General features: G+C 44.9%; 1 protein-coding gene and 1 pseudogene across 6 annotated transcripts; one reads left to right on the top strand and one right to left on the bottom strand.

Annotated features, from left to right (window-relative positions):
* The first annotated feature begins 30,864 nt into the window (after positions 1-30,864).
* LOC145359417 (synaptic vesicle glycoprotein 2B-like) lies at positions 30,865-173,710 on the top strand. 6 transcript variants are annotated; one of them, XM_080213957.1, is made up of 14 exons: positions 38,214-38,506; positions 79,236-79,308; positions 110,849-111,739; positions 129,392-129,572; positions 132,645-132,796; positions 142,669-142,802; positions 145,054-145,143; positions 146,253-146,363; positions 148,181-148,269; positions 151,400-151,564; positions 153,740-153,873; positions 158,886-159,092; positions 166,254-166,413; positions 167,136-173,710. In XM_080213957.1, the coding sequence occupies exons 3-14, from the start codon at positions 111,211-111,213 to the stop codon at positions 167,317-167,319; spliced, it is 2,136 nt and encodes a 711-aa protein (XP_080070083.1). In that variant the 5' UTR covers positions 38,214-38,506; positions 79,236-79,308; positions 110,849-111,210; the 3' UTR covers positions 167,320-173,710. The 6 variants fall into 6 exon arrangements, with proteins under 6 accessions (XP_080070087.1, XP_080070083.1, XP_080070084.1 ...); XM_080213958.1 differs by having other exon boundaries at positions 79,236-79,324; XM_080213961.1 differs by lacking the exons at positions 38,214-38,506; positions 79,236-79,308 and adding an exon at positions 30,865-30,882.
* Positions 173,711-220,050: 46,340 nt separating this feature from the next.
* LOC145359587 (large ribosomal subunit protein eL37-like) lies at positions 220,051-220,343 on the bottom strand (annotated as a pseudogene).
* Positions 220,344-259,784: the final 39,441 nt, after the last annotated feature.

Raw genomic sequence — 259,784 nt, 5'->3', positions numbered from 1 at the left:
TCATGTCAGAACTGATAACCTTTGACTCCCTTGCGTCAAGGATCTATCTACCTCTGCCTTGAACGTACACAATGACTCTGCCTTCACCACTCTTTGGGGAATGAGTGTTCCAAAGACTCATCATCCTCTAGGAGAAAAAATATTTCTCCGCATCTGTCTTAAATGGGAGGCCCCTGACTTTTAAACGTTACCGTTAGTTCTAGTTTCTCCACAAGGGGAAACATCCTCTCAGCACCCATTTTGTCAAGTCACCTAAGCATCTTAAATGTCTCAACAAAATGACCTCTTAGTCTTTTAATCTTCAATGGGTGCAGCCCCACCCTATCTAACCATTCCTAATTAGATAAAACCCCCATTCCAGGTATCAGCTGAGGCCCAGCACTGATCCCTAAGGCACCCCATTAGTTGCAGCTTGCCAACTGAAAAAAGACCAGTCTGCATGGGTTTCCTCTGGATGCTCTGGTTTCCTCCCACAGTCCAAAGATGGGTTAGGTTGTTTAGCCATTCTAAATTGCCCTTTAGTGTCAAGGGGATCAACAGAGTAAATGTGTGGGGTTACGAGGAGAGACTGTGATGGGTCTGTGGTCAGTACAGAGTAAATGGGCCAAATGGCCTCCTTACATACTGTAGGGATTCTATGACCAACACTCACTTTAGTTATAAAAATCAGAAAATGCAGGTAAAACGCAGCAGGACTAGCAGCATCTGTGATGAGAGAAATAGAGTTAATGGCCAATATTTTCCAGATTTGCTCAGGCAAGGCTTGTAAAATCACACCCAAGGCCCACAGGGAATGCCATTCTGTGAGCTATGCCCACCCTGACTTTGGGGCGGGCATGGTGGTAAAATTCCAGCAAACAGCTCAAGTCCATGTGTCTTCTTCAGAGTTAAAGAACAGTAAGAATTCTCACATCACCAGGTTAAAGATTTATTTGGTGATTCCAGATAAATCCATTGGACTTTAATCTGACACTTCTTACGTGTGCCCACCCCAGTCCAACACCGGCGTCTCCACATCACAGCTAAAGAGAGGGAGAAATGCGATGGATTTTACACTACTTCAGAGGGGCTGGGACAGGTGGAGCAAAGTCATTCTTAATTAACAGAATTATCCTAGAATCTTTTCCTAGCTTCCCATCTTTCCAAAGTGTCAAACACCCATCAATATTCAAATCCCAGGCTTTGTCAGTTTGCAACCGCAGGTGGGATTTTCCAACCACAATTGCACAAAGGCTGGAAAACCGTGCCTGAGGTCAACAGAATTTTGCATGGTCCATGTCCCACCTACTACAATTCCCATGTGGGCAGGATGGTAAAATTCTGCCCCATGTCTTCTAAATAACTATCAGGTCAAACATATGTATTTCTAACCGTGCTATCAATTCATCTATCTTGTTGTGGGTGCTGCGTGCATCCAGATAAAAAGCCTTTACCCCTGTTTACCCAGTACCATTTTTGCCATCTCTGGTCTTATCTTCCCTGATCCTGCCTGCCACACTCCAGTTATTCTTGCCCAAATTGCTACTCTGATCTATTACCTGGCTGTTCCACATAAATTTATCACATCGCGGGGGCGATGCTCCCAAAAGAATTCGAAGTGTTGAATTCTTGCGAAAACCGCAGTAAATCATGCTGGTTTTTTTCAGTGGGAGTACAAGAAAGAGCCTCCCACACTCCTGTGAACTGCAGAGTGTACAAGCTTGATGCACTCCAGGTATCAATGGGAAGGGCCTATTTCCGCCTGAGAGGCTGGCAGCTGAGTGGACCACTGTGCACATGTGCTGATTTGTCAGTGCCGAGATTGGTGCATGTGCAGTAGCCCCTGTCTGCTGATCTCCCGCTCTCTGACCAACCCCGCAACCTCTGAAACGCTGGTTCTCTGTCCCCCTGCAGCCTGATCGCTGGCCCCTCTAAGCATGCCCAGGCCCAGCCCTTGACACGCCCCCCCCCATACAGCCATGATCTCCCACTCCCTCCTAATACCCCCCCCTCCACAGTCCCAACTTCCCCGGCAGGCTGCATCCCTCCACCCAAATGCGCAGCCCTGATCACTGGCCTCCTTATCTCTGCTTGATTCTAAAATGCAGAGTGGCAGTGGGACCCCCTTAACCCACCCCTCTGATTGCTCCCCAGAGGCCCCACTCCCCATCAGGCCCTGCCCCTATTAGGCCCCACCCCCTTAGCATTGCCTCATGCCTGGTGGGCAGTGTCAAGGTGCCTCATGTCCATTGGCTCTTTGCCCCTTGGGCTTTGCCTGCAGGCATAGGTTGGCACTACCAACATGCCAATGCCCAAATAAACCTGTTGGATTTTAACCTGGTGTTGTGAGACTTCTTACTGTGCCCACCCAAATCCAATGCCAGCATCTCCACATCTTGGTTCTGAGGTATGGAGTGAGCCTCTCACACACAATGTGACACTCTGACTGATCTGCTAATTCAGCAACTCAAAGGTGCCATAAAGTAGGCAAGCAGAAAGCAAGATTGTACATAAAATGCCGCAGAAAGTTCAAGGCTACAAATACATGCATTACCCATTCATTGGGCTGAATAATGGCCCTTTAGGTTCTGTCATACATTCACTTCTTTCCTCACATATTGGATTGCACCTTCTTTTGTAATTCAGTCTCTGTGCTTGGGGCACCTGCCAAAGCTGTGCATGGAAAGGTCCTAATTCAGGCCATCCTTTTGTGGAGGAACTAAAGGAGTAAAAATTTAATGAGCCCCAAGGAAGATTTGAACTTTCATACAGTCCAGGCCACCTCCACCTTCCCTGCATGAATGTGTGTCGTAGTTTCAAGCTGCGTTGAAGCTGTATTTACTCAGATCTTAAAGAAAAGCAGCTGGGTGAATGTCTCATTAGGAACAGGATTGAGGGTATTAGTGAGTGCAGATGGCAACGATTTAATGTCAGGCTGCAGGAGGTGGTGGATCTGAGCTCGACCCCGGAAATGTCATGTCAAGGAAATCAGTCAGTGTTGGTCAAGGATGATTCATCAGGATGTGATGGGTAGGTATTGTGAAATTGGGCTTCAGCGGGCAAGGAACGAGATCACAAAATCTTTCCTCTGGCATAATCATGGACTTTTTTTTCAAATTGAGAAACTCACACAAAAGGCCAAGGCCCATGATATAGGACATCAATATGTGTTAGAGGAGTGGCATAGATTTTGAGACAAGTGTTAAGCACTGTTGCCTTAAAATTCCAGGGACCTGGGTTTGATTCCTAGCTTGGGTCACTGTCCATGTGGAGCTTACACATCCTCCCTGTGTCTGCATGGGTTTCCTCCTAGTGCTCTGGTTTCCTCCCACAGTCCAAAGAAGTGCGGGTCAGGTGCTTTGGACATGCTATATTGCCCCTTGGTGCCCTGGGATGCGTACGTTAGAGGGATTGGCAGGGTAAATGTGTGGGGTTACGAGGATAGGGCCGAGGTGGGATTGTTGTCAGTGCGGTGGGCTGAATGGCCTCCTTCTGCACTGTAGGGATTCTATTCTATTATAAATCAACAAACAGGGGTTTCATCTCCATTACCTTGAGATCGTCTAAAATGTTGCTGCTCACAATGTAACTCACACCATTTACTTTTCATCCATTGCCCCTGTGATCAACTTTGCCTCAGTTGAAGAACACCCCAATTTTCAAACTCTCATCCTAATTTTCAAATCCCTCAGTGACCTCACCTCTCCCTAAATCTGCAATCTCATTCAAGACTGGAAGGCGCTGGCATTGTAGTATTGTTACTGGACTAGTAATCTAAGGATCTTTGGTGAATTGCTGTGGTGCATCTTGTAGAAAGTATGCACTGCTGCTACTCAGCGTTGGTGGAGTGGATGTTTGTAGATGTGGTGTCAATCAAGCGGGCTGCTTTGTCCTGGATGGTGTCAAGTTTCTTGAGTGTTGTTGGAGCTGCACCCATCCAGGCAAATGGGGAGTATTCCATCATCACTTTTGACTAGTGCCTTTCAGATATTGGATAGGCTTTGGGAAGTCATGGGGTGAGTATTCTGAGCCTCTGGCCTGTTTTTGTAGCCACTGTGTTTATGTAGTGAGTCCAGTTGAGTTTCTGGTCAGCAGTAACCCCAAGGATATTAACAATGGGGGATATAGTGATGGTAACACCTTTGGAGGGTGTCAAGGGGCAGTGGTTCAGGTGTCTCTTATTTGTGACAGTCATCGACTAGCATTTGTGTGGCATAAATGTTACTTGCCACTTGTCAGCCCAAGCCTCAATATTATCCAGATCTTGTTACATTTGAACATGAACTGCTTCAGCATCTGAGTCAGCGCAAATGGTGCTGAACATTGTGCAATCATCATGAATGTCCGCACTTCTGACCTTATGATGGAGGGAAGCTCATTGATGAGGCAGCTGAAGACTGTTGGGCCCAGGACACTCTCCTGAGGGACTCCTGTAGAGATGTCCTGGAACTGGGATGACTGATCCTCCATAACCATCTTTCTCTGTACCAGGTATAAATTCAACCAGCGAAGAGATTGTCCCCTGATACCCATTGATTCCAGTTTTGCTGGGGCTCCTTGATGCCACACATGGTCAAATGCAGCCTTGATGTCAAGGGCTGTCACTCTCACCTGATGTCAGTAACATTTGTGCCACACAAGTGCCAGGCAATGACTGGCTCCAAAAAGGCAGAATCTAAATATTGTTCCTTGACGTCCAAAGGCATTATTATCACTGAATTCCCTATCAACATCCTGGGAGTTACCATTGACCATAAGCTGAACTGGATGAGCCATACAAATATTGTGGCTACCAGAGCAGGTCAGAAGCCTCCTGACTCCCTAAAGTCTGCCCTCCATCTACAAGGCACAAATCAGGAAGGCACCAGTCAACTAGAACTAGAATACTGCCCATTTGTCTGGATGAGCGCAGTTCCAACAACACTCAAGAAGCTCAACATCATCCGGGACAATGTAACCGGTTTGATTGGTACCCCATTCACAAACACCCATTCCCTCCATCACCAATGCACAGCAGCAGCACTGTGTACTACCTCCAAGATGCACTGAAGAAACTCACCTAGCCTCCTTAGACAGCACTTTCCAAACCCACAACCATTATCATCTAGAAGGACAAGGGCAGCATGGGAAACAATCACCTGGAAATTTCCTTCCAAGTCACTTGCCATCTTGACTTGGAAATATATCGCTGTTACTTTACCATCACTGGTTCAAAATCCTGGAAGTCCTTCCCTGCACCATATGGACTGCAATGATTCAAGAAGCTCACCACCATCTTCTTGAGGGCATTCAGTGATGGACAAGAAAGACTGGCCTCGCCAACAGTGCCCACATCCCAAGAATACATTTCTAAAAATCTCCCTTTTAAAGACAAGAGATGGAGGAATTTCTTCTCTCAGAGGGCGATTAGCCTTTGGAAATGAACAGCAGAGACTGGGTCATTGACTCTATTCAAGGCTAAGTTAGATAAATTTTTGATAGACCAGAGAGTGAAGGATTATGGAGTCAGACAGGAAAGTGGAGTTAAGACTACAACTAGATCAACCATGATCTTATTGAATGGTGGAGCAGGCTCACAGGACAGATAGCCTATTCCTGATGTTATTTCCTATGATCCCATTTATCGATAGCATTGGTGCTGGTGCGAATGGGCATCAATCAACTAGAACAGCATTCGGAATAGGAAATTTTTAAAAATGCCGCATTTATATTTACAAGTTTCGGTGAGCTAAATGGTCTATTCCTATTACTTATGATTATATGAACTGATAATCTTATGGTTGACCCTCATGTCTCCTTATAAAGTTTATTTATCAGTGTCACAAATAGGCTTACATTAACTGGGGCTAAATGAAGTTACTGTGAAAATCCCCTAGACACCACACTCCAGCACCTGTTCAGGTACACTGAGGGAGAATTTAGTATGTCCAGTGCATCTTTTGGAGGAAACCAGAGCACCTGGTGGAAACTCCTGCAGACACAGGCAGAACATACAGACACCAACCCAAGACAGGAATTGAACCTGGGACCCTGGCACTGTGAGGCAGCAATGCTAACCACTATGCCATATTGTTGTGATTCAGTTTCATACTTCGTTTGAAAAAGCACATTGAAACATTTTATTATATCAAAGGTGCTATAGAAATGCAAGTTGCTGCTTGATGAAGGCAAGTTTGTACTTTAAAGGTCTACAGGCTTTCGGAGCAGGAACAGAGTAACGAGTACGGAGCAGCGGCTGTGTAAAAAAGTTTGATGTATTTCTCAGAGGTGTAAAGAGAAATGATAAAGGTTTTTGGTTCTTTCTTTGGAATGTAATCTTGTGGACCCACAGCTCATTGTCAATTTTCTTCTGTCTCAAAGAACAAAGATCAATACCGCATAGGAACAGGTCCTTCGGCCCACCAAGCTTGTGCCAACACTTGAGACTTTTCTAAACTTTTGCCTCTACCCGGTCCCTATCCTATTATTCCCTGCCTATCCATGTATTTCTCAATGCCCCGCGTTCCTTCATCAAATTGACTGAAGGGGGAAGCCAAAAACAGACATAAAAATAAACTCGGAATTGCGATAATGGCCAACTGATGGATCTTAGCTTTCACAGGAACTAAACAACAGCTTTGTAAGACCTTGCTAGGTATCCAGATGGCAATACACAACTCTGAAACTCACTTCAACTACAGTGTGCTTTTACCGGATGTCTCTTCCCCTCTCCGATATCATCTGACTAATTATAGGTTTGTTCAGTCTGTGCCTCGCTCTCTATTGTAAACGCTAATCTGTTAATTGTTCGTTTGTCTGTTGGAGTGGGACCACTGTAAATAGTCACAGCAATGGGAGAAGTCTGGGGAGGCAGTGTCCTATAAATAGGGGAAAGGAGAAACACAGCTTTATTACAGCATACATTGCATCCCTAACAAACTGCAAGGAATCTGAGGGGCAGACAGTAGCATTGGTTTTACACAGCTTTGTAGGTGGCAAAATAAAATGTATTGATTTGATTTATTGTCACATGTATTAACATAGTGAAAAGTATTGTCTCTTGTGCGCTATACCGATAAAGCATACCGCTCATAGAGAAGGAAATGAGAGTGTGCAGAATGTAGTGTTACAGTCACAGCTAGGGTGTAGTGAATGATCAACCTAGTGCCATTCAAAAGTCTGACAGCAGCAGGAAAGAAGCTGTTCTTGAGTCGGTTGGTACGTGACCACAGATTTTTTTATGTTTTTCCCGACAGAGGAAGGTGGAAGAGAGAATGTTCGGGATGCATGGGATCCTTCATTAGGCTGGCTGCTTTGACGAGGCAGCGGGAAGTGTAGACAGTGTCAATGGACCGGAGGCTGATAACTGGAGTGCTATTAATGTGTGGTTAACAGGACACCTCTACTTAAATGGGAAGGTCAGTACAGCTGACAGGATTGGAGAGGTGTTTACCATCTGATATATTGATTTTGGAAGCCTAAATCATGTGGCTGCAAAAAACTTTTCACCGTTAGATTCTGGCGAAGTCCTATTCCCCCATCTGATCTCTTCCTTTCAAATAGTACCATATTTCCATCATCCCTTTTAAATGTCCTTAGACGTAGACAAGACTATATTTTTAGAATCTCATTGGAAAAGGGGCACTTCCATTAACACAGCATTAGGGGAGGTGACGGCCTAGTGATATTATTGCGAGACTATTAACCTAGAAACTCAGCTAATGTTCTAGGGACCAGGGTTTGAATCTCACCACAGCAGTAGGTAGAATTTGAATTCAATAAAAGAATTAAGAGTCTACTGATGACCATGAAGCAATTATAGGAAAACCTCATCTGGTTCCCTTAGGGAAGGAAATCTGCTGTCCTTACCTGGTCTGTCCTACATGACTCCAGAACCACAGCAATGTGGTTGACTCTCAACTGCCCTCCAAGGGCAACTAGGGATGGTTAATAAATGCTGGCCAGCCAGCAACGCCCATGTCCCACAAATGAATAAAAATAAAATCCTGTAGTACTGCAACGGCGTGCCTTGGCACCCTAGATTTGGTGCTCTAGCCATTGGATGGAAATTTAGCCGATGGCGGTGTGAACCCAAGGGTGACTGTCTGTATGGAATTTGCACTTTCTCCGTGGATTTGTTTCCACAGTCCAAAGATTTATTAAAGTTTATTTATTAATCACAAGTAGGCTTACATTAGCGCTGCAATGAAGTTATTGATGTGTACGTTAGGTGGATTGGCCGTGGTAAATTGCCCCTTAGTGTCAGGGGGACTGGCAGGGTAAATACATGTATCTTTGTGAGAATAGGTTCGGGTCCAGCTATGGAACCTCAAGCAGTAAGACAACCTGATAGCTCCCACTGTTTTGGTGCCACAGAGATATTTGGCAATGCACGTGGACCCTTCCCTAGCCAGGGTCAGCACCTTTCAAAGGGAGATACAAAAACTAGAACAAAGATTCTGTAACGTGTGGCTAAAAGATTGCAGAATCCAGAAAAAAAGCTGTTAGGTTTTTTTTCCTCCGAGTGCCATCTGTTCCCCATTCTTCACGAAGTACAAAAACATATTTCAAGTGTGCAACGTCTCTGCCTGAAAGCTGTTCAATTTTACAATGTGCCAAAATGTTAAAAGCACAATGAGGAACGATTTTAATCGGGTACATTTTTAATTTCTTCCATTAGATCTATGAAACATAAAAATGGGACCTTATACTTAGAATTCCAATTACTCCTTGCCTCAGCTACATGTATAATTCCAGTTATTATTTATGTGACCAGTGAGATTGCAAGATTCATGGGTAACTTCTCTTTTGTATAATGTCGGCTAGACTGGAGCCAGCAATTATTTTATGCACCAAAGAAAGAGAAATAGAAGAGATGAAGTGAAGAATGCAAATACCATTCAAAATATTCAGATAGTTAAATGGAATAGTTAAATAAAGAGTGTTTGAGGACACTGTGTCTGTACTCGTTGGAGTTTAGAAAGATGAGAGGAGAAAACTTACAGAATACTGGAAGGCCTGGATGGACTGGACATGGGGATGATGTTTCCATTAGTAGGTGAGATAGAACCCGAGGGCACAGCCACAGAGTAAAGAGATGATCCGTTATAACTGAGATGAGGAGGTATTTCTTCAGCCAGAGGGTGGTGAATCTATGGAATTCATTGCTACAGAAGCCTGTGAAGGTCACATCATTGAGTATATTTAAGACTGAGATAGATAGGTTCTTGATTGGCAAGGGGATCAAAAGTCAAAGGGAAAAAGGTAGGAGAATGGGGTTGAGAGAATTATCAGCCGTCGACTTTGCCCTGACATTGAATGGCAGAACTCAATGGGCTGAATGGCCTAATTGTGCTTCTAAATCTTATGGTCTTACGGCCTTATTAAATTATACTTTTGACTTACAATACATCACAACCTTCAATCTACAATTAGTGGTCTCATTTAGTTATTATCCATTATGAAAGCACATCTTAGCATATAAATGCTGGGTGGAATCTTCCTCTGAAGTTAATGGGTGCTTTGCTGGGTTGCAGCATCTTCTGGCCCCATTACTGTTGTTTGAAGCAATATGTGTTCTATACAACCCTCCAATGTGATAATATAAGAAATAGGAAGAGGAATAGGGTATATGACCTCTTGAGCCTGTTCCACTATTCAATAAGATCATAGCTGATCATCCAACTCAACTCCATTTGCCCATCCTATCCAAGAGTTCCTTTAGTGTTTAAACATCCATCAGTCTCAGACCTGAGTCTAGTCAATGATTGGACATCCACAGCCCTTTGGAGTGGTAAATTTCAAAGCTTCGTAACATTCTGAGAGAAGAAGTTTTGGTCCTCATCTCTGTCTTAAATGATCAATTGCCTTATCCTGAGAAGGTGAACTCTAGATTAAGACTCTCCAGCTGGGAAACAGCCTCTCAGCATCAGCACAGCAGCGACTCACAAGATTGCTTGCTCCCTTAGGTAGGATGTTTGTCCAATGATGAGGCACTAAGTTAATAAGCAAATGTTCTCTGGAGTTTAGAAAAATGAGATGTGATCTTATTGAAATATATCCTGTTGGGTAAATGCAGAGAGGCTGTTTCTGCTGGTTGGGGAATCTAAAACACAGCGGCACAGTCTCAGGATAAGGAACCAATCATTTAAGATTGAGAAGTTGCAAACTTTGGAATTCTCTACCCCAGATGGTTGTGAATGCTTCATTGTTGAACATATGTAAGGAAGGGATAGGCAGAAGTTTGGTCTCTTAGGGCTTCAAGGAGCGTGGGAATGGGTAGGATAAATTGAATTCAAGCCCAGGGTCTGTTATGATTGTAGTCACTGGCAGGGCAGGTTCGACAGACCATCTGACCTTCGCCTGATCATACTTCAGCTTTTCTTGTTCTTGTTATTCCTTTGTGTGAACAATGGGCTGATTCACCATTTGTGAAGGACTGGGGTAGACGTTGCAGATGCCAGCTAAAGTAGAGATCCAAGATGCCACCCTGGCCCCCACCTGCTTCTGATTGAACCTGGAAGCTCTGGAGCTTGGACATAGAATCATGCAATCCCTACAGAGCAGAAGGAGGCCATTCAGCCCAATGACTCCACACTGACTCTGTCAGAGCAACTTACCAAGGCCCTATCTCTATAGCCCCAAATACTTACCTCACTAATTCCCCTAACCTACACATCTTGGGATACTAAGATAATTTGCCACGGCCAATTAACCTAACCTGCACATTTTTAGACTCTGGGAAGGTACTGGAGAAGCCTGAGGAAACCCATGTGGAGAATGTGTAAACTCTAACTAGACAGTTACTGAAGGTTGGAATTGAACCTGGGTCCCTTGCACTGCGAGGCAGCAATGCTAATCACTCTACCACACTGCTGTCCATATGCAAACTTTGCTGCTATGAAAATAAAGCCAGGAGGCATGCTTGTTGTTGGAGAGGCCCTTCAGTTGACATGTCTGCTTTAGCTGATGGTTCAGGTGGAGAGCAAAGATCCTGTGGCACTTGCAACTTCAACCTTCTGACTCCAAGACAATGACTGAGCCAATACCGAGAACATGAAGGGGCAATGATGACCACCATAGAATTCTACAGTGCAGAAGGAGACCATTTGGCCCATCAAGTCTGCACCTATCACAATCCCACCCAAGCCCTATCCCCATAACCCCATGCATTATGCTAGTTAGTCCCCCTGATACTAAGGCAATTTAGCATGGCGAATCCACCTAACTTGCACATCTTTGGACTCTGGGAGAAAACACCCAGAGGAAATCCTTGCAGAAACGGGGAGAATGTACATATTCCAAGGACTGTGGACCTAGCCAGGAATCGAATCCAAGTCCCTGTTGCTTTGAGGCAGCAGCGCTAACCACTATGCCATCCATAAATGATTGATGTTCAAGTGAGGAGGCAAACATTATGGGGAAAACAAATTAACAACATCATTACTTCCCAAATGTAATTGAATGTGGGAAGTATTAGGATGTGGTTTCAGCAGGTATGTTTATATTCTATCACAGTAACGCCGGCATACCCACATCATATATTCTATCACTGCAGTGCATGAAATGAAAGCAATGCTAAGGGTTAAGTGGTCTCTCTATTGCCAATTGAAAAAAATTGACAAAGTCCTTTATCATCATTCCCACTTGAAACAAATAATTACCTTTCTGCTGAGATTATGCAATGTAATTGTTTTGCGAAGATTGCTGGTGTTCTAACATAAATAAGATCTTTCTGGCTGTGTTGATCTTTTGAATGGCAACTGCAAATGAGAACTAATTTACCATGTCAACTGGGCTCTGAAAAAACCTTTAAACCTTGGCGAGAAAATGTGCCAGTTGCTCTGAATATGTATGTCACTGCCTTTTCAGAAAAAAAAGGCATGGAAAATGTCACATCATGAGGTTGTCAAAAGTGTGAAAATGGTTAAATATTTATTACCATATAAACAGACAAATCCAGGGGAAATACTCTGATTTACAAATGGAGAAAGAAAAAAGGAAGACATGTGTACAGAATTTAATGAAGTAAAATTTAATATGAGGCTTCTGTGGAGCATAAATACTGGCATAGATTTGCAAGGTTGAAAGGCTTGTTTCTATTTTGCAAATTCCATTTGGTTCCCTGTTCATCCATCAAGAGTGAGATTCCAGTACTCCAGTCTCCTAGATATATATTAGTACTACAGTTTGAGTGTTCAGATTTACTTTGTGGTCTAGGAAGACCCCCCATTGTAAAATTTAATGACAGTGCCATCATTCAGGAAGTGAATTTCAGTGAATCAAAACTGATATGTAAATTATCAAATCTAAAATAAGCCTCTGCTTTCAGTTGGGATGTGTTTCCACTGCGATGACAGCACATTGTAGGAGAGGGTGCAGAGAAGACTTAGCAGATTGTTACAAGGATTTCAGTTACCTGGAGAGTGAAGAAGCTGAGTCCTTAGAGAGGTTTAAGGAGAGATTTAATAGATTTGTGCAAAATCCTAATGGGTTTTGGTAAAATTTTCACTGAGAGTTGAATGGGAGCCAGAGCCTAGAGATTGAGAAAAGAATGCAAGGGGTGAGAAACCCAGAAACATAGAAAATAGGGACAGGAACAGGCCATTTGGCCCTTCAAGCCTCCTACACCATTCATTATGACCAAGGCTGATCATCCAAATCAGTTATCTGTTCCTGCTTTCCCTCCATATCTGTTTAGGCCTCTAGGTTTCAGCTCCATTAAAGGAGATACAAGTTATGTTTCTTCATAAACTATCTTTATTCCTTTAATCTAACTTCACATACAATTCTTCATTAACACCAAGTGCCACCTGAAACCCCTTTGTATATCAATGATTTCCATTGACTAATTGACATCAAATTAGGACTTTATTGGAAGGTCTGTTAACCCATTCCTAACACATATCCTTTTGATCTCTATTGTCCCATGAGCTATGTCTAACTCCTTCTTGAAAACACACAGCTCGGAGTTTTTGGATGTTCACATCAGCAGGAATCTCTGGTCTCTCTGGCAGCGCACCTCTGCCTGTGGGTTTCCTGACTGCATGGGGTGACATCAATGGGGAATCCCTATGACAATGGCGAGACCAAAGAATCCCATCACTCTGCCTTCCATTGCTGAGAAACATGCCTGTGGGAAGCCAGAGAATCCCACCCACAATGTTCTGACCTCAACTGCTTTCTGTGGTAGAGAATTCCACAGGCTCACCAGTCTCTGGACAAAGAAACGTCTCCTCATCTCAGACAAGGAGAACACAGTGAGTTGTTATGAGCTGAAATGCACTGCCTGGAAGAGTGATGGAAGGAGATTAAATAGCACCTTTGAAAAGGGAGTGGAGTTTTGTAGGGCACGTTACGAAAACAGCGCACACTGGCCATTATCATCAGGAAATAGGGTAAGGTTATAAGACCCATTCATTCAGATGATCTACATATCAGGGAACTGGACTTAAATGAGCAAAGGTATATCGCCAGGGCTCTCTATCCTTCTTTCCAATCAATTTCACCCAATTTGCAGCTCAATATTAAGTAAACTAGATGCTTTCTAGTTAATATTTAAAGGATGATCTAGACTGGCTGGAACCCATTCAGGTCGATAAATACCCTTTCTAATTAAACTGTAGCATTGCATATTTGGTATCAGATGCTGAAGTCACCAAACACATATTTTTGGGAGTGATTGTTTATAGCTTAAGGCTAACTAATTCCAGAAATATGAATCTGCAAGTTTGATATATCTTGTTAGGTGGTGAGAGCAGCAATATGGCTTGAAATATGTGCAAAGGCACAGGACACTGGAAAATAAATTGTTTAAATAAGAGCCCATCCTCCCGACATCTGCAGCTTCATGTAGCCTGCAGAGCTAAATAGATGTTTGTTTAGGATGCATCGCTGCTCTGAATGAATGCATCACTTATGAAACACAAATCAATTTGCTCTTTAAGCTTGGTATAAACAAACAATACCTTACATGGTCAGCGCAGTATCTACGTCTAAAGAGAAATTATCCCTACTGAAGGACGTGGAGGTTTTGGAGGGAGTACCGAAAAGGTTTACCAGGATGTTACCTGGTGTGGAGGGTATTAGCTATGAGGCGAGATTGAATAAATTGGGATTGTTCTCCCTGGAAAGATGGAGGTTGAAGTTTTTAAAATTTATGAGGGGCATAGATAAGGTGAACAGTTGGAAGCTTTTTCCCAGGGCTGAAATGACGATCACAGAGGGGCGGAAGTTCAAGGGCAGGGGAAAAGGTTCAAGAGAGATGTACGGGGGGAATTTTTCACACAGAGGTTGGCGGGGGCCTGGAATGCACTGCCAAGTGAGGTGATTGAGGCAGATATGTTAGCGACATTTAAGACTTACCTGGACAGGTGGGGTAAACAGAGATATAGGCAGCTGGTCTAGGTAGACAATATGATCAGCGCAGGCTTGGTGGGCCATAAGGCCTGTTCCTGTTCCAAATTAAAAGGTGGATATTCTGCAGTTTTCCTGACACAGGGGACTGAAATATGTAATCTGGGCCATCACACTTGTGGTGGTTCTTGCTGTTCAAAAATTCAATTCTTTTCTTTAAATCTACAGATTTGTTTTGATTCGTTCATGCGAGGTGATGCCACTGACTAGGCCTATCATAGAAGCATAGAATCTAAAGTGCAGAAGGAGGCTATTTGGCCTATCGAGCCCACACCGACCACAATCCCACCCAGGCTCTATCCCCATGCATTTATTCTAGTTAATCTCCCTGACACTAAGGGGCAATGTAGCATGGCCTAACCCGCACACCTTTGGACTGTGGGAGGAAACCGGAGCAACTGGAGAAAACCCCTGCAGACATGGGGAGAATGTGCAAACTCCACACAGGCAATCACCCAAGCCGGGAATTGAACCTGCGTCCCTGATGCGGGGAGGCAGCAGCGCTGACCACTGTGCCACCATGCTGCCTATATATGTTGTCCATTCCTAATTGACCTTGAGAAGGTGTTGGTGAGTCACCTTCTGGAACAACTGTGTCCATGTGATGTATGTACACCCACAGTGCTGTTAGGGAGGGAGTTCCTGGATTTTGACCCAGCAACAGTGGAGAAATGGCAAGTCAGAATGGGGACTGGCTTGGAGGGAATTTGCAGACGGTGGTGTTCCCTTATGTTGTTGCCCTTATCGTTCTAATAATGGAGGTTCAGAAAGTGCTTTCAAAGGAAGAATTGCTGAGTTGCTGAGATGCATCTTGTACATAGTGTGCCATTGTTGGACACAAGGATAATTATTATTCTAATACCACAACTCCTGGTAGCCTTCAGGGAACTGCTGCTTGCCACAGGTTTTCAATAGCCCTGCTGGGTGTCCATTGGATGCAGCTCCCACCACCGCTCAGTCTGAGCCTGGCTGGCAGACATGTTACGCACTGGGTGAGCTCTAATTATCACCCAGTGTAAAATTGCCGGGGTGGGTTAAATCCGTTCCCGCTTGCACCAACTTTTGGCGTGTCCCCAAAGGTAAAATTCAGGTCCTGCTCTTGTAGTTATTTATATGTAGCTGGCCCAACTCAGTTTCTGATCAATGGTAACTTCCAGGATGTTGACAATGGGCCACTCAGCAACGGTAAATCATTGAAAGTCAAGGAGACATGGTTGGATACTCTCTTGTTGGAAATCGGTTATTAATTACACCAATATTGTACAGGAACACTCTCTCCTTTCTGACCCTTCCACCGTTTTTAAAGAAATAAGTCATGATCAATTGAACTTCTTAACAAGCCAATCGACCAAAAATTTCACGGCCCCAGCTCTGACGAAGGGTTATCTAGACTCAAAACGTTGGCTCTATTCTCTCTCCACAGATGCTGTCAGACCTGCTGATATTTTCCAACATTTTTCCATTTTTGACCGGAATAGTAGACTGCCCACACCATTATGCGGTTGGTGTAGGTTGGAGGATGGGAGCGGGCAGTCCCCACGCTGTAAAAAGGCAGCAAGGAAGTTGAGGAGGGCTTATCATTTGGAGAGATGTGGGTCCCTATGCCCAAAGACAGGCATAGCTAAATTTCATGGCCTACTTTGTCTTAAAGGATAATTAGCAGTCTTTGCCCAAATATTATTGTGGCCAGATGCTTCTTTTGAAGGTTTTTGATGGCTGGGTTGCATATCTAGAATGTTACCAAAGTGTCACAATTGTTGGAGGGTCACTGATTTATTTTATCCTTTTGTGAGAGATGGGAATCGCTGCCAAGGCCAGAATCTGTTGCCCAATGGAATGGCTTGTCCATTTCAGAGGCCAGGCATTGGGGAGGCAGTGGCGGAGTGGTATTGTTACTAGTCTAGTGATTCAGGGACCCGGAGTAATACCCTGGGGACCCAGGTTCGAATAGCAGCATGACAGATGGTGAAATTTGAATTCAATTAAAACTGGAATTGAAAGTCTAATGATGACCATGACACCATTGTCAATTGTCTGGTGAACCCAAAAGACTCATTAATGTCCTTTAGGGAAGGAAATCTGCCATCCGGATGGATAGGATAGAGGTGGAGAGACTCTTCCCGCTCAAAAAAGACAGTAGGACTAGGGGGCACAGACTCAAGATAAAAGGGGGGCGGTTTAGAACGGAGTTGAGGAGGAACTTCTTCACTCAAAGGGTGGTGAATCTCTGGAATTCTCTGCCCGTTGAAGTGGTGGAGGCTGCCTCGCTAAATATTTTTAAGACGCGGGTTGATGGGTTTTTGATAAGAGAGGGGATTAAGGGTTATGGGGAGAAAGCGGGAAAGTGGAACTGAGCAGTGACAGATCAGCCATGATCTTATTGAATGGCGGGGCAGGCTCGAAGGGCTAGATGGCCTACTTCTGCTCCTATTTCTTATGTTCTTATGTTCTTATCTGACTCCCAATCCACAGCAATGTGGTTGACTCTCAAATGCCTCTGAAATGGAAGACAGTTGCAGATAGGCAATAAATGCTGGCCCAGCCAGTGCTGCCCACATCCCGTAAAATGAATTTAAAAAAAGTTAAGGGTCAGTCATATTGCTGTGGAGATCTGGAGTCACAGGCCGCAGAGTCATACATCTTTATAGCAGAGAGAGATGCCCTTTGGCCCATCATGTTTGTGCCAGCCATCAAGCACCTATCTATTTTAATCCCATTTTCCAGCAATCGGTCTGTAGCTTTGTACGACCAGACTAGGTCAGGGTGGCAGATCTGTTACTCCTAAAGGACATTCTTAAGCCAGATCGGTTTTTAGACGACAACTGTTGCCACGGAGACTAGCTTTATAATTCCAGATTTTTAAAATTGAATTTTAAATTCCACCAGCTGTCGGGGTAGGATTTGAACCTGCCTCCCAGGAGAGTCTCTGCATTACTTGTCTATTGACACTACCGCAACATTACCTTCTCCACATGCGCGATCACTGATCACTGTTTGTCAGGCATTTTATCTGAAAGGTTTGTTGTGGTCAGACTGACTCTGAAGGATTTTGGTTAAGTAGCCATTTTATCTTGAGCACACTTGATGGCAGAATGTTTTACATAGAAAACATAGAGTGCAGAAGGAGGCCATTTGACCCATCAAGACTGCCCCCACCACAATCCTACCCAGCTAATACCCTGTGACACTAGGGTCAATTTAACATGGCCAATCAACTTAACCGGCACATCTTTGGAGTGTGGGAGCAAACCGGAACACCCGGAGGAAACCCACACAGACACAGGAGAACGTGCAAATTCCAGACAGAGAGTCACCCGAGGCCGGACTCGAACCTGGGTCCCTGGCACCAGATGCTGAAGTAGTACAGCCCACCTGCATCGTGAACCTGTTATAGTGCTAGTAGCGTTGGCCCATAAACTGGTTCGAGGCGCAGATCTGTCAGAGTCTCTGTAGAATTGATTGAGGAGCCATATTAATACAAGTAACTCCTACACCAGCCCAAATGCAGATCTGCTGAAGAGGTCGGAACCGAACCCCAGTACCTGGCCCAGTGAGACACCAGTGCTAACCATTCTGTCACCGTGCCATTTACTGCAATAATTTGATCAATTGGTTTGCCACTGTTTTTATTCCAATGGCTCATATTTTGCTTGCACAGTTGAAGACTCCAGCTGTTATGTTGAAGTGTGTGGGTGTAAGTGAGCAATGGAGGCAACGCAACACAGGAAAGAACTTAACAGGTTTACGTTGTGCTGTTACATATCCTTCATATGTTGCATTCAGATGATAATAGAAAATGTTGGAAAATCTGGGGATTTTAACTGTAATGTATCCTTCCTGCTAAATCCTGTACTAAATTCACAAGAATATTCACAAAACTGACGCTAAAAATGTAGACTGTGTATTTCATCTTAAAACATGGCACTCTGATCTTTGCCGGCTGTTCCTAACAGGGTGATTGGTGAGAATGTTATTTCTCAAGTAAGGCTGTAAGACTATCAATAACCAGTTAAACACTTAATTCGCGTAATTCCAAAAGAAAGGCTCAAGCAGCCATAAACTGTGAGCACGTATGCTGGTCAAGATCCTTAGAGTTAGCAAGATACTGAGAGTTACAAATAGCAGTAAACCTCCCAGCCGCACAATCGTGTTTTCAGATTAGAATTCAATTTTCCGGATTCCGCTGACAAGTGGTTTAGGTGCATCTGTAGAAAATAATGCTATGTAGGGCTCACCAAAAAATGTTTCTGATGAGAAAACAGGCATAAAAGCAAATTATTATGGATGCTGGAATCTCAAACTGAAGATAAAATGCTGGAAAATCTCAGCAGGTCTGGCAGCATCTATAACGAGAGAAAAGAGCTGCTGTTTCGAGTCCAGGTGACCCTTCGTCAAAGCCCATATCGAAACAGGCATGTTTTGACCTATGGCTCAGTGGTTAGTACTACTGCCTCACAGCTCCAGGGACCTGGGTTCGATTCTTGGCTTGGGTCACTGTCTGTGTGGTGTCTGCACGTTCTCCCTGTGTCTGTGTGGGTTTCCTCCAGTGCTCCAGTTTCCCCGCCACAGTCCAAAGATGTACGAGTTAGGTTGATTGGCCATGCTAAATTGCCCCTTAGTGTCCTGGGATGTATGGGTTAGAGAGTTTAGCAGGTTAAAAATGTGTGGTTACAGGGATAGGGTCTGGGTGGGATTGCTGTTGGTGCAAACTGAAAGGGCCAAATGGTCTGCTTCTGCACTGTACGATTTCTATGATTCTTTCTATGATCCTCTCCAGAGAAACAGGTCAGTTTTCTCTCCAGATCTTTTGATACACTGCCAAAAAATATCATGCCACCCTACAGGGGAGCAGGCAACACACTGGCAAAACCCAGCTGCACAGAGATTGAGCCGTCCTCTTCATAGGGTGCCCCAATCGTAATCTGCACAAACCTCCCAGCTCACCATGGATATGTCAATTGTCCCCCACCCCACCCCTCCCCTGATCACCAGTCCCTTCTCCACAGTCTGCGATGGTACCTAACTAGCGCCCCCCCGACTACCAATAGCCATCATTGGCACCCCTCACTGCTCTGTTCATTCCTGGCCACCACCACATCTAAATAAATCATGAATTTTCTCCCCCCCGCTCCCCAACAGGGGTCTGCCCATTGGTGTAGGTTGTCATTGCCAGGTTTGCATGGTGCCAACCTGGCAGAACCAATCTGTGCTAAGGAGCAATGCCAGGGGACATTGGCAGGCTACCACCTGGCAATGCCCCTTGTGACTCCCCCGGGAGGCTATATTTACCTTTATCCCCCCCCCCAAGGAAAGGCCCCCATGACAGTCTCACATCTAGGCAAACCTGTTGAAAACCGTACCGATGTGACGTCACATCAGTGCAGCGTCAATAAATGGCAGGGGTTAATGTATAATGATGGGATGTGTTGATCGTATTTAAATATATTCAAATGCATGTAAGTCAGGTTCATCCCTGTTATGGGCATGAGTCTTATGATGTCAACATTGACGGATGGGGGAGATCTGAAATCTCATCCTTGCTGGCGAGAACTGCACTTCTCTAATCTTGAGTCTCCACTAGCAACGCCACAGATGGCGAACGTGGGCTCAAGATCCAGGGCCCATATTGTTCGATTTTGGTAACTTACAACACTATCAGTGCCTTACTGTGGTGATATGTCCATGATTTTCAGAAACTGTGGTATGTCACGAAATGAGAATAATATGCAACACAATGTTGGCATCCTTGAGCGCACAAGTGCACCCAGGCATGCTTCTGAATATTCAGGCAGATAAACCCCACTTTTTACGTTTTTGATCCCTAGATTTTGGGAAAGTCACTCGGTTAATCTCCTAACCACTGGTTGTAGCTAGTTGTCTTCATAACTCATCCCATTTATAATTTTATTCATCACAGCACCATGAAAGTGCCAGATCTGAACTCTTTAAAGTTTATTTATTTGTGTCACAAGTAGGATTGCATTAACACTGCAATGAAGTTGTTGTGAAAATCCCCTAGTCGCCACACTCCGCTGCGTGTTTTGGTACACTGAGGGAGAATTTAGCACGGACGGTACAACAACAAGTACACCTTTCGGACTGTGGGAGGAAATCGGAGCACCTGGAGGTGCGCGGACGCTGGGAGTAAATGCAAATTCCATACAGAGTTCTGTAGATGGTTGGCTTTAGTGGGTTAAAAAAAAATGGTTAACGTCATGCTTGCTGCTGAACCAAAAGGCAGATTGTACGTTGGCCTTCATAGCGAGAGGATTTGAGTATAGGAATAGAGGTGTTTTACTGCGAGTGTATAGGGTATTGGCGAGGCTACGCCTAGAGTATTGTGTGTAGTTGAGGTGTCCTTATCTGAGGAAGGATGCCCTTGCTATAGAAGGAGTAGAGCAAAGGTTTACCGGGCTTTACCAGATTTACTGTTGTGTCTGCATAAGAACATAAGAACTAAGAGCAGGAGTAGGCCATCTGGCCCCTCAAGCCTGCTCCGCCATTCAGTAAGATCATGGCTGATCTTTTTGTGGACTCAGCTCCACTTATCCGTCTGCTCACCATAACCCTTAATTCTTGGGATGGCAGGTTTGTCATATGAGGAGAGCCTAAATTGGTTAGGATTGTATTTGAGTGGAATCTCATGGAAATTTATAAAATTCTAACAGGATTAGACAGGGTAGATTCAGAAAGAATGTAGCCGATGGTGGGTGGGAGTCCAGAACTGGGGTTCAGAGTTTGAGGATAAGGGGTGTTAGGACTGTTAGGCTTTGTTGAGGATACCGGGTCATTAAAATGTCTTCTTCTTAAATCCAGCCCAAATCGACGGAAAAGAAGATTAACTCTTACTTCAGCCTGTGTGGGATTGACATGACATGAAATTGTACTTACTGATTGAGCACTTTCCTAATGAGCGAGCTCCCAGCACGTCGCCACTTTGGAGTCAACACAAATTGCCAGTAAAATGTCAACGTCTCTGAGAAACGCCACAAAACTCATCGGAGTGTTTCCATAATGCAGCAAAGGGTGCTTTCTGAGGTTGGGGATGTGAGGCACATTATCACACTAGGCAGACGGAGCTTTACTCTGCTTCTAAAGCAACATTAAGCCTGACCTGACAGCCCAGGGCTAAATTACTTCAACACAATGAGCAAATTAATTCACGGCAGTGCATAAATTCTAAACAAAATATATTAAATTTCACACAGGTTCTTGCCAGATTCGAAATCAGTGTTAATTCTTTGCCAGTGTGTCTAAGCTAACGTAAGCAGCTGCACTAATTTCCTCTCTAAGCCCCTTTCCATGAAACCTACAACTAAATAGATGATGCCTTGTTCATGATATGTTATTCAAGAGATTGGGCTACATACTCAACCATGTATTTGATGGCGCAAGATTTGCATTGTTCAGTGAATCCCAAGGTGTTGTCATTTTAATTGGTGTCCTACTGGGAGTGCCAAACTGATGCATTCTAATAATCAGTGTTTTTTACAGCTCGTCATCACCACCATGGCTTAACACGAATTGCATTCACTCAAACTGCATTCACATCTCAGTACAAAACACAGCTTTTCACCTTGATCAGCCGTGATGTTGTTAATTTTTGGTGCAGATTATTAATTATTAATTATTATATTAATCTGTGTTTCTTTACACTCCAAGCCGGAGGATCTAAGTTATTCAAAACCTTGGATATCAGGTTGAACAATAATTCACCCCAATTCCTCCCCCCCTCCCCTCTACCTCAACACCCACTACCCGCCCCCACTACTCCCCTCCCACCCTCCCACACCCAGGAACTACAAAAGGTCGTGAATGCAGCCCAATCCATCACATACCTTAGCCTCCCAAGCATTGACTCTGTCCACATTTCCCGCTGCCTCAGCAAAGCAGCCAGCATAATTAAGGACCCCACGCAACCCACGCAATTCTCTCTTCCATCTTTTTCCATTGGGAAAAGATACAAAAGTCTGAGGTCACGTACCAACCGACTCAAGAACATCTTCCTCCTTGCTATTATCAGACTTTTTATTTGACTTACTTTGCACTAAGTTGATCTTTCGTTACACCCTAGCCATGACTGTAACACTACATTCTACGCTCTCTCGTTTCCTTCTCTATGAACAATGTGATTTGCCTGTATAATGCGCAAGAAACAATACTTTTCACTGTATGTTAATACATAACAACATAAGAACATAAGAAATAGGAGCAGGAGTAGGCCATCCAGCCCTTCGAGCCTGCCCCGCCATTCAATAAGATCATGGCTGATCCGTCGTCTCTCAGTTCCACATTCCCACCCTCTCCCCATAACCCTTAATCCCCTCGCTTATCAAAAACCCATCAACCCGCGTCTTAAAAATATTTAGCGAGGCAGCCTCCACCACCTCAACGGGCAGAGAATTCCAGAGATTCACCACCCTTTGAGTGAAGAAGTTCCTCCTCAACTCCGTTCTAAACTGTTCCCCCTTTATCTTGAGGCTGTGCCCCCTAGTCCTACTGTCCTTTCTGAGCGGGAAGAGCCTCTCCACCTCTACCCTATCCATCCCATTCATCATCTTATACGTCTCAGTGAGATCTCCCCTCATTCTTCTAAACTCTAACGAGTACAAGCCTAGTTTATTCAGCCTCTCCTCATAGCTCAGCCCCCTCAACTCTGATGTCAGCCTAGTAAACCTCCTCTGCACTCCCTCCAAGGCCAAAATATCCTTGCGTAAGTGCGGTGACCAAAACTGCACACAGTACTCCAGTTGCGGCCACACCAATGCCCTATACAGCTGCAGCAAGACCTCCCTACTTTTATATTCAATCCCCCTCGTTATGAATATGACAATAATAAATCAAATTAAATCAAATCAAATGAAAGAAATACAGGATAGTTACAGTTCAGAAGAAGGCTGTTTGCCCCATCATGTCTGCATAAGATCATAAGAACTAAGAGCAGGACTAGGCCATCTGGCTCCTTGAGCCTGTTCTGCCACAGAATAATATCATGGCTGATCTTTTTCTGGACTCAGCTCCACTTACCTGCCAGCTCACCATAACTCTTAATTCTTTTACTGTTCAAAAACTTATCTATCCTTGCCTTAAAAACATTCAACGAGGTAGCCTCAACTGCTTCACTGGACAGGGAATTCCATGGATCCCAATCCTTTAGGTGAAGAAGTTCCTCCTGAACTCAGTCCTAAGTCTGCTCCCCCTTATTTTGAGGCCATGTCCTCGAGTTCTGGTACGATTGGCTCTCCAAAGGAGCATTTTGATTTAGTGCCTTTCCCCTGCCTTTTCCCTGCATCTCTGCACATTGTTTCACTCCAAATAAACTTCTCATGCCCTCTTGAATGCCATAATTGAACTTACCTCCAACGAATGAGGCGGGTAGAATTAGGGACCTTGCGGTGAAGGATCCTCTTGGAGAGAGTGATCATTGTATGGTGGAGTTTCTGGTGCAGATGGAGGAGGAGAAAGTGGGTTCCCGGACACGCGTCCTTTGTTTGAATAGAGGGGAGTATGGTAGGATGAGAGAAGAATTGGCGAATGTGGACTGGGGGAGTGCGTTGGAAGGTAGGTCTGCTGAGGAGCAGTGGAGGATCTTTAAGGAGATCTTTCTTGGTGCTCAGCAGAAATTTATTCCGATGGTTAAAAAGGACAGTAGGAAGAGAGGTAATAAGCCGTGGATAACGAAGGAGGTGAAGGAAAGTGTTAAATTAAAAGCGGAGGAATTTAGAGTAGCTAAGAGCAGTGGGCGAGAAGAGGATTGGGAAAGGTTTAAATGTCAACAAAGATTGACAAAGAAGTTGATAAAGGAGGGTAGGAGAAGCTATGAGGCTGGGCTAGCACTTAATATAAAAAAGGATAGCAAGAGTTTTTATAAATATATAAAAAGGAAGAGGCTGGCTAGGGTGAACGTTGGTCCTTTAGAGGATGAGAAAGGGGAGCTAGTGGTAGGGGATGGGGATATGGCTAAGGTCTTGAATAACTTTTTTGTTTCTGTCTTCACGGAGGAGGACGTGAATAATTTGCCGGGTGTTAGCGATGGAAAGGTGGTAGGAATGGAGGGTCTTAAGGACATTACTGTTACTAGAGAGGTGGTGCTCAACAGACTGGAGGGGCTGATTGTGGACAAGTCCCCAGGACCGGATGGAATGCATCCGAGGGTTCTGAAAGAAATGGCGGAGGTGATAGTGGATGCCTTGGTGGTTATTTTCCAGACGTCGCTGGATTCCGGGGAAGTGCCGGAAGATTGGAAAACGGCTAATGTTACGCCGTTGTTTAAGAAGGGTGCCAGGCAAAAGGCGGGGAATTATAGGCCGGTTAGTTTAACGTCTGTGGTAGGTAAAATGTTAGAATCCGTCATTAAGGAGGAAATTGCGAGGCATCTTGAAGGGAATTGCTTGATAGGGCGGACGCAACACGGTTTCATTAAAGGGAAGTCGTGTCTGACAAATTTACTGGAGTTCTATGAGGATGTGTCTAGGGCAGTGGATAGAGGAGAGCCGGTGGATGTGGTCTTTCTGGATTTTCAGAAGGCGTTTGACAAGGTACCTCACAAGAGGTTATTGCAGAAGGTCAGGGGACATGGAGTTGGGGGTAGGGTGTTAGCGTGGATAGAGGATTGGTTGTCAAATAGGAGGCAGAGAGTGGGGGTCAATGGGTGCTATTCGGATTGGCGGTTGGTGACTAGTGGGGTGCCCCAGGGGTCGGTGCTGGGGCCTCAGCTATTTACCATTTATATAGATGATCTGGAGGAGGGAACCGAGTGCAGGGTGTCGAAATTTGCTGATGACACCAAGATTGGGGGAAAGGCAAATTGTGCGGAGGGTGTGGAGAGTCTGCAGAAGGATCTAGATAGGCTGGGCGAATGGGCCAGGAAATGGCAAATGGAATTTAATGTTGGCAAGTGTGAGGTGGTCCACTTTGGTAGGAAGAATGGTAGGAAGGACTATTACTTACGTGGCGAAAAACTGCAGCAGGCGACGGTGCAGAGGGACCTCGGGGTCCTTGTGCATGAGTCGCAAAAACCCAGCTTGCAGGTGCAGCAGGTGGTCAGGAAGGCGAATGGGATGCTGGCCTTCATAGCGAGGGGGATTGAATATAAAAGTAGGGAGGTCTTGCTGCAGCTGTATAGGGCATTGGTGAGGCCGCAGCTGGAGTACTGTGTGCAGTTTTGGGCGCTGCACCTGCGCAAGGGTATTTTGGCCCTGGAGGGAGTGCAGAGGAGGTTTACTAGGCTGATACCGGAGTTGAGGGGATTGAGCTATGAGGAGAGGCTGAATAAACTAGGCTTGTACTCGTTAGAGTTTAGAAGAATGAGGGGAGATCTCATTGAGACGTATAAGATGATGAATGGGATGAATAGGATAGAGGTGGAGAGACTCTTCCCGCTCAAAAAAGACAGTAGGACTAGGGGGCACAGCCTCAAGATAAAGGGGAGGCGGTTTAGAACGGAGTTGAGGAGGAACTTCTTCACTCAAAGGGTGGTGAATCTCTGGAATTCTCTGCCCGTTGAAGTGGTGGAGGCTGCCTCGCTAAATATTTTTAAGAAGCGGGTTGATGGGTTCTTGATAAGAGAGGGGATTAAGGGTTATGGGGAGAGGGCGGGAAAGTGGAACTGAGCCACAACAGATCAGCCATGATCTTATTGAATGGCGGGGCAGGCTCGAAGGGCTAGATGGCCTACTCCTGCTCCTATTTCTTATGTTCTTATGTTCTTATGTTCATATGCACTCACCATGCGAAAATATTTTTTCCCCACATCACTGTTTTTCTTTCGCAAATCACTTTAACTCTGTGCCCACTAGTTCTTGATTCTTTCATGAGCAGGAACAGTTTCTCCTTATCCAATTGGTCCAGACCCCTCATGATTTTCAACATCTCTCTCAGATCTTAGCCTTCTTCTCTCCAAGGAGAACAGTCTCTCCAATCTATCCTCGTAACTGAAGTTTCTCACCCTGGAACCATTCTTATAAACCCGCTTCTACACTCTCTCCAACGCATTCACATCCTCACTATAGTGTGGTGCCCAGAACTCTACACAATATTCCAGCTGAGGTGTAACCAGTGTCTTGCACAAGATTGGCATAACTGCCTTCTTCTTGTATTCTATGCTCCTATTAATAACCATGCAGACCATGCAGACACTACGACAGTGAATGAATGGACACTGCACGACAATCACCAGGCAGGAGCATTCCCTTCCAGTCAGGGAATACTTCACATATCAAGGGTACTCAGCATCCAATCTTCAGGTAAGCGTTCTCCAAGACAGCCTTCAAAACACACAACAATGCAGAATCGCCGAGTAGAAACTGATAACCAAGTTCCAAGTTCCGCACACATGAGGATGGCCTCAACCAGGATCCTGTGTTCATGTCACATTATCTGTAACCCCCACGATTTGCCTGGGCTTGTAAAATCTTACTACCCTGGCTTGAGACAATTCACATCCCTTTAATCCTCTCTCCATTCGCATTGTCTGTACCTGTAAAGACTTGATTACCTATAAAGTCTTGCATTCCAACCATTATCTTGTAATTGAGTCTGTGTCTATCTATGCCATGTTTGTGAACCCAACTCTCCATTCACCTGACAAAGGAGAAGTGCTCCAAAAACTTGTGATTCCAAATAAACCTGTTGGATTTTAAGCTAGTGTTGTGAGACTTCTTATTGTGCCTACCCCAGTCCAACACGAGCATCTCCACATCATGCTTATTAATAAAGCCCAGGATACTGTATGCTATATTGACTGCTCTCTCCACCTGTCCTGCCACCTCCAAAGATCTGTACCCTACCCCATGCATGCTTGTTCTCTTCTCTCACTCAATAGCTCACTCTTTTCCTTTGTGTCTGATTTTTGATGGCAGGTGTTTGCATACTGAGTTGCTGACATGAAAGACCAAAGTTGTTGGTGGAAGATATCAACATGGCTGGGATTTGAAAGCTTGTAGGTTGTATGGAGTGATGGAGGACTGTGAGTGAGTTAATTGTGACCAGTTCTCGGTACCGTATTTTCAGAAGAATGTGAAGGCTTTAGAGAGTGCGTGGAAAAGATTTCTGAGAATGGTTCCAGGGATAAGGAACTTCAGTTACGTGCATAGATTGGAGAAGTTGGGGCTGTTCTCCTTAGAAAAAAGATTGAGAGAACATTAGACAAAAATCATGAAGGGCCTGGACAATGTAGCTGGTGAGAAACTGTTTCCATTGGTGCAAAGGCTGAGAACTAGAGGGCACAGATTAATGGTGAATGATAAAAATCCAAAGGTGACATGAGAAACAACAAAGGGTCATGAACGAAGCCTAGTCCATCACTCAAACCAATCTCCCACCCATTGACACTGTCTACACTTCCTGATGCCTCGGAAAAGCAGCCAGCATAATTAAGGAGCCCACAAACGCTGGACTTTCTTTCTTCCACCTTCTTCCATCAGGAAAAAGATACAAAAGTCTGTGATTATGTACCAACTGACTCAAGAACAGCTTCTTCCCTGTTGCTGTCAGACTTTTGAAAGGACCTACTGTCCATTAAGTTGACGTTTCTCTACATCCTAATATGACTATAACATTCTGCACTCTCCCCTTCTCTATGAACGGTATGCTTTGTCTGCATAGCCCGCAAGAAACAGTACTTTTCATTATATACCAATACATGTGACAATAATAAATCAATCAAACCAAATCATAAAGTATCTCTTCAGCAACAAGTTGTTAGGATCTGGAATGCACTTCCTGAATGTTTGACAGAGACAGGTTCAATCATGGTTTTCAAAGGGAAATTAGATAATTATCTGAATGCAAAGTATTTATAGGGCTACAGGGAATGAGTAAGGAAATGGGACTATCTAATTTTCTCTAGTGGAGTTCTGGTACAGACACAACAGGCCAAATGGGCTCCTCTGTGCTGCAGCCATTCTTGCATTCTACAATTCTATGAGACTTAAGAACAATGAGTGTGGATTAAATTAAAAACACTTAAAATGTGAGTTACCTGGAAATCCTATGCTCCTCATAATTCAATACCAGTTTCTAACCAGAAATGCCTTTCTAGGGATCTAATGCCAATGCATTGAGATTTAGGACTCTCAAACTGAGATGCTCAATAATCTCCTGGGCATCCAGAAAAACCAAATCATTCTGGTAAATTCTGTGCAATCCTTAACCATGAATTCTTTAACGTTTGCGGAAATGTCTGGAAGAACCAATCTCCAGCCCTACTTTTGGAGAATAAATGACAATAAATGACAATGATTTGGCCAGCAATTGGACCCTCCTCTGAATCACTGCAGGGACTGGAAGGAAAAGGGTCCAGGTCCTTCCAGATGGGTTGGCATCTTTGTTCTGTCTCACAGAGGCCTCCTCCCAAGATCATTCCTAGAATGCTTGGCCGTCCCCTTTGCCTCGCAGTCAGTGCTGAGGCACAGATGGAATGCTAGAACACAACTGTGAAATGTTCTTTCACTCCAAATCAATTGGCTATTCAGGCCACACAAACATCTTCCTTCCATTGTATGCGGCACAACAATATTTTTTTCTACATTCTGACATGCAGGAACTCTCAATTCTGTTCCTGGACCTCGTGGTCCACTAAGGCAAACTTTTGTCTAGTTAGTTAGTTATTCATGGAATCATAGAATCACTACAGTGCAGAACTAAGCCATTCGGCCCATCAAGTATGCACTGACAACAATCCCACCCCTGTAACCCCATGTATTTACCCTGCTAATCCCCCTGGCGCTGAGTGCAATTTAGCATGGCCACTCCACCTAACCCGCTCAGCTTTGGACTCTGGGAAGAAACCGGAGCACCCAGAGGAAACCCACACAGACATGAGGAAGACGTGCAAACCCCAACAGATAGCGACCCAAGGCCAGAATCGAACTCGGATCTCTGGTGCTGTGAGGCAGCAGTGTTATCCACTGTGCCTCCATGCTGCCCTCCTAGATTCCTGGAAGGTTACAGTTTTAAGGACACCACTCCACATCAAATGCAACTGACCAGGAGTGTCTCCCACTCTTAATGCCCACCATTCAACCCACATAATGAATGCAACTTTCTTGGCCATCACATCGTGGGATGGGACTGGAATCTGAAAGCTTCTGGCTCGAAGGCAGGGATGCTAACTCACTGTGCCAAAAGACCTGGCATACAGGAAGAGGCACAACAAATTAAATAGTCACACTGCTTGTAACATGGCCAAGGTTTAATGTGACAAGGTACATAACGTACTTTCTCTCATAGAGTCAACACGGCGAGAATACAGACACACATTACTTTCAATGAGGGCAGGTGCATCCTTGTTGATTATATTCTGATGGTCACCTCAGTCATTGGGGATCAGCTCCAGGCAGGAAACATGGCTTTGATTGATGAAAAGAGCTTGCGAGCCAATCTGTCGGCAGACTTAGCGCAAACTCGGACCTGTTCCCACCCTCACCTTATTAAGAAATAATAAGGTGAGTGAAACATTTTGACACAGGGGTCTTCTGAAAGAATAACCCCGTTACCTGAACGGAAAATGGAAAGAGAACAAAGAGAAATAAAAATGAAATGAATAAGAGCAGCTTGCTCTGGCTACATAATCCTCTTTCAATGACTTATCCACCCATTGGATTAAGCAGCTTTAGATGTATATATGGGTTCTACTCTTCATAATGATATTTTGGACTGTACCAAGCTAGTAAAACTCATGAGGGGGAGCAACAACACTGAGAAAGGCAGTGATGTGTTCCTCTAACATGGTCGTTTCAGGAAGAATTTGCTTCTCAATTTCCCGCAGTAAATTCCTTGCACAAAAAGTTGAGGAGGAACTCCATAAACTACAGATCTGTTCCCGGCCTTCTTGCTATTAAGTGCTGACGATGTCAGATTTAAGTGACGCAATGCAGAAATGCAACTGCTAAAGGCTGCAATGAAACTTTGTTGGGAGATCCAACAGCAATCAGTTAATGAAAGAGTAATTGATGACAGCAGTAAAACCCTCAAGTCTTCCTGATTCAGGGAATAGCTGGGTGGAAGTGCATCCATCACACTGGTGATGCAGCACAATCTTGATAAAAAAAACCTCTTCTTCTATGTAGGAGCAATTAAAATGGATTGTGTATGATGTGGATCGATGTCTTTGTCACTGAAAGAAACTTCAATCTTTTTTCAGCTTCTGGATAAACTCAAGATGCTTGTTAGCAATCATTACACAGTAGGAGTCCCTTATTCTCCTGTTTTCTTCCTCACATTCTCACTTTGCTGGGGTCATCTGAATCTTTTCTCTGGACTGTCGAACCAATGGTTTTGAATTAGCCGCCCATTATTCAGCTGACGCAGGAAAAATCGGATCAGATTATCCACTCATTCAAAGAGCAGGTTCAATTCCGGCCTCAGGTCACTGTCTGTGCAGAGTTTGCACATTTGCCCTGTGTCTGTGTGGGTTTCCTCTGAGTGCTGTGGTGGGACCAGGAGCGGCATTAAAGAGGCAACTAGACAAATACTTGAATAGGATGGGAATGGAAGGATACAAACTCCGTAAGTGCGTATGGTTTTAGTTCAGCTGGGCATCATGATCGGTGCAGGCTTGGAGGGCCAAAGGGCCTGTTCCTGTACTGTACTTTTCTTTGTTCTTTGTCTCTCCCACACTCCAAAGCTGTGCGGGTTGAGTTGATTGGCCATGTTAGATTATTGTCGGGGGATTAATAGGGTAAATATGTGGGGTTACAGGGATAGGGCTTGATGGGCCGAATTGCCTCCTATACTGTCGGGATTCTATGATTTTACTTGCTCAACCTGAGTTGGGTTTTTGGGTGGAAAACTAATCCAATCGGGACATTGTGAACTTCTGCTCCTGTTGATCAGTTTTGCATCCAAGGAGCATATGTCAAGAGCTAGCTCCATAATTCCCTGATCCCTGAAGAAAATTGTGGGGCACAGGGCGCATTCCATATTCCTATCAAAAGAGAAGCATGGATTTGCAAAATGACTCCTGTCTCCCTGTATTACACCAGAGTGAAAGATCACTCCAGTGGCCTTTTTGCATGAGCATTGCAGGCAATGTATTTGTGGGAGGCATTAAATGCGAGGGTTAGATAAGTTGAGGAAGCTCTTCTCTCTGGAAAGGACAAGGCTAACTTGAAAGAGGTGTTTAAAATTATGAGAGAGTTGGATTGAGCAAATGTAGACTAGATGTCTTCATTTATTGGGGAGACTAGAATTAACTACCACAGGAAGTAGTTGATGTCAAAATATTAAATGTATTCAAGAGGCGACTGGATATAGCATTTGGGGTGAATGGGGATAAAGCAGGATTAGGCTATTGAGTTGGACAACCAGCCATGATTGTAATGAATAGTGGAGCAGGCTCGAAGGGCCAAATGGCCTCCTCCTAGTCCTATTCTTGATGCTTTTGTTATGACCATAACAAAACGGCGTGTATTTATATAGCACATTTAATGTAACAACATTTCCAAAAGCAAGGCCATTAAGTCACCAATAAATGCAATAAAGATTTCAGGAGGTATATCCTTACTCAGAGGATGGATGGATTGGGGACTTTAGCAAGGACTAGTTAAGGCAGCAGACGTAGATGGCCTTAAGGGGATGTTGGATGAACCCATGAGGGAGAAAGGAATGAGTGGTAGCGTTGATGGTTCTAGACAAAGAAAAAAATGGCAGGAGGTTCATGGTGATCATAAGATGTGCAGGTTAGATGGATTGCTTATGCTGAATTATCTCTTAGTGTCAAAAGGTGTGTAGGTTAGGTGGATTACCCTTGTAAATGCAAGGGAGAAGCAGAGTCTGGATGGGACGCTCTTTTGGAGGGTGGGTGGAGACTTGATGGGCCAAATGTCCTCTTTCTGCACTGTAGGGATTCTATGATTCCATGATAAACACTGACATGGGCCTGTTGGCCTGTTTCTGTGCTGTAAATACGACTTAATCTACCCTATTTAATCAGTCAAGCACTAACATCATGTGACATGCACAAACATGCATGTTTGAGAACAGGTCTAAATATCATTGAGGATGAGGAGCGATGGTTAATTCCAAACTCAGCCAGTGCCCACCACTAGCTTGGGAGCACTGGGAGCAGTGACATCATCTGAAATCAAACAAATGTGGCTCAGTAAATGCATTAGCTAACCAAGCCAATGACATCTGTTCAATGTTCTCACTATCTGCCAAGTATCAATCCAAATTGTGTTACATGTGTGTGCGGGTCCACCTGTTTGAGGCTTTAACTGGGGGATTGCAGTGTCATTTTCATCCTCATCCATGACTTTGCCAGCTCCAGCTTTGATTTTTTCCAATCCTGAAATTCAAAGTAACCTATCCTGTACATAACTCCAACCCCTTTCACCGGCTGCATTATATTCTGCAGTCACTTTCATTTGTCTGCTACTTCACTAACCTCCACCTGCCTCCTATCACTCAGAATAAACCCCTGTTTACAAATCCCCCGAAGACCTTACCCTTATCCACTTCTGACATCTCCCTCAGCACTGAATCCCAGCTCAAACCATCACCGGCATCCTGTGAATTCTCACCCCCATCTGCTCCAACACCATTGATCCAACCTTTAACCATCTCCCTGCACTGTGCAACTCACTCCCTGGACCTCTTTGCTTTGCTACTTCTTTCCCCATTATCACAGCCTGATTAATTTTCAATGTCTTAAGTCAGTGATTCTCTTGTTTGTTAGCTAATCCCATTTCCATTCCCCTCTCTTTACTCTCTTATGTGAAATGACTAGGGACATTTACCAGGTTGTTGTTGTTCCAGAACATTTTCCATCAGAGTCTGATGACTCACGAAAATAAAATTCTGGTGCAGTGATCTGTACCACACTGGAGGCAATTAGACTCAGCGATTATACCTTACAAATTCAGCTCCCATCACCCAGAATATTACAAAGCAGACAGAACACACACTTCCTTAGTAGAAGTTTATTTATTAGTGTCACAAGTAAGCTTACAATAACATTGCAATAAAGTTACTGTGAAAATCCCTTAGTCACCACACTCCGGTGCCTGTTCAGGTATACTGAGAGAGAATTTAGTATGGCTAATCCACCTAACCAGCACATCTTTCGGACTGTGGGAGGAAACCAGAGCAAACCCATGCAGGTTGCATAGATAATCATCCAAGCTAAGAATTGAACCCAGGTCCCTGGCTCTGTGAGGCAGCAGTGCTAACCTCTGTGCCACTGTGCCTCTACAGGGAAACTAGGAGCAAAAGCATCCAGTGTCACTGGTATAAACTAACCACTGTGCCACCATGCCGCCCCAAATATATTAAGTAGAAATAGAAAAAGCATATTTGTTTTGCCTTGGCAGATGGCTGCTTTGCATTCTCTATCCCTTCACCTCCTCCTATCGCTGTGGCTCATTGCCAAACATTTGTTACTATGTTCCAGAGAAAAATGAAAATATCTGAAACAGAAGTGTCAGCAGATAACTAGATTGACAGGTATATCTGTTCATCTTTCTCAGTTATGTCTTCCTGTGTGGAAATGGTTCTATTCTCAAGGGTCGGGGGAAGGGGGGAGCAGGGGGTGGGGGGGGTCTGTCTAAAATCAACAGGTAAATACCTAATGTGGTACAAAACCATTCAAGCCAGATGCTCTGGTTTAAACCCTGATCTCTAGTGAATTTGGGGAGGCACGGTGGCAGAGTGATTAGCACTGCTGCCTCATAGCGTCAGGGACCGGAATTCAGTTCTAGTCTTGGGTAAGTATCTGTGTGGAGTCTGTAAATTCTCCCTGTGTCTGCGTGGGTTTCCTTCGGGTGCTCCGGTTTCCTCCCACAATCCGAAAAATGTGCTGGTTAGGTGCATTGGCCATGCTAAATTCTCCCTTAATGTTTCAAGATGTGAAGGTTAGGGGATTAGCGAGGTAAATGCGTGGGGTTACAGGGATGGGACCTCGTTGAGATGCTGTATTGGAGAGTCGGTGCAGATTTGATGGACCAAATGGCCGTCTTCTGTACTGTAAGGATTCTATGATCTCATTGAAACATATATGATTATGAGGGGCTTAAGATGCTGGAAGGACATTTTCTCCATTGGTGGGGGGAGGGACAAGACTAGAAACCAGGATTATCACTTAAAAATAAGGGATCTACCAACAAGATTGAAAGAAAAGGCAAGATACAACTTCATTGCTAGTTATAGAAGTCATTTTTATATGAAGAAACATTATGATCTAGTTTTATGGTTATAAACTGACACATTCAACCAATAACCAAATTGATTTGCCCACTTTTCAATCTGGGACAATCTGACTGTGATCATAAATCTGCATTATTTTTACTGAACCTTAAGGATGGGGTGAATTGCAGCGAGCAAGAATATAAATCAGAGGAAATAGCTTTTGCCAGCCATTACAGGACATGCTCACTGTACAGTTCCATTAAGATTTGATTTGATTCATTATTGTCACATGTATTGGTATACAGTGAAAAGTATTGTTTCTTGCGCACTATACAGACAAAGCATACCGTTCATAGAGAAGGAAAGGAGAGAGTGCAGGATGTCATGTTACAGTCATAGCTAGAGTGTAGGGAAAGATCAACTAAATGCGACGTAGGTCCATTCAAAAGCCTGATGGCAGCAAGGAAGAAGCTGTTCTTGAGTTGGTTGGTACGTGATCTCAGACTTTTGTATCTTTTTCCCAATGGAAGAAGATGGAAGAGAGAATGTCTTGGGTGCGTGAGGTCCTTGATTATGCTGGTTGCTTTTCTGAGGCAGTAGGAAATATAGACAATGTCAATGAGTGTGAGGCTGTTTCGGGCCTCATTCATGACCCTTTGTAGTTTCTTGTGGTCTTGGACAGAACAGGAGACATACCAAGCTGTGACACAACCGAGAAAAATGCTTTCTATAGTGCATCTGTAAAAGTTGGTGAGAGTTGTTGTGGACATGCCAAATTTCTTTAGTCTCCTGAGAAAGTCAAGATGTTGGTGGGCTTTCTTAACTATAGCGTAGGCATGGAGGGACCAAGTTGTTGGTGATCTGGACACCCAAAGACTTGAAGTGCTTGACCATTTCTATTTTGTCCCCATTGATGTAGACAGGAGCATACCCTCCAATATGCTTCCTGAAGTTGATCCTTTGTTTTGTTGACATTTGGGGAGAGATTATTGCCTTCAGACCAGCTCACCAGAGTCTCTATCTCTTTCCCGTTCTGTGTCTTATCATTGTTTAAGATCAATGGACCTGATATTAGATATATACAGAGCACAAAACGCATAAGCTTTAGATGTATAAAGAATGGATAACAAGTCAGCAATGTGATTCAGCCTGTGTGTATATCCTCTGTCCAGGTAACAGACTCTACATCAGTTTAATTCTGCATATATAATGATTTCTGAGAATTATTAATTCTAAATGAGCAACATGTTTTATTTCTGTCATGCCTTCCACATAATAAAAAGTCCCAGGAGTGTTATAAACCAAAATAAGACTCTGGGATACATACAGCAGATGTTCAAATGCTCCATCAAGAAACTGGGTTATGAGGAACACCTTGAAGGAAGGAAAAGAAGATGAAATCAGCAAGATTTAAGGAGGGAATTCCACAGCTTGGGGCAAGGCAGCTAAACCATTAATGGGGGAGCAATGAAAATCCTGGATGCTGAAAAGGCTGGAATTAGATGAGCTCCGGTATTTCAGAAGGTTGTGGGGCTTGAGGAGACAACAAAGAGAGGGAGTGGGTTAGGCCAGGGATGGGTTTGAAAACAAGGATGAGAGTTTTAAAATCAAGGGTATTGCTCGACCAGGAGCCCATGTAGACCAGTGAGCACAGGAGCAAGGGATAAACAGGACAAGTGACACCAGTAGAGTTTTGAATAATCTCGAATTTGTGGATGGTAGAATTTGGCAGGCCAACCAAGTGTGGATTGGATTAGTCAAGTCTGGAAGTAACAAAAAAAACAATGAGGGTTTCAGCAGCAGACGAGTGAAGTTGGGAAATGTTACAGAGGTAGAACTAAGCGGTCTTAGTGCTTGTATGGATACGAGGTGGGAAGCTCATCTCAAGAACAGCACCAAGGTCGTAAAGAACTTGGTTTAGTCTTGGACAGTTGCCAGGGACTGGGATGGTGTTGGTAGCTTTAGTGAACTGAGCACCAACTGAAATACTCTGGGGCACAAGTTGATATTCATCTAAAGAGGAACAGGAGCAAATTTAGTTGCAGATTTGAAACGAGGTTTCTGAAAGTGTTGGCCCCTGCTGGGGCCTGATTCATCGCCTTTGAAAGAACAAGCCTGATCTGTCATCCCCCGTGGTCCACACATATGGAATTTCCAGCATGAGTCACTGGACAGAAATCGATGGAAGATTTTCTCTGTGCTCTTTATGTAATGAAATCACAAAGAACCGCTCTATGATTTTTGTGGAAAATCTCCAACGCACAAAGTTCAAACCCGGAATGGTTTTTCCCTTCTCTGATGCGGTCATGATCAATTGTGACAAATGTCAGTGGCCTACTTCTGTCCCCATTGAGATCAATGGACTCGACACAGAACAAGCATCAAACTCACCTTTATACAGAGCCTTTCCATCTTCTCAGACATCTCCCAAATGACTACTAAAATTCAGTTTGTGCTGTTGGACTGGCCAATGAAGCAGACAAAGGTAAGACCCCGAACATCCTATTTAATATTTATGGTGTCCAGATGATGGATAAAGGTGAGGGCAGGGCCCCTCCCTACTCCTTGTGCTTTGTAAAGGCAACTTTTGCGTTGCCGGCATGGTCAGGTCGGACATCTTATTTGAAAGATGGCACCTTCGCCAATGCAGTGCTCTATGCTGTGGTACGGAACTATTAGCGTAGATTATATTTTGGGGTGGGATTTTGGAACTTATATGTTTGAAGCTATAGCAGAATACACTCCCACCCACAGCACAATGGCACAGCGGTTAGCACTGCTGCTTCACAGTGCCATAGATCTGGGTTCAATTCTGGCCTTGGGTGACTGTCTGAGTGGAATATGCACATCCCAAACCAAAAGAGAAAATGCTGGAAAAAGCTGGATTCAAAACATGAGCTCTTTTCTCTCCTTACAGATGCTGCCAGGTCTGCTGAGATTTTCCAACATTTTCTCTTTTGGTTTCAGATTCCAGCATCTGCAATAATTTGCTTTTATTATTGTATGGAGTGTGCACATTCTCCCTGTATCTGCGTGGGTTTCCTCCGTGAACTCCGGTTTCCTCCCGCAGTCCAAAGATGTGCAGGCTAGATTGATTGGCCATGGTAAATTGTCCCTTAGTGTCAGGGGGATTAGCAGGGTAAACACATGAGGTATGCAGGGATAGGGCCTGGGTGAGATTGTTGTTGGTGCAGGCTCAATGGGCTGAATGGCCTTCTTCTGCACTGTAGGGATTCTATGATGATTCTGTAACACAAGCCTATGCACTGGCGCTTTAGGGGGTGAACTTCGGTCACTGTCTGTTTGGAGTCTGCACCTTCTCCCCATGTCTGCGTGGGTTTCCTCCAGTTTCCTCCCACGGTCTGAAAGACGTGCTAGTTAGGTGCATTGGCCGTGCTAAATTCTCCCTCAGCGTACCTGAACAGGCGCAGGAGTGTGGTGATCAGGGGATTTTCACATTGCAGTGTTAATGTGAACCTACTGGTGACACTAATACATAAACTGGAGTGCTGACATCTCTTCACTGCTGTCAAAACAAAACGATAGAAACATAATACAGGAGAAGTACACAGTAAAGGGGAGGAGGGTGAAGTGACATTGCGACATTTCTTGCATTGCAAGCGCCCTGCCAGCCTGGAAAGGGTTAAGAGCTGAGCAAGCCTCTCGTTATCATTGGAATTCTGTCAAACTCATTTCAGTCTGGGCGTCACAGATTGCCCGTTCATCTTCCTGGACCGTTCGGCAGCATCCATCCATCCACCTGCCCTCTCTCTCTCTCTCTCTGCTTGCTGCATTCGCTGCTGGTGTCTGCTCTGCCCTCTCCCCCGGCGGAGCAGCGCACATTGCACAGCCCGAGGGGAGGGGGAGGCCGGCTTACTGGGGGCTCTTTGATGTCCTCGGCTGACAAACATTGCATTTGAGAGATTAATCTTCCGGCAACAAGCTCACGACCATTTTGCAGAGCGCCGAGGCCAGGCTCTGGGAGTGGGAGATGTTGTTTATTGCGGTGAGTTCGGAGCCTCTTTATTTTTCTTAAAATTTTACTTGTTTGTTTCCTCTCTCTATCTTTCACCTCAATGGATATTAACGATCAGACCTGGAAATCGATCCCTGTTGGAGATGTGGGTGGGCAGGCTGCCGTAAGTTCAATCCTTTGTAAAAACTTGCAGGAGTTAAGACAAGTAAAAGATGTAACTTGCGACTGAAATTACACTCTGAATGTACGAGGCGAGGTTCCTGTGTGATTCAGACAAAAAAAAAACAAATGGCATAGGTGGCTGGCATTGTGTTTTGGAGATAGTGTCAGAAGTGCTGGAGTTAAATCGCTATTCTTCATTGCAACTCGAGTTTTGGTTGATGGGTTCGAATCGACCCCTCTTGCTGACCACCCACTGCTGGGTGGCAGCTGAGGGTTAGTGCCCGTTATTAATTCCCCTCCTGATTTAATGTGGATTTGCAAAACAAAAAGGAGGAGGCATCAGCGACCTTATCAACTTCTCTCGCTGAGAAACAGCCTCGTCGTATCTCTCGCTGAGATCTTGCAGTCATTTCAGCTGATTCACTCAGGGGGGTGGTGGGCACTCTCTGGGTTCTGCACAATCCCGCCCCCCCCCCTCCAATCCTGGGGGAGATTTAGATCCCTTTTCCAAAACTTCAAGCCCAACCCCAATTTGCTGCAATTTCCAGCAAAGAACTGGGACTGGTGCTGGGGGGTCAGGGGAGGTATGTTTGCCAGTGGGGATTGCATCTCTCTCTCTCTGGTTTACAAAGCCAGAAAAAAATTATAGGATCATAGAATCCTCACAGTGCAGAGGGAGGCCATTCAGCCCATTGAGTCTGCACTGACAACAACCCCACCCAGTCCCTATCCCCATAACCCCACCCCATGTATTTACCTTGCTAATCCTCCTGACACTAAGGGACAATTTAGCATGGCTAATCACCCGAACCTGCACCTCTTTGGAGTGTGGGATTTATGTTTAAACAAAAGACAAATGCGTAGACTACCGGATTGTTCTGATGAGTTAATCCTTCATTTATGCCGTACAGAGTGATTGCATAGAACGGTCCAAATCAGAGAAGGCACTCTGTGTTACATTGCCACAGGCTGACTATTGATTTTTCTCATGCACTTCCATGCCAACTCCTATACCTCACCCTCTGCATCCATTACACACAGCCATGCACCATGGGGTATGTCATCTGTCTGTTGCGGCTATTAAGAGAAAAGAACAAGATAAAACTCCAAAGGTGTGAGGGTTAGGTGGAATGGCCATGCTAAATTGCTCCTTAGTGTAATGGGGCACTGGGAAAGGCCTGGGTGGGATTGTGGTCAGTGCAGACTTGATGGGCTGAATGGCCACCTTCTGCTCTGTAAGATTTTATGACTCGATGATAAATCTCTGATTTGGCATGGATACAGGTCTGGTGTAAGTTCTGAAAACTGGTGCCAAAACAAGGTCTGGCCCAGTTGCTGTGCAGCACTCAGCTGGGTACAATCCTGATGCAGTGCCCTTAGAACTGATGTAACCTAGACCGAGATACCATAGAATCCCTGTGGTGCAGAAGGAGGCCATTCAGCCCATCGCATCTGCTCTGACTACCTGAGCAAGCGTCCACAACTAGACCTCCCCCTCCGTCCTTTCCCCGATAACTGTGCTTAAACCCCTAACCTATACACCTTTTAGACATTAAGGGGCAATTTACAAAGAACAAAGAACAAAGAACAACCCAGCACGGGAAACAGGCCCTTCGGCGCAACGAGCCCGCGCCGCCGCATCACCCTACACCTATTTTACCCTGCGTGTCTACGAATGGAACCCCTAACTTAGCCAGATTCAGGGGAGAATAGTGTCAATTTGGTAAACCAATCAGCCTAAGAGCACATCTTTGGGGTGTGGGAGGAAACCGGAGCGCCCGGAGGAAACCCATGCAACCACAGGGAGAATGCGCAAACTCCCACAGACACAGGCCCAAATCTATGTATTTGCACAGCTAGCAGTGCTAGTCACCGAGCTGTTGCGGCGCCCGTCTACCGGTCCAGGATCAAGCACACACACCGACACGAAGTACTAGGCCACTCCCGGAACCTCCAAGAGCAGCCCACGCACGACCTGCCGTGTGCATGCCCCTCATTGGACAACGAGGTGGACCTCCACCTGCGGAATAAAAAGACAAAAAACGTTAACTTGGCATGGCCAATCCCCTTAACCAGCACATCTTTTGGAATGTGGGAGGAAATTGGAGGACTCGGAGGAAACCCGTGCAGACACGGGGAGAATATGCAAACTCCACATAGACAGTCACCCAAAGCCAGTATTGAACTCAGGTCTCTGACGATGTGAGGCAGCAGTGCCAACCACTGTGCCACCATGATGCCAGACACTGGAGTGGTGCATCACCTGTATTGTGGGACTGTTACAGTGCTAGTACAGTCGGCCCACACACAGGATCCAGGCACAGGTCTGTCAAGACCTCTGCAGCATTGATTAAGGAACCATGTTAATACAAGTAACTGCTACACCAACCCAAATGCAGACCTGCCGAAGTGTCTGTATCACTGGAACAGGTCTGTTTCAATACTGGCTCAAGACTGATTCCTACTCCACCAATGCAGGAAAAACAAAAATGCAGGAAACAATTGCAACTGGTTCATTAAAAGTTAAAGCTTATTTATTAGTCACAAGTAAGGCTCACATTAGCACTGCAATGAAGTTACTGTGAAATTCCCCTAGTCGCCATACTGTGGCTCCTGTTTAGGTCAATGCGCCTAACCAATATGTCTTTCAGGCTGATTTGATTTGATTTATTATTGTCACATGTATTAACATACAGTGAAAAGTATTGTTTCTTGCCTGCAATATAGACAAAGCATTCCGTTCATAGAAAAGGAAAGAAGAGAGTGCAGAATGTAGTGTTGCAGCCATAGCTAGGATGTAGAGACAGATGAAACCCGCACAGACATGGGGAAAATATGCAAACTCCACACAGACGGTGATCTAAGCCAGGAATCGAACCCGGATCCCTGGTGCTGTGAGGCAGCTGTGCTCACCATTGTGCCACTGTGCCGCCCCATTATTTGGTTTGGTTATTTGATTATTAATCCCCTTTAGGGAAGGAGATCTGCTGTCCGTGCCTGGTCTGGCCTGTATGTGTGTCCAACCCCACACAATTGATCTTTAAGTGTTCTCTTTAGTGGCCGAGTGTCTCAGCAAGGGTGCTAAGGAAAGGCGACAAATAGCCTTTTCCTTCTGTGAACATACACGTGTTCTACTAACAGAGAGTTGTAAAGGGTGGATGAGAGAAGATGTAGGGTCCAAACTCCTGTTCAAGATGCTGGGGTGGGGAAGCTATTTCAGAAAAGGCTCTGCAAGTGAAGAAAATGAGGCAGAAAAGCAGAGAGGGAGACAAAACAAAAAGATATTTCCCTGGAGAAATCTACCGCAAGTGCGCAAGCAACCATTTATGACGTTACAGTCAAAAGCTGGGTGTTAACGTAGACTAGGCAAAAGAAATTTTGCTTAGTTAAGCAGTAATAAAATATTGTTATCATCTGTCAGGATGGAGAACATTTCAATTCACATTCAAGACATCAAGCTGTACCTTTCTAGAATGTAAGTGGCTAAGTGCATGACAGGCACACACTAGCATGAGGATCAAGAAATGAGAATCGTTCCAACAAAATGCATTTAGACAGTTACATCAAAAGCAAGATTTTACAGATGCTGGACATCTGAAATAACTGGCAGAACCATCAAGAGCATAGACACACTGAAAGCGATCTGGGCATGCAGGTCCACAGATCCTTAAAAGTAGTAGCACAGGTGGTGAAGGAAGCATATGGCATGCCTGCATTCATCAGAAGGAGCACTGCGTATAAAACTTGGCAAATTATATTACAGTTATATAATACATTGGTTCAGCCACATTTGGAATACCGTGTCCAATTCTGGTCACCACACTGCTAGAAGGATGTGCAGGCTTTGGGGAGAGTACGGAAAAGGTTTACCAGGATGTTACCTGGAATGGAGGGTATTAGCTTTGAGGAGAAACTGGGATTGTTCTTCCTGGAAAGGCAGAGGCTGAGGGGGACGACCTGATAGAAGTTTGCAATATTATGAGGGGTATCGATAGGTTTCTCAGGGCAGAAATGACAATTACAAGAGGGCACAAGTACAAGGTAAGGGAGGGAAAGGTTCAGTAGAGATGGGCAAGGGAGGTTTTTTTACACAGAGGATGATGGGGGCTTGGAATGCACTGCCAAGTGAGGTGGTTGAGGCAGGTATGTTAGTCACATTTAAGACTTATCTGTGTAGACATATGAATGGATGGGGAACAGAGGGATACAGGTGGTTGATCTAGATAGGACAACATGATTGGTGCAGGCTTGAAGGGCCAAAGGGCCTGTTCCTGTACTATACTGTTCTTTGTTCTTTGTTCTAAAAATGGCAGATGCTGGAAGTATTGAATTGGTTAGGAGACAATCAGGACTGGGTTAGTGTTTTAGGTCAAAGCCTTTCTTTCAGAATTGCAATAAATTAAGAGATGAAACAGGTTTTAAGTAAGTGGTGAGGCAATGGCCAAGCGGTAATGTCGCTAGACGATTAATCCAGAAACTCAGCTAATGTTCTGGGGATGCGGGTTCGAATCCCACCATGGCAACTGGTGGAATTTGAATTCAATAAACAAAATCTGGAATTAAGAATCTACTGATGACCATGAAACCATTGTCGATTGTCAGAAAACCCCATCTGGTTCACTAATGTCCATCAGGGAAGGAAATCTGTTGTCCTTACCTGCTCTGGCCTACATGTGACTCCAGAGCCACAGCAATGTGGTTGACTCTCAACTGCCCTCGGGTAACTAGGGATGAGGAATGAATGTTGGCCCAGCCAGCGACGTGCCCCATGAATGAATTTAAAAAAATTAAAAAGTGAAGAAGCAGAGAAACGAAGGCAGAGCGATGTGATGGGGTGGAAGGCAGGAGGGATTAAAAAGGATGATACTGCAAAGCAGAAAGTGATGGTAGTGGGGTAGATAAAGAAAATGGAGGGGGAGGGTTGGAATTAAAATGACTCAGGGTCACACTTGTAGAGTAAGCAGAGATGTTCCACAAAGTGACCTTCTAAGTTGCCTTTGGTCTCCCCAGGAGATGACACTCCGAACAGTGAATATTAAATTGTTAGAAACACAAGTGAATCACTGTTTCATTTGGGAGGAATGATTGGGACTGTGGACGGTGGGAAGGGAGGAGGTACAATGGCAAGTGATGCCCCCCTGGGCTTGTGTTACAAGAAGTGGGAAGGGATGACCTGGCAGGTGGGACTGAGGAATGGACCAGGATGTACCAGAAGGAATGGTCACTTCAGAATGCAAGGAATGGGGAAGATCGGTGGAGGGGTATCCTCATTTTGGGAAAACTGGAGACATATCAAGAGCACTAGTGTGGGAAGTGATATTGTCAGAGCAGATATAACAGAGACATCAAAACTGGGAGAATGGAATAAAGTCTGTCCAGGAAGCAGGGTGGGAGGAAATGCCATCACGGTCGGAGGCTGCTGGAGTAAAGGGCTTATTGCCAGCCTGTGTCCATAAACGGAGAGAGAGAAGCTGAGGAGAGGAAGGAACGAGTTCGGATTGGACCACGAGAAGCTGAGGGAAGGCTAGAAAGTGGAAGCAGAATGGATGAAATTTACAATTTTAAGGAAAGAGCTGGAAATTAAACCACTACATTCATCAATCTTTTGGAAAAAGACATGAGGGAAGGAACCTGAGCAGGATTGGAACAATAAATATTCCACATTCCCCATAAAATACAGGCATAGCTAGGCTCCATGCAGATTCCTATAGCAACACAGGTTAGTTGGAGGAAGTGAACAGGACTAAAGGAGCAGTTGTTCGAAATGGGAGCAGGTTCAGCCAGGCAGGGGAGTGGTGTGGTGGTGGATGGGGCCTGGTTTGATCTCCAATTAATGAAGATATAGAAAGCCTTAAAGGATGGAGATGAAAGGCAATTGGATATCCCTTCTCCTCTGTTTCTTGTGTTCCAAAGGGGCCATTCCTGCTGCAACACCCAGCAAGGCTGGCAGAGTGCACACTGCTGCCTCACAACTCCAGGGGCCCAGGTTCAATTCCAGTTGTGGGTCACAGTCTGTGTGGAGTTTGCGGATTCTCCCTGTGCCTGCATGGGCTTCTTCTGCTTTCCTGCCACAGTTGGAAAATGTGCAGGTTAGGTGGATTGGGGAAGCTATATTTCCCCTTAGTGAGGCAAGATGTGCAGATTAGGGGGATTAGCATGGTAAAAAATAATGAGGTTACAGGAAAGGGCCCAGGTGGGATCATCTGTTGCAGAGTTAGTGGAGACTTGATGGGCTGAATGGCCTCCTTCTGCTTTGTAGGGATTCTGTGGTCAATGTGTACATCTGTAAGATGGAGGAATCTGTCACCGAAAACCTCCGACTTCATCCGTGGCTGGGATTCTCCGGTGTTGCTGCAATGAATGGAGTTTTGGCTGAGTGCCAAACTTCCCATTCTCGGTGGCAGCGGGGCGCCACCAAGAATGCCCTGGGAATCCCTCCCTCTGTAAATACGGGAACAGTGAGGATGGTGGACATTTCCAATGTGACTATACTTTGGGTGCATCACTATTAGCCAGCCAGAGCCTAGCATTTATAATCCATAGATATGAAATTTCCCATTTATTATTTGAAATGTTAAACATCTATTCTCAATGTTCTTTGTAATTTGTTTGACAAATATGATGCATTAGTTCTCCATGTTGTACAGGAAATCAATTTGACAAATGACCTTAGCTTAAACCTGGTAGGATTGGCTGAAATTCTACTGGCCCGCCCGCCAGGGAATCATAACAGTTGAGGGGCGGAACTTGGGAAGGTCCATTGACATTGGGTGGGATTTTACGGTTTCGGGACAAGGGAGGCTGCAAAATCCCGCCCAATAAGTCCACTCAAGAAAATTCAGACTTGAATCGTAGAATCCTACAGTGCAGAAAGAGGCCCTTCGGCCCATTGAGTCTGCGCCGAACACAATCCCACCTAGGCCCTACCCCTGTATCCCTACACATTATACCCCTAATCCCTCTAATTTACGCATCCCTAGACACTAAGGGGCAATTTCTTGGCTTGGCCAATCAACCTAACCCGCACGTCTTTGGACTGTGGGAGGAAACTGGAGTACCCAGAGGAAACCCACGCAGACATGAGGAGAATGTGCAAACTCCACACGGACAGTGGCCCGAGCCGGGAATCGAACCCAGGATCCTGGAGCTGTGAAGTAGCAGTGCTAACCACTGTGCTACCATGCCTTGCATTTATATATCTCCCAGCATTTCCCCTGCAATCAGTCACTTTGAAGTGAGTGACTTATCCAAGCAAAGCTATGCCCCAAAAGAATCTACAAGCAACAGTGAGATTGGTGACACATTGACCTTTCAAAAGGTGTCTTGACAAGGAAAGTATGCAGCTCAAATACAATAACAATCCTCTGGATGCTGGAAAGCTGAAACCAAAAATGTTAGCAACACTCAGCAAATCTGTCAGCTTCTGTGGAGTGAGAAACAGCGTTAACCTTGATGATCTGTTACTGGAGGTCATTGACCTGAGACGTCAACTCTGTTTCTTTCTCCCATCAATGCCTTTCCTGCACTTTCTGTTTTCGAACCATGTAGCTCCCTGCATACCTTTGAGGAAAGATCTTTAGTGTCCTCCAGAGACAATCAAGCAAACAGATCAAAGATCTTTGCTTTAATAGTTTGTCTGAAGGCCCATATGAGCAATCCCTCAGTAATAGGTTGGAGTAGGGCTTGATCCCATAATAACAGAATGTTGCAAAATGAGCCAAATGGTGGTGCAGAGGTTAGCACTACTGCCTCACAGTGCCCAAGTCCCAGATTCGATCCCTGTCTTGGGTCACAATCATAGAATCTATGGCACAGAGACAGGTCCTTTGGCTCAAACTAGTCCACACTGACAAAAATGCCCATCTAAGCAAACCCGATTTGCCTGTGTTTGGCCCCTATCCCTCTAAACCTTTCCTATCTATGTATCTGTCCAAATGCCTTTTAAATATCGTCAATGTCCCTGCCTCAACCACATCCTCTGGCAGCTCATTCCACGTATGTACCACCCTCTGTATGAAACATTTGCTCCTCAGGTTCCCATTAATTCTTTCCCCTCTTAACTTAAACCTATACTCTCAAGTTCTTGATTCCCCAATCCTGGGAAGACTACTGAGTGCATTCCCCTATACTTGCCTCTCATGATCTCTCATGAGCTCCACACAACTCATATGTGGTGTATGCACATTCTCCCCATGTTGGTTAGGTGCATTGGCCATGTTAAATTCTCCCTCAGTGTACCCAAACAGGCGCCAGAGTGTGGCGGCTGGGGGATTTTCACAGTAACTTCATTGCAGTGCTAATCATAGAATCCCTATAGCACAGAAAGAGGCCATTCAGCCCATCAAGTCTGCACTGATCACAATCCCACCCAGACCCTATTCCCGCAATTAACGCCTATTAACCCTGCTAATCCCCCCTGACATTAGTGTCAATTCAGCATGACCAGTCAACCTAACCGGCACATCTTTGGACTGTGGAGGAAACCGGAGCACCCGGAGGAAACCCACACAGGGTTTCCTCGAAGCTGGAATTGAACCCGGGTCCCTGGCGCTGTGAGGCAGCAGTGCTAACCGCTGTGCCACCGTGCTGCCCCATTAATAATTAATGTGAGTCTATTTGTGACATTAATAAACAAACTTTAAATTGACAAGTGTTCATGCTTAGTATTGCAGAGGAAGACAAGGAGAGGAGAGGGAAAGGGGGAACATGAGAGGAATATAAGGGAAAATGTGAAGGATTGCAGCAAAATGATTTTTGGAACAAGAGATGGTTGCAGAAAGGCATTATTTCCCTGTGGCTGTGCAGAGGTGATGTTTGAGGATGGGGAAGGAGCTACATCATTATATTGTGACTTTTCTAATGGTGATGGGGAGGAATGAGATGCCTGAGTCAATCCAGGAGGACAAGAGGAAGAGCAAACCAGAAACAAATGTCACAGAGATGTCATAGTCTAAAGATTCAGGCAGCTCCAGACTCTGACAATTCCCTTTTTCAAGTAAATGTGCTGCTTTAATTGGTTGAGGAGATTGCAACTTGTCTCCCAAAAATCTTCACTGGAATCGTCCAGTGTCCCAGTGGATTGGAAAGAAGTAAATTAGGATCTTTTTCTGTATTTTGTTAAAGTATTGAAAAGTTTTAAAGTTTATTTATTAGTCACAAAATAGGCTTACATTAACACTGCAATGAAGTTACTGTGAAATTCCCCTAACCACCACTTTTCGGCACCTGTTTGGGGTGAAATTGAAGGAGAAATTAGCAAGGCCAACACACCCAACCAGCACATCTTTCAACTGTGGGAGGAAACCGGAGCATCCGGAGGAAATCCATGCGGACACGGGGAGAATGTGCAGACTCCACACGGACAGTGACCCAAGCCAGGAATCAAACTCGGGTCCCTGGAGCTGTGAGGCAACAATGCTAATCACTGTGCCATTGTGGCGCCCACATTAGATAAAAGAGCAAGGGATATACCATCACATCGCAGGTCTGTGATCTTGCACCTTGATTGAGGAGCATTCTCAAGCAATTCCACAGCATCTCTCAAGTGTCTCAAAGCACTTTCCAGCCAATGTGGTCACTGTTTGTAATGAAGAAATGTGGCAGCCAATTTATACTCTTCAGAGAAGGGAGATCCCTTCAGGCCAGTGTCTTATACAAGTTCAACATAATCATGCTGCTATTGTAACCTATGCCCCTATCAATGAAGACTTGGATACAATGTGCTTTATTAACCAGTTTCCTCAACCCGTCTCATCATCTTCAATGCGCATATACAGCTCTGTCTGCTCCTGTGCGCCCTTATTTCATATTGTCTCTCCATGCTCTACCTATCAAATCGAATAGCAAAATATGAGGCAGCCCGGTAGCATAGTGGTTAACCCTGCTGTCTCACAGCGCCAGGGACTCAGGTTCAATTCTGACTTGGGTCACTATCTGTGAGTAGTTTGCACATTCTCCCTGTGTCTGCGTGGGTTTCTCCGGGTGTTCCGGTTTCCTCACACAGTCCGAAAGATGTGCTGGTTAAGTGCATTGGCCGTGCTAAATTCTTCCTCAGTGTACCCGAACGGGCACCAGAGTGCGGTGATTAGGGAATTTTCACAGTAACTTCATTTCAGTGTGAATGTAAGCCTATTTGTGACACTAAGCCTACTTGTGACAAATAAATCAACTTTATTAAGATGTGCAGCTTAGGTGGATTGATATGCTAAATTGCCCCTTAGTGGCGGGGGATTAGCAGGGTAAATATGTGGGGTGACGGGGATAGGGCCTGGGTAGGATTTTCATTGGTGCAGGCTTGATGAGCCGAATGGCCTCTTTCTGCACTTTAGGGATTTTATGATTCTATGAAACAGAAATGCGATAACCGGTTTTAGTGATATTGATTCTCGGATTAGTCCTGGTCGGGAGTCCTACTGTAGAGATCTGCCCTGCCCTTCGAGATTGCTCCATGGGATCTTTAATGCCCATTTGGGAGGGCAGAAAGAGCCTCGATTTAATGTTTTCCCCGAAAGATGGAACCCCCCATGAGAAAGAGATTCTTTTGATTTTGGAGTAAGTGAGCACTATGGAAGGTTATTACGTTAACTGTGTAGGACAGGCCTTGTGCACCTGATGGTCCTTCTGAATCATTTCTCCATGCTACTATAGAAACATAGAAAGTGCTGCCTTACAGCGCCAGGGACTCGGGTTCGATTCCCGGCTTGGGTCACTGTCTGTGCAGAATCTGTACGTTCTCTCCGTGTCTGCGTGGGTTTCCTCTGGGTGCTCTGGTTTCCTCCCACGCTCCAAAGATGTGCGGGTTAGGTGGATTGGCCATGCTAAATTACTCCTTAGTGTCAAGGAGACCAGCTTGGGTAACTGCAGTGGGTTATGGGGATAGGACCTGGGTGGGATTGTGTTCAGTGCAGACTCGATGGGCCAAATAAAGTTGGAGTTTATTTATTAAGCACAGGTAAGGCTTACATTAACGCTGCAATGAAGTTACTATGAAATCTCCCTATACCTCCTTCTACGATTCTATGAGAAGCAGGAGTAGGCCATTTGGCCAATTCCACCATTTATTTTGATCTCGGCTGATCTTCAAATTCAATATCCTGATCCAGCCATTATGTTAATTTTAATGCTTCCTTTGGATGATCCAACTTGGATGTGTTTCTCTGTGTGATGCGCCTCAATCTGTGCCTTAATCTGTGTTCAAGACCATATTTCCCTGGGTTGTTCAGTGTAACACAGACTCCTTGTGTATTGTCCTGTGACTATCACTGCTGTCGAACATTTACAATCTTCCTGACTTTTATTTCGATGATGTTGCCCAAGAGTACCAGCAATTACCTTCAGTTTAAACGACACATCCTTTCGAGAATGAATACAAACAGCTGGGTGCCTGGTGTGAAGGCTGTGCAGTGCAGTCTGTTTAAATATTAAACACTGCACTGATTTACAGGGAGCCTATTACCTAGCGATCAGCATCGGAAAGAGAAGGTGTGCGTGATCCAAACAGGAGTGCCAGATATCCATTTTCTCATCAGGTAGCTTGTCCTGACTTTTGTAGAAAGTGGAGTTGGTGGTCAGTTTACATTCATGTGGCCCAGCCCTATCTCAGTCCCCAGTGTGAGGGATCATTTGATTTGATTTGATTTATTATTGCCACATGTATTAACATACAGTGAAAATTATTGTTTCTTGCGCGCTATACAGACAAAACATACCATTCATGAAGAAGGAAATGAGAGAGCGCAGAATGTAGTGTTACAGTCAAAGCTAGGGTGTAGAGAAAGATCAACTTAGTGCAAGGTAATTCTATTCAAAAGTCTGACAGCAGCAGGGAAGAAGCTGTTCTTGAGTCGGTTGGTACGTGACCTCAGACTTTTGTATCTTTTTCCCGAAGGAAGAAGGTGGAAGAGAGAATGTTCAGGGTGTGTGGGGTCCTTAATTATGCTGGCTGCTTTGTCGAGGCAGTGGGAAGTTTAGACAGAGTTGATGGATGGGGGGTTGGTTTGTGTGATGGAGTGGGCTACATTCATGACGTTTTGTAGTTCCTTGCGGTCTTGGGCAGAGCAGGAACCATACCAAGCTGTGATACAATGAGAAAGAATGCTTTCTATGGTGCATCTGTAAAAGTTGGTGAGTAGCTGACATGGTGAAAGAACAAGGAAATGGGACCAATCAGATAGACCTTTCAAAGAGATTGATGAGCTAATTGGAAGGGAGCAGCACAGAGGCACAGTGGTTAGCATTGCTGCCTTGCTTCCTGCCTTGGTTGACTGTCTGTTTGGAGTTTGCATATTCTCCCCATGTCAGTGTGGGTTTCCTCTGGGTGTTCCGGTTTCCTCCCAAAGTTGTGCAGATTAGGTGGATTGGCCATGCTAAATTGCCCCTTAGTGTCCCAAGTTGTGTAGATTAGGAGGGTTAGCAGAGTAGATGGACAGGGCTATGCGGATAGGGCAGAGGGTGGGCCTGGGATGCTCTTCTCTTTCAGAGGGTCGGTGCCAACTCCATGGGCCAAATGGCCTCTTTCTTCACTGTAGGGATTCTGTGGTTTGGTGCCTCTGCTCTATGATGTTGTGATTCAATATTATAACATGATTCAATGATTCTATATAGTTTCTGTAATTCTGACTAATTTTAACTCAAAGTGAATGAGCTTTGAGTGAATTAAAATCAAGTGCATTATGATTCTACATGATTAAATGATTCCATATGATGCTGTGATTCTAATCGGAGTGAAGACCAGCCAGATATGCAAGCAGATTGCCAACTAACCCAAGCACACCAAGTGAGATGTGTCAGAACAGTGTGCCTGAAGGAGTGTGTTTTTAAAAACTTCATTCATGGGATGTGGGCATCACTGGCTGGCCAGCATTTATTGCCCATCCCTAGTTGCCCTTGGAGAGCAGTTGAGAGTCAGCCATATTGCTGTGGCTCTGGGGTCACTTGTAGGCCAGACTGGGTAAGGACGGCAGATATTCTTCCCTGAAGGACATCAGTGAACTGGATGTGTTTTTCCAATAATCAACAATGGTTTCATGGTCGTCAGTAGATTCTTAATTTCAGATATTTTTAATGGAATTCAAATTTTACCAGCTGCTGTAATGGGATTCGAAATTGGGTCCCCAGAACATTAGCTGAGTTCCTGGATTAATAATCTAGGGAGAATATCACTAGGCCATCACCTCCATCGTGGATTCTGAAGTGTATGGGTGCAGAAGATGGCACAGGAGGTGGGATGGGAAGGGGTGCTGTCGGGGGTTGGTGGTTAGGGAGGTGAAGGGGGCTGTGTGGGGGGGTTAGGCTGTTGGATTCAGGTTTATGAAGGGGTTTGTTTTATTTTCTTGTAGTCAAGGCTTCCAATGCTCGGGTCTCCTGACAGGATGGAGTGCGGCTATTATGGTGCTACTTTCCACTTCATTTGTGGAGTTATCACATGGGGCTTGAGGCAGGAGGCCTGAAGGGTGAGGTCAAGCCTCAGCATTTACTGAGACAAAAACTGAAAATGCTGGAAAACCCCAGCATGTTTGACGGCATCTGTGGAGAGAGAATAGAGCCAATGTTTCAGGTCTTTGTCAGAGCTGAAGACAAAGGAAAAAGAACCAGATTCCAGCAGATCTCAGCCTTTAACTGGTTTATTGCAAAATGTGACTGTCCCACTGTCACTGCGAGCTTCTTTATTCCATTTAATGTTGCTTCCTACTGACGACAAGAGGAATGAGATTATTTCTCGATGTGAATAATTTTCCTCAGAAACCAAATCAATTTAAGTCAGTATTGCTGAGGCTTGGCTTGCTGAAGAGGGGTGGAACTATGGAATAAACATAGAATCATATAAATTGTATAATCAGATAGGAGCACAGAATCTGAACAAATGGATAATCATTCCTTGTAATTGAAAAAGTGGATATTTATCAAAAACATACTCATGTCTGCTGTGGCTCTGTTGCTGTCACATGGACCAGATTTCCGGGGTCTTCCCACTGGCAGGAACTTCCTGTTCCTTAGCGGTGGGATGAGCGAGCCATGCAAAATGCTGCAGACATCAGTGGGACTGGAAGATCCCACCAGTGCCCAATCATAGAATCCCTACAGTGCAGAAGGAGGCCATTTGGTCCATTGAGTTTGCGCCGACCACAATCCCATCCAGCCCTATTCCCATAACCCCACATATTTACCCTGCTAATCCCCCTGACACGAGTAACAATTTAGCATGGCCAATCAGCCTAGCCCAAACATCTCTTGACTGTAGGAGGAAGCCAAAGCACCCAGAGGAAACCCACGCAGACACGGGGAGCATGTGCAAACTCTGCACAGACAGCGACCCAGGGCTTCTTGGATGACTCAAGGAACTCAATGTTGAGCTATCTCCTCTGTCAGCAAACGTGACGCAGGAGGAACATAACAACATAAGCACTAGAAGCAAGAGTAGGCCATTTGACCCCTCGAGCCTGCTCCGCCATTCAGTAAGATCATGGCTGACCTTTTCATGGACCCAGCTCCACTTATCCGCCGCTCCTTTAATTCCTTTACTGTTCAAAAATCTATTTATCCTTGCCTTAAAAACATTTAATGAGATAGCCTCAACTGTTTCACAGCCTCACTGCTTCAACAGGGTGGGGAAAACCCAGAGTTCTGGGTTCAATATGCGGTCCAGGGCTTGAGCACAGCATGCAAGCTGAGAATCCAGTGAAGTTCTGAGGGAATACAGCAGTGTCAAGGTGTTGGATGAGATCATAGAAATCATAGAAACCCTGCAGTGCAGAAGGAGGCCATTCGGCCCCATTGAGTCTGCATTGACAACAATCCCACCTCAGGCCCTAACCTCACAAATTTACTGCACTGATCCCTCTAACCTACACATCCTGGGACACTAAGGGGCAATTTAGCATGGCCAGTCAACCTAACCTGCGTATCTTCTGGACTGTGGGAGGAAACTGGAGCATCAGGAGGAAACCCATGCAGACACGGGGAGAAGGTGCAAACTCCACACAGACAGTGACCCATGCTGGGAATTGAACCCAGGTCCCTGGAGCTGTGAGGCAGCAGTGATAACCATTGCGCCGTGTGCCACCCACATGACTTTAATCACAGCTTTGGCTGTAACTTGTGTGGATTTAAAAGATCCACCGGTACTATTTTGAAGGAGAGCCTTGGCCAATATTTATTCCTAAATCTAACAGCACAAGAACAGATTATCTGCTCATTATCACATTGCTGTTAGCCGGAGCTTGCTGTGTGCATATTAGCTGTCACATATATAAAAGCCTTTCTTTCTTATTTTCTTTCACATCTGGTTGCTGTCACTTACCTTCAGACCTAACCCCGCTGCCCCGATCCCTTGCTCTCTCTCCTCAACTCTGTTTGCTTTGGAATTCAGCAAAGCTGAACCCCACATCCATTTTACCTCTGAGAGGTTTATCCTCACCCCAGTCTTTCACTCTGTGGCCACAGGCAGATACTAGTTTTTGTCCAATGCTATGAAATGAACCATCTGTTTGATGTACGCCAAGGTGTTTCATTATCAACATGTAATTAAATTAAATTTTGTTGGGATTTAATTAGCTGCATTTTTCATGACCTGATTCGCAATTCCAATCTGCTCCGTGTTGTTGTTAGCATGTGCTGTGGCATCTAATAGCCAGAAGCCATCGCTAACTATTTTGTGTTTTAAACATTAAGAATTCATGCATTTTCTATTGCCTTCATCAGCCTCCCCCTAGATCTTGCAGCCTCATTTTCTTTTGGCAGGCGTTGGTTTCACTTTGTGCTTGCAGCTTGTGGAGACAGTGGGGGAGTGTGAAGGAAATAGCAAAGGTTGTAAAGAGCACAAGGAAAGGAGATGAAATTGGCCTTCGGCACTAGCGCATCAGTATGGGCGGAGTGTAAAACATGCCATCAATGTCCATGTTGCACTTTGCCCTGAGATGGAACATAAGAACATAAGAAATAGGAGCAGGAGTAGGCTATCTCGCCCTTCGAGCCTGCCCTGCCATTCAATAAGATCATGGCTGATCTGAAGTGGCTCAGTTCCACTTTCCCGCTTTCTCCCAATATCCCTTAATTCCCCTGTCTACCAAAAACCTATCTACCCGTGTCTTAAATATATTTAGCGAGGTATCCTCCACCACTTCAATGGGCAGAGAATTCCAGAGATTCACCACCCTTTGAGTGAAGAAGTTCCTCCTCAACTCCGTTCTAAACTACCCCCACCTTATCTTGAGGCTATGCCCTCTAGTCCTGCTGTCCTTTCTGAGCAGGAAGAATCTCTCTACCTCTACCCTATCCATCCCTTTCATTATCTTATACGAGTCTATAAGATCCCCCCTCATCCTTTTGAACTCCAACAAGTACAGACCCAGTCTATTTAGTCTCTCTTCATAGTCTAACCCCCTCATCTCCGGTATCAGCCGAGTGAACCTCCTCAGCACTCCCTCCAAGGCCAAAATATCCTTGCACAAGTGTGACGACCGAAGCTGCACACAGTACTCCAGCTGCGGCCTCACCAGTGCCCTGTACATTTGCAGCAAGACCTCCCTGCTTTTATATTCTATTCCCCTCGCTATAAAGGCCAGCATCCCATTCACCTTCCTGATGGACTTTACCCCTCATTTGTTTTAATCTGATTTGATTCCTACTTTTGAAGAAGGAAAAAAACCACTGGACCATCTTTTTTTAATTCATTCATGGAACATGGGCATTGCTGGCTAGGCCAGCATTTATTGCCCATCCCTAGCTGGTGGTGAGCTGACTTCTTGAATCACTGCAGTCCAAGTTCCTCCAGGTGGTCCGTCCAGTTTCATTTCTTTGTTGAGGCTTTGTAGCGATTGATGCAACTGAGTGGCTTGCTAGACCATTTCAGAGGGCAGTTGAGAGTCAACCACATTGCTGTGGCTCTGGAGTCACATGTAGGTCAGACCAAGTAAGGACAACAGATTTCCTTCCTTAAAGGACATTAGTGAACCAGATGGGTTTTTCTGACAATCGACTATGGTTTTTCATGGTCATCAGTAGACTCTTAATTCCAGATTTTTTAAATTGAATTCAAATTCCACTATTTGCCATAGGGGGATTCGCACCCGTGTCCCCAGATCATTATCTGGGTTTCCGGATTAATAGTTGAGCGAGAATACCACTAGACCATTGTCTCCCCTGTTCAGAGTCTTAGTTAGACTGTGTATGGTTTTGGTCTCCTTACTTAAGGAAGAATATAATTACATTAGAAGTAATTCAAAGAATGTTCACTCGACTGATTCCTGGAACAAAGAGGTTATCGTATGAGGAAAGGTTGACCAGGTTGGGCCCATACCCACTGGAGTTTAGAAGAACGAGAGGTGATCTGATTGAAATATATAAGATCCTGAGGGGACTTGACCGTGTGGAGGTGTAGAGGATTTTCCGCCTTGTGGGGCAGTTTAAAAATGAAGGGTTTCCCATTTGAGACAGGGGAGGAGAAATCCTTTCTCATCTGGGGTCAGTCCCCTGTGACTTTCTATTGCCCAGAAAGCAGTGGAGACTGGGTCATTGAATATATTCAAGATTGAGTTAGATAGATTGTGGTCTGACAAGGGAGTCAAGGCTGCAGACAGAAAAGTGGAGCTGAGGCCACATTCAGATCAACCATGATGTTATCAAAAGGCGGAGCAGGGCCAAGAAGCCAAATGGCCTACTCCTGCTCCTCATTCTTAAGCTCTTCCATTTTTTTGTGTATAATTATCATAGAATCTCTAAGATGCAGAATGAGGCCAGTCAGCCCATCGAGTCTTCCTCGATTCTCTGACAGAGCATCTTACCCAGGACCACCCTATCCCCTAACCCCATGCGTTGACCTCATTAGTTCCCCTAACCTACGCAGCTTGGACACACTAAAGGGCAATTAGATGGGCATTGCATCTAACCTGTACATCTTTGGACTGTGGGAGGAAATACCAGGAGGAAACCCACACAGACATGTGGGGAACATGCAAACTCCACACAGTCGGTCACCCAAGGCTGGAATCGAACCCACATCCCTGGCACTGTGTGGTGTCAGTGCTGACCACTGTGCCACTGTGCTGCCTGTTAATTGTTCCAATAGACTCTGCCCTGCTCATTTTCGTGGCTGGAGGAAAGGTTGGTTGAGGCCTCTTCCTGAGCTGTGCTAGTTAATAAAGCAGGATCTCGATTTACTTCATGCTACTGGCCTGACTGGCTCCTCTCCTCGCTGTGACATTACTGCAGTGGCATCAGCTTGGGATCCAGCATGTCCCACATGGTATTCAGTCGTTTCTGTCTGCACTGATCCTTAGCATTCACAAGCGTGCGGCTAACCAGGCAATTATTCAGCATAGCATCCAACGCTTCAACTGGGATTTCATTCCGCAGCTTCACAAGTGCGTGGGAGGGGAAAATCCTTCTAATCTCAAGCCTAGCCTCAGGTTTGCTAATCATGTATTCACATCTTCCAGTTCTGTGCTCTCAATGCAAATTGAATAGCGTGCTTGCATCTGCATTCCCCATTCCTCGGAGCATTTTAAAATTTGATAGTTAGTGGTGATTACTGGTATAATTGAAAGGAAAAATAAAAAACTTTCATCTACAAAGCACCTTTCATGACCTCAGGATTTCCCAAAGCGTTTTTCAGCTAATTAAGTACTTTTGAAGCATGGTCAATGTTGTGAGGTAAGAAGCAAATAGTGTCTAGATTTTAGTTTCAGTTTAGTTTATTTATCATTGTCACAGCTAGGCTTATGTTAACACTGCAAGATGTTAATGTGAAAATCCCTGAGTCGTCACACTCCACTGCCTGTTTCGATACATTGAGAGAGAATTTAGCATGGCCAATGCACCTAACCAGCACGCCTTTCAGATTGTGGGAGGAAACGGGAGGAAACCCATGGGGAGAACATGCAGACTCTGCATAGGCAGTGACCTAAGCCGGGAATTGAACCGAGGTCCCTGGCACTGTGTGACAGCAATGCTAATCACTGTGCCGCCTCTAATTACTGGTGTAGTTAGTGAAATTCACTTGTCACCAGAAGCACAGGAGATTTCTTGTCTTGTTAGTTGGTATTGAGGAGTTTTGGAGTTGTATTAATTATGGTGGATATCTAGTTCTGTCTTAAAAATATTCAAAGACTCTGCTTCCACTGCCTTTTGAGGAAGTGAGTTCCAGAGGCTCCTTACCCTCTGTGAGAAATAAATTTGCCTCATCTCTGCTTTAAATGGGCGATGACTTATTTTCCAACAGTGGCCTCCCAGTTCAAAATTCTCCGACAAGAGAATACATCCTCTCCATGTCAGCCCTGTCACATCCCCTCAGGATTTTATGAGCAAGCTTCTACAGTCTCCAAACCATGTGTTTCCCGCCAGTGGGAGGTGGCGCATGGATTGCTAGTGGCAGGATTCTCTGGTCCTACCGCTGTCAATGGCAGTTCCTATTGATGTCACCCCATGCAGGCAGGGGTGCACTGCAGGTGGGACTGGAGAACCCTACCGGCATGAATGGCTGGAGAATCCCAGCCAATATGTTTCAATCAAGTCGCTTCTTATTCTTCTAAACTCCAGCTGATACAAGCCCAACTTACTAAATCAAATGAAATTAAGGCTTCTCATATGTGGTCCTTGGACTTGTGCGTAATTGTTTGCTTGTTGGGAATAACTCCATCACCTCCAGAGGATATTCCTCAATAAATGCCTAGAAAAATATGTGCATACTGCCAAATTTAGTCAAGCCATTTTGAGGCAACAATGAAGTTAACTGTCCATGCAGCGGGTATGTGTGTATATTTGAAAATGTGCATGATGAGGCATCACGTAGAGAGCTTGTTGATCAAATTATAGCTCATGGTGTTATGGTAACACAGAAAGGGAACATAGAATATGGAACATTACAGCGCAGTACAGGCTCTTTGGCGCCGACCTGTAAAACCTATCTAAAGCCCATGTAACATACACTATTCCAAAATCGTCCATATGTTTATCCAATGACCATTTAAATGCCCTTAATGTTGGCGAGTCCACTACTGTTGCAGGCAGGGCATTCCATGCCCTTACTACTCTCTGAGCAGAGAACCTACCTCTGACATCTGTTCTATATCTGTCACCCCTCAATTTAAAGCTATGTCCCCTCGTGCTAGCCATCACCATCCGAGGAAAAAGGCTCTCAATGTCCACCCTATCTAATCCTCTGATCATCTTATATGTTTCTATTAAGTTGCCTCAAGGGCAGTAAATGAAAATAGTGACTAATGGATGATTTGGGGACTGACAGGATGTAAACAGTGACACTGCGCAGGAGACAAAGGATTAAAAACCATTGCTGGGACCCCAATTCCAATATTCCAATCCATGTTTTATGACAGAGGCAGTCGCCTAGGTGACTGTCACAGCAAGTGCTCAAGGAGCGTGTGTGAGCCAGGAGCAGATGGGTGAGAAAGAAAGTGATAATTACTAACTTGGTTTTGCTTAAGAACCAGAACATTGGAACAGCAATGATCCATTTGATTCACAAGCTAGCTTCTCTGTTTTTTTACAAGTGTGTAATACCCTTAATTCCCAGGTGTCTGTCCCCTCTTTGATTATCTCAAGCAAGTTTGCAACATGTCTACAGAGGCCTATAAAATAATGAGGGCCATAGATCGGATGGATAGTCAATACTTTTTCCCAATGGTAGGGGAGTCTAAAACTAGAGGGCATAGGTTTAAGGTGAGAGGGGAGAGATACAAAAGGGTCCGGAGGGGCAATATCTTCATACAGAGGGTGGTGAGTGTCTGGAACATGCTGCTAGAGGTAGTAGTTGAGGCGGGTACAATTTTGTCTTTTAAAAAGCATTTAGACGGCTACATGGGTTGGATGGGTATAGAGGGGTATGGGCTAAACACGGGCAATTGGGACTAGCTTAGGAGTTTTAAAAAAAAGGGTGGCATGGACAAGTTGGGCTGAAGGGCCTGTTTCTATGCTGTAAACCTCTGTAACTCTTATGTCCTTTATTAAAATTTTATTTCTTAGTGTGACAAGTAGGCGTACATTAATACTGCAATGAAGTTACTGTGAAAATCCCCTAGTCGCCACACTCTGCCTCCACCTGTTCAGGTACATTGAGGGAGAAATTAGCACGGCCAATGCACCTAACCAGTACATCTTTGGGACAGTGGGAGGGAAACCGGAGCAGCTGAAGGAAACCCATGCAGACACGGGGAGAATGTGCAGACTCTGCACAGACAGTGACCCAAGCCAGGAATCGAACTCGGGTCCCTGGCCCTGTGAGGCAGCAGTGCTAACCACTGTGCCACTGTACCGCCATGCTAAATGGATTGTCCATGCTAAATTGTCCTTTGGTGTCCATAGATATGTAGGTTAGAGGGGTTTATGGAGTAAGTATGTGGTGTTAGGGGAAAGAGTGGGTGGGGGGGTGGTGGGCATGCTTACGATTCTCTTCTCGGTCAGAGAGTCAGTTCAGATTTGATTGGCCAGATGGTGCTCACCACTGCATCACCGTGCCAGCTTTTCTCCTTAAAGCATTCACTTAATTTGTTTTTGAATGGTAAGAGTTGCGACTTAGTGATAATACCAAGATCTACTTCCAGCAGTGGAATGCTAAACCTCTCGCCTGTCTCCAGAAGTTAATAGTTTGAGAAGAAGCAAAAGATTGTGTGAAATAAAACCCCAAAGGACAGATTCTACTTGTTAGTTAGTGGTGTTTATTGATAATGACAGACCGAGGATTAGAGAGAGCCTGTTTCTCCCTCTGTCACACACCACTGCACCATCTGTCTCACACATATGCAAGGTAGATGTGGGTCTACACGTGGAGGTAGATATAACTTCAATGGATTTTTCAGGTCAGTAAGAAGTCTGACAACACCAGGTTTAAGTCCAACCAGTTTATTTGATAGTAATCCCACACACTTTCAGAAACAGTGTTCCTTCGTCAGGTGTGTGGAAGGTTTTCAGGTCAAACAGCTTCTGGCTGTATGCGAACTTCCTGTTTCATAGATGTGTCAAAAAATGGTTTTGAAAACTAATCGACAGAGGTCTTTGAGAGGATTGTATCACCATTGTAGTAAAGAACAAAGAACAGTACAGCACAGGAAAAGGCCCTTTGGCCCATCAAGCCTGCACCAACATATGGCATCTTTCTAAATGAAAGACCTTTAGCCTCGACAGGTAAATATCTGGGGTTATGAGGGTTAGGCCTGGGTGGGATTATTGTTGGTGCAGACTCAATGGGCCGAAAGGCCTCCTTCTGCACAGTAGGAATGCTATTCTGTGATTCTACGCAGTCCGTATCCCTCTATTTCCTGCCTATTCATGTTTAACGATTAATATAAATGTAGGGATTTGAGAGGTTAAATGGCTGGGTGTATATGACCAGCATTAAAATTGGCAGCAGAAATGGAAGGAAAATAAATACATAGTCAGGCCAGGATTGGCACCTTATGCAGAGCCCAAAATGAAACAGAGGGCAAAAGGGAGGAGGATGAGATGGCACAAAATAAGGTCAATTATTTAGTAGCCAGACAGAAGAAGTGGATAGGTGATGGATTGGAGGAGAGGTCCAAAGAGTGAGCACATTATAAGATATAGAATAAACAAATTGGGGGGAAAAGGAGGCTTCAATGGATTCTTTTGAATCTTAGTTATGTGTTAACATTTCCAGACACACCAATGAATCCCACTCATAGGATCCCTACAGTACAGAAGGCCATTCAGCCCATCGTATCTGCACAGAATTTCCGACAGAGCATCTTTCCCAGGTCCACCCCCCCATGCTATCCCTGTAACCCATCATCACAGAATGCTTACAGTGCAGAAGGAGGCCATTCTCCAGCCATTTGTCCCATTAATTTCCCTAACGTACACACCTTGGGACAGTAAGGGGCAATTTAGCATGGCCAATCCTCCAACCTGCACAATGCCTTTGGATTGTGGGAGAAAACCCACTCGGTTATCTGAAAGTTCAGGAATGGGCAGCCCGGTGGCACAATGGTTAGCACTGGTGCCTCACAGCACAGAGATGTGGGTTCAATTTTGGCCTCGGTCACTGTCTGTGAGGGGTTTGTACATCCTCCCTGTATCTGCGTGGGTTTCCTGCAGGTGCTTCAATTTCATCCCACAGTCCAAAGATGTGCGGCTTAGGTTGATTGGCCATGTTAAATTGACCCTAGTGTCGGGGGATTTGCTAGGGTAAATATGTGGGGTTATGGGGATAGAGTGGGATTGTGGTTGGTGCAAACTCAATGGGCTGTATAGTCTCCTTCTGCACTGCAGGGAATCTGTGATTCTAACTGATTGGGTTAAAATCACCATGGGTTGCAGCAAGGCGATATAGGGAGAACAAGCATGCAAATACCTCTAAATAGGTTCTGGTTATGTAGATTAAAATGTGACTGATTGTCAGAGAAAGTGGCCATTGTTCTCTCAAGGGAGGCATGGTATTACAGTGGATAGCACTGCTGTTTCACAGCTCCAGTGTCCTGGGTTTGATTCCCGGCTCGGGTCACTGTCTGTGTGGAGTTTGCACATTCTCCTCGTGTCTGTGTGGGTTTCCTCCGGGTGCTCTGGTTTCCTCCCACAGTCCAAAAGATGGGTGGGGTAGGTTGATTGGCCATGCTAATAAATTGCCCCTTAGTGTCCAGGGATGTGTAGGTTAGAGGGATTAGTGGGTATAATATATGGGGGTAGGGCCTGGGTGGGATTGTGTTTGGTGCAGACTCGATGGGCCAAAGGGCCTCTTTCTGCACTGTAGGGTTCTATGATTCTATGAAACTCAACAAGGTTGAAGCTGGATGGGTGGGGAAGAGTTCTCAGCTTTCTGTCATGCTGTATCCTATACTCACTGCTGACAGACTTCACAGTATCAGCATCGATCCCTCTTGGGATTTTTTAAAGATTTTTCTTTCCCTTTAAGCCATCTTAGATACTCGCTCTTTGAATTCTCCCTCTTCATCATATGGTAGAAAAGCAGTGCTGGTTCCATATCAGCAGTACACGTTCCAAGGGACATTTTAGTTTTAACCACCCATCCAGTTAATGCTGCAGTAATTAATAACAAAATATTTACTCACTTGTATTTAACATTCAGTAAGGAGAGTCACGCTGCAGTAACTGTTGATCCTGCTGCCACAGACCTGCGAAATTAATTTACTTACACTCAAAATGTATTGTTTTCAAATACGGCTAATAGGACAAGGGTACTATTAGGGTGGCAATCCAATGCTGTGTGCTGTTGGCAGTGGTTTTGCTGGCTGCAGTCTTTCAAAATCCAAAACATGTGCGGGTTAGGTGGATTGGCCATGATAAAATTGCCCCTTACTGTCAGAGGTAATGCATGGGGTTAGTGCACGGATAGTCTTTTTCCCAGAGTGGAAGAGTCAGTTACTAGGGGGCATATGTTTAAGGTGCGAGGGGCAAGTTTAAAGGAGATATATGAGGCAAGTTTTTTATGCAGAGGGCGATGGGTGCCTGGAACTTGCTGCCAGGGGAGGTAGTGGAAGCGGATACCTAGTGACTTTTAAGGGGCTTCTTGACAAATACCTGAATAGGATGGGAATAGAGGGATGTAGTCCCCGGAAGGGTAGGGTGTTTTAGTTAAGTCGGGCAGCGTGGTTGGTGCAGGCTTGAAGGGCCGAAGGGTCTGTTCCTGTGCCGTAATTTTCTTTGTTCTTTGTTGTTTATGGAGATAGGGTCTGGGTGGGATTGTGGTCGGTGCAGACTTGATGGGCTGAATGGCCTCTTTCTACGCTGTAGGGATTCCATGATTCTTTTCAAAGGGAAACATTGAATCTCGGGCTGAGGACTGACCTAAGGTAATGGTCTTGTGCGTCAAAGGGAGAATGTGGGTACATTCTCCACACTGTTCTCAGGGTTGGGAAGATGGACAGATTGAAGCAAAGGACTGGGCTCCACACTGGCCTCTTTTTCTTTTATTCATTCGTGAGGCATAGGAGCTGGTATTTATTGTCCATCCCTAGTTGCCCTTGTTCGAAGGTGGCACTGTGGTTAGCACTGCTGCCTCACAGCGCCAGGGACCCGGGTTCAATTCCAACCTTGGGTCAGTGTCTGTGTGGAGTTTGCACATTCTCCCTGTGTCTGCGTGGGTTTCCTCCGGGTGCTCCAGTTTCCCTCCACAATCCAAAACTGTGTGGATTAGATTGATTGATCATGCTACATTTACCATAGTGTCAGGGAGGTTAGCAGAGTAACTGTGTGGGGTTACGGGAATAGGGTGGGATTGTGGTTAGTACAGACTTCTGACTGTAGGGATTCTATGATGCTGCCACATTGATGTGGCTCTGGAGTCACATGTAGGCCAGACCAGGAAAGGACAGCAGATTTCCTTCCTTAAAGGACATTACTGAAACAGATGGGTTTTTCCAACAATCTATAATGGTTTCATAGTCATTAGTAGATTCTTAATTCCAGATAATTTTTATGGAATTCAAATTCCACCATCCCCCGTTGTGGGATTTGAAATTGGGTCTCCAGAACATAAACTGAGTTTCTAGATTAATAGTCCAGCGATAATGTCTCTTGGCCATCACCTCCTTTTGCACCCAAAAGCGGGGTTTACTGTGAGGGTCCGATGTGAATACATTAGCGCAGGCTCAAACCAGCACTTTGAATCATCGAACATTACAACACAACCTGGGCATTCAGCCTATGAGCCTTACTCGAGCCCAAACTGCTCCAACCTGCACACTGTTCAGTGCTCAATTGATACCCTTACGCAGGAAGATCACATTTTAACATGTAAATGAGATTTGAAACCATTAAAATCTGTTTTCCCCCAGTGCTCCCAATAAGGGCAACACGGTGGCACAGCGGTTAGCACTGCTGCCTCACAGTGCTAGGGATCCGAGTTCAATTCTGGCCTTGGGTTACTGTCTGTGTAGAGTTTGCACGTTCCCCCCTGTGTTTGCATGGGTTTGCTCCCACGGTCCAAAGATTTATGAGTTAGAATCATGGAATCCCTACAGTACAGAAGGTGGCCATTCGGCCCATCACAAATCCCCTAGTTGCCACACTGACACCTGTTCGGGTACACTGAGGGAGAATTTAGCAGGGCCAATGCACCAAACCAGCACGTCTTTTGGACAGTGGAAGGAAACTGGAGCACCCAGGGGAAATCCATGCAGACATGGAGAACATGCAGACACCACAGACAGTGACCCAAGCCAGGGATTGAACCCGGTCCCTGATGCTGTGAGGTAGCACTGCTAATCACTGTGCCACCGTGCTGCTGTGTTCTGGTTTGAAAATGAAACACAAAAGAATAAGTGTTTCAAAAAATGAAAAAGTAATAAACAAACAAACTAATGCAATGCCGAGGGCTAATAATACAGTAGCATTCAATCTCTTTACAACAATAGAGTTCATTATAATTAACAATAGAGTCGTTGTAAGTGATAATAGAGTCCATTTTGTTATCTTGCAACATTCTGGGATCGCAAATAGTTCATCCAAAAAGTAAGACATATCACTCAGTAATAAATAGGGTCTCTGTGATAAGGTCCCACCCATGATGCCATCGCATGATTCTGCTTGTAGGGGGGCTGGGTTCAGACAAACAACTAAATTTCCTGTGCTGAAATTTGGGCGCAGTTTTCGAGGTTTGTGCTGGCTCGGGTCACATTAGCTAGAGTCAGGGATTTCCTCTGCTAAAGATTGGTTTGATTGATTTATTATTGTCACATGTATTAGTGTACAGTGAAATGTATTGTTTCCTGCGTGCTATACACGCAAAGCATACCGTTCATAGAGAAGGAAAGGAGAAAGTGCAGAATGTAGTGTTACAGTCATAGCTAGGGTGTTGAGAAAGATCAACTTAGTGCAAGGTAGGTTCATTCAAAAGTCTGATGGCAGCAGAGAAGAAGCTGTTCTTGAGTCAGTTGGTACGTGGCCTCAGACTTTTGCATCATTTTCCTGATGAAAGAATGTGGAAGAGAGAATGTCTGGGGTGCGTGGTGTCCTTAGTTATGCTGGCTGCTTTGCTAAGACAGTGGGAAGTGTCGACAGAGTCAATGGATGGGAAGCTGGTTTGCGTGATGGATTGGGCAACATCCACGATCTTTTGTAATTTCTTGCGGTCTTGGGCAGAGCTGTAATATAACCAGAAAGAATGTTTTCTATGGTGCATCTGTAAAAGTTGGTGACAGTCATAGCTAACATGCCAAATTTCCTTAATCTTCTGAGAAAGTAGAGGTGTTGGTGGGCTTTCTTAACTATAATGCCCGCATGGACAGTTTGTTAGTGATCTGGACACATAAAAACCTGAAGCTCTTGACCCTTTCTATGTCATCCCCATTGATGTAGACAGGGGCATGTTCTCCACTACGCTTCCTGAAATCGACGACAATCTCTTTCGTTATGTTGACATTGAGGGAGAGATTATTGTCATCACACCAGTTCACCAGATTTTCTATCTCGTTCCTGTATTCTGTCTCGTCATTGTCTGAGATCTGACCCACTACGGTGGTGTCATCAGCACACTTGAAAATTGAGTTGGAGGGGAATTTGGCCACATGGTTATAGGTGTATAGGGAATATATTAGGGGACTGAGAACACAGCCTTGTGGGGCACCAGTGTTGAGGATGATCGTTCGGGTGCAGTTGGTGAGGTTTGTGTTGGCATGGGTCATTTCAGGTAGAGTCAGGGACTTCCAGCGCTAATGATCAGTGAGGTTCGAAAAAAGTGAGTTCATTTTTGATTTACACATAAAGGATATTGGACCCAATGACTAACTGTTCAGTCATTGTGACCTTTTGACCTTTCTTAAATTAAAGTTTCATTTTTCAGCGATTGTTTCTTGCAAATAAATCTTTAAAAGCATTCCATCATACAGCCAAGGGTGTATCTAAGGAGCTGGCCAGCGACTTGTTAGCAAGGATTAGCTATGGCTGGAAACCATATAATGGTGAATACATTCGTACAAGAACAAATGGCTAAATATTAGCTTTTCACTGCTGCCAAATGGGTTCAGAACTAACCTAGGTCAAAGAGATCAAAATCTCCTTTCTTTTGTGATTATAATGGCCCAGTATGCCATTACTTCCATTTTAGTCCAATTTCTGATGGACCCAAATCAGGATAGTGACTGTGGCATGGCATTAAGTTGGGATTTTTACTCAGAGAGCTCTGAGTGGAAAATTTGCACAGTGTGATGCCAGTTAGGTGCTTTTCAAAAGCAGTATTATTGGAAGCAAAGAGGAAGGAGCATTGGTCGAAACGCGGACAAAAGATCCGAAGGTGAGGTGAAGGTGCCTGCCCTTGACATCGAGGCAGCATTTGCGCAATTGTGGCGTTAGGAAGCTCGAATGAAATTGAAGTTAGTGAGAATCAGCCCCGTTTGGATTCTGGTTCGGGTCACTGTGCCGAGTCTGCATTTTCTCCTCCTGTTTCCTCCAAGTGCTCCGGTTTTCTCCCACAGTCCCAAAGATGTGTTGGCTAGGCGCATTGGCCATGCTAAATTCTCCCTCACTGTACCCAAACAGGCACCGGAGTGTGGCGACTAGGAGATTTTCACAGTAACATCATTGCAGTGTTAATATAAGCCTTACTCGTGACAATAATAAATAAACTTTAAACAGGGGCCCAGAACTGGACTCCAACTCTATTTTTGTGACAATTTTCTTGTAATAACTTGACTATGTTTCGAATACCTTGGCACAAATCCATTCGAAATGGAAAAACTATACTCAGGACAATAACAACAACAAATTTATACATTGCTTCCAATGTTGTCAAATGTCCCAAGCTGCTACACATGAGCATCGTCGAACAAAGTTGACATTGAGCCTCATTTTTTTTATTCATGGAAACCCAGTGCAGAAGGAGGCCATTTGGCCCATTGAGTCTGCACTGACCACAATCTATAACTTCACATATTTACCCTGCTAATCCTCTGACACTCAGATCAATTTAGCACAGCCAATCAACCTAACCCACATATCTTTGGACTGTGGGAGGAAACCAGAGCACCCAGAGGAAACCCACACACACGCAGGGAAAATGTGCAAACTCCACACAGGCAGTGACCCAAGGCCGGAATTGAACCCAGGTCCCTGGCATTGTGAGGCAGCAGTGCTAACCACTGTGCCACCATGCCGCTCATTCAGGGGGTGTGGGCTTCACTGGCTGGGCCAGCATTTATTGCTCGTCCCTTGTTGCTTTTGAGAAGGTAGTAAGGAGATGTTAGCACAGGTGACCAAAAGTTTGGTGAAAGAGGTAGGTTTTAAGGAGTTTCTTAAAGGTTAGGTCAGGAATTCCAGAGTATAGACCAAGGCAGCTGAGGGCCAATGGGGGAGCAAAATAACAAGAAACAAATATATGAAGGTACCTTAAAATAACGTGCAGGTGCTGTATAAATAAACTGTACAGTGGGGACCTATGGTTAATGGAAACTAATGCAGTCACTGCAGCACATGTGACTTCTGAGTGTCTGCTCTTGGGTTATGTGACCAGTGCCACGTGGTTAATTTTCCATAGATCACTGAAGTGCATTCTGAGTTGACCTCACTTTGACGCTGATGAGTTGTATTGTTTTTCACTGCTAGCTCAGTGCATGGTCTGGCAGGATGCCTTCTTCCTCAAATTATGTACAATCATACCGTTTGTTTTCCATTCCCTCTGCAAGTTTCCTGTCTCTTCTACGAATGGCATTCCTTTGTCCTACCTTATGGCTTCATTTAATCCAGGTGTCTCTGTGTGTTTCATCTGCCCGTCCATTTAAAAAAAAATTACAGGATGTGGGTGTCACTGACTGGGCCAGTATTTATTGCCCATCCCTAATTGCCCTCCATTTGAGAGTCAACCACATTGCTGTGGCTGTGGAGTCACATGTAGGCCAGATTGAGTAAGGACTCATCATTGGACTCCCTAAAGGGCATTAGTGAGCCAAATGGCTTATCACAACAATTAATTGACTTTTAACTCCAGATACTTACTAAATTCAAATTTCACCATTTGCCGTGATGGGTTTCGAACCCAGCTCCCCAGACCATTACCCTGGGTCTCTGGACTCCAGCCTAGTGACTATATGACTATGCCACCACCTCTCTTCACAGGTGAGCGTAAGAAGGCTTTCCAACTTCACAAGGCTTCATTGTCAAACTCAGTCTAGCTCTCACCCCATAGACAGGAGGATTCCCCCTCCCAGCACACATCACAGGATGGAATTACGAGCAGAAACAAGGGCTGAATTTTCACCGTCCTTGACCCAGAGATGCTGAGACCAACTCGGGCGACCTAATGGCTGAGTTTAGTTAACTCAGCATAGACAGGGGATTGAACTTTGGAAGGTTCAGATCAATATGGATCAATAGTGCGGCGCACAGAGCATTTGTCAGCTAAACCATTGAGGGAGGTTAAAGCTTAAAGAGGAGATGTTGAAGAAAACACTCGCTCTTTGCTTCTTCATTCCGAGATTTGCTGTAAGGACGTGCAACAATGTGTTGGACTTGCCGAGTCTACAGTGTCATGCAAGAGTGCCCCCCCACCCCTGTTCCCCCCTTTCTAAATCCCTCAGCACTTGGTCTCATGCCAACTAAGCAACAGTAAATACAGATCAAAGCACTGCATGCTGGCTGACCTTCCCCTTATCCAGCTGATCCATTCATTGTAACACAGACTTCAAGTACAGTGTGATTAATTATAATGGGCCTTCAAGAACTAGAGGACTTATTTATTTACCTGAAGTAAGGCTTGAGTAAGCTGTTTATCATGATGATGTTGGCTATTCAGCACACGCGCATGTGTGTGTGTGTGTGAGTGTGTGTGAGTGAGTGTGTGTGTGTGAGCGTGTGTGTGTGTGTGTGTATACGTGTGTGCATGTGTGTATGTGCATATATGTGTGTGACACCTCATGGTTATAGTATAAGATTGTTATAGGTTAGCTGTTTACAACAATCAAGAATTTTTAGAGATTGTAACAGGATATTCAGTGCAAATGGGCCCACTGCTTTTTGACAGTCCAGCCCTATCTAGAACAACAACAGCTCGCATTGATATAGCACCTTGAATGTAGCATAGGAGGGTTAATCAAGCAAAGTTCAACACAGAGACATATAACGAGACAGAGCCCAAAAACTTGGTCAAAGAGATAAGCTTTAAGGAACATCTTAAAACAAAGAAAAAGTAATCTGGAGGTGGAGAGATTTAGGGAGGAAATTCCAGGATTCAGGATCTAAGCAATTGAAGGCATGCTCACCAATTATACAACCCATCATTTTTATTATTCATTCATGGGACATGGGCAAGGCTGGCTGGCCAGCATTTATTACCTGTCCCTTGTTGCCCTTGGAAGGCAGTTGAGAGTCAATCATTACTGTTATCTGGAGTCACATGTAGGCCAAACTGGGTAAGGATGGCAGATTTCCTTCCCTAAAAGACATTAGTGAATCAGACGGGTTTTTCCGACAACGGTTTCATGGAAATCAGTAGAATCTTACTTCCAGGCTTTTTATTGAAATCAAATTCCACCATCTGCCATGCTGGGATTCGAACCAGGAACATTAGCTGAGTTTCTGGATTAATAATCCAGCAATAATGCCATTAGGCCATCGGGAAAGTGGAACTGAGCAGCGACAGATCAGCCATGATCTTATTGAATGGCGGGGCAGGCTCGAAGGGCTGGATGGCCTACTCCTGCTCCTATTTCTTATGTTCTTATGTTCTTATGTCTTCTTGTCCCAACATGTTCCTTAATTTCTTTGCTATTCCTTGAACCCATTTATGTTATCTGCTCCAATTACAAAATCATAGAATGTACGGCATGGAGAAAAGGCCCTTTGGCCCACAATGGTCCATGTTAACCAAAAAGCCCACCTAAGTTAACCCCATTTGCCTGCATTTGGCCCATATCCCTCTAAACCTTTCCTATCCATGTGTCTGTCCACATGCTTTTTAAATATTGTCAATGTCCCTGCCTTAACCACTTCCTCCGGCAGCTCATTCCACATCTGTCCCACCCTCTTGTAAAAAAAGTTGCTCCTCAGGTTCCCATTAATTCTTTCCCCTCTTAACTCAAACCTGTGCCCTTCAGTTCTCGATTCCCCAACTCTGGGGAAAAAAGCTGAGTACATTCACCCTATTCATACCACTTATGATCTTATACAACTCCATAACATCACCCCTTAATCTCCCGCTTGGTGAGTTATTTATTCCAACACTCCATTATCCTTGGGCTGGAAAAGTTCCATTTTGATTCCTTTACTTAAACTAAACCTCATAATTTGCATCCCTATCTGAGATGAACTGTTATCTCTTTGGTAAACATGCCAGCTTCTTTAACATGTTTCTCTGTTATCGCCTTTGTTTTTTCTCCTGTATGAATAATGCCAGGTTCTTCAAACTCTCCTCATAGGTCACAAGCCTCGAGCTCAGTATTATCTATTGCTTGATTGCCCTTTTGTGCTCCTGACGTCTCACTACATGTGCTGTAGTCAATCACAATTTTTATTCATGGGATGTGGGCATCGCTGGCTGGGCCAGCATTTACTGACCATCCCTGAGGAGCAACTAAGAATCAACTACATTGCTCTGAATCTGGAGTTACATATAGGCCAAACCGGATGGGTTTTTATAACAATTGACGATGGTTTCATGGTCATCATTGAACTTTTAATTCCAGATTTTTATTGAATTTAGATGTCGTCATCTGCAATGGTGGGATTCGAACCCAAGTCCCCATTACCCTGGGTCCCTGAATCAGTAGTCCAGCAATGATACCACTACAGCACCACCTCAAAGTGATCTGTGTCATCACTGACGTAGTACGTTTGCAAGCACCTCTTGCCTCCTGCCTGCCTGGATCGGAACCCAAATGCTTGCATTGCAGGGGATTGAAAGCTTGGCTGAAATCAGAATGCATCGCGTGCTCAGAATTTCCATTGCCATCTCATCTGCATCCGGGCCAGATAGGGCCATTACCTTTACAGTCAACTTCTCACTTGCCCAAAAAATTGCATATTCTTCCAACTTATCTGTTTCCTTGTCTATTTGTCTAACCTGCTTCATTGCTGAGGTGGGCCAATGGTAGCATTGGCCATGCAAGCACTGCCAGCTCTTACATTTTAATGCTTTGCTTGTATATCTATTGAGCATCTGTTTTCCCCATGCCCTAGACAAATGTATTTATCATCATTTCCTCATGTGCTCATATCGTTACACTCCACTATCTGCTGTATCTGTGTCTCAATTGAATTGTCTTTTAGCATTCCCTGTCTTCTCCCACAACCTTTAGCTTCTGCATCTTTTCCACCTCCATCATTCTTTATCCTCCCTTTTTCTTGCTTGAAGCTGTTTATCCGGCACACTTGCCTTATTAGTTTAAATCCTCCGGCAGCACCCTTGCATTGACAAGGGTCTATTCTAAAGCTGGTCCCATCCAAAGGTGTGCTGGTGCCATGAAAAGGACTCCTGTGAAGCTTCATCATGGTGGGTGGAGAAAGCTGGTACTTATTTACCAATTTATCACAGCTTTCAGAAACATCCCACAGCAAGTTACGTACTATGAGGGTTGGCTTATGAGGAAAGACTGAGTAGAACTTGGGGTATACTCATTGGAAGTCAGAAGAATGAGGGGGGATCTTATAGAAAATATAAGATTTATATAAGAAAATATAAGATTATGAAGGGAATAGATAAGAAAGAAGCGGGGGGGTTGTTTCCACTGGCGGGTGAAACTAGAACTGGGGGGCTTAGCCTCAATATAAGGGGAAGCAGGTTTAGGACTGAGTTGAGGAGGAAATTCTTCACACAAAGGGTTGTGAATTTGTGGCATTCCCCTGCCCAGTGAAGCAGTTGAGGCTACCTCACTGAATGTTTTTAAGGCAAAGACATTTTTGAACAGTAAAGGAATTAAGAGTTATTGTGAGTTCCTGCCTGCCACTTTGTAAAGCACCCATTAATTCCTCCTCTTTGTTTCCTCTCTGCCAACCAGTTTTCTATCCATCTCAATATGCTCTCCAATCGCAGGTGCTTTAATCGTGCACTATAATCTCTTGTGCGGGATTTTGTCAAATGCTTTTTGAAAGTCCAAATACACTACATTGACTGGTTCCTCCTTGTCAACTCTATTAGATACATCTTCAAAGAATTCCAACAGATTTATTAAGCATGATTTCCCCTTCATAAATCCATGCTGACTCTGATCCTGCCACTGCTTTCTAAATACTCTGCTATAAAGCCCTTGATAATGGATTTCAGAATTTTCGCCACTACCAATGTTTCACAGAGTTTTTTGCAACGTGGGTTGCATAGGGCGACGGAAACAGATTCAATAGTAATTTTCAAAAGAAAATCTGATAAAGGCTTGCAGAGAGAGAAAATAAATGGCATGGTTGCGGGGAGAGAGCAGGGGAGGGGAGTATGTTGGATAGCACTAAGAAGATCCAGCACTGGCACAATGGGCTAAATGGCCTCGTGTGCTCCTTTTCATTCTAGGAATGATGGAATTAAGGTCACAGTCGGATCAGTCATGATCTTATTGGATGACGAAGCAGGCTTGAGTGGCAAATTACCTAATCCTGCTCTTATTTCTTATGATCTTATGATCTATTCTTTATGCAAGTGATTTGTCCATTTTTTCTCCCCCCGTGAAGACAGTGCCCCTTAACATAGATCTGAAAATAAATGGATACTGCGGCAGTCATCACTGAAGAATGCATCATTCTCCAAGCTAATAATAGAACAGCCATTAACGTTTTATAAAAAAACAACATTGTCTACACTGTGAAATTGGAGATCTTTTCCCAAAGGGGTTGGAAGGTCTTGCCTCAGCTCAGAAAGACAGAGTCGGAACTGCAATGAAAGAGCTTTGGTTTCCATTTTAGGTTCAATTTCCTTCTTTTATTTTACTGTTGACACTAACTCATGCCATGGCTGATCTTGCCCAAGTCTCCTTCGAGCAAAGAAGGTGAAGAGGAGATTGAATAGAGACGTTCAAGGGTTTTGGTACAGTAAATAAGGAGGAGATATTTTTGGTGATAGAAGTTTGCTAAAGGGCAGCATGGAGGCACAGTGGCTAGCACCGTTGACTCACAGCGCCAGGGACAGGGGTTCAATTCCGACTCGGGTCACTGTCTGTATGGAGTTTGCATGTTTTCCCAGTGTCTGCGTGGGTTTCCTCTGGATGCTCTGGTTTCCTCCCACAATCCAAAAAAGTGTGGGTTAATTTGATTGGCCAAGCTAAATTGCTCCTTAATTTTCAGGGGATTAATAGGGTAAATATGCGGGGTTACAGGGATAGGGCCTGGATGTTGTCGGTGCAGATATGATAGTTCATAATAGTTGATAGTACCTCAGTGGAAGCTGGCACTTTAATTGCTGCTTTTACAGAAGGTCACGGGTTCAAATCCTGCTCCAGAGATTTAAGCACATAATCCAGACTGACATGGACAATGCAGCACTGGGGGAGGTATGTATTTTGACGGCAATCTTAAACTGAGACCCAGCCTGCTCTCTCAGCTGTGAAAGAGAGCAGAGGAGTTCTCCCTGGTCTCATGGTCAGTAATTATCCCACAAGCAGCGTCACTAAAAGCAGATTAGGTTGCCATTATTCCATCGTGGGATGTTTGTGGGAGCTTTCTGTGCTCAAATTGTCAAAATGACTTCATGGGCTGCAATGCACTTTGGAATATTGGAGGTGGTGAGAGCTATCACTGCAGTACAAGACTGTATTTACTTTTGCTTAAATTGTATCACTTTTATTTTCGGGGTGGCATAGTGGCAATCACTCCATGGCGACAGGGACCCGGATTCGATTCTCAGCTTGGGCCACTGTTTATGCAGAGTCTACATGTTCTCCCTGTACCTGCGTGGGTTTCCTTCGGGTGCTCTGGTTTCCTCCCATTGTCTGAAAGACGAGTTGGCCATGTTAGATTCTCCTTCAGTGTACCTGAACAGTGCCAGAGTGTGGAGACTAGGGGATTTCCATAGTAACTTCATTGCAGTGTTAATGTGAGCCTACTTATAACACTAATAAATTAACTTAAAACTTTAAATTTTATTTACATTGATCTATTATAAAAATTATTTATATAAATGGAGAGCATATATATATATATATAAATATTTTGCATAAAGATCCGCTGGCGCTGTACCCTTTGGGCAATATTTTACTTTCTTTTTGAGGAATGTGGCAGCATTCGAGAAAAGTGATGTTGAAGCTACTGACATCAATGGTGGCTTTCTCTGCCATATTGCTAGGAACTTAGTGCACAAAAGCTGAAGGGGAGTCTTCCCTGATGTCACACTGGCCTGCCAGCAGCAAGATTCAAGCGCAGTCTAAAGTTGAACTCAACATTGAGAGCTGTGACATGCCCAATTGGAAGGTGAGGTGCTATTACTCCAGTTCAGGCCAAGGGTGGACATGAGATCAAGGTGCTGAGGTGAAACGGCAGCAACAGGAAGATAGGGGCCGTGCTTCTGGCTGAGCCAAGGTGTTATGCAAAGTGACCCACTCTGCATCATGTCTCCACGACGTAGAGAAGACTGCGTTGGGAGCAGCGAGTACAATAAACCAAATTGAGATCAAATGCAAGGAAGTGCAAGTTCTTCACCTGAAGGGAGTGCTTGGGGGTCCTGAACAGTGAGGAGCCAGGCGATGTTGCACTTTTTGCAATTGGCATGGAAGGTGTAGTGGGAAGGGGATGCAGAGTTGGGGGTGATGGAGAAGTGGACCTGGTTGTTACAGAGGGAGCAGTCCCTGCAGAATGCTTCATGGACTGGGGGACGGGTGGAAGGAGCTGGAGGGATGGGGAATGGGTAAGGGATGGATTAAGGTGGGGGGCGGGGTGCGGGTGAGCAGAAAATGTATTTCTCCGGCATTTTTTTGTTTTGTTAAATGTGCTTGGCTGGCCTGTAACTTCCTTCTCTTGCAGTTTTTCTATGACAGATTTGATGCTGACTGATCTTAGTCGCATAGTTTACCCTTGATTCTTTTGACTGGGATGGAACAATTGATTCCCTTCAGGTTTTCTTAAATATATCTCCCGTCTCCCAAGAACTATGGATCGTGCCCCTCCTATTTCTTCATTATCTCCCTCACCACGCTAGAATCTAGATCATCCAAGCTTGGCAAATTGCCCAAGTTAAGTCTCATTAATCATTTAAAAAAATATTTTGTACCATGCAACGCTCCTGCTACATCCTTTTTAAATCTTGTTTCTATGCCTGCAGCCTTCCCTTCATTTCTTTAATCCATTGTGGCACTGGAAGAGAGCAGGCAGGAGGACGGTTTGCTGTTTCACCTGAAGGATGGTATCTCTGACATTGCAGTATTTCATTGGAGATGCTGTCAGTGTTACAACAGAGGAAGATAGATTTGCATTGGCAAAGCTTGTGTTCTGACCACACGGTGCCCCCAAAGTGCTTTGCAGCCAACCAGACACTTTTTACTTCAAAGACTGGTCACCGTCGTGATTTAGGAAGTCGATCAGCTGATTTGTGCACAGCAAGATCCCACGAATGCCAATCATAGGATCCCTACAATGCAGTGATAGGCCATTTGGCCCATCGAGCCTTCACTGACAACGATCCCATCCAGGCTCTATCCCTGCAACCCCATATATTTACCCTGCTGTTCCTCCTAAAACTAAGGGACAATTTATCACGGCCAATCCTACCTTTGGACTGTGGGGGGAAACCGGAGCACCTGGGGGAAACCCACGCAGACATGGTGAGAATGTGCAAAGTCCACACAGATAGTCACCCAAGGCTGGAATCAAACCCGGGTCCCAGGCGCTGTGAGGCGACAGCGTTAACCACTGTGCCACCATGCCGCTCAAAGCAATGCCTAAACAGTAAAAGTAAGTTGAACGGGGGATAGACATCAGCCTGGGAAGAAATCCCATGCTCTTTGTTGAAATGGTGACCTAGCTTATTTTACTGAGAGGGCTGATAAGGCCTCGATTTCAGGTTCCATCCAAGAGATGACACCTCGGAGACTGCAGTATTCCCTCTCAGGATGCATTGCAGTGTCAGCCAACGGTTTGTTTTGCTAAATCATAGAACCCTACAGTGCAGAAAGAGGCCCTTTGGCCCATCGAGTCTGCACTGACCACAGTTCCACCCAGGCCCTACCCCCACATATTTCACCTGCTAATCCCTCTAACCTAAGCATCTCAGGGCACCAAGGGACAATTTAACATAGCTAATCAACCAAACCCACACATCTTTGGACTGTGGGAGGAAACCCATGCAGACACTGCGAAGAGAATGTGCAAACTCCACACAGACACTGACCTGAGCTGGGAATCGAATCCAGGTCCCTGGAGCTGTGAAGCAGCAGTGCTAACCACTGTGCTACCATGCGCCCATGGGGGTCTTGAACCCACAAGTTCCAACTCAAGAGGGCTGAAAATTGAAAATTGTGAAAATTGCCATGTACATCTTCTTTAAACTTTGCCCCTCAAACCTTAAACCTGTGCCCCCTCGTAATTGACCCTTCCACCCTGGGAAAAAGCTTCTGACTATCCACTCTGTCCATGCCCCTCATAATCTTGTAGACTTCTATCAGGTTGCCCCTCGGCCTCCGTCGTCCAGTGAGAACAAACCAAGTTTCTCCAACCTGTCCTCATAGCTTGTGTCCTCCATGCCAGGCAACATCTTGGTAAATCTTTTCTGTACCCTTTCCAAAGCCTCCACACCTTTCTGGTAGTGTGGCGGCCAGAATTGAAGACTATATTCCAAGTGAGGCCTAACTAAGGTTCTATTAAGCAGCAGCATGACTTGCCAATTTTTAAACTCGGTGTCCCAGCCGACGAAGGCAAGCGTGCCGTATGCCTTCTTGACTACCCTCACCACCTGCACTGCCACTTTCAGTGACCTGTGTACCTGTACACCCAAGTCCTAGCTAGAACATTAACTTGTGCAAAGGAAATAAGGCCGCTACAAAGAAATATAAATGGGTTAAAAGAGTGGGCAAGAAGCTGACAGGTGGCAAAAATTGGGGTAAAATGTGAACTTGTCCACTTTGGCAGGAAAAATAAAAAAACAACATATTAACGGGAATTCTCCAGCCACTAATGCCCTGCTGGCACTACTAGCGAGAATGGAGAATTTGGCACTCAGTCAAATCTCTGTTCAGTGCAGCAGAACTGGTGAATCCCAGCCATGGGTGAGGTCAGAGAATCTGGACCATTGTCTAAAAAGGTAATTTATTTATTGCCACAAGTGGGCTTACAATAACACTGCAATGAAGTTACTGTGAAAGTCCCTTTGTGGCCACACTCTGGCACCTGTTCGGGTACACTGAGGGAGAATTTAGCTTGGCTAATGCATCTAATCCGCACATCTTTTAGACTGTGGGAGGAAACTGCAACACCCAGAGGAAACCCATGCAGACATGGGGAGAACGTGCAGACAGTGACCCAAGCCAGGAATTGAACCCGAGTCCCTGGCGCTGTGAGGCAGCAGCGCTAACAACTGTGCCATTGTGAAGAGAGAGAGAGAGAAAGAGAGACAGAAAGAAAGGAGAGAGATTGCAGAGGTATAGAAGGAATAGGGTGACTTGATACACAAATCACAAAGTGTTAATGTGCAGGTACAGCAAATGATTAGGAAGGCAAATGGAATTCTGTCAGTTTCTGAAAGGGGAATGGAATATAAATGAAGGAATGTTTTACTGCAGCTGTTTGGGCATTGGTGAGACCACATCTGGAGTACTGTGCACAGTTTTGGTCTCCTTATTTATGAAGTGACGTTGTTGCACTGGAAACAGCCCAGAGAAGGTTTACTCGACTGATTCCTGGGTTGGGGGGAATTATGAAGAAACGTTGTACAGTTTGGGCCAATATTAATTAGGGTGTATGAGTGTAAGATTTGGGCCGGAATTCTCCAGTCTCGCATGCCCTGCTACTGCTGCCAGCGAGAATGGAGAATTTAGCGGTTAACCAAATCTCTGTTCCCAGCAGCAGGACTGGATAATCCCAGCCGCGGGCAAGATTAGAGAATTCCGCCCTTGATCTTGAAACATGTAAGATCCTGTGGGGATCTGATAGAATGGATGCTTGAAGGATGTTTTCCCTTGTGAGAGAGACCAGAAGCAGGCAATACAGTTTCAAAGTAACTGGTCTCCCATTTACGATTGAGATGAGCAAAAATGTTTTCTTCACAGAGGATCATGAGCCTATGGAGTTTGTTCCCCAAGAGCGGTAGAGGCAGGGTCATTTAATATTTATAAGACAGATAAAGTCTTCATTAACAAGGGAGTCAAAGGATATCGGGGTTGGACGGGAAAGTAGCATTGAGGCCAAAATCACATCAGTCATGATCTTATTGAGAGGTGGAGCAGGCTCAAGGGCCTACTCCTGCCCCTAATGTGTATGTTTGCATGTTTGCTGGCTGGCAGCATGGGCTAAGGGTGTTTTTTTGTCAAGGTATATGCAAAGATCACTAACAAGCCTGCTTTCACATTGTGTGTGTGTGGGTTAAATCACCTGTTTTAGTTTCTGTATTTGTGATTGAGTTACCAGAGCCTTTTAACTGACACGTAATCCATTATCTCCACAATCAAAAATAATATTTTGCTTTCTGGTCAGCATCAACATTTCCTAAAGACAATTACATGCAAATTTGTTCCTATCTTTCAGATAAACATTGCATGAATTGTTCTTTATTTTCTCTCAGATACATGTTTGGACCTTGACCTTCCTTGAGCCAGACTTTATGTGAACTGTTTCTACTCCTTCCTCACCTGAAGGTACTGATATTCAGAGGTACTTACCACCTGGTAATTCTCCATAAGTTTATTTAATAGTGCTACAAACAGGCTTACATTCACACTGCAATGAAGTTACTGTGAAAATCTCCTAGTCGCCACACTCCAGCGTACACTGAGGGAGAATTTAGTATGACCGATGCACCGCACCAGCACGTCTTTTGGACTGGGCACTGAAACTGGGGCACTTGGAGAAAACCCATGCAGACACAGGGAGAATGTGCAAAGTCTGTATAGACAGTGACCCAAGCTGCGAACCCGTGCCTCTGGTGTTGTGAAGCAGCAATACTGTGCCACCGTGCCGCTCCAGTGTAAGCCTGGACAGAGAATGGCGGAGAGCTATTCCACGATGGCAGGCATCACAAACAAGGCTAATCCTGTCCCTCCCTCTCATCCATGGTGGCACAGTAGGTTTGCACTGTTGCCTCACAGCGCCAGCTACCTGGGTTCAATTCTGGCCTTGAGTCATTGTCTGTGTGGAGTTTACGCTTTCTCCCCGTGTCTCCGTGGGGTTTCCTCTGGGTGTTCTGGTTTCCTCCCACAATCCAAAGCTATTCGGGTTAGTTTAATTGGTCATGCTAAATTGACCCTAGTGTCGGGGGAATAGCAGGGTAAGTATGTGGGGCTGTGGGAAAAAGGCCTGGGTGGGATTGTGGTCGGGACAGACTCGATGGGCTGAATGGCCTCCGTCTGCACTGTAGGGATTCTGTGATTGTGATTCTATGATCCACAAAAATGACTTTCCAATACCTAACCATGGCTGATTATTAACCTCTCCTGCCCAGCATAGAAGATTCATGGTCAGTTATGCTACTTCAATTCTAAACGCAGCTGAGGTTATTTGACTCAAAGATCAAATGCAGGTTCTTGTGATTTGAATTGTTTGGCTCCCTGGTGAACAATCTACTATGCCCCCAAACAGCAAGTCTCATTTCAATCTGTACAAAACAGACGTGCTGTGAGAAAATGTCAAAGTTGATGACTAACAAGTTAATTGCTATTAAATAAGAGGAGACAGTTTTTTCAACAGGGAAAGCTTGAATCACTGCAACAGTATTTGGGGAATATTATTTCTCCCGCTAACCACATTTCTCTAGTGAGGCTTATTTCCTTGTAATGGCGACTCGCCTTAAGAATGAAATTGAAAGCTAAGATACTGGGAACACTTAGCAGGCCTTGGAATTTCAGATTGGTGAGCCCTTTCTTGCATTTTCTCTCTGCAGCTTCTGCCTGATCTGCCGAGATCTTTCCGTCAGATATTTCATATTTCCAGCCTCTGCGCCATTCTGCCTTCAGCTTTGAAATAAATGTTTGTCACAAGGGCCTGTGGTTATTGATCATATTTCTATTGAACAAGATTGGGGGGGTTGCAGCGAAAAATCTGTCAAAGAGTCCATTACCATCGAAAGATTATACGTAGAAAATGGATGGGAGTCAGAGCTGAAATCTAATTGAGAAATTCATGTGATATCGGAAAATGTGAGAGGGAGGCTTGGGCCATTTGTGAATGCGATCAGTAACCTGAGATTCGATTACAGCCTCGCAAGTCATTCTGCACTGCCTGTTCATTTAATGATATATATTAGACAATTTTGCAAATGGAATTAAGGCCTTCGCATCTTGTCATCTGCAAACAAAGTAAGTATTTAAATCACTTTAAGGTTTGGAGGATGGCTGATCGTTGTGCAATATTGCAATTCGCAGAGATGGGCTCAATTGTCTCTGCCTCTGTTTATTCAGCAGAGCTATCTACGATCACTGCTCATCTTAATTTGCTCCTTCTAAGTTTCAAATACATTTTCCTAATTGTGTTAGCTGAAGTTGGATGGGAGGAGGCTCATGTGCAAGATTGGTGCTAACTCAGACCATTTGAGCTGAATGTGCTGCAAATTCTATGGAATTCAAATGCTGTTGCTTTGCCTCACATCTTACATAGAATCCCTACAGTGCAGAAGGAGGCCATTCACTCCGTCAAGTCTGTACCCACCACAACCCCACTCAGGCCCTATTTCCATAATCCCACATATTTATCTTGCTAGTCCACCTGACACTAGAGTCAATTTAATATGGCCAATCCACCTAACCCGCACATCTTTGGAGTGTGGGAGGAAACCGGAGCACCCGGAGGAAATCCATGCAGACACGGGGAGAATATGCAAACTCCACACAGACGGTAACCCGAAGCCGGAATTGAACCCTGGTCCCTGGCGCTGTGAGGCAGAAGTGTTAAACGCTGTGTCGCCGTGCCGCCCCACGTGTGTCGTCATAACATCTCCCGCCTGAATTGTTTCTTCCTCGATGGAATTCCTTCGATCCCTCAGTTTTCCTGTCCTCTTACTATCTCCATATTTTAAAGCTGATTTGCTTTGGTCTCTTACTCTTTTCAGCCTCGCTGTTGTCATCGCAACATTGCTCTTTCATCTAGGTTTTCATGTGACTGCTCTGGGACAGTGGATTACAAAAATAATCTTATATCCAATGTATTAACCAATTTACAACTCTGATGTAAAGAGGCAATGATGTGATGAAGTTGAAGTGGTTGGTAAATCCATTACTGCTTGATATGGGGTTGGGAAAGGCAGTGCAGAATTTAACATTGCCCACACTTCTGTTAAGATCCCTCTAAAAGTTATATGACATTGAGAAACTAGAAATGGGATAGTTGGAGTGAAAGTTATCATTAGGCTGCTGCTTCTTGTTTCTTGTCAGGCAATTGTAGGGGAGGCATAGTGGCACAGTGGTTAGCACTGCTGCTTCACTGTGCCAGGAACCCCGGTTCAATTCTGGCCTTGGGTCACTGCTTGTGAGGAGTTTGCACATCCTCCCCGTGTCTGCGTGGGTTCCCTCCAGCTGCTTTGCTTTCTTCCCACAGCCCAAAGATGTGAAGGTTAGGTTGATTGGCCAAGCAACATTACCCCTTAGAGTCAGGGGGACTAGCAGGGTAAATAAATGGGGTTATGTGGATAAGGGCTAGGTGAGATTGTTGTTAGTGCTTGCTTGATGGGTTGAATGGCCTTCTTCTGTTAGCACTGCTGCCTCACAGCGCCAGGGACCCAGGTTCGATTCCCAACTTGGGTCACTGTCTGTGCGGAGTCTGCACGTTCACCCAGTGTCTATGTGGGTATCCTCCCGGTGCTCTGGTTTCCTGAAAAACATGCTGGTTAGTTGCATTGGCCATGCTAAATTCTCACTCAGTATACCCGAACATATGAACATAAGAGCATAAGAAATAGGAGCAGGAGTAGGCCATCCGGAATTTTCACAGTAACTTCATTGCAGTGTTAATGTAAGCCTACTTGCGATACTAATAAATAAACTTAAACTATAATTCTAGGTTGCCCTTTAGTGTCCTAAGATGTGTAGGTTAAATGGATTAGCCATAGTAAAGATGCGGTATCACAGATCACAGGGATGGGGGGGTATCAGTGTTGGTGGGGGGAAGGAAGGCCTGGGTGAGATACTCTGCCTGGAGTCAGTACAGAGTCAATGGGTTGACTGGCCTATCCTGCACTGTAATGATTCTATGGTTCAAAACAAATGTTGGCTTTTTACTCTGTCCACAGCTGTTGTGGGAACTGCTGTGATTTTCTAGCACATTCTGACTTTATTTCCGGTTTCCACAGTACTTTGTTTTTATCTCCATGACACGTGGTTGGTTAGTCTCAATGCGATAGATTGGTACAAATTGGAACCAAATAGGTAATCATACTTAGAAAGGGCACAAGATGGCAAGTACAGGAAGTGATTGCAATGGAGAGTTATGAAAAAGAAGACTTTGAGGAGAGTGTGGAGAGAGTGAAGAAAGGCCTACTTTGCTGCCAACCTCTTATTGTATTTGATAAAAGCAAAATGCTGCAGATGCTGGAATCTGAAACCAAAAAAAGGAAATGCTGGAAAATTTCAGCAGGTCTGGCAGCATCTGCTTGGACAAAGGGTCATCTGGACTCGAAACGTCAGCTCTTTTCTCTCCTATAGATGCTGCCAGACCTGCTGAGACTTTCCAGCACTTCTTCGTTTGGTTTCGTATTGTACTTGAACCTGGCTTTTTCTTAATGCCAAATGCTTCTAATGGGAACTGTTCCATTCCGTAGAGCCATAGAATCTTTACAGTGTAGAAGGAGGCAATTTAGCTCGTCGAGTCAGCTCTGACCCTCTGAAACAGCACACTATCCAGGCCCATCCCCCAATCATTCTCCATAATCCCATGTATTTACCATGGCTAATCCACCTAATCTACACATCTTTGGACTGACATCCCACAGACTGGTGACTTACATATCTTCACAGTGTGTCATGTGCCCCTTTGCAAGTTAACACAAAAATCAAATTATAATAGTCAATAAAACAGGAATAGTATTGCACTGAATAATGCTCCATTGCTCTTAAATTCTCTCATTTAGGATGTAGGCTTTCTGAGCACATAGGATCCCTACAGTCCTGAAGAAGACCATTTGACTCATCCAATCTGCACCAATTCTTCGACAGCACATCTTACTCAGACCCTATCCTCATAACCCCATGCATTTAGCATGGCCAATTATCCTAACCAGCACAACCTTGGACTGTGGAAGGAAACCGGAGCACCTGGAGAAAACCCACACAGACACGGGGAGAACATACAGACTCCACACAGTCAGTGACCCGAGACTGGAATTGAACCAGGGTCCCTGGCATTGTGAGGCATCAGTGCTAACTACTGAGCCACATAAAACACTCAGAAGAGACAATTGCAGAGAGTACTTATTGCATTATCATTCTGCATGTTGGTATCAACAATGGAGCTGTTCACAGTGCTGAAAATGATTTCTCCAGATCTCCAGATTCAGTGAGCTGCTGCACTTTGTTCCGCTCTCTTGAATTTTCTAGTCTTGGAAAATTAGTTCAAGCAGTCTGATTTCTCCTCCTCCATTGCTTAGAGGAAGCAAGGCGGCACAGTGGTTAGCACTGCTGCCTGACAGTGCTAGGGACCTGTGTTCAATTCCAGCCTCAGGTGATTGTCTGTGTGGAGTTTTCACATTCTCCTCGTGTCTGCATGGGTTTCCTCCGGGTGATCCGGTTTCCTTCCAGACTTCAAAGATGTGCAGGTTTAGGTGCATTGGCCATGCTAGATTACCTTCTAATGATCAGGAGGGTAAATATGTGGGCTTAAGGGGGCAGGACAGTAGCTGGTTGGGATTGTTGTCAGTGCAGGCTCGATGGCCAGAATGGCCTCCTGCCCTGTAGATTCTGTGATTGTTTGCAGCAGCATGACTGAGACTGACAATTTAGGAGGGTTGAGTGAAGAAAGATATTGAAGCAACATTACTCATTGCTTGGCCTCTGCGCACAGTTGTCTAAAAGTGCTGGCGCAATATATTTTATTTGTTTTATTGTGCTTTGAAAGTATTCCTCCTGAGTTAAAGAGCATTTGGATAATAAAACATTACCCAAAACTCTATCATTTTTGTTTTATTGGCTAGTAAAATCCTCAAATGTTTTGTTGTAGAAGAAGACAGCAGCTAGCACCACTGCCTCACAGTGCCAGGGACCCAGGTTTGATTTTGGCCTTGGGTTACTGCCTGTGTGGAGTTTGCCCATTCTCTCCGTGTCTATGTGGATTTATCCGGGTGCTCCAGTTTCCTCCCACACTCCAAAGGTGTGCAGGTTAGGCGGATCAACCATGCTAAGTTGACCTTAGTGTCAGGGGAATTAGCAAGGTAAATGCATAAGGTTATGGGGATTGGGCCTAGGTGGGATTTTTGTTGGTTCAGGCTTGATGGGCCGAATGGTCTCCTTATACACTGTAGGGATTCTGTGATTCTGTGAGACCATTTGGCTTGTTATGCCTCTGCTAGCTCTCTGAAAGATCCACCTATTTCAATCTGCCATGACCTCATATCTCTGTCATTTTCACTTTGTTAAATATTTATTCATTCTTTTTAAAAGCTTTTTGGATTTGAATTTCCCTGACATTTTTGAAAGGACATTAAGTGTGTGGTGTAAGAATAAAACTTGCTGGGTTGAAAGTGTGAATTTTATGCATAATTTTGGCTCTGACCACTGATTACCTTGACTACTTGCCTCTATTTGCCTGGAGGTACTATGCCATAAACATGAAGGTTTAGCAATTGAGTTCTGACAAAACAAAGCTTTTATGGAGCTGCAAGTGTGGGCACCTTGCAACTCATTCCATTAAAGGTGTAGTGTTCTGTGCCTGGCACTTAGTAGCATACTGCAGGATGGTTCAGGGACTGAGGGATTGGCTGCACACTATTGATCAGGTTGTACTGAAAGCTCTTTCTCCCGATGACTCCCATAAGGTGGAGTAGCAGAACACTTGCTCTTTTAAATTGAGATCTTCAGAAGGGGCAGCATGGTGGCACAGTGGTTAGCACTGCTGCCTCACAGCACCAGGAACCAAGGTTCAAGTATGGCCTTGGGTAACTATGTAGAGTTTGCACATTCCCTCCGGTTTCCTTCACACTCCAAAGATGTGTGGGTTAGGTGGATTGACCAGGCTAAATTGCCCCTTAGTGGCCCAAGATGTGCGGAGTAGATGGATTGGCCATGCTAAATTGTCCCTTAATGTCCAAAGATGTGCAGGTTAGGTGGATTGGCCATACCAAATTGTCCCTTAGGGTCCAAAGATGTGCAGGTTAGGTGGTTTGGCCATGCTAAATTGCTCCTTAGTGTAAAAGATGTGCAGGTTAGGTAGATTGGCCATGCTAAATTGCCCCTTAGTGTCCCAAGATATGTAGATGAGGGGGATTAGCAGGGTAAAAATGTGGGGTTACAGGAGTAGGATCTGGGTAAAATGCTCTATTGAAGATTTGATGCAGACTAGCTGGACTGAATGGTATCCTTCTATACGTTGGGGATTCTATTCTATGAATTTCTAGAATAAATGTTGTTTTTAGTGTTTGTGAAGTCTTGGCAAAGTGCCCCAGAAAGTCTCCCAATTTATGCCCTGCAGTTACTGACCTACTTCCTCTCAATTTGCCTTATTAACTCCACATAAGGGTGGCACAGTGGCACAGTGATACAGTGGTTAGCATTGCTGCCTCACAGCGCCGGGGACCCAGGTTCGATTCCCGGTTTGGGTCACTGTCTGTGCAGAGTCTGCACATTTTCCCCGTGTCTGCGTGGGTTTTCTCCGGGCGATCCAGTTTACTCCCAGAGCTTGAACGATGTGCTGGTGGTGCATTGACCATGCTACATTCTCTCTCAGTGTACCCGAACAGGCACTGGAGTGTGGCGACTAGGGGATTTTCACATTAACTTCATTGCAGTGTTAGTGAAAGCCTACTTGTGTGACTAATTTAAAAAACCTTTAAATATGTGATAATTTCTAATCCAGTTCCATTTTCTACAAAGCTGCTGCCTCACAGAGCCCAGGACTTGGATTTGATTCCTGGCTGGGATCACTGTCTGTGTGGAGTTTGCACATTTTCCCAGTGTCTGCTTGGGTTTCCTCCGGGTGCTCTGGTTTTCTCCCACAGTCCGAAAGATGTGCTGGATTGGCCGTGCTAAATTCCCCCTCAGTGTATCCGAATGGGCTCCACGGTGCGGTGATTAAGAGATTTTCATAGTAACTTCATTGCAGTGTTAATGTAAGCCTACTTGTAACATTAGTTAAAAAAAACTTTAAGTATGTGATCACTTCTAATCCAGTTCCATTTTCTACAAAGCGTAAATTGTGCAATGTAGGTCTTTAGGTTTTACGAACCTACAGAAGGATGCACCATGTTCATACATTGTCATATGTTCCATTCATCTTACATCCCCACTGACTTACAGACATTTGCAATTATAATGCTGAATAATGCATTTACCAAGCGGTTATGAGCATAACTCATCCTCCCAAAGAGGACAGAGGAACTTGCAATAATGATTTATCACATTGAAGAAAGCCTGCTCCCCATGTCAGGCTCGTGCCAGACACGTTTACCATCCAGCTCGAACGTCAAGTGATGGGATAAGCCTTATCCTTTCTGAAAGGCAAAAATGCTGGATTAAACAGCAAATCATCGGATCAGTCAAATAAAATGTAGTTCAAAATGTACATTAAAAAAAAGCTCACCGGACTTTTAATCAGACACTGTCGCCTCGGTTTGATATCTCAGATGTTCTGTTCCATGGGCAACTGAGGGCTAAATTGTGTAGCAGTTATGACCCTGGACTAGTAATCAAAATGCCTGAAGTAATAATTCTGCAGAACACAGGTTCAAATCCCATGATGGCGGTTTAGAAGTTGGAAATCAGTTATTTTAAAAAAAATCGAGAAATTGAAGTATCAGCTGTCGGGTTGTTGTAAAAGTCCAAGTGGTTCATTGATGGCCTGAGGGGAAGGAGAGCTGGTGTCCCCACATGCGCTGGCTTGCCAGTGACCCCTAACCCATTGCATTGTGGTCCACTCTTAATGTCCCTTTGAAGTGGCGGTTCAGTATTAAACCAGGGCACAGATGAGGTGGTCAAATGGGCCGATATGTGGCAGATGGAATTTAACCCTGAAAAGTACATAGTGATGAACTTTGATGTGGAGATGCTGGCATTGTCCCTTTGTCCACTCATACTGTCTGTACCTGTAAAGACGTGATTACCTGTGAAGGCTAGCATTTCAATCATTATCTTGAAATTGTGCCTTTGTCTATATATGCCGTGTTTGTGAAAACTACCTCCCCACTCACCTGATGAAGGAACAGCGCTCCGAAAGTTCGTGGTTCCAAATAAACTTGTAAGACTTTAACCTGATGTTGTGGAGGGGTGGGGTGGGGGGGGGGGGGGGGGGGTGGGGGGGAGGTGGTGGTGTCTCCCACCTCTGCTCCACTCCATCTAGCATCCTGGGGAGAACCCGCTCTGAGGAACACAGCACTGTCTTCTTGCCTGTCATCCATCCCCTGCATAAGTTGTGGACCAAGTACTGGGGGCCATTTACATGGAACTCCCTAGTGTTTGTGGCAATTAAATCATTGTGGGGTGGGAGAATCAGGGGCAACATGCCACTGGAGAAGCGTGAAGCTCTTGGGCATAAAAATTATTGCTAATGAGCTATAAAATTCGGCCTGGAATCACGCTGGCACCATCAGTGGGAAACATTCTGTTTTTCACAGCATAACCAACACTCTGCCATTTTTTGGTAACATTTCACCCAGTGTTTCCCTTTTGTTTACCTGGCTTTCAACTGAGCTGTGCATTGACTGCTGCATCCATTTTGTCCTTGAGGCAGCTTTCTGCTTTGACAAGTTGCGCTGCTTACATTCTTATCTCTTTCCTCTGATCAGGGCTGAATCGGATATTAAACACTGCTTGCACCCGCACTCTGCTGCTTATTGTCTGTGGATCTGAACGTGTTTGTCATTCTCCAAATTAAAAAAAAAGTAAGGATCTGAACAGAGATGCAGGAAATGAAATAAAATGCAAAGGGAAGTGAGGCTGTATTTGCTGCATAAACTCAAAAGTTAGATATAACTACAGATAAGATTAAGTTGACAAAGTTAAAAGTTAGTTGGCGGGTCTTGGGCTCTCGAAACAACTTGTTGGGCATAACTTCTCATTGTATGGAAGAGGAAAGACCGGTCAAGGTCAAATCTTGGCTGAAGAGATTTGGTTTATTATTGTCACATGTATTAATCTGCAGTGAAAAGTATTGTTTCTTATGTGCATAACAGACAAAGCGTACCATTCATAGAGAAGGAAAGAAGAGAGTGCAGATTGTTGTATTACAGTCATAGCTAGAGTGTGGAGAAAGATGGATTTAGTGTGAGTTAGGTCCATTCAAAAGTCTGATGACAGCAGGGAAGAAGCTGTTCTTAAATCGGTTGGTACATGATCTCAGACTTTGTGCCTTTTTCCTGACAGAAGAAGGTGGAAGAGAGAATGTCCGGTGTGCATGGGGTCCTTCATTATGCCGGCTGCTTTTGTGAGGCAGTAGCAAGTGTAGTCAGAGTCAATAGATGGGAGACTGGTTTGCGTGATGGATGGGCTACATTCACAACCCTTTATAGTTTCTTGTAATCTTGCGCAGAGCAGGAGCCATACCAAGCTGTGATAGAATCAGAAAGGTTTCCCGGTGGGCCATGTTCACTGCCTCAAGAGAAAGGGCAACAATGTTGAGCGCATGGATGCTGGAGCCGCAGTCTAACTGGTTGCTGTGCTTGAGTATCTGACCACTGGAACCCTTGAAGTGACCATTAACTTGGCCTGTGACAAGAAGAGGACCCACATCATCCCCAGACACCAGCAGCTGGCCGTCTGCAACAATGAGGAGCTCAGCAAGCTGCTGGGAGGGGTGACCATTGCTCAGGATGGGATGCTGCCTAAATCGGGCTGTGCTGCTGCCCAGGAAAATCAGTGCTGGTGTGGGCTTGAAAACCAAGGGAAGAGACCATTCTTTAATCTAATAATCCACCAGAAACATCGCCCGGGTTGGATTCCCGGCTTGGATCGTTGTCTGTGTTAAGATTGCACCATGTCCCCATGTCTGTGAGGGATTCCTCCATTGTCCAACGTGCTTGTTTGGTGCATTGGCTATGCTAAATTCTCCCTGAACAGGCGCCAGAGTGTGGCGACTGGGGGATTTTCACAGTAACTTCATTGCAGTGTTAATGTAAGCCTACTTATGACACTAATTAATAAATAAACACTACTATTACAGTGATAAACACCATTCATACGACAGAAATACCTTTATCAGTGGAGTATTAACGTTAGACTACAAAAATAAACACCTAGAAAATGAAAAAAATCTAACACTTTGCCCCATATATTTGTAAGGAGGGGCTGGGTTGCAATGCAGTTGAGAAGCAGAGAAGAATGGAGTTCCCTCAGGTCTTGTCGAGTTTCACATTAATGTTTGAAAAATCTTCAGATAAAAGTAAATCACTGCAGCTGCTGGCATCTGAAACAAAAACAGAAACTTTGGAAAGTCTCAGCAGGGGTGGCACGGTGGCACAGTGGTTAGCACTGCTGCCTCACAGTGCCAGGGACCCAGGTTCAATTCCCAGCTCGGGTCACTGTCTGTGGGGATCTGCATGTTCTCCCCATGTCTGCATGGGTTTCTCCTGGGTGCTCTGATTTCCTCTCATACTCCGAAGATGCGTGGGTTAGGTTGATTGGCCATGCTAAATTGTCCCTTTGTGTCAGGGGGATTAGCAGGGTAAATATGTGGGGTTAAGGGATAAGGCCTGGTGGGATTGTTGTTAGTGCAGGCTTGATGGGCTGAATGGCCTTCTTCTGCATTGTAGGGATTCTATGATTCTAGGTCTGATAGCATCTGTGGAGAGAGAATACAGTTTTCTCCCACAGCCCAAAGATATGTGTGTTAGGTGGATTTGCCATGCTAAATTGCCCCTTTATGTCAGGGGGACTAGCTCGGGGAAATGCATGGGGTGGCGATAGGGCCTGGGGGTTTGTGGTTAGTGCAGACTTGATGGGCCAAATGGCCTCTTTCAGCACTGTTGGATTCTGTGATTCTATGTTGTCAGTCCTGCTGAGATCTTCCGGCATTTTCTGTTTTGTTCGAAAAGCCAGATCGAGAGGCTGTGTAGTGGATGGGCCTGTCGCCACAGCCATGGGACAGAGAGGAGGGATGGATTGGAAAACTGGATAGCTGGGGAGTTGGGGGATGAACAGTAGGGAGGGAGGGATGATTGGAGGTAATTTACCTGGTGGAAATCAGAGGTTGAAGCAATGAAAGGAGGTCTTTTGTGGGGAGCAGGTGCAGAAAGAGAGATCAACAGAATCAGGGGCATAAGCCACACCGAAGAGAGTGTAAAAGAAAAATGGACAGATTGGAAAGACCAAGTGGGAGATTGTGATGTTGTGGTGTCCATTATGGGTCTGGGGTGGTGCTGACTGATGGCTGGGTGTTTAAGAATGGCAAGCAAGTAAACTGGATCCAGCAAGCTAACCATAGATGGTGACCTTTTTGGTTCCATTAGTCCAGATCTCCCATTAGCTGTTGGTTTTGCTGAGGCCTGGGAAATTCAACTGACCTGCATATAAAATGGAGACCCAAGCTTGAGTGATGCAGCCAATGATTAAACTGCTTCTAGAATCTAGATGGTCCAGTCCTCGTCTTGCCTCTGCCTTATCTTTCTCCACAACCCAAACCCGATTGTTTGGGGAGAAATTCCCTGCTGTAATGCTGCTGACACATTCATTGCCCTTCTGTTATTTTCTTTTCTATTTTCTCTCCCTTTGGCTTTAAATATAACGTTATTATTTTTCTATTTAACCCAATCTATATTTTACTGCTTACATAGAAAAAAACAGTGAGAATCCTTGAGGTGCTTTCCTCATGATGCCATGATTTCAGCGAGGCCCATCAGGTTGGCCTCTCGGAGTACGAGCTCCCTGATTGAGGCCACAATTGCCTGCCCAACCAGGGAGCCTCACCTGTATATTAATATGGATGTGTCAGGTCTACTGACATTCTGGATTCTGACTTTGTGCCAGGAGTGGAGACTAGTTTGTAAAGAAAGGGAATCTGGCAAAGGGACACCGGCTTCTGAAGACATATTTATATTCCATATGGATATTTTCCCAACACTTTGTTTCACCCTCTCTGCTTGCCATATGTAGCTATCCCCTTATTTGATTATTTAGCTTCCCTTTGAATGTGTAATGACTTTAATTAGGCCATTGAAGTTGGACTATTGGAATACAAACTCCTTGATTAAGAGATCAATTGATGGGTCAATCAGGGAGACTTTACTTTGAATATAACCGGGAGTGTCAGTTCCTCTGGCACTCCAGAAGGTAGACTGCTGACTGATAGCACTCTGTGTACTGCTGTTAGAGTTTGTAAATAAAGGAATTCTGGTGAAGGGACTTCAGCCTCTGTGAATGTATTACAGAATGCATCTATACTATTCACCTGGTAGCAAGCTCATAGAATTATACAGCTCAGGAGAAGGCCATTCGGTCCATTGTGCATTTGTAAGCACAAGTTCAGGCCTGAGGTGACAATGTGGATCTCCCCTTCAGCGAGTCGATTTCACTTTCGTCACTCTGGGGCCTGTTATGTATGCACCTATCACCTAAAGAATCACAAAGTAGGCTTGGTAACTTGAACACTGGGAGCTGTGTATTGGAGGTGTGCACTGTTCCACAATCAGATCTAAGAGTGAACAACTGGGTTTTATGTTTTTAAAGTTTATTTATTAGCGTCACAAGTAGGCTTACATTAACACTGCAATGACGTTACTGTGAAAATCCCCTAGTCGCCACACTCTGGCGCCTGTTCGGGTACTCTGAGGGAGAACTTAGCATGGCCAGTGCACCTAACCAGCAAGTCTGTCCAACTGTGGGAGGAAACTGGAGCACCCGGAGGAAACCCACGCAGACACAGAGAGAATGCGCAGACTCAGCACAGACAGTGAACCAAGCTGGGAACCGAACGTACGTCACTTGTGCTGTGAGGCAGCAACGCTAACCACTCTGCCACTGTGCCGTCACACACTGGGAGGAACCTGACCCACACTCTTAAAGGGGCAGTAGGCACCCCAAACCCCAACATACATTATATGCATATACTACAGGCTAAGACTCTGGGTTCAGGCTGCACTTGTACAGTAACCTACAGAAATTGCACAACTGTGGTGTAAATGCGTGCACGCATATTAATCATTAATAATTCCTTCAGATTCCCATGTGGCGGAATTTTGACAGGAATCTCCAATCACTGATCAATTTAACTGGGGAAATTTGCATTTAACTTCGGGCTGGCATCATTGTGCAGGCAGCACTTGCTCGTTTGCGGCTGCCTATATCGATGAATGCCAGTCGACTCTGCTTTACTTGTTCATGGCAGAGATGAATCAGCCACACCCTGAGCTCCGGAGTCTGTACACTGCAGCAGCACAGTCAGGGATTCTCAGTCAGTGTGATATGTGACCAGCTTCTGTTTATCTCACTTGCACAGAGCAGCAGTGGAAAGGTGTCACTGCTGTGGTAAACGGATGTCTTTTTAAAAGAAAAAACTTTTAGGCAGGACTGATAGATATTTATAGGGACGTTGTTGAAGGGAAATGTTAGATTCAGCCCAGTGCCAGACCTTGAGACTCAGAATACTGTCTCTTCTCAACAAACACCCATCTCCGTCTCAGGTAAATGCTAGTTTGCGTTTGATTGTTTTGAACTAAATGCCTTAGTGTGAAAAAATTCTTGAAAAATTTTGACCGGCTCTTCATGGCATGTCGCCACTGCATATGAGGATGGGGAATTTGGCACTCAGCCAAATCTCCCTTCACTGCAGTGGGACCAGAAAATCCCACCGGTGTAAACGGCTGGAAAGTTCTGCCCGATATTTTGCTATTTTTAACTTATAAAGCAAGAATAAAAGTTGAATTATTTTCTATTTTAATCCCATTTTGGTCCGTAACCTTGCATGATATTACATTTCAAATGCTCATTTGAATGGTTCTTAAATATTCACTGGAGTTTTACCGCCCCACTCACTGCGGGAATCGGAGGGGGCGAGGGGCGGACCACGGAAAGGTCCATTGACTTCGGATGGGATGTTACGGTTTTGGGATGAGCGCGGCTGTAAGGTCCTGTCCGTATGAGGGTTGCCGTTTCTACCACCCTTTTCAGGTGGTGAGTTCCAAATTCCCACCACCCTCTGGGTGAAAAAGTTTTCGCTTAAGTCCCCTCCAAATCTCTGATGCCTTATCTTAAATCTGTGCCCCCTGGTTACTGATCCCTCTACTACGGGGATAGGTTCTGTTCTATCTACTCTACAATTTTGTACACCTCGATCAGGTCCTCCCCTCAGCCTTCTCTGCTTTAAGGAAAACAACCCCAGTCTAACCAGCCTCTCTTCGGAGCTGAAACGCCCCAGCCCCCAGGCAACGTCCTGGTGACTCTCCTCTGCACACTTTCTAGTGAAAAGCAGAAAATTCAAGAAATGCACAGCAGACTCTAAAAACAGGAAATGGGTAACTTTAAAACCTGAGGTGCAGACCCTGTGAATGGGATGATTTGAACAACTGATGCAGCGCTACTCTGTTCAGCTGCCAATCAACACATTTTGTGCTTCCGTAATATGCTGCTTAATATAGCAAGAGGGTGTAAATTAAGTCAAAATCTGAGCTGAGCTGCATCATTGCGGCATAGTGGCACAGTGGTAAACACTGTTGCCTTAACAGTAGTGCTGATGTGGAGATGCTGGCGTTGGACTGGGGTAAACACAGTAAGAAGTCTCACAACACCAGGTTAAAGTCCAACAGGTTTATTTGGTAGTAAACTTCACTAGCTTTCAGGGTTTGCCCCTTCGTCAGGTGAATGGGAGTTCTGGTCAGAAGTGGGAATCCTGTTTGTGATCAGAACTCCCACTCACCTGACGAAGGGGCAAACCCCGAAAGCTAGTGGCGTTTACTACCAAATAAACCTGTTGGACTTTAACCTGGTGTTGTGAAACTTCTTACTGTGTTAACAGCAGTGCTAACATTGTCTGTACCTTTAAGACTTGATTACCTGTCAAAATTCGCATTCCAACCATTATTTTGTAAATTGAGTTTGTTTTATATGCCCTGTTTGTGAACAGAATTCCCACTCACCTGATGAAGGGATAGCGCTCCGAAAGCTTGTGGCTTGTGCTACCAAATAAATCTGTTGGACTTTAACCCAGTGTTTGTGAGACTTCTTACTGTGTTTATCCCAGTCTAACACCGGCAACTCCCCATCATGCCTAACAGCGCCAGGTACCCAGGTTCACTATCTCGGATCACTGTCTGTGTGGAGTTTGCACATTCTCCCCATGTCTGCCTGGGTTTCCTCCAGGTGCTCCGGTTTCCTCCCATAGTGCGAAGATGTGAGGGTTAGGTTGATTGGCTGTGCTAAATTGTCCCTTAGTGTCAGGGGGACTAATTTGGGTAGATGTGTGGGCTTACAGGAGTGGGGCCTGGCTTGAGGGTTGTGGTTGGTGCAGACTCGATGGGCTGAATGGCCTTCTTCTGCACTGTAGGGATTCAATGTTTGCACTCACGTTACAATGGTAAAAACCAGTGAGTAGCCTTTGAGCCACGTCTCTCACGATGAACACAGCCTCCTGTGTTCATCGACAAGGGAATCTATGAAAGCATTGTGGATATTTGAGGTAGGAAACATGTCCTAACGTAGAGGAGTGCTTTTAGAATGGAAAGTAGCTTGTTAAAAAAGAAGAGTGGGTCGGGTAGATATGAAAATAATCTAAATGAATGAGAATCTAAATGAGAAAAATGGCTTTAAAAATAGAGTTGGCATGAAGTGTAATTAATCTTTTGTCATTTTCCCAGGTAGGGTTGGGCCTAATTTAGATCATATCCTCTGTGATTAATATAGGCTGCTTTCCCTCGAGATCAAACAGACTGTGAGCTTTTGTAAAGTGTTTCATAGATACTTTGCTTCCTCTGAGATAAATCAGCATTTTCGAATCAACCCCATTTGTGTTTATTGTAGTTTTACTTTATTGCTAAGACTTATAGGCAATTAAACCAGTCAAACATCAGTAAAAGAAGAAGCTAAAGGCAGTTTTGCAATTTTTGCTGCCTCGGCACTGCTCCTGCCGTAGGGAGTTGACCCCTGTTTTACATTTGGCGTTGGCCCCCATACCTGTGGAGGCTTCCTGATGAGGGAGAATGCATGTGTTGGGTACGTTTTCCAGTGCATTGTATAGTTCCATTTGGAGCTAATGTACGTGGTCACTGCCCGTGTCCCCTCTGATGTGGCGTGCTTGGCCAGTTCCCTGGGCAGCAGCAGGCGCACGGTGGTCTGGATCTCTCGGGAGCTGATGGTCTGTCACTTGTTGTAATGGGCCAGGCGGGAAGCCTCACCCGCGATGCACTTGAAGATGTTGTTGATGAACAAGTTCATGATGTTCATGGCCTTGGAGGAGATGCTGGCATCAGGGCGAACCTGCTTCATCTCTTTGCAGATGGAGTAACTCTCCTTCCTGGACTAGCTCCTCTTCTTGCTTCTTTGGTGGTGACTTCCTCTGGGCTTTCTTAGCGTCCATTGAATCAGAGAAGTTTACAGCATGGAAACAAGCCCTTCAGCCCATGTCACCCTTTCTTTTTAACCACTTAGTGAGTCCCAATTGCATGTGTTTGGCCCATATCCCTCTCTACCCATCGTACCCATGTAACTGTCTAAATGTTTTTTAAAAGGCAAAATTGTACCTGCCTCTACTACTACCACTCGCAGCTTGTTACCAGCTTCCCAGATGGAAGCTGGACTTTTTTATCATCAGGCATGGTGCATACAGGTCACAGATACAGAATAACTACTTTAATGTCATAACAACATGAGCAGCACTGTCATGGGAAGCCATCGACTGTAGGTTCCACCCCAAGTCACACACAGCTTTGTCTTGGAACTACCATTCCACTCATCACACTGATGCTTATCTTACAGCACCATTGCTGTCATGTAGGCAGCCAATTTATACACTGTAAGATCCCACAAACAGCAAATGAGATCAATGGTTGGAGAATCTATTTTAATGCAAAAAAAACACAGATGCTCAAAATTGGGAATAAAAATGGGAAATGTGAGAAATACTCAGCAGGTCTGGCAGCATCTGTGGAGAGAGAAACAGAGTGAATTGCTGGAATTTTACTGCCTCACCCACCCGGGGCTGGTAAGATACTGCCTGAGGCCAACAGAGAATGCCATCCTGCGAGCCTCGCCTGTCCCAATTCTGGGATGGACAAGGCGGTAAAATTCAGGCCAATATTTCCATTAACTCTGTTTCTTTCGCCACAAAAGCAGCCAGACCTGCTAAGTTTATCCAACATTTTCTGTTTCTATTTCAAATTCGAGATCTGTGCCTTTTCATTAGATCTGATGGTCAGATCACAGACATGGGTGGTATTTTATCAGAAATATGGAGATGTCCCAATGTGAGGATCATGTAAGAGTCCTGAGCAAGGATTGGCAGCCAGGCTGCATTGGCAATATGTCCTGAGGTAGAAGATGTGGTGAGTCATACTCTTGAACTGTTGCAGTCCATGTGGTGTAGGTACATCCGCCGTGCTGTTAGGGAGAGAGTTCCATGATTTTGACCCAGCAACAGTGAAGGATCATCCAAGTCAGGATGATGCGTGGTTTGGAAGGGAACCTCCAGGTTGTGGTATTCTGAAGCATCTTATCCTTTGAGGTGGTAGAAGTCAAGGGTTTGGAAGGTGCTGTTGAAGGAAACTTAGTGAGTTGCAACAGTGCATCTTGTAGAAGGTGTCCTTTTGGGCCCAAGATGACTGCCGCTGAGGGCAGTATCTTCCAGTCCCACAAAATTCTTGCCCACTGTCCTTCTGCTAGGCTGTCAAACTTTCCATCCCGCTCATGATGTTTCCAGCAGTGGGTGGAATCAGAAAATCCCAGTGGTGGAGGGAGTGAATATTTGTGAATGGGATGCTAGTTGGGTGGGCTGCTTTGTCCTGGATGGTGTCCAGTTTCTTTGAATGTTGCCTTCATCAGTCAGAGCATTGAGTACAAGAGTTGGGACGTTACGTAACAACTGTACAAGACAGTGGTGAGGCCACATTTGGAGTGTTGTGTACAATTCTGGTCGCCCTGCTACAGAAAGGGTTTTAAAAGTTTATTTATTAGTCACAAGTAGGCTTACATCCACACTGTAATGAAGTTACAGTGAAAATCCCCTAGTCACCACATGTTCAGGTACACTGAGGAAGAATTTAGCATGGCCAGTTCACCTAATACGCACATCTTTTGGACTGTGGGAGGAAACCAGAGCACCCGGAGGAAACCCATGTAGACACAGGGAGAATGTGCAAACTTCACAGAGACAGTGCCCAAGCTGGGAATCGAACCCAGGTCACTGACGCTGTGAGGCTGCACTGCTAACCACTGTGCCACTGTGCCTTGGAAAGGATGCAAAAAGATTTACAAGATTGTTACTGGGACTGGAAGGTTTGAATTTGAAGGAGAAGCTGGGACATTTTCCCCTGGAGCGTAGGAGGATGAGGGGTGACCTTGTAGAGGTTTATAAAATCATGAGGAGCATAGATCAGGTGAACAGCCAATGTCTTTTCCCTGGGGGAGGAGAGTTCAAAACTGGAGGACATAGGTTTAAGTTGAGAGGAGAAAGAGTTAAAGGGAAGCCGAGGGGCAACTTTTTTCAGGTGACGTATGTATGGAATGAGCCGCCACAGGAGGTGGCACAATTACAGCATTTAAGAGACATTTGGATAGGTACATGAAATGGGAAAGGTTAATGGGCCAAACGCAAGCAAATGGGACTAGTTGAGTTTAGGAAAGCTGGTCGGCATGGAAGAGTTGGCCTGTTTCTGTACTGTTTATCTCACTGACTCTATGGGCAGGATTTTACGGTCCCACTCGGGTGAGACCAGAAGTTCCCGCCCGAAGTCAACGGCGATTTCCGTTGTTGGATCCTCGCCTGCTCTGATTCCTTGGCAGGAAGGCAGTCTGAGTGAAATTAAGGTCAATCTGAGCCAAATTAGGGACCGTTTTGTGGAGCGGTCCCACGCACGGTGGAAGACAGGATTGCATTAGTCCAAATTCAATCGGTGCGGATTCCAGAATTTTGAAAGATTATTCAAGGTGTAATTTTGTCATTAGAATAAAGAAGGTTGCATCAAATGCTGCATATCTATTTCTGGAGGGTGGACTGGGACGATATTTGATTTTATTGGTGAAATAAAACATTCTAATCTGCAAGCTGAGGAGTTGAGATCAGCTGCTGATGGACAAGAAAATCCATTTTCATCCCCGTAATTGTTTTTTTCCAGATAACAGTGCAATCTTCCGGCTGAAGCTCTCACGATGAAATCTGCCTATTTGGGTGGACTGCCATTTTGCTGGAACGAGGAGCAAAATATTTACTTATTCATGGTATAATTGAGGTTCCTGCTTTTTTTAAAGTTATATTGTACCCCAGTCAACATCTCCAACAAGGGCTTATTAATGCCTGGGCTTGCTGTAGCCTTGCAGTATCCATGATCAATGAATGATAATCTTACTCAAGTCATTTTACCACAAGATTACGGTTAGGATGAGGGTTGGGTTAATGGTTAGGGTTAGAAAACTCAGCGGCAAGACGTGCGCTCCTGTATTAGGGTTAGGGTTATGGGTCAGGGTTTGAATTAAGGGGTCAGCGCAAGGAATTATGTTATTGTTATGTTATGGGCAGCACGGTGGCACAGTAGTTAGCACTGCTGCCTAACAGCGCCAGGGACCCACGTTCAAATTCGGCCTTGGGTGACTAATTGTGTGGAGATTGCATGTTCTCCCTATGTCTGCGTGGATTTCCTCTAGGTGCTCCGGTTTCCTCCTACAGCATAAAGATGTGCAGGTTAGGTGGATTGGCCATGCTGAATTAACCCTAGTGTCAGGGGGATTAGCGGGGTAAACGGGAATAGGGCCTGGGTGGGATTGTGGTTGGTGCAGACTCGAAGGGCCGAATGGCTCCCTGCACTGCAAGGATTCTATTACAGCTGGGCATAACGGGACCACCGTCCTCAATTGCACTCTGTCACTTTTTGGCCGGATCACATCGGCTTTCTTGCCCTGATGCCCTTGTTCCCAATCTTCTGGTCTTGATGTTTGTGGTCTTCATTGTGTAGAACTGGCAGAGGGCCAAAGGACAGAGACAGGAGTGACAGGGTTAACGAGGAAGGGAGGGGAGAGAAGCCTGGTGGGGAGGGGTAAGAGAAGAAAGAGGCAGACAGACAGTACGGAGGAAAGAGAGAGAGAGAGCTGGCAAGGAGGCCAATTCTTTGTTCTTTGCTCTTTTGGGGTTTGGGGGTCACTTTTTGATGCACCTTTCAGAGTTAACTTTTGAAGTTGTCCTTGAGTTTGGTGTCATTTATGGTTAGAGTTAGAATGGAATTCATTGCCGCAGAGGGAAATGGAGGCCAGATTGTTGAGGCCAGAGAGATAAGTTCTTGATTGGTAAAGGCATCAAGGGTTACGGGGAAAAAGCGGGAGAATGGGTTTGTGAAATTTATTAGCCATGATTGAATGGCGGCGCAGATGTGATGGGCCAAATGGCCTAATTCTGCTCCTATATCTTATAGTCTTATTTAGGGATGGGCAATAAATGCTGGCCTTATTGTCTAGAGTTAGGATTAAGGATCAGGTTAGGCACTGGCTTAACAGAAGTCACCCTCCTACCCTGCTTTGTGTGGTTTGCAAATTCAGAGATAGTTCCCTCATCTAAATCATTAATATATAGTGAATGTGTAGATTAGGAAGGATTAGTGGGGTAAATTTGCAGGGTTATGATGATCAGGCATGGATAAGATGCTCTGTCGGATACTCGGTATAAATCTGATGGGTCGGATGGCCTCTTTCTGCACTGTAGGGATGCTGTGATTCTGAGGCTAATATTGAGGTGTATTCCCACAGGTGTTGTGAAGGGAACTTCGGGAAATGGGAAGTGGGTTCCTAGTGGCTTAACCAGGTAACTGGTTAATGTAAAATAATGTGAGCGTGAGGATACTTGCTGGGAACTCCAATCTCCTCACCACAGCTCATCCTTGATGATAATCAGCAGCTCTGATGAAAATGGATTAATGGAATAGAAGCTCAAAGTTGAGGAAAGTGACTAGCTGCAGGAAGTGACATTAATTACAATGAAAATAAATGAGCTTCCTCTCTCCCACTGGCTGAGTGACGATCAAATACATCACTAGCTGTATTGCTAAGCCTCACTGACAAGGCCAACTGACTGCACCACAGCTGTCCCAGGTTGGCCACAGTTTTTGGAAGAGAAGGATCGCCTGGGATTCCTCTCCTGACTGAACCGTTGCCCCATGGCTCCTTGAGGTTTTTTTTCCTTTCTTGGGATGTGGGCTTCGTTGGCTGGGCCAATATTTATTGTCCATCCCTAAATGCCCTTAACAGAGGTGACCTGTTGGAGGTTTACAAGATTTGGGTGGCATGGACAGAGTGGGTAGTTAGATGCTCTTTCCTAGGGTAGAAAAGTCACGTACTAGGGGACATAGGTTTAAGGTGCATGGGGAAAAGTTTAGAGGAGATGTGCGAGGCAGGTGTTTTACACAGAGGGTGGTGAATGTCTGGAATGCGCTGCCAGGAGAGGTGATGGGAGCAAGTACGATAGCGGCATTTAAGGGGCAAGTAGTTGAATACATGAATAGGATGGAAATGGAAGAATACGGACTCTGTAAGTGCATATGGTTTTAGTTTAGGCAGGCACCATGATCGGTGCAGGTTTGGAGGGCCAAAGGGCCTGTTCCTGTGCTGTACTCTTCTTTGTTCTTTGAGGTATTTAAGAGTCAACCACATTGCTGTGGGTCTGGAGTTACACATAGGCCAGACCAGGTAAGGATGACAGATTTCCTTCCCTTAAGGACATTAGTGAATCAGATGGGTTTTTATGACAATTGACAATGGTTTCATGGTCATCAGTAGATTTTTAATTCCAGATTTTTTAAAAATTCAAATTTCACTATCAAGCATGATGGGATTTGAACCCGTGTCCCCAGAGCACTACCCTGGGTCTCTGGATTACTAGTCCAGTGACAGCACCACCACCCCACCACACATGTGTGCTTGCTGTATGGTGACTTAGCTTCATCTCTTCATGATAGAATAACCTGTGGGAACTTACTGCCTAAACCTGGGCATGAAGGATGGGCACAGGGCGTGAGGCAGCAGTAAGAAGCTCAGACATCAAGGAGGTAGCCTCTTCAGGAGATGAATGGATAGAAGACAAGGAAATCTTAAAGAAAATTGAACTCAGTTGCGATAGCTAATAAAGATCAATTGGAAATTCTTATTCAAGAGCATGATTCAGATTAATTTTTCATGGAAGCTTTCATGGAACCCAGTAATAGTCAAGTGGGTAATGAGATGGACCTTGATGTTTGCTTATGTTTCAATCATAATTGCTTTTGCATGTGAGTACTTTCAAATTCCATTTTTATCATTTAACTGGTTTGAAACAGTATTTATCAGTTGATAAAAGACTAGTATTGATGGCATGGTGGCACAGGTTAGCATTGCTGCCTCACAACACCAGGATCCCAGATTCAGCCTTGGGTGATTGTCTGTGTGGAGTTTGCACGTTGGGTTTCCTCCAGGTGCTCCAGTTTTCTCTCACAGTCCAAAGACGTATGGTTAGGAGGATTGGCCAGGCTAAATTGCCCCTTAGTATCCCCCAATGTGTAGGTTAGGGGATTAGCGGGATATATGTGTGGGTTTACAGGAATGGGGCAGGAGGTGGTCCTCGGTAAGATGGTCTGTTGGAGAGTCGATGCAGACTCGATAAGGCGAATGGCCTCCTCTGAATCCATCTGTAGGGATTCTACGAGTTGTAAATTAGGGGGATTAGAGGGGTAAATGTGTGCGGTTACAGGGCTGGGGGTAAGACGCTCTATCGGAGAATCGGTGCAGACTCAATGGGCTGAATGACCTCCTTCTGCACTGTAGGGATTCTATGATTCGATGAGTTTAAATGGTCCTGTAAACTGGTGAGTCACAGTGATGGATGCCTGCTTTTGCCCTCCTGTGCTGAGTCTGCAGGATTTATCTTTTAAAATTCCCATCATCCCAAGACAAGTGACATCCCTGCCGTGCAAATGAATTTTAAAAATTAACAGACTGCAACGAAACAGCTTGCACTTATGAGCTGTAGTAAACTGTTCCCAGGCTTTTCACCGTAGCATTATCAAACAAAATGTGACACTGTGATGCCTAAGGAGATATTAGGACATGTAACTAAAAATCTGGTAGGTTTTAAGGAGAGAGAGAGGCAACACAGTTCAGAGAGGGAATCCCCGAGCTCAGGGCCCTGGCAGCTGATAACATGGTTGCAATTTATGGAGCAATTAAAATTGGGAATCTGCAAGAAGCTAAAATTGGAAGAACAGAGATCTCAGAGGGTTGTAGGACTAGGAGAAGTCGCAGAGATTTGTATTGATTTGATTTATTATTGTCACATGTATTGGTATACAGTGAAAAGTATTGTTTCTTGCATGCCGTACAGACGAAGTTCGTAGAGTACACAGGGGAGAAGCAAAGGAGAGGGCGGCACGATGGCACAGTGGTTAGCACTGCTGCCTCACATCGCCAGGGACTCGGGTTCAAATCTGGCCTCGGGCCACTGTCTGTGTGGAGTTTGCACTTTCTCCCTGTGTCTGCATGGGTTTCCTGCAGTTACTGCAGTTTCTCTCCCACACTCTAAAGATGTGCAGGTTAGGTTGATTGGCCATGTTAAATTGCCCCTTAGTGTTAGGGAGACTAGCAGAATAAATATTTGGGGTTAAGGAGATAGGGGCTGGGTGGGATTGTGGTGGGTGTAGACTTGATGGGTCAAAGGGCCTCATTCTGCACTGTAGAGAGTCTATGATTCTGAGGAAAGGAGAGGGTACAGAATACAGTGTTACATCTAGGGTGTGGAGAAAAATCAACTCAATATAAGGTAGATCCACTGATGGCAGCAGGGAAGAAGCTGTTCTTGAGTCGGTTGGGAAGTGAACTCAGAGTTTTGTATCTTTTTCCTGATGGAAAATGGTGGAAGAGAGAATGTCTGGGGTGAGTGGAGTTCCTTGATAATGCTTTGATTTATTATTGTCACATGTATTAGCATATAGTGAAAAGTATTGTTTCTTGCGGGTTACCCTTTGTAGTTTCCTATGGTCTTGGTCAGAGCAGGAGCTATACCAAGCTGCGATACATCCGGAAAGTGTGCTTTCTTTGGTGCTGTAAAAATTGGTGAGACCCGTAGCAGAACATGTCAAATTTCCTTAGCCTCCTGAGAAAGTAGAGGCAGGGATGGGGCGAGACCATGGGGGAAATTCAACAACAAAAGATGGGAATTTTAGAATTGAGGCGTTGCCAAACTGGGAACGATGTGGGTCTCGACAGGGTAGGTGATAGGGGAAACAGAAAAGTGGCAGTCGGTGTTGCTCCCCTGTGTGTGGGGCTGAGGCTTATTGTTGCAACATTGAGAGATTTTTACTCTGAACCTGACGTGGTGTCCGTGACCTGGAACCACTTGCTGCTGACACCTGGCTGATGCTGTGGATGATTTTCCACTTCCCAACCCTGGTACTTCGCACTATGGTCAACGTGAAAGTTTTAAAATATATAAACAAAGAGATTTATTGAGTAGGAATTAATCAATCAACAGCAGTTCTTATCAAGCGGAATAAATTGAAAAGCCATTTGGGGAGTTGAGAAAGCTTCTGTGACATTATATGGAACTCCTCATGGGATTCTCAAGTCAACATAATTAAAGGCATTTCACTGTGAATATATGTTTGGCCAAAATCTTTTATTTGCAACAGACAGTAAGTGTATTTTCTCCACATATGATATTCACATGTAAAGGACAGCACATGAATTGTGTTTTGTGTTATCATACCAAATATTTGCAAACAAATTTGAAGGAGCTTGCCAGGAAATGTTTCTCCAAAAGGATATTCCAGTATCCCTTTAAACAGTAATGGAACGGATACAGCTGCTTGCTAACAAAAGTGTTCTATAGACAGAAACCACCCCCAGAAATGCAATGGACCAGAGGGGAATCGGACCAGCTTCATTCTAGCCACAATACTGCATTTAGAATGTTTTTCAAAGCCAATTGTATTTTTGCTCAGAATTAATTTTTTTTAGGTTTTCTCCTGACTGTTTTGGTGGTACAGGTGATGATGACATTCAGCAGTTGATTCTTACTGTCCCATGGTTCATTCAAAGATAACTGTGGCTTGATATCTCCTGTTGCTGAAGTACAATGTGGATGTAATGATTGTCCCGCAGTGTCAAGTCTTGCCGTGTTACAATATACCAGGGTGGCACGGTGGTTAGCACTGCTGCCTCACAGTGCCAGGGACCTAGCTTTGATTCCCTACCTGGGTCACCATCTGTTTGGAGTCTGCATGTTCTCCCCTTGTCTGCGTGGATTTCCTCCGGGTGCTCTGGTTTCCTCTCACAGCCCAAAGATGTGCAAGTTAGGTTGATTGGCTATGACTTAATGTCCCAAGATATGTGGATTAGGGGGATGAGTGGGGTAAATACATGGCGTTACGGGGATAGGGCCTGGTTAAATTGCTCTGCTGGAGAGTTGGTGCAGACTTGATGGGCCAAATGGCCTCCACCTGCACTGTAGGGATTCTACATTTCATTTCGCTTTCACCTTATCGCTCCGATTCAGAGTCGCTGGGAGTTGAAGCCCCAGCAGGTACTGGGCGTTATTTAGGGCCCATGCAAAATGGGATGCCAGTGCATCACAGGACACACACACACTCATCATACACACACACACACACACACACACACACACATACATGCACACACACACATATCATACATGCACATACACACACATATATACACACACATACACACATGCACGCGCACACACATATCATACACACACGTACACGCACGTACACACGTATGCGTGCACACACACACATATACACACACATTCATGCACACGACACACACATCATACCAAGGACCCTGGAATTGTGAGACAATAGCTCTAACCATTGTGCCATCGTGCCGTCCACTTCCAGATACTCTTATCTTATATTGCCATGGCATCTTTAATTTTCAGAAGTGGAGTGGACCTGATTTCAAAGTGAAATATATAAACGATATAGAAAACACTGGACAAGCTCAGCAGGTCTGGCAATATCTGTGGAGAGAGAAGCAGAGTTAACATTTCAAGTCCATCTGACACTTCAAGGTTATTTGGAGCTTAAGATGCTGCAGTTGTGTTTCAGTATTCTTCCATTGAATATATCCCTTGGGCTGGATTTTACATGGCCCAATCTGGGGAGCAGTGGGAATGTAAAAAAGGGCAAATGCCCTCACCCCCACCTTCCAGCCCATCCCGAGCTTATCCACATAATACAGGGGAGGAGTTGGCCTGGTGGTATTATTGCTAGACTGTTAATTCAGAAACTCAGCTGATGTTTTGGGGGCCCGGGTTCAAATCTCGCCACGGCAGATTGTGGAATTTGAATTCAATAAAAAAAATCTGGAATTAAGAATCTAATGACGACCATGAAACTATTGTCGGAAAAACTCATCTGGTTCACTCATGCCCTTTAGGGAAGGAAATCTGCTGTCCTTAACTGGTCTGGCCTACATGTGACACCAAAGCCACAGCAATGTCGCTGACACTCGACTGCCCCTCTGAACAAGGGTAACTGGGGATTGGGGCAATAGATGCTGGCCAGCCAGCAATGCCCATGTCCCACAGATAGATGAATTTAGAAAAATACAAGAAGTGGATGGGTGCCGTATTTGGGAGCCCACCCATCACATTCCAATTAGGCTTGTAACCAAGCCAACTGACCCTGATAATAAATCCTCCATGCAATAAAACATCTGGAATGAACAGCTGGGCAGAAGTGGGCAGCCTACTTTTTAAAAAAGGATCTTGTATGGGAGGGAAGGAAGTGGGATTTGCTCTTTAGGGGCTGCCCTTTGCAAATTCTGGAGCATCCCACCCCTAAGATCCAACAATCATGTAATGACCTCGCTAAGGTACAATAGTGCTTTCATTAGGAACAGAAAACCACCTTATTTACATCTTGCAACACAGGTCAGTGTAGCTCTGGGACCTACAATACCCTGGTTAAGGCTGTGATTTTTTTTATTCATGTGTGGGACATGGGTGTTATGGCTAGCCAGCATTTATTGCCCATTCCTAGTTGCCCTTGTTCAGAGGACAGTTGAGAGTCAACCACAATGCTGTGGCTCTGGAGTCACATGTAGGCCAGACCAGGTAAGAACAGCAGATTTCTTTCCCTAAAAGATATCCGTGAACCAGATGGGTTTTTCCAACAATGACAATGGTTTCATGGTCATCAGTAGATTCTTAATTCCTGATTTTTTTAAATTGAATTCAAATTCCACCATTTGCTGTGGCGGGATTTGAACCCGGGCTCCCAGAACATTAGGTGAGTTTCTGGATTAATAGTCGAGTGATAATACCCCTGGGCCATTGCCTCCCTGTGAGTGCAGGCTTTAAACTTCAGGCCCTCCTCTCTCATTGGGTAGCTCCTATCTGAGAACTCTGGGTCTATACCCAATGGAGTTTAGAAGGATGAGGGGGGGATCTCAATGAAACTTACAGGATGTTGAAAGGCCTGGGTAGATTGGACGTGGAGAAGATGTTTCCATTCGTAGGAGGGACTAGGATCCAAGGGCACAGACACAGAGTAAAGGATCAGCTCTTTAGAACCGAGATGGAGAGGGATTTCTTCAGCCAGAGGGTGATGAATCTGTGGAATTCATTGCATAGAAGGCTGTGGAGATCAGGTCATTGAGTGTATTTAAGACAGAGATAGATAGGTTCTTGATTGGTACAGGGATCAAAAGTTACGGGAAAAGGATGGGAGAACGAGGTTGCGAAACCCATCACCTACCATTGAATGGCAGAGCAGACTCAATGAGCTGAATGATCTAATTCTGCTCCTGTCTCTTATGGTCCAATAGGGAAACTCATACTCTATAAAGCCAACAGAAGATCCATTAATGATGTCCATGTCCTTCACAACCACTACAAAAATCCCTTTTCCTTCCTACTCACCTATAGCCTTAAACCACCCTGACCCACCCAGCCCTATCCTCTCCCTGGACTTAGCTGCTGGGGGGGAATCCATGGGCATTTTTCCTCCTATTCCTGCAGTGCCGGGAGCGGCCACTGACTTGATCTTGGCATTGCTGTGACTGATGGCATTGCTAGCCAATCTGATTGGCTGATAGGTCCAGGGATGGGACTGATGAACTCCCACTTGGTCCTTGTTTGATTGCCTTGCAGAGTGCTATGATTGCAGGGTAAATCGGTGTAGAATGTGGAGCCCCCCCACCCCCACCCCCCCCCCCAGTGCCATATTATTCAGCCGTTTATCTCTTCTCCCAGAATACATGACCTCATCCTCCTCTGCAATAAGTTATCCACAAGTACGATTAACTGACGTCCGTCTTGAATCTTTCCTTGATGTTCGTCAAACCTTAATTTTTTTTGTGTTCTTGAAGGTGGTTCCTGAAACACTGGCTCTTCACTGGCTCAAAAAGCTTACCAAATAATATTGTAAAGTTGTGATTGTGAACCAACTGTGCCATATTGGCACTAACTTAGCAACCCCACACGGAGAAATAATTTTTCTTTATTCATTCATGGGACATGAGTATCGCTGGCTGGCCAGCATTTATTGCCCATATCTAGTTGCCCGAGGGCAGTTGACAGTCAACCACATTGCTGTGGTGCTGGAGTCACATGTAGGCCAGGCCAGGAAAAGATGGCAGATTTCCTTCCCTAAAGGACGTTAGTGGACCAGATGGATTTTTCTGACAATCGACAATGGTTTGGTGGTCATCAGTAGATTCTTAGTTACAGATACTTTGTATTGAATTCAAATTCCATCATTTGCTGTGGCAGGATTCGAACCTGGGTCCCCAGAACATTAGCTGAGTGTGGATGGGAGGTGGAAATGCCTCTGCAGTCCAGGTGTGATATCAATTAGATGTTCTACTTCCTGGGGAGGTGACACCATTCTGAGATTGGGGTTAAAGAATATTGGAAAGAGAGAGAAGACCTTTCTTGGACATAACAGCAGCCATAGATGAGTTGGGAGGGCTTAATGATGGTACTGAATGCCAAAGTGTGGAGATATCTTTGTTTCATCTGCACTGACCTTGATGGGTACAAAATAAGCAGTAGGTATTGGAGATTGCTTTCAGAAATGTTATCCAATCCCACAGTTCAGACACTTCAGGATTCACTCCAATTTCATCAAAACCTTGCCTTGTCCGCAATGTCCACCACTCTCAACGGTTACCTGCAGTATAATTGTTGAAGCATGAAAACATATTAACGCCAAACCCCGAAAACCCCTGGTGGCCTAACACTCTGTATGTGACATTGCAACAGCTTGTCACGTGCCGCAATGACTTATACTTTTGGACACAGGAAGAAGTTTCACAAACACCAGATTAAAGTTCAACAGATTTATTTGGAATCATGAGCTTTCGGAGCGCTCACCTGATAAAGGATCAGTGCTCCAAAAGCTCCTGATTCCAAATAAACCTGTTGGACTTGGTGTTTGTGAGACTTCATACTCAGTCTACCCCAGTCCAACACTAGCATCTCCACATTAGATTTTTGGAAGCAGACTTACTTTTACTTTGATGCATACTGATTTTGATGTAACGATTAGCGCTGCTGCCTCACAGCGCCAAGGTCCCAGGTTCAATTCTGGCCTCGGATCACTGCCTGTGTGGAGTTTGCACATTCTCCCCGTGTCTACATGGGTTTCCTCCAGGTGTTCTGTTTTCCTCCCATAATTCAAAAGATGTGCAGGTTAGGGTCGACTGGCCATTCTGAATTGACCCTAGTGTCAGGGGATTAGCAGGGTAAATGCATGGGCTTGCAATAATAGGGTTTGGGTGGGATTGTGGTCAGTGCAGACTTGATGGCTGAATGGCCTCCTAGGGATTCTATGATTACCTTTGCTAGTCTAATTGAGATGTTTAAAATGATGGCAGAAGTTGATTAGATTCATGCAGAAAAACTATTGCCTCTGGAATTGAAATTTTCAGCACCAAGATTGCTAAATTTTCTCAGGAGATTTACAAACAAGTTTTTTGTTAATTCATTCCTGGGGTGTGATTATCACTGGATGGACCAACCCATCCCTAATTGTCTTTGAACTGAGTGGCTTGCTTGGCTATTTCAGAGGGCAATTAAGGATCAACCACATTGCTGAGGGTCTGGAGTAACATGTAGGCCAGACCAGGTAAGGATGGCAGATTTCCCTCCTTAAAGGTCATTAGTGAATCAGAGGGGTTTTTATGGCAATGGTTTCATTGTCATCATAGGCTTTTAATTCCAGATTTTTATGGAATTCCAGTTTATGTTGGGGATTGGAATCTTGCTCCACAGAACATTCATACAATCATAGAACCCCTATTGTGCGGAAAAAGACCATTGGGCCCATTGAGTCTGCACTAACCATAATTCTATTCATCCCTGTAACCCCACATATTTAACCTGCTAATTCCCCTGACACTAAGGGGTAATTTACCATGGCCAATTAACCTAATCTACACATCTTTGGAGTGTAGGAGGAAACCGGAGCACCCGGTGGAAACCCATGCAGATAAGGGGAGAAAGTGCAAACTGTGCCAGAATTGAACCCAGGTCCCTGGCGGTGTGAGGCAGCTGTGCTAACCACTGTTAACATTAACACAGGGACCGAACCCACTACTCATTTCCAGTTCAGAAACCAATAAAAGCTGAGGATATGAACAATATTCTTTAGTGAACATGGTCCAAAAATGTCCTGCCACGTTACAAATTTATTCCGCTTCTATCCATTTAATATAAACTTCAGATTTAATTAAATAGATATGGGGATTCCACTGAGCACTGAAGTATGCGTGCATCCTCCAAGGACTCTCAGTTTGCCAGACATTTTTAACAACAACAGCTCAATCAGAAAAGAGATTGAAAAGGGACAGGTTGTGAAACTAACTCATTTCATTCCAATCTAAGCCTCGAAAACATCTAAGTTTATTTTCTTTCTCTTCTTTTTTACAGAAATTTACCATTCGGACCAGCCCGTGAGACGAATAAAGGTCATCCATCACTTCAAGACACTGATAGAATTTGATAGCTAAGCTTTGTACAGTGGCAAGAGTTGCCCCACTGTCTTCCTGTTTACCTCAGCATCTCTCTCGGAGACATGCAGTGACCTCATCGTGGAACTGAAAAACACTTAAGGATTTCAAAGTTTTTCCTTCGACCGCATCCTCCGAGGAAATCACTGGCAGAGCATCCAAACAGCTTTGCGCCTTGCTTTTTATTTTAATACAGCGGAACAAATTGTGACTGAGACTGACAAGACTATGCACATGTAGTTGAGGTACAGGTGGGAAGAGGTCTAGCTTGCCGTGAGCACGATGGATGACGGATTTGGGAATAATTCAGACTTCTTTCAAGGAGCCAAGGATATTGCCTACGAGGCCAAGAGGCAGGGCAGGATGCAAGACTCCTACACGCGGTATGAAGGGGGTGGGGAGAATGATGGGGGATATTACCACAATGATGAGCCTCATGCCCAGGAAGACGCTGACAGTGATGCCACAGAAGGGCATGATGAAGATGATGAAATCTACGAGGGGGAGTATCAGGGGATCCCACATCCTGATGATATTAAAGCCAACCGGATGGCAGCAACTCAGCCCATCCCCGATGAATACAGGGACCAAGCGGATCTCATGGCCGAACGAATGAAAGACGAGGAGCAGCTGGCGCATCAGTACGAATCTATCATTGAGGAGTGCGGTCATGGACGCTTCCAGTGGACACTCTTCTTTGTCTTGGGATTAGCACTGATGGCTGATGGAGTGGAGGTGTTTGTGGTGGGCTTTGTGCTTCCTGTGGCTGAGAGGGACATGTGCATGTCAGATTCCAACAAAGGAATGCTGGGTAAGTGCTGCTGAAATTATCCAAATGGAGGCATTTTCTGAGCCTCGGGTTCAATCCATTAATTACACCTTTCTCCCAATGGGTGGATTCTAAAATGAGCATCATTCCTGGTAGATCATAGAATCCCTAGAATGCTGAAGGAGGCCATTCTTTTTGCTTTGATTTATTATTGTCACTGCATGAATATACAGTGAAAAGTATTGTTACTTGCATGCCATATAGACAAAGCATTCACTGGGGAGAAGGGAAGGAGAGGGTGCAGATACAATGTTACAGTCATAGCTAGGGTGTAGAGAAAAATCAATATGGTAGAGAAAAATATATGGTAAGCCCATATATTAGGTCTCAGACTTTTGTATCTTTTTTCTGACAGAAGAAGATGGAAGAGAATATGGCTAGAGTCTGTGGGGTCCTTGACTATGCTGGCTGCTTTTCCAAGGCAGTGGGAAGTGTAGACAGTGTCAATGGATGGGAGGCTGGTTTGAGTGATGGACTGGGCTTCATTTACAACCCTTTGTAGTTTCTTGCGTTCCTAGATAGAGCAGGAGCCATTCAAAGCTGTGATACATCCAGAAAGAATGCTTTCTATGGTGCATCTGTAGAAGTTGGTGAGAGTTATAGCTGACATGCCAAATTTCCTTAGTCTCCTGAGAAAGTAGAGGCGTTGGTGGGCATTCGGCCCATTGACTCTGCAGTAACTCTCCAATAGAGATCAGAGATGTCAATGTTGGCATGTTTTATTTGGATGTGATGCAGATGTTGTCCCTATTTGTCTCAACATACTGATCTTCATCACCAAATCAATACCTGAACAGATGATCAACGGCCTGTATCTGCGCTGTTACATTGAAAAAAAGGGGCAGGGGTAGCTTACTCAGCCCTTCATATCTGCCCTGCTATTCAATAAGATTGTTACTGACCTTTTATGTCAGCTCCTCCTTCCTGCCCTTACCCATTAACCATTAATTCCTTTAGTATCAGAATCCATAGACCTCTGGCTTGAATGTATTCAATGATTGCGTATCCATAGAGAATTGCAAAGTTTCTTCACCGTTTGAATGAAGAAATGTCTTGTTATCTCTGTTCTAAATGGCCAATTCTTGACACTGAGGTTGTGACCCCGACTCTCCAGCGATGGAAACACCAGCATCTCTGCTGTCAAAGCACTGAAGAATCATTTCCTTATTCTTTGAAGCCTAATATAGTTCCAAAGGGTGGAACCTTATGAAAATTTGGCGAAGTGTCAGTTCTGGCATGGAACTGTCCAGCTCCACTTGCCAGCTTTCTCTCCAGACCTTGTTCCTTTCACTGCAAAAGAAAATGCGGGTGTGGTTTGCAAGGGGAGGGGGCTCCTAGAGTTGGGAACTGGCTCCACTGAGATCGGGGTGCCATTTTTAAAGGATGCCCCGGTCACATAAACAAATATAACTCCCCCTTCTCCCCCACCCACCATGGAGGTTTCTGTGGTCTTCCCCCACCGCCATCATCCCCGTCTTCCTCCCACCTCCACACTGACTCTCCCCACCCCACCCCCAAATCATCCCAGCTTGCCCCCACTCTCCCCCCCCCGCCGCCCTCGTGCCCTGTTCATCCCAGGCATTCTCACCCCTTTTTGTGTCTGCATTCCCTCCTCCCCTTTCCTTTAGGACAAATTCATACTATATTCATTAGCCACCTCCAGTAAAAGAGTTGAGCTAGTCCTGCTGCCAGCAAGCCAGGATCTTCATTTCCTCCCAATGGTGAGGTCCCAAAGCAAAGGGGTGGCACGGTGTCACAGTGGTTAACACTGCTGCCTCACAGTGCCAGGGACCTGGGTTTGATTCCTGGCTGGGGTCACTGTCTGTGTGGAATCTGTACGTTCTCCCTGTGTCTGCATGGGTTTCCTCTGGGTGCTCCTGTTTCCTCCCACATCCCAAAGATGTGCTGGTTAGGTGGATTGGCCATGCTAAATTCTCCCTCAGTGTACCTGACCAAGGTTATATTTCTTCATGTCTGAACCTTGTGACAAAGTTGCGGTTGACAAGCTATTCAACTTTGCAAGCCATCACAGCTGTTCTCATTCTATTCTTCGCACAACGTCCACACCAACAAGTCTCCAATGGGATCAGGGATCTTGATAGATTTAATTCCCACTGCTGTCACCTCAGAACTTTGAAATGAAGAGCCCCTATCTCTAGCCTGGGCAAAATTAGCTAGTAGAGCAGTGAGCTGTGTTCGATGCTGGATCCTGTCTGATCTATACGGTTCAGTACCAAGTCACAAGTTGCATTTACTCACTGCTGCTTTGGGAAGGTTAGCAAAGGAGGGAGGGCCTTAAAACAACGTAAATCTCTGGGCCTGGGCTGGACTTCCTAGTGGCTAATGAGAGGACGCCCTTCAAAATGGGAGTGAAGGAACATCTACGTCATTTGGGATGGTGAACAGCAGTGACCTAGTTAAAGCGAGTTCTTCATTGGTTGGGGGTGAGGGGTGTTTGGTATCTGGGCTTTGAGAACAATAAGAATGGTCAGACTTGATTTCCAGTTTGTCCTGAGCATCTGGTCTTAACAGGGATGATGGGGACTGTCTAGAATTTGCCTCAGATGCCCATGACTGTTAACTGGTACCCCTAATCCCGTTCACAATCAATGAGTTCTGCTGAAAAGGGTTTGGGATCCAATTTTAATTCTGTAAATGAATGAGCTTTGATTGAGTGAAAATCTTACCCAACAAACGGAGTTTAAAAAAGTTTAGAAGTTTATTTATTAGTATCAGAAGTAGGCTTACATTAACACTGCAATGAAACTACTTTGAAAATCCCCTAGTTGCTGCACTCTGGTGCATGTTTGCATACACTGAGGGAGAATTTAGCACGGCCAATCCACCTAACCAGCCCGTCATTGGAATGTGGGAGGAAACCCACGCAGACACAGGGAAAACGTACAGATTCCACACAGACAGGGACCCCAGCCAGGAATCAAACCCAGGTCCCTGGCGCTGTGAGGCAGCAGTGCTAACCACTGTGACACCATGCCACCCCTTTGCTTTGGGACCTCACCATTGGGAGGAAATGAAGATCCTGGCTTGCTGGCAGCAGGACTAGCTCAACTCTTTTACTGGAGGTGGCTAATTCTAGACTTGTTTTCTAATTGAGGACAGGAGACTGGCTTCACATGCTGAAGGCCTGAGCCTCAGCAGCCCCACAGATAGCAGTCAGCCAGATCAGGCCCAGGCAATTCCAATTTGAAACTTGGTGTTCTGATCTCTCGATCTCTGAGACGGCTCAAAGAGGTCTCAGAGGTCAGACTTTGAGTTAAAGCTGTGGGGGCCCAAGCAGCTTGACTTCTCCAGATGGTCCGTTAAGGCCACACAGGTGGCCTGTCCTGCCTACAACCAGGGGCTCTCTGGCTCTAATTGTGTGTGCAACACCTCCCCCGCAAGGAACTGTGGGAGGCAGGGTGGGAGCTGGGTGAGTAACAGAGAGAGAGTTTAGCTGGAATTTTACAGACTCATTGTGGTGACGAAGCACTGTGTCTGTGCAAGGACAATGCAGTGAGCTGTTCAAAAGTCCATTAATGTCAGTGGGGCTGGAAAATGCTGCCAGTGGGAGGGGCATGAAATTCCACCTTTCCTCTCTCACCAACTCAACACAAATAGGATTTGATTTCATTTATTATTGTCACATGTATTGGGAACAATATTCTTTCTGGCATGCTATACAGATAAAACATACCTTTCACAGAGTACATGGGAAGAAGGAAAGGAGAGGATGCAGACTATAGTGTTACAGTCATAGCACAAGATCAACTTAATTTGTTTTATTCATTCATGGGGCATGGATGTCACTGGCTGGCCAGTGACACCCATTTATTACCTATTTATTACCCATCCCTAGTTGCCCGAGGGCAGTTGAGCGTCTACCACATTGCTGTGGCTCTGGAGTCACATGTGGGCCAGACCAGGTAAAGCTGGCAGAATTCTTTCATTTAAGGACATTAGTGAGCCAGGTGAGTTTTTCCTGACAATTGACAATGGTTTCATGGTCATTAATAGATTCTTAATTCTACATTTTTTTTATTGAACTCAAATTCCACCATCTGCTGTAGTGGGATTTGAACCTGGGTCCCCAGAACGTTAGCTGAGTTTCCGGATTAATAGTCCAACAATAGTACGGCTAGGCCATTGCCTGCACACCACCCTACATTTGGTAGGTCCATCCAGAAGTCTGATGGTTGCGGGAAAGAAGCTGTTTTTGAATCAGTTGGTATGTGATTTCAGACTTTTGTATATTTTTCCTGACAGAAGGTAGAGGAGAGTATGTCTGGGGTGCGTGGGGTCCTTGACTATGCTGGCTGCTTTTCCGAGACGGTGGGAAATGTAGATGGAGTCAGTGGATGGGAGGCTGGTTTGCGTGATGGACTGGACTGCATTCACCACCCTTTGTAGTTTGGATTTGTGTATCATGATGCAGCTCTTTAAGGCTTTGAATACTCAAGATGTTGAATAGTTTTTTGAAACTGTAACACAATAATGGTACTTTGAATGGTTAACACAGGTTTAACAAAAGTGCATACAATATTCTGCTGTTCTTGCAGGACATCATTAAAATACTGGCCAGGTGCCCAGAATGTTCTCGATAGCTCTGAGAATGATCTGTGATGTGAGCTCTCAACTTCCTATTGATTGAAGACTTTAATGGAAATTATCTGCTAAAGTACCATCTTCCATTTTGTGTATTGACTACCAAGCAAATAAATTTTTGGAACTGCTGTACTAAGTATCTTGCTAAATGTGGAACATAATGAGATTGCTCCTACAGAATGCCTCAAAACCACTCAATGGTTTGAAAGCAGCATTGCTATGTAATGGTGAGGACAGATGTTTTTTTTCCCCTTGGTGACGATGTGGTTAGATTGCTGTCCCTGCACCTTACGGGTTCTGATCCAATCAGTCTGATGGGTTAAAAGCATCCTTATATGTCTAGGCTGTCTCTATCTATTGACTACGGATCACTAAACATAAAATTGCTTCAATTTAGTCCTAAACTCGCAACTCACACTCAGAACGGCTGCAGGAAATGGCAAAAATGCTGAACCCATTGGATGCTCTTCTGAATTTGGGATTTGAGGTCCACGGTTTGACAGAGAAGAAGCTTTTCTCTGCCACTGTCCTTGACACATTTGTGAGTTGCACAAGTTCCATCCATCCTGACAGTTTTGTGTAACAGCTCAATTTACATTAATAAAAAATCATTCATGGCATATGCGTCACTGGCAAGGCCAGCACTTGTTGCCCACCCCTATTTGCCCTTCAACCTGGTAGCTTGTCACACCATTTCACATGAGAGTTCAGAGTCATTCATATTGCTGTGGGCCTGGGTTCACATGTAGGCCAGACCGGGTAGGAACGGCAGATTTCCTTCCCTAATCGAGATTAGTGAACCAGATGGGTTTTTACAACAATTGGTGGTAGTTTCATGGTCTGAGACTGGCTTTAAATTCAGGATTTATTAATAGAATTTAAATTCCACCAGCTGCTGTGGTGGGGTTTGAAAGCATATCCTCAGAGTATTAGGCTGGGCCTCTGGATTACTAGCCTATTGACAGTAGCATTATGCCATCATTTCACTTCTCCAGGTGATCCACTGAGGATCATAGAATCCATACAGTGCAGAAGAAGGCCACTCAGTCCATCGGATCTGCATCTTACCCAGGCTCACACATCCTCCCCCAGCTCACCCGATCCCCATAACCCCTATACAATTGGGACACAAAGGGGCACTTTAGCAAGGCCAATCCACCTGCACATCTTTGGACTGTGGGAGAAAACCCACACAGATACAGAGAGAATGTGCAAATTCCACACAGTGACCCAAGGCTGGAATTAAATCCAGATCCCTCGTGCTGTGAGACACGCCTGGCCTTCCCTGACTGCAATAGAAGGCACGTTGGGTGGCAAAGTGACACTTTATTTGAATCCACTCAGGAAGGCGGATCGAAGAGTACCTTATTCTGCTGGCTGCATGCTTCCTTATGATAAATGAATTTTATCCCAATACTGAGAGGTCAATAGCCACAGCCTTTAGCTTCCTGTATTATAGAATCCCTACAGTGCAGAAAGAGACCATTTGGTCCACTGGGTCTGCATCGACTCTGAAAGGGCATCTTACCAAGGCCCACCCCCTGCGCTATCTCTGTGACCCCACACTTTTACCCCACTAATCCCCCCTAATTTATACATCTTTGGGCACGAAAGTGCAATTTAGCATGGCCAATCCAGCTAACATATAGTAGCGAGAGATGATCTTTTTCCCACCTACACTAGGGACATGTAAAATTAAAATATAAAGTGCTGGAAAATGCTCAGCAGTTGAGGCAGGGTATACAGACAGAAGGACAGAGTTTTTGATTTGATTTATTATTGTCACATGTATCAGTATTCAGTGAAAAGTATTGTTTCTTGTGCGCTATACAGGCAAAGCATACTGTTCGTGGAGAAGGAAAGGGGAGAGTGCAGAATGTAGTGTCACAATCATAGCTAGGGTGTAGAGAAAGATCAACATAGTGCGAGGTAGGTCCATTCAAATGCCTGATATAAGCAGGGAAGAAGCTGTCCTTGAGTTAGTTGGTACGTGACCTCAGACTTTTGTATCTTTTTCCTGACGAAAGAAGGTGGAAGAGAGAATGTCCGGGATTCATAGGGTCCTTGATTATGCTGGCTGCTTTTCCGAGGCAGTGGGAAGTGTAGACAGAGTCAATGGATGGGAGGCTGGATAATATTAATAAGTAACATCTCAACTGAATGATCTTTCATCAGAATAGGAACATATGAAATATTTAATAGCTTATAATAAGAACATAAGAACATAAGAAATAGGAGCAGGAGTAGGCCAATTAGCCCTTCGAGCCTGCCCTGCCATTCAATAAGATCATGGCTGATCTGAAGTGGATCAGTTCCACTTTCCCCACTTTCGCCCCATAACCCTTAATTCCCTTGTCTATCAAAAACCTACCTACCCGTGACTTATACATTTTTAGCGAGGTAGCCTCCACCACTTCAACGTGCAGAGAATTCCAGAGATTCACCACCCTTTGAGTGAAGAAGTTGCTCCTTAACTCTGATCTAAACTGCCCCCCCCCCCCTTATCTTGAGGCTGTGCCCTCTAGTCCTTCTACCCTTTCTAAGAGGGAAGAATCTCTCCACCTCTACCCTATCCATCCTCTTCATTATCTTATACGTCTCTATAAGATCCCCCCTCATCCTCTAAACTCCAACGAGTACAGACATAGTCTATTTAGTCTCTCTTCATAGTCTAACCCCCCCATCTCCGGTATCAGCCTAGTGAACATCCTCTGCACTCCCTCCAAAGCCAATATATCCTTGCGTAAGTGCGGCGACCAAAACTGCACACAGTACTCCAGCTGCGGCCTCACCAGTGCCCTGTACAGTTGCAGCAAGACCTCCCTACTTTTATATTCTATCCCCCTCGCTATAAAGGCCAACATTCCATTTGCCTTCTTGATCACTGCTGCACCTGCAGACTGGGTTTTTGCGACTCGTGCACAAGGATGAGTATAATCAAGTACAGAGAAATGGGGATGGGAAGTTGAAAGAGGAAGAAATAACAGGAGCGATTAAATGCTAAAAGTGATGATGGTACAAGGCAAATAGTAAAGAAAGAGATGCGTCCAGAGGAGGTACAAACAGTTATAGCAAAATAACTCAAGGAGAGAGATTTAATTGTTCTCCCTTCATAGATTGATGCCATGAGACAAATAGACCATGATGTGGATGTGCCGGCGTTGGACTGGGGTAAACACAGTAAAAAGTCTGACAACGCCAGGTTTTAGTCCAACCGATTTATTTGATAGTAAATGCACAAGCTTTCGAGGTTTCCCTCCCTCCCTCCCCCACCACTGGTCCTGACTCGAACAATCTCCAACCTGATGTGACTACCTGATGAAGAGGGAAACCTCGAAAGCTTGTGCGTTTACTATCAAATAAATCAGTTGGACTAAAACCTGGTGTTGTCAGACTTTTTACTACAAATAGACCACACATAAAGTTTACAATAGTATCCAAGTTCCATGGAACTTGCATATATCTCAGCTTGCTGATACTAACATCTTAGTGTTCTGATTTATCTGTGACGAAAAGAGCTGATCAACTTAGTACATCTTAATCCCCATTACCCTATGATTCAGCCTTTTTCAATTATACATCCAGTTGTCTTTTGAAAGTTCTTGCAGAGTGTGTAAGCACTGCTGTCTCACAGAGTCAGGGAGCCAGGTTCAATTCCCAGCTTGCGTCACTGTCTGTGTGTGGGCTGTATGTTCTTCCTGTGTTTGCGTGGGTTTCCTCTGGGCACTCCAGTTTCCTCCCACAGGCTGAAAGATGTGCAGGTTGGATGCATTGGCTATGTCTAATTCTCCCTCAGTGTGGCAACTAGGGGATTTTCACAGTAACTTCATTGCAGTTGAAGAACAGAAACAAGACAGCTTGGTCAGTGTCTGTGTTTCATATGAACCTCCTCCCATTCCTCTTCATCTAAGCTCACCAACATATCTTTCCATTCTTTTCTCCCTCATATCCTTATGTAGTTTCCCTTTCAATGCATTTATGCCATTTGCCTTAACTCCCTACTGTGATAGCAAGTTTCACATCCTAACCCCTTTCTCCTTAAAGATGGTTTAAATCTTTTGGTCTCTGGTTCATCAGAGACTGGGCCTGTGACCCAGGATGCATGTAGGGACCCCATGGAGGTCCTGTAATGCTGACCTCCGTATTACTTGGGAAGTTTGAACATCAGATGGACAGTTCCCCGGTTTCCTGGAACCCTCCGATAAAGCCTCTGATTCTGAGTTGGAATCACAGACTTTGGACAGTTCTGACTTTCTTATCTGGATAGTTACCCAAGAAATGTCAGATACAGAAATCCTGCTCTAACTCTTAGGTAATTACAGAAATGAACCCTCCCTCCCCCAGCACTGGTCCTGACTTGAACAATCTCCAACCTGATGTGACTACCCCTCCCATCTACGTTAACCCCCAACTACCTGACTACACCTCCTGACCTAACTAGTTCCCAACCCAACTACCCCTCCTGACATGCCCTGATAACCCGCCTCCCACCTACCCACGTCACCCACCTGCCACCCTATCACTCGCCCACTTACCTCACCCACCTGCCCACCCGCCCTACCACCCTACCCACTCACCCATCCACTCACACTCACACTGGACTGTTAAGCTTACTACTTGGCAGCTGATGCCACAAAAAGGAGACATCTCCAATCTTCCCCCTTGACCATCCTTCACTGCAATGGAGTTTCCCAATGGACTGTCCATTTTAATTCCCGCAGCATCTGAGCTCAAACCATCTTGCCAGAAATGCAGAGCTGCCTCAGGGTAGAGAAAAATACAGTTCGACTGGCAATTCAGCAGTGAGTGCTGCACCATACAAGATCCGGGTCGATGTTCCTCCTGAATTCCTTCTTGGATTTGTTTGTGGCTATCTTATAGTTGTGACCATTAGTTATGATCTTGCCTGCAAGCGGAAACATCTCCTCTATATCTATCCTATCAAACCCTCCCAAAATCCAAAAGACCTCCATCAATCTTGAGAAGAATTCCAGCCTGCTCAGTCTTTTCAGACAGGTATTCCTCTCAGTTTTAGTATATCCTTTGTTGCAATTTTAAAAAAATCATTCATGGATCATGGGCACTGCTTGCTGGCCAACGTTTATTGTTGTCTAGACCTAGTTGAGGGATTGTGGGGGTTGGGGGGGGGAAGGCGGAGGGAGGATGGGGATAGCACGATGAAACAGTGGTTAGCCCTGCTGCCTCACAGCGCCAGGGACCTGGGTTTGATTCCCGGTTTGGGTTGCTGTCTGTATGGAGTTTGTACATCCTCCCCATGTCTGCGTGGGTTTCTTCCGGATACTCCGGTTTCCTCCGCAGTCCAAAGGATGTGTTGGTTAGGTGCATTGACCATGCTAAATTCTCCCTCAGCATGATGCAGCTAGGGGGTTCTCATAGTTACTTCATTTCAGTGTCAACGTAAGCCTACATGTGATACTGATAAACAAATTAAGATGCCCTTGTTTAGAGGGCAGTTGAAAGTCAACCACATTGCTGTGGCTCTGGAGTCACATGCAAGCCAGGTCAGGTAAGGGAGGCAGATTTCCTTCCCTAGAGTTATAGAGAGTCATATCCCTAAAGGACATTAATAGACCAGATGGGATTTTCCAACACTTGACAACGGTTTCATCAGCACTCCCATTTTCCACTGCTCCTCCATTATTTAGAGACTTATTATCTAAAGAGTTTGTGGCCTCCTGATTCTTCCTACCATCATTTATCTTCAGCCAGAATTTATTACCTCACATTTATCTATTAAAGTTAATTTGGCAATTTCACACTCTATTGACTCGTAATTGGAAAGTGCATGGGAACCCAGGGTGAGGACAGGATTGCATAGCCTGCCAACTCATTGTCAAAGCCTGTGCATGAGAAATTCCCACTTCTGCAAGACGTGTAAATGGCACTCATTGAACTGCGACTATCCAAAGGGAAGAAAACTGCAAGGAAAATGGGGACATTACTGGTTGTTAACACAGTTGTTTAATTTCCTGTCCTAATGCAACTATCAAACTGTACGTTTCCCTATGGAGTGGAGCTGCTTCAATGTGAGTGGGTTCATTCAGAAGCAGCCACATCCTGAGAAGCTAACAAGGCATGTGCACTCCCTTGACAATATTCACAGCCAGAGTTATGAGGACACAGTGTCATTTACAATGCAACATCAGCAGCATCATACGGAAGAGTGATTTTAAAAATGAGGTTTTTGCTCTGGGCACAATAGACAATCTTTGTGCAAATTATGTTCAAAAAGGCACTAGTTTTGAGAATCACTTTTTTCTTGAGTTTCTGCTCAAACTTATTTTCATATTGCCCAAGATAAATTCACCAAGGAGAATAATTCAGCTGAGAGGTGTGGCCAGTTTTGTGGATGAGGCCAATTTCTAAAGCAGTTTTTTCATATCAATGCAAAAGATCACAGAACTCAGTGTGTGCTGGACATAACCCAGTGGTTAGCACTGCTACCTCACAGTGCTAGGAACCCAGGTTTGATTCCCAGCTTAGGTCGCTGTCTATGCAGAGTCTGCATGTTCTCCCCAGGTCTGCGTGGGTTTCCTCCACGTGCTCCAGTTTCCTCCCACAGTCCAAAAGATGTGCTGGTTAGATGCATTCTTTTTTGTTTTATTCCAATTCAATCAAATCGAGTCCAATTCAGAGTCTCAACAAGTTGGGACTTTCCCGATCCAAGCTGGCAAGACAGGGCTCTCACCTCCTGTCTTGGACTTGATCTACATGATCAAGACTCCCCTACCATTGGGAAAAGATATTGACCATACCGATGCCCCTCATTATTTCATAGAGCTCCATTAGATATGAATGATTAAGCATTTCCTGTAACTCATTATGAAATATTCATCATGTGTTAAATGTATTTAATCTTATTCATGGGATCATGGTGAGTGAACAAGCCTGATTTCAACCTTGTAGCCCACTGATGTGAAGGAGAGCCACTCTTGCGGGCCACTCACTAGCCAAGATTGCTTTGCTGTGTCAAAGGCATTCTTTGTTCCACATTCTTGTATAGTATGAAAAGGATTTTAAGAGAAACAGTTTACCCAGTTGTAAATCTGATGGCGATCACATATATCTTTGGCTATGTCAAACCTTGAACACATACCTAGCTGGAATTAGACATATGTCTTTGAACATCAATGAACTGAAGACCAATTTTGTTTTTGCTTTAGCTTCATTAAAAGCCAGTTAATTTATTCTTGGCTTTTGACCCCCAAGCATATCAAACTGTATTTATGAAACTGAATTTCGTATGAGTGTGAAATGGTCAGATAAGAACCAAAAACTTGGTGTGAGGCCTCAGTGTGGGTCCGAGCCACACCACTGGGAGGGTTTCAGGTTTATCCAACTTGTGTTGTTTCAGCTAATGCCAGCTGGAGCGATGTGAGCTGCTCCAAGATTGTCTCAGCATCCTTATGGGCTAGAGAAGAGAAAACAAAATTGTCAGAATTTTGATTTTTTGATTTGATTTGACTTATTATTGTCACATGTATTAACATACAGAGAAAAGTATTGTTTCTTGCGCACTATACAGACAAAGCATACCATTCATGGAGAAGGTTACAGTCATAGTTAGGGTGTAGAGAAAGATCAACTTAATGCAAAGTAGGCTCATTCGAAAGTCTGATGGCAGCAGGGAAGAAGCTGTTCGAGTCAGTTGGTACGTATCCTCAGACTTTTGTATCTTTCTACCCAACAGAAGAAGGTGGAAGAGAGAATGTCTGGGATGTGTGGAGTCCTTAATTATACTGGCTGCTTTGCCGAGGCAGCAGCCAGTGTGGGTAACCCAGAGGTCTGGTTGACTGGTTGAATTTAATGGTTGGTAGGTGGGGTGTTTGACCATGCAGGCAGCATTGGCACTGCCAGGTTGGCACTGCCAGGGGGCAGGGCCTACAGGAAGCTGGACCTGTAGGCAACCCCATAGTAGGGGCTTGCTTCACATGTGAGGGGATGATGGGGAGGGAGGGAGGGAAGATGCCGATGCCCTGAAGAATGGAGATTGGTTAAGGGGAAAACTGATGCTGGTGATTGGGGGTTGGCGGGGGAATGCCAGCGCAGTGATGGGGCAGGGGGTTTCATTAATGTGGTTTTGAGATTGGGGAGCCCTTTAAAAAAACCCCATACAGTGACAACACAAAGCAAACCCCCCTCCCCATTATAAAATGACAATGTGTGGAAGGATCTGGATGGAAAAACTGGGGAGAAACATTCTGGTTTTCAATCTGAGCCTGACATTTTGGGTGGGCTTCTCCAGCCATTCACACCAGCTGGGATTCTCCTGTCCCACTGCAGTGAAAGGAAATTTGGTTGAGCGCCAAATTCTTCATCCTCTTTGGCAGCAGTGGGGAGTGAACGGCCAGAAAATTCCGATCCTTGCCATTTTTTGGGAAGATTCCGGACATGGTCTGACTAAGCTTTGGTTCATACATCCTTCAGGCAACCAAGAAGTCCTGGGTGTATGAAATTGAGTCTCCCTGCATCCCTTCCCTTCTCTTTAGAATGCCTCTTTTGGTCACCTGTCACACTCTCATATGGTGTGGCTCGGGATCAGTCTAAATGCACAATATAAATGCAAGCAGTTGTTGCAAGATAGATGTAACATGGCCTGACAGCAATTGCGTTGGCGTTCTCCCTCATCAAAGTCGCATTGCACCATTACCTCAGGACATCTGGCAAGTCAATCTGTCTTCTGGAGACTACCTTGAAATTGTATCTGAAGTGAAGCAATTTTCTATTGAATTATTATTGTAAAGCACGCATCACAGGTTTGCTGTCACAGATAGCTTCAGGAGATGCTCAGGAGTAATGTACAAAAGATGCACTGAATTGGCTGAGTTCTCGGAGACAGTGAGCATGTTTTGGAATAATCTCCTCGGGAGCTGCCCTTGCTATTCCATTGCATTTCTTTTGACTATACGTTGGTGAAAATTTTATCATGGTCACAGAGCTACATCATTCATGGGAATGATTTTCTGCCGCATTGCATGAAACAAGTTGATATTGATTTTCTTAATGAGCCAATCACTGAAGGGCAACTGGGATGGGCAATAAATGCTTCTCTAGCCAGCGACACCCACATCCTGTAAATGAATTTATAGATTGAAATTCTATTGTTTCATTCAGTTGCAAGTATGGCAGAAGATGAATTAGATGGACCATCCACCCATATGTTAGTTAGTTACAATTATGATAGCACAGTGGTTAGTTAGCACTGCTGTTTCACAGAGTCAGGGGCCCAGGTTCAATTCTGACTGACTGTCTGTGTGGAGTTTGCAAGTTCTCCCTGTATCTGCATGGGTTTCCTCCCAGTGCTCCGGTTTCCTCCCACTGTCCAAATATGTGCAGATCAGGTGGATTGGCCATGCCCCTTAGTGTCCCAGGTTGCGTGGGTTTAGGGGGATTACAGGAGTAAGTACGTGGAGTTACAGACATAGGACCTGGGTGGATGCTCTGTCAGAGGGTCACTGCAGACACGATGGGTTGAATGGCCTCCTTCTGTAGAGATTAGATGATTCTATGAATAGCAGCAAGGATCCAGCTTGTCCGGGCTCCGAGCGCGCAGTGTTTTCCCAGATTTTAAAGGGCTTCTCCCAAAGTTAAAGTTGTGCTTGGACCTCCAGTGGACAATGATCCCAGATAACAATGTGAATGAGGAAGGTCAGGAGATGTTCCCTTACCATCCCTTGATTGGGTCCTTGTGACACCCATAAAGAAAAACACCCGAGTGAAGCTGGATGTTGGACCTGTGCTGCAAACTTTCTCAGAGCCTTGGAATTCTCAGAGATGTGCTGAAGATATTTTATATCTTTGGGAATGGCATGCTGGCACAGTGCTTAGCACTGCTGCCTCACAGGGACCCGGTTTCAATTCCAGCCTCTGGTCACTGTCTTTCTGGAGTTTGCACATTCTCCCCGTGTCTGTGTGGGTTTCATAAGAACATAAGACCATAAGAAATAGGAGCAGGAGTAGGCCATCTAGCCCTTCGAGCCTGCCCCGCCATTCAATAAGATCATGGCTGATCTGTCGTGGCTCAGTTCCACTTTCCCGCCCTCTCCCCATAACCCTTAATCCCCTCTCTTATCAAAAACCCATCAACCCGCGTCTTAAAAATATTTAGCGAGGCAGCCTCCACCACTTCAACGGGCAGAGAATTCCAGAGATTCACCACCCTTTGAGTGAAGAAGTTCCTCCTCAACTCCGTTCTAAACCGCCCCCCCTTTATCTTGAGGCTGTGCCCCCTAGTCCTACTGTCTTTTTTGAGCGGGAAGAGTCTTTCCACCTCTATCCTATCCATCCCATTCATCATCTTATACGTCTCAATGAGATCTCCCCTCATTCTTCTAAACTCTAACGAGTACAAGCCTAGTTTATTCAGCCTCTCCTCATAGCTCAACCCCCTCAACTCCGCTATCAGCCTAGTAAACCCCCTCTGCACTCCCTCCAAGGCCAAAATATCTTTGCACAGGTGCGGCGCCCAAAACTGCACACAGTACTCCAGCTGCGGCCTCACCAATGCCCCATACAGCTGCAGCAAGACCTCCCTACTTTTATATTCAATCCCCCTCGCTATGAAGGCCAGCATCCCATTAGCCTTCCTGACCACCTGCTGCACCTGCAAGCTGGGTTTTTGCGACTCATGCACAAGGACCCCGAGGTCCCTCTGCACCGTCGCCTGCTGCAGTTTTTCGCCCCGTAAGTAATAATCCTTCCTACCATTATTCCTACCAAAGTGGACCACCTCACACTTGCCAACATTAAATTCCATTTGCCATTTCCTGGCCCATTCGCCCAGCCTATCTAGATCCTTCTGCAGACTCTCCACGCCCTCCGCACAATTTGCCGTTCCCCCAATCTTGGTGTCATCAGCAAATTTCGACACCCTACACTCGGTTCCCTCCTCCAGATCATCTATATAAATGGTAAAAAGCTGAGGCCCCAGCACCGACCCCTGGGGCACTCCACTAGTCACCATCCGCCAATCCGAATAGCACCCGTTGACCCCCACTCTCTGCCTCCTATTTGACAACCAATCCTCTATCCACGCTAACACCCTACCCCTAACTCCATGTCCCTCGACCTTCTGCAATAACCTCTTGTGAGGTACTTTGTCAAACGCCTTCTGAAAATCTAGAAAGACCACATCCACCGGCTCTCCTCTATCCACCGCCCTAGACACATCCTCATAGAACTCCAGTAAATTTGTCAGACACGACTTCCCTTTAATGAAACCGTGCTGCGTCTGCTCTATCAAGCAATTCCCTTCAAGATGCCTCGCAATTTCCTCCTTAATGACAGATTCTAACATTTTACCTACCACAGACGTTAAACTAACCGGCCTATAATTCCCCACCTTTTGCCTGGCACCCTTCTTAAACAACGGCGTAACATTAGCCGTTTTCCAATCTTCCGGCACTTCCCCGGAATCCAGCGACGTCTGGAAAATAACCACCAATGCATCCACTATAACCTCCGCCATTTCTTTCAGAACCCTCGGATGCATTCCATCCGGTCCTGGGGACTTGTCCACAATCAGCCCCTCCAGTCTGTTGAGCACCGCCTCTCTAGTAACAGTAATGTCATTAAGACCCTCCAGTCCTACCACCTTTCCATCGCTAACACCCGGCAAATTATTCACGTCCTCCTCCGTGAAGACAGAAACAAAAAAGTTATTCAATACCTTAGCCATATCCCCATCCCCTACCACGAGGTCCCCTTTCTCATCCTCTAAAGGACCAACGTTCACCCTAGCCAGCCTCTTCCTTTTTATATATTTATAAAAACTCTTGCTATCCTTTTTTATATTAAGCGCTAGCCCAGCTTTATAGTTTATCCTACCCTTCTTTATCAACTTCTTTGTCAATCTTTGTTGACATTTAAACCTCTCCCAATCCTCTTCTCGCCTACTACTCTTAGCTACTCTAAACGCCTCCGCTTTTAATTTAACACTTTCCTTCACCTCCATCGTTATCCACGGCTTATTACCTCTCCTCCCACGGTCCTTTTTGACCATCGGAATAAATTTCCGCTGAGCACCAAGAAAGATCTCCTTAAAGATCCTCCACTGCTCCTCAGCAGACCCTCCCTCCAACGCGCTCCCCCAGTCCACATTCGCCAATTCTTCTCTCATCCTACCGTACTCCCCTCTATTCAAACAAAGTACGCGTGTCCGGGAACCCACTTTCTCCTCCTCCATCTGCACCAGAAACTCCACCATACAATGATCACTCTCCCCAAGAGGATCCTTCACCGCAAGATCCCTAATTCTACCAGCCTCATTACATAGCACCAGATCCAAGATAGCTCACTCCCTCGTTGGCTCCAACACACACTGTTCCAGGAAACTATCCCGGCAGCATTCCAAGTTTCCTGTGGGTGCTCCGATTTCCTCCCACACTCCAAAGTTGTGTGGGTTATATTCATAGGATCATAAAACCTACAGTGCAGATGGAGACCATTTGGCCCATTGAGTACTGACAACAATCCCACCCAGGCCCTCTTCCCGTAACATCACGCATGATAATTCCCCTGACACCAAAGAGCAATTTAACATGACCAATCAAGCTAACCTGCACATCTTTGGAGTGTGGAAGGAAATCGGAGCACCCGGAGGAAACCCGCGCAGACACGGGGAGAATGTGCAAACTCCACACAGACAGTGACCCAAGCCGGAATCGAACTCTGGGTCCCTGGAGCTGTGACGCAGCAGTGCTTTGTTCCCCAGTCAGTAAACACCACCAAAACCAATTGCTGCTTGTGGGGAAAAAAAATCGCTGCTGTGTGCAAAATCTTCTGGTGCCTTTGGCAGCAAACATTTGTCACTACACTCAAAAAGTAATTCACTGGGCAGGATTCTCCCACCATGGGAATTGTAGCAGGCAGGGAAGTAGACCATGCAAAGGTCCGTTGATCTCAGGTGGGATTTTCCGGCATTGGGGCGAGTGTGGCCAGAAAATCCCACCCAGTGTGAGGAAAGTTTAGCATGGTTATTTTATTATTAATCATCTTATTACTGCTTTGCAGGCTTGATAGTCTATTTGGGAATGATGGTAGGAGCCTTCATCTGGGGCGGTCTGGCAGACAAAATGGGCAGAAGATATTGTCTGATCATTGCCCTCAGCATCAACGGAATCTTTATCATCTTCTCATCGTTTGTCCAGGGCTACGGCATGTTTCTGTTCTGCCGACTGCTTTCAGGAGCTGGGTAAGACAACCAGATCTTTTGAAACAAGAATGGTGATTGGGGTATGGGCATTAAAATTCCAGCTGTTTTGGAATTCTTGTATCCTTGGCAAAGACACACATGTTGTCATATGTTGACAAAGACTCTGCAGGCAGCCATTATTCACATAATCACACAATACAGAAGAGGCCCTTCAGCCCATCGAGTCTGCACTGACTCAGGAGAAGCACCTGACTTACCCACCTATTCCCATTTACCAGCACTTGGCCTTCAATGTTATGAAGTGCCAAGTGCTCATCCAGGTGCTTATTAAAGGATGTAAGGCAACCCACCTTTACCACTCTCCCAGGCAGCACATTCCAGACCTTCACCACCTTCTGGATAATGAAGGATTTCCTCACCATTCCCCTAAACTACTGCCCCTCAACTTGAACTTGTGTCTCCTGATGACTGACCCTTCAACTAAAGGGAACAGCTGCTCCTTACCCACTCTGTCCATGCCCCTCACAGTCTTGCACACCTCAATCGGGTCGTCCCTCAGTCTTCTTTGCTCCAACAAGAACAAAGCAAGTCTATCCAACCCCTCTTTACAACTTTAATGTTCCATCCCAGGGAGCATCCTGGTGATTCTCCTCTCCACCCTTCCAGTGTGATCACATCCTTCCTATAATGTGGCGACCAGAACTGCACGCAGCACTCTATTGGATCCACTATGATTGCCAAGTATAGAGTGAGGGAGCGAATTGCTTTTACACTTTCTCATTTATAATGGCCAAATTCCTCCTCTTGGGTTGGGTAATACAAGCAAAAATCCTGGAGTCTGTTCAGAGCTGTCAGGTGATGAGGTGGTCAGGGTGGGTGAGGGTCTGTGTATAAAGTTTCGGTGGAGGGGTAACGAAACAGGCTGAATGCTGTTCCTCATCTACTTCTACCTTTATAAAGTTTACTTTGAATCCAAAGGTTTGCCCCTTATCCTCAACCTATAACCCAGAGTCCTGGACTCCCCCACCATTGGGAACATTCTTTCTGAATGGTGTAAGGGGGCCGCAGGATGTTGTTAGCACACCTCGAAGGCAAACAGACTACAGTCAACAGAACACAGCAACAGAGAGGATGTTGTCCCAGAGAACTCGGGAGAAACATAGAAACTAGAAGCAGGAGAAGGCCATTTGGCCCTTTGAGCCTGCTCCACCATTCATCTTGATCATGGCTGATCATCAAATTCAATATCCTGACCATATTTCTCCCACATCCCTTTAGCCCCAAGACCTATATCTAATTTCTTCTTGAAAGCAGACATTTTGGTCTCAACTACTTTCTGTTTTTAATGAATTCCACACATTCACCACCCCCTGGGTAAAGAAATGTCTCTTCACCTCAGTTCTAAAAGATTTAACCCTTATCCTCAAACTCTGACCCCTAGTTCTGGACTCCCCGATGATTGGGAACATTCTTTCTGAATCTACCATCTAACCCTGTTAGAACTTTATAAGTTTCTATGAGATCCCCACTCACTCTTCTGAATGCCAGTGAATATATACCTAACTGACTTAGTCCCTCCTCATAAGACAGACCTGCTATCCCCAGGAATCAGCCTGGTAAACCTTCACTGTACTCCCTCTGTGGCAAGGATATCCTCAGATAAGGACACCAAAACTGCAGGGGGAGCTAGCAGAGTTTTGTTCTGTGTCTATTGCCATTGGGTCATTCTCTCTGTAATAACTGACATCACTGGGATCTGGACTATCTGGCATGCACAGACTCTGGTACCACTGTCCCCTAACCATATCCTACATCTGAGCCATTTCTGGGAGCTGAGTGGGGAAGGGGGCGGTGGCGGGGGCAGTGGGGGGCGGGGGGGGGAGGTGTGGTGGGGAGGGGGCGCGGTGGATAGTGTGGAGAGAGGGGTTGGTGGGTTAGAAGTTGGGGATAGTGTGTGTTCATCTCCCTCACTTATCTGCCATGATATCCTGCTACCATTTTCAAATTGAAGGCATTTGATTAGCCCTTCAAGACCGCCCCCCGCACTCACAGTCCTTATACGGCTGGAAAGCCAGTCCTCTGACTGTTAATTGGCTATTCTGGGGAAAATCGCATGCAGTTACTGCGCTTCATACAGAGCAGACTCCTGACTCTCTGACAGTGGAATTCCCAAAAGCCCTCAGAGAAATCCATGCCCAGGACCTGAAAAATCCCAGGATGTTTACATGATGCCCAGCCAGTTACCGGAACCTTTGACCAATGGGGACATCAGCGGGACTTGAGGACATTGCTAATCTGACTTTGACCACTGATTGAAATGCATCTTTCAAGAATTTTGAAGGTTCCTTCCATTCATTGTACTGATCCTCCCTGGAAGCAGTGGATGTTCCGGCACTGCATCACTTCCTAAAGTGAGGGAACACCTGTAAATGAGTACAGCACAGTAGATGTCAATATCCGGACATGCCTGCCATCGTGCATGTTCCTCAGCATTGCTGGTGCTTTGGTCTCAGGATGGCAGTGAGTGGGGAAGGACCTGATAGCGTGCGAAGAGAATGAAAGAAAATGTGTCTGTGTCCTGTTAACGTCTAGAAGAAAAATCATGGAATCCCGACAGTGCAGAAGGAGGCCATTCGGCCCATTGAACCTGCTCCAACAATAATCTCGCCCAGGCCTTATCCTCGTAACCCTACATAATTACCCAGCTAATCTCCCCGATACTATGACGTGGAGATGCTGGTGTTGGAATGGGGTGGATACAGTAAGAAGTCTCATAACCCCAGGTTACAGTCCAACAACATTATTTGATAGCATGAGCTTTCGGAGCACTGCTCATTCACCTGATGAGTGAGCAGCGTTCTGAAAGCTCAATCTACCAAATAAACCAGTTGCACTTTGACCACACCTTTGGACTGTGGAAGGAAACCAGGGGAGGAAACCCAGACAAACATGGGGAGAATGTACAAATCCACACAGACAATGACCTGAGGGTGGAATTGAACCCAGGTCCTTGGAGCTGTGAGACAGCAGTGCCAATCACCATGCCTTCCTATTCTGCATCTATTCTGTATTGTGTTCTGAAAATGGTCCCCTCCTGTTTCTGTCTTTCAGTATTGGAGGCTCCATTCCCATCGTTTTCTCGTATTTCTCTGAATTCTTGTCTCGTGAGAAGCGAGGGGAACATCTCAGCTGGCTCTGCATGTTCTGGATGGTCGGTGGGATTTATGCATCAATAATGGCCTGGAGTATTATCCCGCATTATGGTAAGTGTCTTGGTGATTCAGGTTCTGGATCCTTTTCGGCCCATTCTGCCTGTTGTGTGCAAGATCAGAAAGCAGATCATTTTTAGAATTTACGGAGTCTTCATTTCAGAAATCAAGGAAGAAATATTGTTGATGTGGTCCATTATCATGACTCTTGGAGGCACCATAAAGTGCATCGCCTTCAATAAATTACACTGAAGTGTGTTAGCTGCAATGCAGACTAACAGTGACTATTTTGTGCACAGCACATAATGAGATGAAGGGCCAATTCATTTTATTTTCGGTTGAGGGGAAATGTCGGTCAGGACACAGAACAAACTCCCTGTTCTCTGTCAGATCGTGTCATGGGATATATATCATGTCACCTGGGAAAATCCAACCAGCAGGTGGAGCATTGGTTGAACTTCTCATCTGCACGGTGGCTCCCGAGGCAATGTAGCACCCTCTCAGTATTGTGCAGGTCTGCCAGTCCAGAATGTGTGTCCGCATCTCAGAACAGGGCTTGAACCTCACTTATACAGGGCAGTGATGGGACCACATCTGGAGTATGGTGTACAATATTGGTCTCCTTATTTGAAGAGGCGTATAAATGCATTGGAAGCAGTTCAATGACGTTTTATTGGATTAATACCTGGGATGAGCGGGTTGTCTAGCCTATCCAGCCTTTGAGGAAAGATTGGATAGGCTAAGCTTCTATCCGCTGAATTGTCCATTTTACCTTGATGGCAGCACGGTGGCACAGTGGTTAGCACTACTGCCTCACAGCATCAGTGACCCAGGTTTGATTCCCAGCCTGGGTCACTGTCTGTGTGGAGTCTGCACATTCTCCTTGTGTCTGCATGGGTTTCCTGCAGGTGTTCCGGTTTCCTCCCACAGTCCAGAAGACATGCTGATTAGGGTGCGTTGGCCATGCTAAATTCTCCCTCAGTGTACCCAAACAGGTGCCGGAGTGTGGCAATGAGGGGATTTTCATAGTAACTTCATTGCGGTGTTAATATAAACCTATTTGTGACACGAATCAATAAACATTAAAAAAAACTTTAAATTGAAGGAGGCAGTTTAAAACATAACTATCTTATAAAATCTGGTGGTCATAACACTCTATAGATGTTGCCTGATCTGCTGAATACTTCCAACATTTTCTGTTTTTATTTATGGAAATATCCCCACCTACTGATATGTTTTAAGCAAAAACCCTCCCTCACCTTTGTTGATTTCATGTTGTTTTGAGAGGAACATCAGTGGGATTGCAGAACGCCATTTTACCCTGGGTCATGCATTGGAATCTAGATCTCCAACTACCAGTTACAAACCGAAAGCAGCCTGAGGCCAAGTGTAACGTCGGCTGAGATTAAATAAATCAGCTTAATCCAGCAACCCTCGGCTTCATACCAGACAGTGCATTTGCCTGATAAGGCAGATTCCATTTTGTTCCACGTTAATTGTGTCTGTATTTTGGGCCTTGGGTTTCTCTGTTTATTTTCAAGGACTTTATGAAGGGTATTTTGTTTCCCCTTGGGAGTTAACATTAGCTCATCGGCTGTCTCTGATCAGTAACCCTGTATGTTAATCCTGCAGGAGACAGGAGTATCAATAATTGAAATGAGCTTCAAGGTTTTATCAAGAATGTCAACTGTTACTGATCCAATCTGAACGCATTTGCTGTACTTGTTAATAAGTGGGATTTGAAAGCTTAGCTGTCTGTAGTTCAGTATCACTGGCATTTCTTATATGTCTACATGAAAGATGATGTGGAGATGCCGGCGTTGGACTGGGGTGAGCACAGTAAGAAGTTTCACCGCACCAGGTTAAAATCCAACAGGTTTATTTGATATCATGAGCTTTTGAAGCACTGCCCCTTCATCAGCTGATCGCACTCACACATCACGCTCACCTGGTGAAGGAGCAGCACTCTGAAAGCTCATGATTCCAAATAAACCTGTCGGACTTTAACCTGGTGTGGTGAGGCTTCTTACTGTGCTCACAGGAAAGATGTGATAGTTGGTGCTAACGGACAAGTGGCATTTGGCCTAAATGAGTTTATCTGGATTCTGAACATTGAGTGCAAGGGGTGGGAGTGGTCAGTTTAATCACTTTGTGAAGAATGAGCCACAGCAAGGGGCCAGAAGTAGGAATTTTGGTTGCCTTCTTCCCACCCCTCACCCACATAGGTGGCATGGTGGCACAGTGGTTAGCACTGCTGCCTCACAGCATGAGGGACCTGGGTTCGATTTCTGGCTCGGATCACAATCTGTGCAGAGACTGCACATTCTCCGTGTATCTGCATGGGTTTCCTCCGGGTGCTCTGATTTCCTTCCACAGTCTGAAAGACGTGTTGGCTAGGTGCATTGGTCATGCTAAATTCTCCCTCAGTGTACCCGAACAGGCGCATGAGTGTGGTGACTAGGGGATTTTCACAGTAACTCCATTGTAGTGTTAATGTAACCTTACTTGTGACACTAACAAATAAAATATAATCCTGTTTCCCTTATTGCAGCAGTAACAAGTGTCAAGAATGAATTACAGTTGGCACGTGGAATTTTGACACTTCCTTAAAGGACTTTAGTGAACCAGATGGCTTTTCCAACAATCGGCAATGGTTTCATGGTCATCAGTATATTCTTAATTAGCTATATTTTATTGAATTCAAATTCCACAATCTTCTATGGCGGGATTCGAATCCGGGTCATCAGAACATTAGCTGAGTTTCTGGATGAATAGTCTAGCGATAATACCACTACATGCAATCTCTCTCCCTCCTCCTCCTCCTCCTCCACCCCCCGGTTCACCGTTTACTCAAAAAAGTTGGGTATGGTTAGGAAATGTAAGGCTGGAGGAGATGGTGGAGGCTGATGGAGGGAGGGGTGGGATGGAGAAGCCATGAAGAGACTTGACCACAAGGAAGGGAAAAGTAAAGCTGGGGGAGTTTGCAGAGATAGGAAGAGGGAAGGATTTAAACATGAGAATGAAAATGTGAAAATTGAGAGTTTGGTGTAGATGGAACTAATGTAGTAACACGTTAACAGACACTTACAGTTCACTGCTAGGCAAAGGGTGAGAAAATATTGATGTCTGCAGAAACACAGGGTTACAACTGATTCACAGACAATGCCTGTCAGACAGGGCCAGGGAGAGAAATCATGGGCCCCAGTGCTTCTCCTGTTTCAGAATCTGCTTTAACCTCCCTGACCAATCATGCATGACATTTTTACCCCTTTCAAGATTCATCAGTCAATACGCCAAACAATCACAGATCCCAGTAACATGATCATGTCCATTGTTGGCATCTGGTTACAAATACCATCTGATATATAATGAGCATGTTTTTTTTATTCATTTGTTGGACACGGGCATCGCTGGCTGGCCAGCATTTATTGTCCATCCCTAATTGCCCTTGGTCAGAAGGGCAGTTGAGAGTCAACCACGTTGCTGTGGTTCTAGAGTCACATGTAGGCCAGACAGGGGAAGGACGGCAGATTTCCTTCCCTAAAGGGCAGCAGTGAATCTGATGGGTTTTTCCGACAATTGACAATGGGTTCATGGTCATCAGTAGATTCTCAATTCCAGATATTTTTTATTGAATTCTAATTCCACCACCTGCTGTGGCGGGATTTGAACCCAAGTCCCCAGAGCATTAACTGAATTTCTGGATTAATAGTCTAACGATAATACCACTAGGCCACTGCCTCCCCTGAATTGTGACTAACAGGAAAACCCATTGACTGTGTGAGACCAGAAGACCCTGACATCAGCCAATGGAGGCTAACTCCGCAGCAGAATCCCACCTCCATGCATTTATATCCTTCCTTAGACTTTTAATTCCAGATTTTTTTTGTTGAATTCAAATTCCGTCCTCTGCCTTGGTGGGGTTTGAACCCCGGGTTCCCAAAACATTTGCTGAGTTTCTGGGTTAACAGCCTAGTGATAAAACCATTAGGCCATCACTTCCTTAATATGTCATTACTTTTAAGAGTAACAATGATATAATGCTGCATTAGTTTGTGTGTGCCTGAGAGGTGATCCCACTGTGACCATTAACCATGAAAAAGTACAAATTTTACTTTAACATTATGCAATATTGTCAGATTGACAGTAAAATATCCCGTTAGTTATTTTTATAACACTGATGATAACGCTGATTTCAGTGACTGTCTCAGCACTGATTAATATTCTGCACATTGCACCGTATTGACACACTGACAGTAAATTTATATCTGGGGTAAAGATTCAATGTTTGCAACCCTGCTAAACTGCACAAAATCTTTTCCGTTCTGTAGAGCTGGAAGGAGATTTTCTTCTGCCTGGGTATGTGATATTCAATATACATTTTTTAAAATTCATTAATGGATGTGGGCATCGCTGGCTAGGCCAGCATCTTTTGCCCGCCTATACTTCTCATTCAGAAGGTGATGGTGAGCTGCCTTCCTGAATCACTGAAGTCCCCGAGGTGTAGGTGCAGCCATAATTACTTCATATAAGGGGTGTAATTAGTTTTTATTTTATCAGGAATCTCATGGGGAAGAAAATCAAATGATTTCTGAGCAGCAAATTGGAATGATTGAACAATCTGGGGCGGAGGGTGGTGGAACCGTGCAAAGGTTTGTTGACCTCGGGTGGGATTTTCAGGTCCTGGGGTGAGTGCGGCCAGAGAATCCTGCCCAGTGACTGTAGCAATGATGAAATTGAAGGCCCAATACTAATTCTCTAAGGATAATTAGATGTCAGGAAGTGACTACAAAGAAATCACGAAATTTTCAAAACAATTGGGGTGACATAGTGTTTAGCACTACTGCCTACACAGCTCCAGGGACCTGGGTTCGAATCCCAGCTTGGATGATTGCCTGTGTGGAGTTTGCATGTTCTCCCTGTGTCTGTATGCGTTTCCTCCAGGTGCTCTGGATTCCTCCCACAATCCAAAGATGTGCAAGTTAGGTACATCGGACATGCCAAATTGCTCCTTAGTGCTCGGGGATGCATAGGTTAGATGGATTAGCAGGGTAAATATGTGTGGTTATGGAGATAAGGCATATGTTGTTGGATTGTTGTTGGTGCAGACTCGATGGGCTGAATGGCCCCCTTCTGCACTGTAGGGATTCAATTCTGTTGTTAACCTACCCCTCACAAATGCCTCCTCCAACCTCCTGTCTAATCCCCCCTCCTTCCTTTCCCCCAACTAACCTCAATTCCAGTCCAAACTCCTCCCAATACCCCTCTAACCTTCCTTGACTCACACTCTATCCTCACCATAACCTTCCCTCTATCTTAATTCCCCCCCCAACCAAAAAGAAATTGGATGCACAGAGCTGCCAAAGATCAAAAGCAGCAGCACGGAAACCCGGTGAAATTGACATTGAAACTGACAGCCCAGATTTTAAGAGATGGGAACTCTCCAGCTCCGTTCAGCCGGGAAGATAAGAAACTCCATTTAAAACACGGAGCCCGGGACCTTCCCTAGGCCTTCCACAACCCCTCCACCTGCTCTCCCCACCCCTAAACAAGCCCAGGGCCCTCTTAGCCCCGGAATGTTCTGGCTGTTCGTGCCACAGGGCAAAGACTGAGAGTCGGATTCTCCAACCCTGCCCACAGCTGGGATTCTCTGATCCCGGTCCAGCTGGAATGAATGGAGATTTCGGAGCGCCAAATCCTCTTATTCTCACTGGCAATAGTGATGGAGCATAAACAGCTGGAGAATTCCAGCCTGAATGACCACAATCCCATTCTAGGTTTCCCAGTGGCGAGGAGTGCATTTGACAGGAAACTCCGTTGACAATGTCAGGACCAGAAGATCCTGCCAATGGGGGCCGCTTCCACCATCACGAAACACATGGTGGAAGCGTGGAAAATCCCGCCCAAAGAGGAGCTCTTCCAACAGAACATGGAGAATCCCACAGACAAGAACAAAGAATTAAGAAAAGTACAGCACAGGAACAGGCCCTCCGGCCCTCCAAGCCTGCGCCAAACATGATGCTCTCGCTAAATGAAAGAAACCCACTTCTGCCCTTACCTGGTCCGTATCCCTCTATTCCCCCCCTATTCATGTACCCATCCAGATACCTCTTAAATGTTCCTAATGTGCCTGCTTCCATCACCTCCTCTGGTAGCCAACACTCTCTGCGTGAAATACTTCCTCCGTCTCCCTTAAACTTTCCCCCTCACACCTTGAATCTGTGTCCCCTTGTAATTGATACTTGCGCCCTGGGAAAAATCCTCCACCCTGTTTATTCCTCTCATAAATTTTTAGACCTCTATCAGGTTTCGCCCCAACGTCCGTCTTTCCAGTGAAAACAAGCCTGGTTTATTGGAATTCATTCATTTGAATTCAGAAGATCTTATAGAAACAGATACGATTATGAAAGGAATAGATAAGATAGAAGCAGGGAAGTTGTTTCCACTGGCGAGTGAAACTAGAACTGGGGGGCATGGCCTCAAAATAAGGGGGAGCAGATTTAGGACTGAGTTGAGGAAGAACTTCTTCACACAAAGGGTTGTGAATCTGTGGAATTCCCTGCCCAGTGAGGCAGTTGAGGCTACCTCATTGAATGTTTTTAAGGCAAGGATAGATACATTTTTGAACAGTAAAGGAATTAAGGGTTATGGTGAGTGGGCAGGTACCTGAAGCTGAGTCCACAAAAAAATCAGCCATGATCTTATTGAATAGCAGAGCAGGCTGGAGGGGCCAGATGGCCTACTCCTGCTCCTAGTTCTTATGTTCTTATGTTTACTCAACCTCTCACAGCTGACATCCACGAGAGCAGGCAACATCCTCTGTTGTTTGAATCCACAATCACTCCCTTTTCCATTTCTGAAAACCAAGTAGCGGAGCAAAAGAGAATTCATTGAATACTGGAACAAAGGGAATACATAATGAGGCTTTCTTAATACAGCACGGTCTGATAGGGCAGTGAAAGCAGATCAGCAGTAAATTTCCACGTGGAATCAGGCAAATATCTGAAGGGGAAATATTGACAGGGCTCTGGGGTTAGGGTAGGGGTGTGGGGTGAATATTGGATTATTCTTTCAGAGGGCCAGCACAGATGTTATGGGCCAAATGACCTCCTCCTGTGCTGTATCATTCTGTAAGGGGGATTTCATGATCTCGCCCACTGTCAGGGTTGTCCAGTCCCATCGGAAGTCAATGGATTTAGAGACTCGCCTGCCCATTCCCCTGCAATGGGGGAGGGGGGGCTGGGGGTCTCACCAGGGTGGGTTCGAAAATCCCAGCCAATGATTCTGTTCTGCAATGGAGAAATTTGGTTAAAGTTTACACAATAATAAAGGGACTAATTTCTAGGCACCACTTATTTCAACAGAATAGTTTAGGGAAGGACAGGAGCTATGCTTACAAGTTATGTAAGGGAAGGACTAGGTTGAATCTTAGGGAATAGTGAACATGTGAAACTGGCTACTGAGGTGAACACTGTAACCTTAACTGGTAACTGGAGCTGGACACCTTCAGGAGAGAGCTATTTCTGGTTGGGGTGGTAATCACTGTGCAGTGAGATAACTTTCCCTATTCTATGAATTGGAACCAATATAATCTACTTGGATAGAGTAGCTATCCGTTGCCATAGAAAGTAGTTGAGGCCAAAACATGGTGTGATATGAAGAAGAAATCAGATATAGCTCTTGGGGCTAAAGGGATCAAGGGTTGCAGGAGGGAAGGTGCGATCAGGATATTGAATTCGACGGTCAGCCATGACCAAGATGAATGGGCGGACCAGGCTTGAAGGGCCAAATGGTCTCCTCCTGTTTCCGTTTTCTCTGCTTCTTGAATGGTTTTGATTGCCTTTTTAAAATTCTTTCCCAGGGTGTTGGTGTTTTTAACTAGGCCAGAATTTATTTCCTGTCCCTAATTGCCCTGGAAAACATGGTGGTGAGCCGCCGCCTGTTGAACCACTGCAGTCCATGTGGTGTAATTACATCTATAGTGCAGTTAGGGAGGATGTTCTAGGATGTTGGTCGAAAGGGATTGGAGAGAAATTTATTAGATGTTTTCCCCACTTGGCCTGTTTTCTTGTTAACCTTTCTTAGGAGATTTCTTGGCTCTGCATAGGGACGTGGCTATTGTGTTGTGTTAGGACATCACAAAGCGATAGCAGGCTAGATGATTCAATGAGTCATAGAATCATAGAACCCTCACAGTGCAGAAAGAGGCCATTCAGCCCATTGTGTCTGCAGTGACAACAATCCCACCCTGGCCCTATCCCACAACCCCACATATTTACCTGGCAAATCCCTCTAACTTACACATCCTGGGAAACTAAGGGGCAATTTAGCGTGGCCAATCAACCTAACCCGCACATCTTTAGACTGTGGGAGGATGTCTATCATTCTGGCACATTTGTCAGACTTAAGTAGTTGATCCAGTCATTTCACCGGCTGGGAGGAAAGGGCGGCAGGATTCATTGGTGCCTCCAGACCCATATGTTGAGATGGTTTGAGATTAGCTCTCAATTAGATGGGTTTAGTCATTCTCTAATATCCATGATTTAAAAAACTGTTCTTCGTTTGTAACAAAATACAATATACAATGACGGAAGTTTTGTGCTGGTTGGATTAAGTCATTTTGGAAGGTTCATTTTCTATTTTCATCATTTGAATCTGAACGCCTGAAGATTATTTATAATGTTTTATATGTGGTTCATGTTAATTTGTTGGCACAGCTTATTTTTAATTTGACTAAATGCGTCTTAAAATCTACATTGATTTTCAGCTATTGCCAGTGTGGGAGACAAATTATACAGAGAAGATGTCTAAACTGAGCATAAAACCCACTACATCCGCATTTTCTCTCACTTACTGATGTTTATAGTCGAGTGGGAGCCTTTCACTGGTTGCTTTATTTCAGGGGGAAACTTTTCTTTTGAGGGTACCTTCCTCCGTCCCCTTTCCCTGTGCCATGCACCATCCAAAGTCACGAGAAAGTGACTAGCTCCTGGCGGCTGATGATAGATGTTCTCAAACCCTGGCATTAGAAGGGGGCAGGGGTACAAGACAGACCCAAGGCTGGATGCCCCTCTTTGGAAGTCCCATCCTTCCTTATGGGGCAGAACGTGAATTTCCCACCTGAACATGACTGAGAGGTGAATTGAGAATGGTTAGGCTGGTGGCACAGTCTTGTGCCCAACTGCTCCAACAGGCACGGTGACACCAGCACGCCTGGACTTTTCTGAATTTTCACCCAAAATCGTATTGCAAAGAAAGCAATGTTTAGTATTCACTTCAGGCCTGTCTCATCTCTTCCTCCTGATAATTATCTGAAGATGAACACTGCTGAGGTGACCCCTTGCCGTCAGTATTCAGCTGGCATTTACTGTTCAGGCTTAGACATGAAGAGCTGTTACGTGGGCAAGATAACGCTGGAGCCCGTGACGTGCATCCTCATACGAGCCAACCCCTTCGGGAGATGTGGGAACAAGAACCCAACATGAGGCAAATCCCACCAATGTTTTAAGTTTATTTATTAGTGTCACAAGTAAGGCTTATATTAACACTGCAATGAAGTTACAGTGAGGATCCCCACGTCACCACACTCTGGAGACTGTTTGGGTACACTGAGGGAGGATCTAGCACGTCCAGTGCACCCAAGCAGCACGTCATTCGGACTGTGGAAGGAAACTAGAGCACCCAGAGGAAACCCATGCAGACACAGGATAACGTGCAGATTCTGCACAGACAGTGACCCAAGCTGGGAATCTGACCCAGGTCCCTGGTGCTGTGAGACAGCAGTGCTAACTGTGTCACTGTGCTGCAGTAGGATCTTGTGATCAAAGTTGAAGGAGCAAGAATTGCCAGCCGTTCTTTTCCTTTGCTCATGCTGGCACAGGTGACTGTGTTGCTTTACCTAACTGTTGTCTTTCTGTCTGTTGCAGGCTGGGGTTTCAGCATGGGCACGTCCTTTCAGTTCCACAGCTGGCGTCTGTTTGTCGTAGTGTGTGCTCTGCCAAGCCTCTCCTCCCTAATTGGCCTGCTGTTCGTGCCAGAAAGCCCACGCTACTTATTAGAGGTGAGACAACCTGCAACGTAGAAACTGCACCAGGTACATTAGTTGCCAGGAAAGACAACCTAACCCACTCTGGATATATTGATCCTTGAAAAATTTCCATTTAATCTCTAGAGGTTCAAACTACTCCATGTTGCACATTAGAATACATGTGCCAAAAGATGAGTTTTCTAATTTACCTCTACTGAGAGATCTACATTTGCACGGAGCATGGATCAGTGATGGGGATATTGTCGATCCGAACCTCCAAACCATCACCTCATTCAGCACCGCTCGCTACTGGGGGCACAAGAAAAATCCAGTAAATATCAGTGTGAGATGTCAATGAATCACGCAGCGTCGCAGAGCAGAGAAGATTAAGAGGAGATTGGATGGAGGGTTTCAGTACAGTAAAGCAGAAGAGTTTCCACTGGCAGAAAGGTCAATAACCAGAGGACTGACGCAGAGTTTGGATGGTTGACTAGAGCACCAAGAGTGACATGAGAAACCCACTGCCCGACCAGTTAGTGGAAGCAAATTCTGTAGCAATTTTCGAAAGGGAATTGGATGAATACTTGGTGGGAGAAAATCTACAGGGCTTTGGGGAAAGAGTAGGGGAAGTGGGGGATGTGGCAGTAAAACTAGTTGATCAGCCTTTTGAAAGCACGGGCAAAGGAACAATAGGCCAAATAACCTGTTCTGTCTCATTTCATGATACTCTGATTTATTGGAATCCATTTGGTGCAATGAGTTAGACCAGAGGGGCAGAATTTTCCCGGGAGGTTGAGCTCGGCATATCCTCCAGCCACCCATTGGTTTACACTCTTGTCCATATTCCCTTTACCAGGCAAATGGGCACTGAATGCCGTTCATAGGACCACTGATCTGCTCAACCTGGGTGTGCGGAAGGATAGCCATTGTAATAATGAGCCAGTTATCCAGCTTTTAAGGATGTGGGCTGTGAGGATAACCTTTGCAAGGCAGGTTATGTTTTAATATTCCAAATGATGCAGCTACAATGCACAATTCTCAAAGAACTCACAAGAACAGGATCCTTGAGGCCTTGAGAAGGGGCTTTGGGCTTTAGGACACAGTTCATTTCAGATTTATCAGTTTGTACATTTTGGGAATTATTTTCCATTGTGGTTCTCTGGATTATTTGTTGCAACTTCTCCAGAAATCCCAGAGAAAGGCATTTTTCCAGGGTAAATGAAGATCTTTTGCCAAAGTTACAGCAGAGAACCAGGGTAATCTCCTCTCTCTCTACGGCTGGGGAGGTGGGTGGTGAAATCTTTTACCTACCTCTGATGAAGAACAACTACTTTGCATAGCAATGACCAAATCGGGACCTATTAAATCGTCCATAAGACTGAATGGATGTTGACACAGCCGCAGCCATATCTGTGGTAGGGGATACAGTGTTCAACAAAATTCGCATGGACTCCAGCACTTATCCCTAACCGAGACTTTGGCAAGGATTGGATGGAGATTGGGAATGGTGACTACGTATCTGCTTTAAGAGGCAGTCTTGGAGAATCTGTGTGGAAATGCTGAGAGGTTCACGGGCAACATTCTGCAGTTGAGGGGTATGATGAATCATGGCACTGCTTCCATCAATGGGGGAGAGGGAGTGGGCAATGTACAGTGAGCCAGGGTCAGAAGAAGGTATGGGCCAAGGTGGGACGTAGAGTTGGAGGGGGTTTCAGAGGTTGGCGAGGTGGAGTTGTAGTGAGAGAGGGTAGGGTGGCCACTGATAGATCAAGAAGAACTGCTTGATGGATGAGCTAGGACCAGTTGGCAAGTCCTTAGAACAGCAACGAGAGAAACAAGCAGGCTGAATTCCTTAAATAGAGGTAAACACAAAATATTGCAGATGCTGGAATCTGAAACAGAAACAGAAAAATGCTGGAAAATCTCAGCAGGTCTGACAGTACCTTTAGAGAGAGAATAGAGCCAATGTTTCAAGTCTAGATGACCCTTCGTCGGAACTCTATTCTCTCTCTACAGATACTGTCAGACCTGCTGAGATTTTCCAGCATCTTTCTGTTTTTGTTGAGGTTCATCTCCTTGCCGGAATTCTCCAGCAACTCAGGCCCTGCCATCATTGCCAATGAGAATGGGAAATGTGGTGCTCAGCTAAATTTCCATTCACAACAGCGGGACTGGAGAATCCTGGCCACGGGTGAGGCCGGAGAATTGGGAGAATTCTGTTCCATTGGCTTTGAGATTAATCCAGAATTCTAAGGACTTTTTTTTTGTTATTTCTGCCGAATAGATTGGGAAGCACGATGAGGCTTGGATGATTCTAAAGCAGATTTACGACACAAACATGAGGGCGAGGGGGCACCCGGAAGCTGTCTTCACGGTGAGCTGAAAACAAACTCAATGACTGGATAATTGGAGATGATGCTTGTTTTTTATTGTCCTTTTTATTTTTATTGCCACAATCTCCTTATTTTTAATGTTTCCTTATCTCAATTATTGTTTTAAGATTAAAAACAGAAAATGTTGGGTAAACTCAGCAGCTTTAGCAGAGTCTGTGGAGAGAGTTAATGTTTTGAGCGCATGTCACTCCTCTTCAGAGCTCTCTCTAGCTCTCCTTTTCTTGCTCTCTATCCCATTCATTCTATTCACCTTCCATCTCTCTCACTCCCTCCCTCTCCACCTTCTCTTTGTATCTACCAACTCTCCTATACCTATCTTTCTTCCATACTTCCCTGTCTCTATCACTTCCTCCTCTGCCTCTGTTACCCATTTCTATCACTCTTTAAGCAGGGTATCTGGTCTCAACGCTGATGGAATTCTCTGCTCCTGCTGCAGTGAATGGAGATTTGGCTGAACGCTAAATTCTCTGTCCTCGCTTGCAGTAAGAAGTCTCACAACACCAGGTTAAAGTCCAACAAGTTTATTTGATAGTAAACTCACAAGCTTTCGGAACGCTGTCCCTTCATCAGGTGAGAGACGAAGGAACAGCGTTCCGAAAGCTTGTAGGTTTACTACTAAATAAACCTGTTGGACTTTAACCTGGTGTTGGGTGACTTCTTACTGTGTTTACCCCAGTCCAACGCCAGCATCTCCACATCATGTGGTGGGGGCTTGAACAGGTAGAGAAGATCGGCCTTTCTCTCTTCTCTCCAATCCCTGTCCTTCCTTTGTTTTCTTCCTCTTCTCTCCTCTTTCCCCAGTCTTCCTGTCTTTCTCTCTCCCCTCGCTCCTTCTGCTTCCCCTCTCACTCTGTCTCCCTCTCTCCAGCTTTAGCTACCCCTTTCCTTATACATTCTGACTGTACCCGTTTCGTCCCCTGACAAGCCTGACTAACAGCCAGCACTGGGAAACCAAATCTTCTCAGCTGAAGACCAGCAAGTATAAACCTGACTGATGTAACTGCGGGAAATATTTCTGCAACTCAGCGAAGAGGGGGAGAATGGGAGAATATTAGCAACAAAAACAAATGCACATTTAAATGTTTTCCAGGTATCCCACATAAAAACCCCGATACAAATGGATGAATTCATTGAGATTCAGAGCTCAACTGGAACTTGGTTTCAGCGTTGGTTGGTCAGAATTATGACTGTCGTGAAGCAGGTCTGTATGAATCCAGCACACTGAGATAAAAAGCTTTCTTCTGCTGACTTATTATTCTGAGACTTGCCAGAGGGATGTCTGCTAACCACTTACTGATTTTAACCTTAAACTTTAAAGAGGCAAATTACTTGGGGAATAAAAAGATCCCAGAAGACTTGGGCATTACTGTAATCACAACATCTTTCTCGAGAAGTGAATCAGCCTCATATTTACCTCAGTGTGAATTCTGTCACCACAGGGCTTGTGAGCCAAAGAGAGACGGCCTGGAACTTCATCTCGATGTTGTCTGTGGGAGTTTGCACTAGGCGATGCCTAGAGGTATTATCGCTAAACTATTAATCCAGAAGGCAGCTGGGGATCCAAGTTCGAATCCTGCCGTAGCAGTTGATGGTATTTCAATTCAATAAGAAAATATCTGGAATTAAGAATTTACTGCTCACCATGAAACCATTATCGAATGTCGGAAAAACCCATCTGGTTCAGTAATGTTCCTTGAGGGAAGGAAATCTGCCTTCCTTACCTGGTCTGGCCTACATGTGACTCCAGAGCCACAGTAACGTGGTTGACTCATAACTGCCCTCTGAAATGGCCTAGCAAGCCACTCGGTTCAAGGGAAACTGGGGATAGGCAATAAATGCTGGCCCAGCCAGCGATGCCCATGTCCCACAAACAAGTAAAACAAAACTACTTGCCTATGCAGCAATTGCATGTGGCAAGAGATCGGTTAACTGCCCACTCCAGGTGGATCCCAATAGCATGCCCCATACCTGAGGTCACGTGACCCATTCCCTTAAAGGGACATGCCCCAACATATATTACAGGGTTCAATCGCAATTGCAGCTGAGTTAGACTTGGTTTCTGCCTCCTGACTCGCGGTAAAAAAATCAAAGCACTTTACATGTAGTTCAGTAAATAATCACCAAAAGCCCTGCCTTCAGCAGGAGAACTCAACAATGAGAGAACATAATCTTTCTGCACTGTTTCCTCGTGAGGTATGAGTATGTGCCACAGCAGAAATATGTTTTGCACTTTGCAATGTTGCTGGTGATAACATCCCGCAGTGGCATTGTGAATCGCACTGGTCCATTTGTCACAGCATTGACTCTGCCTTATTTTTAGCAATGGTTCACAGTAAGGCTGCTGATGAGATTCAAATGTAAATTGTTGGAATTGCCACCCCAAAGACGGTCTTTAAGATATTTTAAAAAAAGCCCTCAGTGTCTCCGAGACTGTCACCTCATGAAGGTTTGGCAGCGCAATCCTTTTCTTTATTCATTCATGGGACATGGGTGTCACTGGCTGTCCAGCATTTATCGCCCGTCTATTTATTGCCCAGGAGTTGAACCCAGGTCGCCAAAACATTATTTTGTTTTAATTCATTCGTGGGATATGGACTTCACTGGCTGGCCAGCATTTATTGTCCATCCCTTGTGCTGAGTGGCTTGTTTGACCACTTGCTCGGTTACAGAGGGCAGTTGAAAGTTAACCACATTGCTGTGGCTCTGGAGTCATCTGTAGACCAGACTGGGTATGGACAGCAGATTTCTTTCCCTAAAGGACTTAAGTGAACGAGGTGGGTTTTTCCAACAATTGACAATGGTTTCATGGTCATCAGTAGATTCTTAATTTCAGATTTTATTTATTTCATCAACTGCCATGGCAGGATTCGAAACTGAGTCCCCAGAATATTAGCTGAGATTCTGAATTAATATCACTAGGCCATCACCTCTCTATCACTCACTTTCTGAGGTGTGATGTGGCAGTTATGGGACAGAGGGTGAATGTTCTGTTACATTAAAGTTCCAATTGTTTTTCAGGTGTGGCAGAACATGTTGCTTTGTTTTACACCCAAGTACAGGATGACAACTCTGTTCCTGGCAGTGGTTTGGTTCACCCTGTCCTTCAGGTTGGTGTTAATGAGAACTATCTACTGTGAGAAATGATTCAGCCTTTCATTTTGCTGTGCTCCTGGGAATGGAATTGGATGCTCGGGGTGGGATTTTTCTGGTTGGTCTTGCTGGCGGAACCTTACAATCCCACTGACTCCCTGTGGTGGGCCGGGTAAGCCATGCAAAAGCCCATAGACATAGCGGGATTGGAGAATCCCACCAGCGGCCAATGGTTCGCTGCTTCCGCTGCAGGAAAATTAGCCGGGGAGATGAGGAGGGGTGGGGTTTGTGTGGGACGGAAAATCCCAGTCTCAGTATCAGCAGGAAACCAGTGACGTACAGAGTTGGCTTCTATCTGCCCTATTAAACATGAAGGGGGCAATCTTACTGAAGAAAAATCAAAGAGCTGAACGAGTGGGAAAACAGGAGAGAGTTGCACCCATTTTTTGGGCGAGCTCTCAGACATTTGTACCACTTAGAGAAAAAAATGAGGCAAAGTGTGATTCTCGCCAGTAGGGGGAGCGGATGGAGTCTATTCACGCCAGATAGCCAGCTACTACTGCTAGAGGGTGCCATTGTGCACGAGCCTGATCTCCCAGTGTACTCTGTAAAGTGTACACGGTGCACTAGGAATCTGATCCACCTCCAACCCTCCTGGTCATCGCACCCCCAGACCCCCCCCCCAATCACCATTCCCAATCGTGCCCCCTCCTGCCCAATTGACCAACGAGGCGAGCCTGTGAGATTGCCCCTGAATTGTAAAGAGAAGACTGAGGGGATGACCTGATTGGCTTCTTTAAGATTATACAGGTTGCTTAAGTAGATGAAGAGAAGATGTTTCCCTCTGTGGGCACGATCAGAATGATGGGGTCATAAGTTCAATAATGGATCTGGGACAAACTCCTTTGCTGATAAGAGTCTGACACTTAGAGAAAAAAATGAAGGAAAGTGTGATTCTCACCAGAAGGGGAAGTAAACAGAGTCTATTCATGGACAGTTGTTGAGGCAAATAGTGTAAATGTATTGGGTAAGTGTAAAGCAGAAACGAATAGAGGGATATGTTAATGGGATGAGATGAAGGGGGCTAGGAGGCAGCTTGTAAGAGCATAAACATCAGCATGGACCAACTGGGCCAAGGGGCCTGTTCCTACACTGTAAATATTCTGTAATATCTGTGGGCCAGATTCCACACAATTAGATGTGGAGTAAGGCTCCTCCTCTGTTTTGTCATTCAGCATACTGAACTTAGTTAGATGCAAAAGAGTGTTCCCTTAGACCGTTTTGGGCAGGCAGTCATGGGGCAATTGGGACTAGCTGGGAGGGCACCATGGTCGGCATGGACCGATTTGGCTGAAGGACCTATTTTGGTGCTGTATGCAAACACCAGTTGGATTATGTGCAATGCAAAGCTTTCTCCAGCTGTAGCATCAAACATTTGGGGTCAGATACAGCCTGAGACAGTTGTGGAGTCAGATTCCCTCTGGTCTGCATCCATTGCTTCCACTTTCAGAGGAATGCTCCCGCAGTGTGACCCTTTTCCATTTCTTATGCCAACCATCTCATTGCCTCCAAGCGTATTTTGCCAAATTAATGCCAATTAGTGCCAAATTAAGGGTAGTTCATGCTGAGCGCCCCTGCCCATTAGGAACCAGATTAAGACTGATCAGAACACATTTCAGTTCACCACAGCAATTGGTAGAAAGAATAAAAAGCGTCACACAAAATAATGGAAAGGTTTGTAAATTTACCATCAATTAAGGGAGCTCGGAAGAATCAATTTGAATAAAATCTGGTGGGAAAAGATAATGGTTTGTATAACAGGATCTCAGACAACAGAATTGTAGAAATCTACAGCACAGAACACAGCCATTCAGCCCATTATGTCTGTGCTGGTTCTTTGAAAGAGCAGCCATACATAATCTAATGTGACTAATTTCACTAACTTGGGGTTTCAAGTAGAGTTGAATCTGTGATTGGCTCCCAACTAGCTTTCTACACCAGAGGAAGCTGTCACCGGATGATAACCTTTGTCTTTCCCAATCTGTAGAAAGTTGTCACAAAAGCAGCCAGATAACTCATTCCATTGGCCTTTTCTAGATAGTTGTGGGAAGACAGCAAGATAGATGGACAGATAGTTAAGATGAGAGACGGTGTGATGAGTATTGATTTCAACTGAATGAGGAAGTGGGAAGGACAAAGGGTGTGGGATTAATGGATTTGGATTTTCAAAACAGGGGAGGGAAGTTCAGAGGGGAACAGACCCCAGCGTCAATCGTAGGAGAGAAGTTCAGTCTAGGATGAGAGGAGGATCAGCTATCAGAGAGAACATTTTGCAACTGATCTATTCCTTGAAATGTAGGAGAATGGGGGGTGACTTTATTGAGGTGTATAACATCATGAGGGATGTAGATAGGATGAATGTAGATAGGCTTTTTCCCAGGGTAGGGGAATTGGAAACCAGAGGACATAATTTAGGGGAAAGATTTAAAAGGGACCTGAGGGGCAACTTCTTCATGCAGAGGATGGTGTGTATATGGAATGAAGTAGTTGAGGCAGGTTCAGCAGCAACTTTTAAAAAGCATTTGGATAAGTACATGGAATGGAAAGGATTAGAGGAAAATGGGCCAAACGTGGGCAATTGGAACTGACTGGGAGGGCACCATGGTCGGCATGGATTGGTTTGGTTGAAGGGCCTACAGAGAGCTGTATCGCTCTCTGATTCTATGGCTCGCTCAGGTGCAGCTTGTAAAATCCCACCCGGGGCCAACAGAGAATTCGGGGCGGGCGTGGCTGTAAAATTCCAGCCTTTGACTCTATGATAAGTTTCCCAAACAATGTCTAGCTACACAACAATCCACACCTGGAGATGATCTCTACTTTGAAACGTCAGAAGAATTAACAATATATTGCCACAATAATTTCCAAGAATAATAATCCATGTCAACTAATGTGCAGAATGAATTACTGATCTCAGACAGCTCATGCCTTATACGAGATGAGAGAGCCAGTTAGAGTCTGGAGTTCTCATTGAATGGAATCTTATGACTATTAGAGTCTCTTCATGTCACACAGTATTGCCCATTAACTAATAAGAGCTTTGGAATTGTGAGTTGAACCCTATTCAGTTTGGCCTGTGCTCTTGTTCAGCTATTATGGACTGACAGTGTGGTTCCCGGACATGATCAAGTACTTTCAAAATGAAGAGTATGAATCCAAAATGAAGACATTTCATCAGGAGCGAGTTGAAGACTTCACCTTTAACTTCACACTGGAGAACCAGTATCATACAGAAGGAGAATACATCAATGTCAGGTGAGCTACCGTAGGATGTGAGGTCTGAACAATGCGACAACAATAACCCAACCCGCTCTCCAAAATCACCCCCAAATATTTTATATGTAGCACATTTCAGGCTCCCTATTACCTTGTATGTGACGCAAAACACCTTAGCTTGTGTCTTGGGGGGCAGCATGGTAGTACAATGGTGAGCACTCCTGCCTCACAGTGCCAGGTACCCGGGTTTGATTCCTGGCTTGAGTCACTCTCTGTGCGGAGTCTGCACATTTTCCCTGTGTCAGCCTCTGGGTTTCCTCCGGGTGCTCCAGTTTCCTCCCAGAGTCCGAAAGATACGCTGGTTAGGTGCAGTGGCCGTGCTAAATTTCCCCTCAGCATACCTGAACAGTGCCAGGGTATGGCGAATAGGCGATTTTCATAGTAACTTCATTGCAGTGTTAATGTAAGCTACTTGTGCCACTAAACTTGTCACACATTTCATATGTTTATTATCCTGCATTTAACATCAGCATAGCCAGACATACATAAATGTGTCAGTTGCTATTACTTTAATCCGCTGCACTGCGTAATCACACTATAAAATCTCACAGGGTAATAGCTCACAGCAAAATCTCACTGAAAAAAAAATCCCACTACAAAACTTGCACAGTGAAGGTTGAGTGAGCGCCCCAACAGCTCTAACTAGAGAACCATTGATTTGCCAATCACAGATTTTTTTCTTACTTCTTACCAGTCACAACAACTGCCCATGCCTGACATTGCTCAATCAGGTTTCGGATCTGTATTGCTGAGAGTTCCAGCTCTCAAACGAAATCGTGAATCTGTGCTGGCAGCATCTGGAGGGAGTGCAACCAAACAGCAATTGGGTTTTCAAACTTGAGACATCGGAACGCAAAGAGATTATGACCAATTTGTACATGGCAATGCTTACTACCAGCTGCTGTTTTGACAGCCACATTGCTGAAGGGGTGCTACAGTTATATAGAGTGTACAGTGGAATTTCAGAATAAAGAACAAAGAAAGTAACAGCACAGGAACAGGCCCTTTGGCCCTAGGGTGATCCCAAAGGTGGGAAACTACAAGGAGACTTGAGACTATTACTATTGAGCAAAGAAGGCTAAGGCAATTTTTTAGAATTATGAATTGTTTTGACAGATTGAATAAGGAAATATAGAATTCCTACAGTGCAGAAGGAGGCTATTGGGCCCATTGAACCTGCACTGACAACAATCCCAGGCTCTATCCCCATAACCGTATGTGTTTACCCTGACAGTAAGGGTAGGACTTTCTGGCCGTACTCAGCCTGAGACCGGGAAATCCCGCTCGGGGTCATAAAATCATAGAAATCATAGTAACCCCACAATGCAGAAAGAGGCCATTCGGCCCATTGGGTCTGCACTGATCACAATCCCAATCCCATCCAGGCCGTACCCCCATATGCCTATATATTTACCCACTAATCCCTCTAACCTATGCATCTCAGGAAACTAAGGGGCAATTCTAGCAAGGCCAATCCACCTAACCTGTACATCTTTGGACTGTGGGAATAAACCACAGCACCTGGAGGAAACCCACGCAGACACAAGGAGAATGTGCAAACTCTACAAAGACAGTGGCCCAAGCCAGGAATTGAACCCAGGTCCCTGGAGCTGTGAAGCAGCAGTGTTAACTACTGTGCTACCGTACTGCCCAGTCAACAGACCTTTGTTTGTTATTATTCCCAGATGGGATGGGAAAATTCCGCCATAAAGGGCAATTTAGCACAGCCAAATCAACCTAACCCACACATCTTTGGAGTGTGGGAGGAAACCGGAACACCCAGGGGAAACTCAGGCAGAACGTGCAAACTCCACACAGCCAGTGACCCAAGGCTGGAATTGAACCTGGGTCCTGCCGCTGTGAGACAATAGCGCTAACCATCATGCCATCGTGCCATCCCAATATGATTTTATCTTTTCTTGGGAATCACCAATGAGTGGGTCGTTAATTTGAAAAGTCACAAATCCAGAAGTTAGGGATTTAGTTGCAGTGAATGTGGTTAGAGCATGGACCACATGGTGCAGTTGAGGCCATTGTATCTTTTAAAGGATCGCATAAATATAAACTCTAAGCTGTTATGTGACACGGTGCAGTCTGTGCGTGTGATGCCCTGAGCCTATGCGTTTCTCTAATTGCCTCTTTATTTCTGGATAGATTCATTGGAATTAAATTCAAATCTGTGACGTTTGAAGACTCCCTATTTGAGGAATGCTACTTTGAGGACATCACCTCAACGAACACTCACTTCAAGAACTGCACCTTTACAGGGACTATCTTCTATAACACAGGTCAGCCTCTGGGATTGGGGGTTGGGGAGATTCGCACTCCTGTCTGTTTAAACCAGGTTCCATAGGGGATCTGAGGTGTGGAGTGATAGCTACCTCTATTTGCCAGTGGCACAGAGAGATTTCCCATTCCTACACTCATGCTGACTTTATTGTAATGCTAGTAAATGGAATAAATCTTCCCTAATCTATCAAGGCCTGTGAATTCCCTGCCCAGTGAAGCAGTTGAGATTACCTCATTGAATGTTTTTAAGGCAAGGATAGATAAATTTTTGAACAATGAAGGAATTAAGGGTTATGGTGAGTAGGTGGATAAGTGGAGCTGAGTCCATGAAAAGATCAGCCATGATCTCAAGAGGCCTACCCCCGCTCCTAGTTCTTATGTTCTTCTGTTCTTATTATAGAACTGTTCTTATTTTCTTCCCTGCCCATGAATGTGCTGATTCTTGCTGGTACTGTCAACATTCAGATAATGCAACCATTATCACACACAAGTCTAATTGGTGACTGTTGGCGGTGATGGAGGGGCACCATTTGTAAGTGGCATTTCTGGGCAGTGGTCAGTAGCTGGTACCCTGGCTGACATCTTCTAACTACCTAGCTGGGTCCAGCTGGATCACCTCAGCTGCTATTCCTCCGGGAATCAAAGAGCTTTATTATTGTTCAATCATGGGATATGGGTGTTCCTTGCAAGATCAGCATAAATTGCCCATCGGAGTCGCCCTGGTGGAGGAGATGGTATGCTCCATTCCTGCAGCACTACAACCTTTAAGTTGTTGGAACACCCACAGTGATAATGGGGTGGGAGTTCCAAGATTCTGACCCAGTGATGACGAAGGAAATGTGTCCAAGTCCAAGTTTAACTTGGTTGGGAATTTGGAGTTAATAGTGTTCCCATGTATCCATTACCTTTGTCCTTCTAGATGGCGGAAGTTGTAAGTTTGGGAATTGTTCTCACTGAGGCATGACTGTGTGGGTTTCTTCTGGGTGATCCAACAGTCCAAAGATGTGTGGGTTAGGTTGATTGGCCATGCTAAATTGCCACTTGGTGTCAGGGGGACTAACTAGGGTAAATACATGGGTTTACGGGGAGAGGGGCTGAGAGGGATTGTGGTTGGTGCAAACTTGATGGGCCAAAAGGTCTCTTTCTGCACTGTAGGGATTCTATGAAAATAAAGAGGGTTAGCAGCACAATTAAAATAGCAATAAACTCTTAGATATGTAACGTCATTTTCTCAATGACGTTATACTCCTGTTTCTAATTCAACTCAGTTTTAAGATAGGATGAACGCAATGATTAAGATAGCACAAAAAAAGACATAATTAAAAATGTCAGCAATTTATTCATTTTCCAGGCAGACTTGATTATATCCCTGTCACTTTATATAGCAAAGTAATTAATTTTTAACAGATGGTGTGGTTTATGATGTCTTCGTTAATCTAATAGGTTTTTATCACTTGATTTCATTTTATCTCAAAAGGTGGAAAAGTTCAGCTATTCTTTAAATCCGATACTGGACTCTGTACTTTTTCAGTATTCCAATAATACTAATTGAAATAAAAAGGCAGATTTTCCTATGATTGGATCTAAAATAGTTGACCACCCAGAATGCTTAGAAGCAGGGAAACTGGGCAAGGGCATAGAGAGGTGGGAGGTTGCAGAGGCTATAGCATCAGCAGTGTTAGAGGTATTGAGGTGACATGGTCGCTCGCATTGCTGCCTCACAGCTCCAGGGACATGGGTTTGATTCTGGCCTCGGGTCACTGTCTGTGTGGAGTTTGCACATTCTCCCCACGTGTGCGTGGGTTTCCTCTGGATGCTCCGCTTTCCTCCCACAGTCAAAAGATGTGCAGGTTAGTTGGATTGGCCATACTTAAATTGCCCCTTGATGGTTACCCATGGTAAATGTGCGGGGATGGCGGGTAATTTGCCTGGTTAAAATGCTCTTTTGGAGGGTCAGTACAGACTCAATGGGTCATATGACTTCCTTCTGCACTATAGAGATTCTATAGATGGGATAAAGAGAGACAGAGAAAGAAAGAAAGAGAGAGTGAGGCAGGTTTAGCATGTTGGGAGAGGACCAGTGATTTAAGAATGAAGGAGGGAGAGGGCAGTATGTGTGACGTTAACAATCTCAAAGACACAGGCCAGATCAAAAAAGGAGGTTTGTCTTTTTATTCTAAATGTTTCTAAACTTTTCCACTGAAATTTTATCATTATTGAGTTGTGTTTTGTGGTGGGAAGCTTTTTTACTTTGTGCAGCCCATTATTGATCTCCTGCTGTCCCAGAGATCAGGTTTAAGACAAAGCTATCTCTTCACTGACTCATCTAATGATTCCAGAGCTTTTATATCACAGGAAACATTCAGAATGGATCTCCAGCTCCTCCTCCACTCTGGTAAGCGTGTTACAATCTGGTTGGGGAATAGTAATTTTTTCTTTACGGCAGATGAAGTTTGAAATCCTAGTTACCCACCAGAAGAATAAAATCACAAGGCTTTTAAACAAACAAAATAAATGTTATAAAGTCAGAAAGTTAAAACAATTTACAATATCTATCTCATACTCTAACATTCAGAATTAACATGAGGTAGACATGAATTAACAGCAGATTGTGGTCAGACACACCACATTGCACATTGAATGGCAGATGTGACCAAGACAGATTTCTCAGCAGATCATCCAGACATCAGTAACCACTGTGAGTCCCAATATTTCATTAAAACCCAGACTCCCTGATAAGGATTTTCACTTTTTCACTTTTGAAGATCTAGTCTCTGAATTCCCTCAGGAGGCACCCTCACTTGACTGCGCACTTACATATGAACATAAGAAATAGGAGCGGGAGTAGGCCATCTAGCCCCTCGAGCCTGCCCTGCCATTCGATAAGATCGTGGCTGATCTGACAGTGATTCAGTTCCACTTACCCGCCTGCTCCCCATAACCCTTAATTCCCTTATTGATCAAAAATCTATCTATTTGTGACCTAAGCACATTTAACAAGGTAGCCTCCACTGCTTCAATGGGCAGAGAATTCCAAAGATTCACTACCCTCTGGGAGAAGTTCCTCCTCAGCTCTGTTCTAAACTGACTCCCCCTTATTTTGAGGCTGTGTCCTCGAGTTCCTATTGACTTCCTGGTGGTTCAATATTTCACAAAAATCATAGAAACCCTACAGCACAGAAAGAGGTCATTCAGCCCATCAAGTCTGCATCAACCACCCAGGCCCTATCCCCTTATCCCTACATATTTACCCACTAATCCCTCTAACCTATGCATCTCAGGACACTAAGGTCAATTTAACATGGCCAATCAACCTAACCCACACATCTTTGGACTGTGGGAGGAACATAAGAACATAAGAAATAGGAGCAGGAGTAGGCCATCTAGCCCTTCGAGCCTGCCCCGCCATTCAATAAGATCATGGCTGATCTGAAGTGGAACAGTTCCACATTCCCGCTCTCTCCCCATAACCCTTAATTCTCTTGCCTACCAAAAACCCATCTACCTGTGACTTAAATATATTTAGCGAGGTAGCCTCCACCACTTCAACGGGCAGAGAATTCCAGAGATTCAGCACCCTTGGAGTGAAGAAGTTCCTCCTCAACTCCAATCTAAACTGCCCCCCACCTTATCTTGAGGCTGTGCCCTATAGTTTTGCTATCCTTTCGAAGCGGGAAGAATCTCTCTACATCTACCCTATCCATCCCCTTCATTATCTTATACGTCTCTATAAGATCCCCCTTCATCCTTCTAAACTCCAACGAGTACAGACCCAGCCTATTTAGTCTCTCTTCATAATCCAACCCCCTCATCTCTGGTATCAACCTAGTGAACCTCCTCTGCACTCCAGGAAACTGGAGCACCCGGAGGAAACCTACGCAGACATGGGGAGAATGTGCAAACTGCACACAGGGAGTGACCCAAGCCGGGAATTGAACCCAGGTCCCTGGAGCCATGAAGCACCAGTGCTAACTACTGTGCTACCGTGCCCCTAACAGCACTATTAGTCGTCTCACAACACCAGGTTAAAGTCCAACAGGTTTATTTGGTAGGATGAGCTTTCACAGCTCTGCTCCTTTATCAGTGGAGGATTTGTTTCACAATCAGGGCATATATAGACATAAACTCAATTACAAGATAATGGTTGGAATGCGAGTCTTAATAGGTAATTAAGTCTTTACAGATGCAGACAATGTGAATGGAGAGACAGTAAAGCACAGGTTAAAGAGGTGTGAATTGTCTCAAGCCAGCACAGTTAGCGAGATTTTGCAAGCCCAAGCAAGTCGTGGGGGTGACAGATAGTGTGACATGAACCCAACATGCCAGTTGAGGCCATCCTTGTGTATGCGGAACTTGACTATCAGTTTCTGCTTGGCAATTCTGCATTGTTGTGTGTCTTGAAGACTACTTATTTATTTGTAAGAGTACTTACTGTGCCTACCCCAGTCCAATGCCAACAACAGCACTAACTCATCCTAACTGCACGAAACAGCTCCCAGGGCATCTATGAGCTCTAACTGCCTAAAGCTTGCTAACAACAACACTATTTCAGTGTGGTCTCTTCCCTGCTACTGAACACTTGCTTCCAGGAAACACACAGATACATTGAAACCAGAGAACCTTCATAAGCTTCGCTTATCTCCATGATCATATATCTTGCTCTGGCCTATCCTCACACTGACCTCCAAGCCAATTGTCCCTGCCTTACACTTCCTTCAGTGAAATAAGCCCACCTACAGTTTAGTGGCTCCATCTCTTCCAGCTGTTATATCCTTAAACCAACATGGTCCAAACCCTTTAAGTATAATAGACTCCAAGCTGCTTTTGTAGCATTTATCCCATTTTCTACAGTTAAATTTCAACCTTCCCAGGACCAAAAAAATTACACCTAAAATCTTAACCTGAACCATGAACTAGATATTCGTAACAAGGTACCAGCACCCTCATCATGGAAGGGTATCCCCAAGTGGATCCCACATGCCAACTCAGTGAACTCTTGTTTCTTTTTCAGATCTGTTCAAGACAAGATTCTCTCACAGCAGGTTGATAAATAGCACGTTCCTCCACAGCAAGAAAGGCTGCCAGATTGACTTCAGCGATGATGCAGAAACTGCGTTTCTAACTTACTTGGTCAGTTTCCTGGGGTCCTTGGCTGTATTGCCAGGAAACATTGTGTCTGCGCTGTTTATAGACAAGATTGGAAGGATTAAGATGATCGGTGAGTATTCATTGATGTTTTTTTTAATGAGATTGTCAATCTTTTACCATGTGGACAGGGGAGCTGAAAGAAATGTGGGATATTAGCTGATTTGTTGCTCAACATGTGAAAAATGGGAGATGGCCCTGGGACATACATTTCAATTACAGAAAGATTGGAATAGTTGTAGAGCCGTTATGGCACAGCAGGAGGCCATGTAGCCCACCAAGTACGTGTCAATTCTGTAGAGCAATCCAGTCAGTCCCAATATACCACTTTGTAGGCCTGTAAAGATTATTTCCCATACAATTCCCATCCAATTCCCTGTTGAAATCACTCATCATTTCCACTTCCACCACCCTCATGGGCAGTGAGTTCTACATCATTACTACTCGCTACATTAAAAGGTTTTTCTTTGCATACTTCCTAGTATCACTTGCTCAAAGCCTTAAAGTTTTGTCCCCTAGTCCTTGTGCCATCAACTAATAGGAACAACTTTTCTTTGTCTATCTTATCTAAATCTGTCATAGTCATGTACACCTCAGATCTCCCCTCAACTTTCCGTCATCCCAGGAGAATAATCCAACCTCTTCAACATAACCCTATATAGCTAAATTCCTTCATTGCTGAAAGCATTCCGATAAATTTCTTTGGCATCCTCTCAAGGACCTCTAGATCCTTCGTAAGAGTGTGTTGACCAGGAGCACTCTGAATTGTGACCCAGCCAGAACATTATAAAGGTTTGGTCCGGGCGGCAAGGTGACACAGTGGTTAGCACTGCTGCCTTACAGCGCCAGGGACCTGGGTTCGATTCCAGCCCTGGGTGACTGTGTAGAGTTTGCTCCCACACTCCAAAGATGTGCAGGTTAGGTGGATTGGCTATGCTAAATTGCCCCTTAGTGCTGGGGATTAGCAGGGTAAATACATGGGGTTATGGGGATAGGCCCTGGGTGGGATTGTTGTCGATGTGGACTCGATGGGCTGAATGGTCTCCTTCTGCACTGTGGGGAATATATGATAACTTTCTGTTTGTATATAAAGCTCAAGACTATACTGATGAGTCTCTCTCTTAATATGTCCTGCCACCTTCAAAGATCTATGCACATGAAACCTCAGGTTCCTCTGACACTGTGCATTATTTAGAATTGTGCTCTAAAGTGTATATTGCCTCACCAGAATCCTTCTATAAAATGTACCAAATTATATTTCTCTGTATTAAGCCGGAACTTGTCACTAGCCTATCTATGTCCTGTCGCAGTCATCCTCATTATTTGCTGCACCTCCAAGCTTTTGCATCATTCACAAAGTTTGAAATGTTACTCTGTATTCCAAAAGCCAAGTCATTTATATTTTACAAAAAACAGCAATTCCAACACTCACTCCTGCTGTACACCACTTTCAACCATCCTCCAGTCTAAAAGCAGCAACTATTTCGTAGAGTTACTATAGTACAGAAGGAGGCCAATCGGCCCATTGAGTCACACTGACAATAACCCCACCTAGACCCTATCCCTGTAACCCCACATATTTACCCTTTTAGTCCCCCTGATACCAATGGGCAATTTAGCATGGCCAATCACTACCTAACCCGCACATCTTTGGACTGTGGGAGGAAACCGGGGCACCTGGAGGAAACCCACACAGACACACTGAGAATGTGCAAACTCCACACAGAGAGCCACCCAATGCCGGAATTGAACCCGGATCGCTGGCACTGTGAGGCAGCAGCGCTAATCACTGTGCCACCGTACTGCCTCCTGCCCCCACTGTTTGGTCCTTAGATCAGTTTTTTTCTTAATTCCAGCTCACACTGGTCATCCTAGTCCATAAACCTCAATTGTGCTGGTCTGCCTTCATAGAATCATAGAAACCCTACAGTGCAGGAAGAGGCCATCTGGCCCCTCGAGTCTGCATTGACCACAGTCCTACCCAAGCCCTATTCCCATATCTCTACATATTTACCTGCTAATCCCTCTACCTTACACATCTCAGGATACTCAGATGCAATTTTAGCATGGCCAATCAACCTAACCTGCACACCTTTGGACTGTGGGAGGAAACTGGTGCACCTGGAGGAAACCCACGCTGACACGAGGAGAATGTGCAAACTCCACACAGACAGTGACCCAAGCCGGGAATTGAACCCAATCCCTGGAGCTGTGAAGCAACAGTGCTAAACACCGTGCTACTGTGCCGCCCCTTGGATGTGGTACCTTGTCAAAAGTTTTCTTGAGATCACATACCAACCGATTCAAGAACAGCTTTGGCCCAACTGCCATCAGACTATTGAATGTACCTACCTTAATTAACCTGATCTTTTTCTGCACTCTAGCTATGATTGCAACACTATATTCTGCATTTTCTCTTTTCCTTCTCCCCTGCGTACTCTATGAACGGTACACTTCTTTTGGCGTACAAGAAACACTATATCCCAATACACGTGACAATAATAAATCAAATCAACTGCAATATCGGCAACATACATCACATTCCTTTCACCAATCTTCCTGTTATTTCATGAATAATTTAATTAGATGCATCAAACACAGCCTAACTTTTACAAATCTCTGCTAGCTCTCGTTAATTAATTCAAACCTCTTTTGTGGCCTCTTCTGTGCTGATGATTCTATGATATGACATTAACATTGTAAGGAGGAGGTGGGAATAGGAGGAGGGGGGGATTCACTGGGCCAGCTGTGAACAAAATGACATTCAAAGTAGACATGGTGACACTTTGCAAAGAGCTACCATTCTAATTTGCCAGCAGTGCTCTTGTATTAAATGGATACATCTTGCTAAACTGATAAAAATTATTTAAGGAAGGGGAATGAATGAGGAAGGAATGGCAGCTGCACTACTCAGAATCAATACTTTATACTCCGGTTAAAGAGCAAATTCACTTTTTTATGGTCCTGCCATTGTAATGGAAAGGCCTTCAGGCAAGAATAATGAAGTTCCATCAGTAGATTTTCCCGTTCCTTCAACTCGCGACAGTTCTGAAGCCAGAGAGAAATTTCAGTCAAGGCAGACCTGTCACTTTTATAATCAATTGAGGCTAACATGTAGAAACTAGTAAACCCCTGAGACAGGCTTTGTCACATGGTGTTCAAATCAATGGTGAGGGAGAGCTGCCTTCTGCATCTTCACTGTATTAAATTCAAGAGGGGTGCAAGTTCTCTCAAGATCTGCTTTCCCCATTACAATCTGCTAATGGAATAGAATTGAAAGGCTTTCAGACATAATGATTTTTGAGAAGGCTATTTCTAAAGTGGGTCATTCATTAAAAAAAACAGATACGTTCTTGTTTTCATTATTCGTCTCTGAGATGCATTAGTGTCTATCTCACTCAAACACTTACAGCCTGGACACTGTTCTCCGCTATGGCTTTTGTCATTTAGTTGGATTTCTCATTCTAAGGGCAAACGTTCACCTTGTACTTAAGTCTATACATTGCAGCTTTGCAGCTGTGCAAGTTTCTGTTATGTTGAAGGTCCAATATATCAGACGCCACGGTGGCACAATGGTTAGCACTGCTGCCTCACAGGGACACGAGTTCGATCCTGGCCTTGGGAGACTGTCTGTGTGGAGTTTGCACGTTCTCCTTGTGTCTGCGTGGGTTTCCTCCGGGTGCTCCAGTTTCCTCCCACAGTCCAAAGGTTGGGTGGAGTGGCCAGGCTAAATTGCCCCTTCGTGCCCAAAGATGTGTAGGTTAGATGAATTAGCCATGCTAAATGTGTGTGGTTACAAGGATAGGGCAGGGGAGAGGGCCTGGGTAACCATGTACCATCAGAGAGTCAGTGGAGACTCGATGGGCTGAATGGTCCCTTCTGCACTGCGGGATTCTATGCTTCTAAATAGATCCTGGCATTTATGTTGACTAACTCACTGTTTTAGTGTACTCAACCTTTAATCTTCACCACTGGCTTTCCCTCTTGACTCCCTCGGCCACCCCTCACTATCATTGGCTAGCTATTTGCACCTTTTCCTCCACCATGAATTGACTGTCAGGAATCCTGGAGAACATTTTCTCTTCCATTGGGCCTTCAACCCTCCTGTGTACTCCCCCCCACCCCCCAACCCTGAAAACACACAAACCTTTTCACCCGGAGGGTGGTAAAATCTGGAAATCACTGCCTGAAATGGTGGTAAAGGCAGGAAACTCCCAATATTTCAGTCACATTTAGATGAGCACTTGAAATGCCAAAGCATACAAGGCTACGGACTAACTGCTGGGAAATAGGATTAGCAAGATGTCTGGCTGAGATACGATGGGCCAAAGGACCCTTCTTGTTATGGCTCGTGCTCTGACCAAGACTGCAAAAAACTACACAGGGTGGTGAATGTAACCCAGTCCCTCACGCAAACCAGCCTCCCGTTGACTCATGACCATTGACTCTGTCTACAATTCTTGCTGCCTTGGAAAAGCAGCCAGCAAACTCAAGGATGCCACACATCCTGGATATTCTCTTTTTCATCTTCTTCCATTGGGAAAAAGATACAAAACTTCCAGAGTGCGTACCAACCGACTCAAGAACTGCTTCTTCCTTGTTGCCATCAGACTTTTGAATGGACCTAGCTTATATTAACTTGACCTTTCTCTACACCCTAACTATGACTGTAAGACTATATTCAGCACCCTCTCCTTTCCCTCCCCCCTATGTACTCTATAAACGGTATGCTTTATCTGTATAGCGTGCAAGAAACAATACATTTCACTGTATATCAATACACAAATAAATCAAATCAAATCAAATTAAAACTCTGCTACGGTAATGCTGAGATACAATTTCAATGGCATCTGATGCCCTTGCCCAAAATACTTAAACTTTCTTCGTGAACCACTGCACCTAAAGTCTTCCATATTCTGCATTGTGTGTGATTTGCTTAATCCTCTCAGAGATCCCAGTGGAGACAGCTAATTAAAGAGAAAGATGCAAAAAAAAGAAAAAAATCATAATTGCAGCCTGCAAGGAAAGAACAAACATCCAGGATTGCTGTACCCTACCGCTGACCTCAGCTTCCTGCTGAAGCGTGCCTGTTAATAAACATGGTATAGGGACAGAATGTGATTCAGTTGCCATGTCCTCCCATTGCCAAGTAGTGCGCCAACATTCATGGGGTGGGCTCGCACCTAAATAAAACTGGGCCTATACTGTGCAAAGGGCAGGCGGTGCCTGTGGTTATTTGAGGCCCAGCGTGAACCAGAAGCAGAACATTGGAAAGAGAACACAGCTTACAGCATATTTATAGGCGCAGTTCAGCACTACGCCAGACCCCCCGCTACATAACATTATTGTCAAGGTCAAAAGCAAATTGATAACTGCTCCATGCCTGATCTATGAAATAATTTGGAAAGCAAATGGCATAGTGTTACAGAAAGAAGAAATCTTGCTACAATTGCATAGAGCTTTGGTGAGACCACACCATGCATTGTATTGGTTTCTATCTTTAATGAAGGATATACTTGCATTAAGTTTAAAGTTTATTTATTAGGGTCACAAGTAGGCTTACATTAACACTGCAGTGAAGTTGCTGTGAAAATCACCTAGTTGACACACTCCAGTGCCTGTTCAGGTACACTGAGGGAGAAGTTAGCATGGCCAATGTACCTAACCAGCATGCCTTTCGGACTGTGGGAGGAAACTGGAGCGCCCGGAGGAAACCGACACAGACATGGGGAGAATGTGCAGTCTCCGCATAGACAGTGAACCAAGCTGGAATCGAACTCGAGTCCCTGCCACTGTGAGGTAGCGGTGCTAACCACTGTGCCACCGTACCGCCCCACCAATGAAATAATTTGAAAAACAAGTGGCATGGTGGCCTTTGTCACAGAAAAAAGAAATCTTCCTTCAATTGCCTGGAGCTTTGGAGAGACCACACCATGCAGTACATTGGTTTCAGTCTCGAATGAAGGAGATACTTGCATTAGAGACAATACTGAGAAGTTTCATTCGATTAGCAGCGGAATTATTTGGGCCTATATGGTGTCTTCAATTTATGAGAATGAGAGGTGATTTAATTGAAACACACAGGAATCAGAAGGGGCTTGACAAGGTAGACACTGGGAAGTTGCTTCTTCATACTGGGGATCAAAAAAATGGGGACAGTTACAGACTTGGAATAGGGGCTTGATTACTTAGGACTGAGAAATCTGGAGGAATTCCTTCACCACATGGCATGTGAATCTTTGGAATTCTGTAACCCAAAGGGTTATTGTTTCTCCATGGTTGAGTATATTCAAGGCTGGGTTAGGAGTAGTTTTCATCCTGTAGGGATTTAAGGAATATGGGAGTGCAGGCAGGAAAATGGAGTCATTGGTCATGCTTAGTACAGGCATGAAGATATTACAAAGTTTAAAGTTATACTTTAAAAAGCGGACATCAAGGAGATAATCTTCAGGAAGCGTAGTGGAGAAAATGCCCCTGTCTACACCAACAAGGATGAAGTGGAAATGGTCAAGAGCTTGAAATTTCTAGATGTCCAGATCACAAACAACCTGTCCTGTCCCTGCATACCAATGCTATAGGTAAGAAAGTCCACCAACACCTCCACTTTCTCAGGAGGTTAAGGAAATTCAGCATGTCTGCTGCAACTTTTAGCAACTGCTATAGAGGCACCATAGAAAGCATTCTCTCTGGCTGTATGACAGCTTGGTCGGGCTCCCACTCTGACCTAGAGAGTGAGAAACTAAAATAGGTTGTGAACGAAGCCCAGTCCATCACGCAAACCAGCCTCCCACCCATTGACTCTGTCAACTCTCCCGCTGCCTTGGAAAATCAGCCAGTATAATTAAAGACCCCACGTAACCCGGACATTCTCTCTTCCACCTCCTTCTGTCAGGAAGAAGATACAAAAGTCTGAGATCAAGTATCAACCAACTGAAGAACAGCTTCTTCCCTGCTGCCGTCAGACTTTTGAATGGATCAACCTCATATTAAGTTGATTTATCTCTACACCCTAGCTATGACTGTAACACTACATTCTGCACTCTGTCCTTCTCTATGCTTTGTCTGTATAGCGCGCAAGAAACACCGTATACTAATATGTGTGATAATAATAAATCAAATCACAATCAGTGGAACTGTAATTTCAGATTGAACATCAAAGTGCTGCATGTGATGATCACCATTGCAGGGCAGTGAGTGTTGTTGTGCGGTTATTTTGTTTAATTTTGCCTTGCAGGTGGATCCATGCTGCTGTCGACCATCACCTGCTTCTTCCTGTTTTTCGGCAACAGTGAATCAGCCATGATTGGAATGCAGTGTCTGTTCTGTGGGGTCAGCATCGCAGCATGGAATGCACTGGATGTGATCACAGTGGAACTCTACTCCACGGATAAAAGGTGGGACACTGGCATGTGCATTGGTCTACCTGGGGCACCCCGGTGTAATAAACCAAAATCTTCCTGTGAGGGAAACATGTTCTTGTCTTGTCAATTTTCCGCTCAACGAGGTGAGGGGTAATAGGGTGGCACAGTGGTTAGCATTGCTGCTTCACAGCACCAGGGACATGGGTTCAATTCTGGCCTTGGGTGACTGTCAAATTTTGTTCAGTAACATTCCTGTGAAGTGTCTTGGGATGTTTCACTGTGTTAAAGATGAATGCAGATTGTTGTTGTCTGATAGTTTTATATAGTTCTTGGAGCTGAAGGGATATGGGGACAAAGGTGGGATCAGGGTAATGAATTTGATGAACAGCAGTGATCAAAATGAATGGTGGAGCAGGCTTGCAGGGCCTCCTTCTGCTTTAATTTTCTATGTTTGACCTTTTTACATTAATAATCCTTCTGAGAGTTGAACACAGGTCCCTGAAGCTGAGAGGCAGCGGTGCCAACCACTGTGCCACTTGACCCCTCCCAAGCATAACCATTCTCTAGTTTATTAAGGAAGCTATGGTCTTTACTCCCCAGAAACCTCCTTTCTTGCATCTTCACTGCTTTGAACTGAAAGTTGTTACACCAAAAATCGTCACCATGTCATATGTCCGAGTATGTGGCCTCCCTGGCAATTGAGAACATTGTCTGTAATAATGGGCCTAAATTTCTTTCTTTCTTTCTTTCCACAGGGCAACTGCATTTGGTATTCTCAATGGACTGTCCAAGTTTGCTGCCATACTGGGTATATCAATATTTGCCTCATTCGTGGAGATAACTAAGGTGATTCCTGTCCTATTGGCTTCCATTGCGTTAGTAGGAGGTGCCCTGCTTGGCCTCCGACTCCCTGAGACCCGGGAGCAAGTTCTGATGTGACGGGCTCTCCACACCTCTTCTGGACTCACAGTATATGCACAGCTGCTAACCACTGTCCTTATAACCTAAAGCATCCACTCTACCATCTGTGCTTTCTGTGACTGGACATAGTTGTGCTCTCTGTACACTCAAAATGGTTTCACATAGCTAGTTGCCACGTATTTACAGAAGTTGTCCTGTCCACCTACACCATGAGGCTGAGATGGGGAGGATTAGAAACTAATCAGAAGTCTTGCCATTGGTGAATGTTGCGCACTTTAAATTTTGCAGTAATCTATTGTGGTGGCTCTTCTCTCCCTTGCTGATCACTCCCTGCAGTTGGATTTTCCAGGTAAGTTCTGGGATCCTAATTTTTAAGCCTGCCACAGAGTTTCTTCCAGGGTTTCTTTATGCTAATTTTGTAAAGCGTTGTGATTTTGGATGGATGCAAACCCCCTCACCGCCCCCATCAAACCATGAATTAGCACCAATCAGGAACATAGGAATAAGGAACAGGAGTAGGCAAATTCAGTCCTTCGATCCTGCTTTGCCATTCAATCAGATCCTGTCTGATCTCTCCCTGCTCCCAAATCCACCTCCCCACCTGTTCCCCATATCCCTTTTTTAAATTAGAAATATATCTATCCCCTTCTTGACACCATTCAACGGTTCAGACTGTTAGTGTTATGACTGCTTTTGGTGACATTTTCCTTGTACTTTTCAAGGGACCACATTCAACCAACCTCCTGACTGTTATCTCATGTCTCTTTCTTCAGTAGGGATACATCAGTGGGAACATTTTAGTTCTGTGGGCTTATCCCAGGATGGGTGTTCTAGTCATTCACCATTGAAGCTCGAGAATTATCAAAGCACCATTTGCAGTAATCCAATGGGGTTGAATGCAGTCAGTGTTAACATCTCAGCCAGAAGGTAATGGACTTAAGACACGTGCAAGGTACTATCCTTTGGAAGAGACTTATAATAAAGCCCTGTCTATGTCCAATGGACATGAAGGTTCTCCTGACATTAACAAGAAAATAGCAGGGAATTCCCCCAGTGTCCTCTCCAACCGATTGCACCAAAAGGATTTACTGGTCATCCAAATCTAGGGATGGAGTCGTTCTTTGCCGCAGAGCGAGTCCTCACCTCACTTCTTCAGGCTTCAAAGTCTTGCCCTTTACTTTCCAGCTGCTTGTAGGAGCCTCCCATTTTCAATTACAATGACTAATTTGAGTAGGGAAAAGAATCCATTCCTGTTGCCTTCCTCATCTCTCCTTAACGAAATCACAAGCCCTCTTTCTGAAGAATCCTCGGCGGGTAAGCAGTCACTGTCCCTCGAGATGCTGCTCTCTTACCATCATCCCCATGTGATGAAGGAGTAGAGCTCCAAAAGCTCGTGATTCCAAATATAAACCTGTTGGATTTTAACCTGGTGTTGTGAGACATCTTACTGAGCCCATTCTGGTCCGACGCCAGCATCTACACATCATTGCCAAAAAGATGCACTGGCTCTGCTGTTGGCCATGGCTCATAACACTGAACATGCAACCCCCATCTAGGCCTGTGGTGACCACTCCCTCAGAGGATCCTGTTTAATATACTGATACATGTGGCTGTTTAACATACACCAACAGGGAACCATTCCATGGGACTGTGGGTTCAGTGGGTTAGCGTGCTAATATTTCAGCCTGTATATGAGTGGTCCAGTTAGATGGGATGAAATTTTCTTTTGCTCACGGTCCATATGAGTGCTACCTGAAATGAGTGGCACAGTGGTTAGTACTGCTGCCTCACAGCACTAGGTACCCGGGTTCAATTCTTGGACGACTTGGATGACTGTCTGTGTGGAGTTTGCACATTCTCCCTGTGTCTGTGTGGGTTTCCTGCGGGTGTTCCAGTTTCTTCCCACAATCCAGAGATGTGCAGGCTGGGTGGATTGGCTATGCTAAATTGCCCCTTAATGTCAGGGGGACGAGCTGGGTAAATATGTGGGATTACAGGGATAGGGCTTGGGTGGGATTGTAGCTGGTGCGGGCTTGATGAGCCAAATGACCTCCTTCAGCACTGTAGGGAATCTATGATTCTGTGAATTTAGCAGTCAGGCGTGGTAACATTGAACATAGAACACTACAGCACAAACAGGCCCTTCGGCACACAAGTTGTGCCAATCATATCCCTACCTATTAGGCCTATCTATAACCCTCAATCCCATTAAATCCCATGCACTCTTCCGGAAGTCTCTTAAAAGACCCCAACGAGTTCGCCTCCACCACCACCAACGGCAGCCGATTCCACTCACTCACCACCCTCTGAGTGAAAAACTTACCCCTGACATCTCCTCTGTACCTACTCCCCAGCACCTTAAACCTGTGTCCTCTCGTAGCGACCATTTCAGCCCTGGGAAATAGCCTCTGAGAATCCACCCTATTTATACCTCTCAACATCTTATAAACCTCTATCAGGTCGCCTCTCATCCTTCGTCTCTCCAGGGAGAAAAGACCTAGCTCCCTCAAAACATTGTGACCATTGAACTTGACTAATAAACCAGAGACTTCCTCTCATCTTTCAGAGGATGAAGGTTCAAATCCCACCACGGAAACTTGAATTCAGTTTAAAAATAATTGATCACACTGGTTCACAAAAATGACTGCCTTTCTATAGTACTTTTCACAACCCCAGGAGCTCTGAAAGCATCTTCCAGCCAATTTTTGAAGGGTGGTCACTGTTGCAATTTCAAAAATAGATGTCCTTCTGGGAAGGGAATCTACCGTCTTTACCAAGTCTAGTCTACATGTGAATCCTGTCCTGTGGCAATGTGGTTGGCTGGGACAACCTGCTGAAGTAGAGCAACAGACCATTCCATTGTACAGAGACAAATAAGACATAGTGAGAAATGCCAGCCTTACCCATATCCTGAAAATGAATTGAAATAAACAGAGTTGCAGTCAGTAAGTGCATGCGATAGGGTGGGACATGGAAAAATGTCCCTGGTGTAATAGCAACTGAAATCGAACACAAAACTTATTGGCCCTTAAGGCCAGGTTTAATCTACATCTAATCTGCAGCAACATTCCTCATCTCAATGGGCACAAATCTGATGAAACTTGAACAGAAGAGTCTTTGGTCACACTTTCTTAGTATTAGAAAAAATGTACTTGGCTTTTCTTGGTGTGATGCAGAAAATGACACTGATAGACTCAAAATGAAGGGGCTAAACCTGATGCAAACCCAATGACAAAATAGAAATTAGGTTATTAATACACAAATACGAGCAAATACAAATCCATTTAGTGTGATAAGCACATTTCAAGTTATTGTCTGAATTGAATGAGAACGGATTTATTTTTATTCTTTGATGGGATGTGGGTGTATTGGCAAGGCCAGCATTTGTTGCCCATTTCTAAATGCCAACAGCTAAGTGGCTTGCTAGGCCATTTCAGAGAAGCATTAAGAGTCAACCACATTGCTGTGGGTCTGGAGTCCCATGTAGGCCAGACTGGATAAGGGCAGCAGATTTCCTCCCCTAATGAACATTAGTGAACTAGATGAGGGTTTTTTTTCATGACAATCAATGGAAATTTTATGGTCACCAGCAGTTTTCAATTACAAAATTATTATGTCATTTTTTTAATCAATCAATTGAATTTAAATTCCACCAGCTGCCATGGCAGGATTTGAACGCGTGTCTCCAGAGCATTAGCCTGGGGCCTTGGGATTATTAGTCAAGTGTCATTGCCCCTACACTACCGTGTCCCTAAATGAACCAGCAGTAGTCAGTCTAGCACACTGAATATGTCTTAGCTCTGTACAGTTACTTTATTTTATGGTTCTATTTACCAGAAACCATACCATAAACCATCATAAAATGTTCCACTTCCTGACTGCCATCAATATATTGTTCTTCTCTTGTGAAAGCAGTAACCACTTATAATTACACGGCCTTGCTCACTAACAGGAACAGTGTGGTTTAGTTAGGAAGATACTGAATGTTGCCTAGGAGGGAAAGAAGGAGGCTGAACACAGGTTGGAAGAATTTGATTCGGTTTTGATTTGGTTTGATTTATTATTGTCATATGTATTATATACAGTGATAAGTATTGTTTCTTGCACGCTGTACAGACAAAGCATACCATTCATAGAGAAGGAAAGGAGAGAGTGCAGAATATGGCGTTATAGTCATAGCTAGGGTGTAGAGAAAGATCAACTTAATGAGAGGTTGGCCCATACAGAAGTCTGATGGCAGCAGGATATTGAGAGGTTTTTTTGAAAGCAGATAGGGAGTGGTATGGCAGAAGGTTCTAGCATCAGTTCCGTTGGATAAAGAGAATGAGGGATGAACAAGCAGTCCCCGATATTGGAGTGTAGGGATTTTAATTTGATTTGATTAGATTTATTGTCACATGTATTGGGATACAGTGAAAAGTATTGTTTCTTGCATGCTATATAGACAAAGCATACTGTTCATAGAGAAGGAAAGGAGAGAGTGCAGAGTGTAGTGTTACAGTCATAGCTAGGGTGTAGAGAAAGATCAACTTGATGCAAGGTATGATCACTCAAAAGTTTGATGGCAGCAGGGAAGAAGCTGTTCTTGAGTCGGTTGGTCCGTGACCTCAGACTTTTGTATCTTTTTCCCGACTGAAGAAGGTGGAAGAGAGAATGTCCGGGGTGCGTGTGTTAAAAGCGTTAGAGTTTTAAAAGCAGAGAACAAGAGTAAAAGATGGGATTAGAGGGTATGCTGGGCACAGCTGGCAAGAGGTTGCCATGTTCCAGCACCATGTTGGATTGGAAGGAGTTGAAGAGAAGTTACAGCTGTGGCGTGTGTTGTGTTTAGTGCCTTTTCCATCAAGGGTGGGAGCTAATATTCTACCACAACTCCGTTTTGCTGCCCACTCCCCATATTCCATGGTCCCCCGGGAAATCAAAAATTAATCATAGAATCATACAGTGCAGAACAGGCCCTTCGGCCCATCTCATCCACACTGACACTTTAGAAACAGCTGAACTCCCACCTAATCCCATCTGCCAGCACTTGGCCCATAGCCCGGAATGCTGTGATATGCCAAAGTGCTGGCATATGGGATTAACCTTGAATATATTCAATGATGGAGCATCAACTGTTCTCTGCCAGAGACAATTTCAAAGATTCACAACCCTCTGAGTGAAGAAATTTCTCCTCACCTCAGTCCTAAATGATTGACCCTTTATCCTGAGATTGTGTTCCCACTGTCCAGATCCCGCAAGGAACACAATCTCTTAGAATAAAGAGTGCTCTGTTCTGTGTCCAAGTGCTCAGTACTGAAACAGGGAGTGATTGAGACTCATAATCCTTGGTGGCAGAGTGGTTAACACGGCTGTTTCACAGCTCCGGGGACCTGGGTTCGATTCTTTCCTTGGGCCACTGTCTGTGTGCGGTTTGCACATTCTCCCCATGTCTGCGTAGATTTCTTCCGGGTGCTCTGGTTTCCTCCCACAGCTCAAAGATGTGTTGGTTAGGTGCTTTGCCCATTCTACATTGCCCCTTGTGTCCTGGGATGCATAGGTTAGCGGGATTAGCTGGGTAAAAATGTGAAATTATGGGGATAAGGCTGAGATGGGATTGTTGTTGGTGCAGACTCAATGGGCCGAATGGTCTCCTTCTGCACTGCAGGGTTTCAATAATGAAACGGAGAACAGAAGTTTTCAGCTTAAATGAAACCAAAACACAATCTGTACATCATCATTCAGCACAGAAAGAGGCCATTCAGCTCATTCCTCCTGTGCTAACTGTTTGAAAGGGCTAGCCAATTAATCCCATTTGCTCATCTCTATCATCTTCGTCCTTCAATGTTTCCTCCTCAAGTTTATATTGGTCTAAAAATGATTATAATTTTGAAATTGGAAAATTCGTTCCGCTGTGTTTTCAGATGCTGGGAGCCAGCTGCGCGTTGCAGCTCCTTTGAACAATTACATCTTGACGAGAAATATCCCACTTCAGAATGTAGTAGAAGAGCCATTTATCATTTATGAGTCATTAATATCAAGCAGTGGCAATCCAGCCACAAGCATCATCAAATGTTTTTCTGTCCAGGAGCTTTCCAGCAATGCTGAGCTGCTCCTTAACCCTTGTGTTCTCTACACGCTCACAGCATGCAGCTGGATGTTTCCGGAAATGATCTAAACCATTAGCTGGCCAAGACAGAAAGGTTAAACTTTATTTATTAGTGTCACAAGTTTACATTAACACTACAATGAAGCTACCTCGGGGAATTTCACAGTAACTTCATTGCAGTGTTAATGTAAGCCTCACCTGTGATTAATAAATAAACTTTATTTCTAAAATCCCCCAGTCACCACACTCCGGCGCCTGTCTGGGTTACACTGAGGGAGAATTTAGCAAGGCCAATGCACCTAACCAGCACGTCTTTGGAACTGTGGGAGGAAACCGGAGCACCTGGAGGAAACCCACGCAGAAATGGGGAGAATGTGTAGACTCCACACAGACAGTCACCCAAGCCAGGAATCAAACCCAAGTCCCTGGCTCTGTGAGGCAGCAGTGCTAACTATTGTGCCAGCGTGCTGCCCCAATTTAAAAAAAATTCTGAAAATACCCAGCAGAAGTTAACCCCATATTTTGCAAAGAAAGACTTAATTACATTCATGTGGCAACCCTTCACCATCTGAGGATGCCCCCAGTGCGCTTTGATCCAGTGAAATATTTTGAGCAGTACAGTCACTGTTTTCATGTGGCGGACTATTTCTTCTTGCCCACTCGTACAAACAGCGGTGAGATCGTAACCAGATCAGCTGCTTTTAGTCAAGTTAGTTGAGGGATAGACATTGACCAGGACACCAGCAAGCGTCAGCCGTTCTCCTTCGAAATGGCGTCTTGGGGTCTTCTATGCCAACCTGATTGGGTAGTGGAGGGGGCTCAGTTTAACTTTCAACCAAAAAACAGAGGAATGGACAATGCTACACAATTCTGATGAAGGATCAGCACGTGGTCATTATGGATAGCCCTTTGTCTCACCTTAACTCATCCATCTCCAATGACCCTGTGCAGCAATCCTTCAGTTAAAAGATTTCAGGATTTTTCCTCCTTTATCTGGCCATGCTTTAGAGCAGTGATCACCTTTTGGGGAGGGAAAAAGGTTCTGATTTCAGTCCCAAAGATGTCGCTAATATATTTTGGCCAATGACAGTTCAAGTTAGGGTAATTTTCCAAATTTAGCTTTCTCATTCCGACTATAATCTCATGGACCTCAAATAGATCATCTCTCAGGCAACTCCAGTCACCATGTTTTTCACATAAGGCTTGTGAAATTATGACCCTGTTTGTTTTCCCACTTTCAAATGTTAATTGAGAGAGGCCGGAATTCTCTGGCTGCTTGTTAGTGGCAGATTCTCTGGTCCTACCGGCAGTGCACCCTGCTGCCGTGGGTTTCCGGGTGGCGTGAGGTGGTGACAATAGAAAATCCTATCGGCAGTCATGGGACCAGAACATCCTGCTGCTAATGAACGAGGCGCCTCCACTCGCTGCTGAGAAATCTGCTGATGGGAAGCTGGAGAACTTCGGCCTTTGTGTGAATTTCCAACCTTTTCTATTTTTGGTTCAAATTCACAGATTCTATTCCTTTTTTAGACCGACACAGTTTTTCCCTAGTTATTTAGAACTAGGCACTGGCTTTCAAGATGAGGCTCAGAGTGAGGTTTGCTAGAAAATAATTGTAAACGTACATTCAATATAAAGCTGTGTAACACAGTCCAAAGATGTGCGGGTTAGGTTGATTGGCCATGTTAAAAAATTGCCCCTTAGTGTCCTGAGATGTGTAGGTTTGAGGGATTAGCTGGTAAAATATGTAGGGATATTGGAGTAGGGCCTGGGTGGGATTGTGGTCAGTGCAGACTCGATGGGCTGAATGGCCTCTTTCTGCACTGTGGGGTTTCTATGATTCTAAGACCCGGGACAGGTGCCCCAGGTTCAGCTGCAAATATCCTCTGAGGGCATTTGAGGTGAGGATAAGAACACCACAATGGGTCTCGATGCCATTGCCATAGAGGAAGCAAAGATCAGATAAAGTTTCTTCTTCTATTTGCATTGCATTGATCAAGGTTAGGAATCAGATGAAAGTCACTGGCACAGTGGTTAGCACTGCTGCCTCACAGCTCCAAAGACCCAGGTTCAATTCCCAGCTTGGGTCACCATCTGTTTTGAGTTTGCACGTTCTCCCCTTGTCAGCGTGGGTTTCCTCCGGGTGCTCCGGTTTCCTCCCAGGGCCCAAAGATGTGTGGGTTTGGTGCATCGACTGTGCTAAATTGCCCTTAGTGTCCAGGGATGTGTAGCTTAGAGGGATTAGCGGGTAAATATGTGGGGGTTATAGGGATAGGGCCTGCTTAACACTGGGGCTGCAGGCTGAAAGGTTACTACTCCCTTGGTACTGACCAGCCCCGCAGTTTTAGAGTAATAGAGCGGGATTGTCCAGCCGTGCTTGTCCCAAGGCCGGAAAATCCCACCCGAGGTCAATGTACCTTTGCATGGTCCGTGTCCCACCCGCTACAATTCCCGTGGCAGCTGGGATGGGAAAATTCTGCCCATAGAGTTTTACAGCACAGAAAGAGACCCTTCGGCCCATCATGGCTGCACTGGCCATCGAGCACCTATCCATCCTAATCCCATTTTCCAGCGCTTGGTCCATAGCCTTGTATGCTGTGGCTTATCAAGTGCTCATCTACATACTTCTTAAATGTGTTGCGGGTTCCCGCTTCTTCCACCCTTTCAGGCAATGAGTTCCAGATTCCCCCACCGTCTGTGTGAGAAAACATTTCCTCAAATTCCCTCTAAATCTCCTGCTCCTTACCTTAAATCTATGGCCCCTGTTTATTGACACCTCTGCTGAGGAGAAAAGTTTCTTTCTATCTGCTCTATCTATATCCCTCATCATTTTATACACCTCAATCAGGTCCCACCTCAGCCTTCTCTGCTCCGAGGGAAATAACCTCAGCTATCCAGTGTCTCCTGATAGCCAAAACGCTCCCCGCACCTTCCCTAGCGCATCCCTGTAGCGTGGAGACCAGTTTTCCATGAGATTCTGGCGTTAAAATCTTCGGGGCCTGCCGGTCCATTAGTCACCAAGGGCAACAGAAAAATAGTTCACCACAGGACCATTTGACAGAGCGCAACAGATATCACGGACTCACTCAGAGGAAGGCCATGTGGCTCAGTTCATGTGCATCAGGACTCACACTTTTATCTTCACTGACGCAACCCTTGTAACGTAAAGAGGTTCAGTATTAAAATGACTGTATATGAGTTATAAAATGTACAGAAGAGAAAATGTCTGTGTATTGTCTAAATGTGCATGCTGCTTAGCCATCCACAAACTGACAAATCATTCACTGCAGTATAAATATGTATAATTTAAATGTGTCCAGAGAAGTGTGCATGCTACTGGATTTAAGGAGAGTGATTGCTTTAATTTGGTTTTGGAGACCACCGTCTTCAATACACTCACCGCTGGACATGTCACCTCACGGAAAGAAGGAACATTTTGTAAAATTATTTAATCCGATCAAAGGCAATAACGTTTTCTTTTCAATCTTTGCACCTCAATCAGAAACTTCTATGTTTAGTACCTAGCCAAGAAGAAAAAGCTTTACTTGTGATAGATGTCTTGTAACTGCTGGTGTCAACCTCCACATCACATCGATGGATGTTAGTTTAGCCGCCTTACGGGTGCTGTATGTTGTTAATTGTAAATAAAACACGGCGTATCCACTTGTCCGAGGTGAGAATAAACAAAAAACATTATTTAGTTCTCATATTTCATTTGGACAAACAATCCTATCTGACGATTATTTTTCTACAAGCTTGTCTGGCTGGTCTTGAGAAAAGCAGACTGGTGCTGACGGTCCAAGTCTGTTTTGTTTCTTGTGTGTAACATTAAAGGAAAAAAAACAATTATTTTTTGGTGTTGCCCGAATTTCATTTGGAATACTCGTGTGACAAGTCTTATATCCCGCGCGCGCCTATCGTCAACCCTTCCCTGAACTTGTGTTTATCATGGTCGCCACTGATGTAAGCATGTCTTTTTTCCCTCATTCATTTGTGGGATATGGGTGTCGCTGGCTGGGTCAGCATTTATTACCCATCCCTAGTTGCCCTTGAAACTGGGTGGCTTGCTAGCCCATTTCAGAGGAGCAGTTAAGAGTCAACAACATTGCTGGGGCTCTGGAGCCACATGTAGGCCAGATTAGGTAAGGATGGCAGATTTCCTTCCCTAAAGGACATTAGTGAACCAAGTGATTTTTTTCCTGACAACCATCAATGCTTTCACGGTCATCAGTAGATTCTTAATTCCAGATATTTTTTAATTGAATTCAAATTCCACCTGCTGCGACGGGACTCAGACCCGCATACCCAGAACATTCGCTGAGTTTCTGGATTAATAGTCTAGCAGTAATATCACTCAGCCATCACCTTCCCACGCATGTTTTCTTCCCTCCAACTAGTGGAGGTATTATAATGCTAACAATGACTGGGAATGCTCTGAATAGCATGACACGTTTACATAGGAATTTGCAATCTTCTTTAGTTCCCTGCTGGAAGGGATGCCTGACTTGCAGCGGACAGGGCAAGTAGGCAGATCCCAGAACCATTCCAGTCAGAATGGGGATTAAACACTGTTCTGTCCAGCATCAATCTGATCCATACTGACTATCCAGCTAACTGACCAGAAACCTCTCCCACTCACCTTTGGTGTACATCGGAAGGATTCACAAATTAGTACTCAACATATTTGGCCACGTTATGGGTGTACTTTCTTTGGCCATCAAGTCCTGGGATGGGACGTTGAACCCAGAGCTTCTGGTTCAGAGGCAGCGACGCTACCCACTGCACCATAAGACCTCAGCTTTCCATGATGAAAGTAAAATCAGGAATTTATAAAGGTCATACAGAAATCAGGACAGATTTCATCAATTTAAAATGGACTTCCAATTGCATCTGAGAGATTTGGTCCAGTTATCCCCCCCAAGCCTCTAAATCAGACCGTGCTGTATCAATATTAAATGTCTGTGTGTATGTGAATGTGTGTGTGTGTGTGTGTATGCATGTGCACTGTATATGTGTGCATGTGCATGCATATGTGTATGATGTATGTGTTTGTGTATGTGGTGTGTGTATATGTATGTGGTGTGCATGTGGTGTGTATGTACATATGTTTTGTGTATGTGCGTGTGTGTTGTGTGTGTGTATATGTGTTGCTGTGTGTTAACACATGTAACAAAGTTCCCTCAAAGTTCAGTTAGGTAAAAGCCAGGCCTATATGCAAGAATATAGAGGATACAATCCCAGGTTTTATCCCTGATAGCTTTGATGCCAGTTAGTATAAGGTCTTTACTTATAGAGCCAAGCGAAACTTGGAAAGTCACTCCTCACTTGCTCTCACATGCCTCCCGGAGGGTTGCCAAAGAGCAGGGTGCTGCTGAACAGCCAGGTGCAGTCACCTGGTGGAGGGTAGGGTTTGAAGAGAAGGAAATACCTTAGAAAGAGAGTTACTCTAAAAATAGCAGCCAACCCAACACAAATCGGGCTAGAGGAGGTGGGGCCAGTGGGAAGGAGCCCCAGTCACATCTTGGCTAGACAAAAGCCAACCAGTCTTGGCCTCGGCTGTGCAATCTCACGTCCCTCTCCCCTGTACCACACCCCTGCACACATGCACACACACACACACACACACATGCATGCACACATACACACATGCATGCACACACACATACATAAACATGTACCCCCACACACGCTTGCACACACACACGCACATACACAAACACACACACAAGCACACACATACATATACAAACCCAGCCTCAGATACACACACATATATGGACACACATACACTCAAACCCAGGCATATATACACACACATATATACACACAAACCTCGACACACAGACAGAAACCCAGACACAGAGATAGACACACAAACACAAACAGACTCAGGCACTGATATACAGACACAAACACAAAATTCATTTAAGGGATATGGGCTTCACTGGCTAAACCTGCATTTATTGCCCATCCCTAGTTGTCCTTCAGAACATGGTTGTCAAAGAATCATAGATTCAAATCATACACTGGAATTCTACCACCCTGCCCGTCATGGAATCAGAGCGGGCGAGAGGTGGAAAACAGAAATATCCGCGAATCTCAGGTAGGAATTTCCAGTCTCCTTTGAGCCAGGTTTAAAATCCCGCCCATAGAATCCCTGCAGTGCGGAAAGAGGCCATTCGGCCCACTGGGTATTCATCCACGCTTTTACAGAGCATTTAACCCTGGCTCTATCCCCATAACCCCACATACGTACCCTGCTAATCCCCCAATCTACACACCTTGTGACACTAAGGGGCAATTTAGCATGGCCAATACAGAAAGGGTTTTGTACATGGAATTGGTTTGATTGGAACATCTTAGATATATTTGTTAAGGGTTATACATTATTGTGGTTATTTTATTTGTAATTGATAAATGTTATTGCTAATATTCTTACAATACATATTAACTATATTCTTAACTAACCTTTTTTTGATAAAAGCTCCCTAGTGGGTCATTTTGAATCATACACAAGATGAAACATCTCATGCTTATCCAAGTCAAATTCAAGGTGCAAAGAGTATGATCCAGGTGGGCTCCTTAAAATGCTTTGGAGATTCTGACCTGAACCATAACACTGTTTATGCTGTTTGACATGTACATAGTTCTGTGTTGCAGCTTCACCAGCTTGTCACCTCACTTTTAGGTATGGTGTGGATTCTGGCATTCCCTCCTGCAATCTTCAATGAACCAGGGTTGGTGCCTGGTTTGGTGGTAATGGTGGAGAGGGCTATGAGGTTTGAGTACAATTCCACTGCTGCCCTACAGGGCATCGTGCATGTCCAGTCTTGAATTACTGGACCAGTTCGAAGTCTGCCCCCTGTAGCATAGTGGTAGTGCCACACAATATGACTTGAACGGATTTACACACAATCATAGAGACAGACACACAAACACATTGACATGTCTTCTTAGGCAATGTCTCAGGATCCAGGGTGATTTTCTTCCACTCCCACTCAACAGGTTCTGAGGTGACTGGTGCAAATAGGGCAGCTGGTGCCTGAAGGGTTAGGTATATGGGTTCTTTGGAGGATTGTGCGCCCCCTCCAATGGCTTGACTTCATCTCTCACATTCTCGACAAAGTCCCTCAATGTGTTTGTTGCCTTCCTAAAGGAGCCTGTTCCATTTTGCTCAACCACGAGCCAAGGTTTCCCACAAGATGGCGGGAATGGCAGGGATTCTTTGAGGACGTAGCCAAAGCGTTTCTACTAGCCTTCAATCTGCAGGAGTGACCCCCAAGCTCCTTGTGGATCATAGAATCCCTACAGTGCAGAAGGAAGTCATCCAGCCCATCAAATCTGCATCGACCACAATCCCACCCAGGCCCTATCCCCATGCTTTGGAACCCCTGATTCTAAAGGCACAATTTAGGATGGCCAACCAACATAACCCGCACATCTTTAGACTGCGGGAGGAAACCGGAGCACCTGGAGGGAACCCACGCAGACAAAACGAGAACGTGCAAACTCCACACAGTGACCCAAGCCAGGAATCAAACTCGGGTCCCTGGTGCTGTGGGGCAGCAGCGCTAAACACTGTGCCACCGTGCTGTCCTAAAATCAATGATAGTTATCAGGTTCACCCTTACTGATGACCTGCTTTATATTCCTGATTTATTAATTAAAGGTTAGATTCACTCTCTGTCATGGTGGGATTTGAACCCATGTCCCCAAAGAATTAGCTTGGACTTATTAGCCCACTTGCATTACGACAATGCTACTAGTTATTTACCGCATGATTCCTACCCTTTGGCCTTTGTGTTTGGCATTTTGATTCTCTGCCTTGTTTTCACCCTGACCTTTCTGTCCTTGGCTGCTCAATGTTCCAATGAAGCCCACACAAACTGGACAAACAGCACCCCATCATTCAACTAAATATTTTACAGCCTTCTAGACTCTACACTCAATTTCAGACTGTTAAATTTGTCCCCATTCTGTTCTGTGTACCTTCACAGATTTTTATATTTTTCTTTCCTTACTCTGAATTCAGACAGTTTTCCTGCCATTCATTCCTCTTTTAAACTCATCTATATTTGTCCCCATTTCCACATATTGTGAAACCTCTTATCCTAACTTCACTTTTGTTCTTCGTCCCACTGTAAAGTTGAAAGTTGATTTATGAGTCACAAGTCAGCTTACATTAACACCGCAATGAAGTTACTGTGAAAATCCCCTACTCATCACACTGCGGTGCCTGTTCGGGTACACTGAGGGAGAATTTAGCATGGCCAATGCACCTAACCAGCTCTTTTTTGGACTGTGGGAAGAAACTGGAGCATCTGGAGGAAATCCACGCAGACACGGGGAGAATGTGCAACCCCCACACAGCCGGGAATTAAACCCAGTCCCTGGCACTGTGAGGCAGCAGTGCTAACACTGTGCCACCATACTGCCTCATAATGACTTCAAACGGGTCATTGATATTGGCCTATTGGAATATGAACTCCTTGACTAAGGATCCAACTGATGGGTCAATTAGGGAGTCTTTGCCTTATATTTAACTGGGAGTGTCAGTTCCTCTGACACACCCAGAGATAGGCTGCTGACTGATAGCACTCTGTGTACCACTGCTGGAGTTTGTAAATAAAGGGGTTTTGGTGAAGGGACTTCTGCCTCCGCAGACACATTACACCCACCTTCGCTTTGCCCCCAATTCTTTGGTCCATCCGCTTAAAACCTTTCCAACCTTTCCCAGCTCTGATGAAAGGACATCACCCTGAACATTTAACTCTGTTTGCACAGAGGCTGCCTAACCTGCTGAGTACCTCCTGCATTTTTTGTTTCATCTGCAAATTTCTGGCAACTGCAGTGCTTTGCTTTCGGATTATTTTGGGACGTCGGGGGCTGGTCACATTGCACTGAGCATCTGTGGGCCAGGCTAGTACAACAGTGACACCTGCTGGTTGCATAGTGGCAACTGGTCCAATCAATGGGAGACAGAAGTTCTAGTGCGTGTTTCATGGGTATGTCATAGAATCTTCTACAGTGCAGAAAGAGGCCATTCAGCCCATCAAGCCTGCCCCAACAACAATCCCTTCGCCCCCCCCCCCCCCTCTCCCCTAACCACACATATTTAAGCCAATAATCCCCCTGACGCTTATGGACAATTTAGCATGACCAATCCACCTAACCCCCACATTTTTGGACTGTGGGAGGAAACTGGAGCATCTGAAGGAAACCCATGCAGGCACGGGGAAGAGGTGCAAACTTCACACAGACCCAAGCCGGAATTGAACCCAATCCCTGGCGCTGGGAGGCAGCAGCGCTAACCACTGTGCCACCTTGTGGCCCCAATAAGTGTGCAGCTCCCCGTCAGGGCATTGAACCCCAGTCTCCCGCATGACAGGTGGGGATGCTAACCACTGTACTAGCGAGGAAATACAATCAAGGAAGGAGGCAATCCCTCGTTGCCTCTCTGCACATTCGAGCAAGTTGGGGTAGAGTTTGCACTTTGGGTACAACCTGGAAATTGTGCCAGAACAGCGCATGAAATCACAGTTGTTTAGGTTTGCAGTTTAAGTTTCAGCTAAGATCCATTTGTGTAATTACAAGGGTGAAATCTTCCACTGACCACCACAAGTTGTGCTGTAACAGAATATAATGTTACCATTCAAAAATAAAATTCTGTCATACCTTTAAGAGTGGTTACCCAGAGCAGGTCTGTTTATACAGCTAAAAATGGATATATCAGCAAAATGTATGCATTTTTAATAAGGGTATTCAGTCCTGTGACTTTGAGTAACCTGATTTAAGACTATTTTTAAAATTATACTGAACCATTTAATAGTTTAATTAGCGCACACTAGTTAGTTTCCTTGTCAAATCAGTGAAAAATCTTGGCTTACCAGTGCCTGTCTGTACCACTGGGAGAGGTGATGACCTAGTGGTATTATCGCTAGACTATTAATCCAGAAACTCAGCCAATGTTCTGGGGACCAGGGTTCCAATCCTGCCGTGGCAGATGGTGGAATTTGAATGCAATAAAAATAATTTGGAATTAACCCAAGTGTTGATGTAAGAATCTACTGATGACTATGAAGATATTGTTGTTAAAACCTGTCCGGTTTGCTAATGTCCTTTATGAAGGGAAATCTGCTGTCCTTACCGGGTCTGGTCTACATGGGACTCCAGAGCCACAGCAATATGGTTGACTCTCACCTGCCTTCTGAAATGGCCCAGGAAGCCTTCAGTTCAAGGACAATGTTTAATGTTTATTCATTAGTGTCACAGTAAGCTTACATTAACACTGAGATGAAGTTACTGTGAAAATCCCCTTGTTGCCACACTCTGGCACCTGTTTGGGTACACTGAGGGAGGATTTAGCATGGCCAATGCACCTAACCAGCGCATCTTTTGGACTGTGGGAGGAAACCAGACCATCTGGAGGAAGTCTACACTGACACGGGGAGAACATGCAGACTCCACGCAGTCAGTGATCCAAGCTGGGAATCGAACCTGGGTGCCTGGCACTGTGCTAACCATTGTGCCATCATGCCGCCCAACTAGAGATGGGCAATAAATGCTGGCCAGCCAGCGATGCCTATGTCCCACAAATGAATAAAAAAAACTGCAAAATTCATTGCAGTGACTCACCAAGGCTCCTTCAATAGCATCTTCCAAACCTGTGACGTTTACCACCTAGAAAGACAAGGGCAGCAGGCACATGGGAACACCACCACCTGCAAGTTTCATTCCTAAGCTACACACCATCTTGACTTGGAATTTTATCACCGTTCCTTCACTGTCACTGGCCAGAATCCTGGATCTTCCTCCCTAACAGCACTGTGGGTGCACCTACATCACATGGAGAACAGCATTCAAGGCAGCAACTCATTAGTACCTTCCCAAAGGCAACAGAATGATACAGAATCTCTACAGTGCAGAAGGAGGCCATTCAGCCCATCAAGTCTGCACTGATTCTTATCCAGCCTTACCCTGTAACCCCACATATTTACCCCATTAATCCTCCCTAACCTATATATCTTGGGACACTAAGAGGCAATTTAGTATGGCCAATCCACTGAGCCTGCACATCTTTAGAGTGTGCAAGGAAACTGGAGCACCCAGAGGAAACCCACGCAGACACGGGGAGAACGTGCAAACTCCACACAGACAGTCGCCCAAAGCTGGAATTGAACCCAGGTCCATGGCGCTGGTGAGGCAGCTGGTGACCCACCGTGCTGCTGTGTCACCCAAATTGGGCAACATATGCTGGCCCAGCTAGTAAAGTCCACATCCCAAAAGCAAATGAAAGTAGGAGAAAAAAGAGCTTAATTCGAAGAGCATTCTAATCTAATGCAACCTTGAGATTTTGACATTGTACTGTAATTTTGTACTTTGACCAGTCAGGTGGGTGAAACTTCATCCAGGTGAACTACCTCTTAAAGCAGTGATTACAGTGATTAGCACTGCTGCCTTACAATGCCAGGGATCCAGGTTCAATTCCCAGCTTGGGTCACTGTCTGTTCCCCCCATGTCTGCATGGGTTTCCTCCGGGTGCTCCGATTTCCTCCCACATTCTGAAAGACGTGCTGATAAGGTGCATTGACCCAGACAGGTGATGCCTTGGCTAACTATTGTCTAAAGTACAGAAAATGGCCGGAGAAAGTAAGATTGAACATAACATAAGAACATAAGAAATAGGAGCAGGAGTAGGCCATCTAGCCCTTCGAGCCTGCCCCGCCATTCAATAAGATCATGGCTGATCTGTCGCTGCTCAGTTCCACTTTCCCGCCCTCTCCCCATAACCCTTAATCCCCTCTCTTATCAAAAACCCATCAACCCGCGTCTTAAAAATATTTAGCGAGGCAGCCTCCACCACTTCAACGGGCAGAGAATTCCAGAGATTCACCACCCTTTGAGTGAAGAAGTTCCTCCTCAACTCCGTTCTAAACCGCCCCCCCTTTTATCTTGAGGCTGTGCCCCCTAGTCCTACTGTCTTTTTTGAGCGGGAAGAGTCTCTCCACTTCTATCCTATCCATCCCATTCATCATCTTATACGTCTCAATGAGATCTCCCCTCATTCTTCTAAACTCTAACGAGTACAAGCCCAGTTTATTCAGCCTCTCCTCATAGCTCAACCCCCTCAACTCCGGTATCAGCCTAGTAAACCTCCTCTGCACTCCCTCCAAGGCCAAAATATCTTTGCGCAGGTGCGGCGCCCAAAACTGCACACAGTACTCCAGCTGCGACCTCACCAATGCCCTATACAGCTGCAGCAAGACCTCCCTACTTTTATATTCAATCCCCCTCGCTATGAAGGCCAGCATCCCATTCGCCTTCCTGACCACCTGCTGCACCTGCAAGCTGGGTTTTTGCGACTCATGCACAAGGACCCCGAGGTCCCTCTGCACCGTCGCCTGCTGCAGTTTTTCGCCCCGTAAGTAATAGTCCTTCCTACAGAGTACCTGTAATAAATTCCCACCTGCGGTGCTATCTACAATTCTGCTTGCAGGAGAGGATTCACAAGGTAAGCAGTGATGTCAAACAACCAGGGTGTGATCTTAGCTGCTGTTCGCGCCACGCTCCTGCTGCAGCAAGGCTGGAGAATCTGGCAGCTGGCCAAATCTCTGTTCACTGCGGCAGGGTGGGAAAATCTCGCCACCGTGGTCGATCGAATGGTGTAAGACTTCAGCCATAGACTTTTAATGCTAAAGACCACAGCTGGGATTCTCCGACCTCATCCGCGGCTGGGATTTTCCAGTCCCGCTGCTGTGATTGGAGATTTGGTCGAACGTCAAATTCTCTGCTCTTGCTCGCAGCGTTGGCAGGTATTGGAGAATTCTGGCTCCGGTGTGATCAGTGAGGTTTGTGTCGGCTCAGGACACAGATGTCCCATGTTAAAGGCCGAGGAGTTCCAAAAAAAATGCAGTTTCCCCGATGTGTTTAGCTTTCAGATTTATGGATGACCTGTAGCAGAAAGCCAAAAACTCAACATCAGTGCAGTGACTCCCTGTGCGGTTTAACCTTTTGCACTTGTGTTTATGTCATAACTAAAGACAGGCAACACTGCAGCAACTTTGAAAGATTTCTAACACAGTGAAACAACTGATGGTGCTTCTCATAAAGGGTTAGCAAACAAAATTTGAGCTGGTGCCAGGTTTTAAGGAGTGTCTTAGAGGAGACCATAAGATATAGAAGCATAATTAGGCTATTTGGCCCGTTGAGTCTGCTCCGCCATTCAATCATGGCTGATATGATTCTCATCCCCATTCTTCTGCCTTCTCCCCGGAACCCCCATGTGGGGTGGCACGGTGGCACGGTGGTTAGTGCTGCTGCCTCACAGTGCCAGGGACCCAGGTTCAACTCCCGGTTGGGTCACTGTCTAAGTGGGTTTCTTCCAGTTTCCTCCCACAGTCCAAATATGTGTGGGTTAGGTGGATTGGCTGTGCTAAATTGCTTCTTATTGTTATGGGGATGACCTAGGGATTATGGGGATGGGGCCTGGGTGGGATTGTGGTTGGTGTAGACTTGAAGAGCTGAATGGCCTCCTTCTGCACTGTAGGGATTCTATGAAACCCTTGATCCCTTTATTGATCAAGAACCCATCTACCTCTGTCTTAAAGACACTCAATGTCCTGTCTCCACAGCCTTCTGTGGCAATGAGTTCCACAGATTCACCATCCTCTGCCTGAAGAAATTCCTCCTCATCCCTGATTTACGGGAGCATCCCTTCACTCTAAGATTGTGCCCTTGAGTTCTAGTCTCTTCCACGTCCACTCTACCCAGGCCTCTCAGTATTTGGGAAGTTGCAATTAGATTCCCCCACATCCTTCTAAACTCCAGTGAGTATAGGCCCAGACTCCTCAACTGCCCCTCACATGACAAAAAGTAAAGCAAGAGCCACGACCTCAGGCTAAAGGGACGATCCTTTAAAACAGAGGTGAGGAGGAATTTCTTCAACAAGAGAGTGGCGAATGTGTGGAACTCATTGCCACAGGAGGCTGTGGAGGCCAGGACAGTGAGTGTCTTTAAAACAAGATAGATAGGTTTTTTATTAATAAGGGTTATGGGGAAAAGGCAGAAGAACGGGGATGAGAAAACTATCAGCCATGATTGAATGGCAGAGCAGACTCGATGGGCCGAGTGACCTAATTCTGCTCCTATGTCTAATGGTCTAACGCAGAGTTGGGAAGGAATCCCATAAATAACTCAAGAAAAGGCTGACAATAGCAGAACAATTGAAACTGAGGACACTGTAGAATCCAGAATTAGATGAGCTGGCAGCCAGTGTAGGTCAGGGAGCATAGGGGTGGTCGGTTGGGTTTGGTGAAAGTTAAGGCATGAATAGCAGGGGCTTATGAAAGGTGGAAAGTGGGAGGATGACCGGGAGTGCATTAAAATAGTTGAATCTGGAGGAAACAAGGGGATGAATATTTTTTAAAATTCTTTCTTGGGACGTGGTAACATTTATTGCCCATTCCTCATCGGCCTTGAACTGAATGGCTCGCTAGACTATTTCAGAGGGCATTTAAGAGTCAGCCACATTGCTGTGGCTCTGGAGTCACATGTAGGCCAGGCCAGGTAAGAGTGGCAGATTTCCTCCCCTAAAGGACATTAGTGAACCAGATGGTTTTTTTCCGACAATGGTTTCATGATGGCCATTTAATTCCAGTTTTTTTAAAATTCCAAATTCCATCATCTGTCATGACGGGATTTGGAACTGAGTCTCCACATAATTACCTTGGGTTACTAATCCAGCGACAGCACCACTAGGCCACTGCCTCTTCTTAGAGGAGATCGGCAGCAACAGATGGGGGAAACTGGGGGTGAAACCGTGTGTTAGGGAAGTAGAGTGAATACAAAATCCTGCCCACTAGTGATGGTGCTATTAAATACAGGTGTAAGCAAGAAGCCAAAAATGGGTGAGGCCAGATATTTTGGAGGATTGTAGGGCTGGAGGAAGTGAAAGAGACAGAGAGGGATGAGACCATGGAAAGCTATGAAAACAAGGATGAGGATTTTAAAACAGAGATGTTGCCAGTTGGGTGTTAATATAGGTCAGTAAGCACAGGGGTGATGAGTGAACGGGACTTGTTGTAAATTGCGATCTGGACGGCAGTGTTTTAGATGAGGCCAGATTTAAAGAGGAATGCAAGGTGGGAGATTTGTCAAGCGGGCAATGGAACAGTCTAGTCTAGAGGTAACATTATCTTTAGATATTGTGATGTGTGCCCAGTGTGAGGAAACTGCACCATCTAGTGTCTGTGTCTTTCAACTGTTCAGAAATATTCAAGCACAACTTCAGAAATACATCTTGGAATCTTCCACAATCAGTTGTCTTAATTTCAGCTGAAGCAGAAGATTAGTAGCAAACGTGGATACATCCTGCAAATGGGATTCTCAATGTTCTCCTTCCAAAGTTATGGCAGCAGATTGGATGAATCCCTGAGGAAAAATCCCGTGAAAGATTCAAAAAAGTGAGGATTTGCTGTCAGCGATGTAATTGTATGAACACAGCAAATCCTCTCGAACTTTATGAGGAGGTGAATGGGATGTGAATATCTTTAGCAATGACATCCTTAATAAAACACGTGTCCTCAAAATCTTTATTGTGGTTTCCCCACTCCCAAGATTTGAGCACAAAAGTCAAAACTGACACGCCATTGCAGTGTTAGAACGGGAGTGCTACACTGTCAGAGGTGCTGCCTTTTGGACATTAAATCTAAGCCCCTATCCGCTGTCTTACATGAATGCAAATGATCCCACGGCACAATTTCAAAGACAAGCGGGAGAACCCTCTCCAGTGGCCTGATCAATATTTCCCCCTCCATCAAATTCACAGAAACAGATTATCTGGTCATCATCACACTGTTGTCTGTGGGATCTTGCTGTGCACAAGTTGGCTACCAAGTTTCCACCATTACAGCTGTGACTACATTTCAACAAAGGGGAGTCACCAGGATGCTGCCTGGGATAGAACAGTTAGATTATGGAGGGAGGTTGGGTAGGCTTGGGTTGTTTTTGTTGGGGCAGTGCAGACAGAGGCGACCTCCTCAAGATGTACAAGACTGTGAGGGAAATGGACAGAGTGGATAAGGAGTGGCTGTTCTCCTCAGTTGAAGGGTCAGTCATGAGAGGACGTAGGCTCAAGCTGGAGGTTTGGGGGGGGATGTGAGGAAAATTTTTTTACCCAGAGGGCGGTGATGTTCTGGAATGCGCTGCCTGGGAGGGTGGGGGAGGTGGGATGTCTCACATCCTTTAAAAAGTATGTGGATGAGCACTTGGAACATCATAACATTCCAGTCTGTGGGCCAAGTGCTGGCAGATGGGATTAGGTGGGAGGTTAGGTGCTTCACACATGTTGATGCAGACTTGATGGGTTGAAGGGCCTTTTCTGTGCTGTATGATTCTGTGATTCTACTTCCTTGACTGTGAAATGCTCTGAAGCATTTTGTAATTATGAAAATGCTATATAAAAGCAAAATAGAATGATTTAGCTATCAGTTAATTCTTTGATGGGTTGTACAGACAATTTTAACAGCCCTAAAGTGGGGTAATCCAGATTATTTTTCTCTTTATGAAAAGGTACATCGATTCCTGAGTTCAGATGCCAAGAGAATATATGATAAAAATGTGGAAGTTAGGAGTAAAAATAGAAATTTATACACCAAATGAAAAGTGTGTGTAGAATCATAGAATCGAATCCCTACCATGCAGAAGGAGACCATTTGGCCCATCGAACCTGCACCGACCCCAATCCCACCCAGGCCTTATCTGGTAAGCCGAAGTATTTACTTCCGAAGTATGCAAGTCTCCTGACACTGAGGGGCAATTTATCATGGCCAATGCACCTCACCTGCACATCTTTGGAGTGTGGGAGGAAATCAGGCATGGGGACCCACACAGGCATGGGGAGAACAGACAGTCACCCAAGGCCAGAATTGAGCCCGGGTCCCTGGCGCTGTGAGGCAGCAGTGCCAACCACTGTGTCACCATGCCACCCGTAAGCCTGGTATGAAGATGGTGTTCTGGAGAGGAAAGGGATTGTGAGTTCCAAGACTGAGCTACCAAACATGGGAAGGTCCAAATGGCCTCATCTGAGAGGTGAATTCTATTTCCGTGTCTACAATCCAATCATCCAACTTCTAAATCATTGGTCATTGGAGGCCTTGTGGTGCATTGGTGGGATCCCTGCCTCTGAGTCAGAAGTTCTGGGTTCGAGTCCCACTCCAGGACTAGATGACCAAGGAAGGTAGACGATTAACCTATAAATCCTTGATCAAGTTGATTGTCCGGTCTATATCATCTTGCTGTTGTTAGACCCTGCTGTGTGCAAACTGGTGGCTAAATTTCCTGTATTGCAACAGGCACGACACTTCAAAAATCATTTATCCGCTGTAGAGTATTTCGGTACACCCTGAGAGCATGAAAGGGGCTAGGTAAATGCAAGTTTCTGCTCCATTGATAAATTCAAGTTTCTGCTCCATTGGTTGTGTCAGGAGAGTTCTGTGGGTCTCGGTACTGACGTTCCTGCTCTTCACTGCATGAGAAGAGATCACATACTTGCAGCCTGTGTGTCGGTCACTCAAGATGGACAGAAAACTGTGTTGCATCTGAGAGGAACCTTAATAATCAATGACTATTTTGTGCCCACTTTCTTTCTGAAAGCAAAAGTTAATAACTTCAGCAGACATCAAATTGTGCATTGCATTGCTGGATCTTGCAGCGATGAGTCAATGCAAGATGCCCTGACTGACAATAGTTGAGTTTCTCCCACCTTAGGGGTGGACTGGCACCAGATGCTGACCACATCAGCACGGTGGCACAGTGGTTAACACTGCTACTTCACAGTGCCAGGGACTGGGTTCAATTCCTGGCCTGGGTCACTGTGCCGAGTGTGCATGTTCTCCCCATGTCTGTGTGGGTTTCCTCCAGGTGCTCTGGTTTCCTCCTACAGTCTGAAAGGCGTGCTGGTTAGAGGAATTGGACGTGCTAAATTCTCCCGCCATGTACCTGAACAGGTGCTGGAGCCTGGTGACTAGGGGATTTTCACAGTAACTTCATCGCAGTGTTAATGTAAGCCTATTTATGATTGATAAATAACTATTTTTTAATGGGAGTGTGGGTTTTCTCCGGGTGCTCTAGTTTCCTCCCACAGTCCAAGGATGTGCGGGTTAGGCAGATTGGCCATGATAAATTGCCTCTTAGTGTCTCAAGATATGTAGGTTGGGGGAATTAGCCATAGTAAATGTGTAGGATTATGGAAATAGGGTTGGGGGGCAAGGGGTCTGCGTAAGATACGTTGCCAGAAAACCCCTGCAAACTCAATGGGCCGAATGGCCTCCTTCTGCACTGTAGGGATTCTATGGCAGCTGTCATTAAAACCTTACCCATTCACTATTGTCCTTCAGTGAGGGGGAGACTCCTGTTCCTACCAAGTTTGGCCCTCATGTAACTCCAATACTGACCCTCCTGGTGACTCTGCTCTTTGGGTAACTAGGACTGGCCAATAAATACTATGTATGGCACTACTAAATTCACATGAAAACATTTTAGTTTAAAGTCTTCTTTTTCTATCTAATATCAATTTAAAACTTAATGAACTTGCACATTTTTGGACTGAAGGATTTCAAAAAAAGTCGAATTTGCTGGGAGTTCTGTGCAGGAGAATTTGATTCTTGTGGCAGAGTTTGTTCCTTCAGAATATGGGAAGGTTTTCAGCCCAGGGATCCAGTCTAACACCGAACTGTGTTTTGAAAATGCCTCCCCAAAAATTAATCTCTCGTTCCTTTCTCATACTGCAAACAGCGAGACGCGATGGGCCCAAGAAAAGACTTTTGCCTAAAGTTAATGGGGGCGATTCTCCCATCCTGCTGTGCTGCTTTTTTTTTTAAACACAGTGGGCCCGATGTGCTCCCCGCTGCTGGATTTCTGGCAGCGTCACCTGCATAATATATCCAAAGGTTCATTTTAATACTATTTGAATCTCATTAGCAGGCCCGGGACTAAAATCTCCAGGCACGCTCGCCTCTCCCACCTCCCCACCCGCCCCAGCTAGGAGTGTATCACTCCAGCGGGGTTTACAATAGCTCACAACCCACAGGGAGCTGACGGCTCAACCCTGCAGGAGTGAATGAGGGGCAATCGAGGCCTCCCAGAGGGTCAGGTGCAAAGGGGTACTGCCCCCTGGGCATTGGCATCATGGCACCACCAGTCTAGGCCTCATGGGCAAAGGGGCAAAGCAGCAATGCCCAGGGGCACCTTGGCATTGCCCACCAGGCATGGGGCTGTGCCACGTAATTTGGGGCCTAATGGGGGTTGAGGCCTGATGGTGGTGACTGAGGGACAAAGGCCATCATTTGGAGCGGGGCACAGGGTGGGGTGGGTCAGCCTGTTCAGTGATTGAAGCTGCGAGGGGACGGTTGGCACTGAGAGGGGGTGTTGGGGCCAGTGGGGAGAGGAGGTGGAGATCCGGAGATTGGGGCTGCCAGTGGGGGTTGCGAGAGGAGGAGGGGGGGCTTGGGAGATTGAGGTGGGCCTGGAGGTTGGAGGTTGGGGCTAGGCCCAGATATGTCCGGGGGGCCGAGAGATTGGGCTGTGGGGTGATCGCATGGCCGGCAATGCAGAGGTTGTGGGGCTGGCCAGCGATTGGGCTGGCCTGCAATCTGGAGGCCAGCAGCGCGAGGCCACTGTGCATGCGCCAATCTCCACTATGACCATTCAGCGCACACACAGTGACCCGCTCAGTGCTACACTGCCAACCTCTCCGATGGGAATAGGTCCCGTCCATTGATTTTTAGCATTATTCACACTAGGGCACTCCGCAGTGCTCAGAGTGCAGGGGATTCATTTTGAAGCTCCCACTAAAAAAAGCAGTGGGATTTACTCCAGTTTTTATGTAAATTAGGTCGGAATTTTACTGGCACGCTCACCCCAATTCTAGGGGCAGGTGAGGCTTGGAGAAAGGCATTCTCCATTGGCCTCAGGAGGGAACGTACGAACCTTGGGCAGACGGCTGGTAAAATTCTGCCCTTGGAATGTTTTTGAGAGAATTGCCCCCAACATGCTAGCATTGTTCTCCATTAGATGGCAGTCTGGAGTGGGTCACAATGACCAGCGTCTCTCCTCCTGAAAATCAGCATCTTCACAGTCAATAGAAAGTCAAACACTTCACCCTGTGTGCTGTGCAGTCAACAATCTTAATTGCTTCCTTTGTTCTCTCTCCCTGCCCTTCCTCTCCCCAGATGCACACATACAATTTCCTCTGCTCTTTTCCAGAGAGGAATTATTTTTGTGTTTATTTATTCATTGGTGTCACGAGTAGGCTTATATTAACACTGCAGTGAAGTTACTGTGAAAATCCCCTAGTTGCCACACTGTTCGGATACACCGAGGGAAAATTTGGCATGGCCAATGCACCTAACCAGTATGTCTTTTGGAACAGGGGAGGAAACTGGAGCACCTGGAGGAAACCCACGCGGATACAGGGAGAATGTTCAGACTCTGCACAGTCAGTGACCCAAGCCGGGAATCGAACCTCGGTCTCTGGCACTTTGCTGTGGGCAACACGGTGGCACAGTAGTTAGCACTGCTGCCTCACAGCACCAGGGACCAGGGTTCAATACCCAGCTTGGATCACTGTCTGTGTGGAGTTTGCATTTTCTCCCCGTGTCTGCGTGGGTTTCCTCTGGGTGCTCCAGTTTCCTCCCACAGTCCAAAGATGTATGGGTTAGGTTGATTTGCTGTGCTAAATTAACCCTAGGGTTAGGGGAATAGTAAATATGTGCATTTGCAGGAATAGGGCCTTGATGGCATTGTGGTCGCTGCACACTCGATGGGCCAAATGGTCTCCTTCGGCGCTATAGGGATTCTATGAAGCAGCGGTGCGAACCACCGTGCCATCGTGATTGGTTAGATTTTCATTGGCATCAGATACAGTCAATCTTTATGTGTGAGTCAAAGTGGCAGACTATTCAACTGTGTTAGAATAACAACAGACTATTTGACTAGGTTGGATTGTTGGCTCATTATCTGAGTATGTAGCACCATAACCCAGCACAGAGCCTGTCCACGAGATGTATATTCCAACAGGCGTGACTGGATGGCCAAGATTATCCCATAGCTGACACGTCAGGAGTGGGAATCTTGGCTGAAGTTGCCTCTCCCCCTCTTGGGTTTAGGAACGCAGCCAGAGTAAAAGGGGGGCAATTGAGGTCTCCCAGAGGGTTGAGTGCATAGGGAGGATGCCCCCTGGGTGTTGGCATCATGGCAATGCCAGCCTGGCTCCCCTGGAATTACTGAAGGGGCAAAGTGCCAATACCCAAGGGGGCACCTTGGCATTGCCCACCAGGCATGGGGCTGTGCCAAGTGAGGGAGGGGTCTGATGGCTGCTTTGCTAAGATGCTAACACCAGATATAGCAATGATATAATCTGGGATCTCCAGAGGCAATAGTGCTACAGCAAGCAACCATTTAAGGTACAATGCCATTCAAGCAATAAAGAATTTGTAATATCTGACACACCATTCCTGATGCCTTATAGAATCGTGGAGCCCTACAGTTTTCATTTGATTTGATTTGATTTATTACAGTGCAGAAAGAGGCCCTTCAGCCCATTGAGTCTGCACCAAACACAATCCCAGCCAGGCCCTACCCACATATCCCCACATATATTATACCCACTAATCCCTCTAACCTGGGCATCCCTGGACACTAAGGGGCAATTTCTAAGCATGGCCAATCAACCTAGCCCTGCATATCTTTGGACTGTGGGAGGAAACTGGAGTACCTGGAGGAAACCCACACAGACACGAGGAGAATGTGCAAACTCCACACAGACAGTGACCCGGGCCGGGAATCGAACCCAGGACCCTGGAGCTGTGAAGCAGCAGTGCTAACCACTGTGCTACCGTGCCACCCATTGGGTATCAATCTTGGTAATGGGTAATATATTTGCTGTCAGTAAGTTAAAGTGTATGGATTTAAAGCATCACCACTGTAAGTGGCGGTGATCCCCTCCAATTTGATTTTCAAGTTTGCTGATGACACCACCGTAGTGGGTCGGATCTCAAACAATGACGAGACAGAGTACAGGAAATGAGATAGAGAATCTGGTGAACTGGTACGGCAACAATAATCTCTCCCTCAATGTCAGCAAAACAAAGGAGATTGTCATCAACTTCAGGAAGCGTAAAGAAGAACATGCCCCTGTCTGCAACAACGGGGACAAAGTAGAAAGGGTTAAGAGTTTCAAATTTTTAGGTGTCCAGATCACAACAGCCTGTCCTGGTCTAACACTAAAGCCCACCAATGCCTTTACTTTCTCAGAAGCCTAAGGAAATTTGGCATGTCAGCTATGACTCTCACCAACTTTTACAGATGCACCATAGAAAGCATTCTTTCTAGTTGTATCACAGCTTGGTATGGCCCCTGCTCTGCCCAAGACTGCAAGGAACTGCAAAAGGTTGTGAATGTAGCCCAATCTATCACGCAAACCAGCCTTCCATCCATTGACTCTGTCTACGCTGCCCGCTGCCTCAGCAAAGCAGTCAGCATAATTAAAGATCCCATGCACCCCGGACATTCTCTCTTCCATCTTCTTCCATTGTGAAAAAAGTGCAAAAGTCTGAGGTCACATACCAACTGGCTCAAGAACAGCTTCTTCCCTGCTGCTGTCAGGCTTTTGAATGGACTTACCTTGCATTAAGTTGATCTTTCTCTACACCCTAGCTGTGACTGTAACACTACATTCTGCACTCTCTCCTTTCCTTCTATGAACGGTATGCTTTGTCTGTATAGTGCGGAAGAAACAATACTTTTCACTGTAGGTTAATACATGTGACAATAATAAATCAAATCAAATCAAATGAAAAGTTTGGTTGGCAGTCCTGATGGAGCAGTGTGTCATCAGAGGTGGTTTACTTTGGGTGAGATCTACCATAAAATCCCTACAGTGCAGAAGGAGGCCATTCGGCCCATCAAAACTGCACCGACTCTGTTACAGAGCATCTTATCCAGGCCGACTCCCACCCTATCCCCGTAACCCCATGCATTTACCCCATTGATCCCCCTAACCTACACATCTTGGGATATTAAGGGGCAATTTAGCATAGCCAATCACAAAGATGTCCACACATCTTTGGACAGGGGGTGCATCCAGAGGAAACGCACGCAGACATGGAGACAACTTGCAAACTCCACACAGACCGTCATCCAAGGCTGGAAGCAAACCCGGGTCCCTGGTGTTGTGAGATAGCAGCGCTAACCACTGTGCTACTGTGTCGCCCTGAAGGTCCTATTTGTTTTCTCCACTGCATAGCAAAGATCCAATGATGCAGGAGGGTTGGGTTAGAGTATCCATTCAAGATCAGCAGTGGACATTGAACCTTCTGACTCTGAAGAAAGATGAAGACCAGAATTCTCCACCTGTTCATGCCGTGCTGCTACCATTGTCTGTGACAACGGTGAATTGGGCACTCATCCAGATCACCATTCACAGCAGCGGGACTGGAAAATCCCAGCTGCAGATGAGGCCGGAGAACCCAGGCTGAAGTCACAAGATTGTAACCTTGCCTCGTGATGCTTTGATAAAGATAGTGACTCGTCTCCAAATTGCCCTTTAAATAAATGCCACAGAATTCACAGGGTAGAAATTTACACTGGCAGGATTTTACAGCCCCGATGAAGTGAATGGACTATTGAATGAGCCGCCAAATTTTTTGACCCCGCCCCACGCTGCAATGAGTCCAAAAATTCCATCCTTAATTTCAGAATCTGGAACTAAAATCCAACTCGAGGAAACATTAGGAATATTTCAGCAAAGGAGAAGTGGCTGTGACCATTCTTCATTGTCGAAATTGCCACAAAGCATTGGGATACTAACCAGTTGAATATTGAGGACAGAACGTGACAGTTTGAATTTGCCTTGATTTTTAGACTGAAGACAGTCCTCTTTCTGACAGTCCCAAGAGCCATAGTTCTATTGAAACTCATTTATGCGTGGCCCCTGCATTTCACAAGCACTCAACACTCTGTTGAATGGAACAATTGCATCATAGTCAAGCTGTCCACTGCCATCTTAGACATCGCTCAAGGACCTGTTCCCTCAGTAAGACTGTCATTGCACATTGATATCTGCAGACAAGCATCTCTGGCTTGCAAATCAAAAATACAAGCGATGACTCGCCAAAATTATTACTAATAGGAGGGAGCTCACCCAGGCTTAAACAAAGCCAAGATATTTTCCTGGTGCAATGCTGGAGGCACAGCACAAAACAGGAAAGTTGGAACAAGGAAACCTCCGGCTGATAGTCAACAACTAGATAGTCTAAAACTAGAGGGCATAGGTTTAAGGTGAGAGGAGACAGATGCAAAAGTGTCCATAGGGGCAATTCTCTCAGGGTGGTGAGTATCTGGAACGAGCTGCCAGAGGTAGTAATAGAGGTGGGTACAATTTTGTCTTTTAAAAAGCATTTAGACTGTCACATGCGTAAGATTGGTGTAGAGGGATATGGGCCAACGTGGGCAATTGGGACTAGCTTGGTGGTTAAAAAAAGGACAGCGTTGAAATGTTGGGCCAAAGGGCCTGTTTCCATGCTGAAAAACTCTATGACTCTTGACTTGATTTGATTTACTATTGTCAGGTGTATTAGTATACAATGAAAAGTATTGTTTTTTGCATACTATGCAGAAAAGGCATATAGTTCATAGAGAAGGAAATGAGAGAGTACAGAATGTAGCGTTAGAGTCATAGCTAGGGTGCAGAGAAAGATCAACTTACTGTGAGGCAGGTCCATTCAAAAGTCCGATGGCAGCAGAGAAGAAGCTGCTCTTGAATCGTTTGGTATGCATCCTCAGACTTTTGTATCTTATTTCAGATGAAAGAAGGTGGAAGAGAGAATGTCCGGGGTACATGGGGTCCTTAGTTATGCTGGCTGCTTTGCTGAAGCAGTGGGAAGCATAGACAGAGTCAATGGATGGGAGGTGGGTTTGTGTGATGGATTGGGCTTCATTCATGATCTCCTGCACTAGAGGGATTCTATGATTCTATGAATTTAGAATCCACCACTTTTTCTGGAAGGGATTTCCAGACTCTCACTAGCCTCTGCGAGAAAAAAACATTTCTTCATCTCTGTCTTTAATAAGTGTCCCCTTATTTTTAAACAGTGACCCCTAGTTCTAGATTCTCCCACAAGAGGAAACATCCTCTCTGCCTCCACCCTGTCGATACCCCTCGGGATCCTATATGTTTCAATCGAGCAGCCTCTTCCTCTTCCAAACGCCGGCAGATACAAGCCTAGCTGATTCAACCTTTCCTCATAAGACAATTTACTCATTCCAGGTACACATCTAGTAAAACTTCTCTGACCTACTTTCAACATGTTCCTTAATTACGGTGACCAATAACATACACAGTACTCCAATATTCCTTTGAGACTCAGGTGATAATAAGATAGATACAGATGTGCGAGGATGTCCAGCCCCTCCGTCATTCTAGCTATTCACAATCTAGTATTCAACAATTCCTCATGACCCCTGAATGTCTGCCTTTACAAGCCAGGAATCTAATCCATGTGTTGCATATACGATTACTGAGGTGTATCCCAGGAACTGTCTTCACAGATAGACATCGGGGAACATAGGTACTTATTAGCAGGTCTCACTCGGTCTCCTCTTCAGCTCTTCCAGGGCAGTCCCCGGCAGATCATAGAATCATAGATCAGAATCATAGAATCCCCACAGTGCAGAAAGAGGCCATTCAGCCCATCGAGTCTGCACCGTTCACAATCCCATCCAGGCCCTATTTCCGTAACCCCACATATTTACCCTGCTAATTCCCCTGACAGTAGGGTCAATTTAGCATGGCCAATCAACCTAACCTACACCTCTTTGGATGTTGGGAGGAAACTGGAGCACCTGGAGGAAACCCATGCCGACACGGGGAGATTGTGTAAACTCCACACAGACAATGACCTGAGCCGGGAATCGAACCCAAGTCCTTGGCGCTGTGAGGCAGCAGTGCTAACCACTGTACAATTGATCTCCAGACCTCCAGGGTCACATGACCCATTTCCTTAAAGGGGCTATGCCACTAACATACAGAACACTGCATTGATATAAGATTCTACTGATGACCATGAAAACATTGTCAATTGTTGGAAAAACCCAACTGGCTCACCAATGTCCTTTAGGGAAGGAAATCTGCTGTCATTACTTGGTCTGGTCTAAACGTGACTCCTGAGCCAATGTGGTTGACTCTCCATTACGCTCTGAAATGATTGAGCAAACCACTCAGTTCAAGGGTAACTAGGGATGAGCAATAAATGCTGGCTCAGCCAGTGAGGCCCATGTCCTACGAATGAACATAAAGAAAAAAAATGAAGAATTTCCTGACTCTGGGCCTCGACGAAGGCTATTCAACTCATTTCTTTGTCAAGTCTAGATGCTGATTAACTTGTGTGGCGGGATGTTTTGGTTGCACTCTCCCCAAGACCAGTAAATCCCACCTGGCATCAACACACCTTTGCATGTAGTCGACCCCCCTCCCTCCTGCAATGATTCCCATGGCGGGCGGGATGGGAAAATTCTATTCGTGATGTATTTTCTGCTTTGTTGTTTTTGATTCCTGCTTTTTTTCCCTGTTTATTTTTAACAGTCACTATCTTGACAGCAGGGGCGTGGGCAATGGTATGAGTCTTTTTTCACACTTCCTGGGGCAACCTAGGCTGAAGACCTTATGAAAGACAACGCCTTAATGGCAGAACTAAAGATTGCCAACAGCTGAGAGGAGCCATTAAGTGGATTGCAAGCTGCAACCTCCTCATTTTGCTGTCAATAGGTCACCCTTCAACCACACAGGTACAAGTGGCTTTGTGACTGCTCTAACTCTATATTGCTTCCGTTACTAAACCTGGCAGCTGGGAGGATGGGGCAGGGGGTAGGATTTTGAGGGGGTTATTGGAGGTCGAGGAACATTACTTGAATCACAGGAACTGTGGGACATTAGGAGAATGTTGCAATTTATTGCTGGGCTGGGATGTTCTCCTTGTAAAGCGGAATAAATCTATAAAATGCAGATAATGGAACAGAGATAGGACTCAGACTTTAAGTGCTGCACTGTTTGAAGAAGCTCCAGCATTGGTCTCGGAATTATAAGAGCATTTCTCTTTCTAATCTGGTGACATGCAATAAAAGGGGAAAAATATGTCCATGTTTAGGTTCCAGTTATTGAAATAATCCTTTCAGATTTATATTTTCTCTCAGCATTTTAATGTTTCTATCAGATAACAGAAGCAAACATGGATTGCTAAAATTCGTCTGGTGGTTTTATTTCACCGACGTTTGCAGGAGTGTGAGTCCATAAACAATATACATCCATTCCCTTCGATTGCTCCCCCCTCCAACCCCACCCCAAAGCAGCACCCTCTTTATCATATTCAAAAAATCTTCTTATCTCTGAGCTTCCATTCTCAAACCTTCAGCCATGGAAAGCCAATAGAACAAGTGCCTCACCCAACCTCCCCACATATAACACAGGGTTCACTGGGCATCAGTAATCAGCGGGGAGGTGATGGCCTAGTGGTATTATCACTAAACTATTAATCTAGAAACTCAGTTAATGTTCTGGGGACCTGGGTTCAAATCCCACCATTGTAGATGGTGGAATTTGAATTCAATAAAAAGGAATCTGGAATTGAGAATTTACTGATGATCAGTTAGCCATTGTTAATTGTCGGAAAAATCCACCTGGTTCACTAATGTCACAGAATCCGTACAGTGCAAAAAGAGGCCATTTGGCCCATCAAGTCTGCACCCATCACAATCTCTCCCAGCCCCTATCCCCATAACCCCACATATTTACCCTGCTAGCCCCCCTGATATTAAGTGACAATTTAGCATGGCTGATCAACGAAACCTGCGCATCTTAGGAGTGTGGGTGTGAACTGGAGGAAACCCATGCAGACACGAGGAGAACATGCAAACTTCACACAGGCAGTCACCCAAGCCGGGAATTGAACTTGGGTCCCTGGTGAGGCAGCAGTGCTAACCACTGTGCCACCGTGCCATTCTTTAGGGAAAGAAATCTGCCTGTCTTTACCTGGACTGCCAACTACAGCCACTCACCCAGTGATACTGCCCGTGATTTCCCAGCACCTACTGGGGGATGGGACTTGTGTGTGCTTATACCCCCTTCCCCACACCCCGCGCCTCTCCTCCCCACCCACTGGGATCATGATCCCAGGGTAGGCCTGCTGCTGAGACACACTTAACTCAGCAGGCATTCCCCAAAGGAAATGACATGGGTCTCTGTCAGCTCGATAGTCAATAGATGGGACCCCCACCACCTACATTAAATCCCTCCTTTGTTACAAATACATATGATCATTAAAAAGTCAGTCGCTGATCAAGAGCCTGGCACCCACTTCTTCACAGCACCCCATGGGTACACTGACACCACGTGGACTACAACAGTTCAAGAAGGACGCTCAACACCACCTTCCCAAGGGCAAACAGGAATGGCAACAAGTGCTGGCCTTGCCAGCGATGTTCACCAACACGAATAAAGAGAAGAATGGCTCAACAGGCTGTACTAATCTGGAACTCCCCCCTCCACCCACCCCTTCCCCCACCGTGGCAGTATCATGGATACCTCCCCGTCACTGCCAGTACTCCCCCACTCTACAAAGACGTGGACCCTTACCCCCCGCCAGACATAACAGGAACCCTCCCAATGATGCTCCCCAGAGGGCCCAACCCAGCACTGCCGCTGGCACTGGATGGCAGTGCCAACCTGTGTTAGGGTGCAGTGCCATTCATAACCCTCCCTACCCAGGGGTGATAATTACCTTAGCTCCCCTGGCAGGATCCCTTCGACTGAACCCTGTCTTAAGTGATGTCACGTCAGCGAGGTTTGAATATTTAGTGGCAGGGGAATATGCAGTGGGGAGGCCCTTAATAATATTCAAATGAATTAAATTGTATTTAAATGAGGTTCCCGCCCTTTGTCACTGGTGGGTAAAAGTTGGGAAACGAGATTTCGACAGCAAGAATTTGGGCCCACATTGTCTTTTAATCTCGCAGCAAACATGCGAACAAAATTCCCCCTAAAGGTTTAAGTTTGGAGCTTTGGTATCACCACACCTCAGGCCAGGAGCAAGGCTGAGAAGGTGGGGTCTTTATGAATGCCCTCAGCCAGTACGGGAATTGAACCCACATTGTTGGCATCATGAACGAACCGTCCTGCCAACTGGGCTACCCGACCCCCTAAACTGGGTAAAGGAAGTTGATCATTCTCCTTGAATAATGTATCTCAATGCTCGCCAATTCAATCCATTTGGTGGGGACAGAACTAAATTGTCACTTAACCTAACTTAAACTTTTAAAAATTATTTTAGAAGCTGACCGCTATTTGAGTTTCCAATTGCGGTCAAGGAAAATGGAGATTAAAGTACATTTAGAACGAAACTGTTTATCTTCTAATTCCAAGGGAATATAAAGAGGAATTTAAAGCACTGCCAGTGGTAGGTGAATGAAACATGAGTTTAAAATTCCCATTGGCGATAGGGAGATGACATGAAGTGAGAGTCACAGCTGAGAGAGTTAATTTTGCACAGTTAGCTTGCTTCTTCCACACAAGCTTTTGATTTTTACTACAATGACCATCAAACATGCAGATTCTGCAATGGAGAATGACCCAAGCCGGGCACTGGACCAGGGTTCCTGGCACTGTGAGGCAGCAGTGCTAATCACTGTGCCACCCATATTTGTCCTGTATCTGTGTTTAAGGGCTGCATAGGCATCGTCTCTCAAAGCTGGCAACCCTAGCACCAGGGGCTAAGTCTGATTTCAGATCTTGTCAGTTTTCGGAGCAGGTAGGGACATAAAATCATAGACTCACAGAGGTTTACAGCACAGAAACAGGCCCTTCAGTCCAACTTGCCCATGCTACACTTTTTTTTTAAAACCCCTAAACTAATCCCAATTGCCTGCATTTGGCCCATACCCCTCTATACCCAACATACCCATGTAATTATCTAAATGCTTTTTAAAAGATAAAATTGTACCTACCTCTACTACTACCTCTGGCAGCTTGTTCCAGACATTTATCACCCTCTGTGTGAAAAAATTGCCCCTCTGGACACTTTTGTATCTCTCCCCTCTCACCTTAAACCTGTGCCCTCTAGTTTTAGGCTCCCCTATCTTTGGGAAAAGATATTGACTTCTAGCTGATCTGTGCCCCTCATTATTTTATAGACCTCTATAAGACCTCAGCCTCCTATGCTTCAGAGAAAATTGTCTCAGTCTATTCAGCCTCTCCTCATAACTCAATCCATCAAGTCCCAGTAGCATCTTAGTAAATCTTTTCTGCACTCTTTCTAGTTTAATAATATCCTTTCTATAATAGGGTGATCAGAATTGCACACAGTATTCCAACTGTGGCCTTACCAATGTCTTGTACAGCTTCAACAAGACATCCCAACTCCTGTATTCAATAGTGTGGCAGTGTGGGTAGCTTGGATCAAGCTGGGGTCAAGGGTAACTCGCATCATGGAATAAGACAGCGCCTAAGCAGTGAATGGGATAAACACAGGATTAGGCTCAAGGTGGCATTCTATCCCGGCCCCCCAAATCCCCCACCACCATTACCACTCCCAAACCCACACCCCTGCCCCCCTCATAACTGATCAGTCTGCTGGCAACTCTCTGGACTCGTGTGAAAGAATTCCCATTACGTTGAGCTAACTGAGCGACACGATGGCACAATGGTTGGCACGGCTGCCTCACCGCGCCAGCGAGCCGGGTTCGATTCCCGGCTTGGGTCACTGCCTGTGTGGAGTTTGTACATTCTCCCCGTGTCTGTGTGGGTTTCCTCCCATTCTCCAAAGATGTGCGGGTTAGGTGGATTGGCCATGCTAAATTGTCCCTTAGTGTCGGGGGATGAGCTAGGGTAAATGCATGGGGAATGGGCCTGGATGAGATTGTGGTCGGTGCAGACTCGATGGGCCAAGTGGCCTCCTTCCGCACTGTCGGGACTCTATGATTCCACAGAGTGGCCCAGTTCAAGGGTGTCCCCATTGCCCTGGAGCAAACCATTGTCTCAGAACGAAAGAAAAAGCATTTTAAAAAAATTGCAACTTCCACCCGCATGGTGGTTGTGAATATAAATGGAAAATGAAAAATACAATATAACAAAACACTGCCTCAGAATAAATGTGGTTTATATAAAAATATATTCATTTCATTGGAGGGTAGGGGGTGGGTAGCAGAAAAATGTCACTTTTGATTTCATTTCTTTGCTCTCAGCTTTCCGAGCCGTACCTCAACGTTAGTCAAGTGGCAATAACCCTCAGTACACGGGATGGTAGTTCATCATTCATCTGGGGACAGGAAGAAATTGGGTCAGGCTTCATTGAATGCTGATAAGAGTATAGATGCTAACTATCTGGTCGTCTTCTGTAAAAAAAAGAAAATTCAATCTTTTGCACCAGCAGGCAGCCGTCAGCCCAAATTGAAGAAGCATCGTAAAATTATCCAGCATGGAGACTATTGATGGGGAAAGAAATAGTCTTGGGGGAAGAGAGAGACCATTGTGCATTTTCTTAAAAAAAAGCTACATCTCATTGGGACAAATCATTGATATAGCCTGCGGAGGAAAGTGTGGCCTGTGACATTCTGCCAAGATTAGAGTTTATCAGCTGTTTCTAACCCCTTTAATTATATTTGATGCAGCGAAGAAAGAAATAAGTCGTTTTCTCAGGCGCAGCCTCCTGCGACTCGTTCTCAAGGCTTTTGTGGAGCAAAGGTGCCTGAATTGTCGATTCGAAGCATTCTTAAAGGCAATGTCTTATTCCCTTAAGGTGGCACATTGCTTAGCACTGCTGCCTCACGGTGCCAGGGACTCGGGATCGATTCCCGGCTTGGGTCACTGTGTGTGCGGAGTCTGCATGTTCTCCTCGTGTCTGTGTGGGTTTCCTCCAAGTGCTCCGGTTTCCTCCCACTGTACAAAAGATGTGGTGGTTAGGTGCGTTGGCCTTGCTAAGTTTTCCCTCGGTGTACCCGAACAGACACCAGAGTGTGACAACTAGGGGATTTTCACAGGAACTTCATTGCAGTGTCAATGTGACACCAGTAAATAAACTTTAAAATAAGGGCTTAATTGGCAGTGGGATGACATGGCTGTCCAGGACCTTTCCCACTTTGGACTTAGAATTATAGAAACGAATCATAGAATCCCTACTGTGCAGAGGACATCATTCGGCCCATCGACAACAATCCTACCCAGGCCCTATCTCCCTAGTTACCCTGTTAACCCCTCTAACCTATCACATCCCTGAACACTAAGGGTTAATTTAGCATGTCCAGTCAACCTAATCCACAATCTTTGGACTGTAGGAGGAAACTGGAGCACCTGGTGGAAACCCATGCAAGGGGAGAATGTGCAAACTCCACACATACAGTGACCCAAGCTGGGAATCGAACCTGAGTCCCTGGAGTGTGAGGCAGTAGTGCTAACCACTGTGCCACCTTGCCACCCCCCTGGCAAGGTGGAGGTGTACTCAATTGCCAACAATCTCCCTGATTAAATGCCCCTCCCCCCATCTCTAAAATGTCTTGAGAAAGGACATAAAATTCCATGCAAAGTGTGACCTTTGGAGGATGGTGCATGCATACCTGACAGAAGATGTTCGTATGCAGAATGGAAAAAATAGTGTCCCATTCCCCAACACACACACATTCATCACCCTCATAAGCATAAAATTACAGAGTAATTAATAATAATGTGAGCAATTTAGTTTTGATTCGTGTTAAGACTGTAACTGAGAACTACTGCTAAGCACCTACTTGGATTTAACAATACCTGATTCACTGCAAGTTTCATTCCAACTGCTCATAACTCTTCTGCACACGAAAGGTCACCACTGACACATTAATTTGAGCTGGTTTGGCCTGTGGCCTCAATCTCCATTGGTTAGTCACAGATCCACAGACTCCCTTATGGCTATTAGGAACAAGAGAAGGCTCAGGGGTACAGAACTTAAATATTGTTGAAAGGAGAAGCAGACTGACAAAGATTTTCAACTTGCACTCATCAGGACAAATGCTAGAATGCCAAATTTCTAACTATCACTTTACACTACCAGAAGAAGAAAGGTATTCATTCATTGGCAAGTTGAGGTTGATTGGCTGAGGAATTGTCCTAGAAAGCAATGTGGAACGTTGTCTACATCAGTGGTGATGAAGTATAAATGGTCGAGAGCTTCAAGTTCCTCGGCGTCCAGATCACCAACAACCTGCCCTTGTCCCCCCATGCCGACACTATCGTTAAGAAAACCCACCAATGCCTCTACTTTCTCAGGAGGCTAAGGAAATTCAGCATATCTGCTATGAATCTCACCAATTTTTACAGACGCACAACAGTAAGCATCCTTTCCATGTTTATCACAGCTTGGCATGGCTCCTGCTCTGACCAAGACCACAAGAAACTACAAAGTATTGTGAATGTAGCCTAGTCTATCTTGCAGACCAACCTCCCAGCCATTGACTCCATCTACACTTCCCACTGCCTCGGAAAAGCTGCCAGCATAATCAAGGACTCCACACACTCCAGAACATACTTTCTCCTGCCTTCATTTGTTGGGAAAAAGATACAGAAATCTGAGGTCATGTACCAAATGACTTAAGAACAGTTTCTCCCCTGCTGCCTACAGACTTTTGAAATGATCTATCAAATATTAAACTGATCTTTAGCTTCACCCTATCTGTGACTGTAACACTATATTCTGCAACATGTTCTTTCCTTCTCCCCAATGTACTCTATGAATGGCATGCTTTGTCTGTATAACGCACAAGAAATAATACTTTTCCGTATTCCAATACATGTGACAATCATCAATCAAATCAAATCAAAGTCTCTTCAATTAACTGGGTAATCCAGTTAAAGTTAAATGTAAAAAAAATTGTTTGTTTATCACAAGTAGGCTTACATTCACACTGAAATGAAGTTACAGTGAAAATCCCCTAGTTGCCACATTCCAGCCCTTGTTTGGATACACTGAGAGAGAATTTAACATGGCCAATGCATCTAACCTGCTCATCTTTTGGACTGTGGGAGGAAACCAGAGCACCCAGAGGAAACCCATGCAGACATGGGGAGAATGTGCAAACTCTACGCAGACAGTGATCCAAGACAGAAATCAAACCTGAGTCCCTGGCGCTGTGAGGCAGCAGTGCTAACCAATGTGCCACTATGCCGCTCTGATCCAAAAAAGGTACAAGGGCTTGAAAATATTCATTTTATTTGCAGAGAGCGGATCCCTGCGAACGAACGTGTATCACTTCTGGCAAGTGTAAACAAGCCACGTGACAATCTTGCTGCTTACCTTTAATTGGTTGTTCATCTTTGTTTGAATTACTTGGAGCTCAGGGAACCTACCGTTCCTCGTTACTTCCTCTGCGGCAATGCCTCTGCCCATCAGCATCAACATGCCAAACACGTGGACGTTTGGTTGGGGAAGGGGGAGTGTTGGCAATGGGATAGTCAAACACTGAAATCCTTTCTTTTCCTTCATTCATTTATAAGGACATGGGCCTTGCTCTGGGCCTCAGTCCATCTAACACACACACTTTTGGCCATTTCATGGTCACTGCTAGACTTTTATCAACTCTCACCAGCTTTTACAGATGCACCATAGAAAGCATTCTTTCTGGTTGTATCACAGCTTGGTATGGCTCCTGCTCTGCCCAAGACCACACAGAACTACAAAAGGTCGTGAATGTAGCCCAATCCATTACGCAAACCAACCTCCCATCCATTGACTCTGTCTACATTTCTTGCTGCTTTGGCAAAGCAGCCAGCATAATTAAGGACCCCACGCACCCCGGACATTCTCTCTTCCACCTTCTTCCTTCGGGAAGAAGATACAAAAGTCTGAGGTCACATAACAACCAACGCAAGAACAGCTTCTTCCCTGCTGCCGTCAGACGTTTGAAAGGACTTACCTCGCATTAAATTGATCGTTGTCTACACCCTAGCTATGACTGTAACATTACATTCTGCACTCTCTTGCTTCCTTCTCTATAAATGGTATGTTTTGTCTGTATAGCATGCAAGAAATAATACTTTTCACTGTATGTTAATACAAATGACAGTAATAAATCAAATTAAAATTTTCTATTGAATTCAAATTTCACCATCTTCTCTGATGAGATTCGAATTGGCGCCCCCAGATCTTGCCCTGGGTCCCTGGATTGCTAGTGCAGTGACAATACCGCTATGGCAATGACGCCACTGAGGCCAACTGGCCTTGGATGTATTGGAATGCCTTAGATCAGTGCACAAAGGAAAATCAAACTAAGACATCAGACAGTTCCCAGCCAATTGTCCAGAAGTCTCTGCTCAGTTTCCCACCTGAAATAAAATTCTAATGACATTTCAAACTATCTATTTGCCCTAATATCTGACATTCAACTGCAGTCAGAGAGAATTTGAGACATTTCCACAGTTCTGACAGTTGAGAAATTATCATGTTTCATGTTTTGATGCTTTTGCACCCGATTCCCTCCATTCTGTTTCTCACTTAGATATATGTCCTGACATATACATGTCACTTTACAGACACCCACTAATACTGATTTACTGCTTCTGCATCACATAAATGTGTGTGGGATCTTGCTGTATACAAAATGGTTGCAACTTTTGATAACATAGCAACACATAAACCATATAAAACCCCTGTGGTATAAACCATATAAATCCCTATAGTACAGAAGGAGGCCATTCAAACCTTCAAGCCTGCACCGACTCTCCGAAAACACATCATATCCAGTCCCACTCTCCCTCCTGCCCTATTCCTGTAACCCCATGGCCCATCTACCTAACCTGCACACCTTTGGACTGTGGGAGGAAACTGGAGCATGCAGAGGAAACCCATGCAGATACGGGGAGGATGTGCAGACTCCACACAGGCTCCACCCAAAGCCAGAATCGGACCTGGGTCCCTGGCGGTGTGCTAACCACTGTACCACCATAACATCCTCAGAATAGTTATTTTTAATTGCTCAGAGATATGATGAATTTCTTTTGTTTATAAAATTTGTTAAGCAAAAAAATGTATAAATTATAGCTGTGACCATGATTTGAAAATATTTGATACAGAAGAACAATTTCTTTTATTGACCTTTTTCCTGAATTTTGAGCCTCTGGAACTGTAGATAGATTTACAGATTCGGAAGGTGTTGGGGGTATGGGAAGAGCATGGGACAATGGCATTGAGATAGAGGGTGGGATTACCCGACCACGCCCTCTCCAAAGCGGGAAAATCCCGCCTGAGGTCAATGGAACTTTGCGTGGTTCTCCACCCCACCCAGTACGATTCCTGTGGTGGGATCAACAGTCACTGTGCCATGTTGCATATGTGGTGGTAAAATTCCAGTCCGAGAACCGGCCATGATCATATTGAATGGCGGAGCAGTCTCGAAGGGTCGAATGGCCTACTGCCATTCCTGATTTTTGTGTTTCTATGGCCAGCCGGGATTCTCCAACCTCATCCGCGGCTGGGATTGTGTGGTCCTGAGCGCCAAATTCTCCATGCCCGCTGGCAGCAGTGGTGGGGTGTGTGACATTGGAGAATTCCAACCTGTGTCTCTATCATTCAGCTCTTTCTTCAGGATACCAATCCATCCAACATTAAATGATCTAACAGCTGGGAGTGGCATGAGAAGAAATTGCTCAATTCCAGCCTTTTTTGAAGCTTGCTAATTTTGTCCCTTAGTTCTGCCGCTGTGGATTTTTCTAATCTCACGTCAAGTGCATGGCTTTAGAATGATGTTTCCTATTAAGCTGCAGAATTCCACTCAGTATGTCCAGCAGATCTGGGGCTCATCAAACCTCTGTTTCCGTCTCGTATTTTCAGCGACATTTCTCCATTATACAGAAAAGACTGCCGAAGTTTTAATGGAGGCAGATGGTGAGATGTATTAGCCCCTTTACAATAAACAGCTTAACACTCACATTAAAGCCCAACAATTTCCCATTAGCTTACACAGAAGTAATTTCTGGGCGATCATTACAAGAACTAGGGATTATGCTAGTCACAGGCAGATCCAAATGGTTCAGCGACTTCCACTGCACCAGGGGTCAATTTCTGCGCTACCAAAAAGGGAATTCGCTATTAAAAGCTTATTTTACAACATGACTGGTCTCTTAGTAATTAAATCGGAATCATCCCATTTAATGCTGATAGTTCCAGCAGTCATGATCAGGCTCCAATGATCTCTAGTACGAACACTTTATTATCAGATAATCATTGACCTTGCTATCCAGTGAATTGGAACATCTTAGAATTGTTCCCTTTAAACCACGCTCCGGGTACGGTCTTAACTAATTGGCACTGGAGCGATAGATAATGCATCAGTAACGCAGAAAGCTGCCTGTTAGTCTGAGTGCATCTTAAATGCAACAAAACAAACTGTTGGTTTTGATTCAGTACTGACTAAAAGAAAGCATCTCGAGCTGTACTATGGAAGGTGGTTCATTTGTTAGCAGCAGCACCTTAACCCAACAGCCACATGCAGCCCGTAGTGAAGGTGGCTTTCTACAGTGGCTATTCTCAGAAAGAACATATTTCAAACTGACGGTGATAGGTTGGAGATCAGAGGCACTCAGATCCGCAAAGTGCAATTGCAACGATGCATCTCATTTCTCATGAGGGAGACGTACAGAACCTGTTTTATGTTCTCTTCCAGAATGCAGCTTTTTTTTATGGTCAAAGATAATGAAAATAACATCTGACCAGTAACCTAATCAATTCTCAACTCTGGCGAGGTATGCCCGGTAGACTTAGTAGGTGTTATTTCTCGGCTTAGTAGTGCCTGAAGAATATAAGGTTTCCTTTAGGCGCGGCAGAAAGGCAGTAATGCTAATAAATGGTGCTTTCAAATTTTTCTCAAACCCATCTTCTCTTGCCACGTCCCTCTATCGCTCACCACCATCAGATATCCTTGGAATTGCCTCTGGAATCCATTTATTTGATTTGATTTGATTCATTATTGTCACATATATTAGTGCACAGTGGAAAGTGTTGTTTCTTGCGCTATACAGACAAAGCATACCGTTCATAGAGAAGGAAATGAGAAACTGCAGAATGTAGTGTTACAGTCATAGCTAAGGTGTAGAGAAAGATCAACTTAATGCGAGGTAGCTCCATTCAAAAGTCTGGCAGCAGCAGTGGGTTGGTATGTGACCTCAGACTTTTCTATCTTTTTCCCAGCGGAAGAAGGTGGAAGAGAGAATGTCTGGGGTGCTCGGGGTCCTTAATTATGCTAGTTACTTTGCTGCGGCCGTGGGAAGTGTAGACAGGGTCAATGGATGGAAGGATGGTTTGTGTGATGGATTGGGCTACATTCATGACTTATTGTAGTTTCTTTATTTGTTTGGAACACTGCAGCATTTTGCATCAAATTTTCAGTCTGTACTGACTCTTACACCCACCCCTCCCCCCAACAACCAACTCCATCCCCCTATTGCCCCCAGCCCCCATCTTACCCACCACTCTGAAGCCCATGCCCCAGGCTCCCTCTCACCTGCTTCAACCCTTCAAAGAAGCCAGTGCCCTCACCATCTCGAATATGCTGCTGTTCAGACTTGCCTGTGACGACCTCCCCCATTGCACCTCTACCCCCTCCACCCTAAAGATGCGGAGCCGCTCCGTGGGCGTTGCACCAGCTTGGGTGCACTCGCCTCCGAGTTTCTCTTGGATGTTCTGCTTGCCAGGTGCGTGCCCTCTGAAACCAGTTGTACACCGAGCTGTCCTGACAGCACACTGCTGTGGATGCTTTATTTGATGTGGGGTGTGATTCCGACATATGAGCCTGATAATGACTACGTTAATGTAGTGTGACGATGTTCCCGATATGGAACTGCCGCTGATAGGGGCAGGAAGTGATCCTGTCCGGCATTTACACCACCGAGTAATGCGATACTCACCCAGCCGAACCCACCCAGTGCAGTGGAAAATCTCGACCATGGGTTCAGCTTAAATTCAGATAATTTTAGCCATTCCTTCAAACTGATTTTTAAAAAAAGACACCTGATCTTATTATGGACAATTAAAATAACGTAATGATTTTAATCAGACAATTGATGTGGGCCTTTAGAATATGAGCTCCCTGATTAAGAGCCAAATTGATGGGCCAATCAGGGAGACTCTTGCTTTGTACATAACCAGGTGCGTCAGTTCCTCTGGCACTCCTAGTGTAGACTGCTGACAGAAAGCCTCCTCTATGCTATTGTCAGATGTGTAAATAAAGGGATTTTGGTGAAGGGACTTCTGCCTCCAAGGACTTATTAACAAATAACATAAAGCTGCTTCGGCTCAGCGAACTTAATCACAGAACAATAAAGCAATTCTGTTTCTTCAGAAACATTGGGCGGGGTTTTATGACCTCGCTCGTCTCAAAACCACAAAATCCCACCCGAGGTCAGCTGACTTTTCCATGGTCCGCCCCTTGCCCACTCTGATTCCCGCAGTGGGTGGGGGGGATAAAATTCCAGTCAATAGCTTTCCTATAAAGCATTGCATCTAGCAGAAATTCAAGCTGAACCGTGTAATTTCGAACTGTGGTTATAGAATAAAATCAATAGATATTATCTTTTCGAAAAATCGGGCTAGCAAAATCTTACAGGTAGAAGGATAGGATTGAGAGTCAGATTAAGAAAGCACATAGAATCCTGGGTAAAAGGGAATTAATTAAACTAAATCAATTAATTAAATGAAATATAAAGGCACACACAGTTTAGCGGATTAGCTGTAAAGACTCGCATTCTAATCAGCATTCTGTAAACTGTGTGTGCCTTTATAGGCTCTGTTTCTGATCAAAAATCTCCACTCATCTGACGAAGGAACAGCGTTCCAAAAGCTGGTGTTGTTTACTAGCAAATAAGTTTGTTGGACTTTAACCTGGTGTTGAGAGACTTCTTACTTTATTAATCAGGGCATAGAGTACAAGAGCAAGGAGGTTGTGTTGAATTCATAGGAGTCACTAATTCAGCTGCAGCTGGAGTAATGTGTCCAGTTCTGGGCACCGTATTTTAGGAGGAATGAGAGACGAGTCTGGAAAAGATTCACAGGAGTCTTTCCAGGGATGAGAACCTTCAGCCATGAGGATAGATTGGAGAAGTTATTTTTGTTTTCCTTGGAGAAGAGAGAGTGGAGAGGAGACCTGATGGAGGTATTTCAAAATCATGAGGGGTCTGGACAGAGAAGATTGGGCAAAACTGTTCCCACTCTTGAAAGGATCAAGAATGAGAGGGCACAGATATAAAGTAATTAATGAACAAAACAACAGTGATATGAGAATAAACTTTTTCACACAGCTATTGGCTTAAGTCTGGAATGCACTGGCTGAGAGTGTGGTGGAGGGAGGTACAACTCCAAGCATTTGAAAGGGAATTGGACTGTTCTTTCAAAATGAAGAATGTGCAAGATTATGGGGAAATGAAGCAAGGTGAGTTGCCCAATTCAGTTCTCAGTGCAGAAATGAGGGGCCAAATAGCCTCCTTCATGAACAACTCTTGTGATTTTGTGACCTAACTACTCAATAAGAAGTCTCACATCACCAGGTTAAAGTCCAACAGGTTTATTTGGCAGCACTAGTTTTTGGAGCACTGCCCCTTCATCAGGTGAGTGGGAGTTGTGTTCACAGACACATAATTATTTTGTAAATTGAGTGTTGTAGGTAAAATAATATCTCTGAGACTGTTAGTGAGTCAAAATACAATAGTTTTTATTTCAAAACTCTGATGTTTATTCCAGAGTTTTGGGAGGAACTGGTTCTTTACAATGGACTACTAGACCTCTCATAGAACACAAACACAATTGGGCATTTATACATTATGAGCTCCAGCAGTAATCACGATTCAAAGTTCCAATTCCTGCCAGACCTCCGGGTCTTCCTTCCCTGGTCGTGATGCAACCCCAGATTTAATCAGGAATCACAGTCCTGCAGTCATGACACAGACTTCAATCTGATCACGATTCAAAATCCTTCTGCAGCAGTATAGCATCCCTGTCTTTGAAGTTATTTGTGTGATCGTGGTTGTCCCAGCAGGACTCTTCCTGTTAAAAGCCGGTATCGTGATCTGCCATCAGCAGCTGTCAAAAGCCGGTATCATAAACTACCACCTGTGTAACGATGTCCAACTAACACAAATAGGTAAGATTTACAAAGTCTACAAAATAACAGCCACATTAAACTATCGGGCTTTATAAAAATGAGAGTTTAAGTGTGTATGATATGAGCAAATAACTTATATTAATGCCAGGAGCGGTATAAGCTAAAGGAGATCAGCCATGAGGAAGGGTTATGTTTGTGACATATTCTAGGTACAAAATCCATTAACCCTTTCCCTACTTCATTGAGTTTGTGTCTATGTAGGCCTTATTTGTGAATACAGCTCCCACTCACCTGATGAAGGGGCAGTCCTCTGAAAACTAGTGCCTCCAAATAACCTGTTGGACTTTAGCCTGGTGCTGTGAGACTTCTTACTGTGCCCACCCCAGTCCAACGCCAGCATCTCCACATCATACCTAACTACTCAGGCCGCTCTTTGATTTAATGGGCCAAGCCGAAACAGCATCATTTCTTCACTCCCTCCACACTGAAATATCAACAAGATTTTGATCTCAGATCTGTTCTGGGACTTGAACCTACGACTTTCTCACTCAACGGAGAAAGCAGGCAGCTAAGCCAAGCTGACACTGAAGACCCAATAGTTGACCTTAATATTGTTGTCACAGAGGTGTATGAACAAGGCATCTAATTTGAAATTTTACTGTTCACTGTTTTTTGATTTGATTTGATTCATTATTGTCAGATCTATTAGGATTCAGTGAAAAGTATTGTTTCTTGTGCACTATACAGATAAAACATACCGTTCATAGAGTACATTGTGGAGAAGGAAAGGAGAGGGTGCAGAATATAGTGTTGCAGTCATAGCTAGGGTGTAGAGAAAGACTAGCTTAATATATCGTAGGTCTATTCAAAAGTCTGATGGCAGCAGGGAAGAAGCTGTTCTTGAGTCAGTTGGTACATGTTTTAAACATTTATACTTTATCCTGGTGGAAGAAGGTAGAAGAGAGTTTGTCCAGGATGCATGGGGCCTGGCTGCTTTTCCAAGGCAGCAGGGCATGTAGATCGAGTCAGTGAATTGGAGGTTGGTTTGCGTGATGGACTGGGCTACGTTCACAACACTTTGCAGCTTCTTATTTTCCTGGTCATGGCAGGAGCCAGACCAAGCTTTGATAAAAAGAATCTATAAAATCCTTACAGCGCAGAAGGAGGCCATTCAGCCCATTGAGGCTGCACCAGCCACAATATCAGCCAATTCCAGTGACCCCATATATCTATGTTAATCCCCTGACACTAGGGTTAATTTAGCATTCAATCTAACCCATATATCTGTGGGAGAAAACGGGAGCACTTGGAGGAAACCCACACAGACATGGGCATAATGTGCAAACCCTACACAGATTATTGATTTGATTTATTATTATCACATATAAAGTTTAAAGTTTATTTATCAGTCACAAGAAAGGCTTACATTAACACTGCAATGAAGTTACTGTGAAATTCCACTAGTTACCACAGTCTGGCGCCTATTCGGGTCACTGAACCTAACCAGCACACCTTTCAGACTGGGGAGGAAACCGGAGCATCCAGAGGAAATCCACGCAGATATGGGGAGAATGTGTAGACTCCACACAGACCGTGACCCAAGCCGGGAATTGAACCCAGGTTCCTATGGCTGCGAGGCAGCTGTGTTAACCACTGTGCCACCGCGATGTTCCATGTATTAGTGTACAATGAAAAGTGTTGCTTCTTGAGCGCTATAGAGACAGAGTATACTGTTCATAAAGGAGGGAAGGAGACAGTGCAGAATGTAATGTTACAGTTTTACCTTGGGTGTAGCGAAAGATCAACTTAACACAAAGTAGGCTCATTCAAAAGTCTGATGGCAGCCGGGAAGAAGCTGTACTTGAGTCGGTTGGTACGTGACCTCAAACGTTTGTATCTTTTTTGCAACAGTGGAGCTTGCACCTTCATCCAGAAAGGAGCCCAGTGAAAGAAATGGATTCCCTGTTATTAAGGGTAAATTTAACAGTATTGTTCAAGGGCAGCGATCATAGACCAGTTTGCTACATATCATTGGGAGCGAAGAACTCGAGTTGCTGTTTGAGCCAATATCTTGCAGTTCTGACAATTATGAGGTTGATAGTAGAGATGCACCCAAGTCCAGGCACAATTTCTATTTAATTATCTGTTTTCACTGTAGAAGTGGGCGTCAGAATGAACAAAGTTGGAGAAAAATACAGTCAATTTTTTTTTGACCAACCTTTCTTTTAATTCTGATAGAGGTGCATAATTCATTCATTAATATGTCAAAGCAAGAGCTTGAAAAAAATAAATTGTCCAATGTACCTATCTATTCAAGCTTGAATTCTATCAATTCTAGATGAAATTTACACATGGATAGAGATAATTATTAGTTGTTGCCCTCTTTAATAGATAAAGTCAATAATGTCACCTCTATTTGTTCCAGCCTGTGACACAGATCAGTTATGTCCGTTGACATTTCTGAGAATAATACTTTTCCGCCAAAGTGATTGAATTTATGCAGACACGAGCTTCTCAACGTGATACAGACAATGATGAAACTGTGCCACGGTGATACTGGATGGCAATGGAAAAGACTTGGCGTGTAGCTCAATGATTATGGCTGGGATTTTCAGGGTGGGGCCTGTCAGTGGGCAGGAACGGAGAAATTGGAGAGGCAGTCATTGACATTCGGCAGAACCGGAAAATCCCACACAATGGGAACGATTCTCCCATCAAGTGCTGGGACAATGGCATTTCGGTCAATTCATGGGATTCGCGCACGCGTTTCCGCCGTGTGCATCTCCCAGCGCCGGATATCTGGTGCTGTCAGAACCACACTAGAAATCAGCAGGAACACCAGGTACACCAGCGATTGAGCTGGCCAGCAATTGGGAGGTTCGGGGCCACTACACCTGCGCAGAGCCCCGCTGGTTTTAGCCTCCTGAACAGGAATAAGCCCCACCCCCCTGAAATCTAATGATTTTCACGATTGTGGCCACTGCATTGCACAGAGTGTGGGAGATTGTAGTGTAAACTCCCACTGAAAAATCAATCGTGAAATACACCAGTTATCCCTTGAACTCAGCACTTAGAACTTTTTTTGGGAGAATCGCAGCTGATGTTTTCCATCACAAGCCCCTCCCATGCAGCCTTTCCTCACCATCCCACCCTCACCACAGGACATTGCAACAAATAGGCCCACCTCAACGGCATGGTTTATAATCCGATCTGGTTTGTAATTTTTTTTATTCATTCATGGGACATGAGCGTTGCTGGTTGGGTTTAGTTCCCTTCCCAGTTGCCCCGAGAAGGTGGTAGTGAGCTGCCTTCTTGAAACTGAGTAGCTTGCTAGGCCATTTCAGAGGGCAATGAGAGTCAACCACATTGCTGTGGCTCTGGAGTCGCATGTAGGCCAGACCCAGTAAAGACGTCAGATTTCCTTCCCTAAAGGACATTAGTGAATCAGACGGTGTTTTCCCAATAATTGACAATGGTTTCATGGTCATTAATGGATTAATTCCAGATATTTTTTATTGAATTCAAAATTCCAACCTGCTGCCGTGGTGGGATTCGAATCGGGCCCCCAGAACATTAGCTGAGTTTCTGGATTAATACCACTAGGCCATCGCCTCCCTTTAAACCCAGCAGATGTTGATTTCTTCATCTATTAGATTTGTTAAATGTTCCTTAGACTTTTGCTCGAAGGACTGGTGGCATTTGTATTGGTCCACAGACAAACGTGGCAATGTGACTGCGCACAGCAAGATCCCACAGGTTGTTATGTAATGGATTCAAATGCGTCCTCAGCTGTGGGAGGAATGCATTGACTGGACTGCTGGAAGATTCTCTTAAATGTGAAAATCTTGCAGAACTCAGCAGAAATCATTGTGGAGTGAGCGCGTAGGGAGATATTAGTAGTGATTATAGTAGCTATATTATAGTGCTTATAATTATATGATTACTATATTGTAGTGATTATAGTAGCATCGTGAAGATATTGAACGGAATTCAGACGTATAAGATGATGAATGGGATGGATAGGGTAGAGGTGGAGAGGTTCTTCCCGCTCAGAAAGGACAGCAGGTCTAGCGGGCACAGCCTCAAGATAAGAGGGGGCAGTTTAGAACGGAGTTGAGGAGGAACTTCTTCACTCAAAGGGTGGTGAATCTCTGGAACTCTCTGCCCGTTGAAGTGGTGGAGGCTGCCTCGCTAAATATTTTTAAGACGCAGGTAGATAGGTTTTCGGTAGACAAGGGGATTAAGGGTTATGGGGAGAAAGCAGGAATGTGGAACTGAGCCACTTCAGATCAGCCATGATCTTATTGAATGGCGGGGCAGGCTCGAAGGGCTAGATGGCCTACTCCTGCTCCTATTTCTTATGTTCTTATGTTGTTATGAATTCTCCGGCCTTTCACCCCAGCGGAACTCCCTGGCCTCACTGGTCGTCTGTCCTCACCCGCGGTTTCTCATAAGAACATAAGAAATAGGAGCAGGAGTAGGCCATCTAGCCCCTTGAGCCTGCCCCGCCATTCAATAAGATCATGGCTGATCCGTCGTGTCTCAGTTCCACATTCCCGCCCTCTCCCCATAACCCTTAATCCCCTTGCCTATCAAAAACCTATCAACCCGTGTCTTAACCTGCTGGTTGATTCTCGACAGAGTGGGGTGATTTCAGTGGGAAATCCCTTTGTTACTGGCAGGAAGGGAGAATCCCACCACCAGCGAACGGCACAGCTCCTTCTGCTGTCAAAGAACATGCGGCTGGGAGGCCGGCGAATCCTGCCCAGTCACTCATAGGCACAAGTTAATTTAGCTCAGCATCAGAGCGCAATATTCAGTACACATTATGTATAAATGTTTTGATAGCTAAACAAAATTGAGAATTGAGCCTTTTAGAATTGAGTTTGCAATATCAGTTTATTCTGGTATCATCAAATCTTCCAATGCCATAATTGTGAGGTCAGCTAACAGTAAATATAATTTACTAGATTTTATTAGTTTAAGATTATACAACAAAGAAAATGGCTACCAGGAAAATTCTGTTGTATAAATAGACAATGTTGAATACTTACACAGATATTAAATAGAATGAACCACAGAGAAATAAGCCAATCAATTTAATAACTGCTGCCAGTTATCCTCCATGTGAACTTCCTCTTACCCCTCCCCATTTTACTCTATGAAAATATTCTGTTCCTTTCATCCCTACGTGTTAATCTAATTTCCCCTTAAACACATCAACAATGTTCTCCTTAATCATTCTGTAATAACTCCACAGAAGCAGAAGTCTTGTCACCAAGTTTATTTATTTACACAATAACATTTGTACATAGCCAGCTCTCCTGGTAGCTCCCTGCTGAATGCAGGCTGGGAGTCTGACACACTTGCTTTAAATAGGGAGCGTGAGGTTCCCTGATTCAGCCATCAATTAGGACTCATTAGATGCCTCTTTTTGTGTAGGACTTATCAGGTACTTCTGTTTTTCCAAACCATAGCTTTATTTGTTGTGTAGGTACACTGGTATTTTATGCAGTGCTGGAGAAAGCCATTGTGGAATGCATAGGCTTCAGAGTGGTCCCTTCACAGAATCCATTCCTGAATCGATGGTACACCACCTTCAGGTGCCTCTTGCGGCCTGTATCAGTTGTGTTTCTCCTTTTGGCCTTAGCATCCAGTTATACTTCCTCTTTCTCTTGTCAGGGTTGGCACATTTACCGCTGGTTGATTTCTGCAGGTGAAATGCCTTAGCTCCACATCGCTGGCAAAAAGTGTGGGTCTTGTTCTTCCTCTTACCAAATGACGATGTCCCATTCGTCATTCTCACTGTGTGTGTGCGAGAGAAGGTACTTCTTTTAGTTCATACTCTAGCAAGCCAACCTCATTAGCCTGGCTGAAGTCATCACACACTCATTGTGAATAAATTGAATTTACGTTCTCTGGGGCTTAAAAGAATCAGGGGTGATCTCATTGAAACATGTGGGGGGGAAGGGGTTTCCAGTTTTGGGACAAGTGCAGCTGGAAAATCCCGTTCAAGGACAAAGGACCTTTGCAAGACCTGCCACCCTGCCCGCTATGATTCCCATGGCAAACGGGATGAGAAAATTCCCCCCATAAGATTCTGAAGGGGTTTGACAGGGTAGTTACCGAGAGGTAGTTTCTCCTGCAGGGGAGGTGAGTCCAAAGGGGAACAGTCTCAGGGTAAAGGTGCCAATCATAGAATCGGGGAATTCCTACAGTGCACAAGAGACCATTCAGCCCATTGAGTCTGCACTGACATTCTGATAGAGTATCTTACCTACGCCCTCTCCCCTGCCCAATGCCCATACCCCCATACATTTCCCATCGCTAATCCATCTAACTTATTTATCTTGGGACACGAAGGGGCAATTTAGCATGGTCAATCCACCTAACCCGCATGTCTTCTGAGTGGGGAGGAAACCGGAGCACCTGGAAGAAACCCACACAGACATAGACAGATTCTGCATAGACAGTGACCCCAGGTTGGAATTGAACCTGGATCCCTAGCGCTGTGACAGAGCAGCGCTGACCCCCGTGCCACCATGCCATCCTTTAGGAATGAAATAAAGAGAAACCTTTTCACTTCAAGGTTTTGGAACCTTAGGAACCCTCTACCCCAGAGGGTTGTGGATGCTCCTTCATTGAGTGTAATTGAGGTGAAGGTGGACAGATTTATGGAGCAGGTTCTCTGATCTCATTAATCCTAACCGCACTGCCAATGAGAATGGAGAATTTGATGCTCAGCCAAAACTCCATGTCTTGCAGCAGTGCCAAAGAATCCCAGCCATGGACGAGACCAGGGGTTTCCACCAGTAAGCTCTCAGTAAGGACATGAGGATGGGAAAATGGTATTGATGGATTTGAGGCAATGGAAAAAGCTCAAAGGGACACTAAAAAAAATTCCTAGCATTAAAAAAATTGTAACTCAAAGAGGCTTAATAAGCTTAGTCCACCTTTGGGTATTAAATGGTGTATTGAATAGCTAAAGATTTGGATTCTGCATTTTTTGGTAGTCTACCTCATCCTGGTCCATTCTGAACATGAAGAATGCAAACCTGGAATCCAATAGTAAATGCTACAAGTCGTTCACATCTGGTGTAAAATTGGTTCATCGGAGAACCAAGATGTCAACATTTCTCCGCACTGTGGCTATGTCAGTGTTTGTGATTCGAGAGAATGATGACTATCTAAGGATGTGGTAAAAGGGTGAAAAGGGATGGAGGTGTTCAGTTCCTATAGTTTACCTTGAGACTGGTTTTCAACTCTTGTGAACTGAACTTTAAATGTCTGCTGCTATATTTTATATTTTTCCTCCTGTGTCTCAGAGATGCTGCCATTTTAGCTGAGAATCTACTGAATATTTGAATTTGAATTCATATAACACCATTTCCAGCCTCGGCCTATCTCAAAGTGCTTTACATCCATAAGAATATAAGATATAGGAACAAAAGTAGGCCATTCAGCCCATTGAGTCTGTTCCACGACTCTATCATGGCTGATAAGATTCTCAATCCCATACTCCCACTTTTTCCCCTTAACCTTGAATTGATTTGATTTGATTTATTATTGTCACATGTATTAGTATACAGTGAAAAGTATTGTCTCTTGCGCACTATACAGACAAAGCATACCATTCATAGAGAAGGAAATGAGAGAGTGCAGAATGTAGTGTTACAGTCTTAGCTAGGGTGTGGAGAAAGATCAACTTAATGCAAGGTATGTCTATTCAAATATCTGATGACACCAGGAAAGAAACTGTTCTTGAGTCGGTTGGTACATGTGCTCAGACTTCTGCTTCTTTTTTCCGATGGAAGATGGAAGAAAGTATGCCCGGTATGTGTGGGGTCCTTAGTTATGCTGGCTGCTTTGCCAAGGCAGTGGGAAGTGTAGCCAGAGTCAATGGATGGGAGGCTGGTTTGCGAGATGGACTGGGCTATTTTCACGGCTCCTTGTATTTTCTTGCAGTGTTGGTCAGAGAAAGAGCCATACCAAGCTGTGATACAACCAGAAGGAGTGCTTTCTATGCTGCCTCTGTAAAAGTTGATCTCTTTTAATCCCCTTACCATATTAACACTGCAATTAAGTTACTGTGAAATTCCCCTAGTCACCACTTTCTGGCACCTGTTCAGGTACACTGAGGGTGAAGTTAGCATGGCCAATGCACCTGAACAGCACATCTTTCAGATTGTGGGGGGAAACTGGAGCACCCAGAGGAAACTCACACAAACACATGGAGAATGTGCAGACCCCGCACAGACAGAGCCCCAAGCTGGGAATCGAAACTGGGTTCCTGGCGCTGTGAGGCAGCAGTGCTAACCGCTGTACCATCATATCACCCTGAAAGCATGATTGGGCTTGGGGATTGTTATCATGGCCCATAAACGGTGCATCTTTAAACCTTTGACAACTTAACCCCAAATGTAGGGCCTGTGGGTGTGCGAGATTTCAATGCATAATAAAAGAGCTGGGATGAATTTAAATTGACTCCATTCGAGAAAAGCTTACTTGACTGAAAATCCTTAAAAGATTTAATTTGCAGGAGCAAATATTTTTCACAAAGACTTCAGAACAAACAACTCTCTTTTGTTGAACAGTCAGCCAGAGGCAAGCCTGTTAATTTCCCTCCAATTTTAATTAAAGTTCATTATTGATATGCCGATGCACAGCCTTTAAAGATTAACGCTCATCAAGTCTTAATTTGAATTTTAAAAAAAATCGTAGATGCCAATCAGATTTGGGGTTTAATCATCCGTGCATTATGTAGGAGTCCGGCTAGTACACAATAGCAATGATCAACACTGCCACACAGCCACTCAAAACATTGAGCTTTTTAAATATATACTTTCGATTTTGACACACTGAGGAGTCAGTGAATGAATCAATTATGTCTAACTGATGCAGAATCTGTGTTTCTTTCCCTTGCGCCCCAGTCAACCTCCAACCTTCAATCAATTTACTCAGCTAAAAAGGATCTATGCTGACTGATAGATCCACTGAGCTATGTTTTCATGGTCTTCTGTATCATTCATTTATGCATAGGCTGCCTACTAAGTGTAGATACTGTTTGGCACGCAACACGGCTACATCCCAGCTCTGTAATGTGATGCTCAATGGGCGGCAAGGAAATAAGTCTAAGATTAATCTCTCTGTTCTTTCTATCAGTATTATAAATTGGTATTTTGATGGCTTTATCATTGACATATCAATCATCAGCAACTCAGTCATCGCGCATCTTGTTCGTACAATGTTTGCTGCGCCAATTATTTTTTTTTTGCATTGAAATATTGATGCTGTGAGTAATTCAAGTGCCTTGCGCAAGAAGGTGGGACTTTTATCAAGGAGGTGGGAAGATCGAAAGAGTGCAGCTCAGGTTGCCAACTCTCCAGGATTATCCTGGAGCCTCCTGGAGCTGGAACTCAATATCTAGGATACCTCTGCAGGAGATCCTGGAAGAAAGGTCAAAGGGCCATTAAAATACAGTTGCATTTTTATTTTCATCATCTCTGAACACTTAACGTTCATTGGTTATAACTGGGTTGTTTAACCTTGCAGGGAGGGGACTGCAGGGCTGGTCACTACATGTGGGAAATTATAGAATTCCTACCGTGCAGAAAGAGGCCATTCGAGTCTGACCACAATCCCACCCAACCCCTATCCCTGTAGCCCCATTTATTTACCCTGCTAGCAACCCCCCCCGCCGCCCCCCTGACACTAAATGGCAATTTAGCATAGCTAATCCACCTAACCCGCACATCTTTGGACTGTGGGAGGAAACCGGAGCACCTGGAGGAAACCCACACTGACATGGGGAGAATGTGCAAACTCTGCACAGACAGCGACTCGAGCTGTGAATCGAACCTGTGTCCCTGACGCTGTGAGGCAGCAGCGCTAACCACCGTGTCGCCCCCATGCCATGGTGAGGAAATATCCAGGAATACATCCAGGCAGAGTTGGCAACCCTTTGGAATGGGGGGGGCGGGGTGGGGGGGGGCGTAGGGTAGAATGAAAATAAATGAAAAGCAAAACAAAGATTTGCACCATTTTCACAGTGGTATTGTGTATCTAAGCAACAAGATGCATTTAAGAAGCAGAACAAAAGCAACAGAAGAGGTGATGGAGTATAATTTTCAGCTAAAATGTGTTTGATTTGATTTTATTCATGCAACGAGCTGATATGCAGAGAATGGTCTATAATCTCCACCCAAGTAGACCCCTCCTGCTTTTGCCATTAGCTTTACAAAAATGATTTCTTGCCGTGAACCTTTCTGCTGTATTTTGGGATCTGGTTATCCACCCCGTAAAAATAGTGCAGAAAGCCATTGCAATAAGTAATAAGTATTCTTTTTTAACAATTGTTTTATGGGATGTAGGCATCACTGGCCACAAAGGCATTTGTTGCCCACCCTGAACTACCCTTGAACCGAGTGGCTTGCTCGGCGATTTCAGAACTCAGTGAAAAGCCAACCAGGTGGATTTTGGTCTGGAGTCACCTGCAGGCCAGTCATGGATGGCAGGTTTCCTTCCCTGAAGGACATTAGTGAACCATGTAGGTCTTTACAACAATCAATCAATGGCAGTTTGATGGTCACCATTACTGATATTCCAGATCTATTAATTGAATTAATTCATTCAATTACAGCAGGTGGGACCCAGGTTCAATTCTGACCTGGGCTGACTGTTTGTGTGGAGTTTGCATGTTCCCCCCATGTCTGTGTGGGTTTCCTCCACGTGTTCCAGTTTCCTCTCATAGTCCAAAGATGTTACGATAGGTTGATTGGCCATGTTGAATTGCCCCTTAGAGTCAGGGGGACTTGCAGGGTACATACAGGGGGTAATGGGGATAGGGCCTGGGTGGGATTGTTGTCGATGCAGCCCCGATGGGCCAAATGGCCTCTTTGTGCAATGTACGGATTCTGTGATTTTATTCTAATTTAAATACCGCCAACTACCAGGACAGGATTTGATGCCAAGCCTTACCAAGTGAGGTGATTGAGGCAGGCAGGTTAGTAACACTTAAGATTTATCTGAATAGGCACATAAACAAGCGGGGAATAGAGGGATATAGGTGGTTGGTCTAGATAGGACAATGTGAACAGCACAGGTTTGGAGGGCCGAAGGGCCTGTTCCTGTGCTTCACTGTTCTTTGTTTTTTGTTTGTTCATTAGCCTGGGTGCTCTGGGTTACAAGGCCTGTGACATTACTACTACATCACCATCTCCTCACAATAATGTGTTAAGTGATAATTATTGCCAATCATAACACAAAAAACTAACCATTATAAGTATTGTGCAGTATTATTCCTGAGGGTTTTGAGTTTTTAAGAAGTCACATAGAACAATACAGCACAGGAACAGGCCCTTCAGCTCATGATGTGCCGAACATTTCACCGAATTAAACTCCTCCCTTCTGCCTACCCTTTATCTATACCCCTTTATTCCTTGCATATTCATGTGCTTATCTAAAAGTCCCTTAAATTCTCCTACTGTATCTGCCTCCACCACCACCCCTACCATTCTCCATACAAAAAAAATTACCCCTCACATCTCCTTTGAACTTTCCCCCTCTCGCCTTAAGTGCACATTTTAACTTCTACTTCTTTATTACTTTGCCTTTCCCTTTCCATCTTTTTCATTTTCTTTCTCTTAATCCAGGCTTTCATTATCTCTCTTGATTTATCTCTGTAGCTGACAGTGAATTAATCCCCTTTAGTTCACCGTCCACCTCAGTCCTTTCTGTGTTTGTTTCCCAACCATTAAATCTCATTGGAGAAAGAGAGGCCATGCTGATTGTCCACTTCACTCTGGCCTCCCATGTCCTGTTTTACTCATTGTGCCTTTGCTCTTTCAGTAACTTATTGGAGAAAAACCTTTTAAGCTGAGGACCTTTAATGTAACTAATGCTGTTAGGCCCCCAATTCATACCCATTAATCTTTTCCATCTGTTTCAGTTTTTTAAATTAGTGTCACAAGTAGGCTTACATTAACACTGCAATGAAGTTACTGTGAAAATCCCCTAGTCGCCACACTCGTGTGCCTATTCGGTACACTGAGGAAGAATTTTAAAATGGCCAGTGCACCTAGCCAGCACATCTCTCGGACTGTGGGGAGAAACCTGAGCAAACCCACGCCGACACAGGGAGAACATGCAAACTCCGCACAGACAGGGCAGCACGGTGGCACACAGGCAGTCCAGTGGCACAGTGGTTAGTACTGCTGTCTCACAGTGCCAGGGACCCAGGTTCAATTCCAGCCTTGGGTGACTGTCTGTGTGGAGTTTGCACATTCTCCCTGTATCTGAGAGGGTTTCCTCCGGGTGCTCCGGTTTCCTCCGACAGTCCAAAGATATGCGGGTTAGGTTGATTGGCCATGCTAAATTGAGCCTAGTGTAAGGGGGGGTTAACAGGGTAAATATGAGGGTTTGTGGGAATAGGCCTGCATTGGATTGTGGTCAGTGCAGACTCAATCGGCCAAATGGCCTCCTTTCGCTCTGTACGGATTCTATGATAGGATTTTATGATCCAAACTGGGAATCGAACCTGGGTCCCTGGCGCTGTGAGGCAGCAGTGCTAACCACTGTGTCACTGTGCTGCCCATATTTCAGAGCAGCCTGTAATTTAGTTCAGTTGTTTTACCCACTGCCGTCTCCTCTGAAGGCTAAGCATATTCAAAGGATGAGAAAGTACATAACCGGGCGTTTACATTTTAATGGAGTAGAAATCAGAAATAAAGTTTCCCAAGGGTTAATTTCTCCTTGTTGCTTTGCTCATGTAGCTTGCATAACTAGAATTTGTCCCTATTAATCTTAAGAGTGTAATTAAGGATGTCATTATAATTTAAAACCATGCTCTACATCAGGAGTAGTCACCAGAATTGAGGCTGATGGTATGAATCTATTCCCAGGAGTTGCTCGCTGTGTGGAGTCATCAATATTTACGGGTAAGGACAGTTTTACCGTGCTATCTGTCTTTGCTGACTTCCATGTGGTAATATACAGAGTGGAGAGCCATAGTCAAGTTCTACAAAAAGCACTCCATCACACGCCAAGACGTGGGCGAGTTTGCAACTATCTGAAAGGATGCAAACTCCTACAGCATAACCCAACAATGTGTCTGCAATAGAAAGCTGCTCAATAATTCCGACATTACACAGTATCTACACTTCAAAAAAGTACTTAATTGGCTGTAAAGTACTTTGGGACATCCTCAGGCTGTGAAAGGCAATGTGAGTCTATCCTTTGCTAGGGTTTGTTTTTAATTCTTTCGAGGAACGTGGGCATCGTTGCCAAGGCCGGCATTTATCGCCCATCTGAATTGTCACTGAGAAGGTGGCGATGAGCTGCATTCTTGAACCAATGAAGTCCATGTGGTGTAGGTACAGCCACTGTGCGTTTAGGGAGGGAATTCCAGGATGTTGACCATGTGACAGTGAAGATGAGATATATGTTGTATTTTTCTTTGTGTTTTTTTTTGTTTAGTTAGGATATCATGATTGCCATGGTCTTTGGAGGACCAAAGGACCTGTTCCTAAGCTGTACTTTTCTTCGTTCTTTTCTGACGATATAGTTGCAACTGGAAATGATTGTAATTTTTATGTAATTTTGCTTGTCTTGTATATACCTTCTACAGCTGCTAAGTTGGGAGTGGGGTGATAACACTAAATCTAGGCTGATAGTCAAGAGTTTTTTTATTCATTTGTGGGACAGGGGCATTGCTGACTGGACAGCAATTCTTGCCTGTCCCTCGTTGTCCGAGGACAGTTGAGAGTCAACCACATTGCTGTGGCTCTGGAGTTACATGTTAGCAGACCAGATAAGGATGATAGATTGCCTTCCCTAAAGGACATTAGTGAATCCGATGGGTTTTTCTGGCAATCAACAATGGTTTCATGGTGATTGGTAGATTCTTAATTCCAAATTTTTTTTATTCAGTTCAAATTCTACAATTTGCCGTGGCAGGATTCAAATCCAGGTCACCAGAACATTAGCTGACTTTCTGGATTAATAGCCTAGTGATAATACCACTAGGCCTTGGCCTTCACAGTGCAGTACTGAGGGTCTGCTGCACTGTTGGAGGTGCCATCTCTCAGGTGAATTCTTAAACTGAGGCTCTGATCTTATGACACTATTTTCATGTTGCTATTTACCAGACGTGCTGTCTTTTGTCTGATGTTCATAGCTACCCCCTTTTTGCTGATTGCCAGAAAATGCCAGGGACCTGCCAAAAATGACTCTTCTCTGTAAATGTTTCTGGACCCTTGCCAGGAGATCCCAACCTATCCACAAAACACTTTGCATCTGGGTACAACCCAGGCAGGATTCAGTATACTTGGTCTCCCATTTCATGGCTTTGAAAGAGAGAAGGATGTCCACAGAAATGGTCGAGTTCATGACCTCAGGATGTCATAAAGCACTTCACAACCAATGAAATGTGATCACTGTTGCAAAATGGGAAACATGGCAGCCAATTTGCACACAGCAAAGTGCTATAGGCAGCAATGGGCAGCGGAATGTTCTGGTTGCACCGCCCAACGTCAACTGACGTTTAAAATTGTCGGTCACATTTTCCTTTCCGTCCGTAACGATTCCTGTGGTGGGCAGGACTGGAAAATTTACCTCAGGAAAATTACAAGACAACTTATTCCAGTGATATTGGTTGAGGGATAATTATTTGTCAGGGAGAGCATCGGGGAAAGCCATTTTGCTACTCTTTCAAATAGTGCCATGAGGTCTTTCCTTGAGGGATTAGGTAGCGCCTCAGTTTATGATCTCATCTGAAAGACAACGGGCGCGATCACACTGGTCGTTCGTGCCACACTCGCTGTGGCGAGGTGGGAGAATTTGGCACCCAGCCAAATCTCCGTTCACTGCAGCAGGATGGGAAAATCTGGCTGGTGTAAACGGTGCTAACATTCTGGCCAACACCTCCAGCAGTGCAGCACACCCTCAGTACTGCGTTCGAATGTCAGCAGAGATTTGACACTCGAAGGGCTGGATTGAGACTTGGACTGACAACCTTTCAGTCCAAAGGTGAGAGTGCAACCCACCGATCCACAGCTGGCACCAGGAATTTTAAATTATTATTTCATTTATGTTTGGTTTATGCAGTCAGCACAAAGCTCAGTAAAAATATTGAAAATCCCCAATGATTCAGCCCAGGCTGATGAGCTGAAATCTGTTACTCTCTGCCGACGGTAGGAGTTCACATGAAAGTATCGTTTGGACAGCTTCAACTCATTTCCCAGGGGGCGCAGACTCACAAAACAATTCTGCCTACAAATAAACATGCAGAATGGAGAAATATCACATTGGCACAGCAAGGGCTAAGGCACATTACTCAAAGTTATCACATCTTCGAATGCTGAAGTGGGACATTCGGCACATTTGTGTGGCTACCTGCTCCTTGAAAGGGTGACACAGTGGCACAGTGGTCAGCAGTGCTGCCTCATTGCACCAGGGACCCGGGTTCAATTCTGGCCTCGGGTCACTGTGTGGAGTTTGCATATTCTCCCCATGTTTGCGCGGGTTTGCTCTGGTTTCCACCCACAGTCCAAAGATGTGCAGTTGGATGATTAGCCATAGTATATTTCCCATAGTGTCAGATTTTGATTTGATTTATTATTGTCACATGTATTAAAATACAGTGAAAAGTATTGCTTCTTGCGTTCTATATGAACAGAGCATACTGTACACAGATAAGGAACCAGAGAGTGCAGAATGTAATGCTTAAATCATAGCAAAGGTGTAGAGAAAGATCAACTTAATACAAATAAGGACCGTTCAAAAGTCTGATGCAGCAGGGAAGAAGCTGTTCTTGAGTCAGTTGGTACGTGACCTCAGGCTTTTGTATCTTTTTCCTGATGGAAGAAGGTAGAAGAGAGAATGTCCGGAATGTGTGGGGTCCTTAATTATGCTGGCAGCGTAAAGTGTAGACAGACTCAATGGATGGGAGGCTAGCAGGGAAATTAGTAGGGTAAATATGTGGGGTTGCAGAAATAGGGCCTAGATGAGATTGTGGTCAGTGCAGATTGGATGGACTGAATGGCCTCTCTTTGCACTGCAGGGATTCTATGAAAGATCTATCCAATTAGTTCCCCTATGACCCCAGATGTACATCTTTCATTTTCACAGTATACATCCAGTTACTATTAAACTATTTCCATCATCCTTTCAGACCATCCCTTCCAGATGTGACAACTTACTGCATAAAAAAACTCCCCATCTCTCACTAAGGTTTGTTTGCCAATTATCTTAAAAACTGCATCATCCACTTATTGATGAGAGATTAAGATCCCATTGAACTGAATGAATATTTAAATCGTTTGCTGCATCCACTGGGGAGCGGTGAGGGGGGGAATGGTCAGGCGGGGTGGGGAGGGGGTGGTGTGGAGGACAGGACATGGGATATGGCGGGGAGGTTGGTATGGACATACACTAGAGCAGGACAGTACAATCCTGGCCACTGTCTCCTCATTTATGCTCTCAAGGCTGTTGATAATTTTAAAGTGCTCTGTTAAACTTCACCTTCACCAGCTCTGCTCTGAGGAGAATCCCAACTTCTGCAATCCCTCCATCCAACTGAAATTAATCATTCCTGATATTGTTCAGGAATACACCCTTCCCAAGTGTGGTGATGTGGCCTCTTTAAGAGTGGGGGTGGGGGGAGTGGAGGGATACAATCCCTTGAGGGCCACGTGATCGGCCTGGACCCAATGGAGAGGCTGCGTGGGTTGGGTGGATTGGCCATGGTAAATTGGCTCTTAGTTTCCCAAGATGTGTAGGGTAGATGGATTGGCTATGGGAAATGTGTGAGGTAACAGGGCTCGGGTGAGGAGGGGGCCTGTGTAAGAAACTTTGTCAGAGAGTCGGTGCAGATTTGATTGGCCAAATAGCCTGTTTCTACACTGTGGTGATTGTATGATCTGTGAAGCCGAACCAATCAGGAGCAAAGGCACGTGTCCTGGGACAGCAAGGAACCTCAGTTGGAACCACAGAGGGGAAGAGAGCGAACATGTATTGCAGTTCTGTCAGACCCTTATCTTTTATTTTTAATAAATCAATTAAACTAGAATGAGCGCAGAAAAGATTTACTAGGATGTGACCTGAATTTAATGGTTTGAGCTAATAAGAAGAGGCTGGATAGTCTAGGACATTTTTCTGTGGAGCATGGGAGGCTGAGGGGTGATTTTATAGAAGTCTATAAAATAATGAGGGGCACAGATCAGCTAGACAGTAATTATATTTTCCCAAAGGTAGGGGAGTCTAAAACTAGAGGGCATAGGTTTAAGGTGAGAGGGGAGAGATACAAAAGGATCCAGAGGGGTAATTTTTTTTCACACAGAGGTTGGTGAGTGTCTGGAACACGCTGCCAGACATAGTAGCAGAGGCGGGTACAATTTTATCTTTTAAAAAGCTTTTAGACAGTTACATGGGTAAGATGGGTATAAAGGGATATGGGCCAAATGCGGGCAATTGGGATTAGCATAGTCGCTAAAAAAAAGGGGTGGCATAGACAAGTTGGGCTGAAGGGCCTGTTTCCATGCTGTAAACTCTATGACTTTAACTATTACTTGAAGCCACAACACGTTGCCTTCGACTTTACTGCACCAAGACTGTAGGCTGAACAAAACGCGTTGGTAACTGACTTGCCGACATCCTCATAAAATGAAGCGTTTGATTGCACTGATAGCCTTCACCTTGATGAGCACATAAAGTCAGCCTAAAATATGGCGAAAATTTTGCAGATCTTGCAAGGATCTGAGGAATAGGTATGTATATACTTTCACAATGTTTGACTAGCTCATAGAGAAATGAATGGTACATTAGCCATGGCTCTGCACTTATGGAGAGCTTCATTGACATTAATGAATCAGGCAGGAAGAACCATAAAACTGTTTGCTAAGGACTCAGAAGGTTAGTTAAAGTCAAATAGATGGTCAAATGGCAATGACTAATGGCAACAAAGCCTTACATGTATGTATTTCCTATTCTCCCCATCACAATAGAAGATGCGTTTTACACCTGATTATGCTCCGAAAATGGTCTGTGCTGCTTTCCACCAGGTGACTGTTCTTCATTTGTAAGGCTGGTTGACTATGGAGGGCATCACAATAAGGTCTGTACATGTTCCCATTATATTAAATGGTTCCAGCTAAGATCACTGGGCAGAAGAGGGTAGCCCTGGATGATTTTTTTTTCTCCGTTATCATAGAATCCCAACAGTGCAGAAGGAGGCCATTTGGCCCATTGAGTCTGTACTGGCCACAATCCCATTCAGGCCCTATTCCCTTAACCCCACACATTTACCCTGCTAATCCCCTGACACTAAGGGGCACACTAGCATGGCTAATCCACCTAACCTGCACATTTGAGTGTGGGAGGAAACCGGAGCTCCTGGAGGAAACCCACGCAGACAAGGGGAGAACATGCAGACTCCACACAGACAGACAGTGACCTGAGGCTGGAATTGAAATTGGATCCCTAGTGCTGTGAGGCAGCAGTGCTAACCACTGTGCCACCGTGCTGCAGAGGGGCAAATTTAATCTTTGCCATCACAACTCTATCACCCCATCAACTGCAATCCTCCCTGTGAAGCAACGTGAGTAAATTTGGCATTGACTCAGGTAGGAATTTTCAGCATCAAATCATCTCCAGTTTCAGGAAATTATTGAAGGGGTTCCTCAGGGGAGCATTTTAGACCCAACTATCTTCATCGTAAGTTCAGAGTAGGGATGTTCACTGATGGCTGCACTATGTTCAGCACCATTCACGATTCCTCAGATACTGAAGCAGCCCTTGTTCAAATCCAACAAGATCTAACAATATCCAGACTTGGTCTGATAAATGGCAAATAATAGGGGGAAGCGATAGTCTGATGGTATTATTGCTAGACTAATAATCCAGAAACTCAGCTAATGTTCTGGGGACCTGGGTTTGATCCCCACCACAACAGATGGTGGAATTTGAAATCAATAAAACAAATCTGGAATTAAGAATCTACTGATGACCATGAAACCATTGTCAACTGTTGGAAAAACCCATCTGGTTCACTAATGTCCTTTAGGGAAGGGACTCTGCTATCCTTACCAATTCTGGCCTACATGTGACTCCACAGCCACAGCAACGTGGTTGACTCTCAACTACCGTCCAAGGGAAACTATGGATGGGCAATAAATGCTGGCCAGCCAGTGACACCCATATCCCACGAATGAATAAAAAAAAGTACGATTTATGCCATAAAAATGCAAGACATTTACCATCTTCAATAAGAGAGCATCTAACCATTGCATCTTGATATTCAATGGCATTGCAGTCACTGAATACCCCCACTGAAAACATTCTTGGGGTCAGCAATGACCAGAAACTGAACTGGACTAACCATATAAATACTGTGGCTACAAGAGCAGGTCAGAAGCTAGAAATCCTGCAGAGAGTAAATCGCCTCCTGGCTCCCCAAAACCTGTTCATCATCTACAAGGCAAAAGTTAGGCGTCTGACGGGATATTCGCCACTTGCCTGGATAAGTGCAGCTCATGAAGTTTGACACCTTTCAGGACAAAGCAGCCCCACTTGATTGGCACTACATCCACAAACATTCAACCTCTCCTTGCACTGTGGCAACAATGTGTACCATCGACAAGATGCACTGCGACAACTCACCAAGGCTCCTTAAAAAGCACCTCCCAAACTCACCACCATCAAGTAAGTGAAGTCACCATAGTCTCAGATGACCATCGGCTGTTTTCTCCTTTGAGGGGGAGAGTTGTCTGGTGGTGATTTAACCCAAGGATTATACACCTCAGGTGAGGGGCAAGGTTGAGAAGGCAGGGCCTTCATGAATAACCTCAGTCAGTAAGGGAACTGAACCGCGCTGCTGGTATCACTCTGCATCACTAACCAGCCGTCCAGCCAACTGAGCTAACTGCCCCCCATTAATATCTAGAATAACAAGGGTATCAGACACATGATAACATCATCACCTGAAAATTCCCCTCCAATTAACTCACCCTCCTGACTTGGAAACGTATCGCAGATCCTTCACCGTCACTGGGTCAAAGTCCTGGAACTCCCTCCCTAACAGCACTGTGGGTGCACCTACATCACATGGACTGCAACAGTTCCAGAAAGTAACTCAGCGTTACCTTCTCAGTGCCAATTACGGATGGGCAATAAATTCTGACCTAGCCAGAAAACAACAACGATTTAGATTTACAGAGTGTAATTTACACAGTAAAACATCCTACAGCACTTCAGGTGAGTAGTTTAATCAATATTGGACACTGACCCACATTAAGGAGAAATTAGCCCAGATGACCCAATGTTTGGTCAATGAAGTAAGTTTCACAAAGCGTTGTTACAGGGAGAAATAGAGATAGGGAGGTGGAGAGTTTGGGGAGTTCTTGTCTTTGAAGAGTAGGCAATGCTGGATGGAGTGATGCAAGTAAAGCTTTCACACTATGGGCCAAAGTTGTCAAGCATTCTACACTCAGGGTGGAATTTTCCCATCCTGCCTGGATTCAGACAGGATACGGATCACACAAAGGTCCAGTGACCTCAGGTGGGATTTTCTGGTCTTGGGGTGAGTGTGGCCGGAAAGTTCCGTCCACAGTCTTTGATTGCATTTTGCTCCAACCTTGTCTAGTATCATCCCCTTGAGGCAGCTATTCAAGGCAATCTACAATTGTCAAAAGGCATGTACCAATCCATTTCATCATTTTAGGTAACCAGTGGCTTTAAGTTCAACTGTCATTTATAGTTTTTAAAACAAGAAATTATTGATGCATAAAGGATCTGGCAGACAATTTCAGCTGGGCAGAACATTGAGAATATCAGCTGAAGAAGAGCTCAGGCTCAACTCACATGTTTAAATATCTTACAGAATTTCATGCAATGGGAGTAAATGCCCTGGAAAAGTTTCCTGGAGAATTCTCACCTCATCTTTGCCCACAAGGCTCCAGTTAAAGAGTGATTCTTGGACCAAGTATTTGTTCCCCTATCTCGATGTTTCCTCTGACTCAGTGTCCATCTTTGTCCACTTTTAACTCAACATCTTGAGATGTTAAATGGGAATCGCTTTGGTCAGATCAGAAAGAGAATTATGGCACAGGAACAGGCCCTTCGGCCCTCCAAGCCTGCACTAACCATGCTGCCTGACTGAACTAAAACCCCCTATGCTTCCAGGGACCATATCCCTCTATCCCCCTTCTATTCATGCATTTGTCCAGACACTCCTTAAAAGTCACTATTGGACCTGCTTCCACTACTTCCCCTGACAGTGAGTTCCAGGTACCCACCACCCTCTGTGTAAAAAACTTTCCTCATACATCTCCTTTAAACATTGCCCCTCACACCTTAAACTTATGCCCCACCCTGCCCCCCGCACCTCCCCACCCCCCCAACCCCAGTAAATGACTCTTCCACCCTGGGTAAAACCTTCTGACTATCCACTCTGTCCATGCCTCTCATAATCTTGTAGACTTCTATTAGGTCACTCCCTTAACCTCTGTTGTTCCAGTGAGAACAAATTAAGAAGGCCAACGTCAAATTTAGAAGAAAAGGGACTGGGTGTAAGGCTACTCTTCAATCTAAGTGTAGGATGTGATATGTCATACATGGGTCTTATACATGGGAATGTTAGCAGGAGGTGTAATTTGAAGCAGATAGCTACCAATGAGACCTCCAGGAATTTGTCCATTCCACGAATGGCAAACTTGAGTTAGTACTCAGGAGCTCGTGAGTGCTAGCTATTAGAAAACGATGTGTATGCTTGGATGTGAGTGTGTATGTCAGTATATGCATGGATTTTGCATTTGAGTGAACAAAATGAATAGGTGTGAGTGCACATAGGCAACACAGATATAGCTGTTGATTGAGATTAGGATTGCGACCAGCACAGTGATGCCTCTTGTAGCCGGACATCTTGCTGACAGCTGCTGGCTAAACTCATGCCTGAAGAATTGTCAGTCAGGTGCAATAATGGTGGACATCTGCTCAGCAGCTATAAGATGAAAGGGGAATCTTTCACTTAAATTGGCTTGGTACGCAAATATGCGTGAGAGTTTGGTTTCCCGAACAGATTCAGGTTTAACATCTCTCCACAGAATCCCTACAATGCAAAAGGAGGCCATTCAGCCCATCAAGTCTGGACCGACTCTCCAAAAGAGCATCTTACCCAGGACCATCCCCCTGCTCCAATACCGTAATCCCATGCACTTACCATGGTTAATTCACCAAACTCACACATCTTGGGACACTATAGGGGCACCTTAGAATCATAAAATCCCAATAGTGCAGAAGGACGCCATTCAGCCCATCAAGCATGCACCAACAACTATCCCACTCAAGCTCTATACCCATAACCCCATGTATTTACCCTGTTCGTCCCCTGGACACTAAGGATCAATTTAGCATGGCCAACCAACCTAACCTGCACGTCTTCGTGACTGTGGAAGGAAACCAGAGCACCCGAAGGAAACCCACACAGACACGAGGAGAATGTACAAACTCCACATGGACAATCACCCTGGGCTGGAATTAAACCTGGGTCCTTGGCACTGTGAGACAGCAGTGCTAATCGCTATGCCACCATGCTGCGCATGGCCAAATAATCTCACTGTTTAGACTAACAAGTGAAGATCAACAAGTATCTGATCAACGGGAGCCCCCTGAGACATCACCAGGCAGGACTGAGGGCGAGAAATGGAACTAAACAGAGGACAGTTAAAAAAAGGGCAGGAACCAGTTCAGTTGAGTTGCATTCCTTCCTATTGGTGCCCATTGTGAAGAGGAAAACCACATTAACATATTCATAAACTTAAATTTAATTTGCATGTCAGAGGTTCTGCATGGTAATGAGAAACCTTTATGCAAACAAGCAAACACAATTTGATTAGACTCAGAACTGAGAAATCCCAGAGGTACAGTTATTATTTGGATGGTTAATCATCAACTAAACATGAAAAATCCGGTTATTAAATGTGATGGAATATATTTCCGTTTCGTATTATAAAGGGCTGAAGATCGGAAAGAAAATAAGAGAAGCCTCTCCCATCACCGGGGGCAGCTAGGGTCGAAGAAAATTACTGCTGGGATCTGAAACAGAAACCGAAAATACTGGAAAATCTCAGCAGATCTGACAGCGCCTGTGGAGAGAGAACAGAGCCGATGTTACAAGTCTGAATAACCCTTCATCAGAGCTCTGACAACGAGTCATCCAGGCTCGAAATGTTACCTCCATTCTCTCCCCATGGTGTTACAGTTGTAGCCAGGGTGTAGAGAAAGATCAATTTAATGCCAGGTAGATCCATTCAAAAGGCTTACAGCAGCTGGGAAGAAGCTGCTCTTGAGTCAGTTGGTATGTGATCTCAGGCTTTTGTATCTTTTTCCCAATGGAAGAAGGTGGAAGAGAGAATGTCCGGGGTGCATGGGGTCCCTGATTATGCTGGCTGCTGTACTTACCTCACTGCTCCCCACTAATCCATCTAACTTACACACCTTTGGACGCTACGGCAATTTAGCATTGCCAATCCACCTAACCTAACACATCTTTGGACTATGGGATGAAATCAGAGCACACGAAGGAAATGTATGCAGACATGAGGAGAACGTGCAAATTCCACATCCAAGGCTGGAATTGAATGCGGGTCACTGCTATGTAAGTCTACAATATAAAAAGGTGCCTTACTGATAGAAAGCTTTATGTATTTGGAAGTCAGAGTCAATCACAGTGCTCACGTGCTGTCTTGTTTCGCCTGTTCTGATGGCCTAGTGTTACGGTTACATTAACCTACAGCAAAACACATAATGTAGCCTGCAAGGCTTTCAAATGTCACGACCAACGTTGAATTGTAAAAAAACTGAACAGCAGTGCCAGTGCTGAATAATCTCATCTGAACTCCGAGGCGATGAAAAGGCACAAAGGTTACAACCAGCAGTGAGCATCTCTGACAGGGGCTGCAAATGACTTCCAGCATCATTTGCCCAAAAAAAGCTCATGATTCAGGGAGGAAAAAGACACAAACAAACTATTGTCAGGATATTGGATGCTTCTAATAAATTGTTAGCCTGAGAAAAACAACTTTAAAAAAAAGGTGGAAAATTTAATTTGATTTGACTTGATTTATTATTGTCACATATATTGGGATGCAGTGAAAAGTATTGTTTCTTGTGTGCTATATGGACAAAACGTGCTGTGCATAGGGTACACAGGGGAGAAGGAAAGGGGAGGGTGCAGAATATAGGCTGGAATTTTACTGCCTCACCCATCCAGGGGTGGGTGAGGCTAGCAGAACAGCATTCTCTGACCTCGAGAGGGATCTTATGAGCCTCAGTAAAATTGGGTAAAGTTCCGGCAATAGTGCTGCAGTCACCAATAAGGTAAAGAGAAAAATCAGCTTCAAAGTGCACAGAAGGTATTGAATATCCATGGTAGGTTTAATGTCATCAAACCCAAACAGAAAGGAGGGCCTGCACAAGTGTCCTTAACTCTTTTCAATCAGTCGCTGCCCATAAGCCTGCCCACTCTAACCTATGATCTGGTTTGCATCTCCACATCATGACCAGGTAACCAGCTCTTCCTCTTTTCCGAGCTGAATGAGCCTACCCATTAAATATTGGGAGTCTGTTCAATAAAGAGAGGGAGTGGGTAGTGATATTTTGAGCTAGCGATCCAGAGGCACTGGGTGGGATTTCACAGCCTTGTTCTAGCGAGACCAGTAAATATTCTCGCAGGCCAACGGATTCCATGGCACATGACAGCGCAGAGTCGCTGAGCAGAGATTGATAGCCAAGTTCCGCACACATGAAGGTGGCCTCAACACAGGTCTGGGGTTCATGTCGCACTATCTGTAACCCCCGTGACTTGCCTGGGCTTGTAAAATTTCACTTATTGTCCTGTCTGGAGACAATACACATCTCTTTAACCTATGCTAATGCTATCTCCACTCACATTGTTTGCATCTTTAAGACTTGAATAGCAGGTTAGCTGCAAAGACTTGCATTCTAATCAGTATTCTGTAAACTGTGGGTGTCTTTATATGCCCTTCTCTGATCAGAACCTTCCACACACCTGACGAAGGAACACTGTTTCCGAAAGCGTGTGGGATTACTATCAAATAAACTGGTTGGACTTAAACCTGGTGTTGTGAGACTTCTTACTGAGTTCGTAAGTGCCAAGGAGGGTGGATAGGAGGCATGAGTCATAGAATCATAGAATCCCTACAGTGCAGAAGGAGGACATTCGGTCCATCAAGTCTGCACTGACTCTCCGACAGTCTCTAATCCTGCAACCTCACACATTTATCCCACTAAATCCCCTCACCTCACATGTTTGGACATTAAGGGGCAATTCTCTATGGCCAATCCACCTAACTTCCTTGGACTGCAGAAGGAAACCGGAGCACCTGGGGGAAACCCACGCAGACATGGATGGAATGTGCAAACTCCACACAGACTGTCACCGAAGGCTGGAATTGAACTCAGGTCCCTGGAGCTGTGAGGCAGCAGTGCTAAACACTGAGCCACCCTTCCACACTACGAGATGACACTAAGTTGCCATCGGGGTCATAAAGGGCTGTGGGTGGGTGAGAACAAGGGCACAGGTTGGCATAAAAGGTATGAGGGGCCTTGGGGTTGGATACAGGGCATTGATAGGACAAAGGAAGCACGTGGATTGTGTGGAGTGAAGGATGAAGAGACGTTTTGTGTTTTAATCTTAATTTCTGGAGACTGTAGCAGATTTTCACGTGAGCCCTTCCACCCAGCCCGCTGAGGCATGTGGCAGCCTCCTCACTTCTTCCTGGATCGCTGTCCCCAACTACAAGCTTGTCCTGAAATCCCTGGTCTGAAAGTCCAACATCCAGGCTCTCATTTTTAAAGCTCATGAGGCTGGGAATTCTCCCATCTCTGCTCACTGGAACCAGAGGTGGGAATCTGGGCCCAAACTTTTTGCAGTTGAGAGCTTCCCACACACGGAAGATATATTGTGGAAAACACTTTAATTTATGTATTATTCCACTGACAACATTTCATTTCTTTTTGAAGATCCTATCATTCTATTCAACAGTTGCAAATGAATTGGAAATGGATATCGATTGCCAACAGCCTGCCTCACATTATGATTTATTTAATTATGCCTCATTGGGAAATGCATTATCTCAACTCTTGCATTAGTGGCCTACGATATTGCTGGTACAGAGCTTTCTCTTTGCATGCTAGACTTTGTCTAATTCCATCTTGCTGCCAAACAGCAGTCCTCCTCTGCAAAGCTGCATGTGATAGTTCAGTTAATTGAAATAGTGCCCAGAGTGGTTCAGAGGCCAAGAAGACACAGTGGATCCCAGGTATAACTCCTCTGGTTGCTGCCTGGAGCCTCAGAGTCTTTGATTGTCATTTGATTTTGATTTGATTTATTATTGTCACATGTATTGATATACAGTGAAAAGTATTGTTTCTGTGCACTCAAAGCATACCGTTCATACAGCAGGAAAAACGAGAATGTGCAGAATGTATTTTTACAGTCATAACCAAGGTGTAGAGAAAGATCAACTTAATGCAAGGTAGGTCCATTCAAAAGTCTGATGGCAGCAGGGAAGAAGCTGTTCTTGAGTCAGTTGATACGTGACCTCAGACTTTTATATCTTTTTCCCAAAGGAAGAAAGTGGAACAGGGAATATCCAAGGTGGGTGGGGTTCTAATTATGTTGGCTGATCTTCTGAGGCAGCCGGAAGTGTAGACAGTTGGAAGCTGTTTTATGTGATGGATTGGGCTACATTCATGACTTTTTGTAGTTCCTTGCAGTCTTGAACAGAGCAGGAGCCATACCAAGCTGTGATACAACCAGAAAGAATGCTTTCTATGGTGCATCTGTAAAAGTTGGTGAGAGTTGTAACCAACATGCCAAATTTCCTTAGTCTTCTGAGAAAGTAGAGGCATTGGTGGGCTTTCTTAACTATAGTGTCAGCATGGGGAGACCAAAACAGGTTGTTGGTGATCTGAACACCTAAAAACGTGAAGCTTTCAACCATTTCTATTCCGTCCCCTTTGTTAATTCTTCTGAATCCCTCGGAAAAATTAAGAAATGTGCATGGTCTTGATCATTATCTGGTGACCCGTAGTCTGCCAAACAGCCCTGTATAAGTGTACAAAATAGGGGCAGAATTAGGCCATTGAGCCTGTGTGCAAATGTTGATGTGCCAAAAATATGTTCTTGCATTGCCTCTTTCTTAAAGAAAGAATCCTAACAACCTCATCATGCAGAAGAGCTTAGTGAAACAGGAATTGGATAATTAGCCCCCTGAGCGTTTTCCTTTATTCAGTGAAACTGTGCCTGACCAATGAATTAAATCCACGTCCATTCTTCCTCCATATCCTTTCAAACTAGTGGTTAACAAAATTTACCAATCTCAGGTTGCGACTGTGCAAGATGATTGTTTAAAGGAACAATTGATTTAGCATCAATTGTGATTTGCAAATGAGAGATTCAAACTCTTATCACTCATTTGCAAATGTTTTCTGATTTCACTCCCGAAAGGTTTGCCTCTGGTTTTTGAACTACAACCTCTGGCTCTGTTCAAGTCATTCTCTAACATTTTAAATTTCAGTGAACACTTAGTTTTGCGTAATATCTCTGGGTAATTTAACCCTGGGAGCCCAGGTTTCATCCTGCGATGTTGCACTCCATCAAAGCCAATGCATTCTTCCTGAGGAGTAGAGGAACTGCTCAAATTATTCCAGATGTGGAAATTTCCCATCCCGCCCACCATGGGAATGGTAGCAGGCGGGGGCAGACCATGCAATGGTCCGTTGACCTCGGGCGGGAATTTCCAGCCTTGGGGTGAGTGTGGCCGGAAAATCCCTCCTGTGGTCCAAGAAGATAACAACATAGGAGATAAGGGGAGAGCATGGTCCTGCCTGTTCCACCACTTAATATAATCGTGGCTGATCTTCAGCTGAAATTCCACATGTCCACCCGCTCCCCATACCCCTCAATTTGCTCCTCTCAGATTTAAATATGTTCAATGATGAGGCATCAACAGCTCTCTGGGATAGAACATTCAAAGCTTCCACAACCTTTGAAAACACTTCTCTCACTTGCGTATAGCAACTGACATCAGATCAATCGTTGATTTGATCAATCATTCTGAACAGTCACAATCAGAGTAACCTGAGATTGACGGGACATCCACAACTCTCTGGGATAGAGATTCAAAGATCTTTGAATGAAAAAATCCTATTTAAGGCTGAGATTTCCCAATTGAAATAGGATTGTTGAAGGATATGTGCAAAGGGATGTGTGTGTTGGGGTGGCAATGGCCCAGTGGTATCATCACTAGACTATTAATACACAAACCAAAAGAGAAAATGCTGGGAAATCTCAGCAGGTTTGACATTTATTATTAATATTATTATTTATCATTATTAATACAGAAACTCAACAAATATTCTGGGGATCTGGGTTCGAATCCCGCTGCAGCAGATGGTGGAATTTGAATTCAATAAAAAAATCTTGAATTAAGAATCTATTGATGACCATGAAATCATTACCAATTGTTGGAAAAACCCATCTCGTTCACTATTGTCCTTGAGGGAAGGAAATCTGCCATCCTTACCTGGTTTGGCCTACGTGTGACTCCAAATCCACAGTAATGTGGTTGACTCTCAACTACCCTCTGAAATGGCCTCACAAGACACTCAGTTCAAGAGCAACTAGGGATGGGCAATAAATGCTGGCCAAGTCCCATGGAAGTATAAAGAAAAGGGGACAGGAATTTGGAGCCAGCTGGAGAAGCAAAAATGATCTGAATAGGTGCCTTATGGGTGGCACAGTGGTTAGCACTACTGCCTCACAGCTGCAGGGACCTGGGTTTGATTCCCAGCTTGGGTCACTGTCTGTGTGGAGTTTGCACATTCTCCCCACATCTGCATGAGTTTCCTCCCACAGTTCAAAGATGTGCAGGTTAGATTGATAAGCCATGCTAAATTGCCTCTTAGTGTTTCAGGATATGTATGTTAGAGGGGTTCACAGTGTAAATATGTGAGGTTTCAGGGCTAGGGCCTGGGCCAGTGCAGACCAAATGGCCTCCTTGTGTACTGTAGGGATTGTGTGATTCTTAGCAATGGCATGAGATAGTATAGTCTCCCCAATTCATTTGATATCTTACTGTTGCGTCGCCCCACTTAGCTCACTTTACTGCTTCAATATACTCATAAATAAAATTTTAAAACCCACTAGAATCTGAGGATATTATGCTTCCTAGAAAATCAATAGTTAAGGGTTAAATTGTGAAAGGCTTTAATTAAAAATTTATTCAGTTACAATAAATCAGTGCAGCATGACTTGATGGTTTCAAATTTTACACAATATAATTGTCTTTTGCTATAACCTCCATATATCTGTCCCAAACCACTTCATTTCGCTTTTTACTAAGGAACGATCAGTTATCTTTTATTGTCAGTATTGACTGCTGCTCCACCAAAGAATATTAAAAAAATAAAACAAAGATCAAATTTAATCATATCTTTCTATTTCTCAACAAACGTGGTGGACCCTTTTTTGCTGTTTTTATTCTGTCCTCAGGTCCACAGGCACCTGTCCCAACTGAACCAAATGAGGTAGTGAGTGGCGGTTGGTTGTTCAACTATGGGGTGCATCATATTTCAGCCCAATCTGCACGTACCATCTGTAATTTATTTATTAGTGTCACAAGTAGGCTTACATTAACACTGTAACGAAGTTACTGTGAAAATCCCTTGGTTGCCACACTCCAGCACCCGTTCGGGTACACTGAAGGAGAATTTAGCATGGCCAATGCACCTAACCAGCGCGTTTTATACGTGGGAGCAAACTGGAGCAAACCCACACAGACACGGGGAGAATGTGCAAACTGAATCCCTGGAGCTGATCTATACACCGTGGTACAGTGGTTAACACTGCTGCCTCACAGCACCAGGGACCCAGGTTCAATTCCAGACTCAGGTCACTGTCTGTGTGGAGTTTGCATGTTCTCCCTTTGTCTGCGTGGGTTCTCTCCAGGTGCTCCGGTTTCCCTCCCACAGTCCAAAGATGTGTAGGTTAGGTTGATTGGCCATGCTAAATTGTCCCTTAGGGTGTCCGGGGGATTAACAGGGTAAATTTGTGGGGTTATGGGGATAGAGCCTGGGAGGGATAGTGGTCAGTGCAGACTCGATGGGCCGAATGCCTTCTTCTGCACTGTAGGATTCTATGGCTGTTTAACTGTGGGGTGCATCATAGCTCAACCCTATTTTCATGCACAATCTACACACAGGCACTTATCAGCTGGGATTCACCGGATGATTTATCCCTCCTTTGCATTGCGATGCTGAGATATATAAACTCCGCAGTCCCAGCTTCCCTGCAATCAGTTAACTCAGGCCCAGGTTTGATCCCCCTGGTCTGTACAATATCTTTACACCTCAGTTTGAGACCAACACATTCATTTTGAGTTTTGACACATCCGACTCTTTCGGAAAGGGTTCCAACTCTGTCACAAGTTGTTACAAAGCAACAGTTCAAAGTTCATTTACAACAGTTACAGAGGAAGCTTATTAATTTCCTTCTCATTATTCCAATCTGCACCCCCCCACCCCCAAAAAGCATGCAGCTGCCAATTTAGAGAAACACCCAATGTTTAACTGATTTCAGGGTGTACCAAAGTTAACCAATTTCCCCAGAAAAAGTGGCTTGCTGTGGCCTTAAAGGAACAGGCCAAGAAAAATAATCTGAATATAGCAGCTTATCACGACCAGCACATTCCTGGTTCCAAACCTCCCGCAACCTTTTGGGATGGCCTGGTAGCACAGTGGTTAGCACTGCTACCTCACAGCAGTTTAGGAGGATGAGGGGGGATCTTATAGAGACATATAAGATAATGAAAGGGATGGATAGGTTAGAGGTGGAGAGATTCTTCCCGCTTAGAAAGTACAGCAGGACTAGAAGGCACAGCCTCAAGATAAGCGGGGGGGGGGTGCAGTTTAGATCAGAGTTGAGGAGGAACTTCTTCACTCAAAGGGTGGTGAATCTCTGGAATTCTCTGCCCATTGGAGTGGTGGAGGCTACCTCGCTAAATATATTTAAGATGCGGGTAGATAGGTTTTTGAGACACAGGAGAATTAAGGGTTATGGGGAGAAAGCGGAAAAGTGGAACTGATCCACTTCAGATCTGCCATGATCTTATTGAATGGCAGGGCAGGCTTGAAAGGCTAGATGGCCTACTCCTGCTCGTATTTATGTTCTTACAGTGCCAGGGACCCGGGTTCAAGTCTGGCTTCGGGTCACTGTCTGTGTGGATCTTGCACATCCTCCCTTTGTCTGTGTGGGTTACCTTCGGGTACTCCTGTTTCCTCCCGTAGTCCAAAAATGTGTGGGTTAGGTTGATTGGCCATACAAAATTGACCCTAATGTCAGGGTATATATTTGGGATAACAGGGCCTAGGTGGGATTGTGGTTGGTGCAGACTCGATGGGCCGAATGACCTCCTCTTGCACCTTAAGCATCATATGAAAGCAACATCTCAACAGGTAACATTATCACGCTAGGATGAATTTAACATTTGCTCATCTCTGACTCGGTAATGGTAACGTGCTTAATCAAACAAAAACAATTCCTTGTGAGAAATGTTGCAAAATTTGTCACTGCCTGTGAGTTTTTTTTCCCTGGAATGTTCAACCCATGTCAACAGAAGGATAAAAGGACTCATTCTATTCTGTGGTTCACTGAGTAGATACGGAATGGTTATTGCCTGCTCTGGAATTTTCAAGGGTCAGTAATGATTTGAACTGGACGCATCAGATCATTCATCCTGAGAAAAAAAAAGCACACCTTGAACCTGAGCTAACAAATGATTCTTTGAATTTCTGGAAACAAATGCCAGTTTGCTATAACACATTGTCTCAATGTAAAGAGGTGTGAGCGATATTTTCTTTTGACATTGGCAGTCCTCTCTAGTGCTCTTAAGTTCGTTCAGGGAGGCCAGATTGCATGAACTCTGAGGAAACGTGCCATTTGAAACAAGTCAGGCACTTTTGAGCTGCATCACAGCATGGCACAGTGGGTAGTCCTGCTGCCTCTCAGCACCAGGGACCTAGGTTCAAATCCTGAGTTGAGTCACTATGTGTGGAGCTTGCATGTTCTCCCTGTGTCTGTGTGGGTTTCCTCCAGGTGCTCCGGCTTCCTCCCACAATCCCAACATGCGTGGATTAGGTTGATTGGCCATTAGTGGGACTAGCTAGGATGGATGCATGAGGCCTGGATGGGATTGTGGTTGATGCAGACTCGATGAGCAGAATGGCCTCCTTCTGCACTGTAGGGTTTCTAAGATTCTACGATTACCACTCTGCGCTGAAAAAGAGCAGGACCTCAGACCCAGCACCAAGATCACGGTCTACATAGCAGCAGTGATACGTGCCCTCTTCTACGGCTCAGCCATTGTCCAGCAGATATCTTAAAACCCTGCAGAAGTTCTGCCAGTGCTACCTCCGTAAGATCCTGCAAATCCATTGGGCAGGATGGATGCACCAATGTTAGTGTTCTCACTCAGGCCAACATCCCCAGCATCGAAGCATTGACCACACTCGATCAGCTCTGCTGGACAGGGCCACATGCCAATTACGAGACTCCCGAAACAAGCGCTCTACTCAGAGCTTTGGCACAGCAAGCAAGCCGCAGGAGGGCAGAGGAAACAGTATCATGGCATATCACAGTGCAGAAGAGGCCATTCAGCCCATCAAGTCTGCACTGACCACAATTCCACCTAGGCCCTATTCCCATAACCCCATGCATTTACCCTAACTAGTCCCCCCAACACTAAGGGACAATTTAGCATGGCCAATCCACCTAACCCGCACATCTTTGGACTGTGGGAAGAAATCAGAGGAAACTCACACAGACACTGGGAGAATGTACAAACTCCACACAGAAAGTGACCCAAGCTGGGAGTTAAGCCCTAGCACTGTGAAGAAGCAGTGCTAACCACCGTGCCACCATACCATCCCACCATCTGGTGAAGATACCCCTTCACCAGAATCCCTTTATTTACAAACTATTCCACACACCTAAGGGTGCTTCAGATACAAAGGTCAGAATCACCAGTATCAGTAGCCCTGACACTCCTCAATATATACACAGATGAGACTCCCTGATTGGGCAGGCAATCATTACCTCAATCAGGGAGCTCACAATCCAAGGGTCCAACCTCATGGGCCTTGCTGATCTCATTACACTTTGGGCTCACTATCCTCTACAGCCAATTGGGAAGGGGACAATTAGGCAATTGGAGACACCTGGATATTAGGGGAAAAAGCCTTTTTTCACCCCTTATATCTTCATAACAACAAATATCTGGGAAAAAGACAATTATGGCTTGCACCTGTGATGTTTCTTCTGGAAAGTGTCCTTGAGATTAATATTCTCGGGCGGGAGGCGTGGGGAGACACTGTGCAAAGATTCATTGACTTCAGGTGGGATTTTCCAGTTTTGTGGTGAGAGCTGCCAGAAAATCTCATCCTCGGTTTCTGGTCAGCAATCGGAAAGCACAATGCATGATTGAATCCCAGCTCAACAGCACCGAGGGTTAATGGTGCCACTCCATCAGTGCCCTAGCTACAAATTTCAGATTTATCACACCTTCGTTTCTGAATCAGAATCTTGTAGATTTGAGCCGAACCCAACAGACTCATTCTTCATTACAGTCTTGTACTGTCAGGGCTGAAGACCTTTGGAAGAGACATTGAACTGAGTCCACATCTCTTTTCTTACATGGCGATCAAGAACCTTGAAGAAGAACAAGTGAGTTCTGGTGATCTGTCCAAGATTTATCCCTCATCCATGTAACCTTAAGACCATAAGACGTGGGAGCAGAAGTAGGCCATTCAGCCCATTGAATCTGCTATGCCATTCAATTAAATCATGACTGATCTGATGTGATAATCCTCAATTCTACTTTTTCACTTTATCCCATAACCCTTGACCCCCTTACCGATTAAAAATCCACCTATCTCAGCCTTGGACCTAAATAATGACCAAACTTCCACAGCTCCTTGTGGGAAAGAATTCCACAGATTTGATGGCCAAATGGCCTCTTTCTGTACTGTAAGGTTTCTATGATAAAGTTAAAGCACATGGGATTACAGTTAATGCCTTGAGATGGATAGAAAGCTGGTTCAAAGAAGGGACAGTGGGAGGCTAAGATAAAAGAGTAAAAAAGGGCAGCATGGTAGCACAATGGTTAGCACTGTTGCTTCACAGCTCCAGGGACCTGGGTTTGATTCCTGGCTTGGGTCACTGTTTGTGGAATTTGCACATTCTCCTCATGTCTGCGTGGGTTTCCTCCGGGTCCTTCGGTTTCCTCCCACAGTCCAAAGATGTGCGGGTTAGGTTGATTGGCTGTGCTAAAATTGCCCCTTGGTGTCCTGAGATGCGTAGGTTAGAGGGATTAGTGAGTAAAATATGTAGGGATTTGGGGTAGGGCTTGAGTGGGATTGTGATCAGTGCAGACTCGATGGGTCGAATAGCCTCTTTCTGAACTGTAGGGCTTCTATGATAAAGTCTAAGATTCACTCCCCTCTGAGAGAAGAAATATCTCCTGATCTCTGTCTTAAATGGATGACCCCTTACTCTGAGACTATGTCCTCAGGTCCTAGACTGTCCCACAAGGAGAAACAACCCCTCAATCAACATCTGCTCATTTTTTAAATTCATTCTTGGGACATGGGCATCATGGCTGGCCAGTATTCATTGCCCACCTAATTGCCCTCGAGAAGGTGGTAATGAACTGCTTCCTTGAAATGCTGCAGTCCATGTTCTGTGGGTTGACCCATGGATGCCGTTAGGGAGGAAATACTAGGATTTTGCCCCAGTGACAATGATATATTTCCAAGTCGGGATGGTGACTGTCTTGGAGGGGAACTTGCAGTTGGTGTTCCCATGTATCTGCTGCCCTTGTCCTTCTAGATGGAAGTGGTCATGAGTTTGGATGCTGCTGTCTAAGGATCTTTGGTGAATTGCTGTGGTGCCAGGATGCGTTTACAAACTCAGCCTGAAATCTAAAGGACACTCATGTTACATGAAGACCGACCCTGCTTAAAGAACTCCGCACGAACATCATGAGCAATTGACACTGCACATTTTACATTTCATTATTGGCTGTGTGCTACATATCAAAGAAAATAGATGTGCATGTATGGATTAATGAAGAGAAATCTCTTTGCTTTAAAGGAAGGGATTCACATAATTACTAAAACAATTTGACTTTGTCCATTGCAATAAAACATCAAATAAAAACTCTCCCCATATATGGTTTCCTGAGTTTATCCAGCGGGGAATTGAGCTATAGTAAGCAGTAAGGTCTTGGAGTCAATCCCTGGCTATTAATCAAGGTTAGCTGTGTCATTGGTCTCAAAACTCCAGAGTCTGAAATTTGATTTGATTTGATTTGCTTTATTATTGTCACATGTATTAGCATACAGTGAAAAGTATTGTTTCTCGTGTGCGATACAGAGCATGCTGCTCATAGAGAAGGAAACAAGCGAGTGCAGGGGAAATATGTGGGGTTATGGGAATAGGGCCTGGGTGGGATTGTGGTCGATGCAGACACGATGAGCCAAATGGCCTCCTTCTGCACTGTAGGATTCTATGATTCTATGTTCCAGCATTTCCTGGCAGGAGAGAGTTGGCAGGAGTTGAGGAGGAACTTCTTCACTCAAAGGGTGGTGAATCTCTGGAATTCTCTGCCCATTGAAGTGGTGGAGGCTACCTCATTGAATATATTTAAGTCACGGGTAGATACATTTCTGATAGACAAGGGAATTAAGGGTTATGGGGAGAAAGCGGGAAAGTGGAACTGATATACTTCAGATCAGCTATGATCTTATTGAATGGCGGGGCAGGCTCGAGGGACTAGATGGCCTACTCCTGCTCTTATTTCTTATGTTGTTATGTTCTAAAGAGGAGATATGCATCTTTTCCAAATTCTCACGCCCGCTGCTTGATTTTGTTCATTCAGACACTGAGGGATTTGATTCTGTTAGCCACGTAATTTGGAACTCCCGCCATGGATTCATTGACCAAGGTGCAGCCCATGGTGGAACTGTCATGCTGTCCCACACCTCGTGTTATCCTATTCTTTTATCCTCATTTTCAAATCCCGTCATGCTCTTGGGGAACTTGAAGGTCATGGTTTTTCAAAGCATTTGCCACCTTTGTCCTTTTAGCTCGTAAAGGATGGATTTGAAAGCTCTGAAACCTCTAGGTTTTTTAGAACTCAATTTTATCTGGGCATAGAATTATAAAATCCCTATAGGCTAGAAAGAGGCCATTCGGCCCTTCAAATCTGAACCGACTCTCCAACAGAGCATCTTACTTATACACTACCCCTGTAATCCCACGTATTTTATGATTTGATTTGATTTGATTTATTATTTTCACATGTATTAGCATACCATGAAAAGTATTGTTTCTTGTGCGCTATACAGACAGAGCATACCGCTCATAGAGATGGAAAGGAGAGAGTGCAGAATGTAGTGTTATAGTCATAGCTAGGGTGTGGAGAAAGATCAACTTAATGCAAGGTAGGTCCATTTAGAAGTCTGACAGCAGCAGGGAAGAAGCTGTTCTTGAGTTGGTTGGAACGTGACCTCAGACTTTTGTATCTATTTCCCAATGGAAGAAGGTGGAAGAGAGAATGTTCAGGGTGCGTGGGGTGCTTAATCATGCTGGTTGCTTTGCCGAGGCAGTGGCAAGTGTAGACAGAGTCAGTGGATGAGGGGCTAGTTTGTGTGATGGAGTGGGCTACATTCACGACCATTTGTTTTGTACATGGAGATATTGATCAAGATTCTCCATTTGAATGGCCATTGAGTGACCCCTGTTGGAGGTGCCCTGGGTGAGGCTGGGATGGAACTCAACCGTGACGACCCTGATAGTCGAATAGCGTGCCCCCACTGTTGGGCTCTGGCTGGAGAGAGCTTATGAAACTGTATCACAGCTCAGAGTTGTTTCCCTTCTAAAAGGAGAAAAAATTGACCATGAAGGGTTAAAAGGGCTGAGCGATTGTTATCTCCTTACTGGTCTATAAATACAAGCAAAACAGAAATCATCCAGTGAGAGAATCGAATTGATCGCCTCATAATACAACATGGTAATTCATGCATTAAATCATAAAACTGGCTGCTTGCGATTTCTCTCAGCTGACAGTGTTATAATTTAGAAGTGACTGCTGGCCTACTGGGGTATCTCTGTATTTCTGTCAGGAAGAAAATACCAGCGAGTACCGTAATTCCTCAAAGAGTTTCATCTCCCATATTTTTAAACCCTTTCGGCTTTTTTTGTTTCCACAAACATCCCCTTTCCATGTGAGGAAGGGTTGAAATTTATTCACGTGAGCTCGCCCCTCTGCTCCCCCAGCTGTTACTGTGTGAACATAAAGTCCTGCTTCTGCCCTCACTCCAGATCCAGCTCTATACTTCCTGCAGCAGTGTCCCCTTTCCTATCCCCTTCTGGAAGACACCAAATTACTGCTGGGCTATGGCTTCAGAGGTGCCATTCACTCGCTGATACCACAGCTTAAAGTTTAATTATACTTTTAGAGTTTAGTTTTATTTATTAGTAGACTTACATTAACACTGCAATGAAGTTACTGTGAAGTTCTCCTAGTTGTCACACTCTGGCGCCTGTTTGGGCCAACGCACCTAACCAGCATGTCTTTCAGACTGTGGGAGGAAACCAGAGCAGCCGGAGGAAACCCACGCAGACACGGGGAGAACATGCAGACTCCACACAGACAGTGACCCAAGCAGAGAATCGAACCCAGGTCCTTGGAGCTGTGAGGCAGCAGTGCTAGCCATTGTGCCACCCCTACTGTGCCACCGTGCAGCCCCTACATCCTATATCCCAGTAGGTATTGAAATAACTCCTCAGAGGCCGGTGTCCCATCACCACATTCCCTTATTTACTAACTCGTCTCCACACCTAAGAGTGTTTCAGGCACAGAGTCAGAATCTGGAATAAAGTAAACTAAAGTTTATTTATTAATCACAAGTGAGGCTTACATTAACACTGCAATGAAGTTACTGCGAAATTCTCCTAGTTGCCACGCTCCAGCGCCTTTACAGGTCAATGCACCCAAACCAGCATATCTTTCAGAATGTGGGAGGAAACTGGAGCACCCGGAGGAAGCCCATGCGGATGCGAGGAAAATGTGTAAGCTCGACAAAGACAGCGACCTAAGCTGGGAATCGAACCCAACTCCCTGACGCTCTGAGACAGTGCTAACCCTTGTGCCACCGTGCCGCCCATGTCAGTGGACCTCACACTCATAATATAAACAGGTGAGACTCCCTGATTGGACTGGCAATCATTGCCAATCTTTCTTCGCCAACCAAATATTGTTTTTGATAGGCAAGGGGATTAAGGGTCATGGGGAGAGGGTGGGAATGTGGAACTGAGCCACGACAGATCAGCCATGATCTTATTGAATGGCGGGGCAGGCTCGAGGGGCTAGATGGCCTACTCCTGCTCCTATTTCTTATGTTCTTATGTTCCAAATAAACTAAATCGAATTAATGAGGGGGCAAATGAAAAGGGGCAGCTCCCAAAAGGAGGGGAGCCACCCGAAACAAAGGACAAAGGGGAAAGGAAACTTAAAACATCAAATTAAAATGTGATTAAAGGGGTCAATAATGCACCCCAATCCCTGCGGTGCCCAGCGGGCATGGAAGGTGTTAAACGGTGCCCTTGGATACCTCATGCTCCCTCTCCAGGGACAACTGGCTACGAATATAGTCACAGCAGAGGGACAGACAGTCGGGTCGGGTGTCCCCTTGGGTATTTATTTATGGCAACTTTTGTCAGGCCCAGGAGCAAGTTCACGAGGAGGTCCTCCCTCTTCCCCGCCCCCATCCCTCTGCATCAGGTATCGGTAGATCAGGAGCAGGGGACTGAAGTGCAAACAAAACATCAACAGAAGGTTCTTGAGGAAACAAAAACCAGGCAATCACTAACTCAGACAGGGAGCTCGTACTCCAAGAGACGAACCTCATGGGCCTCGTTGAAGTCATTATATGTATGATAACAGCATGATTATGTTACTGAGTTAATATTGATGAGACCTGGACTAATAATCCTGTTCAATATATTCCCTTCCTCTTTGACTCTAAATCAACTACAAATAAGTCCCAGCACTGCATCATTATATCAACAGTGTAGCAGTGATAGACTTCAGCTTAGTCGAGAGGTGAGCGATTACACTGAGGAGGCCCTGTTGTTTATCACCATGGATGTTTGGTGTTTCATTGCATGGAGGTCTTGATAGTACAATGGGGAGCTTAGCCACTACATTTGCTGCTGCTGTTTGCCCAGCTCTGTTCCAAAGTACTTCTTTATACTTTCAAAATCGATGGCTCAGTGGGAATAAAAAGCCCTTTCTTTTGATATTGCGGAGAGGATAAACATATGAAAGAAGCTAGGTTGGTAGCTCCGACTCATTCTCAGAGATATGGTTAACCTCTACTTATTCACTCACTCGCTAGGTAAGAAACTCTTCATTACATATTCCCCACATCTGATGGAAACTTGAGGAGTGAAAATAGAAACATGGAAAATGGGAGCAGGAGTAGGCCACTCGGCCTTTCGAACCTGCACTGCCATTCATTTTGATCACGGCTGATCATCAAATTCTATGCTCTGATCCTGCCTCCCTGTAGCAGAAAAGTGAATTGCCAAAGTAAGGAGAACAGCTAGAAGCCTAAAGACTGTTTCATCGCTTCGCAGTTGCTTGTCTTTTACCCATCCCCCTCTCCCAAATCTCCCTCCATTCCGAAGGCATTCTCAAGTTTATTTATTTATTAGTCACAAGTAAGGCTTACATTAACACTGCAAAGAAGTTACTGTGAAGTTCCCCTAGTTGCCACACTCTGGTGCCTGTTCGGGTCAATGTACCTAACCAGCACATCTTTCAGACTGTGGGAGGAAACCGGAGCACCCGGAGGAAACCCAGGCAGACACAGGGAGAACATGCAGACTCCGCACAGACAGTGATCCCAAACTGGGAATCGAACCCGGATCCCTGGTGCTGTGAGGCAGCAGTGCTAACCACTGTGCCACCGCGCCACCCTGGGAAAGCCCTTCATGGGACGGAAGTCTGCAACTAACTTTGAGAAACGGAAAGCAGACACAGAAATTAATTTACAACTCAGTGTGATCCAGTTCTTGTTATGTAAACCAACATTCACTGGCAATTATCAACATGACATATTTCACCTTTCTACAATGACATCTTCAAACTGTGACCTGCCCTTTGCTTTCTAACCTATTCCGGTTCCCAGTTTAATACTACTGCAAAGTGCTCTCTGAGTGGCTGCCCTGAACCTTTCAAGACAGAGGCAATTCTCATCTCAGGATAGCTGCTGTGTCAGAAGAATTGGGTTCTGCAGCTTGGGGCTTGAGGTAGCGAGGAAGGGCCAGGCTAAAGCTTCAGAATTTGAAGACATTTCAAGGAAGCAAGCCCACTCCCACTCCACACATAGATGTTCACATTAACACCTCATGGGCAACCAGCTCAGAAATGTCACTAGGGGCAATGCCATCACAGTGCTGATAATCCTAATGTGGTCACATGTAAAGCAAGCGCATTATACTTTCAGAGTTTAGTTTTAAAGTTTATTTATTATTATCACAAATAAGCTTACATTATCACTGCAATAAAGTTACTATGAAAATCCCCGAATCGCCACACTCTGGTGCCTGTTCGGGTACACTGAGAGAGAATTTAGCATGACCAATGCACTTAACCAGCACATCTTTCGGACTGTGGGAGGAAACCGGAGTGCCTGGAGGAAACCCACACAGACACAGGGAGGATGTGCAGACTCCACGCAGACAGTGACTCAAGCCACAATTGGAACCCAGGTCCCTGGCACTGTGAGACAGCAGTGCTACCCATTGTAGCGTGCATCTAATTTCTTACACTTTTACTCTCTCTGAGCAGATCACTCAGAGAGTTTGTTCTTGCCAAAGTCTTGGCCACTTTGTTTTGTCTGGAAGGATGAAGTTGATGGAAGATCTAATGCACGCAATCTTTTCGCTTCCCTATTGTCACACTTACTGAATCCGCACTGCCTCCTATTGCAACGCAGCATGTGTAATACCACGAGACAACTACAAGTACAAAATGCAACGATTGTACTGATGAGAACAGAAGTGTGTGATTGCATCTGAACCCAGATCAGACAGCTTCACAGGGAGTGTAAGGAATAATGAACCGAACATTTGACAGTGCCTTACTTTGTAAGGAGCGTTAGTATTTCCTCTTCTAATCAAGCGTTATGAATTATTTCTTTAAATATGAATTCTTCTTGCAATTCCCTTTTCTGGCAGTTTTAGTGTCGAGTTCCAACACAAACAAGGAAAGCTTTCTTTGTAGAATTTCTCAGGAAGAACAAATCCTTTTATCTAGAGAAATGTCAGCCTTTCTCATTCTTGTTCCTGACACTTCTAATCACTGTGGTTACAATAGATGCAGAGGTCCCAAATTGTTTTACAGTCAATTAACCCACTGTTGCGATGGAGAAAATGGGTAGCTGATTTACACGGAGCAAGATCCCACAAGTCTGAGTTCTCTGCCAAAAGACAGCTCCAACCCCATTGTTCTACAATGAGGAGACAGGTTCTTATTCCATCCCAGCCAGAACAGGGACCCAAATCTCTACTGCTGGCATCATGGTTACCAAATACAACAAACACTTTATCCCCCCACAGTTCAGCTGTTCCTAGCCATCCAGGAAAGAAGTGAAGTCCTCTTTCCGAGGGACAGGAGAGAGAGAGGTCCACCAACCTAACCACCCTGGACTGGGAGGAGGTCATCAGGGAGTTCAGCACCCATGGACAGCTTCTGAGTCTTTTTGGGTGCCATTAAAGTTTATTTATTAGTCACAAGTAGGCTTACATTAACACTGCAATGAAGTTACTGTGAACTTACCCTAGTTGCCACACTCCGGCACCTATTTGGGTCAATGCACCTAACCAGCACGTCTTTCAGTATGTGGGAGGAAAATGGAGCGCCCGGAGGAAACCCATGCAGACATGGGGAGAACGTGCAAACTCCACACAGACAGTGACCAAGCCAGAATTGAACCCAGGTCCCTGGCACTGTGAGGCAGCAGTGCTAACTACTGTGCCACTGTGCTGTGCAGCTTGTGTGTATATTGTGCCTTGTTCCTCAGGGTGATAATCTTCATTGAGTTGTGCCAATTAGATTGTTCTTCTCCTCATTCTAAGCAAAGTTATTAAGAAGGCAGTGTTACTTGCAACCTACATTCTCCGCTCCTCCTTGTATCTGTGAACAGGTACAGTTGAGCAGTCTTTTTTAATTCATTCATGGACATATTGGATGGCCAGCATTTATTGCCCATCCCTAGTTGCCTGAGGGCAGTTGAGAGTTAACTACATCACTGTGGCTCTGGAGTCACATGTAGGCCAGACCAGACAAGGATGGCAGATTTCTTTCCCAAAGGGGCATTAGTGAACACGGTACTTTTTTTCCTGACAATTGACAATCGTTTCATGGTCATCAGTAGATTCCTAATTTCAGATTTTTTAAATTGAATTTGAATTCTGCCATCTGCCACAGCAGGATTCGAACCCAGGAATATTAGCTAAGTTTCTGAATCAATAGTCTAGCGATAATACCACTAGGCCATCACCAATGGTAGTTTCTGTTGAATGATCTCCCTCCTCACAGGAAGCAGTCTCCAACCATTGACTTTCCCTCGATCTGCACATCACACACCAAGGCCACACACCCCCTGCAGGCTGATATTATCCTCAGGGACAATACATGGCTCAGATTTCCCTTCAGTCAAAACAACAAGGGTCTTATTTAGCGTCAGAAGACGTAGACAGTCTTGTGTCGGTTCTTCTGCAGTGGCTTTGACAATGACTCTCAATACCCAGTCCTTGCACTTCTGTCCCTACTCCAAGCACACTGCCTTGAATGTCATGGGAATGTAGAGGTTTGTAGAGCCCTTGTTGTCTCAGTGCAGCAGATGTAGCCAATTAAATTTTGACCCTCCATCAAATTTGACATGTCTCCGTCAGGATCAGATGTCACTTAAGACTGTTACGGAAAGCTTGCTACAGCTACAGCTTCCTATAGGCAGATTGAACTTTTTTAAAGAAGATTTCTGGGTTTTTTTCAACATAAATATAAGGAAAGGTTGACCCAAAGATGGCTGATAATGTTAAAATGACCACTTTCTGGAAAATATCCATGTGAATTATTGTTGACCAATCAGTCCTGAAAGACATGGAATGTCACACCTGAAAGATGCCAAGGCCTTCTTCATGCAGAGACACTTGAACTTATTGAGGTGTATAAAAATATAAGGGGCATAGATAGGATGAACGTACTTACTGTGGGATTTTATGGCCTCAATTGAGGGAGATCTTAAAATCTTGTCCAAAGCTAATGAAGATTTCTGTTCTGGGAACTTCTCCCACCTTGGAGGTGGTAGAACTTTGACCATTGTCTTTCCCCAGGGAAGGGGAGTTGGAAACTAGAGGGATAGGTTTAATGTGAGAGGGGAAAGATTTAAAAGGGATCTGAGTGGGAAACTTCTTCACACAGAGGGTGGGTGTGTGTATGGAATGAGCTGCCAGAAAATGTGGTTGAGAAAATGTGATTAGAGAGATTTGGGGCAAATGTAGGCAATTGGGAATAGCTGGGAGGGCACATGGTCAGCATGGACTGGTTGGGCTGAAGGGCCTGTTTCCATGTTGTATTGCCCTATGAGTCTATGACCTGAGGGAGACAGCAAAGATGAAAATGACTGAACGTGCATCTCATGCATTGTGGAGATGAATGTCCGATTTGTACATCTCCGCAACCCTCCCAAAAATTCATTTCGTATTGACTCATATCTCCCTCTGTGTAAAACAATCTGTGATGTACGGACATGGACTCTGGGTGCCAGAGTTCCCTTCCAGAAAGGTACAGGGTTAAAAAAACAAGCTAGCACTGGGGCGGCAGAGTGGCACAGTGGTTAGCACCCGTGTTAATGAAAGCCTACTTGTTACCTTAATGAATAAATTTAAACAAACCTAACCTGTGTCACCTAACTATGTGCTGATGTACTGTGTGTTCGTCATCAAGAAGGAAAATCTCTCCCTCAGCAGTTTTCAGGAAAAGTCTCTCCCTTCCTCACTCTGTTGCTGGACACACAGAATCAGGAGCTTTCGGAGCGCTGCTCCTTAATCAGGTCAATTCCTGAGGAAAGAGCAATGCTCTGAAAGCTCGTGATTCCAAATACACCTGTTGGATTTTAACCTGGTGTTGTGGGACTTCTTACTGTGCCCACCTCAGTTCAACTCTGGCATCTCCATATCTGTTACTGGAGCTAAGTAAAGATCAACAGAAACCACGGTCAATGAGAAATAGGACAGCCTCTTCAGCATCCTTGTAGCAATGTGTCTCTAACTGACTGTGAAACTGTCAAAGTCAATGCTACTGGAATCACCCAACTTAACAACCGCAACACACCATCATCTCTGCTTCACGGACAAGCCAAGGACTAATTTGTATGTATTTTTAAACCTTTATTTAGAATCTTAACATCTCATTTCTGATCTGTGAGTACGTGTGATGCGCTTCTATTATTATCCTCGGATTTTAATAAATAATAAACTTATTCTTTCTTTGGCTCAAAAGAGCCTGGTTACATTCCCCTGGGTTGGGAAGAGGCATTCACAGGGAAAAGGTTTTGAGTGTAACCGTGGTGAGACCGGCCCAGGGGGTTGGATAAAGAAGTGCAGCCAACTCATTCCTCCTCACCAGGGATCATAACAAAATCAGGGTCCCATTTGGGAGTTTAACAAATTGAGGGACCTTGTCCACGGAGCAGTCATAAGAACAAAGACAAAGAAAAGTACAGCACAGGAACAGGCCCTTCAGCTCTCCAAGCCTGCGTCAATCAGGATGCCTACCTAAACTAAAACCGTACGCATTTCTATCCTATTCATGTATTCATTTAGATGCTCCTTAAATGTCACTATCGCACCTGCTCTCATCACCACCCCAGGCAGCGTGTTCCAGGTATTCACCACCTTCTATGTAAAGAACTTGCCTCGCACATCTTCTCTAAATTTTTCCCCGTGCACCTTAAATCTATGTCCCCTAGTACTTGATTTTCCTACCCCAGGAAAGAGCATCTGACTATCCACTCTGTCCATACCACGCATAAT

This window comes from Carcharhinus amblyrhynchos, chromosome 28 (assembly GCF_965287045.1).
Source record: "Carcharhinus amblyrhynchos chromosome 28, sCarAmb.v2.hapA, whole genome shotgun sequence".
Taxonomy (NCBI): domain Eukaryota; kingdom Metazoa; phylum Chordata; class Chondrichthyes; order Carcharhiniformes; family Carcharhinidae; genus Carcharhinus; species Carcharhinus amblyrhynchos.
The sequence above is the reverse complement of the archived record's forward strand: the minus strand, read 5'-3'. Positions and strand labels throughout refer to the sequence as shown.

Excerpts from the sequence above, each read along its gene's own strand:
- LOC145359417 (XM_080213961.1), top strand. The coding sequence starts at position 111,211 with ATGGATGACGGATTTGGGAATAATTCAGACTTCTTTCAAGGAGCCAAG. Across the intron at positions 146,364-148,180 it reads TTATGACTGTCGTGAAGCAG|GTGTGGCAGAACATGTTGCT; the intron begins GTCTGTATGAAT and ends ATTGTTTTTCAG. Across the intron at positions 159,093-166,253 it reads TGGAAGGATTAAGATGATCG|GTGGATCCATGCTGCTGTCG; the intron begins GTGAGTATTCAT and ends TTTGCCTTGCAG.